The 277,147-nt window shown below is 39.5% G+C and overlaps 5 protein-coding genes across 12 annotated transcripts; 3 read left to right on the forward strand and 2 right to left on the reverse strand.

Moving 5' to 3' along the window:
* Positions 1-11,889: 11,889 nt before the first annotated feature.
* Positions 11,890-34,323, reverse strand: SH3GLB1 (SH3 domain containing GRB2 like, endophilin B1). Of its 3 annotated transcripts, none has more exons than XM_056498160.1 (9): positions 34,113-34,323; positions 31,233-31,374; positions 28,578-28,706; positions 26,759-26,892; positions 26,361-26,453; positions 18,886-18,975; positions 18,335-18,435; positions 13,277-13,508; positions 11,890-12,357 (listed from the first exon to the last, which is right to left on the reverse strand). In XM_056498160.1, the coding sequence occupies exons 1-9, from the start codon at positions 34,182-34,184 to the stop codon at positions 12,250-12,252; spliced, it is 1,101 nt and encodes a 366-aa protein (XP_056354135.1). In that variant the 5' UTR covers positions 34,185-34,323; the 3' UTR covers positions 11,890-12,249. The 3 variants fall into 3 exon arrangements, with proteins under 3 accessions (XP_056354135.1, XP_056354137.1, XP_056354136.1); XM_056498162.1 differs by lacking the exon at positions 34,113-34,323 and adding an exon at positions 33,644-33,870; XM_056498161.1 differs by lacking the exon at positions 31,233-31,374 and having other exon boundaries at positions 34,113-34,202.
* A 6,083-nt stretch (positions 34,324-40,406) lies between these two features.
* Positions 40,407-67,833, forward strand: ODF2L (outer dense fiber of sperm tails 2 like). Of its 6 annotated transcripts, XR_008841127.1 has the most exons (19): positions 40,481-40,575; positions 41,884-42,003; positions 42,363-42,425; positions 42,662-42,733; positions 44,028-44,144; positions 46,956-47,141; positions 48,472-48,581; positions 50,061-50,196; positions 50,743-50,853; positions 52,059-52,163; positions 52,651-52,797; positions 53,327-53,383; positions 54,742-54,827; positions 54,912-55,074; positions 55,997-56,122; positions 56,786-57,197; positions 63,059-63,233; positions 65,099-65,306; positions 67,556-67,833. XR_008841127.1 is itself a non-coding variant. In XM_056498155.1 (16 exons), exons 2-16 carry the CDS (start codon positions 41,896-41,898, stop codon positions 56,912-56,914), a joined length of 1,716 nt encoding a protein of 571 aa, XP_056354130.1. In that variant the 5' UTR covers positions 40,481-40,575; positions 41,884-41,895; the 3' UTR covers positions 56,915-58,511. The 6 variants fall into 6 exon arrangements, 5 of the variants coding, with proteins under 5 accessions (XP_056354134.1, XP_056354133.1, XP_056354130.1 ...); XM_056498155.1 differs by lacking the exons at positions 63,059-63,233; positions 65,099-65,306; positions 67,556-67,833 and having other exon boundaries at positions 56,786-58,511; XM_056498157.1 differs by lacking the exons at positions 63,059-63,233; positions 65,099-65,306; positions 67,556-67,833 and having other exon boundaries at positions 40,568-40,602; positions 56,786-58,507.
* Positions 67,834-82,729: 14,896 nt separating this feature from the next.
* Positions 82,730-197,899, forward strand: COL24A1 (collagen type XXIV alpha 1 chain). Its single transcript, XM_056498154.1, has 60 exons — positions 82,730-82,866; positions 87,945-88,006; positions 94,161-95,443; positions 100,839-100,892; positions 104,055-104,108; positions 105,818-105,871; positions 105,956-106,009; positions 109,322-109,366; positions 110,473-110,526; positions 111,731-111,775; positions 113,919-113,972; positions 114,658-114,702; positions 117,673-117,726; positions 120,137-120,181; positions 124,032-124,085; positions 124,181-124,225; positions 124,632-124,685; positions 125,299-125,352; positions 126,971-127,024; positions 133,391-133,444; positions 137,745-137,798; positions 138,516-138,560; positions 143,902-143,955; positions 144,945-144,989; positions 152,432-152,485; positions 154,172-154,225; positions 155,642-155,695; positions 156,431-156,484; positions 161,858-161,911; positions 162,180-162,224; positions 162,340-162,384; positions 163,458-163,511; positions 166,383-166,436; positions 167,436-167,489; positions 167,706-167,759; positions 168,990-169,043; positions 169,632-169,739; positions 171,254-171,307; positions 171,786-171,893; positions 172,791-172,844; positions 173,612-173,665; positions 174,970-175,026; positions 175,968-176,021; positions 177,044-177,097; positions 177,204-177,257; positions 179,206-179,259; positions 181,043-181,150; positions 182,696-182,803; positions 184,309-184,416; positions 184,504-184,557; positions 184,853-184,915; positions 185,998-186,051; positions 187,595-187,630; positions 192,422-192,457; positions 192,553-192,579; positions 192,746-192,811; positions 193,560-193,728; positions 194,426-194,535; positions 195,643-195,858; positions 196,336-197,899. Exons 1-60 carry the CDS (start codon positions 82,811-82,813, stop codon positions 196,480-196,482), a joined length of 5,055 nt encoding a protein of 1,684 aa, XP_056354129.1. The 5' UTR covers positions 82,730-82,810; the 3' UTR covers positions 196,483-197,899.
* Positions 197,900-198,404: 505 nt separating this feature from the next.
* Positions 198,405-230,422, forward strand: ZNHIT6 (zinc finger HIT-type containing 6). Its single transcript, XM_056497835.1, has 10 exons — positions 198,405-198,961; positions 200,168-200,233; positions 200,325-200,431; positions 200,516-200,601; positions 201,395-201,498; positions 209,281-209,349; positions 210,139-210,219; positions 210,729-210,809; positions 225,872-225,996; positions 229,549-230,422. Exons 1-10 carry the CDS (start codon positions 198,405-198,407, stop codon positions 229,632-229,634), a joined length of 1,362 nt encoding a protein of 453 aa, XP_056353810.1. The 3' UTR covers positions 229,635-230,422.
* Positions 230,423-239,323: 8,901 nt separating this feature from the next.
* On the reverse strand, positions 239,324-241,879 carry CCN1 (cellular communication network factor 1). Its single transcript, XM_056497478.1, has 5 exons — positions 241,713-241,879; positions 241,399-241,615; positions 240,713-241,060; positions 240,362-240,564; positions 239,324-240,256 (listed from the first exon to the last, which is right to left on the reverse strand). Exons 1-5 carry the CDS (start codon positions 241,770-241,772, stop codon positions 239,957-239,959), a joined length of 1,128 nt encoding a protein of 375 aa, XP_056353453.1. The 5' UTR covers positions 241,773-241,879; the 3' UTR covers positions 239,324-239,956.
* Between the last annotated feature and the right edge of the window lie 35,268 nt (positions 241,880-277,147).

Below are 277,147 nucleotides of genomic sequence, written 5' to 3' on the forward strand. Positions count from 1 at the left end.
CATCCACTGGTATTTAATATACTGACTATATTCAATACTTGCCATTCCTGTGTTTGCCAACAAGGGATTTCAGTTTCTTCAGTACCACAGAATGACTTACCACATTGTTTTAGCAGAATATTATAACCTTGTTCTCTCCAGCTTTAGGTACTCTTTACCATTCATCAGTGATATTGTTTGCTTCATTTGATATCTGTCAAATGATTCTCTTTGCTTTCCTCATTTCTTTCCTCCTTAACATGACAGCCAGGCTTTCTGACCTTCAGCCTCCCTTTTATTTCCATGTCTTCCTACTGCTAACCAGTACTTCAGATTTTGTCTTCCTACACCAGATCCTTCACAGCTGCTCTTGTCTTTTAGAGAAGCAAGGAACTCACTCTTATACCAGGAGATGACTTTCCCAGGGTGGAGAAGGATGACAGGCCAAAAAATTTCTTCTCCAGCATAACCGAGTTTTGTAACAGTGTCTCAGTGCTGTTTCTGCAATTTTGACCGTTTCCAGTACTAGTTCCCAAGTACTTCTATTAAGGACACTGGAAATGAGCTTTTCTCCCGGTTTCTTCCCAGGTTTCTGATTTGCTGATTACTATTCCACATACTAATCTGGCCTTGGATTCATATTCCCATAGCTCAAAAGCATGCACAAGGTACATTCCTGTAATTCCCGATATATGGGGACATGTTCAGAGTTCTCCCTGATTCTATTACTGGACTGCTGAGCCCTGATCCTACTCAATCTGCAGCTTTTAGCAAAAGCTAATTACCTACACTTCCTGACCTGTTGGCTGTGCTCCATGCTGTTCTAAAATGTGGAATTCATACTGTCCTGCCTTTATTCTTTCCCATTCTGTCCTTTAGATGATACTCAGGTTCTTGGCTCTACAGACGTGTTAGGAACATTTAACATTCTGGCATAAATGAGATGGGCTTTGTGCTAAAAGAGGCAATTAGAGTGGGGAATAATTTCTTTTGGAAATTCTTAAGTTTCTATTTATTGGTGAGAGGTTTTTTTCTCCAGTCTGCAGCTGTGAAAATTCATAGAGCTCAAAAGGTTATTTTCGTTTGTGGCAATTAACCACACAGAATACAAGGTTGAAAGCTCCAGTTTAAAAAGGAAGTGATTCATTTTTACTTATAGCCATGATAAGCACCCAGTACTTCATGAAAGGCATTCACTCAGACTTATGTAAGAATTATTTAATCTTATATAATGCTCTTGTTGTGCCAAATCTCGAGAGTTAATGAAAGGACAAACAAAAGCAGCAAGCATGCATGACTGAGTTGGAACATGAACTGTCCATCTACTACTCCTATCTTTTAAGAAGGAAAGAAACCAAGCTTTTTGCAGGAGAGAATATCTGTGCTTTTAAGAAAAAAGTGTATTGTACACTCCATTTTACATATATATATCATATGTAGAGGAACTTGAAGCATAGTGTACAAGCCACTTGAAGGGTTTCCTTGGTACTTGTTTAGTCATAAATTCCTGTAATGTGAACCTGAATATCATGATTGTATTTCAGACCTAAGGGAAACCTTCCAGCAGACATTCAAAGTCATGGGAAGAAAGCAAGTATTCCACTCTGTATTTGTTGTATTGCTTCAGCATACAGATAGAACAAAAACAGATAGTCAGTGAAAAGTCCATTTTGTCTGCTCTCTAGCTGTGTTATCAAGCTGTCATGCTTTAACCCCAGCTGGCAGCTAAAGTACCACATGGCCTTCTGCTGATTCCCTTTCCACAGTGGGATGGGGAGGAGAATCAGGAAGGATACTCTCAGGATGTTCTCTTGACAATGATCTTTGGAGGATGGATTTAACTAGGTTACTTAGGCATCTTTCTGTCTCCCCCTTAAAAATTAACATGAGGCTTGCAGGACAGACTAAAGCATTCCTCATCCTAAATATGGGCACAGTAAAATTTCCACTTTTTCTGCTGCAGAATATATGTAATTTCAAGGCAGGATGTCTGTCAAACCTATCTCTTGGCTAGTAAAATTTCCTTGACTAGGAAATTCCACGGGCAAACACAGATGTTTGGTGCAGGAGGATAAGCAGAGAGCAGTATCATTAGATAATATTTTTGCTCTGCCTTTTCCCCCTACATTCAATGACCTGGTTTCTCAGTGTTACTCTAGATTTTAGGCCATCTGGCCCAGTTTTTAGAAAGCACTGATCTTTGTTAAGGAAAGGTCTTGATGACAGACACATTTTCAAGAAACTGCTTTATGTGGTTCATGGTGAAACACCTCAGAGCTCTGTACTCACTGCAGGCAGGCTCCAACCTGTGGAGTTTCCAGTAACATTGTGATTTCTAACAATGCCAGGTTGGTTTTTTCCCCTCTTGGGTCTGGCAGCAGAGCTGGAATAAGATGACAAACCACAGCTTCCCTCCGCTCTCAGCAGTAAGGAAACACCCACATCCAGGCTCCAACAACCATGCTCAGCCAGGCGTGCCCCGCTGAAGCAGCTGTGTCTCCAGAGTGGAGTCTGGCTAATGCTTGGTTAGATATCTGTATCAGTCACACAGTATCACGTTTTATGACCTGTCACTTCCGCCTCCCTGGGAGCCTGGCCAGCCTTTCCTCACGAAGGACTCTTGGCCCTGGGGAGGCACCACACGCAGCAAGGGCCACACCTTCCACCTTCGACTTTCCCAAAAGGCTGCTGAAGGGACTGTGACATTAAAGGTCCACCTGATTTTCCTGGTTGCATGGAGTAGCCAGAGGTGTGTCACTGGCCATGGGACAGTCTCCCCATGACCCCCCAGCTCAGCCTGGACCTCTGACCCCAGAGCAGCAGTTCCTCTGGAGCTGGTACTGGTTCACCATTCCTGTCACACCAGAGGTAACAGCCCACCAGAACACCAAATGCAGAGAAACTAAAGCAAAACAGAGCTTTGACTTGCTAATCCTGGGGGCAAACATTCAGGTTTCCTGAAGAAAAGCATGACAGCTGTCACCAGCCCTCAAAGCAGATTTGCCAGGCCAAGAAATAAGCCTGACAGATCATTTCTGCATCACTGGAACAAAAGGCAGATCCTGCCACCATGCAGTGCACTTACTGCTGTCAAACAAGCTAGGGACACGTGCCAGCCACCTGGGGAGGTGTGTGCAGGTGTGAAGGGAGAGCACAGCTGTTCTCCATGCTCCACTGTCCAGGGACATCCTGGCTGTGCCATCCTGCCTCAGCACTGAGCACTGCAAACAGGGACTGGTCTCCACTGCAGCAGAGGGTGGGAACCTGTGTCAGGATTGCACTGAATTGTTCCTAAGGACATCTCAAGAGACACAGTCATGTCAGAAGTCGGTGTAAGACTGGGCTTTCCTTAACTTTGTATCTTTTAAATAAAATAAGGTGAGTTTCCTTATCCTATGTTCACTTCCATTTCAAAATAAAAGAATCTGGACCACCTACTAAGAAGACAGTGCCACAAACCAATGCACATTAAACAAGGACAAGTGTGAGGTTCCCATCAAAAGCACACAAAACACTAATGCAGGCAATCAAACTCCCTTCCCTGAACACAGCCATTTGACAAAGAATCTTGCCTGATCCCTTCAGATACACATTTAAGGAAGGACACGATTGTTCAGGATCTTACTGAGGTTTAAAAAGCATACATATATATATATATATATATATATATATATAGCATATTTGTTACTGATATTTGCTGCAGAATTGATTGGATGACAAACTGCTACAGTAATTGCCATTGAGACAGACTCAGCACTTGGTAGCAGGGCCAGAGTGGCTAAAATAACACTGTTCTCCACTAATTTTTCCCCAGATGGTTACCTCTGCAAGGCAGCTAGCATTTAATTCCACTTTACAAATATACATAATCTAGAGGTACAGCCAGCCCACTCACAAAGGCACATTTAAAAGGTCTGCATTCTTTTAAACAGGAGCAAATAAAGGTTAGCTTCAAAATGTACAGGATTTTGCATAAGCTGAGAGCAATTCAGTGGAGTACAGACACTAATGCCACTGCTCCAGTCCTCTGCAGCCAGAGAAGCAACAGTGCTAGAAAAGGGGCTGCTGGGCCAGAAAGGATCCTGGCAGTGTGTGATCTAGGGAAGTCTCATACACAGTGATCAAAGTCACTGTGAGAATTAAATGAAGCTGCCTACACATCTGCTCAAAAGTCATTTGGCACCAAACCTTAAATAGGTCTCCAGCCAACTGTACAATACTTTAGAGACAGTAAGCTTCCAATCAATCACACCTATCCAAGAAGTCACACACAACCAGCCTCATCTCTAAACAGTTTCCTTGTTTGTGCCAAATTTAGCCGAACACTATTTATCCTTAGCCAGGTCTTTAAATTATAGAATTTAAAAAAAGGAGAAAAAAAAAAAGTGTGGTCTACACTTTTCTATAGGATTAACATAATCATTGGAAAGCTTTAGGTCCTTCCCTTGTTACCAGTGATTTCTCCAAACTTCTCAGCATATTAGTGAAAACATGCTACCTAATGGCCCCAGCTGGGATTGCAACTTGAACCACAGGATTTCTGCTGCACAGCTGGAGGTTGGATTTTGGTTTTCTAATCAGTAATTTCCCACCATACACAGCCCTACAACCTCTTACCTTCTTGCTCATGTATACTGGCAGGGTTTGAGCCTGTCTGGGAAGCTGGAGGAAAGAAGAATCTGCTCATCTAACAAAACATCTCCTGTGGCACATGTGGGCAGGGAAACTTCAGGCTGTGGTGGTGAGCAGTGCAGCAGCTCTGGGGGAACAGGACTGGCCTGAGGTCAGCCAAGTGTGACTTGCAATAGCTTTAGGGTAGCCTCAGTTACCTTATGATAACTTCACCTGACACACTACAGTCACTGTATCCTGCTTTGGGGTGAAATACTCTTTCCTCCCTAACTATCTTAATATTAAAATCTAAAGATCTAAAAAAGTGACAAGGGAAAGAACATCCCTATAATGTTGAAACCAGCAGTGATTCTATTAGCACAGGGCAAAAATGTGTTTGATCTGATACATGTTAGACTCTGTCTACTTCTGTATTCCCTTGATTGGCTGCCAGACCTTCTCACAACTGTGCTAAAGAAAACAAGAGAGCAAAATGAAAGTTTGGGATAATTAAAAAGTAGTATTAGGATCTCTTTTCATTCCAACAAGTGAGAAAAAAATTAAAGTGTTTTTTTCTTCTTGCTATGAATACAAAAATGTGAGCAGAACCCTTGAGAGGTCCTGTCCAAGCCAGCCTCTGCAGGAGGATATGATTAAGGCACAAGCCATCAGGAAACAGCAGCTTCAGTCACCAGATCACTAAAATGATGTGGATGAATCATCCCCCATTTCTGCTGCACATTCTCCCAGGTAAACAAAATGACACTCACCTTTGTAAGGGAAGTTTACAATCAGCAGCATGGAGGCATTAAAGAGAAAATAATGAACTGTTTCTCTGCCCAGGGAACAGCATTAGAAATCAAGAAATTCTCCTAGATGCTCAATATTCTCAATGGAGAAATATCAATGCTTTTCCCACTAGAAGGCCTATAAAGGTTGATGTGAGGAAACATGAAATTAAGCCTCAGTCAGTGACACGTGCCCTTCCCTTTTCCAAAGATACATAAAACAAAACTCCCCAAAATCTCCAAAAAGAGCATTTGAATATTTGCAAGACTTCTAACATACAAAACCTCCCTGTTTTTGTGAGACTCTCAATGTATACAAATATCACTGTTCAGCATCTAAAATTAAAAGCAATTTCATTCAGAAGTAAAACTGGAAGATTTCTTGTTTCAAATGTTTCTCTGTATGAGGAAACAATTTCCTCCCTCATTACTCAGTACTTTTGCTTCTGTCTATAACTGTGTAAAGACATTTTGAAGCTTTAATTAATTTTGCAATTCCAAGTAGCTTTCCTTAATTGCTCATATCAAACATCTATTTCATGTTTTTAAAAAATTTATAAAACAATTCTGTGCTGTCAGGAAGACAAAGTTCAAATTATTAATTGCATGTATGTATTAATTGCATGCTAGTCTATTTCCTGTCATTTACTTCTGGCAGGAAACTATTTTAAAAGGCGTAACATTCATACAGTAGTTCAGTGTTTGCCTTCATGGTACATTCTCTTGCTGCTCCCCCAGCTAAGCTACAGAATTCATCAAGTTACCCAGCTTGGAGGGGTTTCCCACCCCCAGATGCCACCCTGAATGCTCCCTGTCACGGCTCAATGCTAAGGGCAGCAGCACAGGAGACAACTGAGGCTGTCTGTCAGCTTGACTGATGTTCTTTGCATCTTCCCCAAACACAAATCTGCATGGCCAAACTAACAAGCTTGCAGTGTACTGCCATGTACTTCATTAATAGCTGTGTGATTAATTGATTACAGCCCATTATATTAGAACAAACACAGCTAGGAATTCTGCTCAAAGAAAATGAATCAGGATTGGGCTGCAGGCCAAGTTTAACAAGGATTTTCAGCAGTTTATAAATTCTTAAGGTGAATGAAATGAAGAAAAAAACTAAAACAGTTTCAAGGAGGTCTGAGACACAGGGATTCAACACCAGCCTCACAGCACTCAGTACTATGAGCCTAAATAAATACATACCTTTGACAGTCCATGGAAAATAAGGCTGCCCAATTCTGCAGTCCTTGTTTAGACAGAACTTGCAGCCACAGTGCCAGAGGCAGTGACTAATTTCCCATCACCTCTTACAGGGTACAAACTCTCACAGGAGTTCTTGTTACACAAGATTCCAGAACTTCATGGGGCTTGAAAGGCCTACTCCCTTTCCCAGAAGTATTTATTTCAGACCAGAGGACTACCCGACCCTCTGAAAGACTAGCTTTGAATTGGAATAGGGGAAGCCACCAACATAACTACTGATAAGACATTTAAACATGAAATGCTTTTGCTCTAGGTCTCATGTGAAGTTGTATGGTTAGGTGGAGAAACTCCACAAATTCTGAAAGAGGGATTAAAACATAACACATTGCACTGAAGATTTTCACACAGATTCACTACCTTCCATTGACAATTTCAGTCTACATTTCTGGGGAACTGAAAATCTATGCTCAAGTATTATGTACTGAATACAAATGGGAATATTTATGCCTGTTCATTCTAGGTGGAAGCATAAAAATTACTTACAGGACTCCTGCCAGAAATTTGAGTCAGAGAAGTAATATGATGTTTTTTGAATAAAAAACATTTCTTCATAAGCCTTTAATCTTTGTGGATTGTCACAAGTACCCTTCTGTCTGCAACACTGAACTGGGGAATTCTCAGGCCTTCTAAAATGCAAGCAGTAAGAAGTAGCCTATTGCTGCTCCCCTACAACTTCACAGGACTGCAGTACCTGGCTAAAGCCCAGACCAAAGATGCATTTCACAAGGTCAGCTTTAAGCCCTCCCAGCTTTCAAGGTAGGATGAGGCACAGTTCAGCTACTGAAGTCAATACTGATGGTATTATGTGGACACCAGTACCAACATTTTTTTACAGTGAGTAGTACCTTTGATTCTGAAATCCCAGACAAGGTGTGTACATAGTACTGACATAGCCAGCACAGGTCCCGACAAGTTTTAAATTTGTTCTTCTGTTTTCTGAGTTGCAATATACCCTTGGTATGTTGTAACAATCACAAAGCCAATGTCAGCTTCTTGTAAAATTTGAAGCATCCACATCTTTACTGTACAAAATACATGCATGAGTAAAGAGAGACTATCAGTGGACTACCAGGCCTGTTCAGCCCTCACCAAAGCTGACAGGAGCCCTTTAATCTACAACAAAGGAGAAATGAATTTTTACTCTATGTTTGACCTACAGACCTGTATACATATAGGACACTATATCCTGGACCAGTGGAGTACTTTGTACACGCTGCAAGAAGAAAGGTATCAGTCCCATATCTCTGACTGCTATATGTGCCTTCTATAAAAAACTCCAACAGATTCTATTCAGGCTTTATTCCAATACTGGACTCTTCAGGAATTAGCAATTCCTGCCTTCTGGAGCTTCTTATTTATTCCTAAATACTTGGGTTCATTTTGGGGGGGAGTATTCTGAAAGCCTTGATGGCCAATTTCATAGCAAGAGTCAGCCCTGTGAACAAGCTAAAAAAGGAAGACAAAATATAAATTCAAGGCATCTCTATATTCAGTACCACCAGATACAAATAAAATCAGGAGAATTATTTTAAGACAAATGAGATGGTGTGGCCAGACTAATTCCTAGAACCTGAGATGTTGGCGACCACTGATCTAAAAGCATGTCCCTAATTTAGTTTTAATATATTGTATCTTAAATGTATCTTTCAGTGATTATTGGCATTATGCTATAAAGGTTCTACACAAAGGAGAGTTCTTGTCATATTAAACCTCAAATTTCAGCATGGTGTCTTAATACTGGAACATATAATGATTCCTGAAGAAAACTAAACCCTCACAAAATAACCCATATCCGCAGTGGGTTCTGCTGGGGTACCTTCATAGTGCTTTGTATTTAATAGCACTGGTACTTTTGGGAGTCAGCAAAAATTCTCAAATGCCTGTGCCTGAAAGGGAACATCATTATGACTTTGTGCTGTTGTCAAGTCAAAAAGCAAGACAGAGAGATGGCAGAAACTTGTCACAGAAACCAAGCAATAAAGATCATCATTTTCTGACAAAAGTAGCTACATATGTTGTACTTCCTATGTTTATTTTGTGGCATGACTGATTGACACCATAGTAAAAATCAATGTCATTCAATATTAAAATGATAATTGATCTTTAAAGTGGCTCAATGTATGCACTGGTGCAAGTATTAAGGATGAGCAAAAACCATTTGTCAAACTCCCAGACTGAACTTTGATGAAGCTGCTTGGTAGAAAGCAAGTTAATTTGAGCAGAGCACCTACAGTTATTAAACTTCATATTTTTCAATCTTCATATGCTTGCTTTAGTCTGCTGCTACAGCATCTGCATTGTAACAAGAAAGACATTCTCCTTAAAGTGTTCTTTGAAAATATGGGATATCCTGACAACTAGAATATATGGTCTTAACTCTATCCTTTCCTACAACTTCCATAACGTTCAGAAAATTGGTACCTGCACTGGTGACACTGTGGCAGCACAGTAAGTCCTGTACTGTGTATGAGATCCAGAGATGCCAGCTCCAATCCCAGCAGAAACAGAACTGTACTAACACACTGCTGTTTGTGAGCTAATTATGCTTGCATTTCAGAAGACTAATTAGTTTGGGCAGAGCTCTATGCTAAGTTCAGTATTTCTGCACAATTACACACTCCACAGATATTTTTGTCCATCCTCCACCTTCCTACACCCATGTGTCTCAATTAGACACTACATACTGATGGGTTTACCTGTGGTCAAAATTTCCATATGGCAGAGAATTTTGCTCCAAGATATACTACTACTTTAGAAAGAAACAGAAGTAACAAAAATTATAAAAATCTCACTGTTTGCAAGAGGTCCATATCAGAATTTCTGTTCAGAATCGGTAAGAGTTAATTTTCAAGCTTAGCCTGCCTAAGAAAGCACTAAAAAACAGCAGCTATGGCAGAAAATATATAAAACTAGCTTGTAGTTTTCTAAAAGTATTAATTTACTGGCATTAAAGATATATATTATCCCATCTGCCACAAAAACTGATAAGCTGTGAAGAAGATTCACTCAGGTTTGTTACAGAATATAAATGTGAAACTGTTCAAAATCTTAGCATTAGTTAGAATGAAGTAAAATGCCAGTGCATACAGGAAAAAAAATGCATACATTGAACAGTCATGGAAGCATTTATCCCTTGCCTGCACACATCCTGAGGTATCCATTCTGAATGCACTTATCTTGCAAACCAATTATTAAATGTAAGGTATGTATATTCTATATATTTTTCTGTGTTTGAAATCTGATTTCATAAATGTCTATAACTTTCACATAGGATTTTTGTGGCCTGGTTTACTTTTTCTCCTTTCTTTCAACCAGTAAAGCTTGTTCTAAGAAAACAAGGAATTTAACCGAAGAAATGAGACCCAAAGCCAAAATCAGTTACCTTCATATTTGTTGCAAAAATCATTGATCAGTAAACAAAACCAAAAACTTTCAGTCAACTGAATGTTGCCAACAAAGTGAGACACAGAGAGACTGAGTTCTGGGACTACCTGCAGTAAAGTTCTATCCAGTGTAACGCAAGTGCAAACAAGCACTGCTCTACCAGCTCCCCTTCTCAGGGCTACAACAGGGAATCTCAAAATAGGTGAGTTTGAGAAAACAGTAACAAGTTGCTTTATTTAAATTACTTTTGGGCTGAAATTAAACAAAAATAGAGAGAGCTGAGAATATGGATTTTCAGCTTTTTTAGATAGTCAACTTCAATTTCTCTCACACACAGCTTAAGCTGTTGACATATAACAAAAAGTAATTTTGACTGCTGCCAAATGTTGCCTTCACATAGATGTACTACTCAGATTTCACTAAATCACCATCATAATTTAAAATGCTGCTCTGTAACATTTTATTTCACTTAAATACAAAGTAAACAGTCCAGTATAGCAAAGAGCCATTTTTAAAAATTATCTTGAATATTCCACAAATTAAGTCAAATGAACAACACTGATTTTAATTTAAACATACTTGATAGCAGTTCATATTAGAGAGGACTGCAGAAGATCATCATGTGGTTAAATGGTTCACTCTTTTAGCTTCTAAACTGTAGGGTTTTACCTTCCTATTAATTTTATTCAATGCATCATGAATGATTCAGGGGCATTCCTACTTCATCAGTAGCTATTATTATTGTTCTCTCTAATATTGGCATTTAATAGACAGAATCAATTTGGGATTTTCTTGGTAGTTACCCCAAGAAGGAATCAATGTGATATATTTGTTTTAATGCAACTTCTGCACTCAAAAAATGAAAGAATATTTTTGGAAGTGAAATTAAAAATAAAAAACACCACTTTTTAATTAAACAGCCATGACACCTAAATTAATATAGTTATCCATCCCACTGAAGTAATTTCTATTGCTGAATGTTTCATCATGATGTGCTTGTAATGACAATGTTAAAAATGTGTTAAGGAAATGTCACTGCAAACAAAGTTGCTGCTCAGAAGCAGTTAGCTAAGCATGGGTAGCAGTGTTCCCTCAGAACTAAAGTGCACTTCTGGTAACACTGCATCATCTGCAAGGAGAAGAATTTCCTTCTTGATGGACGGAGTTTCCTTCTACAAGTCCAACCCAACTAACTAAATATACTGAAACTAAAAGAAAGGAAGATTCCCCTCAACTACACTTTTTAAATCTTCTTACAGCCTTAAAAATCTGCTACTTACAAAACGCTAAAGGGTGTAGGAACGAAAAAATGTTTCAAATTTAAAAATGGCTTTATCTTTCCTACATTGAAAGGAGATTCTCTTGCAAAGCAAAATGCCTACCACTAACTGAATCCAATTAGAACATGACAATAAACAGCTGCATAAGAAGTGGGGATGCAGAACTTCATTACAACCTATAATCTGAACAACTGTGCCTTCATCTATACAACTACTTAAATGTAGGGAGACAGTGCATATTTGGTTAGCAAAATGCAGTGCTCAGTTTAACATAAAGGGTGATTTGCAGTTGAAAGAATTTTTATAATTATTAATCAAACTCAATTAGACTCTTTTCTGGAAAGCAATTAAAGAAAAAAAATATAAGGCAAGGTTAAAAACAAGTCAGAATGTGTGTCCCTACTTTGTGTCAATCCACCTAGGTGCAGCTTAAAATCTCAGCATACTTGCCTTAAGTTTCCAGAGGTGACTAAATGCACAAGACATTCAGTACATCTGAGCTCCACTGACATTGGGAACAGAATCACATGGTTTATGCTTCACATTTGGTTTTAGTTATTCAAATAACATGCATTACACCTGCATCAGTTCACAATAAGTTTATTTCATGTGAAGAAAAGCTTTGCCATTAATGAAAAATTTCAGTAGAAAACAGTACCTCCTGCTTTCAATCTAGATTACTCAAAAGTAGAAGCTTGTATTAGTGAAAACTTCAGTAGAAACAAATCTGTAGGAAACATTCTTGGCACATGAAGTAAAAGCTTTTTAAGTTTGAATAGAGTATTGACCATATGCAACCATGCTGGCAGAAAAGCCAGTTTTTAATGGCTGGTATTTGTCCCTCAAGACAATAACATGGAAGACACATAAACCTGCTTACATAACGTTAATTGTATATAAATATGTTGTTGCCATAATTGACAGTCTCTATTCAGGCCAACCTTTTAGTTCAGCAGTTCTAAATAAGTAATAGGCACTTTGCCTTTCTGATTTCCCCTTTCACCCATCAGCCAGTCTGAATCCATGCCAGGGATACTGTACACTGTTATCACCTACAAAAAAGAGAAACACATTATTATAAACTTAAACAGAGCATTTAATATGAGCATCCATGGGACATAGTCTAATGCTCATAAAAATGATTTATTTCACTGGTCCATGGAAAGGAACAGACGTGTCATATTTTAAAGTACTTTCTTTCTGCTGAAATTCTGTTCGTTACTGTTTATTTACTATTATGCTTTATCTTTAAATCTAGTGTATCCACCCTCAGCCTTAACAGGCAAACTAAAAGAAATTTCTGTGGAGTGCATGATAGAAAGACAGATGGTGTTGTGCTACATCTTCACAGAAAATCTGAGCCCACTGATTCTAAGTCACTCTAGATAAGAAAAAAGTCAAAAATATTGAAGTAATGAACATTTAAAAACCAAAAAATCCTGATTTTTTTTTTATTTTTTTATTTTCTTCTTCAGTATTAAGCTACATTCACTTTACCAGGTGGAACTCTGTTCCAGCACTGTGCTTCATCATCTACCTCCATCTGCTTTGTATAGACTCTCTGACTTATGACTGCATCTGAACTGGAACAGGAATAAACACAGCACAACCTTCACCATCAAAGCAAGAAGTAGTTGTATTTTCATATTCTTCCCAAATTGCAATATTCTACGTTTTTCAAGTCTAATCACACTGATAATAGTGCTAAAGGTGTGGTGAAAAGTAGACAGCAGAACTGCATCTTGACTGTCTAGCAAATGTTCTTGCAAGCTGAGATGGTGTCACAGATGTTGACTCTCACTACAGAATACTAGGATATACAGGCACAGGACAATGCTCCAAGGGTATTATTGCAATTTAATTTTAAAAAAATCAACTACACAGACTTTTCGATGTAGCATATTTGAACTGGCTACTCACAAGCATTCCCATTTTACTTTCAAGTGATTAAGGTGCATAGAAAAATCTTACCTCATCTGCAAGTAGAGATAATTCACTGCTGTTTGCAGCATCATAATCATAGAGAACTCTTGCTTTTCTGCTGCCACTTGATGACTTCAGTTCACTGAGGCCTGAAGTAACCATTGAATTGCTTACTGAAGGCAATGAAGCAGAGGCTGAGGCCAAGACTGAGGGAGAAGAAACACTCTGCACAGGAATTGTGGAAGACTGATTGTTGTTAGAGAGGAAAGTAGATGGAAAGCTGTGAGAGAAAAATTTTAAAAAAAGATTTCTGAGTGAATCTATTTTACACAGGGCATTATACATGCTCCCATGCCTAAATTAGCATTCTTATTTTTATCAGCAATAAACACCAGTAGACAGCAGTATGAGAACAGCACTGAGAGTTGTATAGCATAAATAAAGACACTTGTTCCTGATAAGCAGCATAAATCAAATCAACGTAATTTAAAAGAAATACTGCCACCTTAAAAAACCCTGGATATTTGTCTCTTAAAGGCAAAATGAAAAAAGCACTGTTGGTCAAACTTAATTCAGACTCTACTTTGATAAACAATTCTTTTGACAGTTCTGCCAGGAAAAGTAGCCTCCACCTCCTCCTGCTCATTCCTCAATTATGCGGTTACACAAAAGATTGTGCTGACGAACCAGATCAGGGAAATATAATACAACTTAAAACCACAGCCTCCCTCTGAAAGCAAGCAAAATCACACAACTATTTCTGCAATCTAAATCAGTTCATTGATTCAGCTAACTTCATGCTGTAAAGCAAAAAATATTTTTTGCACTAAAAATGAACTTATGTCAACTTAAGCTCCTCATTTCTAGGTCAGGCTGCAACTTGCTCAGTGCCAGCTGTAGTGCTTTCCAGACCCTCCCATGAAGTCAATTAAACTCATTAACCTGACTGAAAAAGAGGGGAAAAAAAGTGTATAATCTCCAACTTAGTTAATGAGCTCAGTCACAAAAAACTGTTATGAGTGACAGAGCAGATACAAGGGAAAGCACAAAATAACATGACTGAAAAATGGAAGGAGCAAAAATGAGAGCAAAGCAGCAAGAGATTTTGGAGGAGTAGGAAGAATGGACCAGCAATGATGAGCTCTGATAATGTCTCATGTCACTCTGCCCTACATTCTGGGATGCAGTTCCATGGCAGACTAAACTCACTCCTTTATCAGCTGATGTAACAATTTTTTGACCCTTTGCTGCCTTATTTGGTTCTAGCACCCATCTCGATTCTACCTTAAGAGTAGATCAATAAAGTTTTAAAAAGTGGCAAAGCTGAGAAGTAAAAAAGGGCCAGCAACTAGGAGTTAGACTGAGTCATGACCTGGAAATTTTTGCCTGCTCTTTCGACATAGGGAAGATCTATCTATACCACACATGTGGACCCACAAGAAAATAGCCTCATCTCATCTCTTCCCACCTCTGCTGCCTAGTCAGATTCTTTCTGAAGGTGCAGTTCAGTGGCAACTCTGCAACTCTAGATCAGTATATTCCCATAATCATATCTACAGCATTACTGGTGCTCATATGATCAAAGGAGATGTTTTAGGGAGCTGATGCAGGTAAAAACTAAACTCATCAATGCAGCAACTAACTTTCAGTTCACGTGACAATAATGGAAACAATGCAGCCCATGTCCGTAACAACAGCAGCAGTCCTGCACACAAGGTTCCAGGTTCACACTATACTTAGCCTGGTAAATGCACAGTGCCACCAAACAGGCTGGACCCATTCCTGTACCCCTTTTTTGCACAAATGTCCATTTGCTATCATTTGAGTCAGATCTAGCAATCTGCTGCTTTTGATTCAACAGTCTGAACTAACCAAAAATCAGGAAGGTTGCTAACTTTCCATGAGAATAGCTTTTAAAACATGTTCACCTTGCAGTGACAATTGTATCTGACTGAAAGGAAAGAGCAGCAGTGTAACATGAAGGACACCACTAGCCCCCTGACAGACCAAATTGCATGGTAAAACTGGGAAGACTTTCAGGAAACTGTTCTGAATTTAGGTAGCAGCTTACTACTACTGTGCAAAGGAGGAAGTCCCACTTCCCCCTCTGGTTCGCCTTGATCCCATTTGACCATAAAAAGCTGGTTCAACTCACCAAGAAGACACTGCAACTCCACCAATTTTTTTTTCTTCATTTGCTAGATTAGTTTTTCAAACTAGTACATCATGTTCCCTGAACAAATCAAACAAGAACAACAAAAGGAGCCAAAACCAGACCCCAAATTTCTGTAGGTATAACTCAGCTGTGCCTCATGATGTATTTATTACTTGATTAGCTGGCATTCAACCAGAGTGATTTAATTTTAAATGACAATCAGCTGTTTCTCAATATTGCTAAATGACTGTTTAATATACTGCTAAACCTGTTCTCAGTTAACACAGTAATTACCTGTAAGTCATTCAGCTCAGTTCAAAGGGTCACTGGTTTGTATAGACAGTGGAACAGAAAGCCAAAACTTTATAACCCCTCTGTCAATCAGTGGGGCATTAAGTCTCATTCCTTTTGCAAAGCCATATGTAAGGCACTTTACTGGAAGGTTTCAGCTCTACAGAGGTTGTCTGGTTCAGGGCTTTTTATTTTGAATGCTTGAGTAACAAGAATTTCACAGCTTGTAGAGTAAAATACTAGGAATAAATAACCTGGAAAAAAAATTATGCCACAGCTTACATTTGTCTGTCAGGGAAGCTGAGAAACTTCAGAACAAAAGCAGTTATCAGGAAGAAAAAAAGCAGCTAGAGCACCAGAATATTTGAAATAGATTTGTTTAGTTCATTCTAAGTAACTGAAAATAAGAAAAAAGGGAGATTTGTTTTAAAGGATCAATCCAGCCTCACAGGAGGGGAGGGTAGTAGAGAGATAAGCAGCTGGTGCTGCCTTGAAGAGAAACATCCATAAAAACATGTCTATTTATCTAAAGAGAATTGAGTACAAGTTTTCCCCCCACCTTCCTTACAGCTGTCTCTGAAGTGTACATCAGGGAGATCAATGCTCAACTTTGGAACCAGGAATAGGTTTATACCCCAGATTCTGACCCAGCTAAAACATAATATGCATCTCCTCTGAGAACCAGGTTTCTGTTTCAAGTAACAAACTGATCTCACTTGGAGTCTGAATGCCTCTGGTGCATCAACAGCCTCAGAAGGAAATTCAGCCCTTCACAGTTCTTGGCTTTTGTATGAGAATACTGCACAATACCGTTCTTAGATGTGTGAAAAGCTGTGTAACTCAGCACTATGTGTTAACCAACACAGCACTGGCAGACACAAACAAAATCTAGCTGAGCTGCCCAAGTTGTTTATTTGGTCTGTTCATAACCTCAGGAGCACAGAACACAAACTCTACTCACCTGCTTATTTAATTCATTGCTACACACCACATCTCTATAAATGGAGACACTGCCAAAGCAAGGAGCACAACCTGAGACCCTGTCCCAGTGCTCTCTGTTATACTTCAGTGGGATTTCCTTCTACAAGGAAGGAAATACACACCCAAAATTCAATACCCTAACTATTTTAATCCACACAGGCAGAGAAACTTCATTTCACTGTTACAGGTATTTAGAATTTTGCAAAGCTTCTGTGCTTTGGTCTTCTACCAGTCATAGTAATTTTATTAACAGATCACAGCCACATAAAGATACATCCATCTCTTTTCCTAAAGGCACTATTTTCTTCAAATACACTTTTTTAATACCTGGTGGCAGTTTACACAAATTTTAAACAAAAACTGCAGTTCTTGGACAAGCTAAAAATACTAAAACAGAATTTAAGGAGGAACACATTCTTCCTTTGAATAAGGGTATTATGTTTAAGGCTTTCAGTATGATAAATATGCTAGGATAAGAGTACACATTTAAAAATATCCCCTCAAAATAGTTATGTAAATATATTTCATTTAATTCCTAGGTATTATTTTCTTTAATACCGTAAATGTTTGTTTTCAAGTTTCAATTCCACAACTTGTATTTATGTGCTACCACATTTTATAGTTGAGTATCTTCTATTAGATTGGGATGTAACTTCAAAGATGGAGCTTTTTTTTTAGACTGAAGTTTTAAATACTTTAAACTACAGTTTGGTAGTTTAAAGTCTTTCTCAAGATTAATAAAAGGTCTTTAAACTATACATTTAAACAAACTGAGGAAATCAAATACCACAGGAAGTTGCAAGTCAGGAAAAGGATGAGACTCAAGAACACTTTTGTTTTTATTTCCTTGACAGAAAAAACATAAACAGAGATACCTCAGAGACAGTTACCTAGAACAGACATTACAGTAAAATTCTAAGTAAAGACAATTCTTCAGTGTGCATACACTCATGTAAATAACATGACCTGTGTAACTCTAAGAAAGGGTGATTTGTGAAGAATTAGAATAAAGAAACTTTATGAAGTATAAGAATGTAGTTCTCTCTACATTCCCACCAATCAGCCAAAAAGAATTAAGAGCACAAATTAATGTCAGTTTCTTCTCTTGCTTTAAAAATGCTAAAACCATGAAACAGTAAAACAAGACAAACTTGCTCATTCCACTGTGTGTGCTCTGGATAACAGACAGAATGAAATAATTTCTCCCTATACAGTATCTATGCTGGCAACTCAGCTAAGAGTGGAGAACAAGGTTTCATCAGAAAATCAGATAATGACCTGTAGCAAATTAAGAAACAACAGGAATTTATTGAAGTATAAAAACTTCTCCCACATTGCACAGTGGTTTATTAGCATGAAGCATAAGACAAGTGAATGATTACTAATAAATGTCTAGAAATTCCTTTTTGTCATATTAAATGAGGTTACCAAGAGCTCACCTTCCTCAATTACACAATACATAAAATCTCAGTAGATCAACTCTCAAAAAGCATTAGTGCTGTGTGTAGGCTTAGGGAAGTAGTTGCACTGGGTAACTGCATATAAATTACCTGAGAACAGATACATTTCCTTTCAGTCCAGCATGTCTGGGTGTTCACCACTATTATATCAATATAAACTTTCCTACTATTCACAAGCATTTATTATACTTTTTCCTGAAGTTTATAGAGTATTACTACCTTCCAAGTTGTTTCTGGAGATCCAACATGTATTGGTAACACTGTGCATAATAGGTCATCTGAGCTTCAACAAAGTCATTCAGACAGCGGAGATGATGTGCCTGTAACACAGCAAAGAATTCCAGTGTTTAGTCTAAAAGGGCACCATGCTGCATTAGAAAGAGCAGGCACCTCCTCAGGTGCCAATGCCAATACTGGCACCTAGGGATAAACACCAGAGAGGCATAGTGCCTGGATTTACTGGGTAAACAGGATAAAATTCATTTACTTGAGTAAACATTTTTGTGATTTCAAAACTCAATTGATCTGATGAATGGCAAGCAGAGTATAAAGAATAAAAATGAAAGTTCTTGCATTCTGAAGGTTAATGGGAAAGTAAAGTTAAATTCAGTGGATATTAAATTAGAATTAAAAAATAACCTTTGTGGTTTGATGCTTTAATGCACTGAAGTAAAACCTCACAGACCACAGTTCCCAAGTAGTTTAGTGGGGCTATTTTTAGAAGGTGCTCTGATACTGACTTTCCCCCTCGACCCCTTTTGGGTACTTACATGTGTGCTGCTGATTCCTTCCAGGAGCAGCCTGGTAATCTCTGCTTGACGGTCAAATTCACTCTGAGTGATTCGCACCTCCTGCTCAGACTAGAAGTAAGAATGCACGTCAGGTACTGGCACAGTGCTCTGTGCCCACTGCAGCAGTCCCACTTGGTGCAGAACTGCTTATACACATGCAGGAATCACAAGCTAGGTGTTTGAAATTGGCTTTTTCTTTGCAGATCTTTACCAGGCAAAAAGTAATTACATTCTGGGCTCAGAAATGTTGAGGCACTGTGTACACAGCAAGCAGCTTTATTATCAGACACCTACTACATATCCAAAAGAAAGGCAATTTTTTGCCAGTAGTACCACCCCACCTCTCCCAATAACAAACCAAGTGTACACTGGCACAACCACATCTGCACCAGGGGTTTGGTCAGCATACCAGTGGCAGCCAAGAATAATGTAATTTTTTTCTATACATCAACTTAACAGGTCTCCGATGAAATAATTCAGGGTATTTTTGCCAGGTAATTGCACAGCAATCAGCTATAAATAAATATTTGATGTGAAGTTTTACCAGAATGTCTCATAATTTAATGTCTTATACTGACTACCAAACTACTACAACTTCTGGAGCTTGTAATCAAGGAGTCTTTGAAAATAAATAAGTCTGAAATATACAAAACGTTCTAACACTTGGTGCTACAATTAGAGTAAATTTCTATTAAAATTATGTAATACAAGTTTCATATTTCAAGAATTCAAATTCCCTGTTACATATAGCTCTCAACAATTTTTAAATAAGTTATCAGTGTCACTAGTTTTTAATTACTTCAATCTAGCACAGACAAAATTAGTTCAGAGTACTTTTTTTTTTTGGCGGGGGGGGGGGGGAGGAAGGAAAAAAGGAACACTAAACACACATATACAGAATATGTGCTCTAAGATCGATTGTTCCAAGACAGAATGCCCTCAGCCTAGAATCTGGATTAACTTGCCTCAATGCTTATATTCATTTAGTGCCTTGTTTCTAAAAACAAACCCAAGGGCAAAAATCTTCATTAAGTTCAAGATGCAGCAATTACTATTCTCAACAAAGAAGGAAAGATATTTTCAGGAAAATTAATGAGGTGATACCAGTAAAGCACTGGTTTCAAAAGCACTTAATGTGTTTTCAAACATTCTGTTCTTGCATTCAGCTAATGTTAATCGGTATGAAAAGCCACATGGAGCCTCAGAAAACAGCACAAAAGAATGATTTTCTAAGAAATATTTTTCCATCTGAAGTCACTGCAGCTGCAAGGGCTTACACAGTAATTAAACAGTGAAGAAGTACCTAGAGAGAACTGTGTGCTTCTTACTCAAAACTGAGATAGCAGTGTTTGTATCAAGTTTCAAACTAATTAGGTCTTCAAAGTTTGTTGAAGAAAGAATCTTTGCTTGGAATTTTCTGATTAAATTTGAATTAGTATCAGTGAAATCCATCTGTCAGTCTTTGGGAGAAATGTAAGAACAAACAGATGAAAAAAGCTAATCTGATAGCCAAGAGGGGAAGAAATGTAACATCTTAATTTTCTTTTAAAAAAAAAACATCAAAGCAACAAGTAAATAATTTATCTGGAGAGAAATACTTTTGTCTCTCACTTCTCTGAAGTCAGTGGTTGTAATGTGTTTCTGTCTCCCTGTCAGGTAAGTAATTACAGGAGAACAGGAACTTACAAGAAGGGGACATATACATTAGAATAATTATATTTGTTTCAACAACATTCTAGCAAATCAACTACTTTCTGTGAAAAAAAGTAGGTAATGTGGTAACACATATTAACTTAGCCAGTACAGAGTGACTTAAAATATATTTACAAAAGCCCAATGTACTGGTTTTATAGAGATGTACATGAACTGAATTATGTGATGATGTCTTTAATCAGTTTTGCCCATCCCTATTTTCAGGACTGCTAGGTAAATAGTAGCAGGACAGGGTATCTACTCTATACCTCGTGGTAAAGGTGAAAACCAGGTGATTTTTAATCTGGGAAGTTTATGGCCTGGTCACCTTTATTTCTAAACAGAGTGAAGAGCTCAAAAATACAAGACTAAACTTCCCAGCTGCAGCTGAATTGTGTTTTTAGGACCATTAAAAGGCCTCACTAGGTATGACTCATGAAGACCCCTCAAAATGGCACCTGCTCTGCAACTAAAGAATATGACCCCAGGTTTTGAACCTGAGTATTCATATGCAAATAATCTCCCCAGATTTCACACAGGAGTACAGGACCTCTTAGAAGTACTGTGCAATCCTGCAGTGAAGGGACAATGCCCATAAAAGCATATGAAATAAAATCACCTTCTTAATGTTGTTCTACTAGACATGCTTCTAGTAAAACACTGGTAGTGGACATATAGCTGTGCCTGGTGTTTAATATTCCTTCTGAAATGCAGAGTTAGAAGAAGCTAAACTGAAGAAAGTTTGGCATTGTCACCATGTACATCTTTTATACTAACTAAAAATATGCAACCCTTTAATTGAGCCACAGATGACTGGATGGTCTGAAATCTTTGCTGGGAAGCTTATATTTAAATTGAAGACATTTCTGAATCTCCTCCTCCAACTCTCAAGCACAGAAGGACAGATTGCCTTTAGAAATGTGGATGGATTACTGCTCTATTGGCTGTACATAATGTTATAGTTTCTTCTCAATAGTCTCTGCTACTTATATACTAAATAAAAAAGGAGATGTTGAATTAAATAATTTATTACAAGAGCTAAAGTCTTTTGTCTTTTTTTATGCTATGGCTAAGCACTTTGTAGTATTTCTTCTTTCCAAGACATAATCTGTTAAATTTCACTATCCTTAACATTGCTTGTCCTTGTCTCTGAAAAGCAAATAGCTTCAAGATTAGTTTTCATTACAGCAATATTCTTTCCCTGCCATTTTTCCCCAATATAGGACCAGCAGACAGGTTTCCTGCTTTCAAATGTCACTTTACTTAATTAATTAAATAGTTCTCAAGCTTTGGGATCAAAATTGAACTCACCCTCCTTTTACAGTTAGCCCTCCTTTTACTTTAAATGCCTCCTTCCCTCTGAACTCACACTCATCCTCACCTGTGCAGGTGTATCCTCACACAGTTATGGTGTACACCATAACTCAAAACAAGTCGGAAGAGCAATTCCCATAACTCCCAAGATTTCACTTGAAGCTGCATATCCCAGCTTCTCCCCACAGGTCCCACAGCTGCCTAGCTAGTTCCCATTAAAAACCATAGTCCAAAGCCTCTGCTCTCCTTCTATTGACCTAATTTTAATTACCCCTCCTCTAAAGAAATCCAGTAAGAAATCCCTCCTTCCCTGTTAGCACATCTCCTCAGTGCCTGCTGCCAATACTGGTTTGCCAGGGCCAGTGAGGCTAAGAACAGCCCTTATCAAGGCATCACAGCAGCTACTGCCTAACATTCCATTAGCTCCTCTGAGTTTGTCACTGGGCAAGGGATGGCGTGACAGACAAGGCTGCAACATCCATCCCAAGGCTAATGCTAAGTTTACAAACTAGCTTCCAGGGCAGGTGCAGTTTTCACGTGTGCCTACCCCCTCACTTAAGCTGCTGAAGATCTAGTGACACTGGGGAGAAAGGTGAGATATTCCATGTTCTGGGTAAAACTTGAAGACCAGTGTTTTCAGAAGAGTTTAGATTACTAGACCCAAATATTTCTGAAAATTTTCAAGTAAGCTTGTTTGTAACAAGATACCATACCAGTAAATTTTCAGAGAAGTCCTGCAGCTGTCGATTGTATCTTGTCCCATGAGAATCATATGGTAGTGGAACTAAGTGACAGCCAGAAACAGCTTACCATAAAACAAGCCTGGGGTATTGTTTCACCACTGAAACCTGAAAGGCCCTGGAGGGGCCCAGTGTATTCTGATGTAATGCATCAGGCTGCCAGCATCAGACTGAAATCAACAACATGTAATATCCTTTACTGCAGACCAGCACAAGTTAGGATTTCAGAATTCTGCAATTTTAAAATTGTTTACTTACTTTTGTCACTTCCTCAGCCCATATCTAGTCAGCATTAAGAGTGGGGGAGGCAAAAATAAAAACATACAAACTTAAGACATTGGTGGTACTCTATTACAGTATGCAATCACACTTCGGCTTTTAAGTACTTTCCTGTCCTCAGAACTTCACAAGGATTTGAGGAGTGCTACAAGTCAGTTGCCCAGAGCCTTTCATATACAATGAATCTACTATGAATATGGATAGCATTACATTTATGAAACAAGTTAGATACTGAAGAGAATGTGATGACTTGTAGAACTTATAAATTGCAAGAATCTAGTTAAAACAAGCAATTAGAACACAAGACAGAACTACTCTAAAAAAATGACATGAATCAGACAAACTAAATTACCTTAGGAGGAACTTAAGTTACCTTAATGTGCTATAATAATGGAAAACTATGGAAAGCTATTCTCATTTTTACACTGAAACAGATAAATGCTTTCTCTTGCTAGTTTCATTCCCAGTTTTCTATTTCACAAGCACTTTGACTGAAACCTAAATTTAATTAAAACTGTTACAGAGGTATCTCAAATTGTGTATTAGAGTAGCAGCAAGCAGCACAGCAAAATTATAGAACTGCAAGGGATTTAGTCTAAAAGTTAATTACTTCAGCTTGCTCTTTCAATTCCCTCTTGCAATGTGGTTCTTCTTTAGCCTTCATCTCCTGCCATTTTAAGATGATGACACAATCAGGGATAGGAAGAAATGTGTATAAAGGTTGTAGGAGCAAACTGTAACAAACAATCTGATCACAGCCGAGAAATCTGAATGCTAAATTGAGATGAGACCAAATATGCTGTGCAGATCCAAACCCCAACCAGAACAGGCTGGACAGAAGAGTCTATGCTGTACATAACTAATTAATCCCTTTCTCTTCCACTTTCATAACTGTGGTGCTAAAACCAGCTGCACTAGGGAGTCGTAGCAACAAGTTTAGGATATATTCTAACTCTAAGTTAAGTTATTAACTTCTGTGAAATTGTTCTGTTGCAGTTCTTTGTAACACATTGCTTGAAGGGAATAATTTCTACATACTCCGGGCTACTTCACATAATTCACGTGTACTTATATTAAGAAGATAGGAAAAGTTAATTATTCCTTCCCTCCAATAGCTGAAAATAATTTCAGAAGTGAAAAATTAACTCCTTTGTACCCTAAGTTTACATTCATATAATCACATAAATTAGACTATAATACTGTATATTTCAAATTATCAGAAATAACCTGATAAAAATAACATTCAATGCTGTTCTGACATAAGCGTATTTAGTGCATTACACCAATCCATTTTAGAATGGAAAACATCTGAAACAAGACCAAAATTAGCTGGATAGCAAGAGGAAACATTTGACAGGAAAATGAATGAACACAGGAGACCAACAAACCTTTAGCCATTTTACATGCAGCAAGTTGAGCATGTAAGAGACATTTACCATAATGTTATTCTCTTCAGGCTGAGAGGTGTTTAGTTGCTTAAGTGTATAGATAAAAAACAAAAGCAAGTTACAACAATGTGAATATAGCATGTAAATAGATTATCAGCACAAAGCACTGCAAGTTTAAGCTAAGACTGAAGTGAATATAGATAAATAAAACAGTTTCAATTTTGATTTTAAACACTGAACTAAGCTGTTTCAGTTGTACAGTAAGCACAGGACAAACAATTCTCAAATTATTTTCCCAGTTATAAAAATATGTAATCACATATAGATAAAATTTATTACTTTAACTTGTCACAGAAAATAGTAAAGCATAAAAATATGCATCGTACCTCAATACACTTCACTAACCTATCAGTCCAGCACTTCTTCCTTTACAAATAAGGGAGCCAGCAGAATGAAACCCATTTGCATCACACCTACATCCAGGTTAGTTTTCACTTCTATATTCCAGAGAATAAAGAAGAGCTGCAATTTCATTACTTCTGCTGGCATTCTACAATCTGATACTTCTTAAACATGAACATTGCTGTGAAAATGTAATTAAAGTATAGGTAAAATAGCAAAGCTGTTTAGAGTTTCATGCTCTTCCAGCACTAAATTATGTGCATAAAACTGCACACTTGCTGTATGAGTACCTAGGATCAAGTAGTAGTAGCAATTGGCACCAAGCTCTGCATGATTGCATTGGTGATGGAATTAAAACTTCAGTATAATATATATACATATATAATTTTAATAATAGGCTCAAGGGGAACAATTCCTAATGGTCTTTGCACTGCTTTAGAAAGTAAGATACATACCTGCTACCACACCACAAATGAAACTAATAATAAAAACACTTTTTTTTTTTTAACTTAACTCTGAACAAAGTCAAGCAAAGGAATAGTTTACTATCCAATGCCCCTTTATCCATTGCTTCTAAATTGCACTATTTGGTCTCCATTGTTAGTCTTACAAATTAAGAAAGCTTGACAAATACAGAAGTTTTTGCATAGAATTTACATAAGAGAAAATGCATGCATAAACTTAAAAATACAGATGGCTTAAATACAGAGGGACAGTGTGCATGACATGGACTGACACACAAGGGCAGATCTGTCAGGTAGAGATTATGTTGGTTTTTAGATGGACCACGATCCCAAAGATGCAAAACACTTCAAAGCTCTAGATGGTGCCTCTCAAATCTTTCAGGAAAAACACCCATTTGGAAAAGCCAGCAAAACCTGACTGTCCTTCTGCCTCTCCATCATGTACACTGTCCCTGCGTATTTAAATTGTCTGGATTTCTTAATATGCATGACCCTTACTGCATTAACCCTTATAGGAGAAATCACTGTCCATCATTAGCTGCTGAACCTTTAGGAATGCAATCAAAATATAGCTATGAAAATATTGTAAATATACCCTGGAGAAACTACACACAGTCAACAGTCCATTCCTTCACTACAGACATTTTAAGAGTTTAAAAAGCAGTAACTTTTTTTCAATTTAATCTCCTTGAATAAACATTTTTGAGAGAATGGTTAAGTCATGTGAGTTGAAAAGTCTCACCTGTGGTGTGAAATAGTAAGCAATACATAAAGAGAAGCCACAAATATTTTTGACATAGGGAAGTTAAGTATAGATAGGTTCATCAGTTGAAAGCAATTATACACACACTTCCACATTTGCAGAGATTGAAGTATTTGTATTTACACCCATATTGGCAGGCTGTATCAGTAAATTTTCGACAGTATAGGCTCATCTACTACAAAACAAGAGAATAAGGCCAACTTGATGGAGTATTAAAAGTAGAAGACTAACACCTTGATCAGTAACTCACTTCTGTTTCCTTGTGTCCCACTAAGGCATTTCTTACAAAAGTACCTAGAAAAATAACCAGGATAAGAAGCTAGGACTGGAAACATAACCAAGCAGTCAAGTTGATAAATATGTATCAATAAGTCTGAAAGTTAAGGACCAACTGAAAAAACTCTCCACTTACTGCAGCTCGAGCTTCTGCAACTTTTGCCTTCTTCAGTCTAGTTTTTGCAGCATCCAAATCCAGTCTTTTATTTTGTAACAGTTTACGTTCTTTCTGAAAGTGAGTTAGGTTAGTTTGTGAGAATGGGTACACACTCACAAGTAGAAGACTGTCTACTTGGAAATGCTTTTAATGAAGTATCATGTAAAAAAAAGTTCTTCAGTTGAAGAGAGAGGCAGAATTAGATCTTAATTATTCTCACAGTTTATACTCAATATGCATACGTCTCTTAGAAGAATAGTTATCAAACAAGTGTTTTCATCATTACTTTGGTTTTATCTTGGCAAAAAACTACTATATTTTGAAGACTGACAGTCACAATTGATGTGAAATTCTGAAAAATGTACAATTCAACTTACAGTAATCGTTTTGTAGTCTCCTTCAATAAAGTTTCTTAGGGGAGTGAGAAAGTTTATAGCAGAAGTTTGAATTAGTTCTCTGTCTGCTGCCCCAATTCGCTTTTGTGTTTCTCCACATTTAATGAGTGCATTTCCTGCAAGGGAAAAATATGTTAATCATATTTTTCAGGCAGGAGGTTAACAAAACAGGTTGCTACAGTCAGGAAAGTTTAGGCCAGCAGTATGAAAAAAAACCAAATGCCATGAAAATGGCCTTCAAAAGAAAGGAAAGAAATGTGCAACAAACTCAGACCCACACCCTGCCCAACAAAAACCATTCCAAACCCAAAACCACCAAAAAACTCCAACATAAAAACAAACAAATGCCCCACAACAAAATAAACAACCACACAAACAACAAGCCAAACCATTTTTATTATGAAAAATCGCAGGTCAAGGCAAGATCTCAATGAGATCACATTGTAGAAATGGCACTAATTATGGCAACTCCACAATGAACACCTATTTCAGAGCTGGATATCATACCTACTTATTTTAATCCAACAACTTCCTCTCCTATATAACATTCTTAAGACAGGAATAGCTGGTAGGAAGGAAAAAGCTTATTAAGATATTGGAAAAGAATGTGCTTTTCCTCGCCCCATCTACTCAAACTTCTAAATACGCATTTGTACATTAACTAAGCAATACTTTGAAATTTAGTTGCAAGTATTGAAACTGAAGTTCGTATATAAAAAGCAATTTCAACAGCCTGACACTGCTTAGTTAGAAAGGACACTTAAGTGTTCAGAGAACTAAGACTTTATGACACCACATGAAATCCTAACTGTATCTATATGCAAACATTTTATCTTATTTGCCTGAACTCAAAAAATTCTGCAACTCAAGGGACTGTGTGCTTCTAAGTGTAACTCTGTTGGATGTTAAAAAGCAAGACCTGTGGCTGATGAACAGAAGGAAGGCCACAGATACTTTTTTGATTTTTGATTTTATGTAAGAGGAAAAAAGCTTGTCATTATAGATTTTGGCATAAGAATTTTATTAAACATTTACTTTCATTTAATAAGGTTTTCCTTTTTTGAAAAGGAACATCATTATTTACAGATATAAGGAACTGATTCTTCACAGAACAAATTTTCCCTCCCACAGTAATTTTGAAGAAAAACTTGAAGAGAGTGAACTATCAGACTTGGCATACCACAATATATACAGACACCTGCATTTTTCAGTTATTTAAATTTATTTAACAGGTGAATTTGTATCGGCAACTTTAAGAGTTGTAGAGAACAATAGACAGAGACTTTTAAATTAACAGCAGCTCAAAAACTCTATAGGTAATACCCCCAACCATCCTGTTACAGGTATATAAATTTCCTAGAGGAGGAATAACATCTAGACTGTGTTCCACAATGCTATCCTTATCAAAATATTATATATTAAGAAAAGCAGGAATACTGTACTGTACTGTTAGATCTTACTACAGAAGTCAATTTCAGGTACATTTTCACTCCAAACAACTAATAAAATCAATAAAGATTATCAAATGTGCAGATGTGTTCCTTTAACAGGGAAACTGAACTCCAAAAGTAGTTGCTCTGATAAGATCATTATCCATCCATGAAGATGGATACCATCCCAACCACAAGTTCATTTCCAGATTTGGATAGAAACCTCATAATTGATCTCCTAATGCTCAGTTACACAGCAAGTCAACTCAAACTGATACAGATGTCATTAAACTGTTTATCTAGAGGAAGACAAGAAACATAATTTTATATTGTTAAAAAAGTCTGTATCTATGGGTTTCTTTACTTCTTACCATAGGCTGTTCCTGGGCCAAACTCATTCCCAGCATCAATCATGTACTGGCCTAGTAACTCTGGATTATTCATGCGACTTGGTGCTTTGCGGTCCAGCTTCTCATAGACAAATTCTTCTATTCTGGCATCTAAAAATATTTATTTGACACAATTACTGTCATTCAAAGCACAAGTTAGGAAGAGAAACAAAGAACAAAAAGGAACACAAAAAAAGAATTTCAAAATCCAGCCATTAAACTCAACATTAAGTGACCAATGTTAAGCTGGAGATGCTGTTCTTGAAAAGTGACCATGTTCCATGTTTTCTGTACCATGTTCAAGTGTTCCCTAGAGCCATCTGGGAAAGTGAAAATTTATACTTTTCTTCTCCATTAGCATAGTTATACAGCTTTTCAGAATTTTGGTCAGAAGTCATCGCAGTAAGAGCAATAACAGAACACTTCTCCTTAAAAAAAAGTCCAGAAAAAAGATGAAAATTGTTCACTACAATTAGCAGTAGGAAGTTTGACAACTACTCTAATTTCCCTATTAAGATATTCTGAAAGTTCAACAGCCCCAGAAATTATATCTTCTTTCCCATACCCCATGCTCCCTTGAAACACTCTGAAAGAAATCATTAGAAGTAATTAGAAAGTGTTTCATTTCGTGTTTCCCTATTTTCTTAGTCTGAGCAATAAAATTATCAGAAAAACCTGTTGAGACTATGTGAGCATTACTACCCATCTATCATAATACTAAGCCACAGGGAGCTTTTAGGTGGAAAGGCCTCACACACCTAAACAGGGACTCTGTACTTGAAAAAGCAAACTCCTGAGATACAATACCTGTTTTCTCTGACCAACTGCTTTCATTTCCCACCTAGCTGGCTTTATTATAGTCAGTATGAACTAATTTCACCCTACAATAGTACAGACAATTACAAAGAAGTTCCAGTGAACAAACCTGCTACTTTAATTCCTCCTGTTAATTAGACAACTTTCAACACAGTGGATTAAGAACTACTCTCTCATGAAGGTCACAAAAATTAATCTAAGACAGACAATTAGGGGTACTAGTGCATTCCTCAGGAACAAGAATGAATCAAAAATAATTAAAAGTTATTTGTTGGTTTTTTTACTCAGGCCATAGTATATATTTTTTACTAAATCACAAAAGAACTGAAAAGCAATTTAAAATTACTGGACTATTACATGGGTGTGATCTGTAGGTACAATTATGAATGGGACTGGAAGTGATTTTTCCTCCCCCAGACAGGGTCACTCCATTAACAACTACCAAAAGCAGCTCTCTGCAGCATGTGACCCTTTTCCCAAGTAGGCCAGCTAACAGCTAAAGTTACATTCACAAAGATCACTGCTCAATGCTGAGTATTTTTAGCCATCAGAAAATGGACTGGTGAGCAGAACTGAGACACTACCATGTATCATCCTTCTACTAAAACAACTTTATACATTTCTACTAGCCTCCAGCCAGTGCTTCACTATTTGAAGCTTACAAGTTTTAGAAAAAGTCCAAGAGATATTACAAATACTGAATTAAATGAAAAAGACAACTATTTCCTCTGGCATTGACAAAAGCATAAATTTGAGAGAGAATATTCTGCAAGTTCTTCTACATATTTTCCACATGATTAGTTGGTTTATTTTTTAAATACTGTTTTTATGGAACTAAAAGATGCAACACACTTCCAAAGTAATATTTCAAACATCTCTATAATAAAGAATTTATCTGTTAGCAGTGTATGATTTACCTTTAGTAATAAATCATAGCTCAGTATGTCATCACAAGGAGAGTATCTGTTTTCAGTGCAGAGGTAGTAGCAGTTTTATAAAATTATCATTTGAGCAAACCTAAAAGGTTTAGATTTTTTCAGTGAAGTATACCCACTGACTAGACACCAGGTCTTGACTTAAAATCTAGATCTATACACTAAGCAAATTCCTATAGCTCCAAACTCTAGTACAACTGTAGGATGAGTCTGAAACTGATCTCTTCAACATTACTACTCATAGCAGCAATTTCAGAAACAAGTAAAATTAACATACCATAAAACTTCATTTCTTCTGCCCATGTTTTTTTTTCTTTTACTATTACAGTAAGAGACTCAACAGTGATGAAATCACATTTGACTTTTTTGTATTACTTAAGTAGGGTGCTAATTCTTTAGTAATGGAATTGTTAAAGACAGGTATTTTAGTTAATCTTGCCTGCTTCAAACTGATTTGTATTGTGCAGAGAGTTTAAATAATGAAATAGTAATGAAGTTTCTTGAGCCCCTGTATCTACCCCATGAAAAAATTTAGAGTTCTTACAGCTATCCAAGGTATCTGGAATTAGAATGGGAAATTCAATTAAACAGTAAACAATTCAAAAAACCAATCAATTTGAGACAGAGCAGAGTATGGACCCAGTATGAGAGTTTAAAAAGCTCTGTATAAAGTTTTCACCATTTGAAAGGTTCAGGAAGTACCAGCAATTGGCAGTGTCTGCAGTTCTTACCAGCTCTTCAAAATGTGCTTTCCATAACTGCAGCCTTCAAACTTTAAAACTGCTGTATTTAGTCATTACTTATGCAATAGCTATTGGAGCAAATATTTACTCTGGCATATCTATTAATTCAAAAGCTGAAAACAAAAACCTGAAGGGCTCCTTACTTGGATTTGGCTGCAATAATACTTCTGTTTGCTTCATTATTTTTTCTGTCCACAATTTAGTGCATTCTGCTTTGCTGAGAAGGTTCTCCAGATGAGCATCCAGTTCAGTCTTCTCTGCCTGACCAAGCTTTTCTTCTGTGAACTGCAAGTTAGTCAGGTTAAAAATATTCAGTTCATAGAAATAATTTTCCAGGACAAATTTAAATCAGTCACTTATATTAGTTTGAAGATGATGTTTTTAAAGATGTAACTATTCCCCAGTCATCACTAAAAATCTAAGGACAAATTTGAAAGCTTTTAAGTTCACCAACACATCCATACTATCAGGTAAAAAAAGGGGCAGGAGGATGTTAATCAGACAAAGTTGCAAAAGATAATTTATAACATTATGAAGAAATTCTCTGCTAAACTTGGTACTGAGAATTCTCACGTGAAGCATTTTGTCCAATTTTGCACAGTGTGCTTTAAAACATTAACCAAAATGAAAGTCCAGAGGTAATAAAGAAAATTAAAAGATTACTTCAATCTTGTGTATTTTGTAATCGTTTGTCAATTATCCTCATGTAAAACCTGAAGACAAAACAGATTGCCATTGCAGCTACCTTGAATATACTGAAAAAAATGTCCTGTCCAGAGGAAACAGGACAAAAATAGGGAGTTTAAACTTCAGTAAGAAGATTTAAATTATAATTGGACATTAAAGCTTCTAACGACAAGGATTAAAAGCTATAACAAACTTTCGTGGAAAGTTGTAAAATATATATCTTTGGGGGGTAGGCAGTTTTTTGCTTTTCACAGTAGGACAAGTCAGTGTTCAATAAACGCTTTAGATATCCTGTTACACTCAAAGAAACAGTAAGATGACCTCTGCTGTTCTCACCCAAGCTGTGATTACAGTGACCATGAAGTACAATTTAACTTCATTTAGCTAAATAAATCCATCGGACGATTCATTTCATTCGATACAAAATCATGCCAAGTCTTACTAACCTACAAGCAGTTTGTTTTTCAATCCCAGACAGGGAGAAGCTCCACATTTCTCATCAGGGAGCCGAGCAAAGCCGGAAGCGAGGGCTTTGCCTGCCTCTCCTCTGAGCAGTAGTTCCTCCCTACAATGATGACCTCATCCCTTGACAGCACGCTGCTCAAAGTCAGCATTCTCAGGAGAATCTGCCTTATGATGTAAGTCGCTAACAAATTTACCAATTAGGAACTTAATGGGACTGGAAGCATTCTGACTGACCAATTTCATCCTTAACAAGTTCTTTGGTGGCCAGTAAGAAACAAAATACAATAGAAGTAAATTGCATTGTCCAAGTTTGTTTTAATTTCCGTCACATGTAAATTAACCACTTTGATAGCATGCACATCTTGATAAATGCTTCTGGCATTTGCAGTTCTACATAAAAGCAAACTGCAGTCATGAGAAAGTTCAGCTGCCATATAGGGAAGAAGATAATTTATTCATGGATGTACTACTGCTGTTCAAAAGGCTTTTAAAACTATGCCCGGTGTTCTCAAAAACCTCACAGACTCTTTGCAATACAGTAAAAACAGGTCTGGAATTAATTTTTTACTAATTACAGACTAGAGTATTTGTATATAAAATTATTAATATTTCCGATAAATATTTCCATAAATCCTCTCAAGTGTGAAGATTGCTTAGTGAAGACCACGATGTCAGATTTCACATACACATTTAAATGAAATCACTAGGTCCCATCACAAGATTTTACAATGAAGGGTGAAACTGCATCACCTGTTTTTTTCTCTTGTCCAAAAAGAAAACAAAGTGGAGACTGGAAATGAAGAATCGGTCTGGGATGGGGAAGAAGCCAGGAGTAGTGGGGGACGCATGGAAATACCTCCATCACAAAGGGAAGCCACAATGACTGCTTTAAGTTCATTTAACTTGGAACAATATTTTTTGACGAGTTTGCATTTTCAGAGCTCTGCTGTGCTGCTGATCATTGGTTGTGCTTGAATATTGAGATTTAAGGCAATACATCTGACTGGGTCAGACCAGATAACAATGCTTACCACATTCCAAACCTGACTATGACTCAGTGAGAACTCGTAAGAAACCAAAGTGGATTACTATATACTGCTTGGATGCCCATCTCCATACAGGAAATCTGTTCAAGTCTGATTATATAAAGAAAGGAGACAAGCGCTACGGAACAAAAGACAGCTATAGTGCCCTTATTGCGAAGAAAGGGGAAAACCGAATAGGAAACAATGGGCTATCAAACAAACTTAAAAACGATACTAAAGGTAAAACAAACCAAACAGCCTGAGCACACGCATATCGCACTTTCATGCGTCACATCAGAGCTCGACTTTTACCGATCAGGCAGCGATATGAATACGTTTCTATCAGAATTCAGATGCTCTTTTCAGGCGAGACACACCTTTGTCCCCTGCACGCACAAAGTCCGTGTCTCCCGGCAGCTGATGCCTGCGCACCTCGTGTCCCCAGTGCCGGCGCCTTCTCCCCTCACCGTCCGTCCGACCTTGGGCTGTCTCAGCCCCGCCAGCCCCCCGCGCCTGCTGTGCAGCCTGCCTGGCGAGCCGCCGGGCCTGCCCTGCCCAGCCCGCGGCCGAGGGGCCGGCCGGAGGAGACCTGCCGCTGCAGCCCATCGCCGCCCGGCCCGGCCAATGCCCCTGCCTCGCCCCCAGCACAGCCGGGCCCGGCGCTCCTCCGAGCGGGGAGCCCGCGGCGGGCCCGGCCCCTCCCGGCCCCCGGGGCGGAGCCGAGCGCCCCGGCCAGCGGCTAGCGCCCCGCGCCGGGCCCGGCGGCGGCCCAGCGGAGCCACCCGCGGCCTCCGCCCCGGCAGAGCCCCGTCCCGACGAGGCCCCGCAGGGGCGGGCGGTCCTTACCTGCACGGCGCGGCTCAGGAAGGTGCCCGCGTCAGCCGCCAGCTTCTTCACATTGAAATCCATGATGTTCATCTTGGGCGGGGGCGCTGACTCAGCCCGGGCACCCGCGGCGGCGACGGCCGCTCCGGCCCGTCCCTGTGGGAGCCGCCGGGGGCGGTGCCGGGCCCGGCCCGGCCGCAGCGGATTGGCGGGGCCGCGGCGTCAGCCCAGGGCCCGGATCGGCCGGGTGAGCGGCGCCGGCGGCCGCCCCGCCCAGCCCCGCTCTGCCCGGCCCCGCTCCGCCCCAGCCGGCTTCCCCCCGGCCCCGCTCCGCCCCGCCTGCCTTCGCCCCGGCCCTGCTCCGCCCCGGCCCCGCTCGTGCTGGCGTGAGGGGACGGCGGGCGCGGTGGGCTGGCAGGGTTGGCTGTGGTGCCGCGGCAGAATTTTCGTACCGGGTAGCCGCGGGCGTTATTGGCAGCCCCAAGGCCGCTGGTGCGGCTGCTTCGGGGCCGGGTCAGCCCCTGGGCGAAGGGACTGGGAGCCGGCCTTTGCCCGAAGACTCGCTAGCAGACACCCCTCGGGCGGAGGCGATCCCCCGGGCACGCCTGTTCCCGCCTCAAGCGTGGAGATCCCCCCGGCCCCGCCTGTCCCTTCCGGCCCGGCTCTGGGAGGACAAGTCTCGTCCCCGCTCCTTTTTCTTGTGTCCTGAGTTTTGTAAGTCAAACGTTGTCTTCACGAAAAAGAGTTTTCGGATAAACCATCAAAATGTAAACTGGGGATGAATTTTTAAGAAGTCGTTGCGAAAAAAGCCTTTATTAAAAGATGTTTGGATAAGCATCTACTGCGATGCAACTAGGAATTAGCACAAAAACATCCCAAAGAGAATTTTTGAAAACCTTGGGTGTAGTAGCAAAACTCAATAGCAGCAATCAAGCAAATTAAGATAAAATAGTCTCTACTTTTAGTAATTTCCATTATTTTAACATCATGATTTTTGAATGTTCAAGAAGAAAGGACCTTTGACACGTCCAGAAATTAGAAATATTTACGTTGTGGCATCATTGGCTACAACTTAACACACCCAATTTGCAAATTATTCTGGTTGTTCAGTTAAGTAATTTATTTCATAATCCAAATAGTAAGCAATGTGTGGCTGAATTTGATAAAGTCAGAGGAAATCCTATGGCATTATGACAAGAGGTGTATTCCAGAGAAGGGAAATAACTAACAATCAAAGCAATCTTGCTTACATGCTGGTCAGATTCCAGGAATTAAAACCAAAACAAAACCCAGGCTGTGCAAAGTTCCTATTGTACATTTTATAAGAACAGGGCCTGAAAGTTATTGTGTGTGTGTGTTTCCTTTTCTTGAATCAATTCACCTTTTTCAGCTTGTATTGTCTTGCTTATACATGGGTAAAAGTGTTTACATATAAAAGCTATATGGCATGTTTGTTTCCACTTCCTAAAATTAGTGTTATTGGTATATAGAAGTCCCATGGCTCTCTCTTTCAAGGCCCAGTACTATATTGCCTCATGAAAACAAATTACAGTCATGTAAGTGCTGATTATAATTAGCTGTCATATCAATTTAGCATATGTGAAAAGACATCAATATCAAAACTTTTAAATTTGGATCTACAGATGCAATTATTTCACTTCATAACTTCCATTGGCGCCAAGTTCCAGCAGTGCATGTTGATGGATTTCCACAAAAAGATATGCCCAGCAACTGAAAGTGGTGCCTGAGCTTGCAGCAGAAGCAGCACCTCAGCTGTGATGTACCCCAGTAATGCCCGGACTGTGTGTATTTTCAGGCTGCTGGTTCTTCCCTGAAGCTTGCAGCCTGCTGCCACCCCTGACATGTGAGCCTTGCCTGCCAGAGAGGAAACTGCTGCTTTCTGTTACACTATCTGACTTCCTTGGTATTGCTTTTCCATCAGAAAATGGCTGGGTCTAAGAGGAACAAGACTCCCAGCCTTTAAGACCCCGTTGGAAAACCTACTTTTAGTTGCTGCTTTTCTGAGGAGCCCCAGAGTGGTAGTACTTCTTAGGAGAATGCCTTAAGTAGCCAGTTTTTCCACCACTAGCAGATGGGCTGCTTGGCATGTGTGGGGCACAGGATCTGGTGTTTCAGTTCTCACTTTTAACATCCTTCCCCTTTTTATGAGTGTTAAGCACTCAGAATATTAGTGAGAGGGAGAAAGTAACACTTAATCTAGTGATTACTACATTTATTCAAGAGGAAGACCTTTTATACTGCATTGTATATTTAATATACAACTAGTTCAGGTGATTTTTTTTCCATTTTGTCTTTAATGTGTAAATAAATTCATTTAATGGATCACAACCTGGAACTCCATGCTTTCTAAATTCTACAGTATTCTATTACTCTTAAAACACTACTGAATTTCTCCCTTTCTTGACATTCTCTTTCTTTGTGTGCTTTAGGCCTACTACATACTGTTCAGGGCAAACTCTGGAAATTTTTTGGCAGCCTATAAACGCCTTCATAAGTCAGTTTATATCCTGTGAAAACACTGAAACAAACAAATTCTGGTAGCATATCTAATCCCAATAATGTAGTGCCAATGTTGGTATTCATATCAATTTAATTCTGTAATACATCGAGGGTCACCTCTTGTGTCACTGTGTGTATATACACCACTTCTCTTCCCACTCATGATTATGTAACTGAAGCATATATTTGCATATATTTTTAATCAATAGTTAACATATTTATGTAATTATTTAATGCAGTTTAACAATGGGAAATTAAGAGTTCTGGCACCAGTCACAGCCCTGCAGAACTCCAGTTAATACTTTGAAGAACAATAGCAATCCTGGAACCAGATTTTCCAGATAAAGGTGTGTAAATTTGATTTACCATTTATTGATGTGTTGAAAAGACATAAAAATAAAAGGAGCAGAATCTCTATTTAATAATTGAAACTTGTTTTACTAAAATAGGTAAGGGCATTTGTTTGTGTGTGAATCTATAGATTCTTTGCCAACATTAACAACTGTAATCTTAGCTTAATAATAACCAGGCAAAGATTATAAAATCAGTAGTGCCAGCTGCCTGGCCTGTGTACAATCAGGCTTTCATGAAAAATGTGGGGACTGGATTTGACAGAACCAGAAAGCAGCTGTTCTCAACAGCACACTTCCGCCCAGAAACTACAGTGATGTGAAGGAGAATTAATGCTCCTTTTCACATTAGTGCACCCTCTCAGTGCTCTTTGTGGCAGCTGTTGCTGTGCTTCCCCTAAACACTCAGACTGGAGTTGTACTAGGACTGCATGCAGCAAGTGCCAAACATTCAGTAGGCAAAAGTCTTGATATTTCAGGGAACTGGGCTAGGTATATCATATGTTGTTTTCATGGTCTTTGTCCTTTTCTGGAGCAGGAAGGATAATAATTTAGTCCCACATCCCAGCTGTCTGTCTTAGAAGGAGTTGGCTATATTTTGCTTGGAGGAAGTGGCCCCTGTGGAAATAGAAATACACTTCTTGGGCTTCTTGCTTTTACTGTGCAATGATAGTTTAATAATTGGAGGTATATTTGCAGCTTTACTATTTCCCTAGTAGTGACTGTGATAAAGTAGTTTCATCACATGGTACTCCACAGTTTCTCCACATATGGCATAGGAATAATTAAACTTACCTTCTTCATGGAACATCATAAAGTCTTTATAGGAAGCTGGAAACTGGAATTATTTTAAGAGCATTAGGAAGTCCATATTGAGAACACAACTTTTATGGTTTGACATCAACTATCACATCTTTTCTTGCTAGCTTGAGCTGGCATGTGGCTATTGTGTTGGCAACAGGGACTGCAGCCTGCATAGCTTTTGAACATGCATACATATGTACACATGTGAACATAATAATGGAAATCAAAGGCCTTGCCCTGTCATTTTACACCTGCTTGTCAGAAAGCACGACAGAGCAAATTTTGTCTGTCTTTTGCAGAGGTGTTTGAGGAACTGTTCAATCCCACATTTCTTGAACTGACTTCAGAGCTTTTGCTATGGATAGCTTAGTGAACGTGAGCTCCTGATTATAACAAATCTTTCTCCTGCTACTATGAAAGAGTCAACCTTAATTTATAAATACAACCTCCAACTATTCATATTTTACTGTACTTTAAAATACTCATTTATATTAATGTCATAGCATCTCAAAAAGAGATGCTATGACAGATTTTTGGAACATTTGGAAAAACTGGAAATGTAGTTGGAGCCCACTAGATGTCAGTGCCTCAATACAAGACTACTGCAGCTCTGCTTGCTAAACAGGTGGGACTGGGTGTCCCAGAGTAATTGGTGAGTTGTCTGGGATCGCAGGGATGTAATATCATATTTTTACAGAACTCTGGGAAATAATTACAGGAACAATGCTGCAACAACCTATTTATTCCGACTGTGTGCTGTAGGTCCTATCAAAGAATTTGTATGCAGCAGAACTCCTTTATGGAATAACAAGACTTATCAGGAGCAAACAAAAGGAGGTATTTCTGATTGCAAGGGCATTCACTGTCCTAAAAGCAATTAGAGGGAACTGGTACTAGCAAATAAAGCTTCATCTCTTTTCTCCAAAGGAGTCTTTCTCTAAAATGTGACAGCTATTCTGGCTTTGATATGAACTGCAATTACAACATTGATTATTGCTTGTGAAAATGAACTTTGATGAACACAGTACTTTGTCTCTGCTGTGCGTCCACTTCTGTATAAGGCAGCCAATGTCTAAGGATTGCTGGAGAAATTAAATCTGGTCAATACTGCACCAAGCAGTGCATACAAGGATGGAGCAGTATTAACAAGGTCACAGCAAATCTGCAGCTTATAGAATAGCAGGCTGTTGCTAAAATTAACCAATGAACAAAGAAATACACTGGAGTCATGAATTTCTGACATGGAAGTGAAAGGCTCAATTATACCTTTAGAGCAGATGAAATCATGGACTGTGACAAACACAGCAGTGCTCCTGTGGTATCTGAAGAAGCTTCTCTCAAGCACATCTCTTTTAATAAGGCCTGTAATTATGTCATTGTGGAACTGTGTGTTCTATTTCCTTTAATTATTTTCCACTCTGTGGATTGTGCCACTGTCATTAAAATGTGGTTTTGAGAACTGAAACTTGTAATCCATTCTTTGTTTAGGAGGTACAGAGTGCAAGCTAATTATCATGCTAATTAACCCTCACTGCTGGATAGTGCTTGCACTATTTTATAAACTATGACCAGATTTTTTTAAAATTCCAAAAATTTATTGCTTTCTTTTTAAAATAGGCCAATCTTATAGCAAGTTCTGAGCAGCTATAATTAAGAATTTTGTCTGAGGTGGCTATTGGATACTAAAGCCACAGCTCATAACTGTGGTGCGGAAGCAAAGGTCTGACAGAAATGCTGATTTCTCAGTTCAAGGCTGTGGGTCCTATAGAAAATAAAACCTTAGGCCTTTTGCACATGCAAAGACAAAATCTCCTTTGGAATTCAGGTACAATCGGGCACTCACTCCAGAATGGATAATGAAGTGATTTCATGACTACTTGAATTTAAAACGTTGAGATTTAGCATTTCATTTTTATTACCAGGCACACATGGCTAGATACTATTCTCCAGAGTTTATTAAGTGGGTTACTGCTCTCTGAAATTCCATTGCCAGTAACAGAAGAAAATACACACTGGCATACGCAAAGGATGTCAAAGGATATGTTTGATTTTTATTTTGATTATTTCTGTCAAGCTTTTTTTAATGTAAGCTACTGACACTGCTAATACTCAGAATACTAAAAAGTAACATTTCTATCAGTATGATTTTTTTTTAAAAAATGTGCAAGATAATTATGTGTGAGCATATGTCTATATACATATCTACATATGCACCTGTACAAGTGATCATATTTGTATCACATGATCACTCAGTTTTGCACAATTTATGATCTGAAAGTGATCTTTCCATGCATCTGTGGCAGTGTCTTAGATATTCTGTGAATTGCCACCTCATCTGGATGTGATTATTTAAAAATATGTGGCTTTTCTACAGTGTTTGACAATGTATTGCCAAAACAGCCTCACATATGGTCAGGTTACATGAATACTTAGTGTCTAACCTCAGAAAAAAAAAAAAATTAAAATTAATGGAAATACCCAGAAAGAAATCATCCGAGGGATCTAGAGCTCCCCAGAGGTCTCCAGGTTTCTTGTCCATCTGGGTCTGGCAGTAACCTGCTGGGTGCTCACGGGCGTGTCATGGGCGAGTAAGGGGCACAGCCGCAACCGGGGAGGGCACCACGCGAGCGGGGCCGGCACGGCAGCGACGGCGGCAGCCGCAACGGCAACGGCAACGGCAGCGGCAGCGGCAGCGGCAGCGGCAACGGCAACGGCAACGGCAACGGCAGCGACGGCGGCAGCGGCAACGGCAGCGGCAACGGCGCGTTGCTCCGGCGACGGCTCCCGGCGGCGAGGAGTGGCGGGCGCAGGTGGGGAGCGGCGGGAGCGGTGCTGAGGTGACAGTGCCCCGCTGGAGCGGTGCTGAGGGGCAGTACCGTACTGGAGCGGTGCTCAGGGGACAGTGCCCCACTGGAGCGGTGCTGAGGGGACAGTGCCTCACTGGAGCGGCGCTGAGGGGACAGTGCCCCACTGGAGCGGTGCTGAGGGGACAGTGCCGTACTGGAGAGCTGCTGAGGGGACAGTGCCGTACTGGAGCAGTGCTGAGGGGACAGTGCCCCACTGGAGCGGTGCTGAGGGGACAGTGCCCCACGGGAGCGGTTCTGAGGGGACAGTGCCGTACTGGAGAGCTGCTGAGGGGACAGTGCCTCACTGGAGCGGTGCTGAGGGGACAGTACCGTACTGGAGCGGTGCTGAGGGGACAGTGCCCCACTGGAGCGGTGCTGAGGGGACAGTACCGTACTGGAGCGGTGCTGAGGGGACAGTGCCTCACTGGAGCGGTGCTGAGGGACAGTGCCCCACTGGAGCGGTGCTGAGGGGACAGTGCCCCACTGGAGCGGTGCTGAGGGGACAGTGCCTCACTGGAGCGGTGCTGAGGGGACAGTACCGTACTGGAGAGCTGCTGAGGGGACAGTGCCCCACTGGAGCAGTGCTGAGGGACAGTGCCCCACTGGAGCGGTGCTGAGGGGACAGTACCGTACTGGAGCGGTTCTGAGGGGACAGTGCCCCACGGGAGCGGTGCTGAGGGGACAGTGCCTCACTGGAGCGGCGCTGAGGGGACAGTGCCCCACTGGAGCGGTGCTGAGGGGACAGTACCGTACTGGAGCGGTTCTGAGGGGACAGTGCCCCACGGGAGCGGTGCTGAGGGGACAGTACCGTACTGGAGCGGCGCTGAGGGGCAGGAGCCCTCGCCAGGGGCGGGAACCGCCGGCAGCGGGCGCAGGGGCCGTGAGAGGTGAGAGCCCGAGTGTGGGCCCGGGGCGAGGGCTGGCGCTGAGTGACCTGTGCCCCTGAGCCTTCCCCTCCGTGCTGGGGAGCGTGGAAATGGGAAATAGCAGTTGCGAGCTTTACTTTGTGCTTCGAGCGTATTCAGTTTTCTGCTGTGAAAGCCTTTGCTTTCTGAGCATCATATTTGTGAATTCAGTGCTAAGCGATTGCAAGTTGTGAATTCTTGTGGAAATTTCAGCACATTAGCTGTGTTACATCTCTGCTGTGGCTGGGGTTTATTTGATCCAGTCCTAGTCCCACTGTAGTGGGAACACCCTGGCACACCAGTAATATTTCATTTATTGATTTGTGGAACACCAAGATGTGTTAACATATACTGTCTTGTTATACAGCATTAAACCAAAATGTCATCATCATCACAATCATCCTTATCTTTACCTGTACATGACTGTACTGTTCCTTCATTGGACTCTGATCTTCAGGAAAAATTTATTCTTCTTCACACCGTTGAGGCAAGTTCATTCTCTTCCTGTTAGGCCTGATTTTTAAAATTGTATTTGTTTTGTTAACAAGGTTAAAAATATGCTTCCTGAATGATCTGAAGTAGGTGATATTTCAAAAAATGGCAAAGTGACAGTGCTGGACATAGCAACAGCACAATGAAACTATGGCAAAATTCTTATTTGATTTTTTCTGCGTATATTGATTTGCTATGATAAATGAAACATGATGTTTAATCTTCCAAGGTGTTGTTTTCACTTAGAAGTAATTCAACTCAAGAACTTGGTTTTGGAGTATATCCAGGAAAAATCTACAGAGAGTAGAAATCAGTTATAATCAGAAGAAATTTTTAATGTTTCCTATGTTGCAGTTAAACACTAAAAAGATTGACACTTGGATGCAGGAGCTAAGTGAAGCTGAAATTCAGAATACTGTAAGTAAATTAAAATTTTATTCTCTTTGTTCTATGCTGAATATCTGAAATCGGCTACTACCTTACAGAGTCATACAATTTCCAGTAAGAGTGGTGAAGTGGGAGTATTTGTGATTTACCATCACAAGGTGGAATCTTAGTTTTACATCTGAAATGTTCATCATTGTGCATTACTGATGCTTTGTTGTACACAGACATTAGAAGAATTTCTTTGTTGGTTTTTTTTCCCCATGAAGAATCTCAGGAAAAAAATACTTGAAAAGGAGAAACAGATTAAAGAACTTTCATCCATGCTTCAGTGTGAAAAAGTGAGTGACCAGTTCCATTAGAATGAGTATTTTCTTCCAACATACTAGGTTCCTAATCAGAAAAATAGAAATTTTGATTAAAACAATTATTTCAAAGACCTGTGAAAAAAAGTGAAATCCTGAAAGATTTTTCCTACAGAATTATCTTCAAACCATCAAAAGTGTAATCAAACCAACTAGGGATACAGTTATCCCTAACACTAACGTCCTAAGATGGCTTTTAACGTTTCATTTACCGATTTCCAATATTCTGGGGAAAAAGTACTTATAAGGAATAATGAACATATCACTTGGCTGGATAAACTTAACCAGCTGATCATAATAAAGGAGCTGTGAGGGCTCTTGTTATGTCTTTGTCCTTATCTTGAAGTGAAGGAGCACATTTTCATGGAAACATCTTTTTGCTTGAGAATAGAAAAGCTGAACAGAAAAGCCTATAAAAATTCTGAAGAAATGCCAGCAGACCTCAATGTTGATGGGATCTATGTGGCATACCATGCCCTGACAAGAGACATGTTGAACATGTTGAACAATCTAAGGCACCTAGTGCCTGAAAGGATAAAAAAAATTCTATGCTATCCCCTTGTTCCTTCTTACATTAATTTCAATAAATGGCATTTTCATCACTACTTGACTGAATCTGCCTTTATTCCTGGTATCTATAATGAACACTTCCACTGGTACATTCTTTTAGTCTCTTTCAGTCTCTACTGATAATATGATTCTTTTCTACCTTATTACTTCTTATTTTGAATGAGCCAAAGGAATCAAGTTGAAAGAAATTTCATAGAATCATCTGACCTGAGTTCTGGTGACATAAGTTTCCTATTCCTTTAGGATTTACTTACCCCCCAAAATTACAGTTTGAATTAAATGTATCAATAGTTCTAATAGGAGATGGTGGTCTTTGGAATTTAATGAAGGTCAGTTCAGGTCTAATTAGTCAGAGCACAGCTGATCAGTGTGGCTTAGTGTTAGTCATCCTACTAGCTGGATGCCTTTGCTTAGCCTGGACATCTGAGTTCATGCTTCCAGGCCTTATTCCTGCTACTTAAACTCAGAATAAATATGATACAATAATTACATGTAAATTATTTCAAGTTGGTGATTTCTGTTTAACATTTATAGAGTTAGTAGAAAGTTACTGCTTGTGATTATACTTGTAGAAATATTTTATTTTTTCTAGGTTTTGAGGACATTCAAATTTTAGTTAGAAACTACAGCATACTAGAAAAAATACAGAGAGTGTAGTACAGCATAGTCCAACAAATTTGTGTTTGTTCATTTTTCTTAGATCAACGTACAGAAAGGAGACCACCTGTCAAGATCAGTACAGGAAGTACAAGCTCACTTGCAGTGTCAGATTAAAAGAAAAGAAGCAGAAAATGACAAATTAAAAGTGAAAATACAGGTCAAAATATTTTTACTTATGTTTCAGTTTATTGGGGGAAAAACAGAAAAGTAAAGCCTTGCTGTGACCTATTTTGAAATCAAATTATTGGTAAAGGAAAAATCCAAACAAGTTAAAATTGTAAGTATTTATGTTTTGCAAGATCTGCTTGGCTACACTATTTTAATTGCAAGGATGTTTGGGTTTTTCTTATTTTCTCACCTTATGCACACTTCTAGTGTAGCACAGTAGAACTTCAAAGTTCTGGTGAAGCAAAGTGAAACGGGCGTAGAAGTGTTTGCACTCACTTAACTGCACTGCCTACAAGACCGTCTCCATATGGTCAAGAGATAGGCAAGTGTCTTGGTGACCTTCTGTTCTAAGGGAGCAGTGACAACCACACCCTGTTTCTTCTTATTGTCTGTGAAGAACCGATAAGTCTCTTAACACTGACTGGAAGTGAAACACTTAAGACTAGTGCCTAATCTCACTTTGCTTAAGGAAGGTTAAATTATTTCCATTTTCTGTTCTAAAAAGCACAAGTTAAATTTGGGTATTTGAGTCAGTTACTGGCTTTTAAAAAGGCAAGCAAGAGGTCATGTGTGAAAGGCTGGGGCTGTATATGGCCTCGGAACACAGTACCTGAAGCATGTCAAGAACCATAGGCATGAATGAGAAAATGTTGGCTGAAAACAATGCATTTCTAATTTGCAAACTTTTTTACTAGCATATGTCCCCTGATAATTGAATCGTTTGATTGTTACCCAACCTATATCAAGGCAATTTCAAATCACATCTATGTCTTCGTAAATGTCTCATGTTTTCTTCTAAATAAAAGTTGCTTGCTTGTTCTACCTAATACCATTATAGAATTCCAACAAAATTTTCATTAGATAAAATAACTTGATATACAGCTGTATTATCATTCAAGCTGTATTTAAAAGCTTAGTTCACATTCAGAAATTGCTGAAGTCATTTGCTAGCTTAAATACTGGAGATGATTTTGTTAATAACTAGGCAAAAGCTTGCACAAGCTTAGCATTACTCCTATGAAATTAGTTCTCAATTTGAATTTATCTCAGCCACTGACTAATGCCCAAAGCAGTTATTTTTAGTGTGATTCTGACCTCCCGTGGTTAGAATCGGGGATAGCAGCTGTCTACTTAGACTGTTAAAGACATCCATACATAGACTGAAATTTTCTGTTTGCTGTGTTTGTTGGAGGTATTTATCCACCACCTCAAGTCACATCTTTGTTTATTAGGTAAGCATTTATATAGGAAAACCACTTTTTACATATTTGGGTGTTTTTTGTAATTTCCTTTTTTTTTTTTTTTTAAGAAGTATACTTCTCCTTTTTTGTGAATCCCAGTACCTGAGACCATCTTTCACTTGGAAAACCACATACATTTTGTTTTGATTGTGTAAAAGTTTTGGGGCCATTAGCAGGACCTGTACTAAGAGATATCCCCTCATGCATAACATGCATACTTTGTAGCAACTGGCAATGAGTATCTTGAATAAGTCTGACACATTCACATATTCAGTAGGTAACTAGTAGTACATAATGTAGTGTCAGACCTAGTCTAAAAGGAAGGAAACAAATGCATTAATCATTCCTACAAATAGAATATTTATCACTGTACTAAGGAAGTTGACACTGCTGTCTTACCTACATTGCTGGAGTTTGATGGAAGAATATTAAGAGATATGAACAGGATTTACACTTGTCTTTATGAAACTAGTTGTCTGTTGGTCGCTTGGTAATTTTTGATAAGTGGATCTGAGATTTTCCTTGAATCAAAGTCTAGTATTGCTCTTAACGGATATCATCATGTAGTGTTTTAGTGTCTGCTGTTATTTTCCATTCATATTTGTGTGGTATATAGATGAAAAATACAAGTCATTAAGTTAGCTTCCTGCATGGAATGGAATCAGTCTTCGTCAGAGTGATGTAAACACCTAGTTAGTCAGAAATAATAACAGCAATGGAAAAAATATAATGGCAATTGTAGAGCCCAGTTCACATCTTGGTTGCTTTGTACACGTTTCATAGTATTATTAAATGCATTAAAATGCATTTCGGCTTCATTTTTTATAAGAAATACTTTCTTCACTAAACAAATCTGTGCCATTAATAAAGTGGGGCCATTTTATGCACAGAAAAAATCAGACATCTTGCAAGGAAATAGTATATAGTCATCTAATCACAGACCATATCATAATACATATGTTAAAGAAAAGACCCCAGCCATTCCTAGATTCCAGAATAGATTCCTAACTTTAAAAAAATGCAAGCAAAAAAACCCACAAGATACTAGTTTTAAGAATAAAATTTCATATACAGTAATACAGCTTATCTCCAGACCTAGTAGTGTGTGTGTCACTAGATTCAGAGCACATACTCTAATACTTCAGTGAACATCACTGGTAGCATCATTAAGGTGATATTCTTTACAGAAATAGACTGATGAAACCATTTCATTTTCCTCCTCATAAATGGCTTTAACAGCCATACCATGCTTTCTGTGTGGAAATTCTGCTTTCATTTGCAAGAGCACACAGACATGGTTAGATTACTGTCTTTTCTCCTATTCCTACCTGCTCCTGCACCTTCACAACCACTTATTTTCATCTTTGTAATTACTTTTTCTCTGTATTTTTCTTGTCTACTGTAGCACTTAGCTAACTCCTTTTTTCAACCACAAGATTTGAGATACCAAGATTATATGGAAACAGATTGTAAATGTAACAGCTCTTCCTGATTATTTTATAGCTCAAAATTATCTGTAAGGTCTAGAATTTGAAGGGTTAATTTTAATTGTGCTGCAGACTCTTGAAAATAAACTAGCAGAGTGGAAACATCTAATTGGTGAATACAAGCGCCAGAAGTTAGCCGTAAAGGAAGCAAGCGAACAAAAGAAAATTGCCCTGGAAAAGGCAGTAAGGTCCCAGAAGCAAAGAGCTCAACACTTAGAAGAAGCTGTGAAAGATGTAACCTCTAAAATAAGAGAACATGTAAGTGACTATGATGTCAGCAATGTTGTGTTGTATTGTTTGAAATTGAACAACTGAAAGATTTTCACATGTGGAAAAAAAAGTCGAAAAGTTTGTTTATGTTGTGCTTGTATGCCTTTTGTTTTGTTGCTTATTTGTTAAGGAAAAGGTTGCTGTAGGTGTCATGAAAGCTGTTACTATTAACTGCATTCGTTTTGTTATACTTTAGTGAATGTCTTAAGTCATTGCGCAACATTAAGGTTGCACATTTTAAGCTGTAGAAAATAAGAGAAGAGTTATCAGTTTTTGGTTAAACCTCTCCTAGTCATCCTGTTAGTCCTCTATGGATAAGCATTGACTATCTCGGAAATAGAGTGTACTAACTGAGAATCCATGACTGAAGTTTGAACTGTTAACTTACTTTATTTATTAATATGCAATGTCTCGTGTGGTTATTTAGCTTTCTCTTTCTAAGCTGTTTTCTCTGAACCTTTTCAAAATCCAAGCATAAAGCTTCTTCCTTAATCCAAGTTGTTCCTTGGAATCTTGCTTTGCCTAACAATAGTTTGTAATTGGTCAAGAAAGGTCAGGTGCATCAGAACTGTGCTTATTGCCCTGTTTGGATTTCCTAAGAAGAATATGTTTTCACACTATTAGATGTGCTGTAATCATTTTGGATATGTCAGTATTAAAGACATATTTTTCCTCTTAATGTACCAGGAGATGATTAATAATGATATTGTCAGATCTTTGTGAGAAGGCAGTAGCGGATCTTTAACTAAAATTAGCAGTTCAGAGGGACAGCAACTACCTCCTGAACTTCTGATGTTTTGTAGTCACATTTGTTTTCTTCCTTGTTGAAAACCTGGTATACTTTCAAGATAGCATGTATTGGTTAATGATCTATATTAATTTAAGGGATTTTACCTAATATTTAATTTCTTACCAAGCTAGTATTTTAATTCTTAAAGTATTTTGGCACAGTTTAATTTTTTTATTAATTTATGTAATTTATATGTAGTTGAGATGTATTGAAGATAATTTTTTTGATAAGAAAAGATTGTCATCTTAAATTTTGAAATGTTGTATTCTACAATTGATATATAGTACCAGTGTTTATGTCTCTGCCTTGAAAATAAGTCTGCACTTAGACATAGATTTTTTAAAAATGTGGGTGATTTTGTTGATTTTATTTTGAGATGAGAGAAAATTTTTATTGATTTGTACAAGAGAGATCCAATAAAACCATTTTATATTAAATAGCTCTTGTGCTTAGAAAAATTTGTAGAATTAACGACATTCTTCAGTGGCATTCTTTTGTTACATAATTTATAATTTCTGCAACCTCTAGGATGTCAAACTGTGTGAGATACTGTCAGCCTCTGATGTCTGGAAAAGCCAGCACGATAGAATAGTTGAAGAAAAGACAATGTTAGAAGCTCAGGTAGAAGATCTTGAGAAGTAAGTTGGACCGCTGATCTTTTTTGGTTTTTTATTTCTGTAGTCACAGAGTGTTGATATTTAGTAGTGCAATACTCAGTGTTGACAATGAAATTGAGTTTATTAATATTTTAAAATCCTGAGCAGAGTTTGGAAGTTGGAAATAAGAACAAATTTAAGATTTTTAGCCTCCTCTCTGTTGCATTTCACTTCTTTTAAAGTTTTATTCCCCTTTGCCAGTAAGAAACATTCTTTTTCCTGCATACCTCTGATCAGCCTGAACTTGCTGACAGCTTCTATGTGGCACCCACATAAGCACTTATTTAATAACTGATTCAACAACTTGCGTGTTAACCCTTGTATTTACAGAATAGAAAAAGGTTCTTTGTCTTCTAGGTCCTACTTCAGACTAGTGATGGCCAAATTATTTCAGTTCCACTAATGTACCACCTCAGTAGAGGATAGAGAAGGGTCCCTCTCACATACCTTTTGAACAATTCACTCATGTAAGGAAAAGCAAAACAAAATTATCCAACCTTGTTCAAACTACAAAGCCAAATCTTAATGTACATGAAGGATATACTATTTTTGGGGCAGACAATGACAAATTTCCTTTTACCATTTCTGTTGCTAGAAATATGGACTATAAATTAAATCAGCAAAAGAAACTTTTAGTTGCCTTTACTCTAGGTCGAAGACAACATTTATTTTACAAAGAACTTGATTTATACTCAAGTATTCAACAGCTCACATTAAACTGGCTTGAATATTTTGGTTTTGTTCCAGAAAATCTGGCATTTCTGAAAATACTTGCAGCAGATTTTAAAATTTAACCAGCATGCAGGTAGACCACATCAGTCTAGAAATCCATTTAGCCTAGTGTTGGTCCAGTGTGTATAAGAAGGCATCTAAGAAAGAACAAATACTCATTCTGCTTCCAGCTGGTTTTTGCTGTTTTCATTTCAGCTGAAAATACAAGTCTTTGCTTGAAATGTGCCATTCTAACAGGACTTGTTCTACTAAGAAATGTGTGGCTGCCTAAACAGCAAAACAAATTTTGTGAACTTTATTAACTAAAAAAAAAGAAAAAAAAGTGGTGTGGCATAGCATAATTTTCTGCTTTTAGTAATGGGAAGTAACATTCCTAAAGTTGCTAAGGAATGTTCTTAGTAGAACATTATGTGATATGCTCTATAAATTCAATATAATTACATTTTGTGTGCATATGCATAGTTCTCTTGGAAGTATAATTTGGTGTTCTATAATTGAGCTAAGACCCCTTCCTTGGAGTAGAAGCTCTCCTCTTACAGAGAGTTTACTTCAGAATATAAGTAGATAGTCCTTTCTTTGGATGTATAAATGCATTCCCCCTTTTATATAAATATACACATACATAGATATATACGATGAAGGAGAATGTGTTAAGGTTCAATTTAGTTTTCATAGAGAGAGCTTTGGAAGCATTGTGTATTATAGAGAACTTCTTGCCTGTCTAACAAGGCAGACCAAAGGCCTGATAGAAGACCTGGAAAGAAGGGTGGAATGGAGAAGAAATTCACAAGAGGAAATTCTTGGAAAGCTAAATTCTGTTAACTCTGAAAATGAAAAGATTCACCTTGAAAACAAAAAATTAGAGGTGAGATTATAAATTATTATTGAACAGCTCTACATTTCTCATATATTAATGAAATAACCATGTTAATTCTCTTTGGACCTTCTGTCCAGAGACCCCAGACCTGAAGAATAAAGTTTGCCATCCATTTATAATAGTAAGAACAAATGAGATATTGAAAATTTTCCAGGGCAAATTTATGGCGAAGGTAGGAACAGGATTGTCTGATGATATATCTGCTGTTTATTTTACTGTCAATAACAGCGCAATTGCTTAAGTAGAAATTGTTCTTCTATGTTTGTTAAACTTTCAAATTAAAGAAATGAGCTTACTTCAATTATTAATTTCAATTTTAAAAGAGTTTACCAGTTTTTTATTGTATTTCTCATCTGATACAAGTGTTCTCATTGGCTGAAAAATTAGTTATAGACTATCATTTTTGTTTGACAGGAAAAATACTTACATCGCTCTTCCTGGTGCCAGCAAGTCACTTGCTTGTAATGTCTTATTGTAGAATGTGTTATTTTGGTAACACTTTTAAAATTTTTATATTTTCTATTTTTGGTCAAGGCTTCCCTTGCTACATTGGAGAAAAGGACACTGTCTGTTGAATATGAGTTGCTACATCTGCAAGAAAAAGCAAAGCTGCAGGAAAACCTTGTGGAACAGCGTAAAAATGAGGTGATTTACTATCTTTGAAATCTTCAAGTATGTTTTTTTTAAATCTGTAAGCTGTTTTGAGGAAATTATAAAGGTTTTGTTTGTAAGAAATCTGTTTTGTTGTTATGGGGATTGTAATACTTTCGTAATATTAAGTATGAAAGAAGAAAGTGCTCCATATCAAAGAATAGTCTTCACACTGTTACGAGTACGCATAATCTGTACTGAATTGTGTGAAGCCCACTTGAAGCTCATTGAAGCCAACAACAAAGCAAGCTTGCTTTGACAAGATTTGCTTCCTGAAAAGTGGGTTAGTGACTCAGTAAACTAGATATTTTAAAAGTTTGAGTCTGATGTCTTCAGTGGATATACTGATGATATTTTACCTCTGCTTGGCCATATTTTATCTTCATGTTCCGAAGAGCATATCAGTATTCAAGTAAGTTCAAGAAATTCAAGTTCATTCAAGAAATATATATTAGGGTTAGGGTTAGGTTTAGGTTATAAGTATAGGGTTATACAAGTTCTTTTATTTCAGTAGGTAAATCCACATAGAAATACCAGTGAAACAAATAACCAAACTTAGAATGGACTTTTTATCAATTCATATTTTATATTTGGCTTTATTCACACAGAAATTTTAGAACATTGATTCAAATGTGTCTATTTCTGCTATATTATAAACACAATTTCACTGATACTCTTCACTTGCTTCTTTTTTAAATCATTGGCAAGAGAAAAGAAAGACATGATACAAAATTTAGAGTAGAGCCAGAGAGTCTTGTCTTTGGAATGCATCATCACAACTAGAGTTGCTGTCAGATTTAAGATGGTAGATGTAGCTCCAGGTAACAGCCAGCCTCAAGCAGTGAGTGGACAAATTCCCTAGCTCAGGGCTGTAGTGACTCCAGATGGGAGGTGGTGTCAGTGATAGCTGTTATGTGGGGAGAGAGGTGTGAGAAGAGTTGTGCTTCTACAGCACAACTGTAGCTCATTCTCCATCGTCGATAACATACTGCTGATATGACAGTGCTCTTTACCTGGTAACCCTTTCGTACTTGCTGTGACAAGTAGGATAATGAAAATAACTTCAAATAATGACAAACTTTGAGATACTGTTTAGAAGTCAAATATTTTCCTTTATGCTTCATACTAATTATTCTATCTTTTCTACATTTAAATGAAGGACCTTGCAAATGTATGTGAAAAATGTATGTTTGTCCTAGGTACGAAAAACACAAATTACAGTAGAAGAATTGAAATCCAGATATGAAGCAGTCTTAAATGAAAACAAAAACATAAGAGAATACAAACACTTAGAAGCATATAAGGTAAGGTTTGCAGTAATGAAGAATGTTTCCAAAAAATTCTGTAGGATACAGATCTTTTCTACATTTTTGTGATCTTATTAGAAGTCAGAAGGTACTGTCTCTTGGTTTTAGATTTCTGAGAGTTTTACTGACTGCTGTCTAAAGCTGGTGTTTTTTGCTGTTTTTTATCTTTTTGACAGAACAGTTGTGAAAGTTGTGTATGGAAGCAAACCTACTATAAGTGTTTTTTTAAAACTAGCAGTTAAAATTGAGACTCCATACAGAGATGAGTTATACATTTTTTAGCAGATGGAGCTGAACAGTGGAACACAGCGCATTCTTAAGCATCAGAACAGAACTTGTATCTCTGTCAGCATTTTATAAAATAGGTGCTATGTAACTTGTATAGAATTTTAGCTTTATTACCTACATGAAAATCCATTAAGTATGACAACAATTAATTTAGGATTTTCCACTTACGTTTTTCTCCTGTGATGGTACTATGCAGGTGAGGGACAAAATGGAGGCTGAGTTAAAGGAGTTAGAACATGTTTGTGACTTGCTGAAAGCAGCTGAGGAAAACCAGCAAAATCTTCTGTTCTGGGAAAGGATCTCTGCACAGAAATGCAAAACCCCTGGGGAGCTGGAGCTTCAGGTGATTAGAACATGATGATTTCTAAAGATAAATGAGAAAATTATGTGGAAAAAAGTCTCTGGGGCATTTTTTACTATTGGCGTTTGTGACAGTGGCAAGGTTTCCTTTGTTATTTTCCTCATAAATCAAAAACTTCTGTGGAAACAGCACAATGCAAATAAAGCTGTTGCCAACTGTAATTATGTGAATTCATTATGTGGCCAGACTTGTTACTTTTAGAATGAGTATATTCTTGATCTTTTTGAATACTGATGTCCTGAGATGTGTTGCAGAATTCTTGCCTGGATATAAATGAAAGTCCAGATATTGTTTATATCTAGTAGCATAATTCAATTCTACATTAGTTTTGCTTTTAATGGCTAATTTATAAGCCATAAAATATTTAATCAGATAAATTATATTCTTGGTGATGTATAACATATTAATTATTGCAATGTTTTAGTTGATTAAGTATTTTAAAAATATTCTTTAGTAGGATAATTGCAATGTTTAATTGTATTTAACATTAATGCTTGTATTTTCTCTAAAGCCTGGAAATGGATTTTCCTTGAATCTTTTTTTCTCTGACGTCAATTATAATGGCAGGGTAGGTTTGGGATTTTTTGTTATTGTTTTTTGTCTGGTTTTTAATGTGCTTTTAAGTTAGAAGAACACAAATATCAAAGGTTTTTAAGTTAGAAGGGTGGGAAAGGGGCTTAATCATCCTGCTGTGTCAGTAGGAAAACTACTGAGTGAATGTCTGTGGTCCTGTAGACTTTATAGAAAACGTAATATAAATTGCTCTTGATTTCTGATTCTTCCAGAAATGTTCATAAACTCTTAAATCTTCAAGTACTTAAGCAATAATTAATTAATTTTGAGGTACAAAATTTATACATATAAAATTATGTATGTAATTTTAATCTAACTACATGTTTTCCTGAAAAAGTGCAGAAGACCCTCTTAAGTACAGCAAAATATTTGGGAATATAATCACTAGTCTGGTGGAACAGCAGTTGAATTTCATCATTAAGTCTTGGTGATAGATGTCATTTACTCTTGACCTTAGGACCAGAATTTAGGAAAATTCATTTTGAAAAAATTGTTCTCACTGCAGAAAACCTCTCCTGGGTTCAGCTGGACTAATTTCTGCTATTACCAATCTGCTACAAGAACAGCCTGTAATTCTGATAAACACGACCAGGCAGATTAGCTCAAGCTGCTGGATGGGAGTAGTTGTAGTCCAATGTCGTTCACTGAGGTGGTCCAATGAATGGTGGTGGTCACCCCTTTGAATGATGGCACCCACAGGCTGTTGATGTCTGTTTATTGCTAACGTGCTGTTGATGGGTGGTAGAAGGAGCAGTAATCTCATTGCTACCGAGATTTGAAGGAAAACATGAAAGTTTAGCACTCTGGATGCTGAGCAAGAGAAAACTGTCTTCTTGCTTCCCTCATTTTCTGCTGTTGATATATCTCTTCTCATGAACTTGATTGTCTTTTGTGATATTCTCTCCTTTCTGAATTTCTTTGCCAGTGCTACACTGTTCTCCTATGAAAACTCTATGTATATGCAGTGTTATTTTTGTGCTTCCTGTGACTGTATTGTGAAGGAGCCTTTTTTTGCTGGTCAGGTAGACCTGACCAGCTCCTAATACACAAGGCTGCTTGCGCATCGCATGGAGTTTTTTAAGACTTTTTTTACATAGCAGATTTTCAGCCTTAAAGTGTTTATTTGGTCACCAACTTTGGCTGTATTTTACTGATTTATGATAATTATACAAGGTAAAATAATACAAGATAACATTTATTTGATTATAGTATAGCATTTGTCTGAATAAGCATTGTATTTATCTGAAATTACAGTTAAATTTTTTGATGGCTTTTAATAGACAGGCTTACTTTACTCCAATAAGATCCTGTACAAAGCCTCTTCAACTAGAGAATATATTGTCATTTTCACAGGATAATTATAGTGTAATTTCCACTGGCAATCTTTGCTTAGAAGAAGAGATCTGTAACATTCAAAAGAAATATGAAGATCTTCAAAGGTAACTAGAAAAATCTGATCGAAATTAATTCCTATGCTTTTCTGCAATAGTGAATTATAATGCACCAATCTGTTTTGTGTAAAGGCAATTAGGAGAGATGGAACATCAGAATGAAGAACTTGCTTATCAGCTCAGAAAAGAAGATGAGAGTCTTCAGAGCAGTAAATTGCAGCTTGAAGAGAAAATGGCAGAATATAATGCATTAACCTCACAACTTGAAGCTGCTTTGGAAGAAGGGAGAAAAATGGTATTGGTGATTTAATACATCTCTCAATCTTGCTTGCTACTTTCTATTTAATAATAACATTAAAAATGAGCTTGAGAAAAAATTATGGGACGAGACTATTTTGCTTGTAGGGAGAAATATGAAAAAGTTACTGTGAATTTCTGCATGTTTTAAATATGGATGGAACAATTCAATTTCTTTGTCAAGTTTGGATCCTATGGAAATAAATAACAAGTTTCAATTGACCAACATTTTATTATCTTTTTTTTTTAATTGACAAATCAAAATTCTTTAACCACCTTATATTAAATCCCACACACAGAGCAAAAATTTTCTGTACAAAAACTTAATCTTACCTTTTATTTTCTTTGTTATAAAAGCCCACAAGAACGTTGGTGTTTAAGTCCTTCTCTTTTTAGAGGAGGAGTTTGCATTCTTTCTGTATTAAGCTGAATTTTGTCATTTGTAGAAATTATGCAAACAGTAAATCAAATTCAAGAGGAAATGTAGAAATTTAGATTGTAGTGAATTATATTAGTTTAATCAGAAAAAATGCATGAAGTTATAAGTTCAGATTAATAATGTAGAAATAACCATATGATTTTTGACAACACTGCCTAAGGATATTTCTTTGGTTTTGAAAAAGCTAAAATTTTGACTTGACTTGAAAATAAGCTGAAAAGGGTTCCCCTTGTTACATTTTTTTCCAAATTGAAACAGCCTTCAAATTTAGCCAGACTATTTTACAGATTCGTTTAAGTCCTGGGCATGGGAAATAAATATTAGATGAAAGAATAGGAAATAGAGCTATTAATATTAAGAGATAAGAAAATGAACTGATTTGGGTTTAAGAGTAAATATATATGTATTATATAGATAATTTATAAATATATATGTGTATATATATAACATATATATCCTTTCTCTCTCATTACTTTCATAGCTAACTGAAGAACAGAAAAAAATGTCATTCAAAGAGCAAGCCTTTCAGACAAAACTGTTACTTCTTGAAGCTGAAGTGAGAAAGAGGCAAGAAGAAAAAAAACAACTCCTCTGCTTATTTCACCAGGTGAGTAAATAGTGCTGTTAGTGATTTAACAAATCACTTACCTTGTCACCATTTACAAAAACAAGTTCCATTTACTGAAAATGCACTATTAATACAGTCAATACACACTTTTCAGAACAGTAAATTAATTTAGCTTGATAATACACTTTGTACATTGACATTTCCCATCAACCTAACAGATGTCCAGGCTAACTAAATCACTTTAAGAGTATTGAGTTTACAAATCTTAATCAGTACAGTTTTCACAACAAGTCAAAAATTTTAAAAAAAGTGCGAAGTTGAAATTTCCCTCAGAAAAATTGTGTTCAGGAAGCATATCTACATTTGATTTTATGCATAAGAATCCCATAATGATGTAGTGATACCTTCTTTTTTTTTCCTGAGTTAATGACAGTAATCTGAATTTACTATTTTTATAAATTATTGTAGGCCTTTTTTTGATTTTAAGTCTATCCACATATGTTCAGTTTGGTCCTTACTGAACATAAATTAAATCTTCAATCTTTTGAGGCCTTTTTTAGCACCTTTGCTTTTGTGGAGCCTCTGAAAACTTTTACAAGCAAATAAAGCTATAAAAAAATAGGTAATTTGTGTCTTAGATTATTATTTTGATTGATTTATATTTTGTTTCTAATTTTCTATGCATTTCTCTTTTTTCATTAGAATGAGAAGCATCATGAACTACGTTTGAAAGAACTGGAGAACAACCTACAGAAATCAGAGAACAAGACCCAAAGCATCCAGAATTATGTGCAGTTTTTGAAAGATGCATATATAACAATGTTTGACTGAATTATTTAATCTATTTTATGGCAAAGAAACTTGTCAAGATTGCCTCCCAGTCTTGTTGGAGGCAAAGCCGTTGAGGCCTTGCACTATTTTGACAGATTAAATTCCATAATGTTAATTCTTCCCTAGGAAAACATCTGTTGTGGGCAGGAGAAGCAAGTCAGTCATTACTATATATCCTACTGGCTGGTCACACGTGGGGAATGGAGCTGATATTCCTTGTATGACCCATTGTGTTATCCATGGCACAGCAGTGCAAAGGCCGAGTGCATGACAGCAGCAGCAGGTGTGTATATCAGGCTATGCACACAAAATTGGTCTCTGAATATCCTGGGCTGTAAAATCTTGCCTGAGTCCTTTTAGCCCATGATAAATGCAGGTGATCACAGATTCTTTCAATTCAGTGATATCTAACCTGTTAAGAGGGGCAAAAATTGAGATCATTAGGTTCTTTCCCTTTTTTCCCCCTGAAGTGTAGCACCAATTTAGCCCACACTGCTGTACTACATGAGAGAGTTGCCACCATAAGGCTGTCCCATCCAGCCATTTTTCTCTATATCCCATTATGCTCAGGAATATGCTACAGTAATATTTTATAAATATAAGTAGGAATTTTTTTTAGATACAGGCATAGTTTAAGCTGTGAATGTGCTGGCGACACATCTCTAGTGAGATATTTAAGTATTTGTCTGAGTTTAGGAGCTGCTGTTCAGTAAGATTGACTTGTGCCTCAGGTAAAACACATATAAATATTCAGCTGATACAGGGCTAATATAAGAAACAATTCTGAATTTAGTTTCAGTTCTAAATTCTAATTAGTTTTATAGATATATGCTACGATATGTCTTTTAAAAATAGTACATTCAGTTAAATATATGTGATTTACAATGCATACTTTAGTAATACATATTTTTTGACCAAAAACATATGTTTGTTTTTGCATAGACAATAGCCATTCTATTTCATTGTTGATTATTAGTAATAAGTTGAATACAGACTTTTTTTTTTTTTGCAAATGCTTATCCATCTTAACAAATATTGATGTGTGTTAATGATCTGCTTCTGTGCACTTTTTAAAAATAAAGTTGTCATTTATTCTATGACGTTAATAGCAAATATTTATTTTAAATTTGGGGGGTTTGCATTACACACACAGAAATATTTGGATCCATTTAGTTCTGATTGTGCTAATTATAAAATACCAAAACCTTTTTGAAAGTCATCATGTATGAAGGAAAATGTTCAGAAATAAATTGTTCAGTCCAGTGCATGAGTGGTTTTCCAAAGCTCATACTGCAAAACTTTGCATTGGGACATGATGCAAGGATGTACAGTAGCTTGATTTCAGGCTATATTTTTACTATCCAGGAAATTAGATTTTGTTTTTTACCTTTTTAGTTTGCTTTTGTTTCTTTTTATGGTTCTCCATTACCTTAGAAATAGGGCTGATTGTCACAAAGATAATTTGTTTTTACTCAGTTCCTTTTTGATTTGCTGTTACCTTATTATATATTTTCCATTTAAAAAATTCATTTGTGACTAGTTACTGTGGAATATTTCTTTCTAGTAAAGAAAATAATAAAACTTTGTCTAATTATGGAAGGATCTAGCATTTACTTGAGATTGGTGCTTGTATTTTAGTAACGGTGTAATGTATAGCTAAATTAGTTCTTGCCTTGTTCATTTTGCAGTACAGAAATGTGTGCTGTGCCACAAAATTCTTGGATACAGCTGTACTGATCTGACTGCATTTTGGGGTTCTACTATTTTCTTTAAAGCAGTTTATTTTTACTGTCTGCGTCACATAGAAAAGTGACACAGTTTTATAGTAAGAAGTAGACTAATTATGCTTGGTTTTGGGGGTCACTAAGTAGTAAAGTTTCCAAAAGTTGAAGGTGGCATGTTTTATATGCCATCCATATCTATCAGCACCCTTCACTCAGGATTTCTGGTATAGTGCTGTTGGATTTCAGCCTTTCATAAGGCTGTTACAACTACTAAGAGTCCAAAGGCAAATCATCCTAGTGGTAAGTATATCATCCTCCCTCAGACAAATCTAGTGCCCTTAAAAAGCTGGGTTTATTTGGAACATTAATATAGTTTCCAGGAAGTAACTGGCTTTTTTCTTTGAGTGTTTGACAGACCAGATCAAATACCTGATTAACATACTGAAATGCTTTCTTGGCATATTAATCTACTTAATTTGAGAGCAATAGGGAAAAGGTCCTTTCACTTGTAGAGACTGCTGCAATCCTGCCTCCCTATTGCAGCAGAATAAACGTAGCATTTTGTTGGCTGTAAAACTGTACCTTCCAATTTATCGACAACATAAATATTTAATGTGCCATTCTGCCTTTTGGTACTGCCACTAAAAATTGAAACCAGGTCTTACTGGTTAAGTTTAGCATGCTTTTCATCCAGTTCAATCTTTCAAACAGATCTTTGATAACATCTAATTTCTAGAGCAGCTGTTATACATCCAACAACAAACATCTCCCAATCTCCCATCAGCGTTTCAGGCATGCAGAGCCCTTGTTCATTATCATCGTGACCACATTCCTATTCTTAGCAAAGCTTCTCCTTTGCCGAGCAGCAGCCTACTCTGCTGTGGCAACAGTCCACTTACTAATTTACAACTCCACCCACTAAATGCCACTGTGAATTATAAACTACTGAAGTAAACCATGTATTTTTAACAGCCTCAATTTTACCATCATGGCTGTTTATAAAAGTCAAAGATGTTTTTGAAGTGCAAAAATGCTAAGTTGGCATTTCAGGTTGTTCTCAGGATGTTTGCTGTTCCTCCATAGTAACATTTCCCCTTCTTCTCTCTCCTTGAGAAAATCAGTATATTAAAAAACACAAACTGGTTTGTATCAACATTTCACTCTCTTTCTAGAGGAAAAAAATCTGGAGAAATCTGAAGAAAGAGCCAAATTTAGGATCTTTCAAGTATTTGTGGAAATCCTTTGCGAGAGTGGAAAAAATATCCAGTTTCTTTCCATTTCAAATAAATTTCCTTCTTCTATTAAGTCTGGTTTTATTAAGATTGTGGTTCAGGAGAAACTTCACATGGATATTTATGAACAGACAAGAAGGGAGTTCAAGTTCTCTTCTAAATTTTTTCCAGGCAGAAAAAAAATCAGTTTTAAATAATTTTCTAAAACCTGTTTTGGAAGTCAGATTGGAGTTACATTAGAGTCACCTTTGCACACATGAGAGTCTAATACCTGAATAGTCTATTCCAAGTGAAGTTGTAATATAGCCCCAAAACTTGTTGCTCAATTTAATTTTGTCTTTGCTCTATATGTTGCTATTTCCATCAGCTGTGGAAGTTTCAGAAATTCTGGATGATGCACTTCATAAGCATTATATGACTCTACAGTGAAGAGTGTTTCAAACAACCATTTCATTTTTCTCAAAAATGGCAAATTTCAATGACAGTTGTAATTTGGCCAATCAAGTATCAGAAAAAAGGCAATCATGCCAAAAATTCCTCAGGGTGAACTCATTAATTATTCTCTGGTGATAATTTTCCTATTTGCCTCAACCCAAGTAGCCCAGATTTTACATGTAGACTACAGCAGCAACTGCCCCTGCACAGTGTATTCTTTACCAATCTCCTTAATATTCAGGATCATCCCAAACTTTCAGGGTTTTCCTATTCTTTTATGTCCAACATTGCAAGGTTTGATTCCAGATTTTGATGATTTGACATCTACTTTGATCTAGTTTTTTTAATACTTCCAACCAGAGATCAAAATGAAGACATGCATTTGCAAAGTCGTGTGAAAGAACATGTGGATTACAGAAGTCTTTCTGAGGTGAATGTTCTACCAGTATGCTTTGAATGGACGGCTGGATGTGGATAGTTTTAGATGCACTGTCTGACTGTGCTGTCAATTTGCTTCAAGAGTAAGATTATTTCTTTTATGATAGGTGAGGCTTCTGGTGGGGCATGTGAGATGTGATCAGACTTCCTGCATTATCTTACCATTTTATGTATTTGATTAGCCATGTAGAAGCTTAAATTCTTGAATCTAAAAATCTGGAATTAATTATCCTTGCTTAACATTTATCACACTGGAACAGATTAATCATCCTTTGAACTAGATTGTTTCCATACCAGTACATTACTCAAGATTAACTTGGCCTTATCAAAATTTTATTAAATTAAAAATCATAGGCCAATAATAGAGGTTTCTGGGTCACTACCCGTCCCAGGAGTTTCCTTCAAAGCAATCAACAGCTATCAGTAAACTGCTGTGTTTATTCTGTCTCTGCCATGGCTTTTGATGGTGTTGCTCATGGAAGGTGCTCTCAGCCACTGTGACTGGAAAATGTTTCCAGTGCTTAGAGATGGAAGTACACATGGTGGTGATTCCCAGCCCCACATTTGTATAACGAGTGTGCTGGATCAGAAATGTGCAGACATGTAATGAATCCCAGGCATGGACAAAACCTTCTTTAAAAAAGGGGGTGGTGAGCAAAGTGAGAGTGTGGATGTTTGTGGTTGTAGCTATTGTGCCCTCATGTCAAAATACACTCCTTTTGTCTGGCATGCCCACTATTCCTGGCTAAATGAAATCATACTCTCATACAGAAATATCTTAGAATGTTTGGTTTTATTCCTCAACCTACCCTCCCATCCTTCTTTAAAAACAATGTTTTTGCACTATTTCATGAGAAAGGAGACTCAATGGGTACTTCAGTATCTTTACTTGGAAGTTCTACACCATTTCTTCCACACATCCTCTGACATTATTGTTAGTTAAGCAGAAATAAAGACAAAAGTAAGTTTTAATTCACACAATGTGTTATATTAAATGATGTAACTCCTACTCCTATGCTCAGTTTCTATCTAAAACATTTTTTGACACTATAATGGTTACTTTTAAAGTCAGTGGACAGGCATTTATTAAAACTCTATAGGGGTCTTGCCACTGACATCAACATGGCCAGGACTTTGCCGGACACTTTTCTACTCTCGGTATGCAAAATAAAAAAACTGTTTCTGGAGCCGAGACTTCATTTTATTCTGAACTGTAGACAATTGTGGATCTATTCAACCCAAACATATACAGAGGTGTCACTTTTTTACTTAGTGACACTGTTCAGGAATCCTCAGCTTACCTCAAAATGTCTGTATTAAGTGCTCACAGAGCCCATGGGACAAAAAATATCCGTGCATTAAGCCACTTAAATCTGTCCAGCATGACAAATTTTACCCTGCATAATTCAATGTCTGAATTTGGCAATTTTGGTGACATATTGCACGACAAATCGTGTTTCTTAAATATGTCCTTAATAATGAGAAATTCATAGGGTAAGGCACCTGGTAACCATCTGACAGTGTCAAGGCACTTGATATTAATTTTAGAGCTCTTACTGTTCCACTGTGTAAAATTTAGTATTCTTTTCATATTTAATTTGCATATGTACTGGCAAATATAAAATTTATATTTGGACTGCACACCTGTCTGTGGGTGACAATTGACTGTGACTGTATTTTTAAAATTACAACCAGACTGAGTGTTCATATGAAAGCCACTCAGAAGAACATATTGCTGACAGCTGTTTTATTCTCTAGGTACTAAAACATTCAAAGAGGCTATAATTGGACTCCTTTAAACAAATAATCAGGGTGGTTGTAGTTCTTAACATAATCTTAAACTCTGTGAAACCAAATGATGAATTGGGGTAGACTCATTGGAGCATCTGCTCAAGAAAAGGGATGTTGAATAGCCTTTCAATTATATTGAACTCATTAGCTGAAACCCTTCTTATTGAGTATATTGATCTTATAAAGGAGAGGAGGTAATGATGTGAGTTGGTAAAAGTAGACAAAAATTTTACTCTTGTTGAACAGTAAAACTTTATATAAGGCACACAGAAAATCCCAAACTCATAGCCAATACCCTGGAAGAAATTGCTTCCCTGTTATTCTACTTTATTGTTCTTAAATACTCACGTACATCAACTTTGCTCATTTGCTTCTATTAGCTTTGAGACTATCTATATTTCATGCATAAGACAAAGAACCCTTGTAAAGCTGTTCTTGCACTGAACTGATCCTAATTTTAGAAAAATTACAGCTTTCAGTGTCAGCAGCTAAAGCACATACATCTCCTGTATCTTTCCTACCAGGGCACCGAGTTGAATAAAAGGTACAAGAATGTTGCAAAAAGACCAGAAAACTGTGTCCAGAAAAAGTGCTGGAGAGACATGAACACTCATTTCCCTGATGAACTCTGTTTGACCCTTGAGAAACTGTCCTGCCCCACCAAAGACATGCCCTGTGCCCCAGGCAAAGCCAGCCATGGTAAGCAAATAACCCAAGCCCTTCTTCCTGCCTTGAGGATCAAAAAGAGCCAGGAGCATTTGAGCATCCCTTTGCTCTTCCTTGGCACAGGATATTCTGTTCTTGCATCATCAGTGGTGGCTGGGAAGTTTTTCTCAAGGAAGCACAGTTTGCTCGAATCTGCAAAGCTTCTTTGCTATCCTCACAATTTCAAATAGACTTTCAGGACTGGAGGGCTTGGAAACCAGAGTAAACCAGACAAAGTGGAAATATCTATGCTCTCTTTCTCAGTCACAAAGAGTTCATCACAGTCAGTAAGACCAAGAATCAGCCCTCAAAAATAAACAATAAGTCCCTGGATGAACTTAGAACCTTGGTTTCTTCCTTCCCATTCCAAAGAAATCCCAAATTTTGAAGAATTTTTGCATTTTCTAATCATAGGCATATGTTAGATGTTCAGTGGACATGCAATGCACATACACAAGATTCAGTTTATACCTTGGAAAATGTTGGTATAACTTTTCTTAAGAAATTGTCATTCATTACAAGCTTGGGGAAGGTTTCTATGGCCTCTTCAGCTGTGTGCTTGCATCAGTAGGTCTCTTCAAAATGCACTTCTAGTCATCTAAAGCAGAAATACAACAGACTAGGAATGAAACTAAGTGCCTATTGCTGCTTGTTTGTTAGTCTCATGCCTAAATGCCTTGTTAGTCATGATATGTTCATTAAAGATACCCTCCATTCTAGACAGCCCTACAGCCTGCCTTGTCCACAGACATTTCTGTTATAGAAATACTTGCACAACCAGAATTATTTTAAGGGTGTTGATAGTCTGTATTCTCAGAAGGGATAATGAAAGCAACCAACTTTACCATAGAAGTACAACAGCAAAATACCTTCAATGGGAAGTTGTTTGATTCAATTTCAGGAAATCCTTTATTATCCTTTGACTTGCATACTTTTCATTTTTTTTCTGCACAATAAGGTTTCACATCATCATGATATGGTGGCTTAGGCAGGAATATTCTTGGAGGTATTGTTTTAGTACTAGCACTGGGAATAGGGAAGGGAATGAAAAAGCACACTATTATTTCTGTCTTTTATCTGACTTAACTCCCAGAGAGGATTGTTTTTGTTCAAATTTCTAAACCCCAGTTGCTCTCCTAGGGGTACCACAATTAAACTCTCTAGGTTGCTATATCACAGCATCCAATCAAATTATTATTCTATATTATTAATAACTTGTGATAATAGTGGTTGTAAAAATGTCCATGACAAGTATCACCTGTGAAAAGTTTGGAAGCTGTAACAAGGTCTCCAGATGAATGGGAAAAACCCTGGTTATTCTCCATTCTGCATTACACTATATATCAATGCCTTTTCTGCAGTAAGTAAAAGCTAATTCAGACTATATGTGATTTGTGTCATATTCATTTTTACCAGATGTTAATTTTAAAAAATTGTATGCTTAACATCAATGAGTGGTTCCTATAGATTTCCTTTAACCATCATATGGAGTTATATATATATATATATATATATATATATATTTTTTTTTTTTTTTTTCAGAGCTCATGCACATTTTTCCCCTATATAAAATAAAGAAGGTTGATATGAAAAAAAATCCTCCCAAAGAGTCCAGAGAATAAAACTTTATCAAATAATTGGTGGAGAAGTATGGTCTCCATTTAGGATTAGTATTCAAAGCAGCACTCACATATGCGTTACGTTTTTAAGAGCTTTTGCAAATTTCCTACTACAAAACTGGCAGGCATTTTCAGCAGCACCCAGTTTTTAAAGATGTATATGAGCAATGAAGGATATAAATTTACATCAAGTGAAATATAGTGCTGACTAATTCCTTGTTATTTACTCATTTCTCTCAGCTCTCAGAGTTTGAGCAGTGTGGCAGCAGGACCCAGGCCATGGACAGTTTCTGCACTTGAAGCAAGGGAACCCAAGGGACCCCATCCCATCAGGGTCTGTGCAGGTGCTTTGCTTTGGTCCTGAGTCCCCAACTCCTCTCTGCAGGCAGATTTTGCAGCCTGTTTGACTGGAAATACAGTAAATAACAGGTTTTGTTGCTACCCCCTGGTAAGTAGAGATACATCCTTGGCAATCAGCTGGGCACAGCTGCATAGTAAATGAAACTTGCATCTTTTTAAATGTTCCCAACATCTTGTTTATTTTGTTTCTGGCTTTGCATAGTAAAATGCTGAATTTTATTTTCCGCTAGTAGTAATGGTGCTCCAAGGAAAGTCTAAACATTTTTGTCGCTGTGTATGATTACCATACTTGCTATTTTGATTCACTCTTGCACTCTTGTGGAATTACCATAGCCACTAACTATATCTGATTGAATAACTGATATTTTATCCAATAAGGACAATGTGTGTGTCATGTTTGCTTTGAACTTCTATCAGTTTATGAAACACAATGAAGCATTTGTGATTTCATTCTGGGGAAAATCTCCAGATGAAAAGAAACTCTTTTGTGTTTCTTTCATTTTACTATTCACAGTTTTAATTCTACAGGCTGTGATCCACCAAATGAAGATGCTTAATTAACAGTTAGCTGCTTTGATTTCAGTGAAATCATTAAACAACTTACTTCAAAGATGCCAGATGCATTATGTTTATAGCCAAATTAGCACCCTTGATCTATTTTTAGTGAAGTTGCTCAAAAAAATACACGTACACTTTCAAGAGGGTGTTAAGAATAGGCTAGAATTAAAAGGAATAACAGTTATCAAGTTTGCTGCTGAACTGTGCTTTGAGCCAAACTGCTGACTCCATTTCACCAGAGAGTAAAGGTGCTCTTTCTTATCTACTGATTATGGTCAGTGATATCTGAAATAAAGCAAAGCCCTTCCAAACAGTCTCCCATTTCTTTCTGGTGGAGAAGGGTGTGGATGGAGCAGGTTCTGCACAAAGGCAGGATGCATAAATAGCAATGGCAGGTTCAGAAGAAGTGTAAGCAGAAATATGTAGTGGAACATTGCAAGTCTGGCCCCTGCAAGGCCCACTTCGTTACTTGCTGAATAACAAAGAATCATCAGGTACAATAGCAAAACAATAGAAGCTGTGTATAAACTTTTGCCATTAAGTGGCATCAATCCAATAATCAACCCATGGGGGTAGTCTGAAAACCACATCAGAAAAACAGCAAAATATTTCCACGTTTGTTTGTTCTGAATTGTATGTCTGATTTACTCACTCTGACTTTTCAAATCTAATTGCTGTCCTGTTATTCCCCCCAGTGAACCAAAAGTTCAGCTTCTGTACTCACAATGATTTTGAAAATATCCTACAGGATTATTATTTAAAATTCTGCTGGTGTAAAAACCCTCAGTTCCCCATTATTTTTCCTGCATGGATGCCTCTTGATAATGCATTAACTAATAGAAAGGACCAGTACAAATATACCTCTGTCAGTAAAGGAAAAGCTTTTCTTCAGACACAAGAAGGATTTTTAAGTACTTGCTGTGCTGTGGGAGTGAAATCTCACTCAGAAATGGAAGAAAAGCAGTTCCTTGGTCAATCTGACATTATTTCATTTCAGATCTTTTTTTCCCTGTGCCTTTGTGGCTTACTCTCTGATTTTCCACTGTATGCCAAACCATTAACACTCAGTCCTTCAAGAAGGCTCAGTAGAATGTAAAAGCCCATCCATAGTGACTGACAGCTTCAGCCTTTCACTTCAGAGCAATCATGACCAGTTATGCTCACTCATGCACCACTGCTGCTTCAATTTCAGGAGGATTCATAACATAAAGCATTCTGCTTTTTACTGAGTGTCCCAGGCTATCTGCTGGGAACAGTCTCCAAAGGAGGTTTTCTCCCAGTATGAATACAGACTGTCATGGAAAAACCAATCATGTTCCATATTCTTTGCATGCTCCATTCTATCAGATCAGGTTTCTGAAGTTCAGGCTCATCAGGTACAACTTTTCTCTACTGCCAGAGACCAGATAAAAAACTCAAGGGACATGTTACTTGGTTACAGATTGCCCTGGAAGGATGATGTTACTGTAATGAAGTGAGAAGATGTGTAAGTTCCTTGTGCTTCACATCTAATAAAAATGTTTTGTGGGGAAAACTCTAAGGAAGAGAACATATGGCACAAATCGTACCTTAAGTGCTAAACAAATCTTAAACTGTAAACATCCTCTTGAGTTAGAGCTATTTAGCAAATTTCTGCTGTCCTTAGGATAAGCCGATGGCTCCAGTAAATGTTATTTTACTAAGAGTTTGTTTTGTTTAGAAGTTCTATGTAAGAAAAGTGACTCGGCTGCTGTGAGGGGTTCCTTGGCAGTGACACTTCTTGCACGTCCTCACGTGCAGGAGGAGCAGCCGCAGTCCTGAAAGGCTTCAAGCAAATGGGTTGTGTGACAGCTGCAGATACCTCAGCTCCAGCTCTGCTGGCAATAGCAGGAGATCATCTTCAAGATGGAGCTGTATCTGTGAGTCAAATATAACTTTCTGTGGATGTGGATTATGTCCTCTGTACAGAAGAACCTTTCTCAAACCTTTAAAGCTTTTGCCAATTAACTGCAAATCTTATTCCTAACATATGTGGAGCTCCCAGATGGACTCAGTCAAATAAAGGCACTTTAAGAGTGTTTCTGGAGTACTTTTGTTTGATTAAGTGTATCCTGTGGTAAGCAAAACCATTACCTCCACTGGGCATTCTATCTAAATATATTCAATTTTCAGCAAAATTATAATTAAAATTTACTATGCTTAGGGAACATTTTTTTGTGGAATCTTTGCCGACCGTTTGGTATTAGTAACATCTCTCTAATTAAAACTACCTCCTGTTGATGTTCTTACTGGTTTCAAAGATTTAATTTTAAGTCTTAAGCACTTTTTTTTTTTAAAGCTATTACCTATTGTGAAAAAAATCGAGTGCTTGGCAATATATCTGTATATAATGTTCTGGAAATAAAAGACACATGCTCCCTTGACAAAAAAAAATCTTTACAGCGGAAGGAATTCCTTAAGAATTTTGTACTCTGTAAAGGGAGAGAAAAATCTATGAAGTAAAGAAAAAGAAGAGCTTAAAAAATTATTAATTAATAATTACTGAGAGCAGAATGGTATATGAAATTACCATGTGAGTCTTGTCATCAACTGTGATGTGTTTTTCACTTGGGTTAAAAGATTCATATGACTTTCATCTCCAAAAAGTATTTGACTTTTTAAATTTACTGGTACGTTAATTCTAGTAGTCTGAATCCCAAAGGGCATGGCCTGCAGTGAAATACACCTTTGGGTATCATATTTAGGAAGGATGCTCTCAGGTCCTCAGTGGTGAAATGTGAAAAGGGTGGTCAGCCCTTGACCACGTCCAGACACTGAGCTGCTCCCCCAGGGCCCTGTGAATGGAACCACCAGCTGGTACCAGCCCCTTCAAAAGCATCCTCAGAAGCAGCTGCAGATGTAAAGCCAGGCTCTGACGCAGCTTTTCGCTGTCTGACAGGAGTTCATCCCCTCTCACACACATCTGGTGTGGATTTATGTGCTCTAGAATGTGGAGAAATAAAAACTGAACATATGGACTTAACCCATTTCACCTAAAGAGGTGAAAAGTGGGTGTTTAGATATTATCAAGTCTGTAGCTGGAAGTCATATATGCCTGGTGTAAAGCTCAGAGGCATCTGGCTGGAAAGAAATCCCTCAGGGCAGCCAGCAGACACAGCAGATGCCAGACCCCAGGGTGGGAGGCACAAGGAGGAGAGTTTGCACAGTTATGGTTCACAACATGTCTGGTGAAGTTGGTAACATCCCAGCATGGAATAATCTCTTGTTCTTTCAGCTTAGAAGTGCAAAAAGATCCAGGAAAAAAAGCTTGGGAGCAGCTTCCTATGTACAGCATGTGTTCCAGGCTTTTCTGGGCACTACACAGTGGCCTGTCAGCTCAGAAATATTCTCAGAAAATTACATTTTGAGTAATAATATCACCTCTAGTGAGACAAACCTGGGTTATCAACCAATTGTCCTATTTTAGCCCCAGATCTGGTTTAGCTAAGCAAACCCAGGACTGGAGAACATGGTGCAAAACCCTGTTTTTCTGTCATTCAGCACAGTAAAGTACACTACCTTTTAGAGAAGCATTTTGATTTTTGCAGGTACAGGAAACCAACAGTGTCATATATAATTCTGGAAGATACAGTGATGGTTCCCACTACTGAGTTTACTTCTGAACCTACTTTGGAAGGTGCCATTTGCAATGACCCATGTTCACCATTGGTACAGGGTCTCTCTGAGGTGGACAGACAGTGAGCTGCATCTGCTTACACCAGAGTGTAAGCAACCTCTCTAAATAGCTGGTTTACTATCACTGGTTGACTCTACTTTAAAAGATGCTTACAGGCAAATGGTTTTACCACATAAATCACTCTAGCATAAAGCTGGACATGCTTTACCCAGAGGTGGAACTCGTGGCTCCTTCTCTTGCTTACTCATATTAACAGGAATGTGTATGCAAATTTCCTGTCCCCCAGCATCCACAATAAATTGCTCTCAGGCACTTGAACTCCTTCCAGCTTGATTTAGAAGTTCAAAAGGAATGTAAATATATCTATTCTCCCCCCTCCAAAAAAGCCAGCTGGGGAAAGGGAAGCTGACTGCTTGGGTAAAAGTTTTAGCTCCATATCAGCAATTTTTGAAGGTGATGTGGTTTTGATGACACCTGTGCTCCCTCCCCCTTTTGTATGTGGCTTGCTGTTCAATAAGCCAGAAAAACATAAATAACATAGATATGAAAAATATAAAACACAGACTGATTGTTAAATACAGAATGGCCTTCCATATGAGGATCCAGCTGAGATGTATTTTCTCCAATTACAAGGAACATCCCCAAACAATCACCTGGTGTTCCTATATACCCTCCAAGCCCAAGCAGCCTCCCTTTTTGTTGGGGGAGGCTAATGAGATGTTTTCTTGTGGAGCTGCTGCTCTTTGGATGGGTGACTGCTGGTTCTGGGGAGCTATTTTGGGTGTGTCTAAGGAAGGATGTGTAAGTAAGGCTGTTACAATGTGTTGTGGCTGGAGTGTCCTCCTTAGTATGGACAATATATTGGAACAAAGTTGATTTGTTGTAGAATGAGGCTAGGGTTGTTTCTGTCTTTTTGGGGAGAAATGGATGTGCTTCATCCTGCAGTTTTTAGTGGAGGTTGAATGCAGTTGCTACTGCACAATGAATGGGGACTTTGAACCTTATTTGTTTCCTCTCTTTCTTTTCTATGATATTTATTTATAAATATGATAATATTATTCTATGATACTTATAAATGGATAGCTCAAAGCGTATTTCCATCCAACATTGCAAACTACATATTTAAGAGCTGCATAGTGCAGGCTTTTATGTAAAAGAGAAAGCTTTCTCAACTCTGATGCTCTCACTGGCCTTGTCAGCCTACACCTGCATAAAGGAGGAAAATTATAAATATCCACAATTTCTCCTTTCTCACTGAGTTGGCCTTACCTGGTCTCTAAGTATCAAAAGGGCTGCACACTTGGTTTCCTTGTAGCTTCATATAGGAACTGCTATGCAGCGGAGTTCCACTAAAATGCAGTGGTGTAGGAGGGTGTTTGGAGCCTGGCAGATGTGTGGGAGCTGAGCAGGGCTGTACTGGGGTCACTGCCCCACTACTGCCCCCACATCTGCACACTGAGGAGCTGGACACGGCTCTGTAACAATGCTGGGGGAGCTGCTACCTTACAAATTCCTCTTCTGCCATGAAACACCAGTTGATAATTACCAGCTGGTAATTTGATAGCAATTTGTGTTGCAGTGAAAGTTTTTAGGCCAGTGACCTCCTTTTCCCCCTCAAACTCCAGAATGAACTCAGGGAAGCCTTGCACACTTAAGCCTAGAACCTATCTGGGATGTCCTCAGTGCAAGTTCTGGGAGGCTGTGAACATTTCAGCCATACTGTAGCTCCTGATCACACTATCTAAATTCAGAAGGTGTTTCTTCCTGTCACCCAACCCTTGCCAAGGGCATTTGGGTGAAGACATGTTCCAGGCAAAATATATAGCAATGCTCAGAGGGAGAGAATATATCACTTGTGAAATGGGGGCATTGCAGGTGCAAGGCTGCTTCATGATCTAGGGGCAGATATGTCCCCTCCTTCCTGCTATAAATGGTTTCCTCCTTGATTAGTGGTCTGTCTTACCACTTCTGCTTCAATGGCCTAATTTAGAGCAGGGCTACAAATTTGTATCCCTACAGCCAGCTCAATGTCCTTAATTATATGTGTCTTTTTACGTCTAAGGAAAATTTCAGGTTTGAAAATGGATAGAGAGAGAAAAGGTTTCTATCTTTGTAGCACCATGCATTCTTTCCTGTGTAGTATTTCCTGTAAAGACATCTGGGGCTGATTCTAGTTTAGGGTAAAGCTGCTTTACATGAATGCAAAAGGGAATTTGAAGCCTCAGTGATGGTGTTTTCTACTAAAGCAATGCTGGGGGACTGGCAGAAATGGAAACCCTTCAGAGTACCAATGTCTGAGTGTAATGGCCCTTCTCTGAGATATAGTCACTGCAGCCATGTCCGTCCTCCCCAGATGGGAAGCTTCTCATGGAAGTCATGTTTATAATAGTGAAGGACTCATACAGTTTATGTTGGTTTTAAGAAGCATAAAAGGGGAGAGCCTCCTCAAAAACATAAATCAGTAGACATAAATAACTTTGTCAATTACAATGTTTGCTAGTACAAGCTTCCTATTGTATCTGGCCTCTTGAACAGTTTCTTACCATCAAAGGTCACCAGCCACACACTGTTAATTTCCAGACACTGTTAATTTCCAGAATATTTGTAATACTTGCTCATTCTGATAAGCTTCCTACAAAAAAGAGTTCAACCTTGTCTAGAATTAAGAGGAAACATGACAAAGCTGACACAGCTTTCCCCTTGTTTTTAATGCATCAACCACAGTCTTTTCCATTTCCTCTTGTAAAACAAGGCTGGAAAAGTCATCAAGGAGATACATTCACTCATTTCAAAAAGGTTGTTGAATCACAATGGAAAATGAGATGGGAAATGAATTAATGCTGGTTTTTTACTATCCAGCATCTTGGGAGATGGTTTCTTTGCTTTGTCACCAGTTCAGTTCTGTCCCAGTCCCAAGCCAGACATCAGTATTTAATATGCCTTGTAGATCTCAACTGTTTTTGTTGGATCGTTTAATACCTGTCTCATATGGACATACTATCCTAGAAAATTATGAAAAGTACCTGCTGTTAAATGAAAATGCCAGATGTAAAGAATTTTTGCTCATTTACAAATATTTTGTGAAGAACAGTAATACTTCCTTCAATTATTCTTGTTACTGTCAGTAGTTGGCTGAAGCGTTACTGAATAAGTTTGTCACATGTCTTGTTATTAGAGGAGCCGAAAAAAGCCAAAACCAAATGAGAACAACTTTCAGGGAATTTAGCAGGTCTGATTCTATTCTTCTCATTAGTGCAAATCCAGGACAGCATCATGAAAATTGGCCCAGTTAGTGGAAAACAAATTTAAGTGAGGACAGCATTGATTGATTGTACATGAGAACTATAAGCAGCTGACCTCAGTAGTGACTGCATTTTCAATTGCATTTGCCTTTGACTCTACTGTCCAAAGGGAACATTGTTCACTGAACCAGTCCTGCACACCTGTCTGCAGAGCCTGAAGTGCCTCTGCCATCAGGAAGGATGCTGTTGTAGATGCTGTGTGTCATCTCCATTGCAGTGATACTACTGCTACTTAAAACATGCCAAGGACATTAGATGCAGCTCAGCCAAAACTCCCTGTCTGGAATAAACATTGATCTGATGGAGCCCTGCATTAATTTTTAAAACATAACAGCAGGGGGCAAGGAGGGACAGGGTTTTTTCACTAAGAACTAGCTGCTTACACAATAGAAGTGAGATATACTTTCATTGCTTACTGTTCTTCTTTTTCGAAATAATTCTCCCCAGAACCTATGATTGCAATGGCAAAATTCTGAAGAATTCTAAGGCCTTTAAACTCTTATTTCAGAATCATTCAATTTTCAGTAAATAGTCTGGAAAATGCATCCTGCATTGCACATTGTGCATAAGATTGCAGAAATGTATTTTCAGGGTCATGAACTAAATTAACATCTGGCTTGATTGATATTTCAGATGTATTACATTCATTTAGACCTGATATAGCTCATTGCTTACTTTTTTTCCCTCAGATTATGCAGTGGCATTTATCCTATGTGCTTACAGCATGCAACCTATCCCTAACATCTGAGTAAATGTTGGATTTTCAATCATCTGGCATACTTGTAAGTTCTCCACATTTTTTATTACTTTGCTTACAGCTAATTATTCTGGATACAGCACAATCTATTTATATGCTTTGTAAACATTCCCTCTTCCAAATGCCTTGTGGTATCAGCAACTTTATGGAAAACTGTCAAATGAGGGAAGCAGCTGAACTGGAGAGGCATAGGAAAGATTGGAAAATAAATCCCCTAACATCAACAAGGAAGCAACTGTCAGTCCTAGTAATTATTTCTCTGATAACTATTCTGTTACATTTATTTACAGATCTGGAGTAATATGTTACCTGCTGCTATGCAAAATGATGAATAGTTATTTCTTCTTGTCAGAATGCTAAGTGAAATAATGCTTCCAGAGATGGTGACCCCCACCATCTCTTTGGGCAATTTATGCCAATACCTAGCCACTAACCACTCTCATTGAAAAATTTTATTCTGATATCCAATCTGAACTTCTCCCAGTGCAACTTCAGGCCATTTCCCCTTATCCTTCCACTTGGGACATGGTAGAAGACCATGACCACTTCATGACATCTTTCTTCCAGGCAGTTGTAGAGGGCAATGAGGTTCCCCCTGAGCTTCCTTTTCTCCAGCTTACCCCAGCCTCCTCAGCTGCTCCTCATGACACCTTTGCCTCAGGCCCTTCCCCAGCCCCATTGCTCTTCTCTGAAAGCCTCCAACCCCTCAATGTCTGTCTTGAAGTGAGGGGCCCCAAACTGGGCACTTTGGTGCCACTTGGATTCTTTTTGATGATGGTCTGACACAGGGATCAGGGTTTTAGTGCTCCTGCTGGCAGCAGCATTTCCTCAGAAGTATCATGAAGATAATAAAATAGTGATCTTAATGCTTCTCTTCATTTATTTGGATTAACACATCATTTCCAGTTCTGTGTGTAGGACAAGAGTGTGTTTGCCTGGCAGTAGCTAGTGCATGGCATTTCTTCCAGCAATTCACATGAAGCCCAAAACCAAGTCTTACTCCTGGACTTGTTAAACCAAAGGTATTCAAAATTTTTTCCATCCTCCAAAGAGAAGAAGATGTCTCCTTTAAGAGGACATAAAGAGCTGGTGCTGGCTGTCAGAGACACTTGTGAAATGCTCTCCTTCCACGTCACAACATAAAACCCCTGGGTGCATTTGACAATTACTGGCACTTTGCAACAGTAAACTGGACCTGGTATACATTATATTTGTGAAAATGAAAGTCATGCTCATATAAAGAAGTGCCACTGAAATATCCAGGGTTTAAGAGAGGCTTTTATTGATTTATTGTTATTTTTGTTAAAAAGATTTAACGCCTTTTGATTATCATTCTTTGTTCAGGACCTTGCTTTAAAAAACACAGTTTTTTAAAGTTCCAAAAGAACCGACCCAAATTTAACATCAAATGGCAAAAATCCTAAAACCCCAAACAAAAACAAACAAGTAAAAGCACTTGTGAAAATATTATTGATTAGAAAATTACTTCCTTAAGCCAGGGGTCACTACAAGAATGGTGTAAATATTGCAAAAACATTTAGTGGTATTTTCCCAACTTAATATGTCTTTAAACTGTAGAAATAATTTCTGAGATGTGAAAATATTTATTTTGTTGAGAATTTTTATTAAAATATTTTTTCCAACAGGTAAATAAAAATGCTTTTACATTTGCATACATAGCATTCAATTATTGCAAGTGTGTTATTAAGAGAGAATATTTATCTTTGGAAAAGTGCAGTCAGCTTACATATGTTGGCTGACCATTTTAAAGCTGAACATCTGATAACCATAAATGCTATTTTTCTTATGCAAATTCTATTGCCATAAGTACTCAAGATAAAGCAATCCCCAAACAATAAAATAGAAAAATAATAATGTGTAGATTTTGTTTTTCCCTCTTACTGGTTTTAGAGATGTTTACATTTTGTTATGCATGAATGGCTGTCTAGGCTGGATAGTTCAAAAAACTTTAGGCAGCCTCAGTAGTTTCTGAAGAGAGGTAGAGAGTGTGCTGTGGCTGAAAACGGAGGCTGAGGTAAGGTTTCAAAGAAAACTGAAGTCTGGTGTGCAGCAGGTGGTTGTGCCAGCCTGGTGTCTCTTGCCTTGCCACTACAACCCAAACAGGTCAGGAGACTCAGAGAGCAGCAGCTCAGCTGCACCCAGAGAGATGCTGCAGGTGTCCCCCTGCCCTTCTGGAGGTCCTAGGGTGGAACACACATCTGGAGCACCTGGAGCACCAGAGAAGGTTGGAGGCCTGTGAGAAGCAATCCAGGACCCTGTAAGGACTCCAGTGTGCAAACAATGCCGGTTCTTTGACAAGTTCTGAACTTCTCAGCTTTGAAGAAGTTAAGTCATTAAACAGTTGCATGTGTGTTTGGGTCAACATGGTGCAGTTACTCATCTGTTGTTCAACTTTTGATTATGTCTAAGCCAACACTGGATAACTAAACAACCATGAGGTTTTTATGGCTCTCTGTAATAAGAATATTCCAGGCACATCTGGCTTAATTAACTTCTTTGATCCCAGCAGAAAAAATAAGTTTATTCTCTCAGATGTATTCATATTTTTTCTAATTTTTCATTTTTAAGTGAGTGTTTATAGGAGGATTTTATTCAGTTTCTTATATGACATGAGTGGGGAGGAGCAGAGGGAAATTATCTGAAATAGTTCTGTGCCTGGTGAAAGACATAATCCTTTACTTTCCTGCAACAGTAGTTCTTCCTCACTTATCAATTTTAAAACACTGAGGAACACATTCATCTCTAAAAATAAAGTGATGAAACAGCCTATTAAAAGTACTATGCTATATTGGTGGTACAGCTGTTAAGGATTTATGAAAATTAATTATATAACTATTGTATAAATATCAGCATTGAAGTTAGTGCCAATGTATTTTGGTCTTGGACTCCAAATCTTCATCTCTCTGGTATTTTGAGAAAAAGCAATTAACCTAAAATCTTTCTCTCTAGAATTTTTTTTCCTGCCATTATTCATGCCTGGTCTAAAATTCTTGATTTGAAAGTTAAATGTTCCTCATACAAAAATACCATATTGTTAGTGACATTTTGTATTTTGGGCTTTTTTTAATCCAGAGATTCCAAGAAACCAGACAACAATAAGTCACATTTTTTTCCCTTTATTGGGAGTTAAAGAAGAAGTCTGATGATGACTTACTCATGTGAGAAACAACAGAAGTGGGAAGTACTACAATTTCTGTTTTCATTGATAATGTTAACACCTGCCTGGAAATAGCCTGGAAACTCCTGTTTTGTTCAATGTAATCAACAATTGTTGTCGGCTTTAAATTACTCCATTGTTCCACATGATTTAGGTAGTCTGTGTGTTAAAAGACTCAGGATAGTTAAAAACCACTAGAAAGAATTGGTGGGAAGCTGGAGGAAACACTCCAGAGCAATCAATTATTGTAAATGATTGAGCCAACTAGCTAAAAGTGGTTAAATTATTTATGTCTTAATTAATTTTTTTACTTCCAGAAGATGGAGTTCAAACTGTTCATGGTATGATGATATTCCTCGGTTCCAAAGTCTGAGCAGGAGAAATGGACTGTCTCAAACAATTATATTTTGTATAATTTTGAAGGTCATAAACAGGAGTCTCATGGAATTTTCTGCTTTTACAATTGGTGAGAAAATTCTGATAAGATTTCTAATGTGGGAACAAGCCTTCTTATTCCAAGGCAGAAATTTAACGTGGGGTTAAGCCACCAAGCATCTGTATCTCACCTCTCATCAGGTGAGAAGGCAGATGTCCAAGGCTTCTGCAAACACCCCTTGCAGTTGCCAGAAGCAAATTTAGCAGAAGCAAGCTAATACTGTATTTTAATTATTGCAGGAGGAATACACATTGTTGGCTGCAGGGCAGCAGTGAGAACCCATGCAGCCACAGGTCTGGAAGCAGAGATGATCAGGAAAGACTTTTCTAGGACTGATGAACTGCAGAATGAAATATCTCCCACAGCTGCTGACAGAAGGAAGGGAATGTCTTCAAAAAGCATTGGCCTAATGCAGGGTTCTCTGTGGCTTGGGAATGAAATAATTCTCAGATGACTACGCTGGTTCTTCCAGATGTGTGAGCAATTTTTAGTGCTGATGAGACTTTGCTGAGAGCAGATGAGTGTGGCTGGTTTCTCTTCAAGTGGGCTCTGTTTTTATTTTGCAGAAAATGGTTTTCAGGAAATACCTGTAGATTTTAGCCTGCAGAAAGATGTCTTATATCATGTCTCAAAGGGTTTTTTGACCCATCCTTCCAGTGTGAAACGGTGCTACAGAGCACTACCAAAGAGGTTAAGTGTCCTTGGGTGCCATAAGCTTGTGGGTTTTTTACCTCAGCCAACTACTGATTTTATTCTTTTGCAAAAGTAGTCTTTTACTTCCTTTTAGTGATGGATACAGCAAGAAAGCCATGATGCTTTGGGGAAGGCTCTTGCTATGGGCAGGAGTCTTTGGGGAGACTGAGGAAGCCCTGGTGCAGGAGACCTTGCCAAGGTTTTCAAATGCCCATGGCAGGAGGTTACAGCCACCATACTGGCGGGGAAATGTTCCTTTAACACACCCACTGAGGACTGTCTTGCTCTGTGTGTCTCTCAGCACAACTCAGTAGTGATGGAAGGACTCAGACTCAGCCATGTTTATGGACTTTGCCTACGAGGGGTTTTTTAAGTTCAATGAGTATCCCAGAAAATACCTTCACGCCTCTAGGAGTGGGTGTCTTCACTTCCTGCCTGGATGGCAAAACACTCCATCCATGATGGGATAAAGATTAACCAAAAAAAATGACCGTCACTGGGTTTTCTCTAACTCCTCCTGGTTTTAGTTTCACCAGTTGTTCTTAGGCTCCAGACACCCTTTAACATGGAAATTTACTGTGCTTCTCTCTTGGCAGTTTGGTCTATTTGGTAATTAGAGTCTTCTCATTTGGTGAGCTGTTCCCATGGTCCCCTAGTCACAATAATTCTTGCTGTTGTACTTTGTGTTCCCTTATTACTTTTCTAATAATTGCTTCTGAGGCTCCTCTCTGATGTTTCTTGTGTGTTTGGCTAGGCTTCTCTGCATTCTTGGTATGGCATACTATGTGCCATCACTGGAACAAGACGTCACAGCTTTTCAGAGGCTGTGTGTGGTTATTCCTCTAGCAGGCTTTGCTTCAGTTGCCTGTTTGAGCTCTCTCCATGTGAGTTTTTATTATGCTTCGTGGTGCTATAGCAGTGACTTTCCAAAATGGATAATACCTGGCCTTGTAAACAATTGCAAGTATCTTGGCTTCAGTGAGACACCTTTCAGCTGGAGCTGCTGGAGTCTTGTGGTCTGGAGTCTCTACACTGTCTTGTGGTTCTCTAAGACTCTCTCCTATTTCTTGCTCCCGGCTGAATATATTCCCTTGTTTGCTTTAACTAAGTATCTTAAGGAATCTCACTAGTCTATATAGTTATTTGTGGTTTGGCATTTTTTGTCAGTCCTGACTCTACTATGCCATTTTTCTTGTTCTGTGAGCCAGGACCTCTGTATCCACAGAATCTCTCCTTTCCTCTCTCAGCTCCTTCCCATCACAGGTTTTTGTGTCTCCAAGGCAGGAAAATCCTCTCCATTCCAAATGCTTCAGAATGTAAATTGATGTTAATTTTCTCTTTAGTTTCCTGGTTGGAAATTAGAAGGTATAAGATTAATCCAAGTAGTCATCAACTGTGCTCTTTGAAGGCATTTCCAGATTTTTGGCATATTCAAAACTCTCAGAAGGTTAACAGGCATAACTAGAGAGAGAGAGGACAAATGCTGGTCATAACAATTATTTTCATTTTCTACAAATAGGCAAGTATAATGGTTTCAGACCTGGAGCCCTCCTTTCTTCAACTTTGGCCAATTGTTGTCAAAGACATGCTGTAATCCTTTCCATTTCTTGTATTTCTTAATCACATTTGATAACTTAGTAACTTTCTTTAACCAGAGCAATGTGTTAAACTTTTTTTTGGCTGCCACAGAGAATTCTAAAAAATTTTGCTGAACTAGGTTCCAGCAGTTCTGGTACGTAGCCTAATGCCATATATTGTGGTGTGCAGAGAAAATCAGCTCTCCAAAAGGAACTAACAGCAGCATGGACCTTTCGCCAAAAATTCCTAATTTTGGGACAGTACCAGGAAACTTGTGTGGGTCCCATTTTGCTCCTACTCAATTCAAAGGTAAAGCTCCTCCCAGTTCCAGAAGGATAAAGTTCAGTCTCTGATACACAGCCCTCACATTCCCATTTCACACATTTTCCTTCAAATCCTTTGTTTTCCCTTTATTTTTAGGCTCTGGCAAAACCCTTGCACTCTGCTGTATATTTTCTGGAAGGCAAATCACAGATAGGAACCATTTTCCTCTTCTCTTACCCTGTTTAAGAGTAGCTCCTGCTTTGTGCACCAAAGCACGGCTGGAACTCAGCAGCTCTAATCTGGAGTGACAGATGAGCAAGTCAGATCATGAAAGGAGGAAAAAGCTGCCTGAAAAGGAGCAAACAAACAGAAGGAAATCTTGTAATCGTATCAGAAAGGTGAGGAGTGATATCTCGGAAGAATTAATTTAGTATTTCAGTAATCCCTGAGTTTACTTGGAAAGATGATATATTAGGGATATGCTGCGGACAAGCAGGAGATAGCAGATGTGGAAAGATGGGATCTTGGGACATTTGCCATAGGAAATGAAATTTCCAGCATCACCATGTTGCAATAAGTGCTAATAGGTTTGGAGCTTGACCATGTCTTAGGTGTGTGTAAGTATACAGACTGCTACATACAGCTCTGGAAATAAACACATGTAATGTGATAGCTTTAAACATACTCAGTTTTCTTATTAGACTGGAAGAACATTTGGAAGAAGCAAGTATAATGATAGAACTAACACTGATTTTTGCTATGAAGCTTGGAAGAGAAGCAGCTCTGCAGGGTTCTACTATGGGAGGAAAGCAACTGAGTTTGCTTCTCAACAAACAGGAGTGCAAGAGCTTCCAGGTAGAGGGGCACAGGGAAGGGGAGAAGGAGCATGCCTGGCACATTCCTGACCCTTTTTTAGGATACATGATTCAGAGATGTGTGAGCTGTGTGAAGTGAGGCCCTTCCCCTGGCCTGTGTCTCCCCACGGCCAAAGAACCTGTCCAAAGAGCCCAAAGGCTGTGTTCAACCCCAGCAGGGGCTGTCATAGTGACACAAGAAATCAAGAGCCCTACTTTGTGAAATTAATTGGGTAGTTTTGAATATAGAAAACTGAACAACCAATGCTAGTTTTTAAACTTTATACTCTCCTAAGTAACTGCATAACCAGGGTCAGCAAGCTTTATTTACACCCTATGTGTGCAGGTGGCAACAATCTCAAGTTGTGCCTTCTGCAGTGCAAATGCTGCTAGAAGGGGAGGTCTCTGCACAAAATGTTCCCATTCCATCTCAGGATGAATTTATCCAGGGTGTGTCTTCTCAGGGAAGAATTCTCTCCGTAATATCCCTAATGCTGATGCTAAAAAGGTAAGGAAACAACTATTTGCCTATTTCATGCAAGACTTGTTATTTTAGAGATTGATAGGTTTCAGGGAAGGGCACCAAACCAAATCAGTCATGTTTGTGTGGTAGTTCATTGTAATGCTGATTAACAAAACCTAATAAAACATAATACTTCCATTGTTGGAAGCCATTAAAGTGTGATTTAAAACATAAAAGCTGACAAATACTTTATTGCAAAAGTGTCCAATATCTGCCTGGGCAGGCACCATGTTCTCTTCAGTGAAAACTCACAGTTTCACATTTTGCTGTCAGTATGGCCAACGTAAGGTGCATAGACAAGAAAGTAAAATGCTGTCAGCTTATACCTTTGGCTTTCAAAAAGTGAAGTGAATAGGAAATTCCATCACATGAGAATATACAAGTTCTGAGTTATTTAAGATATCAAAAATTAATTTTAATTTGAAATCAAACACTCTGCTGCATTGCCTGAAAGTAACTTTTCCCCCTCTAACTTTGGGTTCTTATCCCCAGTAAAATTCAGCATCTTTGGTTTGCTCTTGGTTCCCTCAAAATTTCCCCCCCTCATCTTTTTGCTAGTTGCCAGCTACCTAGATCACCCAGAGAAGTCCTCTTCAGCAAAGGGGGACACCCTCAGTGACAACAATACACAATTTTTGCCTTTTACAGCCTTTCTTTGTTTTAGCACTTCCATTATTTTCTGCTGTTTGGGAATATCTTTGGTTTTATATCACGACATCTTTCTTCAACTTATCTACAACTAGAAGGTATTTGCTGCGTGTCGTGACGGTATTTGCATGATGTGAAATCTTTATTCTTGTAGCGCCCAGGAGGAGAAAAAATACCATAACTCTAACTCACATCAAATTTCTTCTGAAGTCCATGGAAGTTTTGCCGAAGCAAGGCTGCAGGACTCGACCACGTGTTCGCTGTACAGTGAGTATTGCAACGTCTGGTATTGTTTAACTCCACCGCGTTTGTTTTTAGTGACGGTTTGCATAAAAACATCTTTTGGGATAAAGTTACAAACAGGCTTTGTTGTGGGGACAAGGTAAGAACACTGGAATTTAAAGCTAAGAAGACCTTTGTCTCTCTAGGAAGACAGTGAAGGGTGTCATATTTCTTTGGCATTGTAATGCTACTAAATTACATCTGCTTCTCGAACATTTTTCAGAGGGAGGATTTCTAGACCCAGCTCCAGCTATACTAGAGATACAAAACGTCCGGCGCTCTCAGCTTTTTGTGTTTAGGTCATTTCATCCACCCTCCCCGTCCGTCCCCAGATTTTAATTTAAGTTGCAGCTTCCTGCCGAGCCTCCGCAGCTGGAGCCCGGCGGCAGCCCAAGGCTCTTCTCGCTCTGCGGGCATCACCTGTCGGGGCGCAGCCGCCGCACCTGGGCGGGCGGGGCCGGGCTCGGCTCGGGCGGTGCGGTGCAGGCTCGGCCGCTCCGGTGCGGTGGGAGCGGGGGCAGCGCGCACCGTGCGGGGCCCGGCCCGCCCCGGGGGCCGCGTGCGCTGATGTAATCGCGGGCAGGCAGCGCTGAAACCCAACACCGCGGCGGGCGGGAGCTGCGCCGGTGCCGGGCGGGCGGCGCAGCTCGCTCCGCGCTCCGCGGGCAGCCCAGCCCGGGGCGCCCCCGCCGCCCGGCCCCCGGGCCCCCCCGCGCCGCCCCCGCGGGCCGTGCGCGCCCGGGCCGCCCTCGGGCTTGCGCGGAGCGCGGCGCACACCGCGGGGTTCATGGACAGCGGCTGAGCCTGCGGCGGCGCGGCGCCCGGCTTTCCCTCGGACTCCGCTGCCCGGGCAAATGCAGACAAATGCATTTGGGAGCCGAGAGGACAAGGCGAGGACGCATCTCTGCCGCGGCACAAACGTAAGCGGGAGCCGGCGGGACGGGGCGCAGGCACTGCCACCCCTCCGCGGGGCCGCCGGGGATGGGGATGGCCATGGGCATGGGGCTCGGCACCCAGCGCGGGCAGTGTCCCCAGTGTCCCCAGCCCTGCCTTCGAGGGCCAGCCGGAACCCCCCGGTGCCCCCGGCGGGGTGCTGGCTCCTGGACGGAGACCGCCTGTATCGCTGGCTGCTCCTGTTCTCTCCTCTCAGCCCGGTGTCGTTCTGGATGTGCCCTGTCCCTCGTCCCGCCCGAGCGCGCAGCCTGGGACAGCCTGACCCGGGAGCGGTGCCCCCCGATCCCGGGGATCCCGGCGTTCCGCAGCGCCCGCGGGAACCTGGCGGCTCCAAACCCAAAACCTGTAGAATCTACGCTGAAGAGCTAAGGCTACTCTGATACCAGAGGCAGCCAGATGAGCTGCTCTGTGTTCACATGTTGTTGCAATTGGCTGAGATATTTCTAATGCATCCTCACCTGTGATGCAAAGGTAGAGCTCTGCTCTTTTTTACACTTTACCTAAAAGCAGCCTCGGTAAAATGACTGTGAATTTATGATGGTTTGTAACGATATTAGAGAGGTTGCTTGCATGTATCTCTCTTTGTAAAAGGCAGATTTTGTTCTGGCTGTCTTAAGTTCACTGAGCATTGTGAGCAGGACAGAAGAATTTGTTAAGTGTTGTAGTGAGGATTATGCTGCTAAAGTGTGCCTGGTCTATAATCTGGGTGTACTTGAATGCTTGTGAGCAGTTAAGGGGCTGCCTGAAGGTGGCCTTCCCAGGAGATCTGTTTTTAATTGCTGTGTCTTTGGGACTTGTCTTTAGGAGTTGTCTGAATGCAATTTAAAAGCATGCTTGTATTTGAAATCTGTAAAGGGGTATTGCTGATGGAGAAACATACATTGCTTTACAGGAAAGAGGTACAGTAGCAAAGATGCAGTTTACTCAGGCTCAAAATCTGAGATAGTTTCAGAATATGTATCTATATTCTTCTGTAATGTTTACCTAATTTACTTCTGTAGAGAGCAAGCAACCTGGTCACTTGCATGTATTAAGAAACCAGAATTCCTCACAAAAGGATCAGGTTTCCTTAGTGTATGTCAAACCAGTAAATCCCTTGCAACTTTAACCACCTTTTTGTTGAAATACCATTAGGTCAGGCCTGTGTAGAGGTGTCTCTGCAGGTTAAATAAATAAAACAGCTTTGTGACCTCATTTATTGACCTAATATTTAAAATATGAACAGCCTCATATCACCCTTGTTTCTTGCAAGCACCACTTTGTAGTATGTTTGAAGAATGATCTATAAAATATACAGAGACAAACCTTGTCATAGAAGAGTATTTCACATGAGTAGGAATTCAAGCTGTATATTTTTGCCTTCATACAGAAAAAAAGGGTATATGCTATCTGGGGAAAAGAACTAGGGTAAGCAATCAGAGATTTACTCATAAAACTTCTAAAATTACCTATTTTCAAAGTTTTGTTTGGTTTTGGTTTTGTTTTTTTGTTTTTTTTTTTTTTTTTTTTTTGTTTGTTTGTTTTTTTTTTTTTTGTTTGTTTTTTTTTGGTTGGTTGGTTGGTTTTTTTGTCTTCTTTTAGAAATACTAACAGAGTTGACTGTTCTTTTGGATGTGGTAGTTTCTCATTTTAAGCCAGATGGTCTCCAAAGAACAGGCCACCAGGCAGGGAGTTTCCTTTCTCTGAACCCCAAGCCTGTTTGTAGAACTCTTCTTAGTCTATTACTCCTCTACCTCTCACCTCATCTTATATTTCTCCTGTTTCCCATTCATTCAAATTGTGAAATTTGGCAAAGGATTCAGGAGCTTCCCCCCTTGCTGGCTAATTGAATGGTGCCGCCTGTGACCAAAGGGCACATGAGTGTCACACCAAAGAGGTTTTGCAGGCTGTTGTGTCTCCTCAAACTGTTGCTAGTAAGCCTTCTAAAATTAGGGAAGCAGCACTGGACCTGCTGGCTAATTTCATTATAGCAGCATAGAAAGTTATAGTTCTTTTTATATCTTGAAATATAAGGTTTTTAACATCTTGAGGTCTTTGAGATTTCCAGGGCATCTCTCTCTGTCCACAAGGTGCTGTGATTCAACAGTGGCCCTCAGCATATGCTTGCATGTAAAATAGAGCAGATAAAAAGGTAGAAGAAAGTTTGAGATATCTCTTGGCTCTGCCCTAAAGCCTAGATATTGGAACAGCATCAAATATGATGTTAAATGGGGAAAAAGTAGCCAGCATTTGGGTCAGCTGAAGTCTTCCATGCCACATGATTCTGCATTTTTCTGTAGAGTGTCCCTACCTCTCCAAGAGCTGTGGACTCAGCTGAGACAAGGAGCCAAGCTCCATGCAGCCATGGCAGATGTCAAGATGATCAAGCCACACACAGATTATGCTGCAGGGAGCCTGATGTCTTAGAGACTGTGCTGGTGTGAGAGTGGAGGCTGAGAACTGACTGTTCTGCAAATGTACGGAATAGTGATCTCAACCAAGAGGGAGGGTTTGCAGGGATTAGGTTCCACATGGTTTCATTCACAAAAAATTTTGTGAGAAAAGATAGAAGGAAGTCTCACTTTTCTCAAGCATTAGAGGACCCCCAGCACTACGGTTGACTCGGGTCCCTGTTTTTTCTCTTAGCTGATAATTCATCTGTTCTTGACATTAGCTGGAGAGCACTGTGTAAGCCAGACGTTTGTCTTCTCACTAAATGTTTCTGTATATCCAATTACATCTGTCTAATTTACAGCCCTCAGAACATTTTGGAATTTGTTGCTTTCCTACAATGTTTGCTGGAAAGTGACAGAGGCAGGTACTTGACATACACAGCTTTGTACCTGGCTGGTGTAGTAGAAGAGGCTGCTGTAATTATTAGAGGAGTCATCTTTGGATTTTGGGCTCTGGGGTTCTTTGAGCTTCCTTATTTTGTAGCTAGCAAAAATGTTTTATGTGATTTCTAATGACAAATACATTTTGCAGCTTTGAAAATAATAAGGGTCAAATAAAGGGTTGTCCTGAGTTTTAACTGATCTAGGTAAATGGATGGACTTTCTTTCTGGCACAGCTGTCTCCTGCCACTGAGCTTGTCATTTGATCAAAAGATGATGCACTGTGTGATGCAGAAACTTTGAACTTGAATGCTGGTCTTTGGAGCTCAGAAAACACTGAAGTGAGGGTCCTGTAGTGGATGAGCTGTTTGGACAACAGTGTTAGGTCTTTTTTAGGAGTGGCAAAATTGCTCTAGTAGAAATTTCATGGCTGTAGCAGGAAAAAAGCTTGAAGGGAGGAATAGCTAGGGACTGTAGTGGTGGTTAATTAACGAACATGCCCCTACAAGCATGTTGGGATGTGTAAGGTGTAGTTTCCTCCCTTCCCTCCCTCTGTGATCAGAGCTGAAGCACTGATGCATGTTTTTGAATCTCCTATATGTTCTGTGCATTTTCTTCTCAAAGACATGATGTATCTACCACTTTACAGTGGCAATGATGGCTATTGTGCCTTACTGTTCCTTAAATTATTCATTTGTTCTGTTTGCCAAAATTTAAGCTCTCACAATATACAAATCCTCTTGAAAAAACCATGTTCTTGCTCTGTGGTTTTCAGGCACTTGTATGTTTCTGAAATCTTTGAATTCCAAACCCTTTAAAGAATTAGTAAGACTTTTCACTAAATACTGCTGTATGTGTGTATGCATATATAGTTCTATAGTTTTTCTTTCTGTTTAAACCATATGTTCCTATATTAAGTGGTAGTGTTTTCTTCCTACCTTTTTTTTTTTTTTTTTTTTTTTTTTTTTTTTTTTTTTTTTTTTTTTTTTTTAAATGTAAAAATCTGACTGATTAGCTGGCAAAATTAGGTGACATGAAGTTGTATGTGTTCAGTTGCAACTATGTTACTTTCAAATACACTTGATTCCAGATACTCAAGTGCTCTCTGACCTGGTCTAGGAAAGATTTTTAGTGACTCTAGCATTCCATATTATGAAAAATCGCTGAGGTTACATACATTAATGAGCAAGAGGCTTGAGATGGGGCTTGAGTGTGAGTTGAGTAGTTAGTATCAAAACTATATTTCTGATATTTTTGAAATATTTCTTCTTAGAACGGAGTAGATAGAGGTTACTATAACTGTTACATGCATCTGTGCCTGGTTGTCCAACATTAACAGAAAATATATTTCTCATTTATTAAAAGATTCAGTCACTGATAAGAGTGATTAGATGTTAATCTAGCTAATACAATAATCAAGGAACAGCAGACAATCTGTTCTTAATCACAGTAAAAGTGTAGTCTGTACAACATTCAGCACTTCTAAAGTCAGTTTTGAGCACATAATCTAGATCACTCTTATATATGTTTGTTGGAACATCTGAAACATCAGTGTGCTATCAACATTATTTTCATACTAAATCCAAAACACAACACTCCACCAGCTACTGAGAAGAAAATTATCTCCCTGGCTGAAATCAGAGCAGTGAGCCTGTGATAGCTATCAGTATCACACTTTTCTACTGAGCATGGAGTTTTAAGTTAAAATGTGATGGGATTTTTTTTTTACTTTGTGAAGAGCATGACTTGCTTGTAGCATGATAAAATGTTATAATACAAGAACAAAAGTTTGACATTTTCACTGATGGGAAGATGATGTGATCTAGTGAGAAGACTGAGAGGAGGTCAAAAGTATCTAAAGTATCTAATGATCTCTACAGGAATTAACTTGCCATTTATCTTATGGTTTCTTTACATTAACACTTTTTTTCTTTCCAGCATTCATATTTGAAAGCTGCTGCAAGAAAATATAAAGCAGAGGCAATAATTTTATTAATAAAATGTAAAATATTAATAAAGTGTAAAATATATGAGGGCATATACAACCTCAGTGTTTGTGTGAAACTCCTCAGTATCAGTGGGAAGTTGTGCAGTGTGATGGCTTTGATTCAGGGACTTGCTGAAGTCAGTGGTATCCTGCCATTTGGATCTTGAATCAGGTTTCTAATTCTTTGGAGTTCTGAAACTGTAGATGTTTTCTCACATGTTTTTTCCCTTTCTGTCCCTTTCAGGAAAGTTCTCCTTTTTATTGCAACATGTATAGCTGTGGGTGTTGCACAAGTACCCAAACAAGGTGAGAATGCTTTGTTTATAACAGGACATTTGTGTAATGTGTTAGTAGATAGAAAGAGTAAATGGCTGTTGTTATTTGTGACCTTAGCTTTAGTTCATTAATTCAAACGACTTAAAGAAAATACCAATTACAGTATAATGAGAGCTAAAGTTTAAAGCACCATTTTGGAAAAGATGACCTTTTGAAATTGTTCAGATTTTCTGTCTATGAAATTGCTTACATATTTAAGCAAGCTCTTCACAAAAAAGAAGCCTTGTACAGTGAAAAGGCTTTGATTGTGTCTTCACTGCAAGTGGGTGTCCTTGGGGGTGGGAAGCTATGGCTGAGTTACCTTTGCACTTAAGGCAGGCAAACAACTGTGCATGATAAAGGCTGGCACCACTAAAGCAAAATGTGAAATTTGGTATTCATTTGGCTTTGCATTCAGATGCACAAGTTGTGAGGGAATAGGGTTGTCTTGCTTTTAGTTTCTTTTTTTATCTGCCAGCTGTTATAACAGCACCAGATGTGCAGCTTGCTCTGGAGACTGCTGTGGGAATGATAGCATCCCAAAGTGGTGAAGGCTAATGTGCTATTTAGTCACCTCTTACTTGCCACAAGAGTGGCAACATCAGTTCTCCACCATGGTCCTTTGCTGTACAGGTGAAGCACGAGGCAGGTCATCCTTGGCTGCTGAGTGTGTAGCTGCAAATACTCATCTGAATACAAACAGATGGCTTGCGTGGTTAAGGCTCATTCTTGATAATGTTTTGCTAGAGCCCTTTGGGATATCTCAGCAGCCTCCCACCATTATTCTCACCAATGCATTTTTCCTGCTTGTCATTCCCAGAGACTGGCAAAGCTTGGTTTTTCCTTCAGTTGTGGATTTTTTGTTTTGCTTCCCCCCTGTTGCCTTTGTAGATTTGCCCTCCAGTGTTGCCCATGGCTTGCCTGGTAAGATTGGTTGTTGATTTTTCACATCCCGCTCAATGGGGGCCATATGCTTTTGTGATGATGGGATTTTCCTGGATTTTTATAATAGCTGAGCCAAGTTCTCACTGGAGGAGGGGCAGCACTGTTAGATGTGTGTGGCCTGCCCTGCTGCAGGCCTGCAGGGATGGAAAGGGAAGAGGCAGTTTTAGGGAGGCAGTTTGCAGTTTCCCAGTGCAGCGGGAGCAGGTGACAGATGCCAGAGACAGCTGTGTGGTTACAATTTGAGTGGCTTCATCCCTCCAGCCCACCCTCCTCCTCTGCAAAGAAATAAACCTTTTCTCTCACTCCTCATGTCCCTCAGCCTGAGAATTGCTTTTCTACTGAACCTGCAGGTGAGGGCTGTGAAAGCTGCAGGACTGGGGATCCAGCAGCACAGGGGAGTGGGTGGAGGCTGTGTCTTACCTACCTCTTGGCTGAGAATGCCCCTCTGCACAGAGCTTTGCAGAAATGGGCTAAAGCCTCAACATACTTATATTGAATTATTTTTGATTTTGTTACCAGCAGATGAAGGAGCTTCTTTTTTTACTATTATTTTGCTGTTATTATTGTTATTCAATAGCATTTCTAGATAGCCATAAGAGAAGCCTTATTGAATAGAAACTCCTCTCCATCCTTGATGCACAAGTGCCATACATGACTTTATTCTCTTTAAATGCTTGATTGGGACCAAAATGGTGCATTGAATCTTGGTGCAACTTTCTTCCCATTAGTGAATTTGGTTCCTCTTGCACTTTATTTGCACAGTGTGTAAATGACGTTGGAAAAAGCAGTTCAGAGAAGAAAACCTCCTGAGAAAAAAGAAAAAGAGCATTTCAAATATATCCTTCAGTTTCAGTGGATAAGCTGCAGAGAGGCATTATTGTGTTTGTGGTGCTCATGTCCAGGAACATGATTGTGTGCCCATTAGGAACATGTTAACACTTGGGTTTTTAAACCTTCTTGGCAGTTGTATTTTGAAAAAAAAAAAAAGAATATTCTGCCAAACACAAAGGTCCTGGCTAATTAATGTGTCTTCTCTCCTGAGCTGAGGAGACAGCCTCTGCATGCTTTACCTGAGAAGATACACATTGTTCAGTCTGGTATGCTGCTGTAAATCATGTTCATGAAGTATAAGTAAAAACAGTCTCATTCTTTAGGGACAGTGTTTTGAGTGGGACTCAAGGACATGCAGAATTAATGTGTCTTGCTGACTTTCCTATGCCAGTCATCTGATCTGGCATCCAGGAGAGCATTTCTTGCAGCCAGATGCATCATCACCTAGAAAATGGGCAATCTGATGAGTAATTACTCTTGGTTCTGGTGGAGCTGATGGATGAATGGCCCTTGTATTTTCCCTTACCCATACAGAAAAAGGGAAGGGGAGAAATGTGTCAAGTAAGATTGCTGAAACAGAGGCAGCATCTCAGAGATCCTGCCTTCAGAGCAGTTGTGAGTATGGAGCAACGTGGGAAATGGGCAAGAGGGACTGGATGGAATATGCGTGTGAAACAATCCAACAGTCAAATCCCTTCATCCCTCCCCAATTCCTTTGTGGGGTTATTTTTTGCCACACGAGGGTCAGAAGGCTTTTTGTCAAAGCTGGTGTTAGGTTTTGCCTTCCCTCATGATGCAGTAAGGTTGTGAATTTTTAAAGATCTCCTAGAAGGTGGAAGGAAAGCACTTGGCACCAAAAATCCAAAACAACCTTTCCTTCAATAAGCTGAGCAGTTACAATTTGGGGGACTAGTGGGTTTAACAAGCAGTAAGTGAAGACAGATGTTTTGCAGACATGGGTAAACAAAGAAAACTGACAACTGATAGGTAAAGCAAATAGTGGTTGTCATGCTGGGAGGAAGAATGAGAGAGTTGCCTGCTCCCAAAATCCTGTGTGCTGCCAAGAGCTTCTGAAAGCCTTAAAATAAAATAAAAATGCATGTTGGACCATAAGTGAAATGGCTGGCCAAAAAAATTTGGAACAGCCTTTTGGCTTGACAGTGGGTTAACAGGCTGCAAGTCAACAAGGAATAATTCCTTTATTTTTACTTTTTTGATGTCATTTTTCACACAGTATTTATTTTGTGTTTAGCTTTCTCAAGACCTGTCATTGTTTGCAGAAATCTATTGCAGGATAGAAAAAAAATAGTCTTATTCCTCATCATGCTCACTGATGATTTTTTTAAAATAACTTTCAAGTTTTTCAAATCAGAAGTGCCAAAAATTTGGCAATTTTGCTTGCAGTTTGCCATTTAGTAGTGACAGGATTGAATGTAATTTTTAAGCTATTTTAAACCAGTTTAAGCTTTTTATACTTTGGATAGATCACATGCATTACTATTTTAAATAAAAATATATAACTAAAATTTTTTTAAAATACAACTACTTGCCCAATATTTCAGGTTAGGATGTGATATTTAGGCAGAGCCTTAGGTTGGACTTAGCAGCTGTTCTGTTGTGCAGTCAGCTGGCCCAGGCAGTGCACAGAGCTGGAGCAGTGTGTTCTGCCTTGGGGCTGTTTGCATGTGTGAGACTGCATTGCCCAGAGCTCAGGACTGGGTTTCTTCCCAGCTCCCTTCTCAAGGGCAGTGCAAGCACAGCCTCCTCCTCCAGAGCCACGGGCAGGACAGGGTCCTGGGAAAGCGTGGTGCTTCATTAGCAGATGCACTCTGCTTTGGAGCTCTACCATAACCTAACCTCTGCTATCAGCCTGACAGATAAAAATACAGCCATAGTGAATTAATTGCTCTGAGGCAAAACATCTTGAGAAATTGGCATACACAGGACTCTGCAGAAATGCTCCCTCTCCATACCTCTGTCTGCACGGGCTACTCGCCAGGATAATCTTGGCCCGTCCGTGAATCTCCAGCATGGCTAGAAACACTACAAGGTGTGTAATTAATTTTCAACATGTACAGTGCATTCAGGTTGATGCTTTTGGTTCCAACTTCTAAATCACTCTCAAGGAAATCTCAGGCACTTCTCATAATTTACCACTGAAACTAAGCCAACATCTGTCTATTCTTAAAGTTTGCTATGAATGCATTCAGTAAACAGAGAAGGGGAAACTGGGAAAGGAGACCTTTTTTCCACTTAAAGAGTAAACATCCATTTGTTTCAGTGGCTCTTTTAATATAGCAGCAAATCCTTAACTTTTCTTCTTTATTCTAAATTTTTGTTGTGCCATATAACAGTTTTATTTACATAGTATAAGGGTGTCCATAGCAAAAGTAGCCCCAGCCAAATGCTGCAGAAAGTGCCTGTGTCTGTCCAGCCAGGCTTACTTGATCAGGGCAACTACTAGATATTTCAGGTAGTTTTTAATATAGGTGTTTCACTGAAGTTGTTCCAATGAGAGGTGGAGACAGATGATCTTGTATGCTGCTGTGCAATGCTGTTTATGAGAACTAGTCTTCAGTTTCCCTTGTGAAAAAAACCCTAAAAATTTACATTGGAGGGCCTTGAACTCATTTGTTCCTAACTCCTGCTGAGGTCAGGGTCGATGTTGAAATTACTTCAGGTTGTTGGGTCTTGCCCAGTTGGTCTTTGAAAATCTCCAAGAATGGAGGTTACCCAGTGTCTCTGCCTCCCAGTCCAGCATTTAACACTTCTGCAGTGAGAATTCTTTTTCTTTGCACAGAGCTGAAATTTCTTGTGCTGCAGCTTGTGCCTGTTACTCCTCAGCTTTTCTCTGTTTCCCCTGGGCCTCAGTTCAGATAATGGACAATTTTATTTAGATTCCCCCAAACTTTCCTGTCTCTAGGCCAAGCAAATATTGTTCCTTCAGCCTTTTCCCATATTGTACATTTTAGTTACTAACCTCATTCCATATTTCTGTGATTGCATTTTGATTCAAAATCTGCAGTATTCTGCACCTTTCACAAACACTCAGGCAGTTTTATCAATCAATCAATCAATCAATCAATGCCATAAATGATATTTATTTTGAGGTCCTGCAGAAAAGCTCCTGGGTATGTGTGGTTTAGCTCCTACTCAAGCCTTTATAGCATTTCAGCTGCTTCATAAGGGATGTAACAGTGTTTTTATATTTGGCCTGAAGAAAGATCTCTATGCTCTCCAACTCATCCAAATCTGATTCAGGCAATAAGAAATTAGTTGGGGTACCTTCAACTGTTGATTTACCTAAAGATGGCTTTGATTTCTTATCCCAGGACAGATATGATTTCAGTTTATTAGGGTGATAGATAATTGTGTTTGTACCCATTGGGTGAAGATATTTAGCCAGGTAAAAGATGGAGACACTGTACAGCCAGTCTAAGGAAAGGCTTAAAGAACATAGCTCATATTGAATGAGGAACTAGAGAATCCAACAGTGAATAAACCACTGGCCATTCTTCCCTGTGGGAAGATTTATCCAGATTTCTGTATGTCAAAGCCAAATCTATAGGACATCAATCAGTAGGACAGCTGGTTGCTCTGTCTCCTTAGTTCTGCTGCTGTGGAGTGCACTCTTAATTCAATGTCTTGTCACTGTAGCTGCAACCTTGTGCACCTCAGGGGGAGAGATGAGCCAGAAGACAGGGGCACTACACCTTGGCTCCTGACAATTTTCCTCTTTCCTTGCTCCTCACCACTTCCACTGCTCCAGAGTTCACCTTATCCATGGCTCTAACAAGTAAACTGTGTGGAAGGGAAGCAGGTAGTACTGTGCTATAAATAGCTTGTCCCTTCTTATAAACAAAGCAACTCTTGCCTCAGATGCTGTGATTTGAAATTCTCAGATATAGAGGAACAGCATGGATTTATTGAAGAAGGGTTTTTGCAGAAGAAAAGGTTAACTTAAAAAAAAGTAACGCTCTGCTCAAAGAGTAGACAGGATTAGCTGAATAAGTAAGGAACTAACTAAAGTGTATTATTCACTGATCACTGGAAAGTTTGAAGAGAGCAAATGAGGATTTTTCACTTTAATGAGTGAATAAACCTACAATGGGCATTTTGTGGGCCTTTCTGAGTATTTAGTTTGGTTGTTTTTTTTAAGATGGAAATTTTGCTCTGGCTTTAATTATTTGTTTGATGCATGTGAAAGATCAGTGCCTTCTGCTAGGGATTTGGTGACCTTACTGTGAGAAGTGTATATGCTCTGAGAGGTACAGATTTCTTAAAATGTTGTGTGTACATTTGTTTATATGGATCTGGATGTATGAGTTTGTAAATTAAATCAACAGTGTGCCTTTGTTTCTTTTTTCAGCAATAGATGTTCTTCATCAACTAGGCCTTGTGAAAGATGTCCAAGAGCCATCAGAGACAGCAGTGCCCTCAACATCCTCTCTGTTACCTCGGGGTGTTCGTCTCACTGCATCAGGAGTGGTGCTAAGTAATGATGCACACATTGAGTCCCCCCTCACTCAAGTCATACCATCAAATCTAGGGCATCCCTTCACCTTGTTGGTTGGGCTGTACTCCTACAGAGCCAGCAATGCTTTTCTTTTCAGTGTTAGGGACAAAGGCAGACTGCAGTTTGGTGTCCAGCTGCTCCCCAGAAAGGTAGCAGTGTACACTGGAGGGAAGCAGCCTGTGCACTTTGATTTTTGTGTTCATAATGAACAATGGCATTCATTTGCCATTGGCATTGGGGACAAGACTGTCTCAATGTTTGCTGAGTGTGGAAACAAGCACTACAGCACTGAAGTGCTTTCTGGAGTGGAGACACTTGGTTCAGAGGGTGTATTTACCCTGGGAAGGATGAACTCTCACTCTGCCAGCTTTGAAGGAGTTATCTGTCAGCTGGATGTCGTTCCCTCTGCAGAAGCCTCTGCCAACTACTGTAGACATGTGAGGCAGCAGTGTCGCCAGGCTGAGACCGACCGATCTCTGCCACGCGGGCTGGGTGCTTCTCCAGAGGTGGACACTGAGGAGCAAAACCAGGAAGATATATCAGCTTATAGATGGAAAGAAGTATCCAACATGCCTGTTACCAACGTTGCTCAGATTCACTTTCTACCAGACCACTTTGAGCTGAGAAACGCCTCTGCATGGGAGTTTGCAGAGACCAAACCTCTGTTGCTGGAAGCTTGGCCTCAAACAGAACTCAAGGAGAATATGGATCTGGCTATTCAGCAGCAGGAGACGAGCAGAAAAAGAAACATCACTAAAGCCCCTGCAGGATCATATCCAAATAGTTCAGCTAATGCCACAGAAGATGCAGGCAGACATAGTGAGCCTTCTCTGATCTCTCCTGTAAAACAGAGTAAAACTAAAAGCAAGGGAATGGAAAAAGCAAAACAGCATTTAGATGAACCAAACAAAAAGCAGCAAATCTTCAACACAACCCTGTACAGTTTGCCTGCTGAGCTCCCTCTGGATAATGAACTCCATCCGGGGCAGGAAGGTGCATTTGATGCTGCTGAGACTTATCATACAGAAAACAGTTATGAAAATGGTATTGATAATTATGCTTATGACTATGAAGATCTTGGCAAAATGTTTGAAAGGGGAAGTGTCAGAGGTCCAAAGGGGGAAACTGGACCTCCTGTAAGTTATCTTTATTACTCTTTTTACTATATTGCAGCAGCATACATTTAACAGAGGCTTTGAAAGAAACCTCTCCAAGCATGCCAAAGCTGTGACTGCAGTTTCTCCCAGCTGAATTGTACAAATGTTTGTGTGCCTTAAATATGTCTCTTTCTCACATGTGATTTAGTGTAAGTGTCATATACTTTTATTTACTGGAAGAATATAAAGACATCCAAGATACTCACATTCTGGTGAAGTGGTAGGCAACCCAGACTTCTTTAAAATTTGGAATGCAGCTGGATGTTTACAGAGACTGCTCACTTAATAAAATTTGCAAGCTAATTTAATGCAGTTCACAAATATAGGTGCTGGTTCATAAAAGGAACAACCAGGCTGCTTGGAAGACTGACATAGTTTTCTTAGTTGAGCAATGCTGTCAAAATTTATAGCTGTAGAAATAGACCAACTGCAGAAACTGGTCTGCAGTCATTCATAACCCAAGGTTATGTGGTCAAGTAAACCTGCATGGAAAATGGTTTTTAGACCAGTTTTACAAGATTTTGAGGTATTTTTTCAGTTCACAGGGTAGGTGATTTTTGATACAATTGCAAATGCACAGTAGTATTTTTAATATAAACTTATTTATCCTTTCTTATTGTGTTCACAAGGCTCATAAACTTTTTAATACATAAAAATATGCCCACAGGCTACAGACCAGAAAGAACATCAGTTCCTCTTGGCTTGGGAAATATGATAGATCGTGCTTCATGCTTGTGTGAGATTTTGGTTAAAAATTTTAAACCATAGCATGAAGTAAATAATTTCACTTGCTTTGTTGTTTGTTTTTGGTTTTGTACGTGTTCACCTGTGTGGTCATTACTGGAAGGCAATTTGATATGTGTTAAGCAGCTCCTAATATCTATTTGAATATGCCCGTAACTTTATTGTGTCTATTCTTTCAGCACTGAAATATTTTTTTCTTGAACTGGTTAACAACTAAGAGCCTATTCAAAAGTTCATCTTGTGAAAGTGGCAAAGATGACAGCTAACTTGAAGGGTTCAGAGGTGTCTGTGGTACAATCTTCAATGTCTGTCTTATAGACTGGGGATGGATGGAGAAGCTTGTCTTGCTCAGTAATGCAGAATTCCCCAGTGTAGTCTGTAGGGAGTATGGTGCATTTGTGCTGGGACATTTTGCTGGGTCAGGATTTAGATAACATGCCCAAGGTCTTAAAGATCTGTGGCAGAGCTGGGAAGTTAATGTAGACCTCTGTGGGCCTGAGGTTGGCTGAAGGGGCCAGCAGCACCTGCTGGAACAGAGGCAAAGCTAAAGCGCTGCTCTGCCAGAGAGGCTGCACCAAAGGGAGAGGAGGTCTCTGCATCAAACTAAGAACTGTGCTCTGTGGGGATTGTGTGGCTCAGTATCTGCTACTGAAGAGATGATCTTGGTTTGCTTTCTCAGTCTAGTCCTCCCATGAAGAGAAGTATTAATGCAGCTTTTATATGTGTGGCTCTAACACTTTACTACATAAGCACTCACGGAGTCTTTGCAGTGTGGAGACTAAAAAAAGCAACACTGAAGAACTTGAAAACTTCCCTTCCAGCAAAAAGTCCTGATGAGGCATGAAACCCCCTCTTTTTCCTTCTTTTACTATGTTGTGGTTGGTTTGAATCTTCTTTCAAGATTTGAACATAGAAGTTAATGTTCGTTCTATTGGAATTGACAGGCAAGAACTAGCTTTTGTGGTTCTTAAACTACTCAGCTTCTTTTAGCTTTTAATCATCTACCAGAACTGATTTTTGCCTTGTATAATTAGGCCTCTTATATTCCATGATCCCACAGCTGTGGAATTCACCCACCGCTGCAAAGCAGGGCTCCAGAATTCAGGCTTTCATTTATGGATAGGGTATAAAAAGGGAACAACTATTTCTTCAAAACTATTAGGACCCAGATTAAAATTCTAGCAGTTGCAAGGACCAAAACCACCCTAGAAAAATATGAAGTGAGTTTCAACTGAAATAGTAAGATTTCCTGAACTCTTCTTTGAAGGAAATGCTGCTCTGTTCATCTGATCAGCCACTCCTTTTTGGGATGCAGAGGGTGTTGGCAATCTGTAAAGAATACAAAAATAAATGTGGTATGTATTTTTAACTATTTAACTTTCAAGCTGATATTTTTCATTGCACAGTCCTCTAGTAGTTTGCAATAACATGGTGCATAGTCCCACACTGGTAAAAGGAGAGGCTGATGTGAGCTGGAGAGCTGATTTAAGTTACTTGCTGGTAGGTAATTGCATCTTCAGGCCTATCTGTACAGGTTGTAGCCTTCTAAAAGAAATGAACTAGGAATTAGTTCCCTCTGGAAAAGCTTTGTGGATTTTCAAGATACTCTGCCAGAAGGAGGAATGGTAGAAGACAAACAGTGGTGTTCCTTCTAGTTGGTAAAGAGAAGCAGTCTGGGATTGTTATCAGGAGGAATGGGAAATGGCAAGCCCAGCAATAAGCAGAATTGAGTCCTATTGCAGTCAAGAGGTGTGAGAGTAAGAACACTGAGAGAGCAGTTCAGGGATCCCAAATGTAGTGCTAAGTGGACAGCAGTAGCTTCCCTTTCACCTTTACCTTATTTCACTTATTTTTCTCTTAGCTAGACTTTCACAGTTCCACTCCTTGCGTTTTGCTTATTTCTCAGTTGAACAAAATTGCTTGTCAAGGCTCCCCCAGATCACAGGGGATATATTGGTCACTTAATCCCTTTCATGCATTTCCCTGCCCAGGCTGAGAAATCTCACTATCTGATGATTCACATAAAAGTCTAAATTCTTGCAGGTTTATTTTTAGTAGCAAATCGTAATGTTAAAAATTCACACATTTAATTTAATTCCCCTAGAACTGCTGTAGTTTCCCTGTCTTCTGCACAACAATATTGAAAAACTTTAATCCATAACCCAAAGCCATATATATATATATTCCTCTGATGTTGATGACATGGCTTTGACTGTTGTAGGAATTCTTGACAAAGGGAGACTTCCACAAATAAAAAGAAATGAGGGTAATCATACGGAGGTGACTGCCTGCTCTAGGACATTTGGAAAGAGAAATGTGCAGATTTTCTTGTTTCCAGTGAAATGTGAATGAAACAACAATTAAAGCAATAGGTGGACATTAAAATTTGGTAGGATCCTTGTTGCTCAATAGTTTAAGCAGATAAGCATTTAAGAAGGTAAACAAAGCACTCCAGGAGCACAAAGAATAATTCTGAGTGACAGGATCAGAATTCCACATGGTCTAAAACTGATGGGATTAAACTTAGTGCAGTAATACAGAAATTAAAAGTACAAATAGATTATGGGGGAGTGGCTGCTTGACAATCATGAGGATGATAGATTGCAGTAGAGAATAAAGACGTCTTTCTGCTGTGATGTTTGATTTTAAGCTAGCATCTCTAATATTTATACAAAGTAACTTCTTTTTTTGTTTGTTTTGTTTGATAGTGGTGGTTAAAGTGTCAAATGCTAAAAATCACATTAACATTTCTGATTGCTTCAGGTTTGTTTAATTACTGTTTCCAGTATTGGAAGAAAAGCTATTCAAACAAGTGACTTATTCCTTGGTTTAAGAGAGATCGGCTCACTCTCAGATGTTGATTTCTGTGGTTTACATGGATGCCTGAGAGGCTTAAGTAGCTTCCTAGCCAGTATAAAAATAGTCATACTGATTTGAAGTTGTAGTTGCTTTCCCAGATTGTAGAAATACATAGGACAGAATAAAGTGCAATTGCTAGCTGGAAAAGCATGTCCAGGAAGATTTAAGTGTGCTGTACTGGAATCTGCTCCCAGCAGAGATGTTGCCTGAGTTGAAGGGAGGAGTCTGTGATGGAGGATAAAGAGTAACATCCTCTGGCTAAGGAGAGTCCTTTAGTATTTAATCAAACACCTGGATGGCTGTGGCCAGCTGCTTATTATTGTGATCCAGAGACTTCATCTACATCAGTTGACTTTGTTTTATAATGCCCTGGGAAAGAGTTATTAATCGCTGTCTGCCTAGTGTGTATTTTGCTGCTTCTTTTAGGGGTTTCTGAGGGCTTGATTGTGATTAGATTTTTACCTTTTTTTGTGATTTTCTTTTTGTATGTAAAGAGATAGTTACTTTTGAATTAGAGTAATCAAAGAAAGCGTGGGTTGCATTTGGGTGTTTATTTGTTTTCTGTTGCAAGGAAAGCAGATAGTGTTTAAAAAAAATTAGGAGCCACATAGGGAAAAATGCTTTCACTGCCCTCATTGAATGAATCAGCAACAAAGATCAGAGATCTTAATACTCAGTAGATTTCTATTAGGAAAATGGTGGGGTTTAGCTTTTTATGTATTTTTTAGGAAATATCTGAAACAGGGATAGAGAAGAACACTTATCACAGAAGAATGCACACTGGTTGCAACCATTTCACTTAAAAAAAAAAAAAAAGTTTTCTTTTGTAGTCCCAGGATAGTTATCTAATCAAAAGGCATCTCTTAACTTACATTTTGAGAGGAGATATTGAAAACATACTGCTTCAGCAGGGCAGGGTGGGAGTTCTCTGTGCCCTTTCAAGTGCATTTTTGAACCTGGGCAAGAATGCCAGGTCAAGAGTTTTCCATGTGTCTCTCTGTTCCATTTCTTGTGCTATTAAACATGGGGTCTTTCTACTGCAGAAGAATGAGGATGTTAGTGAGCATTTATGCAGCCATAGTGAATAGAGAATGTTCTATGCTAAATGTGTGACATGTTATGGTTTGATCTAAAGACCAGGGCTGTTACACTGTCTAATATGGTGGCTAATAACCTAATTCATTTGCAAAAGATACGTTTGATCATATACTAGCATCATAAAAAGTCTGCATTATCTTTAAAGAGAATGATATTCATTATATAGAAGTGCAAATGTGCTACTAGTTATTCTTAGTAGAAGCTTTTAATAGGAAACTGAACAGTAATTTGTCCACATTTTTTCTCTATTTCACATTTGTCATTTCTGTGAAGTGGTATGATTTCTTCACAGTTACTTCAACCTTTCTAAAGTGTTTGGCATGCCAGCAAGCTTATGGAAAAGGTTTAATTATTCTCTATCCTTTGTTTAGAAATACATTGCACTTGCTTTCTTCATTGGGGTTTTTCTTCCTTTAGAAGCAATACACTTGAGTAGAAGTTACTATGCTGATTGTTAGCTCCAATTTCTCTGACACAAGATACTTTCTAAACAGAAATCTGATTTGTACTCAGATTAAAAACACACTCTGTTGTAGTTTCAGAATTGGTTTTCAAATTGAGGAGGTCAGCGTGAGCGCAGGGCTGTTAGTTAGCAAAACTGGTCTCATCTAGAGCTGTGATACCACCCTTGTGTCAGGTTTTAGCCTCAACTGCTTTGGTTTTCTGTCACCAGGGTCCTCCAGGTCCTCCAGGTTTACCTGGTCCTTCAGGGAAGAGAGGTCCTCGGGTGAGTAAAACAACTGTGTTCGTCTGCTCTCTAGGCAGGTCACCAATGATCAGACCAGAGTTTGCAAGGTTTTGTTATTCTCAGCTTTGTTCATATGCTTAGTGATTATAGAAGTGTATGCTTCTTAACATTTGGCAGATAGATTAATGCAAGACAAACTGTTTCTCCTGCTGTGAGCTTCCAGTGTAGTTAATTCCATCTATGGGTGCACACATTGTTATATTTGTACCTGGCTTTTGCTGCTCCCAATATGAACTCGCAGTTTTTCCACGCTGCTCCCATCTGCTGCAATCTAAGGTCACACTCATTTGTTTTTGGAGTGAGGGGGAGTGAGCAATGCAGGCCACAGCCTCTGAGGAGCAGGTGCAGGATATAAAATTAACCACTGCAAGACAGAGTGGGGGGGAAAAGGTAATCCCAAAAATCTCTTTTAGTCTGTTGAGCTCCAGCAGCTTGATCTCAGGTTGATATCAGGGTGCTTTGCTAAAGACCTGAGTGCCAGAAGGAGATGGTTTATTTGATGTGAGTGGGTGCAGCCCAGCAGGAGCAGGGACAGAGCCTTGCCCTGTGCTGGGCTTTGCCACAGTGGCTGTGCCACAACAGATTTGTGACATGGCAAAGGAGGGGAGCCTGGCTTAGTGCAATGCACAAATCCACTGTTGAGCAGCCCTGGGGTCATGGTTGATCAGGGAGGTTTGAGGGGAAGGCAGGTGGAGGTTGTGTTGTGTGGGTGATCTCAGGCCGTGGGAGCTGGGGTGTGAGTGCCTGTGGCTGGAGTGCCCTCATCAAGGCAGATGGAATGTGGGGGATCAGGGACTAGTTTATACTGGGGCTCAGCAGATGGGGGGAGGAGTTTGGATTCAGCCTTTGAGGAACTTTTATGCTGCTCAATAGCCTGTTGAAAGCCAGCACAGCACAGCATGTTCTAAACTGGCCCTGATGGGAAGGAGGTGCACTGGTCAAAGAGGCCAAAAACCAAACTGATGCTCTAGAGCATTTTTGAGGCAAGGGAGTAGAAGAGACACATTTTAAAGTATAAAATGAAAAGCATTCCTTCAAAGTCATCTCTCCATGACTTCTCAGATCCTTCCATGCAAGAGCTGACAGTTCTTACAACTCAGCTTTTTTTGTGTTGCACACTGCCTATAGTAAGGGTATATCTGTCATGAGAGGCAGGATCTCACATATCCAAGTAGATCCTCACAATTGGGAAGTTTTCTTTCTTTTAGAGGAGGTGTTCATATGTTTAAAACCATGCGTGTTGGTGAGACTGCCCTTGCCCAGCTGCAATTTATTTGGGATTTTTTTTCTGAAGGTCTTTTTGCAGGTATAGAGTACTTAAAAGCACAGTACTCTGTGTGAGTTCTCTGGATTAATTATTATGTAGGATATGCTTTCCCATATGAAGAGACAGCTTACAGCAAAGTGCCTGGAAAAGTATGAAAATGGCTGAGATGAATATTTGCCAGTAGTTCTGAGTTCAAAATATCTTTATATGGGCCAAGCAAGTCTATAAAACTATTTGATAAACCCCTCCCGCCCTGTTTTGAAATGTCAGTGTTCTTTATTTTGTATAATACTGATGAATTCAGGCAGGTGCAGCTAGTGATGATGTATGTTATGACAGGAGTTTGTGAGCCAAAAAGCCTGTGAGAACTTTGTTGACTCAAAGTTAATTTCCTCATCTAGCAGCCTGCCCTGTGATTTCTGTTTTCCTTCACATGAGCTGCCATTTGTGATCCTGAAATGTGGCTCAAGGTGCCAGAGGGAACCAGCAGAGTGCAGAGCTGCATTGCCTGGGCCTTCAGCACAATGTGTGTCCAAAGCTGATCCTGACAGAGATCCTCATGTCTGGGGACTTGGGGCACGTGTCATTCATGGGTAGAGATTTCCACTGAAAGCTGATTTTGATCCCTGCAATTCTGTGGTAAAGCAGCCACATCTGACAGTGTTCTGTAAGTGTCTTGGCTTGTTCCAAGTTTCTTGATAGTGAAGTTTCAGCAGTTTCAGAATTAGTGATGACATAAAACTCCTCTGATTGCTCATTCCATGAGAATACTTTTGCACTTCTCTATTCTGTGCCCCATGACAGTCACACTGCAGGCAGCAAAGTAGGAGCCACTGTGGCACTGCGGCTCTCTTGGCACTTTCTGTTTGTTTCCTTTCTCCTAAATCCCCGAGAGTGCCTCCAAAGTTGTCAGTGTGCAAATTAATCTCTCAAACAGCACAGGAGATTAGCATTTCTGTGGAGTTATGTCAACATTGTCATTAGTGATAGGCAGCACTTAAGAGATGCAGCTTTCAGTGTCACTGCAAGGTGTAATTGGTAAATGCAATCTCGTGTGGCAGAAAGACGAACACTGAATGTACAGGAAAGCTCAAAAATATTCTTTTTTTATTTGATATTTGGATTTTGAAAGAATTTTGGCCTTAGTGAATTCAACAGAAGCTTTGTTGCCAGTTGATCAGGGACAGATTTTCACCAGTTTGGTCCTTCAGTACATGGAAGATGAACAGCTGCTGACAGCCATTGCAACAAATACTTTCTCTAATGTGCCATTTTTCAAGGAGTGAAGATTGCTGAATGTCTTGCAGGAACTAATACTGGAAGACATAGCCTGTTCCAGGAACAGAATAAGCTATCAAGACTGAGTTGAATTATTTTAGCAGCAAGTCCATTTTCTACACTAGGAGAATCAGGAGAATCTGTGATTTATTTTTTTTTTTTTTTTTTAATTTTTAAAGAAGGTAGGATACCTTGTTTTGAGACAGCTTTTAAGTCATCAATAACTCATCCACTTCCTTCCCTTTGCAGTGTATAGCTGGGTACCTCAAGATGTGGTTTTACTGATTCTATTCCATGCCTTGAAGTGTGGTAGCTGGAGAGCAACATTGCAGTGACTATGCCAAACACCTTCAAGAATTTTCTGGGAAGACAATAGAAACAGATTTGTAAAAGAAAAGAGGGTACTCACCTTCACTTTTAATTTTTAGGAAGATGTGTATGCTTTATTTCTTGTGAATCCTTTGAAAATCCAAACCAGTGATTCTAAAAGCAGGAAAGGTGCATAAAATTATTCTCAAACCATTCACATTTGTTCAGTGGTGTACTGAATAATCCAATTTGTTGTTTTCCTTCATTTGTTTGGGTTTTTTTAATAGGGTGTTCCAGGACCCCATGGTAACCCAGGTTTGCCAGGATTGCCAGGTCCCAAGGTGAGTTTACTTATCCATGGTGCCATGTAAATACATGAACTTTGTCATGAATTTTTGGAAACCCCAGAACTGTTTCCTATAATAGAAGTAATTTGCCTTCTTTCATTTACAGGTGGAGACTGCTACTGTAAATAGATTTTGATTAAATGTAATCAATCAAATTGAACTTCATATCAAAACAAAATAACAGATAATTCAGTGGAAAGAAAATCATCTATGTGTGCAGAATGATGACTTGGAAATGGTTATCTTTGCAAGTAATCTGTACTTCCCAAAATAGTTCCTATCAATCAGCTCAGCCTCTGATAAACTGAGGTTTAAATGCTTAATTGCTGAATACTTTTGCTTTGCTTAAAAAAAAAGGAAAAATGTAGACTTTCAGTCCCTATAAATTGTTATTTTATTGTCCATGTCCAACCTTTGATATTGAAATATCCTAATAACTAAGACATTATTATTTATTAGCATGCAAGAATAATTTTCTGAAGATTTATGGAAGTGATATTTAAAGGAAAAGAAAAAATAGAGGACTGGAAGCTCAAATACCACCTTCAGTCTTGTGTAACACAGGCTCTTTAAATAGGTTTGACAGATTTGTGCAGTTGCAGAATGCCTTCAACTCATATTTAGTTTGAACAATTTGATAGATCTGTTAGGAAAAAGGCAGAACCATGATTTGTTTAGTATGATTCCTAATTGCAGGAATCTGACATGTCATGACAGGTGCTAAAGTATGCTTGAGGACATAAAAGGAAGTTTAATAAAGCTTTCAGTGCCAAGTGCTGTAAAACCAAGTGACTCTGGGTTTTGTGTGTGTTTTTGTTTTTATCTAGTTTTATAGGGACTGTTTAAGATTCATAATTAATATTTACTATATTTATGCTGACTGTAATACATTGCTAGGAAAATAATTAATTGTAAGCAATGGCTCCTAGATTTTGTTTTATAGTTTATTTTCTCCCTCCACTGGATGATAATTTTAATCAGTTCTGTAGCTCTGTCCATGAGTTTAAGAATAGAAGGAATTGTACATATGTGTATGTACCTATATATGATCTTTAAATATAAATAAATATATATTACTAGGTGCTTAGTGATCTCTTTAATTTCTGTTAGATTATAAATTATCCTTTCAGTACAATTATATTCTGAAGTGGTTTTCTCGAAATAAAAGTAAACCAGATGCTCCTGAAGTTTTGGCTATGAAGATCCAGTTGACCACACTGGAACAAACACACTCTTGTTTGGTATCAAAACATGGCAGATGAGTTGCAAGAATTTTCTAGCAGTAAATGAAGGCAGAACTTTATTCTGTTTTTAAGATGTATAAATTTTTCTCTTCTGTGCTGAAGGATCCTTTATGCAGTTGCTTCTGAAACATGGCACAACATCAATGTCCTTCAGCAAAGTGTCCAGCCCTGAGTGAGGGCCACCAGTTCCAACCAATATCCAATCCCTCAGCATTCAGTTCCTGATAAACTTTTGGGGTTGTTTTCAATTTGGACAATGTTAATCTCATTTCAGTGTGAACCTGCACTATTGTTTTTTCCTAGTTCTTTACTGAAAAAGTTGTGAGAAAAATCTCTATAATAGGAAATACATTTACATTTTTTCTCCTCTTGCTGCAACAGTTGAGAATACTTATTTTAACATATATTATTAGAAATTCTCTCCCAATTGTATTATTTAGCTTAATTTCTCTGCAACAGGGCCCTAAAGGAGACCCAGGATTCTCTCCAGGACGGGCACAACATGGAGAAAAGGTATTGTTTTCTTAATTACAGAAAAATGTTTTGGGCTGTGTTCCAGTGAAATCCATATTGATTCTGGATGTTTTTGTTGTATAGGGTGATCCAGGCCCCATGGGCTTCCCAGGCCCCCCTGGCATCAAAGGCCAGAAGGTAAGGTTCTGTTCCCATTGCCATGGAACTCCCCCTGGCTCAAATCAGTGCCCACCAGGTGATGTCTGATGGTCAAGAGCTGGTGATAGGAGAACTTTAGGCTTGCTGTTGGATTGTGTCTACTGTGCTAGACCTCACCTTACAGCTAAATTGAGCAAGATCAATTATGTGGAGAATCATGCTCACTGGATCACTGGAAATGTTCACTCTCTGTCTCCATCTTGTCCACATCAGACACTAACTTGCACCAAGTTTGAGACAAAATCCAGGTCAAGCAGAATTTAAGAACACTGGTTTTTGAACAGCACTACACCCATAAGCAGTTAAAATATTTCATACTTATTTTTCAGTGGCAAGCTCACAAATTATTGTGTTTTAAATAATTGATCCTTAAATATTGCTCTTGGGTATTTGTGAATAGATAAACATGCTGTTAGCTCATTGTGATCTCAGAAATTATTTTCAAAGGAGTGTGAGCAACGTAGCTGTACAGTAAACCAGTTACAAGAAAGGAACTGCAGATTTTTCTGCTTTGTACTCCAGCACTGCTGAGAAATTATTGTATACTTATATGTATTAAGTTAAAATATTAAAAAACGAATTATACAAATACGTAAAATAACATCTTGTTAGTTACTATGAATTTATATATATATATATTTTAATAATTTCAAAAGCAGCATACCTATGGTAGAACCAGCATTATGCTATTAAGTGTCAGCTTTATGCTACTGAGTATCTCCTAGTACTGCTTCTACAGGATCCAATTTTCCTCGAGCAGAAGGAAACTCCAGTCCTGTGAGAGAAAAGTGGAATTTCCATTCCTTGGGATATTTGGGCTGAGTTGCTAGGTGAAATCTTAGTTGTGGAATAAAGATCAGCTAACTAGAGAGAATGGAACTATAAAGGAAAAATAAAACAAAGCCATTCTCTGATGAAGCATTTTCCCAGACTGGAGGCAGAATGGTGGCATTGTGGAGCTAAGGAGCACTGTGAGGACTCTGACAGCACAGGGAGCCCATTTATTTGCCACACTTACCTTCTCTCTGTGGCTGATGGTTGTAGCATTAGTCATAACACTTTGCCTACTGATTTTTACAGGTTTCAGGGATCTGGCACTCTAGTGTAGTTGCCAATGTTGTGCTAGATGCTGATTACAAATACCTAGAAGTTCTGGAAAAGCACAGTGGGTAGCAGTCAAATGGAGGCTTAGCCTAAATAATCCCTGCTGTCAAATAGAGACTGCTGTACACAGACTTCACTCAGTCTGGGTCCCACTGTGCTGCACATGGTAGAACTCAGACACTTAAACTTGCTACATTTTAGTTGGCAGTAAATATTTTTTGTCTGTCACGCAGACTGAATTATTCTTACAACTTGCTGTGTTTTTGAAATGTGCTTGAAGTTTGCAATTGGGAGCTTCGAACCATTCTGTTCCACATTGAGCTCTTAAGTCAGAGAATTAATCTTTATTAGAATTGTGAAGGTAATTAATTTTTCCAACTGGTGCATGTGAACTTGTATTCTTATTCTTAATTTTCATCTTAGCTCAGAGTAATGTGCATCTTAATTATATGGGTATGCTCAAGAATACAAACTCAAGCTAATAAAAAACCAAGAATTTTAAGAGGATTAGCTAAATCACAGGGAAAGAAACCTGTGTGTGAAAACTGTCTCTTTGGAATGGTACTCATTTTTGCATGGTTTAGTTCCATTCTCAAGCAGCACTGAGAGAGTTAGAATGAATTAAGGCAATGTTAACTCTGAATAAAAATATGGACATACTATTCTAAAATATCAGTTCAGAGCAGTTTTCGTCTGACAGAAGTAAAATGCTGTTGTATGGTAATACACACAGCAAAAATCAGTCCTTCACCTAATTTTTTTGTGCCTTTGAGTCTGTTAATATAGGTGTTAATCAGCTGAAATGACCCATTCTGAAAAAATTGTGATAAACTTCTCTTTGAGCACTTCTGTATAAAGTTTTCCTTTTTTTCTAGAACAAAATTAAGGAACTACTGAAGGGTCTCTTCTAGCTACTTCAGTTGATTATTTAAATATAGAAATAAAATTCTGTAATGGATAGAATTTGTGAGATAAAGGATTGGCTGGGACTGTAAAAATTGTAGTTTCCTGAGGCATACTTCAGAAGCTCAAGAGGATTTACTGGATTATGCCAAAATTTTCACCAAGGAAAATAATTTTATCTTTTAATTTTGTATATGATAATTAATTAATTTTGTATGTGATAAACTAATTTAATGCAGCAATGTTGTGGTCACACAAAAGCTTATCCAAAACTTTGGAATACCTGACCTGTTGAAATCAGTTGCAGAATTTTTTTTATTACAGTGAGTCTCAAGTCTCTACTGACTGATGAGTATCATCATGCTGCAAGGCACACAGATGTTTCACATCAGCCAAGACACTCCTGCTGCTCAGTCAATGTCTTTGAGTCCAAGTTTATGATAGATTTCTATCCAGAATAAGGAGTGCTTTGCTCTTTTGTCTTTTAAGCTGTAGCTTTTGGACTTGTGTATTCCCAGTATCTCTTGCAAGGGGTGTGGAGACCAGACACTTGGCTTCTGCATCAGTCGTGCAAGGCAAGCATCCCTTTTAGGCCAGCTTGTCTGGATATGTTCAGTCCAGAGTAAAGATGTTCAAGAAGGTGGTTCCTCTTTCAAGTCTACTGATGGAGAAGGCAGACTCCAGCTCTATTTTAATTCTTATTTTTCTTTAAGAGCTAAAATATGCTTGAAATGGTTGATGCACAGGGAGCGAAGTTCAGACATTTAATCTCTTCCTGTGGTTCCAGCACCACAGAGATTTCTGGGATGAGGCTGCTCTTGCTACCAATATAAATTCCACAACATAAGAGCCAAAATTTATTATATATAAATTTTTTTTTAAAAAATGTTTTGTGTCCTGGAAGGTCTGTCTTTCCTGAGTGTGTCCTAGAACACCCTTCCTGTGAACTGCCTTGTTCAGAAAGGGTATTGTGACAAGGATTTGGAAGGGAAATGCACAGTACAGAATCTGTGACGGCATCCCATGTATTCATTTGTTTAAAAGAGGGCAAGTCTGAAACTGCCTTTATGTATACAGATATATTGAAACTGTCTAAGCTGCCAAGTTTTCTTACTCCTTTTCTCTTGCTCAGTTTTCACATGAGCTGCTAAATGTAAACCATAATAATTCTGCTGGCAGACAAGTCTGGATTTTTTTTTCATTAAAAGAGAAAAAGAGTAGAAAAAGAAGGTCTATTTTGGTTTTTTAATTGTATTTATCACTGATCTCTTTCTCTACCCCCAGGGTCTTAAAGGTTACCCAGGACTGCAAGGGCCACGGGGTGAGCAGGTAAGGGATGCAGAAACAGTGCCCTGTACTCTGCAGATGAGCAATTAGGATAAGAGAATGCATAATCCATTATAAGTGTTCAATATAAGCAAGCTGTGTAAACTGCTTGAGGAAATACTGGACAGGTTTTAAGCAAGAATTCAGATTGTTTAGAGTGGCAAAAAGTAGTTTAAATGAAATGGAAAAGACCAGCTTGTTTTTCAACTACCACACCAGCTGGAAGGAAGTTGATGTAAAATTCTTATGAGAGGCACATTTCAAACCTCCACTGATTTAATGCATTTTACATCTCCTAGCATGTAGGAAATGTCAGTTCAGGAAGAAATCTGAATGTAATTTCAAAAACATCCAATTGCTGATGTCTCTTGTTAGCAGAGTAGATGGAAGGAGTCTCCTGTTGGATCACACTGAAAAGGAAATGCTGATGATGACTGATGGTAAACACCTGAAAGATGAAAACTCAAGGACATTGTTCATGACTTTGCTGGGTTTTATGCTCAAACCTTTAACTGGATGAGTGATGATTTTTATTACAGTCTCACAGGTAGTTTTTGTGATGACTGTAATCTGTCAGTGAGATAGAGATAACTAGTGGGGAACAAATTGATCCTTAACATCAGAAGAAGAAGGTGAAGAGGATTGTATACAATCATGATTTGTCCAGCACTGTATGGAACTGATTCTGGAAGAAACAAAAATTGGCTTTGTAAGGATTCTTTAATGGAAAGTTTAATGTGTTTGTTTCAAATACATCTAAGATCAGTGCAGTTACCTCATTTTAGGGACCTGCCTCCTATAGCCCTCTTGAATTATTTTTGAATTATGAATTATGCCTCTTGAATTATAGGAGTAAGGCATGCACTGTTGTATTTCACAAAATCTTAGATGTTTTGTAAAGGATATGTGACTGAAATTGGCCATTACTTGTGTCTGATGAGTCGATTTTTGGGTGTTCTATGTAGCTTGCTTAAAGAGTAATTTTTCCACGTGCTTAAGCTGTGTCAAACAAATGGGCGTTAAAAGAGAAATGATAAAACAAACTCCAAACCATGGCATTAAACATGTTTGTTGTTTATTTTCCTTTTCTTTCTTCCTTTTCCACTTAGGGAATTCCAGGAATGGCTGGCAGTATTGGGGCAGTTGGTTACCCTGGCAGGCAGGTGCAGTAACTATACAAATGTTATTTTGTGCATTTTATTTTTTGTTTTTTTTTTCTCCTTTATTCTTTTCAGAAGTACCATATCTAACTCCTTTGAAACTACTAATTGTAAAAATGTATTTGTTTACATCCTGTCATTTTTCTTTGAAACAAACCTCTTTCTCTGGTAGTGGCCTGGAGGGAATGTTGAGTCTCATGACTTTTAAACTTTGATGTGTTAGATGTGTCCCTTTCTGGAATATATAAATGGCATTACCAAAGTCCTGAATGTCTGAATACTTTACTTCATAAACCTCATACTGAATATGTCATAAACCTCATGTGGTTCTGTGTGGTTCATCTTCTTTGTATTTCAAGTCCAGAACCAGTAGGAAGCTGCCTGTTCTTGCTGATTTTTCACCAGTGTGTTTGTTTCACTGCTGAAACTATTTCTTCAGTCCTTTAGGGAAGAGGAACATTTAAAGTTTTGTGTTTTTTCCATTGGTATATTTTAGGAGAACCAATAAAGCCAGAAAGCAACTTTCTTTAAAACATATTATATAAATATTAAATATTACATATAAATATTGATTAACATGTAAAGTAACAGATTCCCCAGTGCAGTAATAGAAATAAGATACAAAGTAGAAATACTCAGCGTTTTCCTCATGTAAAGGTATATGAGCCAAACTGGCAACAATTGACTGTGGTTTCGTGCCTGCTCAAAGGGTGAATTTGACCAATATTTCAAGGTTTTGTTGTATTAAGTCTGTAATGGCTATGTATTTTAAAGTTCCATTACAATATTTTATGGAGTAGTGGATGATAACATTTTTTGTGTTGAATCGGGTAAAAGGTTTAGAGCATTTGGACCACATATACAATTCTGACATTAGCTTGAACATAATTGAAATGTGTCCAAATGCAAAAGCTTGTAAAAAATCCTGTGAAATTATGTCACTGTAGTGCCTGGAAAAAACCTTTCTCCCAGAAGATATAATTTTAATGTAATGGAAATTTCAGTCATGAGCTGTGTTTCTGTCCCACATTAGTGGGAGACCTTTCTGAACATGGTCCCAGGGGACTACTTGATGACACCTTCTTCAATCTTAAAAATTTCAAGGATGTGTTGCCAGTTTACAGTTAACAAGTACTGTTGCAGTTCTTTTACATAGAGCATATCTGGTTGTCTAAAATTAATTATAACTCCTGTCTGTTTGTAACAGGGCCTAGCTGGACCAGAAGGGAACCCAGGTCCTAAAGGAGTAAGAGTAAGTAAGCACCTTAAACATTTTGCTATGCATGTCTAGTTTACCCATAGAGTAAGTAAGAAAGGGGGTGAGGAATTTAATTCAGCTGTGCCAGGTGTATGCCTACAGAACCACTCTGCCTTTATAGAACTTACAAATGAGAAAACACAGTTTCTGTCAAAATATGTGCAAGGGTTTATTTTTTTCACGTGGAGTGCAGCATGGAGCAGTTTTCCATTGCTGCCCTTCCTCTCAGTTGCATGCAGGGGATGGAAGAAGGCATTGCTGGAGATGTGAGTGCTCAGAGGATGGCTCAGACCTGAAGCATTATTTCCATAATGTTGTCAGGAAGGGAGACATGTCTGAAATTTGCAATCTGTAACAGCTGCAGAAGTAGATAAAGGGAAACAGTCTTGTCACATAAAAAACACAAAAGGGATCTTGAGATTTTAGAATTATTCAGTCATAGTTATGTGTATCCCAGGCACTGAAGGTTCATAATGCTCTGCTCTTCCAAAAACATTTGTTTTTGGAAGCAAAATAGATTGATTTTAATTCCTGGCTGGTTTGGGGGCTTGTGTGTGTGTGTGTTTTATGGTGCTCTTTCTCTGTTTCTTGGTGGTTTGCATTTTTTTGAGGGTTGTGAGTTCGTTGGTTTTTGTTTTGGCTTGATTTTTTTGGGTGGGTGCTATGCAATTTTGTTTTCATTAAATAGACACATGAGCATACCTACACATGCTTGTGCATGGATAAGTGTTTTATCAGACTGACTCCCACCATCAAGGAGTAGGCACAGGTTTCCAGAAACTTGTATGTTGCTTCTTGCATCTGGGATTTGAGGGAAGCTTTTGCTGGGTGTTTTCAGGTCCTCAGCTCATGTACAGGTTGCTCAGCAGTGTATTTTGTTCTCAAATATCTATTAATATAGTCTTGTTGTGTTGGAAAAGTTGCTATTGTCTTGTTTTTTTTAGTGAAGTTACTAGAAGCCTTTACCTGCAGCAGCTTCTTAAACACATCTGGGGATTTTGGAATTTTATTTTTTTTTTTTTAATGTCGGTTTTGATTACAGTGATGGGAAAAATTAGTTTGGCAGGATCAAGTGCTAACAGATATTGCACCCTCAGGGATTGTTTCCTTTATGTTTCTTCAGTTTATTTTTGTTCAGATTCTCATCTGCATTTTGTCTTGTTCTCCCTTCAATAAACAAGACATAAGTGATCCCAGTCCCTTTCCTGAAAGTTACTGCTTCTCTGTTTACACAAAGCTAAAAATGGCCAATGTGTGAGTAATTTTAGGGAAAAACACCTTAAGGCTAAATCTTGTGTATGAATTCTAAAAGCAACTTCCAGTAAAAATGATGGCACAGCCCTCTTGACACATATTCCTGTACCATGGAGGTGTATAGCAACATGACATGAAGTATCTTTAGAGCTTTAGGTTTCAAATATTCCTGTGCTCTGCTTCTCAGCTGTTTTAAGTACCAGGAGAAAGTGATTGTGCTGTTGTTTTCCTTACTCTCATTAGGTCTGAATGACAAGGTAGGCACAATCCTCCATAATTAAAAAAAAAAATCAACCCCCAAGAAATTAAATCATTGCAACTGGAGCTATATGAAAGCAAAGAATTCTATTCTAGTAGCTAATGTATTATTTTTATTCCTATCTCAGTTTGATTCTGTAGTGCAGAACCCATTTCTCTGTACAACTGAGGAATGGTGGGAGAGAAATAAATTGTGACTGAGCTATAAGAAAAACATTCTTCTTCTACTAAGATAAACTTTTTTTTGGTAAGAGTTCTTACATATAGCAGTGATCACACAGTATTGTTAAAGATGAGAACTTCTTTTCTGATGGAGTTCATGAATAAGGTTAACTTCAGAAAAAAGTTGCTGATTTAATCTATTCTAATAAATAATACATGTGGTGCAACCTTGTCTTACTAGGACACTTTCTTAGTGCTTCTTTATTAACTGATTCTGTACCCTTATAACAGGAAATGGTTTTTGCTGTTGGTTGGAGAGTAAATCCCAGTCACATTTAAATTTCTAGAGCTTCACTGATAGTTTCAAATGAGCCTGAATTTAATCCCTGTGTCATGAACCCATAGCTGGCCAATACTGAGAGACAAGCAGCCTTGCATTCAAGCACTGTTCTTACATTTTTAGGGTTTCATTGGACCTCCAGGTGTGGCAGGACAACCAGGACCTGAAGGAGAAAGGGTAGGCCTAATGGAACATTAATGACATGTTGGTGTTTGTGTGGCAATGCAGTGCATGTTAAAATGGGGGAAAATGTACAAGGTTTAATAATTAATTTATATATTTTTTGGTTAAAAGCAAAAATTATTTGAATAAGATAAGATGAATAGGTCATACCCAATTAGTCTAATCAATTAAATCCCTTGGTTCTAAAGTAGAATGGGGAGCAGCTGTAAGGTATTATTTTACTTTAATCTACAGCTGCAAGGATTAGAGTAATTTATTTTCTTCAGCAAGTGTGAATGAATATTTTTCATTTAAGCAATTTCTTTTTGACAATGATTAGTATTTGTCTCTTGCTGGGTGGTCTTTGCTGTAGAACCAGCCATGAAAGTGTTAATCTCCATCACTGTGCTTGAACTTTTTCTTATTTCACTTGAGCAAAAAGGCTGCCAAGGCATGTGCTGTGATGGAAACATGACAAGGCCCTTTTTCACTGTTGTTTTGATATTGTCACAGTAAACACAAGAAAAGTTTGTCTTTCTGCTCTGGGACATTGGCTGTATGATACTTCGCTCAAATCCTTTTTTATTTTTTTTTTTAATGGTGCTTCTCACACTGTGTTTTTTCCAATCATTTTTTAATTACTTGAATTTAAGTATTGAAGAAAAGAAAATCTACTTATGATGGGTTATTTCTTTCTCAGGGTGTCCCAGGCCTCCGTGGAAAAAGAGGTCCTAAAGGGAGACAGGTAAAGATTCTAATACTTGTTACAATTCCTGCTGCCAATGTAAATCCACCTGGCATTAACTCAGTAGCTTTAATCAGCTGAAAAATGTTAGTTTTGTTTTTGTCCATAATGACTTTCTATTGCTTTCAATTAGTACTTTTCAGAACTCCAGATTCTGTGCAGGTTGTAAGTATTGGCTGTTTTGAAGTGTGGAGGATTTATCACCATGAGCCTTGTGGCAGACGACTGATATCAGCTATGAGGGTTAGAAGGTGACAGAAACACAGAAATATATTCCATAAAACTGGTGTTAGCACAAGGTGCAGATATGATGCAAGCTTCATAAGTCTGGTGTTGGTTTGGATGAGAATCAGCTTCTTCCAGTGTCTGATATTTCTGGACTATAGTAAATTAAAGCTGTGCTCTACTTGACATATATTTCTACAGCTGAGAATAAACACAAGTCTGCCAAGTATACATTATCAAGGTTTACATATTTCCTGTGGTGTGTCTTCAATGCCAAATGTTTTGTTTTCTGCTGCAACCATATTATCTTAGCTCTTTGAAGCTATCCAGGAGTTTCCAGTTTTAACTTTCTTGTGGTTTGAGATGAGAAAACACCATAGGGTTCTCCAGCTGTGCAGACAGTTGTGCTCAGCAGTTCAGATGATTTTCATCTACCACGTTGAACAAATTTGTCCAGCAGTAGTATGATTATCATCATTTGGCCCTTGATGTACTCTGTGAAAGGTGTAGAGGATTCTGTTTAGTTGTGTTTTGTTTCCTGTGTGATCTAACACCAGCCCAAAAAAGTCACTAGCCTACAGGAATTGCTTTGATGTAAAGAAAGGCAAGGCAAAATTACATTAAGTCTGCAGCCTGCTCTTTCTGAAGCAGCCATGAGACCATATCTAGTTTGCATGTAATTTGGATAAAAGGCTACCTTTTGCATCTGATTTTGGGCAAGAAGGGCTCTGTGCCATCCATCCCTTGCAGAAGTTGGCAATGTCTTGTGCTGGTGAGTCACACTCAGGACTTAAAAAGGAGGAGAAGCTGGGTGGGAATCCAAGGCTCCTGTTCAGTGTGAAATAGGAAGTGGAGGTGACAACAGAGTACATTGAAACAGTTTTGCCTTTTTCTGTCAGTCTCTGGCAGGTTTCACTGAGGCCTCTGCCTGGGAATGCAGTGGTTTGTGTAGTATTTGTCCCAGTCCATAGCAGTGTGTTGGTGCTGTGTGTGCTGGGTAAGCAACTGTATTCCACTTACAGCAAGAGCAGAGCTTCTGTCAGTGCCAGACTCTGTTCTGTAAGGACTCTTCTGTGGATCCTCTCTGCACAGATTTATACAAATAAGTGAGCACCAAAAGCATCTCTGCAGAATGTCTGTGGTTACCTTCATTCAGTACTGATTTCTTTGTAATTTCCTCAATCCCAACATTCATTACAATTCCTTTCTATAATCTATAAAGTACTTATTTAACTAAAGACTGCTAATGTGGAGACCAGCCAGGAGAGCAATAGCATGGGAACCTGGCTTGAAGTACTTTGCTGGATCACAGGCTTAGAGAAAACGTGTTATTTTAACCCCCAAAACAATGATAACTGTAATGACAAACTTTTTTGGCATAGTGCCCTGGAGTTAACAATGCTTTGGGGCAGGGCACGGTCACTGAAAGAAATTTGGCATGGGAATTTTATAGGGTTCAGGTTCTTTGTGGCTTCATGGTCAGTGCATCTCTGTTATCTCAGTACTCTAATAATACTGTGACATTTTTTAATTCCAAGTAAAGTCTCTTTGGTTTGAGTGCATAGCTTGGATTTTTCCAGGTAGAATCCCTTTCCAGCTTAGTATTTTGCAAATTTTCTGGTAAACTCTTATATAGACCTTACACTGTGGTTTAAAAATTATTTTGACTTCTTAGTAGGTCTGCACTACCTCCCTTCTCCTAATTTCATACAGTGAATACATAGCAATCATGAAAATATTTCATGGTACTGCTTCAAACTAATAGCATGAGTTTCTAGTTAGCTACATGTGGCTCTTTCAGTAAAATAGTGATATCTGCCTATAATACTAAAATTATAAAAAAAACCATTAATTTGATAAAAATTAATGATAATCTGATAAAAAATAATTTGAAAACCCCTCACACCACTCTTCCATTCCCCCCGCCCCCCAACCCTCCTTAAAAACCCAAACAAAAAATCAAATCACTTTTCCCCAGCAAGTTACACGCTGGTGTTGCAGTGGGCAACATCTGAAAGAAGTAAAGCAATTTTCAAAACCCTAACAAGAAGGAAGATTAGAGCCAGTAAAGAGGGAGAATTCCATTCCATTTTTTTCTGAAGCAAGAAATGGAAATTGTTTTAAGCTTCGATGCTTGACTTGGCAAATGAGATTTCTTTCCTGTTCTGATAATCTAATCTCTGAAGTCAAAGCTCTCAAAAATAAATGAGACTTTACTATGTCTTGAGTTATTGTTTCAGTGTTTAGATGCAGACTAAGGCAAGTGTTCACATTGGTTAGAAAGTTGAAAATTTTTATTTCTAATGAATATGAGATCTCATACTGAGATGCCAACCATTAATATTTGGGGATGAGTTAAGGAAAGAAGGACAGATGTTTTAGTGAATGTTGAAGCTATAATAGGAAAAAATTCGAGTTAAAAATAAATAGGAAAACAGGCTTCAAGAAAACAAACAATTCAAGTAATACTTGTTTAATATTGCTCTTAAAGTAATTCAGTTGTCTTCTTTTTCCATATGTTTCCATTGTGTATAGTTGTATCATTTGGGGTTTATGAATTTAGGAGACAAATCACTTTTCTGTTCATTTGAACTGTGTAGCTGAAACTTTCTGCTTTTCCTATTCCTCCATCACGCTCCCTGAATCTATGTATGTCTTAATTCCCTAAACCTATAGGGATTTGGTGTTCAGACCACCTTTCATGTCTTGTATAATGAAGAAAAGGTATTTTCTATTCTGCTTTAGGGTTTTCCAGGTGATTTTGGAAATAGAGGCCCCCCTGGTCCAGATGGAAGTCCTGTAAGTATTGAAATGTGTGTTGATTAACATGATAAAATTTGTGAAACTCAGTATCAACTCCCCTCCAAAATTAAAGAAGACTTTTGCTTCAAAAGAAATGTCTTGAAGTTCACAAGAAAATTTTGGACTGATAACTTTCCTATGGAAGTTGCTATTAAACTACTATAATAAGTATGAAAAAGAGGAAGAAAATATTCAGAAAGCTGCTGGGAGAACACATTTCCCACTGCTGCATGTGCTGACTGCCTTGAGAATCAGATCTCTCAGTGCCCTCATTGCATTACTGATGAATGTTCTGTCTTCAAAAACTGCATTAGATATGACTTTGTGTTGTTTATTCAAACCATTATTCTAAGATCACCTTAACAAAATAGGATTCTGCCTGCATGTAAAACCCCAGCTTTGTGTGCTTGTGCATTTGATAGCTGATTTCATCCTTTGAGCTGTATGAACATGGTTGTGCCAGGCTGTCATTTGGAGCATGGCAGTCAGTGTGATAGCAGCTTTGTCCTTGGCACTGAGCCCTTGCAGAGCCGAGCCCAGCCTGTGCCACAGACACAGCACTTCACACACTGCCCTCCAAGGAGCTCTGCTGTCTTGCTCTGTCTGTAGGGAAACTCTGGCTGCAGACTCCAAACTCAGGTTTGCTTTGGTGTCAGAAACCAGTGAAAGGCTTTGGGCAAGAGATGAGAACAGCAATAAGTGCTGGGTAAAAGAGCAGTTGATTTAAATCATCTTGTATTGTTGGATGCTCCTATGGAAAACACTATCCATTTATTCTGTGTCTAAAGATTTTTCTGATATGGATCACAGTCATCAACTAGACAGAGTTTCTCTATTTTTTGAAGGTCTGCCTTGACCCATCTTAGAAACTTGTTTTAAAAAGCTTACATGAATTTTGCTGGTGGGTTAGCAATGTTTGGTGTCAACATTTTGGAACACAGGAAAAAAATTGTTATGCATTTCTGGTCCCTAAGGCCAAGCTTCTCTTGTTGGAATGTCAGGTGATATCTGTATGGTTTTCATCTTTAAAACCCTCTGAGGGGCTGAGTGTCACCAACTGCTTTGCAAATTGTATTAAAAGGTGAGTTCTGCCTTCCCCTCCTCGTACTCGCAAGTCTCCCTCCATTCCTGATAAAGCAGACATTGTCTTTCCACCAGATCTGCTGAACAGTGCTTTAATAGAAACAAGCTCAGAAAGGCTGGATCTGAAATTACAGCCTTGCACGTTACAAAGGAGCCTGTTCTACTGCAAGCCTTGCACACAAGTTCCATCTAATCTGCCAAGACAGCTGCTGGTGCTCCTGCCTCCTCTGACAGGCAGCAGCCCCGTCCCTCCTCCCCAGAGCTCACCCTGCAGGGCTTGTCCAGGCAAGGGGCCAGGGCTGCAGCTGCAGGGCTGCAGAGCTAAGGGCACATTCACAGAGCCTCTCTGAGCTGCCACTGCAGACCTGGGGGTTGGGGCAGCAGGAACTCCAGGGAAGACTTTTCTTCCCATGTGCTGACTTGACACTAATGACATTTGTCTCCATGCCTGATTTCTTCTGCTTAGCTGACTGATGCCATCCTTCATTTCCACAACACCCTCTCAGCTCTCTGAGGATGTCAGTCTGCCTTGCAGGATGTTGCTGGGCACTCAGCTTCCCTGTGGATGTTTTAGAGCAGGTTGGAGGTGTGTGAGCAGAAGGTGTCCCTGTGCCACGGGCAGCAGCCGTGCCCAGCTGGACACTCTCAGAATGGGCTGAGATTTGCTTGCATAGAAATTCCCCTTTCCTGTGGGTGCCAGCAGGTGCAGTGGAGCCTGTGTGTGTTACCCACTGAGCCCCAGGTGCTGGCACAGCCTGCATGGGACAGCCATGGTGACCTGGAGGGCTACAGTACCTGTTTCACATGGGGCAAAGAGACTTAGCAGCTGGTTTGGCAGTTTTAGCCTCTTCTGAGCTCAACTGTGGCAGAGGAAGTAGTGAAGTACTACTGAATTCTTAACTTCTATATGGAATACAAATACCATAGTTTGCATTAAGAAATAATTGTATGTAGCCTTTAATTTGCAGAGGTCTTTCTACAAACTGAGATGGTGTTCTTATTTATTTTTCAAAGGAATCCTAATAAATTTGCTTCTTATCCTTTAAAAAAAATTGTTTTTTTTCCACTTTAAGTATCATGGAAAAAAAACCCCTCATATTCCTACATTAACAGCAGAAATGTTACCATGATGCAAATATCTGCTGATCTAATTCCACCATCCAGGGATTTACTAAGCATATTTCTCTATACAGTGATAAGCTGTCACTTTTTGGAAACTGTAAAAATCAAAACCGACTTGCTTTGTAGTTCACTTCTTTCTTATCAGTGGGATTTCTTTTTAAATGGTAAAATTCAGGTAATCTAAGATTAACTTTCTTTAAAGGGAATTGTTGGTGGTGTTGGTCCTCCTGGATTTCCAGGACTAAGAGTGAGTATACTTTTATTACTTTGATATGGCTGCATTAGAGCATTTGTCTTGTGCGTTTGTGAAATAATAAAAACAATTATGAAAGTTCAAGGATTTAAACAGCTTTTGCTTTAGATAGCCTTGATTTTAAATAATATCACTCTACACAATTGCTATTATGTTGGCAGCATGGAGCATTTCTATATTTGGGGTGGATTTGTATGCTTGTTTCTGATCCAGTGTGTTGGGGTTTTTTATTTGAAAATACTAAGTTTGCTGGTTTATAGCACTAAAGCCAGTGTGAAAGGTGCAATGGTCTCAAACATTGTAATGATAACAGTCCTCATTGGTTCCTGAATATGGCTACCAAATTCAAAGCAGAATTAATTTCTATGAAAAATTACTTTATCATGTTTGCAATATCGTATTAATTATTAAACATAAATAGGTTAAGGCTGTGATGCTCTTGTGAAGTTGCACAGAGTAGTTGTAGCCATCAGTTGTGCCAGAGAAGCTCTGTGAGTCCTACAGAAGGTGGGAAAGACTTTCATTCTGAGTAGTGTCACTTTCTTGTTTTTTTAAATTCATGTCTTGACTCATAGAGGATCTCTGATTCTTGATCTTGTCTCAGTCATGTCTGGCTGCACAGCCACGTTCTTAACAAGGGAGAAATAACAAGTGTTTACTCTTGAAAGCCATAATTGTCTCCAGTGTTTGCTTTGTGGGTTTTTTTTGATATCTGCAGATCTGAAACATCCTTGATAAGTTTGTACTTTACACTGATGGTCATCCTACTTTTCCTTTGAAGCACAACAGTTGAGTTCAGTTGTTACTCTTTCTAATTATATGTTCATAACAAAAAAAATGACCTGTAAATCATCCCTTGCTGCCTGATTAGGATTGTTATGGCATTGCTATAGTGAAAACAAAAGCTTGATCAAGAAACCTCTGTAGCTTCCAGCCTTCCTCATGCAAACATGATTTTCTGTGTTCTTGTCAGTGGATGCAGTCAGGCCAATTGAACCACTCATGAGCCTGGAGCTTGCACTCTTGAGAATTTGCTTAGAGTTGTAGTTTGCTTTTCTCTTACATGACTCTTCCTGGAATTTAATCTCAAAGACTTTGATAATTGTACAAATGCACCTGAAGTTTTTAAAAATGTCTGTTGTCACATTTTAAAATTGTATGGTGTCACTTCCATAAAGATACTGTTACTGATTATTTTGACTGAAACTCAGCAGTTTAGCCCTACCTAGGGCTAATGAGCATAAATGATTGTAGGATCAAAGCTGCATTTGCCTTCTTGCTGAGTTGCAGTCACTTACAGAGAGATTTTCAATAGCTTTTGGAAATGGAGAAATAATTTTCAATAAACAGTCCAGAGCTTTTGCCACTTGTACATAGATGGAATATAAACATAATGAGAGCTATTTCTTGGGAAAACAAAAAGTTGGTGGCATGTTTAGATTTTGAACAGTATGAAATTAACAATTGTTTAGAGTGTGAACTCCATTTGAGTGGCTTTCTCTTGTTTATTTGTGGGACTCTCCCATGGTTCCAGCAACATCACTTTGGTCAGTCTGGTTTCTTCTTTCCCAGTCAGAGCATTGGAAGAGCTGTGCTTTGTTCCAGAGTTTCTTCAATCTGTAGCAGGATTTCACCAAGGCCCTGGGGAGCTCCAGGTGACCCCAGCATCCCCAGCTGGTGCAGCCCTGCTCCTCCCAAACCTGCCCTGCAAATGGCTCTGTGCTCCCTGACTCTGCTTTCTCTTGTCCAGGCAGATGCTGATGGTCATCCAAAACTGAGTGAAGAGCTGCAGTCCTCAATGTTTGCTTTAAAACACTTAGTCAGCCATAACACATTTGCTACTAGTAGATGCAACATTCAACATGAGATTAAATATCTTTTTCTGGCGGAAACCAAGAGCATTAATTCAAGTAGCTTGTCCGGCCCAGCTGTGTGCAGTGACAAGAGTTAGTTATATTTTTGTCAAGTAATTCCTTCCATCCATGATTTTTTTTTCAATATACAGGGCTGTTGCCAAATTCAGAATTTTGGCTGGCTGAACAGTCAGTCTTTCAAGACTTAGCAAGACCATGAGTTTTATGAAACTCTTCATCTTATTAAAATTTATTGCTAAATACCCAAATTAGTTTTTCTTTTTAAATTTATTTTTTTTTTCCTTTTAAAAAACCCACTTATTTCCAGGGAAACATTTGTTTTCCTTTTCTGGTATTTTATCTTTTTGCCTGGGAAAAGCAATTTGGTTTTAGTTTCACTTGTCAAATAGACATGTTGGAAAAGGTACTTTCTGTAGCTGCAGGTTTTATTGATCAGCAAGTTTTATCCAAAGTGATAAGTGTATGTTAACATATAGCAAGGATGTTGTAGGTGGAGAATGATTTAAAAACCTGACAGACTAACTAATTCAACACTTTTTCAGGTTTTTTTTGTGCAGCTCCAGTTTTTTACTGTTAATTAAAAGTCACTCAATGTATCTAGAGGCTGTGACAGGTGTTTTATGAACCTGAATGTTGTAAAGCTGTTTTGGAATTTCTTCCTGTTGCTGTTGTAAGCTAAATTTCCCAGCTCAGTATCCCTCTGTGATTTTTCCAGTCAATGCTACTGTTACTATAAATGTGCATTTAAACATTCAGTGTCATTAATACATAAATACCTTGCTGAACCAGAATATGTAATGCAACTCAGAGGCAGCAGCATAAACCATTTACTTGATCAGCTATCATGACAGAATATATCACTGAAGAGTCATGGAAAGCTAAAGCAATGTGGAGTGGCAATTTCCTTGGGAGCTCTACCAAGCACCATTAAGACACAAAGTGATGGGTCCTGCTTTTTCTTCACTGAGCCTTAAGTCTGATGGTGGCTGCAGAAGAATGTGCTTGCTGAAAATCTCCATAATGAGAATAATGAATGTGTGCTCCATGGAAATGCACAGATGTCCATGTCATCTTCTCCATATCACTCTCAGCAAGTGGCAAAAGATTTTTTTATTCATATGTGTTGTTAAATTCTTGCATAGCCATAGAGAGATAACATTGCCTTTTTGGGTTTTTTTCCTCCAAGGTTAAATAGGCAGAAAGTCAATAGACTTCTCTCTTTGTAATATAGTTTTAACTATTCTAAGTAAGGTCTTATGTTTAGCTCATGCTTTCTCATTGATGTTATTGCTGTTGCTGTGCTGATCTTTAAAGATTCTTAATTTTTGTGATTCACTTTTTTTTTTTTCGTGTCATAAAACTGCCTAAATTAATCCCAGAAATAAGAGTTGGAGTAAGGGCTCTGAAGGTGCATTAGAACAGAAGAGGTTAGCATGCCCATCAGAACGTAGGTTTGATTCTGCACACTTGGTATTTAGTCACATCTCTTTTTTCTTTTTTTTTAATTTATTTTAATTCATAGAAGTCACTGATAGATAATAAATTAAGTAAAAGGACCATTAAAAAGGCTGCTTTTTATGGCCCTACTCATCATAGAATAAGTTCTTGAAGCCAAATTTGATGCCTACAGGGAAGTGCTGTTATGTAACCCCAAGGACAGCAGCAATGCCCACTCAATGTGCAATACAAAAGAAAGCTTCCTTAATTTGCATTGCCTAATGTACTCTGATCTTCTCTTGAATTGTTAATCTACTGGAGAAGAGGCAAATTTTGTTTCTCATGTTGCTGCTGATGATGTTGGGAACTGCAAATGTGGAGGACTTAATGATACCAACACCTTTTGGTTTTCCTTTAGAAATTAACCTAAAAAATATTTTGGTTTCTCTCTGTGGTGCAGAAAAATGCCACATTCTGTTAGAGTTTTTAACTCCATTTCACCAAATGCAGTCACTTTTCTTGCTGTTTGCTAGGGAGACATGGGGCCAGCAGGACCAAGTGGACCATCAGGAATTCCAGGGCCCATGGTATGGTATTTATTTAATCACCCCACAGCCAGGTGCCTATGCTGCTTTCCAAATTACAGTCAAGCACTGGATTTCTGTTTTCCATATTTTTACAGGGTTTCCCAGGGAGTATGGGACAGCCTGGAATGAAAGGTGATAAGGTGATTTAAATATTTTCATTATCTTGGAGATATATAGTTCTTTCAGGCTCTTTTCATTAAAACTTAAGCTAATGTACTTGACAAAGCCTTCCCTTTTCCCTTTTGATTTGTCTTCTGACTTTAATTTTGTAAAATTGTCAGACTCATGATCTGCGTCTGACAAAAGTTTAGACAAACTTTTTTCTGAACAGAACACTAACTACTGAACATAATAATATCCAGATCTGTGTCTATAGCTTTTCCTGGAAGAGGTTTTCCTGCATTTCAGTGCAACACCTTGCATTGTCAAAGATCTGTGTTAGGTTAATTCAATATTCACTATTAAAATTTTCTCATTCTCTGTTTCTGAAAAATATCCCATTTTAAGCCACATCCATATGTCTGTATAAATTTATATGTTGTTTAGGGTGAAAATGGCCTTGCAGGAGAGCCAGGAGATCAAGGGTACCCAGGAGACAAGGTAAGTTATAATTGCATTATTTTACAAAATTATCCAATTTCAGCAACTTCACCAGGCTTATGAGCCTCTTAAAATGCAGCTGGTCAGGTGCATAAAAGTAGAATGCAGTAGTAAAACTTTCTGGATATCACTGAATTAACATATCTTTAAGAAATTCTGTGCTACTTAAAACTCAGTTATAGAAAATATGAACAAAGGGCACAGGAAGAATTCTGGCAGCTGTGTGTATAGAGGTGCATCAAACAAGGATTACAGGGTGATCTCAGTCTTTCCAAGGAACAGGTGTAAAAGTTTTCCCCCTGACCCTTGGGGTTCATCTGCAGCTCACCTGGACCTGCTGTGGTTCACAGCAGCACATGGTCTGGCATGCTGCTCCACACCAGCAAACTGAGATAAATAGGGATCTTCTTTCCTGCTTGGCTAGTACATCAGAAGTCACTGAAATAGCACATCCTGTGAGATCTCTTTGATGAAAGTTGAATGTTAGGAGATAGGCTTCAAAAGAATTCTGCAGGTTGAAAACTGTTTCAGGTGTCAAAATATAGCAATTTATTGCTTTCCACATAACACAACAGTTAATTTTCTTGTGTATTTAGTAGCTTTCTTTTTTCAGGGTGCTCTTGGTTTACCAGGACCCCCAGGGACCAGAGGAAAACCAGGACCCCCAGTAAGTTTACACACCAAATTTTGCTCTCAGTATATCTCAGTATGTTGTTGATACTTGATAATTTATACTACTGTTGATATTTGACACTTCTGTGTGATTGTTCTGTTCACAGTGCATGTAATCCTCTTGAAGTGACCTAATTCAAAATACACAAAGAATAAGGTCTAAGCTGCTTTTATTTCTAGTGACTGATGCTAATGAGCAAGTCAGATCCTAAAATGTGAGACTTTATTACAACAATCAGTATATGGGACAAATTTTAATAGAAGTGCTTGTGATATTAGATATTCTGTGACAATCACTGTGTGGCATGCAGGTAATATTTGTAACAAATCCACTGAGAGCTTTGGGAACTTCCAGATGACCATATGGACTGGCTGGATTTGGAGGGAGTGTGTGAGATCTCATTATTAACAGCCAGTCATTTCTCACAGGGATGGGAGTAGTCAGGAATTCCTGTATTTACTGACTTTTAGCAGATTTAAAGGCATTTGTGCACTGCTGCCCCTTCTGCTGGGTTTTTAAATGCTGAGGAAGAAAATCCATACTGCACAGGGTTACCTGGCATTTCCTAACCTGCTTTTAGTGCTAATATCTCTCTCTTTTCAATATATAATTAAAAGCTGCCAATACTCACTCCAGTGTCAATTTTCTTATGTGCAATCAAGCCAATAACTGGTAAACCTACTTAGACCTCATGAATGTCATGGGCCCTAAAATGCAATAACAAACACTTTACTTGCCCCATAGAATTTATAATGTAAACACTAAACCTGCAATAAATTTAAGCAAATTTTCTTAAGCTTAGATGGGAAAAAGTTGTAATTTTTATTTTTAAATGTACAAGAATTTTCTTTTTAAATAAGCATGTGAATCAGCCTATTCCCAAAAGAGTTGTGGATTTTAAGCACAAACTAAACGTGACCAACCTTGTGATTTTGTTAAATTAAGCTATGAGACCTCAGTCCTGCAAGTGTTATTTAACTTTGTAGAATAGATTTCCAATGAAGTCACTCATGTTAAAAATTAGAGCAAGTTTCCCAGGTCAGACCTTAATTTTGCTCACCACTTTATGGTGGCAGAAAGCTTGTGAAAATGTGCAAGAACAGATATAACTTAGAGAAATATTTTGGCCCATTTATGGATGGGTTGAAATTTGTATATAATGGAGTTACCATGTGGATAGCACCTAATTTTATTGTTATTAACCACAAAAATGACATTTCTTTGGCTGTGATTGGATACTTAAAATACATAAGTCAGTGTATAAACTAATATCTGTCACAGTTACTTTCTGGACATTTAAATAACATGTAGTTTTTATTGTTAAAACAGCTATATATTTAAAGAGGTTTTTAAATTATTCCTCCCAAATCTCCCAATTTTCTGTCCTAAACTAATTTGAATTTTTTTTTGTGTGTGAGTTCAAAGAGTTGTGAAGAACTGGTCTTAATAGCGGCCAAAGTGAGGCAGGTATAAAATTTGCTATTTAGTGAAAAAGTCATCTCAACGTTTCTGTTGGCCTTTTTGTTACTAAATGTTTTTAAAATCTTCATAACCATCTATTGTTAAAAATAAATTATCATCAGAAATCTTAACTATTTGGATTTTTTTCAAGGGGAAAATTGGAGAACCTGGACCCCATGGACCATTAGGTCCTCAGGGACCTGAGGTAAGAAATTGCTTGATAGCAGTAAATTCAATGTCAGTTCTAAATTATGAAAATAAGAGGTAAATAAATGGGTTTGTTTCATAAGAGACTGTTTTCTTAGTTGAATTAGGAAAATCTTTTTATTCTGTCATATTTGTTGAATTAATTCTCCTTCATAAACTACAAAAGATTCCAGCTCATAATTTTTTTTCTGCAAAATATTTATGTACAGGATCTTTGAATACCAAGTAGTTCTTCATTTGCTTATGTGATTAGGATTTGCTGTCTTTTGAATCCTGGTGTTGTGGGATACACCTGGAATGAGACTCAAGTGATTTCTCAGGAACACTTCCATTTGTAAATACTGAAACATGTTTATAAATGTGATTTTCCATTTTCCAGGCCTGGTTGCATATTTATCACTTACAAGAAACACAAAGAATAAACAGCAGTTACCTGGGAAGCATTGCCAAGCAGTTGAATCTAGAAGTGAATCTTAGAAACTCCTTAGTGCTATGGAAGTCTACATAGAAGCTGTCAGTCTCCAAATTGTCCCATTTTGGTGCTTCTTTTGCATTTATACCACAGGCTTTAAGGAAAAATGCTGTGGTCTGTACCAGAAAGACATGTTTATACAGACACATGTATTTTCTGGAGAGATGAAAGCAGAAATTTTCAATTGTTCTTTCTAATCAGCCTCCTGCAATGGATGTATTTTGGGTTTTGTTTGGTTTGTGGTGGGGTTTCTTTGTTTGTTTGGGGGTTTTCATTTAAAAAAAATACGAATGCAAGACATATACTAGCAGTGATCTTTTTTCTGCCTTTACATGAGCATATCTCCTCAAAGCAAGGCTCTGTTTCTCTCTTTCTTATAAGGCAAAAATCCTTGCTGAGAGAAAACTCATTGGAACATAGCACTGTAGCTCTTTTAATTAAAACTTGAGTGACCAGGTACTTTTTTTGGAGTAATTGTCTGCAAAAGGGCAGGTTTAAAACTACAAAGCAATGTTTCTCTTAACTTCAGTCATGCAAGATAGGTCCAAATAAAGGAAAAAAGCTTTTTCCACCTTTTAACTTCATAAAAATATGGTCACCATATGGCAAAATAGAAACAGAAGGGATGCAGGATAGCAGCATACTGGGATTTTGGACAAATTGAAGATACTAGAAGTTCTATAATAAAAGGAATTTAAAATAAGCAGCTTAAAACTGAAGAGTGTATGTTGCCCTCTTGTTACATTGTCTTATAAAAATAAGCTAGTTGTTGTTGCCAGAAGTTATTTAGACACAACTGAATATATGAAGTATGAGCAAATAATGTAGATTTTTCCATAAGAAAAGCCTGCTGTCATATGTCTGATCATGGCTCTTCTTCCAAACCCAGACAGCTATCAGGTCTGACAGGTTTTCTTGTTCCTGTTTCATTATCTGAATGGTCAGACTTCCTGTGACCCCATGTAGAAAGCATACATTATATCATATACTAAATGTTTCCTTGATGTTTCTGGAAATAGAGGAATGTAGTGAATTTGTGTCCTACAAGGAGAGTACTTTGAATTTGGTATAGATGTGACAATCCATACCACATGCCTTCTATGAGAGATTTTATTTATAAAACCCCAAAACCAAACCTATATTGGGATTTGTTGGACTTGGCTGTGAGCAGGAGGAACAAGGCTGTGTCTGCCCAGTGGCAGAACCTCTCAAACTCTACTTCCAGTTATTTCTCTCTTCTTTCATTCAACACTTAAGACAGTGGGATTTATAAATGTGCCCTGTTCCCACTTGTTTTGAGTACATGTGAAATAAACTGGGGATCCTTTGATTTTTCCAGTAACACATTTGAGTGTTTCACTTCCAGTGTAAAGAACAAGTAGTTCTATCCCTGATTTTCTTCCTGTGTAAAGTGCTGTAACTCTGGCACTAGAGCAGCTGAAGTCTGTAATATCCCTGGACACAGCAGTGGGAGCAGGCAGGCAGACTGATCATCCTCATGGGGTTTTGTGGTTTTAAATGCAGATCACCAGGGAATTGCCTCCCAAATCTTCCCTCTGCAGCTGTGCAGCCAAGGTGCACCAGGTCAGAGTTGAGAGGAGCCATGCCCTGGAGCCAGGGTGCATTTGAGCCCTGCAGAGCTGCTGGCAGGAGTGGCAGAGGCAGGGACAGAGCTCTGGCTCTCTGGGTGCCCAGGCAAGGCTTGGCTGCCAAGTGATTTTTTCCAGTGCAGGAGTCCAGCAGAGTCAAGCCAGATTCTCTCCTGGGTATGTTTCTGCAGAGCCTGAATGCCTGCTGCACACTGGGCATACTCAGTGATATGGATGTGCTCACTGGATACACTCAGTGAGCACTTTCTGGGCTGTATTCTTCATCACTTGACACATTGTGCTGCTTTGTCATGCATCTGAAAATGAATCCCCAAAGTATAAAATTTCTGTAGAGCTTTGTTTTATTGGTATGACATCTGGAAAGTGCTGATCTGAGTGTTTTAACCCACAGTGTCTCTGTTTACTGTGTACAATGAAGTATGCATTCTCAATGTGAATTAAATTAGACAAGCCTTTAACAGGCTTCCACATGCATTCAGAATATTTTACAGTTAAATTTTGCTCTAGGAATTGCATTTAATTATGCTCCCAAAATGGATGTGATAGTTCCCTTCAGATGTGTCTTCAGAGTGTTATAAATAGGTTTCCTCAGAAGCAGAGAGAATTAGTCATTATCTTCAATGGAACATTTTTCATCTGTGCAGTATTTTGATCTGAAGTCATTAGCTTATTCCTGCAGGAAGGTGCTTGTATGGGACTCAGCTGGTGTGTTTCATGCTCAAGGCAGTAGCTTTACAAAAGAAAAAGAAATATTCAAATAACAGTAAAGAGTCAAAAAGGCACATCTTTTGTAAGTGAATCAGTTGCTGCTTTGAGGTGTTCATTTAACAAAAACTTTATTTTTAGTGCATGTTTCACATGCATTATCACATGATTTTTTTTAGTTTTTGAAACAATGCTAGGTGTGCAGTGATGACATAGCCTTCTGTTTCACTATTGCATCAAATAATGTGCATGCAAATGATTTGTAGGAAATATAGAAATAAAGATAAATTAAAGGTTGAATTAATTGCATATTCTGGCATATATCTGAGGAAATGCTCTTGTTGTAGAATTGCTTATACTCTCTGCTTGCCTTTGCACAATTTGATCAGAATTTTCATCTGATCCTTTCCCAAAGTTCTGTGTCTGCCTTCCAGAAGAATAATAAGCACTGGAGGATTGTAGTTTTTTGCCAACACCTTTCTTTTGTTATTTGATTATAATAATTAGTAATTAATCTCTAATAAGGTGTCTTGTTGAAGTTCAGTAGCTATATCCAGTCAGTCTTGCTTCTGAAAATTTATTCTAAGTTCTCATTGAGATGAATTGCAGCCTGTACCTGGAACTGAAGGAACTACTGGGGACATGTTCCCTGCATGGTGACTTCCCCCAGTGCTTGTCCTGATCCCCTGAGGGCATCCAAGGGCATGAGGATGGGTGGCCAGTGATGCTGGCAAATGTTGTGTGAAAACAGTTTAATTCTGCAAATGTGAGAGAATTCCCCATGGAAATGGAGTGTTATATCTCAATATTTCTGATATTCTGCTTCCATATTAGCAGCCACACAGAAAAACCAAAAAAGCAAAATCTTTGGCAGAGTGCTTATATCTGGGATGCTGAGACATGCTCTAATATAGTGACAATGGGACGTCTCTGCTTTTTTTTTTTTTAAGAAAAAGCATCGTATAGATGAGAGCAATAAATATGTTAATTTTATATTTAAGTGTTCACTACAGAAAACAATATTTCCACAGCAAGATTACAGCTCATTTCTGTTAAGATAGTTGGCACTTCAGGTTTTGCTGATGCCACATTTCTTTTGATTAAATGAAGTGGATTCTAAAGTGCTTTGCTGGCAAAAGACCACATCTGTAGCAAGATTTTGAAAATAATTTGTATCCTACCAGCTGCTGGGCTTCTGGCTGATGGAAATTAAGACTTTGCATTTCCCTAGAAGAAGTCTTAATATCAAGGGCTGCTTTGTTTTGAATAGTCTCTACTGAAAACTACATTGCAGCTGGAAACTCTACATTAATCTCCTGGCCTTTCACTTATGGAAGAATAATGAATTTTTAATCTGGAGTAACTTCCCAGGGAGCTGGCTGCTGAATCACTCCTAGAGATATATTCCACTTCACTGCAAGCAATCTGAATGGCAAGCACCATTGCTGAGGTGTTCCTTCCTTCAAGAGTTCATTCTTTTTCTGGAATTATTTAAAGTGGCTGTTTGTATCCTGGATTATTGCATTTATGTCACGGATTCTTAAAGTGAGAAAGTCTTAGAAGAGTGTTCTAAAACTTCCATAGCATCTGCCTTTTCTCCATGGTTGTGCTCAAGAAGAAAAGTCTTAATCCATCTTCACAGGAAAGATAAAAATGTTGAGGATTTAAAATTTTTAAATGCATTGTTTAATGTTGATATTCTCAGGCCATTAATGCTCTTGTATCCTAAGCCTTTGCTGACATGAAGAGATTTCAAAATTCCATGTTTATTGTGTCTGCAACACTTGTCCACACCTACAGCTCATGGTCCTTACTGAATTCCCTCTAGAAAAATTTAAATAAATAAATAAAGTAGATCTCTTCCTTCATAAAAGCATTAGAATCTTTCTAAATTAACCTTCTTCTAGACAGATTGCTTCCTGGAATGTTCATTGCCAAGAGGAAATATATGTGTCAGCATTTAGCACTTGTTCACACATTAGAAACATAAAGATTTACAGATATATTAAACAACTCACCCCTTGGTAACTACTTAAGGTCTATAAATAAGGTCTATAAATAATAAAATTCGGAGGAATTGACCTTACTCTTCAATGTATTTCAGTAGATAGTGGTGACCAGGATGTAAAAAAAACACACCTCCTCTTTTGAACTGCATAGAAATCAGGGTGGTGCCAGTGAATGTTTTAGGTGTGAGTCTCAGGGCCCTGACCACATGTGAATAATATTCCCTGTGCCACCTAGAGGCATGCTGGAACTGTTGCACAGCTCTGCTTGCAATTGCTGCTTTATGGCCAAAAAAAGGGGAAACCACTGAGATGTATTGTGAAATGTTGAGTGTTAGAGCTGTTCCCATCTTTGGAAAATTCAGATAATTTTTACTCTTTAGTGGTTTTCTTTTGGACTCCTTAAGATCCAAGCGCTAACCTGATTTTTAAAAAATTGTTCTGTGTATGTGCTTTTTGTTTCCATTTTTGGAAAAAGTATGCATTCATTTTAATCTGTAATGATTTTCTCTTAATGCAGAAGGAAACTTTTTTTCCTAGTGTTAGACCATGGCTTTTCTTAGATGTACTAATAAATATTTTACTCAGAGGAAGTGGCAGTTTTGCTATTTTCAAATGGTCAAACTTGAATGAAATGTGAAAGTTTATTAAAAAAGCAAAATCAAATGCTATCTTGGCAGGGGACTGAATGAGCAGTGTGCTGATTAAAAGGTCAATTACCAATGCTTTATTTTATCCTACAAATGTAAAGATCATGTATCCTCTCTGGATATTTATGAAATTCAACTCATTACTCTATTGCATGAAGGTTAGCTGCACCTTTTTTTTTTCTTAAAATATACTAATTTCTTCCAAAGCATTCCAGCTGTAGCTGAATTCTTGTGACACAGAGGTCTCCTCATGGTGTCCCAACTCAGTGCCTCCTGGCCAGGTGGTTCCCAGTGATTATTTTAGTTGATTCCTTTTTTGTGCATATTTATTTTTTCTTTACTAACAGCTTGACCTGTGCTAGAATCTTTCACAAAAGCCTGTTCTGAACAATGCTGCATGCTGGTGACCTACAGGTAGTGCCAGCCAGACCCTGATTATCTCCTGCTGGTTTGGAGCCAAAAGGTTCTTTACCTATTCCTTAATCTTGCAGTGATCTCATCCTTAACCTGTAGCCATGGATTAAAGGGCTTCAGCTGCCCTCTAAACTTGATTTAAAAGGTAGTTGAATTCATAAGTGCAGGACCTGGTGCTGGCTGCTTTGTGGTGATTTTTTTGTGCCTCCTAAGCAGTTCAGTGGTTTAATTTCAAACATTGCTTAGTGAATAAAAAGTTTCATCCTAAGAGAAATTAAATCCATGCTGACATCTGCTAAATTGAGTTTAACAAAACTGCCTAAAAGCTGTCATTTATCCAAGTCCTTTCGAGGGAACATAATGGATTTTGACATTTTTTTGCAATGGTAGAACAAATTTATTTCTTGTCTCTGTGACTCAGCTTTATTAAATGAATGAACAGAATCAAAACAAGTGCATTGAAAACAATCCTACTCTGCAAATTATTTGTCTGTATGATTTCTTTAGGGTTTTCCAGGAGACATTGGTGTACCTGGGTTAAATGGCCCTGAAGGTCCTAAGGTAAGATTATATTAAAACCTACTAAAAATAACAGTAAATAGCATTAATCTCTGAGGAAAAGGCTCTGGGAGATGTACACTGGCATTATGAGAAGATATTCTTACTGTCAGAATGCAGGTACTTTGCCTCAGGTATTTATATGAGGAATTTATTTGAATGTTAATGCTCCACACAGTTCTGAGAATAATTACAGTGTTAGGTGGTAGTGTGTAATGGCAAAATAAGTTTGAGAAAATGCAATGTAGCTACCTGCATTTTAGTAGAAGGTATGCCAAGTGTATGCAGATCTTTGTGTTACTCATGTTCCACCTGTAATAAAGATTGTTTTTAACAATTTTTAAAAGAAATAGTAGTTGAAGATACGTAAAACGTCCAAAATTCACGTGCCAGATTAAATTTTAGATAAAATAATAGATATAACAATAAAAGATAAATTTTATCTACAAAACTGTACCAGAATGATTAACTTTTGCTCTTTAGTAGACTAAGATTTTAGACCCAACTTAGGCAATAATTCACATGGATAGAGTTTTCAATGAAGCTTTGAATAAAAGCAGATATAAGCAATTTTTGTTGAATTGGAAATGGTAGAGACCAATACAAAAAGTGCAGGTGGCTCAGAAATTAACCCAGAGGAAAATGATTGAATAATATCTAAAGGTCAAGTACTTGTTGAAAGGCAAGTACCAGTGGAGTTCCTCACACATCACCCTTGGGACTATTCTTACATTCTATTTTCTGTGGTAAATAGGCACAAGTGTGGCAGAATGAAATCTGTGTATAAAACAAAGTTGAGCATCTTTAGATTATTTAAAAAATGCACTTTTTGATAGTTCTTTCCATTTCAGTTGTTTCAGATTGATTCATGCAAGGACTAAAACAATAAATCCTATTATAAACTTAGACCAAAGACATTGCCAGATCTCTCTGAAATAAAAGCACAATAATGCAGTTAGAAACTAAGTGAAATTGTAGAACACATGAGGCAAGATGTCTCATTAAAAACATGAGAAGGCTTTATCTCTGTAGTACATTTCTGGGCATTTTTATTCCAGAAGGACTCAATCAAGAGAGACTACAGACAGAAGTAATACTTGAATGGCTTTATTTTCAGAGACTGTTTAGTAGACCAAAGTGAAGGCCTTTTTTGACCCTTAAGTGAACCAGAGGGCAGAAACTAGTGAGGCAAAAGACTTGTGCAAGACAAATAATGTCATTTGTCCTGGAACAAATCATACAGGTTATCTATGAATAAACAGACATGGAAATTACATTTTCTATCAACAGAGTTTCTATCAACAGACTATTCTAGAAAACACAGGATGGGGAGCAGTAAATAGTTTAAAGATACGGTCTTATTTTTGCCAGGAAGATTGTATCAATACCTCCATGTCAAAGGGGATCATTCTGAAGAACATTTCAAATAATCCAGTTGCTGAAGCCATAGCCAATATTTTCTGTGTCTCTTATCGTTCAACTGTGTCAAGAGCCTTTTACCAAAATAGACATGAATCGACTAGGAAGGCTGAGAGCTAGTTATCTGATGGGGCAAATTGAGGAGAACTTAAAATGTGTTTCTAGAGGGTGTCCACCTTCAATTCTGATTTATTGCTGACTTGTTTGTATGCATGTTTGCATAACATGAGCAGCCTTGTACAAATGAGTGTGTCCAACCATTGCAGTGGCAGTTGCTCTTGTGTTTCTGAGTTAGCAGGGTGTTCACCAAAAATACCTCCTGTGATGATGAAAGACTCTGTCTAGGGAAAATAGCAGAAGAGAAATGCAGCAATTCTTGAACTGCAGTTCAGATGTAATTGTTCCTGGTTATACATGAATGGCATAACAGATCTGATCCCTGCTGCTCAGTTTCTTCAGTGAGATCCTATTGTTGCACATTATATTCAAGGAGTTTTTGTTAGTATTCTGTTGATATTTAACATACACATTACTGATTTGTTGCCTTTTCACAGATTCCAAAGAAAAAAAACTTACTAAGAGGTGGACTACAAAGTTTGAGACTCCATGTTCCTTTTTTACAGAAATTACACAACTGAACCAGATTTGGTGCTCTCCAGCACATTTGGTATTGGAGACAAAAGGCTTAGGCAGCCTGCCCTAGTCAGGGAGAACTGATGGCTTACACTTGAAAAGAGGGATTACCAAACTGGAAAAACTCTTATATTGCTCCCAGTACTGAGGGAGAAGGTCTGCATAATTTTGGAAATGTTTGGCTTTTGGGATTCCCAGCTGCCTTGAGTTGACTGCAGTTCTAAAATTTTCCTCCAGCTTTTATTTTTAGAAAACTGTTCTCAGTATGCTGCTATTTTCCTCATGTTTTTGTTTATGCTTCCTCAGAAGCAATAACAATTTTAAAAGCCAGGAAAGCAGGGTAAATTTTATTTTTTAGCAGTTGGTGTGGGAGAAATCCAACTTCTTGGAAGTTTAAGCTCTATTGAGAGTGATCAGCTGTCTCTAAATGCCAGTAGAAGTTCTGGATTGCAAATTTTCCCCCAAATTAGTGAAATAATCAGCAAATCTGATCTCTCCAAGTCAATTTTCAAAGGGTTTATTATGTAATTTGGTCTACAGAACATTACTCAGCTTGGAAACAATATTTTAGAAGTTCTCTGATCTTGATCCACCACTTATTAAAAAAAATAACAAAACACACATTTTTTAAAAAGGAATAAGAATGTTTTTTAAGAAGTTTTGAAATAACTTTGTTTGTTCCCTGTGTTATCCTTTGCAAGTATTTATGCTCTCTAACCAAGAAAAGTGAGAGGAAAAGATGGTCAGGATATGCTGACTACCACTGTAGTTTTTCCAGCAGTGTGTGCTGTACCATGGAAGAAGCCAAGAGGTTCCTTCCCCTGTTAACTTATGTTTGTTTGTAAAACACTTTTTAATAAAGTGATTATTAGGAGTTTCACCTCTTCTGGAAGGGATGGTCAAGTAGAAAGTTATATATGTGAAATACAGGATACTCCATTTGCTGACTCCTGTTTTTTTCCCAGACACTTTGGCACATGTGGAATGACTTCCTTCATTTTCTGTTTTTGCCTGAAACCCCAAGGAGAAGATGGAAATGTCATTTAGTATTAATATTCAGTTTACACATTGGAACTGTTTTCTGGATTCAGGGAAGTGCAGTGGGAGGGTGTGCACAGCAGCAGTGCTGCTGCCATTTCCACTGTGCAGTTACATTGCCCTGAAATCCTCATCCCCAATGAGCTTTGCTGTCAGAGTAAAACAACAGTTGTGCCAATGAAAGAATGTTATTGCTAACCATAGAAGAATATTGTTTATGCAGTGCTGCTGAAGGCCCTCCTGTCCCTCCTGTGCTGGGATGTCAGCCAGCAGCACACAGTCCTTCCCAGATGGGCTCCTTGATGGAACCCAATACCTTGAGTACCTGTTCCATTTTCTCTTCCATTTTACTTTGCCTGCTGAGTAAATTGTTACTGGACCAATGTCTAGACTTCAGCTTCATTATTATGCAGTCAATAAGGCTTAAACCTTCCTGACATTGCTTTCTTCAGAAGATAATCATATCTCTCCTAAAGGGCAGTTTCTTTGTTCTTGTTGCTTTATCTGATATTGTTAAGCTAAGTTTCCTAGAACATTAATATGTTTGCACTTTTTTTTTTTTTTTTTTTTTTTGTACTATGCCAGGTCAAGTGCTTTTCCCAATTATCCCATTGTAATTGGGATGCCTGAGGTTTTTGATACACTGCTAGCTACAAAGTCTTTTTAACAAAGTTTTGAAAATGTTGTGAGCAGTCATGAAAACTCCGAGCTGGCAGAGCTAATGGTGCTTTATCTCTGGGTAGCTGATTGTAATCCTAATAGAAAAGTAAGGGATGAAAAATCACTACTAGCTTTGGACAAGCTAGTGATCTAAATTCACTTTGTGGTTTCTTTCCATTGCAATGTTGTCAACACATGTTATTCTAAAGACTACCCTAATATAAGATCTGCACATTGATGATGCTCTAATCTTAATGTGGTAGTGTATTTTACCTCTTCAGAAAGAGACAAATTGTTCTATCATGTTCAAATATTTTCTGATTTCCTTCTCACAACATGAAAAGAATAATGGTTCAGCTAAATCTATGTGCAAGTTTTTATGTATGCTTATTCTGCATCTTGGCCTGGCTTTCTATAGGAAATACTACGAACAGAGAGATCAGGTCTGCTACCCCAGGTTTGGGTTTTAGTCCAGGTTTGCAAGAGGTGAGAAACTAGAGCAGCATGCATGTGAGTTGATGTAAATTCTCCCTGTGTTTGTTTGGGTGTTTAGGGAGCTCTGGGTGACCGAGGACTTCCAGGGCCACAAGGTCCCAAAGGAGTTGAGGTAAGATGAAAAAATTATCCAATTAAGAGATTGTTTCAAAGTTGTTAGGGGTTAAGAGGGTTAGGTAACAATGGCTAAGTGTTATGGTGTTGTCATGCAAAATCTGAAGTTTCTTTTGCATTTTGGCAAGTGTTTTAAAGAATTTTTAGCATCCATTATGTGGCTTATTTTAATTTCAGTGGAATCTCAGATAATTTATGTCCAGAGCTGGATGTGGTTATTTTAATTAAACTGGGGAGATGGGAGGGAAGGGGGTTAGCAGAATGGAAATAAAAGCATATACCAATTTAATTACAGTGTCCTAGATACTCTTAAGCAAACTCTTAGACCCCTATTAACTGAAAGGGGAGAAAGGCAGTTCTTCATCTTAGAGATTCATCAAGTATTTTTAATTCATAATCATAAAAATAAAAGCTTATATCTTGCATGCTAAAAATAATTAACATAATTATTAAGTAAATTATTGATTAAATGACTGTGATTCTGAAGACAGACCTTAGAATTCTAAGTAGTAAATGATGGGCTTCTATGACAGATATTGAATTAGTAAAAGCTAACACTGGTAAAATGGTCTGTTCCCAGCTGTTTCTATCAGACTTGGACTAAGACAAACACAGGAAGCTTAAGATGAAATAATAAATACAAACAGTTATCTGCAGAATTTCTTTTTTAAAGCTAGACTTGTCATCAAGATGATTGAATTCTGATTTCCTTTAGGGAGAAGTAGGACCAGCTGGACCAATTGGAGGAGTTGGCCCAAGAGTAAGTATAAGTAATTTTGTGAGGGCAGGCTGTTTTTCAGTAGGAATACTGCTTTGAAATGTGAGTTTACTGTGAGAACTGACTGTGCTAAAATGGCATCTCCTGAATGGATGTGTGTTTTATGGAAATGGTTTTTATGGAAATGATTTTCCATGCAAAGGGTTTGAAAGGAAATCACTGCAATAGTGCACAAAATGTAGTGCTCCCCTGAGACAGATGAAACTGCCATGCACTTCCTAGGGACTAAACCAGCTGATACATCAAAACATTTCATTGGGGAAGAACCTACTCAGCTCCCAGGGAGAAGTATAAAGGATGTAAGCTTTAAGAGGCATGTCACAGTGTTGTTTATGCAGACATGTTTTAAAACTATCTTCCAATTTTTTTGTTAGTTATAAAAATATACTATTGTCTGAGAGTATTTCAGTGAACTTGAAGCTTATTTTTAGAAACTTTATGTGCTAAAATGAGTTCTAGGGATTATAGGAATGTCTCTATGTTCACTGAATGCAATTTGATCTTCTGCCTTTACATGATTTGATTATGTGTGGTAATCACTGACTTGGCTTTCATTCTGGATGACTTCCCATTTCTTGCACAAGCTTGAGAGTCTTTCCCACTGTTTTCTGCTTTCAGAGTGGATATATCCCTATGTCACTTTTCCAGTTCAGTAGCTAGTCAAAGATGGGAATTTGCTTTCTGTTAAAAATTATATTAAAATATACATAGATTAGGTGTTAAGACAAACAAACCCATACCAAAGCAAAAAAAAAATAAAAATAATACAGGCCAAAAACCAAACACAAACCCTCCCACAAAAGTCTCTTTGTTTATCAGCTGAGGAAAATATGCAAAAAATTGAACAGAATTTCAAAACACTCTGTAACTTAGTTCAATATTGAGTTTAATCTGTCTGAACTTCTGCTGAGCCTCATGGAAATTTTTATTTTGGCTGCATCATCCTTTGGGTCTCCTCCTTGGGCAGGGTTTCATGGCTGGACAGCAGCTCCCAAGCTGAGCTGTGGCAATTGGAAAAGAAGATGCTGCAGAGGGTGACTCATGGGCAATGAGACACCTTCACATCCTCCATGTCACTGGGCATGCACAGGCCACCAGCAGCTGGTCAAAGTGACCCAAGAGGAAACATTTCTGTGTAACCTAACAAACTGAAATATTTTTTATCTATTTTGGGTCAATTTGACCTAAATTATTTCGGTTTTTATTTGTCTCAGTGGGGAATGTGCACACCATTGGCATGCCTTACAGCTCTCTGGTTTCTCACAGTGAGTTGTTGAGAGCAGAGTTTGTGCATCTGAATGAGCCCCAGGGTTGCTATCTCCAGACGTTTTTAGTGGCTTGCTGGCTTGGCCCTTCCTGAAATGAGAGATAGGGGAAAGGGGAATTTTGCTTGATGGGCAGCTCAGCCTGCTTTTCTTTCTTGTCCAGGGTCCCACAGGCTTCTGCCTGAGTTCTGTGGCTCCTCTTGGCTCCAGCTGTTTCCCAGCTCCTGCACAGCTGCTTTGTGCTGCTGTTCTGCTCTCTGCTCCCATCATCTCTGCTCCCCTCATCTCTGCTCCCCTCATCTCTGCTCCCCTCATCTCTGCTCCTCCTTGGTGCTTTGTGTGTAACACACACGGTGTGATTGTGTCAGTGAGAGCCACAGCCCTGACATTACATCTCACATGGTAGCAGGACTGAGTCAATGAGCTGCTGAACACATCTGTCTGTTTAAATTATGCTTCCTTGACTGCAGTTTGGTGTTCATTTGATTTACCAAGCCTTTGCTTCCATTTTCCACGGAAGGAGTTTTAAAGAATGAATGTTGCATTTGAAAGCAAACACTCACAACTGTGTTGTCACTCACTAATTAAATATCCATGGGGCAGAGGAGGTCCCTGAGAGGGACCTGGAGGAGTGGTCAGACCATGCTTGGCCCAGGGCACCATCAGCTCTCAGCTCTGTCTTTAGCTGGCAGATGTGGTTAACTTGTGTTCTGCAGCCTCCAGGAGTGGGATTTCTTCACTCTCCCCATCAGTCTGCTTCAGTTGTTTGCCTGGTTTACAGACCTTCTTTCTAATGTGTAGAAGTTCTATCTGAAAGTCTTGCTTGTTTTTATCTCACTACGACTTTGCTTCCTGCCCCACAGACTTTATTTGTGGATGTGGCTAAATAGGTTATTCCTCTTTTCAGCCACTGTCACCTTCATTTTCTGAGGCTTGTCAATACCTACAGTATATTTTTAGGTGATTTATTGTAAACCTTTCATTATTCTCATGAAAAAATAATGAGGCAACTTTCTAGTGCTTCTGGAATCCTCATCTCTTCTACAATTTCAGGTCAAAATATCCAATCCCTAGTTCAGGTTTAGGCATGTGCCAAGCTGGCAGCCATAAAATTTCACCTCATTTTCTCCCTCCTCCCTCCCCTGCCCTTGTTACTAACATTTGCTTTAAAAAACATGACAGAGATCAAAAACCCCTGGGACCCATCTGACCAATGCTACCATTAAAATAAATCATCTTCTACTGGAACAGAAGTGAGTATGGACCTGCACAGGGGTTCTCAGTCCCAGCTCAAAAAAGAATTTCCATGTGTCTAAAGCAACTGGAGACAAAAGTGAGGATGTTCCCCTGCTTGCTTAGGGTGTATCTCAGTTCCAAGGACCTCAGTCTGCTTCAGCTCTGGAAGAGGTGTTTGAGCTGAATCTGATCACATCATTTGATGTTTCATTCATTCCTTTCCAAACCTTTGGCCCACCCATTCTGTTCCAAAGTCAAATAGTTACATTCTCTTAAATTAATCCTTCTACATAAAAAAAAGCTGATTTTTTTTTTTTTGGTTCTTGCTTATTTGTCCTGTGAAAATACAGGAGTTGCCATATTAAAGATGTGACTGTGTTTATTCAGTTTCCTCCCACTTAACCCTCTCTTTCAAAGGCTATCCAAACATTAACACTGGAACTGTCAGTGTAGCTCAGCTCAGTCAATGCAAACATTGGTGCATTGGTGCTTTTTTTCCTTTTTTTTTTTTTCCATATCTTCATTGCTGGAGAAGAAAATGCCTTTAAAAGAGTAGAGATTGTTTTAAACCAGAAAGTAAAAAGGGTACAGGTTGATTCCTTTCTCAGCTACATATGTTAAACAGAATCTGGAATATATATAGTCATAAGATGAGCAGTTTCTTCTGATTATAGTGGAAAATGTTCTCAAATCTGCCCCAGACCCCCAGTGCAGCATTTTCTGGAAGTGCCTTCCTGTGGGCTGAAGCATGAGGGAAGCTTATGGAGGGACTGAAATAGTGATAGTGAGATATTTATATTAATATATACGCACACCTGTACCTCCCAGTTGTGAGGTGAAAGGATGCACGGTTGGTTCCTGCAAGAGAAGGGTGGAACGTTCAGTTAATATTTTAGGAAACAGACATTTCCTTTGGGATTACCCTGCCCTGGAAGAGTCATTTTCTCAGGGGTTTGCAAGCAGAAAAGCAGCCATCCCTAGTTTAACCTTCTGTCAGTGGCTTGTCCTCCATGTGTAAATGTACTGTGTTTCTGTTTAAAGGCAAATCCATGTGTTTCAGATTGCTTTACCAGTTAAATCCACTTGTTCCTTTTCCTGATCACCTTCCATCTGTTCAATGTCCTTTGCAGCTAGTACATTGCTGGGAGTGACAGCCAAGAGACCTTTACAAGCTGTAACTCCAGTTCAGTTCTGTAAGACTTAAAGTTACCAAGGGAGTTAATAGGGGCCACTGCTTTTCTTTTGGTGAATTTCACTTAAAACATTTTTATGTTACAGTCTTGCTGTACAGAGAGACCTTAAGTTTATGTACAACAAAGTAGTTAAGCAGCATGTTGTGACCATCACTTGCCCTGTGTTAAACCTTGTGGAAGGACATGACTTGCTTTATCTGGTTCTCTCAGAGCTTCTCTTCATGGTCTTTTCTCCCTGCATTCCTGGCTGTACCATATTTTAGCCCATTGGCAAAAAACAAAAATAATGTTCCTAAAGTGATTTTATTTGTTGGAACTTGGGCAAAATGAAATTGCTCAGGTAGGCAAGAGAATGAGGGTGCTAGAAGGGGATTAATATGAGAATCCATGGAACCTGCCAAGACAGTGCAATTTTAAGCCATATAGAGAATTTCTCAGATACCCAGAAACTAACACACATACCCTGAAAGACAGGGACAGAGCAGCTGCAGCAAAAAAGCCAAATTAAAAAATCTCTTTTTAAGAAACATTTTGTTATCTGTTGCTTTAGTTTCTCTTTTCTCAAGACAGCTTTTGTGAAATGGAAAACTCTTATTATGGACTCTGGCAATTCCAGTTATTCAGTTTGCTGGAACAGCCACTGATAATTTAATTTTAGCACAAATCTGCATGGTTTTTACACTGACTCATTAAAATGTTGAATTAATTTTCTGTCTCCAGTTGTCAGCCTCCAGCAATCTCATCAGCAAGTTGCTCAAGAGCCAGGCCCAGTCCCCTGGACCTTCATTTGCTTTATAGGGGCTTTTCCTCAGAGCAGATGGGGAAAGTGTGTCTAGGCAGAGCTGGGCTGTCCAGATGACAAATGGTCAGGCCATGTTTTATGTTGTAGAGGAAATAAAAGGGAGACATATTTAAGTTATAAACATCTAACTGCAAATTAAGGGAGAAAGCTTTGTGGTTTGTGTGCCTTTGTGAGTCTGTGTGAGTGACAGCAGAGGGAGGGATGCTGTAAAGTGCTTCAAGGGTCCTGTCACTTTGTGGCCCCTGCTCTGATTGATGCTGCTGGATTTCTCCTGGCTAACAGTGTTATTACCACAGTGTCATAGCAACAGCATCTGTCAGCAGCAGGATGCTAGTGGAGAGAAATGAGGCTCAAAATCATCAATTTTCTGAATAAAGAGCAGGGGTGTTTGAGCTCATTTTGTCTGGGTGAGGAAGGACAGTTATGACACTGGTCCCTGAAGTCTAAAGATGAAGTTTTATTAGTGTTGAGTCCCTATTCTGCTGGAATTAACAAGAGAGAAGGTTCCCTTTCCTTTGTTTTGTCTCCCTAATATGTTTTTTCAAAGTGAAATTGAAATGTGTTTCAATCTTGGATTGTCACAGTTTTACCTCAGTGTTAACTGCTGAAAGACCTAGTACAAATTTTGCTTACTGTTCCAGTATTTGATGACATATTCAACAGTGTGTTTTCAGATATAGATTTCTAAATGCACTTGCTGAAAATTTTTGTATTAAATATTGCCAAGATGTACATTTTTAGTGCATGTATTTTGGTAAATTGATAAACTGAGATGAAATTATATTTTTTGAAATAAAATATTTCGTTTATTCTAATCCTTATTTTAGGGAAAGCCAGGACAGAAAGGTTATGTAGGTGATCCTGGACCAGAAGGTTTAAAGGTAAGTGATGGTTTTATATATGAAATAGAATATATTTGAAGTAGAGTTATGCACAGCTACTTACAGTGACATAGCAGTGAAAGGATATGAGAACACGTGCTTCCAAAGAATATAAATGTCTATCATATTGATGATTCTGCTTTCTTGCAAGACCCCAGTTTGAAAGAGCAGAAGATTGTGCAGCTCCAGGAGACAGGGATGTGTGAGCAAAGACTGCACCTGCTAAAATGAAATCAAACACCCTGGAGGGTGCCTGGAGCAGGGACTCATGGCAGGATTTTGGAAATGTGAAAGGGGGTGAGATGAAGTGCTGCAGCTCAAAGAAGGAGCTTGTGGCAGCAGAATTTCCCAGTGCTGATCTGCAATCTGCATAAACAGTGCACAAATAACTGTTCATCAGTTATTCGATAAATGAGATTATCAATGGTGCTTGTACACCCAGCTTCCACCTGTGAAATACACAGCACCATGTTCCAGTTATGTAACAGTGTTGTTTTGGAGAACAGAACTAATTAATACTTAATGATAGTTTTAACATTTTAGGGGAAGGGGAGAAGTTTGTTAAAATGGCATTCAAATGTAAATTTTCCTAATATTTCATAACAAAATTACAATTAAGTGCACAGGCAACATTTACCTTTGAAGTAGGAGTGAAATAGTGAAGGTAATTTGCTGAAAGAAAGATTTAAATAAAAATAGAATAATTATTTTATAGTATTTGCTGACCTAATGTGTTTTGTGAATACATAATTGATAGTTTTTATTTTTGCAGACAAATCCTGGCTACATTAGGACATCATTTTACCAAATCAAAATTAGCCACTAACAAAATTTGTTTTGGTTACTTAATTTTAGCTTTTAAGGTTTTAATTGGCAGATGTAATTTAGAAAATAAAGAGGCTCCTAGGAAAACAGAGGACTTTAATATGCACATATGAAAGGAATTACTTTTCTAGTGAACTACATCATCTGTTTTCTACATTTAACAGGGAGAACAAGGAGACCAAGGAAACCTTGGAAAAACTGGTGAAGCAGTAAGCTTGAATTCTCTTTCTGGTTTAATTTTGAATTCTGTTTTATTTGAGAGAGAATTAATAATTTGTTGCAGACATTGTCTGATGAAGTTTGTCCTGTATTTGAAGCTGTAACATGTCAGCTTTACCTTTATAGTCTCTAAGGTTTGTACTATTTAAAGAAATTTCCCATTTCAAGTATTTTCCAAAATTAATTCTGCTTTTCTCCCAGTATGTTGTGTGAATATTGCAGGTGGTTGTAGAGGTTTCCAAGGCACATCTGTGGAAGTGAACAGGGGATCCTTTTCATTTGAATCATTTGAGAGGCTACATTTAGCCTGAGATGAATTTTGCAGGCTTGTTCTGTCTATGCCCCATAAAATCCCAGAGCTCAAGGTGATGTTGTGGTGACACATAGTCCATCCACTTCTGCCTGGACAGGATCTCTTATCTTCACATAATTTCTGACAAATATTTGTCTAACCAAGTTATTAAAAAGCTCCAAGACCACGGCTTCTCTATTTTTGAAAAAGTTCTTCCAGTTGTGTAACCTGATTCCTTTCTGCTGGAAGCAGCATTTTACATGTGGTGGTTGTTATTCTGTGCCTCTTTCATTCTTTCTTTCCAGGCTTAACTCAATTAGCTTGTCATGTTTTTGGGATAATTTAAGTCACATTCTAACTCCCCTGTAATCTGTTTCCAATTCATCCAAACATCTATGATCCAGCCTACTGCCCAAACTGCTAATACTGAGAGAGAGGAAGCATTGTCTCTTACAAGTCTGTATCTTGCATAGATGTGCTCACTTTTACAGAAGAGTGTTGTTACTCAGTTTGAGATCCACAGTCTCCTATCCTTTGTATTTTTTAAAGGTCTTATCTCTCTCAGTTCTTCCACTGTAGGTTCTTTTTGGGTTGATAGTGAAACATACCACTTTGGAATTCTCTCTACTTAATTTCATCCCCTGTCCTTTTGTATTTTTAACTTTTGTCTGTGATTTATGAGCAAATGTGAATGTGTTGGCCCCTGCTTGAGTTACCTGGGTGTAATGTAGAACATACTTAAATTGATTTTATTTCTAGAGTTAACAGTATGCTGAGGAGAGGTACCACACGCTGTTTTGGACTTAGTGCTGTACTACTCACATAAACTCTGCTCACCTTAGCTGGTATTCAGAGTTAGCTCCCCATTGTCTGCATTGAGCAGGGGTACCTGGGGGTGGTTGGTTCCTGCAGAAGTTGTACAAACTGCTTGTTGGTCAAGTCCAGCTCCCCTGAGCACTCTGGAGATGGTGCTCTGGGGAAGGGGACTGAGAAGCTGGACTCTGTCAGGTGAAAGTATCTGCTGGCACAGCAACCATAGTGCCATGACATGCCACAAGGCCCCCTTGAAAGTCATCCAGCATATCCCAAAGTGTAGCTTTTATTCCATGTGATTCTGTTTTTTCAGCCTGTTCACTATGTTAGAGAAAGCTGATAGCATTTACAATTGTTCTGCACCATAACCTCACCAGCTTCCCTTTTTGGCTTGTCTGTGGTTCTCTGTTTATTCATTTTCTCTATGGATAAACTTCTTCAAATTACAGGATATAACAGTCCATAGTTAAAGCATACTATACTGTTTTTTAACAATGGGGAATCCATCACAGAATTCCAGTTTTCCCAATGATAACAAGTGCATTTCCTGAATAAGCTGTTCAAAGGAGCAGTTTTGCAATAATAAATCCAGAATAATAATAATATACTGAATTCATAGCAAATTATGCCATGACCACATGTGCCTGTATGCTATTGATACCAAAGTGTTGTACCCATATTTTTCTTCTGTTTCTTTCAATTTGCTTGCTTCCCCTTGTATCATTCATCTCCTGTCATTCACTAAAATATCTGCCACTGCTGTTTGAGGTGCCAAAACAGTTATTCCTTTTCTGCAGCAGCTCTTCCAGGTCCTGCTTAATACCTGGGATTACTTAGAAATTATTTAGGAAAGTACAGATGGCAACTCTGCACAAGCAGGGAAATTTCAACAGCAGGAGATGGGACTATAACACTTGTTTTTTCAGCCTAGTAAGGTGGAATATGTGCTGAAATAGAGCCCTGTCAATAGGCTAGAAGCCACAGTATCCAACATTTCTTAGGTCACATGAAGCTGCTGATTCTTCAGAGAACATTTCTGCCAAAATATTTCTTGATGCTTGTCCACTGTGAAAACAGAGTAGACTAAATTTATAAAATGTTCACCGTGCTTGCAAGTTTGAGTGACACACATTTAAGAGTAGATCAGGAATGTGCTTAAAGTCAGACTTCAGACACTATTCCTTCACCAAGTCCTACAACAAAAACTGGTTTTCTGCTACAGCATGTGTTGTGTTTGTGTAAAGGGAAGGGAGGCAGAAGCAGGTGGGGCTGCTTGGTTCAGCAGAGCCCTGAGCTGTGGGAGAATCCAGCAGCTGCTCCTGGCTCAGGATATTTGGTTAACTGCAGGACCATCAGGTCCAGTGGAAAAAGGATTGGTTAAGATAGTGAGAAGTAGGTGAACAGCAGAGCAAATGTACAAACTGCTGATGAGACAAAACATTTTGGAAGCTTTGCCAATAGAAACAGCCCCTTCAGCTACTGAGAAAATTCCCCTTACATTTTGGGGAAGGAAAATCTGGTTTTTCTGACATGTGGAACTGGATTTTTTTTATGCTTGGGTAAGATGCTGTTCAGTGATGGAGAGGAAATATTTGAAACTAACTTCAAGCATCTCATACAAATGATCTGTTTGTTAAAACGTCAGGAATTATTTAAGAAAATGATTTATTGAATTATTCTGAACTCATCTGAACTTGAAACAGTTGTTTTCCAGGATTGTTTTAGTGTTTGATAATTCTGTGTTTACCCAGGCTGCAACACTCTGAATGACTAAGTGCAAGTTAATTCCTATTTTTATTGCCACCTCTGTTAAAGAAATTTAGCCTGTACAATTCTGAATTAGAAACCCTGACATTTATACACACATTGAGACAGAGTACAGGGTAGAACTGTCAGCTGTAGTATGTGCAACTGGTGTCAAAAACCCGAGTTCATGAACACAAATCCTGGAAAAATAATCTTCAGAAATTACATGTCAGCAAATTTCTCAGGTTGTACATAGTGTTTGAAGCAACAGAAGGAAACCAAGCTGAAATAAAAAGTGTTTTGCCATGAAAAAAATAACCTTACAGTGCAGCAAAGGAAAACCAGTGGTGTTCAGGCTGTTGGTGGCAGCTCCAGAGCACATTGCAAATGGTCTGCAGGAGTCTGTGAACGGCAATAAAATACTGCAGTCAGGCCATATGCCTTGTAGCTGAGTTGCTTTTGGGAAGAATTACCATAGAGCAACTGCCACATCTTTCAGAGAGGTAAAAATTAGCTGGATTAGGCACCATGGAATGCAGAATTCGGGGAGAATGGAAACTGCAATTCCTTTTGCTTGATGAAAAGATTAAGTGAACTTTAACTGCTGTGTTCAGGATGCTCAACAGAAGGAGTTGTTTGAATTATCCTGAAAACTCTGGGCTTTAGGGATATACAAAAGAGAATTTTAAACCACAGGCCAAAAGATAAGTCAGTTGAGGAAAGCCTTTTTTTTAAAGTCTAGTGAATGCATGGGAAATTGCCAAGGGCTTCCAAAGAAGGAACTGCTTCAGCTGCTTTTAAAAAGCAGTTGGATAGAGATTATTGTAAGTTCTATGGAGGACTTAACAGTGAAAGGTAATAAAGATACTTCTATGTCTTATGTTGTTCTTTTTTTACCTTATTTGACCTGACATACTGTAGTTGCTACTGGGAGGAGTGGGGATGGAGGTTGCAGTATCTAGAGATTAGCTTTATCAAGCTCATGCTCATTTTTCTTGAAGGATTTTTTTTTTTTGCTATTGGTTCTCTTTTATCATTAGGTTTCAGCTAGAGGAATAGTACCTGCACATGGTGTCTGCAGTTCAGCTTCCAAGGTCTTGTCAGTGAGCACATCCTGCCCCACTTTGTCAGGCAGCTTCCCTTAAATGCAAACATTCCTCTACAAGAGCTATCAAACTCAATTATTCTACTTTACACTTTACACTGGTGTTACTGAAGCAAAATTTAACCCATTTATTTCTTCCTTAAAACTGTCGTAGATTAAGTGATTGGTGCCAGTACCACTTGCCTTTCAAATATTCAAGTGGTAGAATTGAGTCCTTTAAAGAACTGAGTGAATATCAGCTGCAAGGTACAAATACAGTGCATCTCTGCTCATATGCACTTCCTCCATTGGCTGCAGCAAATCAGATTTTCACTCAGATTATCACCTCTCGTTGTTTACCAAGTAACTTTCTCAACAGACATAAAATTAATAGAAAAATGTTATTGTGAGAAGATAGCATCTTAAATTTATTATGTCATCTCATTAAATGAATGTTGAATAAAAAATACTTGAGAATGCTGAACTGTAAATTAAATAGCACTGGATTGGAAAATTTTCAGTTATCACAGAACACATTAAAGAAGAAGAGGAACACAATCTGGCAGGTAACTACTACCATGGGAATGTTTAGAACCAGCTGTATATTCATTTCTCACTACCAGGTTTTTCAATGGATTACTCCATACTTGAGTTTGCATTAAGTGTACAATGTGTTTTCAATTATTCAACTACAGTCCAGTTTCTAACACAGAGCATATGCCCTGGCAAGATGTTTTTGTCTTTCTCAGGCATGTGTTAGTTGTGAGATCTGGTCTCTGATTCATTTTCCACAAAATGCTCCTGTCAAGAAGGTTTCTAGAATGCTGCTATTATGCTGTTCTTGTCACTGGAGACTTTTATACAAGTCCTTGTAAATGAAAGCTGATGACTATTCTTTTAATAAGTTGCTGATTTCTTTTTTTTAATCACTTCAGGATTTTTGCTTCACTTTTTTGTTTTCTAATACATTTAATTTTGTATTTGGAATCCACCACTGCTCCCCAGAGGATTGAAGGGGATGCTGGAAGACACTGATTCAACAGATCTGCTTTGGACTGTATTCATTTTCTTACATAAGATGGAGAGAGAGTTGAAACCTCAATCCAGTCCTAGTAGCTAGTCTTTAACAAGTCAGTCCAAATCTGAGATTTTAAGAGCCACATGAGCTTACAGAAAATCTGTAGGGAATGATGTAGGGAAAACATCACTTTATGGCTAATATGTTGACCGAACAAGATGTTTTTTTCTCTGTACTTTCTTTTTGCTGGATTCTACTAATTGTTTGAAAATTCAAAATTATATTCCTAATAAGTTTTTTGGCTCTCTTGCCTGTGTGCATACCAGCTCTAGAATTTTCTCAGTCTCAGATACTTGACCTCTGTTTTGAATAGAGGGGTGGAAGAGCATCTGGTTAACCTCTCATGAATTTCTTTCCCTTCATATCTTCTGAAGTCCTGTTGCTTCTGGCACTTCAGCTGGGTTCACTTCTAGTCATCTTGACTATTGTTTGGCTTTCCATAGACATCCAATTCCAGGTATGTCAAAGTTCTTTTTCATCTTTTGTGCCAACCTCCTTAGTGTTTTTGCTGTAAATTCTCTTAACTATTTCTGAGGAATAGCCAATCTATAGGAAACTTTGTATTTAACAGCCAGCTTCTGTCCTTGCTCTGGAGGCTTGCCCTGAAGTGCTGGGGAATACAACAGCACATTCAGAGTCACTGCTTCCTAGTCATTGCTGCTCTTTCAGCCCAGAGCAGCCAAGCTGGGAATACAGTACTTCTGAATTGAAAAGAGAACCTGATCAGAGGCTGTATATGAAATGGTTCACTCCTGGGGCAAGGCACAGCTCCCCATCTTTCTGATCAGCATCTTCAGTCCTGGGGTGGGACATCAGGAGTGTCCCTGTGGAAAGAGAACAGGTCTGAGTTTCACCTTGGCTCTAATTATGTCTTCTGTTCTATCTGGAGTCAGGGAATCTAAGTGATTAGTCTTCAGCATTTTGAAACTGTACCTCCACTGTGCCACTTGATAAGCAAGAGTACAGGGTAATCCTTTGTCTCACAGATTTCTGCCTGGTACTGAGGCTGCTCTTGGCTCTGGCTGGGAGCTCTTGCTCTCAGAGTTCAGCACAAAAGTCCCTCCTTGCTGCCAGTGACGTCTGGGCCATTGCCCCAGTGCCAATATCACCAGGACCCATCTTTGGCTGCTGCCAAGGCAGGAGACATCTCAGCTCTGACATATAATACACAGGTTCCCACACATAATATGCCAGTCCAGTGGCCATAGAGATGCCTGCTTATCTCTGAAGTTTCTCCCATAAAGTAAATTGTGCCAGTATTGTCAGCCTCACAGGTAGCTGTGTCACTGGCTCCTTGCCATGTGTTTAAACTGTGGGATTTCCAGCATAGCTAGCAGTCCAAGAGAACAAGTAATCATAAAATCTCTACTTACTACTCCAAGAGAACAAGTAATCATAAAATCTCTACTTACTTTGCACCTGTTCTGTTAAAGTACTTGAGGCTGAACTGAATTCAAGCTATACAGATAAAGGCTGCATTTTTATTTTTTAAATGTGATGCCTTTTTTTTTAAAAATCACACTTCAAGTGTCAGAGTAGTGCTACTAATGCTAGTTCTTTCCTACACACACGCATTGCCAGTGTGTGGATTGACACAACATTCTCTTTTTTTCCTCTTAAAGTGTTACAGACATTATACAGTTGTGTATTATATCACTACTGGGAGCTTCCACATTTCTGCCATATTCCAAGAGCAGTCATGGAATTGTACTCTGGGCCCTTAGTGCTTTTTCTTCAAGCGCAATGTGTCATGTTTTTCTCAATTAGAACCTTGTCCTATAATTTCTTTTTCTTTTAGGTTTCATAATAAAGTAGGAATTGTAGGCACTGGGAATAAGTTTTTTAAAAGTGCTTCCTCTCATGTTTCCTATCCCATATGTTCTATCCAGTGGTAGTTTGTGAGAGAGCCTCAGGAGAGAATTATTTCATTTATGAATGCCTGAAAGGCTCTGATCCTCTGACTTCAAAGGCATTTGGGGCTACTACTTTTGAAGGGAAAATTCTGACAACACCTGATCCAATATAATTTTTGTTTTGACTGCATTTTCCTTTGTTCCACTGAATTTATTCCCTTTGAAATTTGTGGTCAGACTGAAGCACTAGCAGAGCAATTATCACCTTTATTTGTATGTTTGTAAAGCTTTCAGCAGTGCAAGGCTGAGCTCAGTGGCAGATCTAAGTTGGTGGGGCAGTATTGTGATGACAGGGCTGCAATTTCTCTTCTGGCAGCAGCTTTTTGCAGTTGGTGTGCTGAGATGCTGGGTCCTTCTGCCTGGACTGGGGCCAGGTTAGCTCCTGCTACAGGTGCACTTAGACATGGGGCTCTTTCTCTGTGGTGAAATGCGCTCTGCTCTCCTGGAGAGCTGCTGACCATGAACTAGTAGATCATGCAAGTACAATCTGCTTTCTTTTTCTGCAGGGATCAGCTGGCTTACCTGGAGAAGCTGGGCCATCTGGAAGCCTTGGTGAAAAGGTACAGTGATGTATCTGATACTCAGCAGCTTTGAAAACCATTGGGGTGAAAAAGTACTGGTGAGACATCATTTACTGACCACTGTCAGAGCTAATGTTCCTGTAGCTATTTCAGAGTAGGGGGATGTAATAACTGGAAATCCAAATGTTCTTATTTGAGGTATGTATCTGATGTCCTTGATTTTACTTAACAATTCATTTAGAGTTGACAGATTTGATACCTTATTTATATCACTCTACTGCTATTGTTTCAGAGAAACTGGTATAAATTCTATTTGTTTTTCACTGCTGGTTTTTCACTACTACATAATGAAGAAAAAGTAGAAAGGAAAAACTTGTCTGTATACATTAACTGAATAAAAAAGACAAGACTGAGTTTTGTCTGGTGTGCAGTAACAATTGTGTTTGTGGAAGCAAAGTTTGGCAGACTCAATGTGACTAGAACAGTATAAATAGCTTAAGTGTATTTGACATGGTTTTATTTAGGTGAAGTATTTTAAAACTGAAAAACAGGAAACTGTTACTGGACTGCATGTCAGCTTCAATTATGATAAAAACATAATGGTTTGTCAGAATGGTGCAGCACCATTTTTATTTCTTTCCTGGAGGGCTGAATTATTTCATCTAGACACCTGGTGTACTCTATTTAGATATTTCATTGAGAAAGTCTTAATCCACTATTAGGAATTCCATTAAAATCTGATTTTAATTTATATCATCTGTGAAAGGAAGTACATCAGTGGAAAGCCCTGCTTTAGATTTAGCCAAATCTCATATGGTTTTAGTCATAATATCATCTTAGAATTTCATGTCAAAGGATTCTTGTTCTTCATAATTACACTTGTCCCAACAAAGATTACCTTGTGATACTGCTGCTAGTTTAGCTAGGAGGGGAAAGGAAGTAAAAGACTAATTAAATTTATAGTGGTCACTGCTATACTGTTTCTGTAGGATTTATTGTCTTCCTCTCTTATGGATTCAGTAGTGCAGGGTAAACATGCTGTGGGGATTTACATGACAAGTGTGTTTCCAGCATAATTACAGTATGCAATATAAAATATAATTGTTATTGCCATTTCATGTGCACTATTTGTAATAAAAGTGTAATCTTCTGAGGATAATCTACATCTAAGTCTGATATTTGGGCTGGCTGTGACATGAGTGAGAGGTGAAAAGTCATGGAAGACCAGAAAGAGAATTTTCCTGCTTCCTCTACTCAAGTTGTTTCAGCAGCTGTTGAAGGGCTGACTTTCCTTGTAGATCTGTGCTTTCCTAACACATACTGAAGAAAAGAGGAAGAGAGAAACAACGTTTTCTTTTTTTCTTTGTTTGCTGTCCTGAATTTTATGAATTAAGGAACATACTATAAATATGATGCACCCAACTGAGAGAAAACAGATCTTCTAGCAGCAGTTCTCAGACTGATGTACTCAGACCTCTTGTTCAGTCTTCTAGGAAAAGAGAAGACAGAGAAACTCAGTTTTATCTTTTTTTTTCAAAAGATGGATAAGCTTGTAGGAGGAAGGAATGCAGAAATAAAAAAAATAAAAAAAAAGGCTAGAAAGGGTCTCTGCCCTGTTTCTGAAGGGCAGTCTCTCAACCAGTAGTCTAATGCCAGGTATGCCCAGTGGACATGGAAAAAGTGGAAGAATATTCAATGTTCTTTGTTTTCTTCTTGTTGTTGAAGGGAGAGCGAGGCAGTCCAGGACCTGTAGGTCCTCCTGGAGAAAAAGGTGTCATGGTAAGTTACAAGTAATGCAGAATCCATGATTATCTTACTTATAAAGGCACTATCGTCTCCAAAATAGTAATAACTTCTTATCCTTCTGGCTGTGCAGACCTTATGGGTATTTATGATGCATAATTCCTACAAAGTTTCATTTTATAGCTTTATCCCCTCTGTAGCAGTGACATAGCAAAGTGATTTGCTGAATGAAACAGCAGAGCAACTGCATTTTTGAGAAATGGCTCTAAGCAGCCTTAACAAATTAAAAGGAGGGAAAGTAAAATAACTATTTCCTGCATAAACTGGGGTAACCCAGATGGATTAGTAACTAGCATCACTTCTAGCTCCACTGCCCAGCACTTCCCAAACAGCTCCTGGGTGCCACTCCTGTGGCAGGACTGGCTTCTGCCAACTCCACGTGTCCTAAAGCAGGACACACGTGAAGAGGCCATGGAAGTGTTGGGGTGCAGAAGTGACAACCTCACACATGAGCCCATGGCCATGTCCTTGTTGAAGCTCTCTAGAAAACCTGCTCAAGGCTTGGTTGTGTGTTTGCTTGTGAGCACTGTGAAAGCTCCAGAGTGTACAGAGAGCTCTTCAGGGTTGAACTGCAAGGAGATGACAGGGGTTAATGTGTAAAGTAGTTGGTGCTGCATCCTCCTCTATCCTCCTGCATCCTGCTGCCTCTGGCACTGGTGTGGTTGGCAGGGCTGAAATCTCCATGGCATTACACAGAAACTGCAGATCTGGGCCCAGGTGTGGTGCAGTGGGTAGTGTTCCTGCCATGGATCAAGAGATCAAGTATCTGAGACCAACTAAATGATCCATGCAGAGCCAATGATTTTTTAATCTTTCAGTCCTTCATTAAATCCCTCTAATCTAGATTTACCTTCAACCAGCTGCTTTTGATCCAGGAAAAAAAATCTTATTTGGGAGATTAATAAACAAGGATTTATTAATATAGTATCCAGTCTTATCAACTACTCTTCTTGGACTGTTGTTAATGCTTATTGCCATAGGTAAATTCACTGAAGTCATAGCAGAGAACCTTTCCCAGTAGTAAATCATTGCTGTTCTCAGACAAGAGTTGTTCTTGGCATTTGGTCTTGGCCAGGTCTGCCCCCACCAGGATGTGTCCCCTTTCTGCCCCCACTGTCACTGCCTTCTCAAGAGGAGTTTGAAATTCACATAGAGCTCAGCATCTTTTGTTTCAGTACATCTCTACCAGCTACTGCCTGTGTGTGGGAAAGATCCTAGGCTGCTTTAATAGTTACTAGGATATATCAAATTAAGCATTTGGTTTTTAAACGAAAATTAAATATTTTATTCTTACCTCCAGTTCTTCAGGTAAGTAACTGGATTTATTGCTGTTGCTATAACAACAATTTAGATAAAGCTGTTCTGTCCTTTCTATGTTTATTTTAATTCTAGGGCTATCCAGGACCTCCAGGAGGCCCTGGACCTGTGGGGCCACAAGGATTACCTGTAGGTATAGGGGGTGTTTGGTTTGACATAAAATGAATTTTCAAATTGTCTTTTTGCTTTGCTGAAGCTAAGAATGCTTTCTAGTTTGTACTGCAGTCTATAAAACTGTCATGAAAATGTACCCATCCAGACAGAATCTGTTCACTTGCTCTTTGCCAGGATGATCTATGAGAAACAGGAAAAGTAATTATATGATTTACTTATCCATTTAAAAATCTCTCCATTGAGACAATTAGGGAAATAGAATTTTGCAAGGATGGTTAATAGTTGCTTAATATTTTTAAAATTCATTGGTACCTAACATAGTTTAAATATATTAATTATGTGTTCATTGTTAATAAAAAATAAATTCTAATCTGCTGTGTATAATTGCTATAATTTGTCTGCCATGGCTCGTCAAAACAGATAAAAACTGAACCTTTTATCAGAAAATATTCATACATTTTAAAGTAATGCTGCTGAAATACAAAAACCTTTTAAAAATTTTGGGATAATAGACAGAAGTAATCTATCCAACATTCACATCAGTGTTTTGTAAAAATAATGTTACGTAGGGTCTGTTAATTAGATTTTTCTACAGAAATTGTACCAACATGATTAATTGAATTTGAACCATGAGATAAAGTGATTGATTTGCATTTCCTGCATTGGTTGTTGCTCAAGTTGCATAAGCCTTGTAATTTTCAGGAACCTGTGTTTAGAAGACAATGAGTAATAAGTTTGTTTGGCATGTAGGGACCTTCAGGGGCACGAGGACCATCAGGGCCACAGGGACCTAAGGGAAGAAGAGTGAGTACAATTGCTCCTTCATGTTTCCTAGGGCAGAGAGTAGTGTGTTGCACATATGAATCTGAAATATAACCCATTTACAGCTGCTCCCTTTGTCCTCTGGGCTCAACTCATTTGTGTTGAAATCAGATAGATTACATTTGTATTCCCATGTAGGAATCAATATGAATCTTCATTTCTCCTCACAGTGAAATGGGCTTTGCCACTGGTTTCAGCTGAGAGCAAAACTAGAAGCAAGATGACCACTTGACAGTTTTCTGTACATATAAACATGTAAAAGTTGTCATTTATAACTACCACTGGACTATTTCAATGTTTTAAGGACTATTTTCTTTACCTGCATTTAGTTCTTTGGAAGTGGAGTCAAAATCTTGGTTTTGAGGGAGGAAGAAGTGTAGTCAGAAGATGCTGTGTGCTGGAATCTTGAGCCTCCACTTGTTAGACTGTCATTTCCATTTCACTTTTATCAGGGAAATGGAAACCATGTTTTCACTGTGCATAAAGCACTCATCCAAAGCCCACATTAGTCAAGTGTCTCTCACCCTACCCACCAGTTTGACAGCATATCCAGAACTCCTAAGAGACTTGTACAGCTCATACCAGTGGCTGGAGCAGTGTGCCTTCACAGCTCCATTTATTCCTGATAAATATGTCAACAGCACATCATGGAGTATAGTGCTTATAATTAAAGAGCACTCAAAAATAAATCCCAAATTTTAGACTTTGAAAAATTCCATTTTGGAATTATGGTTTATGCCTTTGCCTCTCCCCAGCATGACTGGCAATGTCTCACAACAGACCCAGGTCCTCAGGCTCTGAAAACAAACTCCCACTCAAACCACTGAGAATTTTGTCTGCTCTCAAGATCAACATCTCAGACCAAAAGTGGAATCTCACATAAGGAAAATATGTGAGGTGCCCTGGAACCTGGGGTTTGTCACCAGTGAATTCAGAAAGAGAAGTGTCAGAGCCCTGAGCTCTGTGCAAGGCATCAGAAAATGCATTCCACAGTCAGATACAGAAGTTAAATGGAAGCATATGGAAATTTCCCTTCCTTGTGTTGGGAAACAAGAATGTATCCTCTATTCACAGCTGGAATCTGTGGGAAGTCTTAGAAGCACTGACCCTCTACTTGTGCACTGTCACAGACTAGAATTCCTTCACTTCATAAATTCTGGACCTTTCAGCAATGGTTTTGCATCCCAGACTACCCAGCAGCTTTCTTCTGTCTGAGAGTGTGCAGCTGTTCAGTGTCCAGCACACCCAGGAGTCCTGGCCAGCTAAGGAGGATGTCTGCAAGTCAATGGAGAGTCTCAGTCTTGGGGATTTCAGGGAACATGCCACTGAACACAGCACAGAGCTTCCTCAGCTCCTGCTTGAGACTTGATGCATGTGCAAGGTTTATTAACTTTATTTTTTAGTGAAAAACACAGAGGGAGAGTACCATTTTGTAGAAATTTCAGTGGCAGAATGACACTGGGGGTGTCATATCAATATGTAGGAGAAAAACTTTCTTTCCAGAGCCAGAGGGAAGAAATGCATTAGTCTGGAAGCCTGGCAGTGTAAGCAGCCATGAAGTCATTATTACATGATCATTGGTTGCCTTTGTTTGCTAATGTGTGAAGTAAATTACAGTGTCAGAGATTGCTTTCAGTTCATACCATAATCTTGGACTAATACAGCTGGAGCTCCTAGTTTGAGAGGAAGAGATTATGTATCATTAGATTCATTTCAGAAGTGAGAACTAAGCAAAATTCCCAACAGAAGCTTAAATTCTTAGCATTTAGTATTCTTCAGATTGGTATTTGGTGCTTTAAAACTCAAAAGAAGTATTTTTTCTGCTCTTACTTTCCTGGAATGTAGATCATGAAATTTTGACTTGGAAATGCAGATAAATGGCAGAGTGGACTGCTGTAAATTTGGGGTCAGGCAGCAGTTTATGTCTCTAGCAGCCAGTAGGGTTGTCCTTGGTTTAATGGTGTCTGCACTGGCATGAAGAACCTCAGCTGCCTGAGGACATCTGTGCTTTGTTTTAATGAGTGATATCTTTCGTATTTCTCACAGCAGGGAATATGGAACTTGTGGAACAAGCATCCAGTGTGCTTGGTGGTACATCAACAGCTAAATGTGTTTGTCTCTCTTAATTGCTCAAAAGAAGTGAGACTAAATTTATGTAGTTCTCTGATATTCTTCCATGTCAGACACCAAAAAAGAGAAGTAGCTATATATTGTGCTTGTGTTATTTTCCCTCTTCGGGTATTTGGGAGACAGGGAGAAAGAATACAAATAGTTAATTTGTGCTTTTTACCTTCTTAGATGAACTTTTTTTCAGATCATCATCCTAGAGTTTGCAATGTAAAATGTTCCATTTTAGAAACAGAGCTGAACCTGTGCCAAAGAAAAAAGTAGTAGCAATTGTTTGGCAGCCTCACTTCTCAGCTCTGTTGCAATCTAATTTAAATAACAGCAGGCAAATCAAGCACATCTCTCATTCTGTATTAGCTATAGTAAGAAATTGTACAGTCCAATTCATCTGTGCCAATAAGGAGTCACAACATACTATTTATAGGAATGTTATTGTGTGCTTTTGTCAGGATATTAAATTGCCTTTCCCTTGGATTCCTGCCCTTTGTTCTGTGGCTGGCTGAAGGAAGGCATGGCCCAGAGGATCGTGTTGCTTTCTGTTACTTTGTTTTCAATTCAAAGTTATATAGTAGAAGGTTGGTGTTTTAAATGGTAGAGTTTTTGCTTAACTATTGGTGATCAGATCAGCTGTCATGGGCTGCCAAGGTGAACTCTGTTGAAATGGAGATCTGTGTGAATGCCAGAAAGGCTTTGGTGTGTTGTGTGCATGACACAGATTAAGAATCTTGTGCTGTCTTCTGACAGGTCTGTTTATCAAACTGCAAGCTATGATCCTCTTTATGATTCAAGTTATGTCAGAAGTGTTGAAAGAATTTACCTGGTAATTTCTAGTGATAGAAGATAAAACCTAGAAAGACATTTCCTTATTACACAAAACTGTAAAATGCAAACATGTCTATTTCCTTCCTTGAGTATTTAATCTTGAGATTTTATCCTCTGATCAGCCCTGTGCAGAATGCACAAAGAGAAATGACAGGTTACATATCTAAAAAGTCTGAGAAAATCTAAAACTATCCTGCAATTCCTTAACTTTCCACCCTCAATTTCCCCCTTCCTTGTGTTGCTGTAGGTGGTTTCTCCATGGGTCTTCTTTGAGCTCCTGTCCCTTCTACCCACACAGCTGAATGGCCAGTCCTCACTGCATCTCAGCTTCTTCTTGTCCCTTCCCCTCCTGTTCTTTGAGACTATTCAGATCAGGGGACAATAAACCTGCTAAATCTGCCTTGAATTTCCATCACTACCGATTTTATGTGTGTTACAGATGGCAGTTACAGAAAAAAGTTAAGAGCAGTAACCTAAAATTCATTTAATCAAGATGTATAGCTTCCTTTTGAATTATGCTTTGTAGTAATGCAACAATGGAATTACCCAATTACATAATCTTACCATGAGTCCCAATATAAATGTTTTTATAAAAGCCTTCTTCACCCTTGAAAACATCACTAGTGTTTGTTTCTAATCTCTGAGCACATCGAAGTCACTGATTTTTTTCCATAGACTTCAGTATTGTTTGGTTTGGGACCTTTCATATTGAGTGCCATGTGGCAGCTCAGTGTCATCTTCTGTAGCCTCTTTTTCTCTCTAGCAAAAACAAAAATTGCCTGAAATTGCTCAGTGCTGGCTTACACCAAAACAAAAAGGTGGCCAGGCTAGCCCAAGGATTGCCTCACAAAAGCTGTCCCCCAAAATACAGACTGTTTCATACAGCTCTCCCTGCCTGCCATTTTTCCTTTTCCCATGGCTTTGGTGTTCCTTTGTGCTGGCCAGGAGTGGCAGTGCTGAAATGGTGACAGATGGGTTCTCATGGGATATTCCTGGCTTTGCCAAGGGTTGTAGTTATGTATCAGCTCACAGGAAAGGACTGCTCCTGAGAGGTTTTCATTTCAGGAGAAAAGCATAAATGATTCTGGATGCACACTGTTCCTGAGTTACCAGTCAGCCATTTTCACTCTTGCTCCAGAGAAAAGTGGATGGCTGCTCACCACATGTTCCAAGAGAGGTTTTGATATGAATCAGTAAGTCCAAGTCAGAGAGAGCAAATTCTGGTATGTTTTTTCTCAAAATATTCAAGAGAGATATGGAAGTCACAGATATTTTTTCGAGAAGATTAAGCTAAATTAACTCAGATGTGCTTCCAACAGTCATTTTACAAGCCCCATTATTATCATTTAGAAAGTCTTACAACTGAAAATCAGTCATGATTTGATGTCCTTCACTATAAACATGACCCCAGATGTAAGGTTCTCTACGTCTCAGAAATTCACCATAGAAATGGAGATTGTTTTCCTCTAGGCACTGCCATATAAACTCCCTCTGATGCCAGCCCAGCCCAAATGCCACCAGGAAAGCTGTTGTGTCTCGTCCTCCCAATACATCCTGCTGTAAAGAGCCAGTCTTGATACTTATTTAGCTCTTCCTTTGAAGTGGTCATTAGTTTTAAGTTGTTATTAACTGGTTTTAATTTGATGTTCTGTATCTAAACAGTCATGGTTTTTAAAATTATGGAAATAACCTCCTAAATCAGCATGGGTAAAATATTATTTTCCATTTTGCTCATGACCTATTTAAGGATTTTTCATTTGCTTCCAAGCTAATGGCTTTAGATTTCCACTCTTAAATAATAGAACTCTGAATGTTTTGGCAATAGGTATTTTCTATATTATGCTACAATAATATAACAGGTGATCTTTATTCATCTATTGCTATAGAAATGAATTTACTAAAACATTTTAGTCTAACAACAGAGCACAGTAATTCACAATTATAAATTGCTGCTAATCTTGCTTCAAACTGGTTTACTAGTGGAAGAACTCTATCTGATTTTTTTAGAGTCTTACTTGTAAGATTAATTTTTTCATATACATTTTATAATGTTCATAAAAGCAAGCACTTTATATATACAGTGGTCATCTAAATCCCTCTAAGTACATGTCTGTTGCATGAGGATAAAAAAGAGCAGAAAATATCAGCCTGTCATCTGGGTCCAACAGAGACACTGAATGTTTTGTTTATGTACTTTTCAAAAAATCTTTCTTCTTAAATTCATAATTCAACAAATTGGAAACTTATTTTATTCTTTGAAGTTTTGTTTCACTCTTGAAACACAATGAAAATCAGTTTTCATGCTAACAAAAGGTTTCCCCTCCCCTAAAGCTTCTGTAACATCTCCTTCATGACAACCAAAAATAATGCATAATCAGTATTCCAAATCACTTGTTCAATATTCAGGGGCCAAGAGGTCTGGATGGTCCTCCAGGAGAACTGGGAACAGAAGGTATTAAGGTGAGTGTTTGCATTGCTCAGTATTATCTAAAACACTTAGGTAGACCATAGCAGATTAAAGAAAAGCCAAAAAACCCAGCCCTTCATGGCAGAAACCACAGAGCTCCATTTAATCCAAGATTTGCAAATTTCTGCCTTTTCCAGGTACTCGGAGCACATCTCAGCCTGAATCTGCACATTCTGTAGTTACCCAGCATTTAAAATCACAGTGGCTATATGCAGCTTGTCAAGCTAATGTATGTAGAATTTACACATTGTTCTTTTTCAGGGAGAAAGAGGTGATCCAGGAAAGAAAGGAGTTCCTGGGCTCATTGTAAGTATTGGAGCCAGTGTTTTTAGTAAGCTGTAACACAGCAGCTCTGATTTCTGAGCTGTGTTTGGAAATTACCTGAAGCCAGCATTGTCTTTTGATATTTCTCTTTAACCAGGGTAAAGCTGGAAACCCAGGAGAAAGAGGAGATCAGGGTGTACTTGTGAGTATGAAATTCACTAGTACTTCTACCAAAAAAAAAAAAAAAAATCCAGAAAATCTCATACTTTGTTTGACACTTGGGTGTGAGGAAGTTTATTTGTTTCAGAACAGCTGGAAAACTCTGACAGTTTGCATATATCATACAAAGGGATGAAAGTCTTAGTGACAAAGAACAATAATTCTTTGATAGATTTTGAAGTAGGTGTTAGTTATCAAGGTAGGGATAAATGTAGAATGTGTTAAATTAATATCATGTATAGGAGAAAATTCCTTCTTTTGGTGCTTTTCTGAATGTCAATCTAATGTGTTCTATTTGAGGCATTTTTCACAAAGCAGGTTATCAGTCAGTCCAGATTGTACTGGATTTTCAACAAAGAGGAAAGCAGAAAAACAAAACCAAAGCGGTAATGGTGGTGATTTTGTTCTGCAGTTGAAACTCAAAATGTTGTTGTCACCATACTTCTCTTGCCTTTTCTGCTCAGATTTAGGAGCTTGTTGCCTCTGACCTGTGACACAAGGGGTTTTCATTTCCTCTTCATTCACTAGAACTCTTAGATGTACTTATATACACAAAAATGAATGAAACAAAACCTCATTAGGCTGAAACTATGTGTAATAGCACATTTATTGCAAAGTACAAGATACTGATCAATTACTCCTACAGCCACAGTTTCTAGAAGGCAGTGTGAGATAGAAGTGCTGTGAGAAAGGATGAGCAGAGAGAAAAGTGTGCTCTGAACCTTACTGATTGTCTAAAATACAGCTTGTAGGGCAGTTTGGACACACAAGCAGCACACAGTTCTAAGGAGAATTACATGGAAGTGGTGAATGGTGATTCAGCTAAGATTCACTTGTATGTAAACCAGACTAAGGGAGGACTTACTCAGGACTGCCTCACCTGCTGCAGAAGCCATGATATGTCAATGCATGTCAACCAGGAAAAAAGGCTGCACGTATTTCTTGGGTGTTTCTGTGTTGGTTACTGTGTGAGCAAAAACAAGAGAGGAAGAGGTGTCCTCAGAATATGAAGGAGCTTCCTTCAAATGATTTTTACATTTCATTTTAATCTTCCAGGGTTTGCTTGGGCCTCCAGGAACCACAGGAGACAGGGGGCCAATGGGAGAGCCAGTAAGTTGATCCTTATGCCTGCCTCAAGGATTTTCCATGTATTATACAAGCTCCCTGACAACTCAAGCTCCATTTTACTAAGATTCAGTTTTGCCAGCTGTGGTTAGGTAGGAATTGTGGGGTGCTTGTTCCAAAACTGCAGAGCTGGAGTCTGCCTCCCTTGCTTAGTGTAACCTGTTAATCTTGTTGGGAAGCTCTGCAGTAAGGGGTCCCCAACATAAGAGAGCATAACAGAACATGAACCACAGTATTATCTGGCTTTACACCACATTTAGATATCTTTTCTATGCATTATGTAAATGTATGTGCCAATACTTTAGTGGTGTTTTTTAAGCAAATATTAGGATGGTTGTTTGGGAACACAGGGACCACATCTATTTGGCAAGTTAAATTTTCAAGAAGAGACTGCTGTAATAAACCTCAGACATTCCTCTGCTGGATAGATTCTTGTTGCTATGTCAAAGCCACACTCACTTTCATGTGGCTAATATTGTTACAGGAGATCACACAGAATCTGCAGCAAATATATGCAGGATATTTCAAGATATAGCTGTGACAGGAATAGTATTGCAGCACCATCTCTGGGGGTAAATCAGATTATATAAATAAAGTGAAAGAATGCATGCAGCCTTAGTGGGATTTGGGAGAAGGCTCCAATTTTCTGATGCAGAAATCTAATAGAGTTGTCAAAAACTGTGTGTTTACATTGCTTCTGGAAAGTAATTTTGCACAGTAAATTGCACATAGTTAATTTAAATCTGGAAAGTGAAGTGTTGATAAAAATTGTATTATTTTTAGTATTATTAGTATTTAGTAGTTTTTGTAATATTATTTCTACTAATTCATTGACTGACATGCTTACAGAAAGTAATTGCACATTTTGAGTGCTAGAAAATCACCAACAAATTTTCTTTAGGATAGAATTGCATACTTAACTTAAGCTGCCAACCTGTAGGAATGGCAAAATATTTCACGGAAAATGTGGTTTTCCAGTAGTTATCACTGGATTCCTGTTACTTAATCTTTCATTTATTATATCTTATCTTCATGTTGCAACATCTGAGAGCCTTACAATGAAAGGTTATATGTCAAATTCCTTTTTCTGGCCAAGTCTGAATTTTCATATCAATAACATGCCTGCCTTACCTAATCTGAGTGGTCATTGCTGGAGCAGCCTACATTTCTATTGTGCTCATCATCATAGAAACTACATATTCACTGTCAGATGAAAAACTTATCCTGGGAACAGGATATCTTCTCTATCAAGTGCTGAAAGAGTAAAATGGCCTCAGAAAATGGTCTGAGGAGCTAGAAAGAAGTGATAAAATGACAGAAGATGTTGCACAATAAAATGCATGTCTCTTTCTTTAGCTGCCTGTCCAAGCAGCTTGATTTCATCCTCTGTCAGCTGGTCACTATGTGAGAGCCAGCTGCTGAGGTTTTCTGGCCCTGTCACTAATGCTACACAGAGCAGAAAGCCTAATTTTTGGTGGAGGAGCAAAGAAATATAAGCAATTAGAACTATTTGTATTAATGGGATAGATCTACATTACACTCAAACTTTATCTGCTGGTCAGACATTTCAGTAAAATCCTTTGCAAGTTACCTGGTGTTAATGGTTGAAAGGATTCCTCACACTGCTATAAATTTTTGGCTTCTGAAAGTCTCAGGAGAAAGATACATCACCAATCCAGCAGCCTTATCTCCATGGTAATATGAAGAAATACTTGACTTGTGAAGCAAACTGAAGCTTTGTGACACTTGCCTAGTGGAATTCCATGGAGCTGCTGCAAATGAAAATCAATGCTTAGCTTAGGATGAAGTGAATTCTCAAATGGAAGTAACTGCAGTTTTAGTGGTTCATATTTAAATGAAGATAAGAGGTCACATATATGCATCTGCCAGAATTCTGTCAGTAATATGCAATTTACATTGCTGTTACAAGGGAAGAGACTATTCATGTTGTCATTGCCAGGTCAACAGGAGGAGCAAAACCATATGCATAGTCTGTGAGAGGAAGTGAAACAAAATAGAGTAAATATTTGTTTAAAAACTTGTCATAAATAGAAGCAGCATCTTTTTTCTACAGGAGAATTGTTGATCAAGGAAATGTTTTTAATTTAGAATGATTTTAGACACAGATGAGTCCCAAAGGGGTGAATAGATATGAACTTCCTTGGAGCTCAAAGATTGGTGAAATGCAGGGGTTGATTTGTCTCAGTACATTCACAGTGGCTACAGAATCAGCTGTGAGCTGTTGCAGGCAGCTTTGCTCCCCAGCACACAACTCCTGCTCTGTGAGCCCCTTCTCACATGTGCACAGGATTTGAACCTGCCACTTTGGGAAATGATCCCTGGGTGTTACTGGGGTAAATGTGCTACTCACATACAAGGCTTATAACAAAAGGCTTATGGTATAGTTATCAATGTTACTGAGAAGGCTCCAGCCTCTAGTCTATTATGCCTCAGTGACTGTTCTGTACAAATGCTGCAAAATCCATGGCAGTAGTTGTTTTCAGTTAATTCCAACCAGACTGTAGGCTTTTCCACAAAGCAAACCAGACAGTCTAACAAACCTTAATTAAACAGAGTCTCAACTGGTCAAGAGAAGAGCTTAGTTCAGATAACAATTTATTTTTGATCTAAAAGAAAAGACATCTGTGCTATTATCTGAGAACTGTTATTTCAGTGTGTCAAGGTTGGTGCTGTATGCCATCATGGGACTTGGATACACTGTTGGATTCAGGAGGAAAGACAATGAAATACATTTCTTTATTCCAGTTGGAAGAGTTGTGTAGAGACAAACTGAACACTCTACAGTGTAATTTAATGTTAATTGAATGATGCATCCAAAATTTTGTTTAATGCCAGGGTCCAAGAGGACAACCAGGGGATGCTGGCCCTATTGGAGAAACAGGTTTTGAGGTGAGATTTTAATCACTCATATAGCAATTACAAATACTCAAACAGCTAACTAAGCCTGGACAATAAGTTTATAAAAATTTTTCTTGTTGCCTGCAGCTGACTTAAATATAATGAACTACTGAGAGACTCTTACTTGAAACTGTTACCAAAAAGTCTGAAATAATTAGCTTGTTCTGTTTTAAGTGCTGTCTCGAGCATGCAGTCATGACATTTGTCATAGAAGGTGAATGCTTAATGAAGCAAACAATTTTGTGGTTTTTTTGGTTTTTTTTTTTTTTTTTTTTTTGGAAGCACTATTCTCCTTGCAGTTAGGCAGTAAAACACCATTACTCATATGTTCTTTCAAACTGTAGATAAAGGAAAGCAGCTGTAGAAAGCCTTCTTGCTAACTTCTGCTTTCTTTTTTTGCTTTGTTTTTAATATTTCGTTGAGAGAAATGTGACAGAATGTATTAGCCAGTTTGTAATGAAGTACCTGAGGGATGAGCTCACTTAAAACAGTAGGGATTTGACTTATTCAAAGAAACTCTCTTCCTCAGTTGCCCAAAATCCAGACTTCTGACAAACTATTAAGAACAGGCTTGTATGTAAACTTCACAAAAAGCAGTCTGATACCATCAGCTCATTAAGGGCTGAGTTCTCCAAAGGCTGTATCTACTTGGCTCAAAGCCTAAACAGAGATGAAGTTGTCAGTCAGATTCACAGAGGATAGCTGCTTGCTCAGCAGTAATTAATGGTGAAAGGTACAGGCTTAGTGGTACTGCTGAGTCTTCAACATGTTCCTGACCCACAGAGCATTTCCTGAACTCCTTCTATACCCCCTCTCTTCTCTGTTTGGCTCTAGGAACAACAAAGAACTATGTTATCTTGATTGGATTTTTCAGACCTTCATCTTTCCCACTGTCTCATGCCATTTTTCTGCTTCAGTTTGGGGTGTATTATTTAATTGTTGCAAAATTATTACCAGTGGTCATGTAACAGTAGCTCTCATACCATGCAGGGACCTCCTGGCCCTGAAGGAGAACCTGGTCTGCAGGGGGAACCAGGCACAAAGGTAAATGTTGAAATGATCCTCTCTTAAGATGTTTATATTTTCAAATTTTCGTAAGAAATCAGAGACATTTGGTTCATTAGACAAGCAGACAATGATACAGGAAACAGACTGGTAAGAAATACTGTTATTGTCATGGTGACTCCACCAGCTGTAAACCCTGTCATGGTTATGAGTACTGTCCTTTAAAATCCAATGATTTTCCTTGTGATATCCCAGGGAGACATTGGACCTGCTGGGAAGGCTGGAGAACCAGGTGACCAAGGTTTAAGGGTAAGCTATGGATGCAAATCCTCTTCCACAGCAGAAAACTATGTATGAGTGGAGTGAGTACAGGCTGAGAAATCTTGATTTATCAGAAGAATTCAATAAGAAGCTATTTTCTGATAGCTTATTTTTTTAAAGGAAAAAACCCCAGTGTAATATTGTAGCAAGTTAAAAAGAGTATTGACTGGGGAAGGGCAGCTTGAGAGCTGCTCTGCAGAGAGGGGCTTGGAGCTGCTGGTCAGCAGCATCTGGACATGAGCCAGCTGTGCCCAGGTGGCCAAGAGGGCCAGTGGCCCCTGTCTGTGTCAGGAATGGTGTGGCCAGCAGGAGCAGGGCAGTGAGTTTATTTACCCTGTCCTTGGCACTGGTGGAGCTGCACCTTGAGCTTTGTGTCCAGTGTGGGTCTCGTTTCCAAAGAGACCTCAAGGTGCTGGAGCACGTCCAGAGAGGGGCAATGGAGCTGCTGAAGCACAAATTTTATGAGAAGCAGTTGAGAGAGCAGGAGGTGTTTAATCTGAAGGAAAGGAGGCTCATTGCTTTCTACAGGTAAAAGGAGGCTGTAGTGAGGGGGGATCAGTCTCTTCTGCCAGCTGACAAATGATGGAATGAATGGCCATAAATCGTACCTGGAGAGGTTCAGATTGGATATTAGAAGTAAAATTTTCACTAAAAGGCATTGGAATAAGTTGCCATGGGAGGTGGTGGTGTCCCTGTCCCTTGAAGTGTTTGAGAGGCATCTGGGTGTGGCACTTGGGAATATGAGTGTGGTGGTGCTGGGCTCACTGTTGGGCTAGATGGTCATGAAGCTTTCTTTCAGCCTTGATGATTCTGTGTGACTCTGTGATTATAATGTTGAAATGTTTCTGATGGTAAAAGGCCCTACAGTAAGTCTGTAAACATTAATTATGTGTAATTATCCGCATAAACATGGAAGTTTCAGGACAGATTAGGTATATTTTTGAGGTTAGTGTAATTACATTTTATGCACTCTGAAAACAAACAAAATCTCAGTGCCACTGTCTCCAGGGTTATATGGACATAGCATTGCCTCATTTTTCTAATGATGATTATCTTTTATATTTTCTTGCATTGGCTATTCATGGGCTGTGACACTGAATATAAATAAAGGGTAACAGCAACATAAAAATTGTCCAAAAGATAATAAACATGTATAAAACTAGTATGAGTCAAGAGCTTTAGGCAATAACTTTGTTTTCAACTGTTTCTCTCTATAAGGGTGAACCAGGGCCTCCAGGAGAAGATGGTGTTCAAGGAAAAGATGGCCCAAAGGTACATTAAGTTTTTGTAGCAATGTGGAATACTCTTATTAGCCTAAGGACCCAAATCTCCTTTTTTATCCTAGGTCAGCACCTGATCAGCTGAGCCCAATTGAGTGCATTTAGTCTTGACACAGACATCCTGTAAAATACAGGTTTTTCTGTACCTTCTGGGTACATATCTACCTTGCAAGGGCTGCAAAGCTGGAAGAAAAGCAAGCTTTACTGAGTACAGCTTTTGTCTGAGGTGAATGAAGTGCTGGAGAAAGCAAGCCCATGGCTGCTCTGCTCCCTGAATTGGGTCAGTGCTGTGCCAGGGACTGTGGCAGGTGCCAGGACAGGGGAGATGTCATAGAGAACAACCCCAGGTACTTGGTGATGATGGATGAGGCAAAATGTGGCTGTGGGAGTGCATGAATGAGATAGAAAGGGCTTCACACAACTTAGAGCCTGATCTGAATTTGACTGGGAAGATTCACATCAGTTTTAGTGTGCTTTTTGTCAAACTCAGAGATCCAGAATTCCCTTTTCTTATGAACAAGTAATTCTGTAGCAGCAGGTTGACTGAGGGGTTTTGGGGGTTTCTTTTACTGTGTTTTAGGGAGATCCTGGAGACCAGGGACTTGTTGGAGAAGGTGGTGAAAAAGGAGAGATGGGATTACCAGGAATTGCTGGGCCCCCTGGTGAACCTGGCATAATGGGAATTCCTGTAAGTGTTTTATGGTTGAAATGGACTTCTTGCTCATTTGCTTTTAGTAAACAAAGTTAATTTTTCCTTCTTCCTTTGTTTTTTATTTTTCTGGTTTTCTATGTAATTAGAGATGACCATATTTAAATAAGCTTCCAGTGTGGTTCAGCCTTGGTATGGAGAGGAGACAAATGCTTTTCCTACCCTAAATATGTGACCTCTTGGCAAATAGTGATTGCTCACCACCTGTCATCCAGACACACGTCCCACACAACCTGGAGCCTGTCACTGCAGATCTCTTCTCTCCAAACAACATGGCAGCAAGAATACACAGATCAAATAGTAGACAAGTATTAGAATTCACATGCAACATTGTTAGATAAATTTGCCTCTTTGTTCTGGCATCACTCCTAGCAACTAAAATTCGTCCACAAAACTGTAAGCAACTTCTTCCTGAGAACTAATTTTGGAGCACAGTTTCCAAAGCAAGTATTGTAGCTTTAAATCAACCCAGTTTCCCTTACCAAAAATCATCATGTTCTCATTTGCAGTCCTCTGGCTGCCTTCTGTGCAGCTCTTATGTGTGGTGGAGTCTGACAAAACATTCTTTGGAACACCAGCTGTTCACGGCTGTGAGCACTGTCCTCTCTGTCCTCTAACATCAGTGCTACTCTGCTGCCTTCAGCCCTGGGTTCTTCACAGTGGACTACTTTCCTAGGGAAAGAAATATGTGTTCTTTTGGTTGTTGGCACCCTTAGTGCTCTGCAGAACAAGTTTTGTTTATGTGATTCTCTATTTTGAATTGGTAGTTTTGTGGAACATTGAAAGTTTCGTACATTGAAATTATTGTAAGACAGCTCAACCCTGGCATATCTATGCTTTATATAATTATACTTGTGTACAATAAACAACATCAGCACTGCTTCTGTGCCTCAGTGAGACAGGCAGGTCTGGCAATTCGATTTTTGGGAGGATGTGGTTAGGGAGGGATTTTTCACGTTTTTGTTCTACATGTTCCAAAGGCAGCTGTTGAGCTGCCTCCTTCTCCACTAGTCCTCCCTGGCATCTGGCAGTGTACACATCACAGTTTTGGTCTGATCTCCTTCTAGGGAAGCAGACAGATCATAATATTCTAGTCTAAACAGGGAAATCATTTTCCTATAGCCCATTGTCCGAGTTCTTAATTGGAGGTGAGAGTAGTATTACATTTTCCTTAAACAGTAGCTTACAAAGCAGCAAATAAGCTTCACAAATCTGTAAAGTAATATTTTCTGTGTGGACAAGCTTTATTGGGGGTTTTTCTCCCCTATTTGCAGTGAATTTTCCACTACTTTGATAAATAATCCCTGATACTTGCCCACTTGTTTATGCCATAACTGGAGACAGCCTTACTAACTAGCTTACAGAAACAGTCGATGACATTTTTCTTCCCACCTCTCTGCTTTACAAAAATTTATGCAGTTTGGAGCACAGGCTAAACATGTTTCCAAGCCTTTCTCAATAATTTCTTTTTCCTCTCCCTAATAAATCTATAGGGCCCTGAAGGAGCACCAGGAAATCCAGGTCAGAGGGGCCGTTTAGGAAAGAAGGTAATATTTTTCATCTTCCCCAGTTCCCTTCCTTTTATGTGAAACTCAAATTTACATTACAAAATTCCATTGAACCAAAACCATCCCTGTTTTGTGTCATGCTTCAAGCCAGTCTTTTTCTTGTTAGCCATAGCAATTACAGTTGTCATCATTCTGCAATCAATAGCATTCAAGGTCTTGGGAAATATAAATTTGTATCAGGATGTGCTTTTGCAACTCAAACAGTTTTTGCTTTAAGCTTTGACTAAAAGAAAACAAAAACATAATGGGAAGGCTTTAGAAGAGACAGTCTCTTTTTTTAGAAACTTTTTTTATACTGCAGAGTTCTGGACTCAGATATTCTAATAACTACAGTAACTAACATACAGTAAATGTTATACCTAATAAATAATGCTGTTACACATTTTGATTAAGCATAAACTGCATTTTGAAACTTACTGTCAATCTCCTATTATTTTTAATACAATAACACCAACAGGGGGAAAAGGGACAGCTTGGCCCTCCAGGAGAAAGTGGACCTGCTGGTGATTCTGGCCAGCCTGGAAAAACTGGTCCCAAAGGTGCAAGAGGAACTCGAGGTGCCATGGTTAGTACAAAACATGCTTACTGAAGAGCTCACAGGTCTTTCAGCATCAGAATGAGACCTGTTCACCTTCCAAGACAGAAACCTGGGACATGGATCTGGAAGGAGCCATCTCAAGTTTTTGGTCATCTGACAGTTAGGGGAGTGGGATGGCAGAGCACACCATGGAATACTCATATCCCACACTGCACACATAACCTCACTGCTATGGATGTTTTTAAGCTCCAAGAAAAAAAATCAGTGAGTTTGCTATCACATACAATGAACCTTGGCCATGGCTGAAACAAAGCATTTCAACTGAAGACTACTTCTCTTATTGAATAGGCATCTGATCCAAAGTTAACTGCATTGAGTCTCTTCCATTAACTTTTAGCTCCTTTCATAGTGAGCTCCCCAAGCTCGCTGCATTCTGTGGGACAGATGCACAGAAGCACCCAGGCTCCACACTAGAGGGGCAATGTGCCTGTCTCAGTCCAATCCTGTGGCTGAAGGCAGCACTGTGCTCCTGAGCACCTGAAGTACAGAAGCAAAGTTTGCATCTAATGGCCAACATTTTCAAAAGGAGTCATCTTTCTGATGTGATGACCACCCCCTGCTTCTCTTGGCATACTAGCACTTACAAGAGAGTCCTTCCACACCTCTCAAAGCTCAGATCTTTTTGATTTAATTATGCACAAAGATTATTAGGTTAGGACTGAAAACACTGACCATTTTTTTCCACAGAAGAATGAAAAGCCCAGTATTCTTTAATAAATGAAGTAAGACCTACAAGAAAGTTGTCCATGGTGTCAAATGTCAATATTTCAAGATTTTTCTAAGTGCTTACTCTATAAAGTAGACATTGTTGTAGGACTTTGCAAAGAAGCTCCTTTCTCTCTCACTGATTACTGCATTTAACAGGGGCACCTAGGAGGAATGGGACCCGAAGGAGAGCCAGGAATTCCAGGCTATGGGGTATGTTTTTTACTGAATTCAGATACACATACATCCCAAAGCAAATCTGTGGTACTCTAATTTCAAATATCTTAGGAATCTGTATCTAGAGTACACAAATATTTTCAGGAAAGCCAGATACTCACTGGTGTTTATATGATGTGTTTGCCTACTCAGAAATGTTAGCCTTAAGCAAGGATGCCTGGTTTTTGTGAGTTTGCTCACAGGGGGGGTTTACCACAAACTTTAAACTGTTGTTTATCCCATATATCTCACCCCTTCTGAGTAAAGTTCCTTTGAAACTACTACAGCTATTCATTCGAAAGAGAGCTCAGCAAACACCACCACCTCTGCTCACTGTCTGGCCATGTAGTTTCCATTTCAGCAACAGAAACTGATTGAATGAGGTTAATTGAAGGACATAAAGCTATTGTGGCTTTCACTGAAAAATAGCTGTGAAAATCATCATAGATTTATTGAGTCATCCTCTTACTGTTCAGTTTCTTTTCCAAGCACAAAGACCCATCACTGACCCTACCCCTCAAGCAAGAGCCAGCCCAGCTCTATCACCTGCATTAAGCCCCATCAGAACATGTCATTTCCCAATGTGCAGAGAGCTTCTCCTGCACTCATTCCTTTTTCTGCCATTGATTTTGTTATCATAACATGATTTAGAATACTTTGCAAGCAGGAAAAGAAATGTAGCAAGTAGCTGAAAGAAATTTTGGAATTAATTACTTCTTTAATTATTTGTTTTAAAATAATTTGTGTTTGGTTTGCTTCTTTAGGGTCACCAGGGTTCTCCAGGGCCTTCAGGGCCCCCAGGCCCCAAAGGAGAAAAGGTATGAACATGGGTTTTACTGATCTGTTCTGTGAAATTATAAAGGGAAGAAATGTTTCTGCACACTCACTCTTTTCCACAGCATGCAGCAAAAGCCACCATTTGCAGTGTTTGTTAGTATTGTCAAAAACTATGAAAATAGATGCAAAGTGAGGAAATGGGTCATTTGGAGATGGAGTCCCAAATCAGACTGTTAAAATGTTTGAGGTTTTAAAACACAAGGTACCCATTGTACAGAAGAGCCTATTGTATCAGACAGCACCACTGCCCTTAGTGAGCACTGCTGACAAAAATAATCAGTGCAGAACCAGCCAAATATTTACTTAACTCTGAGCCTGTGAGTACACCCACAGACTTGCCTGGAAGTCCAGCTAGGATGGACAAATGTCTGTGGTTAATATAAAATGTTAGGGACAGGATGTGGCCTCAGTGCTGCTATTTTAGTGTCAAATTTGCTGTTGTTCTCTCAAGTCTCAAATCCTGAAAACAGATTTGTATGCTCACTGAAACCCCTGTGACCCCACGAGGGCAGGTACATGAATTCATCTCACAGAGATTTGATTGGAGCTGCCCTTGACACAGAGCTACAACCAAGAGCGAGTTTTGCAATAAATACTGTGAATAGAGTTCAGTGGTTGATGTTATAAATAGATTTTGATATGATTTAAGAAACAGTAACTGAGAACTAATTTCTTGAGAGCTAGGTGTCTTGGTTGCTTGGTCACTGCTGAAGAACCACTTTGATGCACTGTATTAGTCCTTAATCATATTTAAAATGTGATTCTCTTTGCATTACTCTTGCTAGGTATCATCTGGAATAGATAATCTTTTGTGTTAACTTGGATGGCAGTTGTTTCATATTTAAATTTTAATAGACTTCAGACTTAATGTTGGAGTCTTCTGTACTTTATTTTTCTTTATATTAAGTGTATTTCTCAAAATAGTGGAAGAAATTTTCTTCTTTTGCCCTTGTGAAATCCTGTTTATCCTTTTTTTCATTAAATAAAGACACGATAACATGGATATTGTTCAATTAATCTTTTTTTTTTTTTTCCTTATAGCTGCCTTTGAGAATAAAGCAAATATTTAGCTTTGTTTAGTCCTTAGTGTCTTTGGGACATTTAGATGCATGTTGAAATGGAGTTGCCATATCCATTATATTAAACCATAAACATCATATTATCATATTCACTTTAAGCATGTATACAATGTCTCCTCTGCTTTTTATTAGCATTTGAACTTACATGCATAGTAGATGAGGTTGAACTTCCAAGTTAACATTTTTTATGCTTATCTTTGGTTTAGGGTTACCCAGGTGAAGACAATACAGTCCCTGGACTACCTGGGCCCATAGGTGAACCAGTAGGTCTTTCTTTCTCAAAAAAATTATACTAGTGCATCTCAAGACAAGAGCCAATGCATTTATTTCTGAAGTTTTATATCAGTGTCTCAGGAATCACTACAAAAATATAGAATGATGGTCCTTTAATGAGTAATCTCTCTCTGAAAATACTGTTGTGTGCTCTTTCCTGCTTGAACCTCTGTGCCCCCTATTTAATTACACTAATGCCATTAGTCTGTGTTTAGTCAGCACATTTTAGAAAATAATTTTACCCTGTCTGTTTACCCTGAGTTGTACTTAATTGCTTTACTAATCAAAAATATGTTTTGACTTATTTCATTATTACTGCAAATTAATTCAGCTGAATTAGAGAACTGCATTTTGTAACCATTTTTGTCCTGAATTCATGTGTGGAGTGTATCTCTACAGTATTTATGAACCTGTCAAAATTATTAGGACAAACTTCAAAATTAAAACAGATTTTGAGTACAGCAAGTAATTTCAGAAAAGAATCCAAATTTTAATGGAATGTCTTAAAGAAGCCATAAGAGAGTTTTACTTGAAACCAGGGTCACTTAATTTATACATTTAGATTTTAAATTCATATATATATATATATATATATATATATATATATATTTATATATAAATACAAATCTGGTGAAGTTCCACTAAGGTCGGTCCTCCCTCTTGTTTCATTAAGCCCTATGTAATATTTTTTATCTTCTAGTCTGCGGTTACAAAAAATTTTAGAATGTGGCTACTGTCTGACTGCAGTGCATTCTGTTTAGGAAAACATCATGTTTATTCCCTTGGCCAAGCTAACCTTTATGTTTGTATTCCTCAGCTCCTTCTCAGTGATTAGTCTGTTTTGAGAGAAATCCCAGCTTTCTGCTCATATTTCACTGCAGCATTGCATTCAGTTCAGCTGCCACATTTTGCTCTTTGGTTTGCTCTCTAGGGTCGAAGTGGTGAACGTGGAGACAGAGGAGAACCTGGTGATGAGGGCTACAAGGTAATACCTTTGGGGTTTTAGTGTTTTTATTTGAGCCTGGCATGCTGTGCAGGCATGTGGAGTAATGCAGCACAAGTGTCATCTTCCCTCCCAGGTGCAGAGATGCAGGTGCTGGTCCCTCCCTGCACGGATGCACTCTTGGCACACACTGGAGCATCTTTGCTGTGGGGACCTGGGGGCTGCAATTCCTCAGCTGGGGAAGGCTCCAGGGACCTCAGTGTGTACAAATACCTGATGGGAGGAAATTAAGATGAAGTAGACAGACTTGTTTAAATAGTGTCCAGTGACAGGACAGGAGGCAAAGGCCAAAAACTGAAACATGGGAAATTCCTTTTGAAATGGCTTTTTTTACTGTGAGGATGACTGAGCACCAGAACAGGCTACCCAGAGAGGTTGTGGAGATCTCTATCTGTAGAAATACTGAAAACTTGATTTGACATGATCCTGATCAACAATCATTTCTAGCTGGCCTTGCTTGAGAAAGAGGGTTCCATAAATGATCTCAAAAATGTCACTTTCAACCTAAACAGTTCTGTGTTTCTGTAATATTGTATTAGTTAACATTTTTCTCTGAAATTTAAGCACTACTTATTGTAAATCTAATCCTAAAAATTATTCATGAACTACAGTCTTTCAGCACATAAAAATTGAATGGTAGCTCATGCTTATCACTGATGCAGTTTGCTGAAATATAAGAGAGACAGACCTTGACACAGAATGTCCAAGTTAGACAGTAATACAGACAGACATAATAAATGAATGAACCAAATCTATGCTTACAGAAGTGCAAAAATGCTTTAAACAATATGGAATTCCCACTTGGAGCTTGGAGTAGAGAATATAAAGAATAAAAGCTCTGTGGAATTTGATCTTGGAGAGCTGACCATACTTTATCTAGGTCATGTCAGTGAATGTGGGTCCACCCAGCACCTCCCAGGAGGTTTACAAGGAAGGCTGTAGCTCACTGAGCATGGCAGCCTGAGTTACCTGCATTGCAATATGTTATATTTTCTCCTTCCCAGGGTCATGTAGGTCTTCCAGGGCTTAGAGGACCTATTGGACAGCAAGGGCCTCCAGTAAGTGTTTCAAACAAGTGAAATTTCTCTATTGAATGTTGAAAATGTGTTTTCATTTGCATTCAAATGATTCTTTTCATTTATTTAATGTATGTTCTTTTCAAAGGGAGAGCCAGGTGAATTGGGAGAGCAAGGACCAAAAGGAGAAAGAGGTTCAGAAGTAAGTAGAAAAAAGCAAACCAAAACTGCACTTAATTGGAATTTGTAGGGTTTTGTTGTTCACTGACTATTCTTGGAAAAGTGTTTGGGTTTCCTTTTCATACCTGAAGGGACAAAAATATATAAAATGGAAAATTGTATAATGATCTTGGTTAGTAAATATGTGTTATTTGATAGGTAAGTAGTTTTACTTTGGAGCGATATCAAGAATTATGAGAGGCTCTTTTGGAAACATTTGAGTGATACTTAATTATCCCTTAAAGTGGAGTTTCTTGTGGCAAAGTAGCTCTGAGGCCAACTGGGATTTTTCTTCTCTGGTCTGTAAATGAAGCCTCCTGGTACTGCACTGAGTTTTCAGAGACCTGAGAATAAGGAATTGCTGCAGAATACTAGAGCAGTAATGACAGAGCAAGTCATGACAAAGATCAAAGACCAAATCCTTCTCTTTAGAAATATTAGTTCATCCCTGTAATGCATTGAAAATTGCCAGAAGTGTTTATGTTCTCCCATGGACTGAATATCATTGGCTTTTGAGATTTCAAAAGATTCAGGCTAAAAGATTTCTTAAAATACCAATTACCATTGTAATTTAAATTAGATATTTTGTCTGAGAAGTTCCATAAAGCAGCTCTTTTAGACTTTCAAAATTTTGTAAGTAGCTACAAGAATCTGTAGTAGACTTGAACTGGGGAGCAACAGAAAGGAAACATGATGGAGCTTGTACTCCAGCTGTGAACTTTGGCTTTTGACAAACTACTCACATCCAGGACAAAATCAGCAATTATTCTCAAAGAAATGTTATCTTTGTCTTGCAAATGTCCCTCAGATTAACACTGCCATTTACAAATGCAGAACCAATATCTGGCATGGAGCTATCCATTAAGAGCTTCAAGATTTCCACAGAAGTGTTAGTAGTGAAAACTTTAATATAGTCTTAACTCCAGTGGCATTACAGGTGCTGCTATAGCAAGCCTTGCAAAGCTAATCCCATAAACTGCAATGCTGAATCATCTGGGTTCACTTTACATGCATCCAGAAATCTTAACTAAAGCAATGTTAGATTATTTGAATATGCACATTCCAATTCTGACTGGTGGACTTTTTTGGGCCATTCTTAACAAAAAAAGCATTAAATTGAGCACTAGAACAACTTTTTGCTGGTTTTGTCATATCTGCATAATTATAAAACATTTACGCTTATAATAAACCACACTTTTTCAATACATAGCACATTGTGGCATATTGCAGCATGGTAGTTATAGCATAACTTTTGCTTTAAGAATTATGTTTGAAATAATTAATCTGGAAAATCTCGGAATTTTTTTTTCTACATGTTCTATGCTAACAAGTGTTATTCTTATCCCTGTTGTTCAGTGGTTGCATCTTTCAGAGTTAGGATAAAATTGATGCTATGAATCTTTATAATCTGTTCAGACCATCCTTTAACAAAGGTCTCTGAGAAGCTTTTGACCCATCCTGCGCTTTTCTTCCTTGGTGCATGACCTCCTGTGTCATAAACCACTTACAAGAATGTTATCTGCTCAGTTTCTCTCTGTTTTCTAAGACTACCAATTTCTACATCAGTCAAGATGAAAAAAAAAGTCTGATTCTAAGTAAATTTTATCTTTTGAAGAGTACAAGAAAACTATAAAAGTGTGCTTCCTCACACAGGGGTGGCTGATACAGGGGAAATTGCCAGATTCATGATGAAAAACATTTTATGCTTATTGTTGGAAAAGTTTTAAAAATTGGTTCACAAAAGGGAAAAGCATACACAATTCTGCCAAAAATATATTTGCTTTTACTTGAAAAACTTTCTTCTGTCTCCTGAAATGTGAATAATCTGGTCCCAAGCCAGGCAATGAGTACTAGAGGGGAACAATCCTCAGCTCTTCTTAGGGGATTGAATTTAAGACATTTGTCAGTTCACAAATATTTGTAACTTCTAGGGGCCCACAGGGAAGAAAGGAGCTACAGGTCAAGCAGGAAAAGCTGGAATTCCTGTAAGTAACAAAATTCTAGAACGTATTTTGGATTATACAACAAAGAAAATACTAACCAATAAAACCAAAATTGAATCATGTCAAGGTTACCAGAAGGCCTGTGTTCACTCTAAAGAATTTTCTTATTATTCAGAAAGTGTATTTTTGAATATTACTAATTTTTGAAATGGTGTTAAATTGTACTGAATTACATTCAGTTACTCAGCATATGGAAGTGAAGTGCACCTAACAAGAAGGTCCTTAGCACTTGTGAAGTTGTTTAGTTTTTTGGAGTCCTTTTGGAAGTTATCACATTATATTGTACAGAGCTACACTTGTGTTCACTTCTGACCCCATCAGTTCTTTGATCTGCTGCAGCCCACGGAAGCTTGGATCCATATGTCCATGATGGATACATGTGGTAAATGCCTTGAGGTCTGTTTATTTCTCTTGCTTGCCCTGAGCTGAAATTTTTAATGTTTTTTTCTTGAGTTACTGTAGAGGAGCTGACTTGCATGCCCTTCTCCCTGAGGGAGAAGACAGAGCAGGAAGCAGTAGGTGTTCTGTAAACATAATGAAGAACAAAATGCATCAAGGTTATTTTGGTCCCCTAATAAATAATTCCACTCAAGCACATGTTGTAAATAACTTTTACTACCTCACATCAAAACACTGTCAGTAACTGGAGAAATGCAGCTGTTGCACAGAGCTTGTACCTGCTGAGCAGAGTGCAAGAGGAGCCTTTTGAAGACAAGCAACTGTGTGTCCTCTGTAAACACTTGGCATTTTCTTTTGGACTGCAGGGATCATTCAGCAGACAAAGGGAAAGAAGGAAAGCAAGACATACAGAGAAATGAGAAGGCAGTAAAACTAGAACTTGAGGAAGTTTCAAAGCACATCCCAAATGAAGATACTTAAGAAACCAGAAGTTAGAAATAGGATTATATTCTTAGATTATACAGTATATATTATATATTATATATTATATATTATATATTATATATTATATATTATATATTATATATTATATATTATATATTATATATTATATATTATATATTATATATTATATATTATATACTTACATATACTTATGTATATATAATTTATATATTATATACTTATCTTCTGTATGGCTGGTGTTACAATACTTTTTCAGACAAAATAGTTATAGTTAGAACATTTTATATTTCTGAGAAATGGCATTTATAGAGAGATTAGTGCAGAACTCCAAGCTTTTTTAGACAGTGTATGTCAGTCTAAAGGAAAATAATTGTAAGGAAAGAAATCAGTGTTCCTCTGTTGGATGTGCAATGCCTTTTTTGTGCAAGTGTAGCAACAGTTACCACAAACTTGCCATATTATAAATTTGTATTTTTGATATGTTCAAATTTGAAGAGCATAAATTTGTGAAAGTCAAGTACTGAGCATTTAGTAAAATAAAGGCTGAAAAGGTGTATGGTTGGGTTTTTTCCAGGAATTAATAGATGACTTTATCTGGTTTCCTCACTTCAGTTAAAGAATTGAGAGTCTCAGGCATCTTCCAGGCCGGGCACACAAAGGGGTCAGTCCCATGATTTCAGCTGAAGCTGCTCAGATCCCATGGCAGGGCAAGCCTAAGGTTAAACCTGTAGAATTCTAAACCAAACATCCTAACTCAGAGCTCCCTCTGTGACCATTCATTCATATCCCTGGGTCTGCTGTTCTGTGGGATTTAGGAAATATTGTGACTGAAATCTCATTGTGGGAGAGTGAAGATGAAGAGAGTCAGCAGGGCTATATTTGATTTGAATTTTTTTCCAAGGGAAAACCAGGACCACCAGGGCAGAAAGGAGCAGTTGGGTACCTTGGACCAGAAGGCATTCCTGGGAACCCTGGCAAGACTGGGCTGTCAGGGGAGCCTGGCCCCAAGGTAAGTTGCTTTCCACATTTCCTCTAAGTCATTTTGAATTGCAGATTTTCCAGGGTTAAGGTATTTAAAAAGAAGAGACTATTCTCAGTTCCCTGAGTATCCTGAGTATGGAAAATTATACCAATTATACCTCCTAGGGTCTGAGATAATCCTGAGTTTTCCTTATTGGCTTAGTATTTGTAACCTATGTCTGTCTACCTAAATAATTATGAAGCTTTGCCCAAAGCCAGTGAAATAGAGTATTAGGTATGTGAGGTATCTAAGAGCATTCCTGTAAATGGTTTTTTGTCTGACTGTTCTTTGCTGTGGGCCAAAGGTGGTGACCTGCTGCCTCTTAGATTAGTCCCTTCAGAGAGGGGGAGAATTATGAGAATGATTCCTATTCCTTGAGTAGTTCTCATCATTGAAAGTCTGATCACTTTGAGTTCCAGTATGAATTTCTCAGTAGTTCTACTCAGATGGACCAGTAATTGTTACAAAAGGTTGCCAAGCTAGATTTGGCATTAGGAATTAGCCAAGATGCTGGATGAGGCACTGTTGTTTCAGATATAGATTTCCAATCTGGTTGAACAAAGAAAATTAAACAAGTTACCCGTAGGGGGCAGGTGCACCCTACTCAAGCCTCCCCAGTCTCAGGTCATGAACTTCTTCCAGGCTCTTAAAATTCTTTGGAGCTGGATTTAGGACAATCACCCCAAGCAATTTTTACATTTTTGCTTTTACACTGAAGATGTCATACAATTATAGTAAAGACAACTCCATTACCCCATTACAATTTGTAATAAAGGGAGGCTTATAATGGATTTTTGCCACAATGAATAAAAAGACCAGAACTTCTGCTATGTAAGTTTATCAGTCCATCAATCTATAAGGCAGAGAACAATATTCAAAAGCCCAGAAAATCACATTTAATACAAAAATTGAGTTTTATACAACATTCAATGAGTGTTTAACTGAATGTCATAGGAAATAAGGAAGATTTATATACTCATATATTTCTATTAATTACATAACAGAAATATTCATTTGTATGGTAACAAATTTCCATTTTGTATTTTTTAATATGTCAAAAGTAGCTTAACTCCATGTTTTTTCTTTTAAAATATTTGCTTTTGTTTATAGGCTGATGTTCTCATACATTTTCATAACAAATGTTCTGATCTTTCTTCATCTGGCAATGTTATTGTGTGTGAGTCTTTACAGATTGTACACAGCCATACTAGTACTACCACTATGCCTGATCCTTATAAATAAGCATGTTGAATTTCGAATATTTTTTTGGGAAGGTAGTCTCATTCTGCTCCACGTGGAGTTACTTCTAGAAAAATTAATATTGTGTTACTTTTGGAATATTAGCAGAAATCCACATGATGCTGCTGATCATTGTCTTTCTATATATTTTTATGTACTGCCATTGTGTGTCCATGTATACAGAAGGCATTAAGTGGTTTTGACTGATTTCATGTCATTTACCTATTTCAGCACACAATGAAAAAACATGCTTGGCTGTTCTACTTGTAAACCATTCTTTTCAATTTTTTTCAGGGCAATAGAGGAAACTCAGGCTTACCAGGTCTAGCAGGTTATCCTGGAGCTCGAGGTCCCAAGGGATTGCCAGGCATGCCAGGGCCCATGGGAGCACCTGGACTAAAGGTAGGTACATACCTGGCATCTGGTTGTTTAAGCACAGTTTTGCTGATATTGCTTGCTCTTCATGCTGCATTTAGTGGCTGTGGAGCCACCACACTGCTGTTAATGTGAGTAACAAACATCAAGTCTTATTTGAAGGGTAAGAGTACAAGTTGTGTTTACCACATTTCTATAAACTCTAACTGGAAAATAGAGATCTCATCCATCTGAATGCTATTCCCAGCTCCAGAAGCCACCAAACACTTCATACTTATTTACTCCATCTTCGGGGTCAGATGTTTCCTGATTTTTATTTCTAAACTTCTGTAGCTACTAGAACAGTTGGGATGATTTAAATATCTAAGCAATCTAGTAGCAGAGCATTGCCATAACTTCAAGCCTAAGTCCCAGGTTTGGGGGCTAATAAGTGTATCTGGAATGTCCATTTATCACAGGACTTTAATTGTTTTTCTTCAGCCCTTTCAGAAAGAAAGAAATCTGTGTGTGCTCCATTTTCCAGACAGTTCCAGGTACCTGATATCAGCATATTCTCATATTAATTAGACTAATTTCAGTTTTAAAACAAGCAAACGATGGAAACATTACAGATAATTTTCTTCATTTAAAAATTAATTTTTTATCTAAACTCATTTTCTTTGTGAGATTTTATTGGTAAGGCATTCTTTAAAACCTTAGGTTACATGGAAACTGGAAATACTGTCGTTGTTATCATTTCATGAATATATTTTAGTATAAACTGTATTCATTATTTGCAGTGTTTTATTACCAGTGTCTCCAGTCTGAATTTTACCTCTTTGCCTAGACAATGAGCTGTAGGAAGTAATTCTTGCTCAGAAGTGCCTCAAATCTGAGAAAGGCAAGGAATAGATGAGTTGAGGGGAAACTGTTGCCACCTGTAATACAGAATAAGCATTAATAATGCACATACTGACTCAAGCCAGATAACACAAAGGCAAAACCTGGGGAAGAGCATAAGCACAAAGCATGAAACCTGTATTTTCACAGCCTTTATTGCACCTCAGTAGCCTCCTGAGCTAGACATGTCTTCTGTGTATTTGACAGTCCTCAGAGGATGTCTCTTGCAGGAACTTGTCTAGTTTCCATTTGAATCAATGTAGGTTTTTAGTCTAACAGCAGGGAGTTCAACAAGTATACAAGTTTCTTGCTCAGAGGATTATTTTTAAAATCTACTTTTAGCCTGTTGTTCTGTATTTCATTTTGTAAATTTTGCTTACACTGAGAGATACTATACTAGAATTGATCCAACATGTATGGTTTTTATATTTCCAATTCAAGGAGCAGTCAAGTCACATTTGCATTTTAGTATATGTTTAATTATTTTCCTGAGGGAAATAAAATAAATGGAATAAGTCTATTTCTTAAGGAGGTAACATGTTCCACACTTCTGACAGGATACCTGTCAGCAGTAACTACATGCATGCAAACTATTATTTATAGCTGTAAGTTCCATAATTGCAATAAAGGATATATTTTCTTCTTATTGACAGGGTGAGAAAGGGCTTCTAGGTCATCCAGGAAAACGAGGCAAAAGAGGCCTTCCAGGATCACAAGGTGACCAAGGAGCAGCAGGAGACACTGGACTGAAAGGACAGATTGTATGTAATCACAGTGGTTGATGCAAAACAAGTAGTCCAAGAGTTAGCAGCATGAACTAATGGTAAGGATGCCTGCTCCTATTACAGGGAGAAGATGGAGATCAAGGTTTAATGGGGTTTCAAGGATTCCCAGGTCCAAAAGTACGTGCTTGTTCTTTTCTCTTAGATCATAAGCTGTTTACAGAGCGAGAACATTATGAAAGCATAGAATTAATCAGCTTTAACACTAATTTGTTCAAAATATCTCTGAACTGTTGGAACATGGTAGGCAGAACTGTGTACTCCCTGTCTAAGGACAAACATTCTGGGTCAGTACACTTGGTATTTTCACTGTTACTGCTCTTAGAAATTATCTTACTTTCACTGATTACAAGAGTTTGAAACAAGTGAATAGCTAATGTCCATATTTGATTAAATTGTTCCTTTGCATTTTCAGGGTCCTGCAGGGGACATTGGCTTAGTTGGGATTCTGGGCCCCAAAGGTCCAACAGGCCAAGCTGTAAGTGTTCCACTACATGAAGGAGATTGTTAGGATGGTTTGCAAGTGGCACAGGTTTTTAACTTAGAGAATCTTCTTTTTTCTTAACAAGGTCAGAAGCCTCTATCCCAACCTTTCTGTATGAGTCTAGATGCAACTCTGCTCTGGTTACATCATGCAAACAGGCACACAAACAGAGCTGGGCCCTTAATCTTGAAAGAAAAAAGCAAGCTGACTAAGTATGGATCTCCTCCTGCAATCTTATTGCATTGTATTTCTTGGTCTGTTGGAGTTGAACATTCTTACTGGCAGCACTGCTGATTGTGCTACAGCAGAAGAAAATAGGGATCAAACTTCACCTGCAGCAAGACACAGTGGTGCTCAGGCATTATTGATTAATAGGTAGTCTTTCTATAATGAACTTTTTTTTTACTGAAATGTTCTTAAACTTCATTACCTCATTCTTCATGACATCCTGCTTTGCTACTCACCAAAACATGTGGAAATATCGTCTGCATTTTTTGCATCCAGTGTGGCATCAAATGTGAAAGGTTGAAGCATGGGAGGCCTTACTACAACATATTCTCACTGCTGCCTTTGCCAACACAGAACTGAATTTGTTCAGTTAACAGAGCAGCAGCTTTAGAGGACTGTTCTAAGAGCTACTCTATTTTTCTAAACATTCCTATTTGAGATAAACACTGGACACAAGCAGTTTGCTCTGAGTGAAATGGAACTGAAAAGTGGCATTTTAGCAGCACTTACTGGCAGCCTTAGAAGGGTACTTGTGGGCGGTAATCTAGCTCAAGTTGTAGCTCAATAAATATGTGGTCTTTTGTAATCAGAGTTCTTAAATTTCCACTGTTTTTAGTGCATCAGTTTTCACATTAAAGAATGTGTGGTGACTTTCCAAGTGCAACTATTACAAATTAATAAAATACTTGTCTTAAGTGTTTTAATGTGCACTTAATATTTAGAGAGTATCACCATGATCTTTTGGATATTTGACAGGTCTGTGTGCTGAGCAACTTTAACCAGGACATGTCATGAGGATTTTCTTCATTTTGGAAACGTGAACTAATAAATTCTTTGCTTATTTACAGGGATATATTGGCCCTGTTGGTCAAGAAGGCATTGCAGGCCCAACTGGCAGGCCTGTAAGTTTCCCTTCACTTTTGCATAATTTGTTTATTTCGCTACCCTTTTGTTTAATCCTCTTGTTTCTCAACTAGCAACCTTCTTATTTTTTCTGTTTGCAAATAGCAACGAACAAGACCTACCATGCTGGTAAGTTAATGCATGTGACTCCAGCATCTGTAGTACAAAAAAGAACAAAATGACAAAAAGCAGTGACAAAAAATAATTGCAATGGCCATCTGCCTAAGTACAGCATGCAGAGGGCACGTGACAGGGGCAGTGGGCGAGGCAAGGTGTAAAACAGCACACAGTAATTAACACCTGCATAATCTTTCTCAGCCTTTGGTCTGAGATATACCTAGAGAGTATCCACACTCAGTTTCAATACAGTTTATTTTTTATTTCTTGTGGGCTGAACTGCCCAGAGTGCCCCTCTACACACTCTGGGAATGGCCATGAGCCCTTGTAAGGCTGTTCCAGGGGCTGATGAGGTCCCTGTTAAACTCAAGCATCATTGTGATCTCTGACAACTTTCATTACACCCCAGGTTCCCTTCACTGAGGGAGCTCTGCTCTCATCTCTATTTCCATCTCTTGTCACTCATAGTGCCAGTGCTAGATTTGTTTTGCAAGAGAACCCTGTGGCTCATGTCTCCAACCATGTAAGGCAGGTTTAGAAACTTCTTTGTACCATGCACGTTCCTCTGCCTAATCAAGTAGATTTGGAGTAAATAAAAATGTCTGAAAATCCAAATAATCATAAACATAGTAAATATATAATAAAAGTCATAAATGCAAATATTTGCAAGTGAAATAGAAAGAAGGGGAATGTCTCTTCTGTAATTCTTTCCATTTGTTGGAAAAATCAGTATTTTGTCTTGCTCCATTCTTTTCAATTGCACTGAGGAGAAAAAGTTTACAGTTGTGTGCACTTCTATGAAGCCTTTTAATAGATTCATATTGAACGTAAAAGTTTGCCATTATCATCAAGGAAGCATTTGAGTTGAAGATTACTTCTATGTGTTATGAAATGCAGCTATCAAGGTGCAAAATTTTTCCAGAGAAGAATTTTAAGATGGTTGCCAGTCTTGGGAACAAAATTTAGGTGCAAAACCAGGTAAAAATAGAGACACAAAAATAGTATTTAATCTGATTATGAGAGTAGAACTAATAACATTATAAAAATATGTATAAGGTGAATGGATTTCTTCAGTGGTGGAGAGTATTGAGTTGTGTTCTCTAAAGATGGTGAAGCACTGATGTGTTGAATGTGGATGAAATTGTGGAGAACACAACTGATCAATGGATGGCAGTTAAAATTACTGAGAGAAAACATTTGCAAGCTAAAGAACCTAGCTTTTCACATACAGGAATTACAAGATGTTTTCAACTCATTTCATTTTCTAGTAGTATAGGAAAGTTAAATCCCCAGAGCTGCAAATACTTCCACAGATGAGACTGAACTTTTCATGTGAGCAGTAGAATTCTCATGGATATTAATCTGCTTATTTCAGTCCTAGGCAGCTAGAAAGCATATTGGATTAACAGCTGCTCTTTCTTACAGGGACCAAGAGGTGAAAAGGGCACGAGGGGTGAGATGGTAAGATGAAACAGCTTTTGTGCTTTCATTCTTTTGGCTGTGCAAAATCTATTCCTGTGTTACTCTGAATGTCCTCATGCATGCTTTGAATGCCAGGCAGTCGTGCTCCTGGAGAACACTGCCCAAGAAAGCTGGTAGCCTGTGTCTGACCTTGTTCAAGTTGCCTTATGCAGATATTCCCAGTGGGTATGAGCTGCTGGGCTGGATGGCTCTGGTCATACAGCAGTCACATCCTCCACATCTGTCCATGCTCAGAACTAAAAGGAAAATCTTGTGTCACATTTGTTGTCAAAGATGTAGTGCCTCACAGCATGCACATGTTCATAGATCTGTGTCTTCTTGTCTGGAAAGGGAGGAGCTCAGGAGAAGCCTAGACCTGCAGGTGGTGTCCATGGAATGCATCCCAACTGTAGGAACCATGGGCAGCACTGATGGGTTATGAATTTGCTGCCTTTCACTTTTCAGCAAGAGTCATTGTACATTTGTGAATGTTGGATTTAATATTAAATTTGTGTTAGAGCTAATGAAGTCTCCAACTAACTATGGCTATGTGAAAAGTCATTAAGTTGTCATATTTACAGCAAATACAAACACAAAGTTGATATCTATGATATTACCTTTATGACAGATGTATAATTAGTTCTTTTTCCAGAAACTAGCAGATGTGATCTTGTTCCTGTTTCTCTTACCCTGCCTTTCACCCCATCTCACTTAAAATTATTTAGTTTCACTTTGTGTATTTTGCTTTTAGCAGCCACCTCCAAAAAACTCAAACTGCCTTATAAAAGTTTTGAAAAATAAATCTGAAATATTCAAAACATTTTAAAGAGCTAAAGCTTGGAATGAAGCTTCTTGTCTGTTTCTTAGAAAACTCTTGTCTTTGATTCTAATGCTCTTGAGGCAATTGCTATCTCAGAATAAGAGGGAAACTAGTTTCTCAATTTGCTGTAATCCATCTTAGCTGTCTTTTTCTACTGCTTGTTCATAAGACAGCATAGAGCTAAAAATGCTGACACTAAAAAAAATCCGAAAATAATCCTTTAAAAAACATTATGAACAAGAAACATCTGTTTCCATTATTGGTGCTGGTGTTTAAGAATTTATTTCCTAAATTAGTTCTTGAATTCATCAAGATGAATTAATCTAGTAAGTCTGTCTTCAGAAGAAGAATGTTTAATTTTAAATCATATACAGTGGCATTACTTTCCCCAAGAAAGGGATTTATTTCCAACTACTTTCACATACAAAGGACACTAAATTTTTTTCATCCAACTGTGTATTCTGAGCTTTAATTTATACCTTTAAAATTTATATTGGCATTCTTCCTAGAATCACATAGACTTTAACCTTTTTGTAGTGTATTTAGTTATATTTTTAGTCAGTCAAGGTCACAGAGTTCATTACCAGAAAGAAAAGTTCTTTTATCCCCAGAAAAACATGGAATGTAAAATCATGTCTTCTTATTGAGACCAGTGGTGAAGCACACATTCTTAGTTTAAAATACTCTCTTCAAGAATTTAAAAATTCTTAGAAAATATGAATGTCCTTGGGATTTCTCATGCTTTCAAAGTTAAGCATATGTACTATTGTATGAAAAATCAGGGCCTCTCAGCATTAGTAAAAGATTGGAATTTTAGCCTTTCAACTTCTGTTCAATAAAATGGAGTGATTAAAGAATTAAAGAACACATGAAACTAACTGGTTTAGTCTCTGCTTTTGTTTTTATGAACTGGAATTACACTTTTCTCACTTAAATTCTAATACGACCAAAGGTTAAATTAAGTAGATTTGTAAAAGTAATCCGGTACATTCCAGTAAAACATTTAGCAATTATCTTACTTCATGAAAAGTGTAATTTAGCCTTATTTTTCTGCTCTGCAGCAGAAGAAAGAACATTAGTAAAATCCCTACTCTGTTCAGTACCATTATATTTTAAAGATTTGCAAAGATAATTGCTATAGCTCTCTGAAGTTTTAATGCATTTAAGGAATGTGATATTCCACAAAGCACTTCATAAACAGTATTCAGTATTCACCTCTTTTTTATCTCATGGGTTTTACTGGCAAGGAGACAGTGAAGCAAGAGAAATTACATTCCTCTTTGGCAAAATACCTTAAACTCATTGGAACAGTGCAGGTTTTTATTTTTAAAACATTCAGTTCTATCTCAGAAACCACTATAAATTTGAACTGCTCTTGTCCCAAGACTTCTTGAGTCTTAAATTGGTGACACATGCCAAGAGCATAGAACATTAACTGAAGCATTCAGTCATCTAAAAAATGTCCTGGAATGTCTAAATCTCAGCATTCAGAACAAGGACATCTATTCATCCGAGCACAGTGGTTACTTAGGGACAAACTGTTGAAGACTTTATACCTTTCTTCAATTTGGTATTTGCATAATGAAGTCTTGAACCAAGATAACAAATATATCCTTACAATGTCAATTTTATTTCTCATTAGTCTTTTCCACACTTTCTCTTCCATTTTATACTAAACATACTTGGCCAAGCATGATCAGACAGGTCAGTAATACATTCACATGGAGCAGTCTAACAGCACCTGAGCACCTGACCTGATTAATTAAATGTGGAGTCAGCCTTCCCAGCTGGCATACAACAGTATAACTCTGTGAAACCCAATTGATTTGCAACAGCTGAGGAGCCATGCCAAAATAGTGAATGTAATTTGTGTAAACTCTGATCAGTTATGTAATAATTAATAACAGCAATATTTTATGCATATTTAAAAGTAATAGGATTTTTTAAAGATTCAAGCTGGGCAATAATCAAACTGAGAAAAGTACTAGGTACTTAACACAGAACCCACAGGGATATCAATACTATTAGTCTATATATGCTAAAATTACTTGTTCTTTTATTTCCATTTTCCAACATTAATGATTAACATCTTTTATGAAGATGTTAATCATTAAATATCTACCTAAAAGATGGCTTCCAGTCCCTTCTATAGGAATAAGTGGATAAAAAATAGAGTCAGGATGTATCAATTGAAAAACACAATATTTACAATCCATGGATCTTATCTTATAAAGGCCTTCTTGGTTAAGTATCAGAAAATCATCTATCAAAACATCCAGAAATTGCTTCAGTTTTGAATTTCCTCTCTTCTCCAAAGAACACATACAAGACATGGATCTTGCCTCAAAGCCATCAACATAGCCTTGCATAGAGCTGGTGCTTGGAACTATAAAATGGCCCCCCTTTTCCCATCCTTCATAATCCAGCACCTGATCCCCTGGCGTGGCCAGGGCAGGTGATGTGCAGACCCACTTCAGTTGTGCAGCTGTCACTGTAACCCCTGGCAGAGGCATGCCCTGGAACTACCACATGCTCTGCCTTAGGACATAAGAACTGATAAATTTGCAGCCTCAGTGACTTAGGTACATTGCTCCTATCTGGTTTGAGATTTATTTTTTTTAAATATACATGAATTAATAATAGATTTAATCTGGTCTTTCTTTAATCATTTCCAGCTGCCCTTGCTTTTGGCAGTTTGAGCACAGCCTGAGTCCAGCAGCTGTAACATGAAGTGACACTCACACAGATCTTGCTTGCTATGAAATCTCACAGCAGAAACACTTGTTCTTACTATATCAAGTGATTTACAGCTTAATTCCTATTGGGCTAGATCAGTTTCACAACATTTGTCAGCGTGACCACGTCACATCAGATTATTTCTCTTTTGGCAGAGATTTTGTACTGGCGTGACCATACTGACGTATGAGGCCTTTTGCTGGAACAGCTTATTGTGCTCTAGTAATTGGTACAAGCAGCACTGACAAAAGAATGTTCTGCTTAAATTGACTTAGCTGTGTTGAAAGGGTTTTGGTAATTGAAGGTGCAGATCTAGCCCATGCCTTTCATTCCTTCTCTTTTCCTCTTCTTAAAGCACTGCCACCTATTCTCCTTGTCACCATTTGTGCCATTGTTTGTTGCACTAGCTCCTAGAAGCTTTGAGTTTATAGAGCTTGAAGATAAGAATCTAACAGAGACACAGGTGTCACTGCATATTAATAAATGTTCACAACCATTCCAGTTTAATGTGAATAGTTGATTACAGAAATAATAATTCAGATGGGTTTATTGTGTTGGAAAGGTCCATGTTCAATCCTAAGGCAGCCTTAATCAGATTTGCGTGCATTGTAGGCACTGTAAGCTAGGGAAAAGCAATTCCTTCTCCTTCTCTCCTCTGCAATCATCCTGCACACTAAAATGATGCCACTTACAATAAGAAAATAAGGGCATAACTTCTTGAATAAAAAGGTCAGCAATAGCACTGTAAAACAATGAACATAACATGTTCTGGCTGAAAATTGTGTTGGTGATAAATTAAACTGTAAAAGTCTGGCACATACTCATGGATTAAAGTGAATCAGTTAGTTTTTTGCAGTTACTGATAACATTATTTGCAATGTTTTTGTGATTATTTACCTCTTCTAGTACTTATTTTGTCAGCATACATATAACACAGGCACAATGTATGGCACATTATATATTAATACTTTCTATGGCTTTTAATGTTCCCTTAGTATCAGAAGTAATGGGAGAAACAAGGAACTAGACAACACAGCAATTGCAACATGAATATTCATAAGTAAATGAAGCAGGGTGCTTTAACAATAGTAACTAATAATCCACAACTTACCACAGCTGGGATCACACCTTCTTCTTATACACATTGGGACATTTTTTTGATTTAATAAATATATAAATGTAAAACCAGAGATTTCAATGTATAACAGTTGGCGTTCTATCTCTGTTTCCTCTAGGGGCCTCAGGGAAGGCAGGGCCAGCCTGGGCCACCTGTAAGTGCATAAAAAAACGGTGCCTGTGTTTTTCCATTTTGATTGCACTATTTAAAGATGTGAAGCACCTAATATCTGTTTTTCCCATTTTCCAGGGACCACCTGGACCACCTGGACCAAGGGTAAATTCTGTTACAACCCTAACCTACAATATAGTACTTTATTGAAAGTGAAAATAATAGGATCCTCTTCAAATGTACTGCTAGTTCCACTGCTTAAAGAATTTGCCACTTGCACTTTTGTATATTTTTGTTAATCTTTTTATATTCTGAAATACCTGTTTTTTAGAAACAAGTGGATCTCAATGCTGCTGTTCAAGCTTTGTTTGAGTCAAATGCTGCCTTGCAGATGGAGGTATATATTTAAATGGATTTGCATTATCATGCAGGAAATGCAATTCTAATTTTATTTTTTGAGGACATAACAGGGTTTCTTTTCAAAGACTTAGTTTAAACTTATAATGGATAGTGAATAATTATAGAATGTAATAAAATATGCTAGGATTTATAGGATATAGTCAAAATGAAATTAAGAGAATCATCAAGACTTCTACCTTTTGTCATGATTGCTAGTAATGGAAGTTTACTGACTATCACACATGCTGGACTGTATTTGTTCAGACACAGATAACAATAGTGGCATATAGGGTTTGATTAAAAAAAATCGACATACATGTATCTGGCTGCATTGGTTGCAAGAAAATCCCATAAATGGGTGAAGTCAAATAAATTTGCATATGTTTTTTAGGTTAAGCCTAAGAGTAGTTTTCACTATTTAAAATTGGTAACCCCTAGATCTACTTCAAAAGTGCACCAATTTTTCCTTTTTTTCCTTGTATCCATAGTTTTATGTCAATATATCATAATGACAAATTTGCATGACCTAAACCTGCCTTAATATCACTGATCTGACAGTTTTAATAAAGCGTCCTAATCTGTTTTTTGGGATTTGTTACCCTTATGTTGTTTTACATGGCTGATTGCATTCACATAAACACTTTGATTCTGGCTATTCAATGGCCATTTGACATTTGACTCTTACTGCATACACTGTTGTTGTGACACTTCTTTGTGCTAACACGTTTGCTAATGGCCCTTGGCAGAAATACCAGAATACTGAAGTCACTTTACTCGATCACAGTACAGAGATATTCAAAACACTCCACTACCTTAGCAATTTACTGCACAGCATCAAGAACCCTCTTGGCACTCGGGATAACCCAGCACGCATCTGCAGGGATTTGCTTAATTGTGAACGTAAAGTGTCAGATGGTGAGTACCCACTTTCACACAAGTACCTTCAAAAATTGTTGTTTCCAAATGTTGCTTTTCACATTAAAATTCTGATCGGATAGATTTAATATTTTCATTCTCTTTTTATTGTATTCTCTTGCAATGTGCCTGTCACAAATGTATTTATGTCATATTTAAGATAAAAGACTAAATTTTAAAGGCGGAAGTATGTAGCTATCTAATACTATATAAGTATTAGACAGATTATATTTGTCAGTAAGCAGATGTATCCAGAAAATTTGAAACTGAATGCAGTTTTTGGATTTGAAGTTTTCCAAGTATTTATAGCTAATCTTGCAATGAATTCTGTGTGACTCAGATTCTATATTCCTAATGAGAAAATTGCATCCCATACGTTATCACTGTCAGATACACTGACAGTCATTGTATCTCAGAACTTCCCTGAAACAATATTTCAAATAAAAAACCCCTCCTATTTAAAGCTGCAATGTCAGTGTAAGTGTAATCAGAATTGGTTTATTATGGTAATTTTTCTCAGTATCTATTATTAGTATAATTTTAATAGTGAAAACATTTTCACGTTCCTTTTCTTCCATTTGTGAAGGTATGGTGATAATATGTGTAATATTTGCCAAAAAGTATTAATATTTTAGCAAATTCCTTCATAGCAATTAAATTTTTGTTTTATTTTCTGTCTGGAATTATGTACTAATAGGAAAATACTGGATTGACCCAAATATTGGATGTCCTTCTGATGCCATTGAAGTTTTCTGCAATTTCACTGCAGGTGGTCAGACATGTTTAACACCACTGTCTGTGACAAAGGTTTGCATTGCTTCTAGAGACAATGTTTCTGTGCTTGAACTCTAAACAAATGCATGCTTATTTCCTTAATTCATTAAAAAGTGCTAGATTTCAGGGGGGGCATTATTGTGCATCTTTGTGGAAGGACATGTTATATATTCTGGTACAGGAGTTACAAGTTTTCTGGAGACTATATATGTTAGTAATTCTCACTGTGTTCATTTACTCACCTATGCTGATAGAATTATTTTGTTTTGCTTTATACTTTCTCATCCAAGGCATAAAAATAAGTCTGAAACACTGCTAAGCTACATTAGTATCTCACCACTACTCACCAAGCATAGAGACGCAGAGGTTGTTACAATAGAAAGGATGAAAATTATTACTGCTTTCTAACACTTAGGCACTTTTAAATGCCATTAGGAAGGGATTAGTTTTCTGTACATTATTAGTTCATGTGCCTCTTTACATGTAGTTCTTGAACTCTTAGAATAGAAATTTTATATTTGTGAAGTTCTGTATATACCCTGTAGTCATTGAAGAGCTTCAGAAATACTGTTAAGTTCAAATATGCATTCCTACATTTGGAAGATCCTTGAATATGAAATGGTCTTGGAGAAATTCTTCTTTAATAATGAGTTATTATATGTCCTGTCTAAAATCAAATATACTTATGATCCTTTTCATTTGTAATAGACTATGAGTATTGCCAGAACCTGTGGTCTGAGAAGACTAAACAGCAGAGTGATGTGGTTTCAGTTAAAAACACTGCTGCTGATTATATCTTTGTTTGAAACACAAAAGTATTTGTTTCAGTTTCCTTATTTAAAAATACTGTTTTCTGACCAGCTGTGCTTCAGCAATGTTGTAAGCATCAGCAAATGTTTATATTTAAGCTTTGAAAATGTCCTATGAAAGCTTCTGTTTATAGTAATGATAGTAATGGAACCTAACATCCCTGCTGAGGAATGCAAATCATGCTCTTTGGCATTGACCCCAATGTATATAAACATGTATACATGCTCCTGTGCCTGAACACACTTCCATGTCCGTAGCACTTTGTGTTGCTGTGGCCATTCAGCACAGTCCAGCTGTAATTCTAACGACACTCTTCTCTTGAAATTCTAGCTGGAGTTCGGTGTTGGAAAAGTGCAGATGAACTTCCTTCACTTGCTGAGCTCAGAAGCAACCCACAGCATCACAATCCATTGTCTAAACACCCCGATGTGGGGATTAAGTAAAGCAGGTGGCCGGAAGACATCAGTTACCTTCAAAGGATGGAACGGTCAAATATTTAAAGCAAATACGCTACGTGAACCTAAAGTGCTTCTGGATGAATGCATGGTAAATACCTTTTAGCTCCACATTATTAAAGCCATGACAGAGGTACTGTTTAGACATTGCTAACTTTCTGCAAATAACTAACTATCATTTAGATTCACATCCCTTAAACTTGCTTCTTTACACAGCTCTGCTTATTCCAGCCTTTAGATACTGAGTTCACCATCTCTTTAAGGGTAGAAGAAATTGCAGTGATATGGGATATCTATACTTGCTGTTTGCATTGTGTCTCATGTATTTTGACACCGCAAAAGACACTGCAGAAATAGGGAAGTCCTCCAGGAAAATTTAGAAACAGTTACCCTTAAATGAAAATTCAGGCTTCAGAAATGGCATTTATTAAATTACACAGTTTCTTTAGGAACTGCTGAGAAATTTTTCTGTGCCCTACTTCTCTTTCACTCTGTAAGCACAATTTTCATTTGTGTTTTGAAGCTCATCTTTTATATGAGTCTAAAGTGCTTCTCCTGTGTGTTTCAGATTGAAGATGGCAGCTGGCGTAAGACACAGTTCTTTTTTCACACTCAGGACACGAATCAGCTTCCAGTTGTTCAAGTTAATGCACTTCCTCACCTCAAACCAGGACAGCAGCACTTCATAGAAAGTGGCTCTGTATGCTTCCTTTAAGACTTCTGTCCTAGGTTTCTTGTTTCATCAACATAGAGCTGCTGCATAGATTGAATACAAAAATAATGATCCACTGCAGGCAAAATTACTAGGAAACTGAAGATTCATTTCAAGTGGTGTTGGTTAAAGAACCTCAGGAAGAAAAAGACTTCCTCCTAAGGAGAAATGGCATTGAAAAATAAAAGAAAGAAAAGACTAAAGCAATTTTCATAAAGTATTTAAAAATAAATTTCTTGGTGCTTTCTTGCATAATTTTCTGGAATGGAATATCTGAACATGGAGTTTTTCAGGACGTCAAATGTTTGTAGCAATCTTTTTAACAGCACTGCACAAAAGCCATCCTGAGGAAAGCTGGAGACATATGATACTAAGGAGCAACACCTGCTAATGCTCCTAAATGTGCAATAGCTTTTATATGAAAAGTGAATCATGTCACAGTACAGTGCAACAAGTCTTCTTTTCTTAACGTTTTATTCCAGTCCTTCGTGGACACACATCTGAACAGATGGCACACTACCTCTTTTGTGTTTCCTGTCCATGTTGCCTTGGTGCTCTTCACAACACAGGGTGCTTGTGGCCTTAGCAGAGATTATTTGAGTCCCTTTTTATCTTTCAGACTGTATGTGCTGGTTACATCAGGATATGTTTCTGTTGTAAAGGTACTTATTTTAGACCATTGGTCACATACTTCACATAATGAAAACATTATTTATGTGGATTTCTTGTTTAAAATATTTTTGTGTACTATTTTGGAAATGGTGTATAAGACAGCATATTGTACATGGTGCATATAGTCAGAACAGTCTGCGTTGCAGCCATTGTAAAAATCATTGTAAGAAGAGCTACCTAAAGTAGTTTTGACATTTAAATTCTGTATTTCAGTTAACATTGCTAATGCCAAAGCCATCTTAAGATGATATATTCTGTATATATTTTGTAACTTCTGAAAAAAATCTACTACAGTGTGTCTTCTGAATGGCTACTCTTAAATTATAATCAGCATTTCATCCTCTTAGAAATTCCTTTTTTTTACAAAATTTATTAGATAATTTTGGGATTTTAAAATTAAGCCTAAAACGTTCATTGAAGGTTTGTTTTGTTTTTTTTAGTAAAAACAACAGTTTTACCATTAGGTAAAGCACTCTTTATATTGATATGCCTCTATCTATCATCAATTCAAAGTGTGCTCAGGAGTACACGGCAAGGTGATACTGGACTGTATTTGGGGAAGCCCGGGAGTGTTCAAACAACATGTCTGTCTTCATCTGCAGGAAAACACACCACCAAAATATAATAAAATAAGCTTCCAAGCTATCTCTTTGTCTTTTACTATTCTGTTTCATATTGTATAGGTGATTTTTAGAAATTGGAAAAATCCTCTAGAAGGGTACTTTTCTTAGGTGGCAGTGCTTCTCTTCCCAAGGGGAAATACATATGCTCTGTGCCATGGAATAGTGCCAGAGGGACAGCGTTTGCTTTTACAAAGTAATGTACGTGCACATCTCATCTTACATTTTGTATCAAAGCATCGTTTTTGACCACTTTGAGAAAAATCTGATAAAATGAAAAACAAAGCAAGATTACAGAAAGATGAAAAAATATCTCACTTTTTGCATTTTCAAGATCAATACACTGACATTATGATTTGACATTTGCTGTTAGTTTGGCTTTGGAGGTGATGTTTTGGCAAATACTTGGGAGTATTTTGTAAGATTATAATTTTTTAGAAAACGTCTGCTTCGTGTATATTTTTATTCATCTCATTGCCCTATTTTTGGGAGTTCTTCATCTCAGAAATTCCTATTTTAAAAGCAAGGAGTTTATAAGGCTGCTCGGATTTGAGTATTTCCGTAGTTGAGGCAAAAATGCACATCCCACGCAGACAGCGGGGACGACAGCGGGACACGGACAGGTAAGGAGCGATGTCCGGTGTCACCTGGTGGGAGTGCTGTGCCGTGGGGCGGGAGGGTCCGAGTGCTCTGTGCTCTGGAAAGCCTCCCTGGCTGGGACAGATCCCCTCAGCCTCCGGATCCCCTCAGGTCCCAGATCCCGCCAGCTCTCGGATCCCCTCATCTCCCGGATCCCCTCAGGTCCCAGATCCCGCCAGCTCTCGGATCCCCTCATCTCCCGGATCCCCTCAGGTCCCAGATCCCGCCAGCTCTCGGATCCCCTCAGCTCCCGGATCCCCTCAGGTCTCAAAACCCCTCATCTCCCGGATCCCCTCAGCTCCCGGATCCCCTCAGGTCCCAGATCCCGCCAGCTCTCGGATCCCCTCATCTCCCGGGTCCCCTCAGCTCCCGGCACGCCGGCTCCGGGGAGCCTCGTGCGGCTGCGCCGGGGCTCGCGGCCGGCAGGAGGCGCCGGCGCGCAGCAGAGGCCGCTCATGCGCCGTGAGGCCCCGCGGCGCGGCCATGGCGGAGCGGGACGGGCGCGGAGGCGCCGGGAGGGCGGCGGGCGGCGGGAAGATGTCCCTGCACAGGTACGGCACGGCGGCGGCAGCGGCCGCACTGGCTCGGGAGCGCCTTCCCCGGGGCTCGGCGGTGGCCCTGTGCCCTGCAGGGCCTGCTCCCGCGCGGGTGAGGCCCGGCCGAGCGAGGGGCCGCGCGGGGGGCGCCGGGCAGAGCCTCGCTGGGGCGGTGATGGCAGCGGGCACTGCGGAGATCCTGCAGGGCAGCGAACGGGAATCCCTGTTCAGAGCAACTCCCGCTTCTGGTTTGAAGTGTTTGAAACCCTTTTTTCCGGTTCTTGGGATGGCTTTGTGCTGCTCATTCACACAGCTCGTCCGGCGATGCTGTTGCTGGGCTTGTCCTTCAGGCCCTCACTACCAGCAAGCAGCGCGCACGTGGTGGGGAGAGGAAGAGAAACGGGTTGGGGCTGACATTTATCTCCTGTTGGTTGTACTGTTGTGCTATTCTCGAAAACTACTGATGTGAGAGAAATGTTATTTCTCTTTTCTGTTTGTCAGATTTAAAATAAGAGTGATGAGTTTTTCAGTTGGCATATCAAGATCTTTTTCCTGAGACTGGGAGAAACAGCTGTTTTAATAGCCTAGGGAAAAATACATGGTCATATTTGTAAAGGAATTTAGTTTTCACTGGTATTTATTAGTTATATTGATAAGATTCACACATTGTGCCTGAAAGGTTCCCTGACTTTGGAGTTTCCACTGCTGACAGCCAGAAGTTGTTTGGCTGACTATGTTGTCATGCTCTTTTAGTTTCAGTGAAAAATGGGATGCATTGTTCGGGGTTTAGTGTGCCTTAATCCTTGAAATTTATTTTCCGTGTGCCTTTAACTGGGAGTGTTCTGAGCCAGCATGGTATAGTACACATTACAGGTGATGGAAAAGGAGAAAAGCACTGATATAGCCAGGCCACAAAGCATAAACTGATTAAGGCTTGCTACGTTTATGTTATGTTTAGCAGTTAGCATGTGGTTTATTTTCTTTCGAGCATCTACAGTGTTTTAATGTGTGTGTGTTTAAAGGTACTCTCCATAGCTTGTGTTGTTTTGTCTGCCACCATTCCTGATCCAGGGTGTTTGTGTTTTCTTTTTCTTCTTTCAAGGTGCACTTACAATAGCTTTTCTTGAAAATGCTGATGAATGGCCTAGTGCCTGGTTTTTGAGCAGGCCAGTCAGGTGCAGAAATGCTGCTTTACTGAGAAATGTTTTTTGCTTCTTTCAGGTGTGAAACCTGTAGCAAAGAAGAAGCTAAGTACAGATGTCCACGATGCATGAAATATTCGTGCAGGTATCTGTTATCTGAACTAAATAGCTGTGTTTATTTTCCCCACTCCTGTGCTGAACATGTTAATTTTATTTTTTTTTTTTTGTCATTTCAGCCTGTTGTGTGTAAAGAAACATAAGCTTGCCCTGAGCTGTAATGGAGTCAGGGATAAAACAGCATTTGTCTCTGTAAATGAATTTACTGACTTGAACCTTCTGAGTGGTAAGAACATACCTTGTGTGTTCTAAAACTCCCTGGTTTTACTAGGCTGGCCCTACATTGTTCTTTGTTCTATTTAACCTTCAGATTATCGTTTCCTGGAAGATGTAGGAAGGACAGCTGATGCTGCTGCTCGACATTGTATTGTGCATAGTCCAGCAACAAAGAGACTTGTAAGTTTTTGATTCTCCTTTTGCTCTGTTGGAATTAGGGTTGGCTACCTTTGAATTCCCACTGAGGCAGTCCCAGTCCAGATTCCATGACTCTCTTATGAAGGTATGAATGACCGTGAATTCTAGAGCCAGAAATCAAAAGAAGTCTCTAGATTTTTGCAGCAATAGTATTGATGGTTATATTCAGTTGCTTGAAAGAAAAGATCACTAACAATTCTTAAAATTTATGCATGACCACTGTTGCTGTTGGATGATAGATGTGCATTAAGAAGGTCTGAATGTTCCCTTACACTTCCACAACTTTAAAATTTTTAAGTACGCGCTTCCCAGGTAAACAGTGGATTTATTAATCACTTAAAAATTGTTATTTGGTTCCCTATATACCAAATGAAGACAGCTGGAGTTCTTCAAAGATTAAATCTAAACAAGAGTGACAAAAAAACCAGCCTCCTAAGGGGGAAGGAGTTTTTGCTGAAGCTCTTTCAGCAACCAGACATATTCCTCAAACTAAAAATGGTCACACTGTGACTTTCATGGTATGTTAAAGAACTTTTACTATGAGGAGGACATTGGCGTGTTCTTTATTAATAGTAAAAAAACTTTAAAAATGTTTCAGAGAGTTTCTTAGGCTTACTTTTTTCATTCATTATGGTTTTGTAAAGCTTAAAAGTATTTCACTAAATACGGCCTTTTCTATAGTATTCTCATAATTCCTGTCAGCTTTTTATTGTTCCGTTTTCAGAGGGGTTATGTATTCAGATTTTCTTTAAAAAATGTTTTTATTTTTTCCTAGTTATACTGCTTGAGGAACAAAGCTCGAGGGTGTAATATTGAGCTAAAAACACTGCCTGTTGGATTTACAAAAAGAAGAGAAAATTCTACCACCTTCAATTTCGTGTGAGTCTTCAGCTGGTTACAGTCAGCAATATTTTATTTTCCTAACATGAGAATTTGAGTTCATACCAATATGCTTGCTTTAAAATCTGTTAAAAGAACCATTTTTTTGCAAAAGCTGTTTAATATTTCATGCTTTACGTTTTCATTTTCTTTAGGTTCTTTGAGCTCAGTTTAACAGCTTACATAATTCATGCTTTATTTTGAAAAATGCTAACACTGAGTAACAGTAGGAAGAATCAGTGCTGTTCTGGTCTTTTAATTAACACTTAGGTTTTTTGCTGGAAAAGGAAAATGCTTCTTTGGAGGTTTTATGATAGAGGGTTGATGTAGAAAGCTTGCACAAATCCCTATCTCTGAAAAGGCTGACTTCAGATCTGAAGAGGTGCTTCAGTACCTGAGTTGCATTCTGTGCTGGGAGTTGCTGTGCTGGAAAATGGGAATGTTTGATACAGCATGGCTTAGAGAGACAAGAGCAGACAGATACAATTTCAGGAAGAAGGCTAAGGAAAATTTAAAGATTTCTTCCTTTATCTGCTCTGTGCTTTTTCTGTGATATCCGGAGATTGAAATTTAAAGTATTTTCACAGTAAAGATGAAAGAAATTACTAGGTATTTAATTGTGACAGGAATCAGGTCTATGGTTCAGCTCAGTGATATACTGGGGTCAAATATAAATGCCTTCTGAGCTTCTCACAGCAATGACATTGGCATCACATCCCCCTGATGGCTCCTTTCCTTGTTTTGTTCAAGGTCTCAGTTTTGGCAATTTGTGTTTTCAGGAAGTGTTTTCCCTCTGCTCTGGGAGCTGTACACTCCATGGTGTCAGTCTCTGGCTGGCCACCAGAGGTCTGCCTCTGACAGAGTAATAACCCACCTGGAGACTGCTCAATACACCCACCTGCGTCGTTTAGCTGCTTTAGGGAAAAGCAGGGGGCTTTGGTTTTGCACATAGAGTAGATTTTAGTAGAATGTTAGGCATCAAATAGATATAGAAATGTAGCCTTTTAAAGATACATATTATATCAGTTCTGTTAAGAGAAAACCCAGACTGAACCAATGGAAAGAAAGGAAATCTCACGTATTTTTTCCTCCCTCTGCCCTCCAGTTTTATAGGTCTCCTTTCAGAACAGACCAGGTCTGTTCCAGACCTTTGCAAGGTTGCCTCCCTCTGCACTGACTTCCCTGTCTTTGGCTGCATGCTCTACCTTATACAGACCCCTTTTACTAGTCTCATGCTGCAAAAAGTATCTCAGGCTTAGAGCTGAGTTTCACTTGAATGGGGAATTTCCTCAGTGTTACAGATAAAATGACATACCCTATACTCGTTAAGTGTGTTTAAGGAGCAGCCCTCGAGAGCAAGTGCAGGAAGCCCAGGAGTGCTGGGGTCAGTAGCTAAAAGGACAGAAGAGGAACAGACACAGGGAGGTTTGACAGCTTTGGGAAGATCTTGGGCATGGTACAGTGCTGTACTGACAAGATATTTGCCTTCATGAACCATTTTCTTTTTCCTCTAGAAAGCCTTTTTTGAGCAGATTATGCTTTCATGTGTTTTGTGTACTTTTTGTTTTAACAGAACCAGATTTTAAAACTAAGAGAATGGGGCAAGGAAGGTGACTTCTTGGCAAATAGCCATGGAAATATTTCATGAGCTTTCTGGTAGAATGCCTTAGTGGTTGGTCATTCATAAAGTCCTGGGGAACTTTTACTGTTGCTGTGAAATTGTAGCTTGTCTGGGACATTTACTTCCTACCAGAAAGGACTTGGTTATATTCTCTGTCCAGAAGAGCATAGGAAATCACTGTCCTTTTCTTGCAAATGCTGTACAGGAGTATGGAATATGCTCAGTGATTATTGTACAAAGGATATATTTCCTCTCTATTGCTGCTACTGTTATTCACACATCAATGGGCTGTTTGAATTCAGTGATGCAGATTAAGCATTAATATCTGGGTTTTGGGGTTTTTTTGTTGTTTTCTGAATGTTTGGTTTGATTTTTTAATTGGCATGTTCTGCCTACTCTCTTTAAATGAGTTCTAAGGACTCAGGTTTGGTCAAACCAGTGATTTTCAGGCATTTAGCACCTCTGTCATGGGACTTCACGACACCTATAACATTTTGTTGGATATCACATTGACATGAGGTAAAGCTGTGTGAATAGTCACATATCCATTATATGAGCTTAGCACCTGGCAGTGCTCAGGGTCCACTGTGTCCCTCTCCCGTAGATGAGAGCCCCTTCTCGTGTTGTTTGTAAGTTGAGATTTGCAGACAGATTGCTCCAGAGGGTGGAGGCTGGAAGCTGCTCAACATCTGTGCGTGGAAAACTGAGAACAGGCTTCTCCCATGTCCTCTTGACACTCTCCCTTGTGAGCCAAGCTGTTGGGCAGTACAAGGCAGGAATGAGAGTAGTCCAAAACTAGGAAGTACAAGATGTATTCTTGTGTCATCCCCTGTCTGTGCCAGTGCTGGAGGACAGATCAATGTTGTTTGGATGTGTTAATCAGACTTCATTTCCTGGATTCCATGGGTTTGTTTGCTAAATCGGATGTTGTGAAAGCATATGTGCCAATGCTGGGCAACACATGGATTGGACTAATGTGTAATATTGAATATCTAGGTTATGGAGGGTCATTAGAAAGTAGTGTCTGAGTCCAGGGTGTGAACTCATGATGCATCTGACTTCTTGTTCATAAATTATTTTTAAAGTGCTCCTTCACCCTACATTTTCTGTGGTGCCCTTATTTTCAGCACAGCTGAGTTCCACACTGGATCCATTCTGCCGTGGAGTTGATGGGATGAATTGCTGGAATAGGAGGCCTCTGGGAGAGGGGTGAAGGATGAGGCCAGGCTGAAACCAAGGGCAGGAGCACCAGCTGGGAAGCTCCAGCCAGCAGGTCAATGGGAAGAGGGGAATGAGCTTGCAAGTCCGGAGCTCCAGTTTCCTGGCAGGAGATGCTGTGGTGAGACACTGAAATGGGGCAGTGCAGTTCCCTGAGCTCTGCAGCTTGTGCTGCCCTGCTCCAGCCCTCCCTGCTGCTTGCACTGTCCTAGACATCTCCAGCCAGCTTCCTCCACACTCCATTCACAGCCTGTCTCCCAGGCAAAATCCTTTTTACCTCTCCTCCCCACCAAGAGGGGCCAGAGGACTACAAACCTCACTTGTAGCAGGCTGCTTGCAGCCTGGGAGCATTTGGTCAGAGGGATGTATGTGGGAGAAAGAGGAAGTTTTTACATTACCTCTGTTCTTTGATGTAGTTATGAGAGAAGAATACAGTGTGGAGATTTGGCATTAACATAATTTAGGAGATCATCAGTGTTACACCTGGAGGTCCTAAAATGTCAACTCTAATCTTCAGCTAGATGGAGATAATTAAAATTATTGTTTGAAGTGTTGATTTTGAGAATATAGCAAGGTGTTTTCTGAGCTGGGTTTTGACTTAATATTACACTGCTGCAGCTGTTAAACTTGAATTTAGTTGTTACTTAATACATAGGTTTGCTTGCTTTCTTGAACCCATGAGGAAGAAAGTTAAGTTGCTAAGGGAAGTCGAGGAAGGCAATATTATCCAAAATTATACAAGCTGAATTCCCAGTACTTCAGTTAAACTTCAGTGTATTCTGAGAGAGTACTGGGTATTGTCAGATGAAAGGGTAACTGATCTGTCATTAAACTTCATGTCCTTTTAATCACTTCTATGAATTCAAAAATGAAAGAGACAGGAAACTACAGTATTTGCATGTTGATGTAAGATATCCTGTATACTAATATTTTAAGAATACTAGTTGCTAAATTGAAACAAAATAATCAATGAATCACTATCTCTGACAGGCTGGCAGTGAAGTACTTCTGTAGAGCCAGAACTGCAGTTGATGTCTTAAGATGTGATGAATTTGGAATTTTTGTCAATAAATAGTTTAGTTTACGTACATTTATACATACACATTTACAAACATGTTTAAAATAGCTCTGTTGCATTCTAGACAAAACTGAGAGGAAATGCTCAGAGGAAGCTGAGATAAGAAAGTTAAGCTTTATGAGATAATTTCATATATTTTTTAACAAATGCGTGTAAACATTACACACTTCTAGAAATCTGCCAAGGCACTTAACAGGTATGTCCAAGTCCAGAGAACTTTGTAGGTCAGTCCTTTAATTCCCAGCAGCTGTACTGTCTACAATCACAGTATTTTGAGCATCTTCTTAGGTACTGCTGTAACTGTAAAGGTAGTGAAAATTTTTGCAGCTGTTCTGAGAGCCAGCTGGAGGAGACAGCCACTTTGTATATTCTGCTGCTGTCTTTGTAACATTAGAAGAAAAATGTTCCATTGTTGGAAAAATGTTCTATTGCTGTGAAAAATTTTTAACTCATTTACATGCAGTTCTGGGAGAGCTACAGTTGATGACAAAATAAGTTTTTGGAAGTTTTTGGAAAAATGAAAGGTAGGTAGTTACTTTTTGTAAAATTGTAGCTCTGAAACAGCCTTTGCAGTTCTGAATTTATTTTGCATCTACGTCTCATGCAGGGAGACAGGTGCTTGGTTCCCCTTTTCCTTCTCATCCAATTTCCATGCTTCTGAAGTAGCCAGAATAGGAGATGAAACTGAGCAGTGCAGGGATGGGCTATGATGCTGCTTTTACTGCTGGCATCACTGATGTGCTTATGCTTCACCCAGATCTCTGCTGTTTGGTAGTTTTATAGTCAGTGCCTTGGTATCCAAAAAGCCAGGGCACTGTTGGAGGGGCATTCCATGGCAGCAGAGTGGCATGGAATGATTATGGAGTGAGCTGTTACTGAAATGCAGATGATTTATTCAGTTAGGCATTTTCATTTAGAAAATGAACATACTACATGTCTGTTGTATTTGAAGGAAATATGGAGTCAGTGAGATCTGGAGCCAGGATATCTAACTTTGGTCAGAACTTGTTGTGAAGCAGCTCTGATAGCATCTACAGTTGACATTAAGTTCTCTGGGCACACATCAGTAATGGTGAGGGATGCTTCACTTCAGTAACAGGCACCCAGCCACTTGTTTTTCAAGACCTCATTGTACAGTGAAGAGTATGAGGTTATTCCTGTTCCAAGCTTCTTTTTTCCCTTGCCTACTTCTATACTGTTCTTTAACTGTCTTGCCTCTTTCTGCTTGCCATTTACTTCCAGGCAAGAGTTCTTTGAAGAGAGATGAAGTCATTAATTGCCAGCTATGGTACTAGTTTGGTGAGAAAAAAAACATTTCTGTGTTTTCAAAGTGGAACTTTTTGATGAGAAGTGAACTTTTTAACTTCAGCTTGCCTGATTCACAGCACTTTCTGTAGACTAGATTGTGCCTGGAAGGGGGAGGGAGGGCGGAAGTCTGAGAAGAATCCTCTTAAGCTGATTTTACAGCTGCAGTGATGAACTGAGTCTGCCTCAGTGAGCCCACAGGGAATTAGTCTTGCATGTGAAATGAGGATGTGCTGTGTGACAACTGTTTGTATAGACACATGAAGAGTGTTCCTAGCAACAGGTAGCAGATTGCTACAAGTTCTTTTTGGAGCACTTCTTTTTCAAGTGCCTGTGTTACATATAGTCCTTTGGGCCATCTGTTCCTATGAGCTGTGTTATGGTTTGTCTCTCTCATGCTTTGGCTCTCTTGATTTAAAAACCAAAGTGTCACATAAAGGATTGGTCACTTAGAATAGATGAACATGGGCTTTTTGAAAAAAATGTGGAAGATGATGAGTTAAATGAAAACATGCTAGCAAGCCTCATGTTAGTTAATGACATAGAATAAAACCCTCATCTGAACAGTCCTTATAAATATTTTAATAATCAGAAGCAATTCCTTCAGCTAATGGTGGTGACTCTATTTCTGTGTCTAAAGCTTACTAACTTTTACTAGTCTCCCTGGAAAAGTGCTTTGAAATAACACCATTCCATGTTAAATAGCAGATATTAACGTGTCTAAGAGGAATCACAAGCTTGTTAATCGCAAGGGAGCTGAACTGGTTACATAACACTATTGATATTTCAGTTTGCTCTGTGTGTAGCATTGGTGCTTCCTTCAGCTGTCAAGATAAGAATTGCAAAACCTTGTTTTACTTACGTTGCAAAAGCTCCCAAAATTCCACTCAATGGTTTTTGAGTTATTTCAAAACATTTTCAGTTTGGTAATATAAGACTGTCATACCAATATGCAAAATAGCATAAAATTCACAGGCCCAAATACTATGCCAGCTCCTGGTTATATATATGCTATATGATTAATAATGTTTTCTGTGTTACCCTACAGCTCTGGTCATACAATCTTCTTACCTCTTCCAGATCTATGTTCTCTAGTTCCACCTTCTCATTCAAGGCATTCCCATTCTCCACTTTAACAAACATGAGCAGAGAGAAGAAAGGAATCACAAGGCATGCTGCACAACTCTACTGAGGCACATGTTGCTTTGGGGACCCTGGGCTTCATTAATTTATTTTATTCTAATTATTATTTTATTGGAGCTGGGAGTTCCTGCTTGCTCTTTTTTTGGTAAATATTAATACATCTGATTTTACTTTTACTCCAGAAAGTATAGTTCAGCTGTAAAACTCACTTTTCTCCTAGGAACAACTAGGTAAGGGAATTACTTATTTGATAAGCTCACTGTATAAAAAGTGCTTGCATTTAAAATTGATATCACAGTTAATTGATCTTAGCAGCTAAGTTTACTGTTTTGCTCGTGGATGCACGTACACTCCTCTCTGCAGCCAGCTAGAACCTGCTGGATAATGTTTCATTTGCCTGATAAACAAATTAAACAACGTGTTGGAGCAACACTGTGTTTACTTTTTATTGTAGACCAGAATCTCTGCATAACTGAGGGTGATTATCCTGGATGCAATGATTCATTGGTCTTAAATTAAGGTTTAAAAAAAGATGCCATTAGATGTCCCTGTGCTTCACAGGTGTTTGAGCTCTAAATCTTTGCTGTTTGTCGCAAGCATGAATTTCTGAACCAAAGAAAAAGGTCAGGAACCTACCTTTTAGATTGTGCTTTCTTTTAGGAAATTATTTTAGAAAAGTTTCTGCAGATATTCTGCAAATGAGCAAAAAGGCAAGTAGAGATTGCCTTATCTAGCAAAATATTCTCTAGAAATACTGCCTAAGATGATACTGCTCTCAAGCTATGCTTCAGTAGCTTCTGTTCTCAGGTATGCTAGCTGAAAAGGGAAGGTGGGTCTTAAAAATAACTAACATACAGAAGAAAGGAATGTGACATCACTGTGTCTGTACCAGTTTTACGATCTTTCTGTAAAATGTTTGTTCTTTCTAACTTCTCTTATCCGTGTTATGCCAGAAGGCAACTTCCTTCCCTGGCCATGACACATTTTCTGTTGAGGCCATCATTGCTGGAAAAAGTTGAGTCCCCTGTGTTCTGTAGGACCTGGCCTCAGCTGGGACTGGCTATTATTGTTGCAGAGGTCTGGTAATCTGTCCTGGGTGATATGCCTAAAAACAGTTTCCTTTTCTGAAATAAAGGGCAGCTGGAATATACTCACTTTTAAAATGTGAAATACTATTGATCAGTTAATTGGTTATTATATTTGTAAGGAACTGATTTTCATCCTGTGAGGACTTGAAATTTAGCAGGATGTGGGAGCATTACATCTTTCAAAGGACATATCAGCTTCTCTGCATGCCCCTTTTACTCTTTAAAGCCATGTATTTTCTTCTGCACCAATGCTGTAGATTACCAAGCTTTATGATAGAAAAAAAGGTAGTTGTTACTGACTAAGGATATGCATTTCTTTTTGTTTTCAGGGAGAACAAGTTCTACTGGCATTTGAAGCTCATATTTCCTCACTGTCATGCTGAATACACTTTAAAAGGGTACAGAGCTTTAAAAAATATTTTTATATAGTTTAAATTAATCTGCTGAAATTGAACTGCAAAATATTTTGATCAGTTCTTACTGAGTTCTATTATACAAGTTAAATTCAAGTATTAATTTTAGTGTTCAATAAAAGGGCATTTCAATCTAAAAAATATTGAAAGTTGTGTCGTCCTTTTCTCTCTGAAAGCTAGCAGACTTTCCAAATCAGGCATAATGCTTGTTAGTCCTTTTCTCTGTGAAAGTAGAGAGTTTATATATTCATAATAATAGTACCCCTACACCTAACATACTCTCCTCTCATGGAGCAGATGTTCAGCACAATTTGCCACCTGTCCTCACCTGCACTCTGGAGCTGACCTTCATACAGGGTGAAATGGTTGCATTGTTTGCTTTGCAGAAAAGTCCACAAACACATTTTAAAAACCAAAAAAATAAGCTTCTATTGACAAATGTTTCTCCTTTTTTCCTAGCCTGAAGGGAGATGAGGAGTATGTCCTTGTCTGCTTCTAGGCCTGCAGGAACAGCATGTTTATTTTGCAGGGTTAGAAACTAGAGATATATATCTGTTTACTCCTCATACATGCCTGTGAAATCCCAGTGTTGAAATTGAGATAAAGCTGCCCATATCTGTGCAGTACTGATACACATTTATGATCCTCCCATAAACTACTCAGCTGTGCCATTGTAGCATGCTAATATACTGCTTCCTCCAGGTGACTCACAATAGATATTTGTCTACATGATGAGTGATGTCTCACATGCTTGATTTTTATCTTTGCTGAAAGGGTGCCTGATGATAAAACACTTGCTGATATCCTCAAGCCATATATTGATCCAGTGGAGTCAGATCCTGTCGTTTGTCAAAGGTGTGTAGTGAATAACTTTCCTGCCTGGTTGTCCTAATGCACTAATAAAAGGGAATGGTTCTGAATACATGGCCTAAACTAGCTGCACTATCAGCTTGCAGAGCTGAGTTCCCAGTCAGCAGTACACCTTTAATTTCTGTGGTGAAAAACATCCTAACATTCACCAAGCACCTAACCCTGGGCTACAGCCACCAAACTTAAGCCAGCAAAAAATTAAGAAACTGACTCAACAGCATAAAGACCAAATAAAGCAACTGAAATTCTGAAAAATATAACTGTAATTAACCTCAGTGGAGGTGACAATAACCCTTTAGAATAATTAGAAAAACATGCTAATAATTACAACCCTAATTTATAGAAAACATCTGATATGTGACAAATTATTTTTTTAATGGAAAAGATACATTATTTTGGCTGTTGACATGCATAAGATATCCATCTTCTATGGATGACAGGAAGAAAAGTCATTGTGCATAATTTCTGCATCTTTGCTGCTTTTTTTTTTTCAGATTAAAAATCTATACAGCATCTCCTCAATCAGATGTACGAATTTTAATGAAAATAGAAAACAGGAGCCGAAACTCTATCAGGTAAGGTGGTTCTTCAGTTTATGTACTTAGTAATTAAAAATAACAAGAGGATTCAACACATTTCTTAGTCCTTAATATTACAGTTGGAGATGACATAATCTTATGGATTAAACTTCACTGAGTAATTACAAATGGTTATTAAAATGATTTGGCAAAAATGCCAATTCTTTGTCTTTTAATATGTCAGCATTAACATTTTAGTGCAATTATTGAGTGAGTTTGCCCATACCTAAGCTGCTTCAGCAGCAGTCCATGCCAATGTAACAGATCACAAGTTTGTGTTAAAATGATAAATAACTGTATTGGCCCACAGAAATGCATACATCCATTTCTTTCTGGAAGTTCCTCTGTGGATATGTTAACCTCCCAGAGTGAATTGAAGTGATAGCCAAGGAGAGTTACCTTTTTAAATCAGTGCAGCAAAAAATATGTGTTTATCACAATCCAGTCACTGCATTTGAAATTACTCGTTTTTCTCGAAGTTACTTGCTCATTACTCTTCATGTTGCCATATTTCTGGGTGTGGGCTTTTATGTCTTCAGAATTCAGACTTGTGCAGAATTGCTTTCTTTGTTTTCAGAACACACAATAATCTTGAACTTCAAAATTAAACTTTGAAGAAATCTTTTTTGCTAGTATAAATACCATTCTGAACACTCCACCCTGCTGTCATTGTTACTGAAAAGGATATATATCAGCTTAGTATCATAACTTATTGTGGTTCACCAGTGATTCTTAGTTAGGCATCTGAAAGTACTTTCTTGTCTTTGAATGTAACAAATGTAAATAATATGCTTCCCTTAAATATGATACGTTATTTCTAAGGGGGGGAATAAGGGTATATTGTAAGAATTTTAGCTGTAACTTAGCTTCCAATTTATGCTGGGGTTTTTTCCTAGTAATATTTAAAAATGGGTAATGTACTTTCAATTCAAATTCAAGTGCAAACTCTTAATGATTTTTATTGATTTTTTCTCTTTGCAATCATTATTTGAAATATGGTTGTAACATTTGCCATCAGAATTCTGGGCTAGAAACCTGTTGTTTTTAAGTGAATTTGAAAATACAGAGCTCTGGTTCTTACATACTGGGAGAAAACATGAAAGGCTTTGGACTGCCAAGTACCCTGTGTCTGAGTGCTGTAAGTGTGGGAATAGTAAGTTCTCATTTGTGGACACTGAAATTGTAAGGGACCAGCTGTTTCAGCTGAATATTCAGAAGTCCATGGAGCCTGATGGGTCTCATCCCAGAGTACTGAAGGAGGTATTGGATGTTATGGCAAGACGCCTCTTGATCACGTATTAAAGGTCTCGGGGTCTGAGGAGTTCCCTGCTGACTGGATGTCATGTTTTAACCCAGCAGGTAGCTAAACACAGCTCAGGCACTCAAACACCCTACATCCCCAGGGAGATGGGGAAGAGATTCAGAAAGTAAAAATTAAATTTTTTGTGTTGAGATAAGGGTAGTTTAATAGGACAAAAAAGGAAAGGATGAGAATGATAAAAGAATTAGAATATAGAAAACAAGTGATGGCCAGTAAAGTTACTTGCCATCCACTGACCAGTTTCCAACCAGTTCCCAAGCAGCAGCCCCCAGCTGCTTTGCCTTTAATTTAATTTGCCTTTAATATTGAGCATGTGTGATATGATATGATATGATATGATATATGATATGATATGATATATGATATGATATGATATATGATATGATATGATATGATATGATATGATATGATATGATATGATATGATATGATATGATATGATATGATATGGAATAACCCTTTGGCCAGTTGGGATCAGCTGTCCTTGCTGTGTTTTCTCCCAACTTCTTGTTCCTTCAAGCCCACTTGCTGGTGGGGTGGTGTGAGAAGCTGGAAAGACTTTGTTAGTATGAGCAGTGGTCCTTCATATGTCCTTTTTAAAGAAAGAAGGAGAAGTTGGCTTTTTAACAGCTGTGTAGAATGTTTGGGAAAGAAGCCAGTTTAATTAGGAGTTGACTATCTCTTGTGCTCGTTAGAGTTTTTTTTGTTACTTAACCATTTGCCTCTTCTGAAGTATCTATAGCGTTTCCTTATGGCACAGCTTTGAGCAGGAATTCTTTTTCATTAAATTAAATTAACCTAAATATTTTCAAGTCTGAGACTCATCTGTGTTCCAGAGTCAGCCTATGTTGGTTGATAATGAGGTTGGAGTAATTGCTATTTATTCCACTTAGTGAATGTAAAATTTAAAGTACAGGAGAACCAGTAGAAAGTTAAAATGGAATTGTATCTTGACTTGAGAACTGCAGTTCCTCACTTGGAAATTATATGAATCTCTTCATATAAGTTGGTGGAGTAGGCCCAGCTGGGGCAGTGCAGACAGGTCAAGGAAATAACATACTGAAAAAAAATTCCTCCTCTGAAGGGAAAGAACAAAGTTTGTTTGAAATGATGGGACTGCTATGTCAGCATAAAGTCAGTTCTGTCAACATAAGCTGTGTCTGTGCCAGCAGGCACTCTCCACATAGTTGTTGTGACAAAGGCTCTGTCAGGGAATTTAGGTTTTTACTGTAGTTGCACTACAGTTAAGTAAGAGAGAATTTGTTTTGATTTCTTCTCCTTTTGGTTCCTTGCCCTTAAGTTAATTGGAGAGTATTGGCTTGTACTGTATGAATCAATACCTGGAATTGCAGTGGAAGTACTTGTGATTGAAACTTGACCAGCTTGCTGCTTAGTGGTCTTTCCTCTGGATCAAAAACTGAGTGGGGACAGAGCTCTCTCACCTTTCTTTATCTGTGTTTCTATAACAGTGGGAAGTGTTAACTGCTGGTTTGGTTAACCTTGAGAGCCATTGTCAGCTCAGTGTAATTTCTCATCCTATGCCTCCTCATTCTGGGTGATTTTAGGCTGTATATTCCTGTATGGCAAAATGCTTTTCCATTACTTTGTGGGCAGACTGAAGGAATAAGATTGGTGTAGGCTATTCATACATAAAAATCTACATGAATGTTTTGTTATCTACAACTTCTTAGCGGACCAGAAAAAGTTCTCCACGAGCACTAGATTATAGAAAAGTTGTAAACATATGTTGTTGTGTCAGATGTTGGTTTTAGGCTTAGCAGAATCTTTTAGGAAAAAATCCTTGTCATCGTTTCAATTTTGTATTATTGAGAAAGTACAGTGGTATTTCAGAGTATCTAAGCAGGATTATAAAATGTTAGTCATCTAATTTGAAGATAAGTATATTACAGAAGGATTTTAGTATTTCCTGCAATTGTTTATGAAACAGGAGTTTGTGGTTTAGTTTTGGCTGTTTTCTGTGTTTCACAGCAAATCATCATTTTAGTTTGAAGGTCTTTTGTAGAATGCTTTAAATTTTTGGGTTTATTTTTTTTTTTCTTTCTCCAGAATTATAAATTAGCCATTAAGTACTGATCTGTGCTTTCTCACAGGAATTCTGTAGAACTTCAGAAAGCCACTGGTGTGCAGATATCATGGATAGCTGCCAAATATGGTCCTTTCTTTCTTCTTAATATGTGTCTTTTACCATCAGTGGTGACAGTTCTAAGAGAACTTTATGATAAGTTCTTACTTCTCTCTTCTCTAAAACCAGATTGTAAGAATTATATCCAGTATGAATTGGTAGTACACCCCAGTTAATTGGGATAACCTAAAGCATAATGTCTCCTCATGTCTTCTCAGCTTTACCTGTCCTCTCATGCTCTGAAACTCTTGTTACACTTAGTTCATCTTCTCTGCTACACTTACTTTATGAAAAATCTTGCAAAGGAGGGTTTCAAAAAACAAACATTACATAACTCTTCTTCATTTAAAACCTTCTGGTTTTAGAGGAAGTTTGGAAAAAATCTGTGTTTGAATGGGTCAGAATAGTTTTCCATTTGGTACTGCTTGCTTCGATCACCTGTTATGCAATACTTAGTGCTGGTGTCTATTCTCTCCTCTGTAACTATTCCAAGAAAGGTTTAACTTCTGCCTCTTGGATGATTTTTGTAGTCTACATTCTTTCATAAAGTAGTATTTTCTTTCTTCAGGATAAATTAATGTCCTGACTATCTTCAGACCTTTATTTGAGATGCCTTTAAAGTGACTTCATATGGTGAGAGTATTGCTTTTTTCAGTAAGGAAAGGAAAGGTGCAACAGCCAACTTACCCACTGTGGTTTGAGAAATACACCTTTTCTTTTTCCTGAGAACTGCCTTATCAGGCTTTATGTAACACACTAAACTGAAACAGCAACCAGCCCTTCCCAAACTCAAACAAATCCTTGGTCTTTTTTATTAGTAAGTTAGTAGTCAGAATTAGGTTGTTTTGTAACTGCAGATACTTAATGAGAAATTATTTTACTCAGCCTTATCATATAAGATGATCCTATTTACATAAGAGAAATAAGAGAAAAACTTAATTTGCAGTAGATACTTTCATGGAAAATTAAATAAACCTAAATAAGGTTAAACCACATAAATTAAATAGTCTTTTACTGAGTTCAGTAACATCTTGCATGAGTCTAGTTTAGATAGTTGACACTTTAATTGCACACATTGGATTTAATAGAATTTAAAAATAATGCTTTCTTAAACATCTATGTTAGGTCTTTTATATAGGAATGTTCTTTTTTTTTTTTATTCAGAGTAGTGTGTGAGTGTTGTTTCAGAATAAGTTGTTGCAGAAAACTTTTTGAGGATTTGAAGGTTGGAGTAGGCACTGCAGAATATTTAGGTGCCTGGAAAACAGAGTCTAATTGGCTTAAAGAGTTTTGCAAAGGCCACTGCTTTCAGTGGAGCAAATCCATGATGGAGATGGAGTACAAAACTGTACCAGACTGTATCCTGTCACTTTCCTGTTGTAAAACTGCCACATCATACAGGGATGGATACAGAATCAGTTGTAAAATTGTTTTCTGTATCAATAGTACTGGTGCAGCTCATGCTTCAATTACTCAGAAAGCAAAAAATACCGAAAGGATTTTTGTGCCAGTTCCAACATCAAGGGGCTTCTTAACTGTCTGTGGTGGCACTGGCTGGGGCACATGAGAATAATGGCATGTTTGTCACTTAATTCTTGTGGACCACAGGGAAGAAAATCTGCTAAACAAGTATCAGAGGTTCTCCTCTACTAAATGCCATTATTTTATGGTGGTGAACACTTCTTTTGCTTTAACTGATTGAATTCAGTTGCTTTCCAGAAGGCTGGATGATGTTAGTAATTTTGGATCACTTCCCTGTCTCAAGATCAGCTGGCAGAAATGAGAGTTATTTCCTTGGATGACTTAGCTCTGTGCTCAAAGAGAATTTTCTTTTGTAGTCTATTGTTTTTAAATAACTATGGGTTAGATCACATCAGTAAGTTGCAGTAGTCACAGTAATAGATTCAGGAAGGTGAAGCTTTTTGTCTTAGTATGTGCAAATAAGCCAACAGACTTTTGGAAAATTATCTTAGAATTCAAAAAGTAGTAGAAATGTAATGGAACCACATTTTTTAATGTAACATTTAGAGTATTTATTTCCTTATATTTAAAAATGTCAATGAGATACTTGTTTTGTCAGTTGCTTTAAGATTATTTTAAAACCCCTGTTATTGAAACACATTGAAGGTAGCCTCAGGTATTGATCTGTTAATGTTTTCCTTCATTTTTCATGCTCTCTTCCTTGTGCACTTGCTTCTGCATTATCATTTGTGAATAACTTCATCTAAAACTAAGAAAACTTATAGTCTTTGCTTTCTGCTTTTCACACATAACTCAGTTTCTTTAAAAAGTTGCTGCTGTTAATGTGGTGCATCATATTTATCATCATATTATGACCTTCTTTCAAAAATTCTACTTCATCTTGCAAAACAAGTGTGCTAGAATTAGCACTTTTCAGGCATTATTTCCTCCTTTGCATTTTCTGCAAATGTTGAAAAGTAGTGTGCTTTATTGATGATTCTCTAGTCTTAGGAAGCAATTTCTTTTCACATTTGTGTAGTAGACAATATGCATGAGACAGGAATTAAGGATACAAATCCTTTCCTGAACTACTGGCCTTGGCATGAGTTGGAACAGACCCCAAGCTGGCTTTAACTTATGCCAGAAGATTGACAGTAGAATTCATTACTCCTCTGTAGCTTGCAGCAGCTGGCACAAAAGCAGCTCTGCCAGCTTTACAAAAGCAGGGAGCCAGCTTACAATAGTCATTCTTCACTGCACAACTGTAGTCAGGCACTGGTGACTTCGTGCTGTTCAAGGGGAAATAGAATTTGGTCTGTAGTCTGTGTCTTAAACACAGCACTCCTGTGCATTAATACTTACTGCTGTTTTTCCCCAGAGTGTTGGATTTTGGTTTGTAGGTTTTTTAAATTAAAGCTTCTTGATTTTCATACTGAATACTTCCTTACATTTTCCTGCAGATCATTTTAGGCTTCCTAGTTTGTTACTGCAGCCATTTCAGTGTCATTTTTCACATGCTCCTTTATCTGAACATCAGTCTCTCTGCTGACAAAAGCGATGCAGAGGAGCTGATGCCAGGTTACACAGCTTTTACTGTAAAAGACAGTCACTTTCCTTCCTAGCTACTTACATTCTTCATTGAAGTCCTCTGTTACACAACAGAGATGGAAAGTAAAAAACTAGTCATTGCTGAGTATAATAAGTGTGTATGGTCAGAATCTGTAGCATGCATAGCTAAATGTTTCTGATGTCTGACTACAATTACTTGACCTTTCAAAAGATTTTTGGGATGATTTCAAAAAAACCCAGAGTTTGTCCATCTTACTGTCTTGTGCAATCATTTTTTCTTGAAAGGGATTCCTTTATGAACCAGTAGACGCCTGGTTTTTTTAAATTAACAATCCAGTGTTTTGTAATCCATGCTGAATTCTTTTGGATGAACTGTTTTATAATTAATGGTATTGCATTAGGGTTTCTAGAGTGTCCCAGCTAGAGAGTTGCTGACTGAGACATTTATTGCACAAAGATTTATTTGAAATCATAGCCTTCACTCCAAAATTCTGCTGTCTATAGTGCAGCAAGTTAAATCCAGACAACTTGCAGAGGAGGAATATGTAAGTAAAGAGGTGGAAGAGAGCAATAGAAGTGTTATAATTGGCTTCAGCCAGTAATTTGACCTATCCAGTCATGTATTGGTGTTCTATAAGCACCACAGGCAGATCTGAAGACCTCAGATACATCATGCTTGCAGAGTAGATAGACAGACCCCAAATTCTAGACCAGAAAAACTGTACACAGTATCCTCTTTTCTCATGGTGTCTGGGTTTAAAGCATGGGAACAGCCTATGCATCACATGCAAGTTTTCTGTCCTGTCTTAGAATGTGCAGCTAGAAAAGACTGTTGCAAGAACAAATCTTGCAGTTTGCTCCAGCCTGTCATTTCTACTGGAGAACAGTGGGAACTCCTCTATAGGTGTGTAGCTATATGTGTGTAACATATGTATAGTATGGAAAAAGTCTTCATGGAAGTTTGTCTGCTGTGTAGCACGCATGTATAAGACAGACTTGAAGGCAAGAAAACAAGCTATGAAATTCAAGAAAATAGTGTAGTTGGAGAAATCCTGCTGTATAGTCTGTAGCCCTTTGGCTGAGGGAAGGAGCTGGTGAAAGTGAGCTGTAGAGCCAAAGTGGCACAGTTCAAACAGTTCAAACTATTTGTCCTATTCCAGTGTAGAATAAGAGTTGTGAGATCTATTGAGGGGCTTGAATCAACTCTGTGGGTTACTGTTAAAATATTTTTCTGAAGGAGAAGGTGGATTTGCTGCTGATTTCTTGGAAGAAAAAAAAAACAAACAGTGAGATGCTGACTTAAAGTTAGCATAGTTCCTTGATTTCAGGGATCAGGAGCATGGGAAGGCTGAAAAGGCTTCTAGAACCAAAGATACAAACTCTGTCCTGGACAGTTGAAGTGATAGGCTGAGCTTGGAAAACTGCAGCAGTGTGAAAACATGGCAGCATAGCCATCAGTGTTTTTAAAGAGGCAGAGGAGAGGACGACTTCTTCATGTTCTTGTCAGGAAGGAGAAAACCTGTAATTTCCTCCTGATCTTGCCAAAGGGGAATCCCTCTTTTTTTTCTCTCTTTTGAGGGAAGTGAGCTAGAGGCTGATTGTTTCGACGTTGCCAAGTAGGGAATTGACCTTCCTGCTTGTTTCCCAAGAGAATAATTTGTTTTCTTTACTTCATAGCTTTTCCTTTTCATTGTAAGGCATTGGTAACCTGTTACACTAATGGAATTTTATGGTACTGTCATTCCCATGAAAATAAGTATAAAATTTGTGAAAGTTTTCCACCATTCAATACAGAGTGTTAAAGGTATTTAGGCTCTCTCCATATGAGCTTAATTTGGAAGTTAATACTTGCCTTTTGTGGATTCAAAATTAGAGAAGGATCAATTCTTCCTGAAGTGATGGTTCATGAGATTAACCTAAGCATAATAACAAAAGTATTGCAAATTTACAGTGACTGATTTCTCATCAGTTTTATATTTGTTTATTTTAGCAGTATACTGTTTGCTTACGTTAATTTATCAAATGAGATTTGATGTATTAGTTTTCTGAACTTGATGTAGTAAGTGTTTTTTATTGCATCCTTTGATACTCCTTGGTACAACTTGTACCTCTAAAATAATTTATGGTTAGGTTTCATGGGGCTGTGTATCAGTATGCTGTCATTAAAGTAGATTTATGACATTAGCTTTTTCCCTGTGACCATGCCAGTATTGTATCAGTGGTGCAAGTTTCATATTTTGACTTCTCTGCATTTTTGGGGAACCATGCACAGCTTTTAGTGGTTCTAAATATGCCACTGATACCTTTTCAGTTTTTGAAAGTTACGGCATTCATCTGCAGTAGCCAGCTCACTGTCTTATTAATCAGAACTTTTCCCTTGTGAAATTCCATATTCACATTAAGTCTTCTGGCTAGCGTTAGCTCAGGCTGTTTTGTTTCTTTATCCAAGTCATATAGTGGTCTTACATGATTGTGGTTTACATTTTTTTCATATGTCAGCTCTATAATATTTAAAGACTTGTAAACATTGAGCTTGTGAGCAGTTTGTGAAGCTGCCTGGCTTGATAAAGTAAGTAAATTCCAATGTGTGTAAAGAACTATTGCCGTGATGCACTTGAATTATAACGTCTTTACTTGCAGCTGGATTTTTGTTCTTTTTTTTTCATTATGTCTTATGAGATGGGGAAAGTATTTGCATTCTTGAAATTCAGTATCACTTTATTTCTGTATTCTTTGCACCAAATTCTGCCAAATGCAAGAGACTGACATTTGCTGGTTTCACATTTTCCTTTTGTTTTGTTGTACTTTGTTTTATAACTAAAAGATGCAGAATGTTCTGTACTTCAGTTAATCTTTAGATCATTATTGTGATCCTGAATCCTTTTACCACATCACTCTTAAAGCTCAGTCCACTAAATTGTTGAAGCAGTTGCCTTATCTACTTTATGGGTTTTGCCATCAATTGATATATTTTTCCATTACTGCCATGAAACAACTTCTACTGTGCTTTATTCCTTTGTGCAATTCCTCATTCTCAAGAGGCTTAAACAAGGACTGCCTTTGTGCTTCTATGGTGACATACTTGTACTATTACTTTGCTTCTGTCTCCTTTCCGTTAACTGTTTTGTATATTTTCTAGGATAGAAGTGAACAAACAATGAGGTTTTTTGGGCATCTACTATTGTGTCAAATAATTTAGGTGACAGTTGTTGTTCCTGCTATCATCACCTGGATATTACTTTTTTTTCTTCCAGGATGTTTAAACTTCCTGAAATATGTTTGTTGTAAGAGGGGGGTTGTGAGTTCAGTTTTTCTTTCCCCCATTTTACACTTGACTTTTTAATAGGTATTAGACTTCTCTAGTCTAGGCAGAGCCTCTTGCAGTCGTGAAAGAGAAGAGACCTTGGATTGTTACAGCTTGTCAATATGGTTATTGTTTGAGGATGAGCTATGGCTGAAATATGACAAGGAAAAGGAGCAGCTTCATAGTTTTCTCATTAATTGGCTGTGCCTTTATGTACTCAGTGAATGTAGGTGTAGTTAGGAGATGGTGATGATGTCCAATATGCTTTCCTGCTATGCTGGCAACTTTTCTTCCTTTTCTTTTGTAGTTGGTTCCTAGAAGGGCTTGTGGTCCAAATGGTTGATAAGATAAGGTTTCTTGTCCTAATTTTCCTTTTTTTTTTTTTTGTTTCCTCAGAAAAACCACATTTTTGATGTAAGTGTTACTTAAGATAGGGATTTGACTTGAAAAGGGTTTGGCCAGGCATGTAGTCTGTACTGGTATTGATTAAGTTATGCAGGTATCAGTAGTATGGAGGAGAGGTTAATTAACATCTATTGAGGCAAATTGTGGAGGTCTTAGACCAGGAGAAGAAATGTAACCAAGATTGGAAGGAGGAGCTTGCAGGTTTTACATACTTCTGTAAACTGTAGCATATTTTTTTCATATTAAAATATCTACTTGAACTAGGTTTCCATTCTCTTTCCTTGAAAGAGACTTCAGGCAGAGTATTCATATTACTTTGCTGTTGATAAGAGTTAGTTAAAAAGGAAGTGTTATGGCAAGTTGAGGAGTTTTGTTTGTTTGTTTGTTTGTTTCTAAGATCTCTGCTGTTTTGCTCATTGAGTTTTCTGATTTTGTCATGTACCTGGACTAATAAAATTCTCTGGTTTATGTTTTTTAGAATGTCAGAATTCTAGTGACAAAGTTAAATATAAATACATTTCAGTTATTTCAATACATTGTATTTGCTTTCTGCCATACAATTTTCCTTTCATACCTAATTCAAGAGAGCATTTCTCTACTTCCATGTTCACCAAATCATAACCACACGAAGAGGTTATTCACCACTTAGGAATGAAAGTCCATCTGTTAGTTATTATCTTTGCTGTGCTGCAGCGCTTCAGAATGAGTGCTTGGGAGAGATTTTAAAAACAGTACCCAGTCTTTGCCCCCTTCTAGGCATATGCAGATACCTAGGAAATGCAATCCTCTTCTGTCTGGTGAAAAAAAATCCTTTTTTCTTCCCATATGTTAGCATAAGCTTGGTTGTGGATTTTTAGGACTAGGCCCAAAATAGATAGCGTGATTTATTGGATCTGAGTTATGCCAAGCAAATACCTCGATGTTTCCACTCAGTTCTAGGAAGAAAAGTCATCTTTGTGTAAAATATGTGCAAGCAGCTTAGTTGATCACTCTCACAGGGAAATTGTGAATGTCATTATACAAATCCACTTTTTGATAATATTTACAATTATTTAGATGGCTAAAGCTTGTTTGTTCTCTTTTCAGTGTCTAGAAGACCAAACTAAAGAACTAACATGGCTACAATTTATCTTTAATTCCAGATTGCAGATTTTTTATTATTATTATTAAATAATAAAAAGTTCCTGTAGATGACATTCAGGAAAACCTGATCAGCAGGGAATTTCCTGCTGTCTGAATTCATGGAGACAAGTTACGCCACTGCGATGATAGCCACGGGCTCCATTTGAGGGGAGCTTGTTGTGGTGCAGTGATCTAATGTGGCATTCCTGCCTGTGGGAGACAGATTAGCAGTCTGAACTTTTGAATTCCTGGAAGGTGGTGGAATAACTATAGATAGTGAAGCTAGCCTTAGCAGAAACTCACAGAAGCTATCAGAAGTGCAGAGCCACATTAATTTCAGTATTTTGTGAAAGGTAGCAACTGTTCATAGAGCAAATATAATAGTTTATATGGGAGCTGATGTGGAATTGCTGAATCTTGCTAAATTTTCTCAATTGTCACAATTTTTGTAGGCTTTTAAACTGCCTGCTAGCAGGCAAATTCTACTTAATTTTGGTTCTTCAAAAAGCAGTTATTGTTTTTTTCATTCCAGCTAAAATCAAAAGCGGTTGTCTGCTAAGATCATCTCTTTGTGGTCCTTATAAATGGAGTCATTTCTTATTAAGAAAAAATCCAGGCCTTGCTTTGCGACATGGGCATAAAGCTTTGCTTGGGGCAAGAAAATAATCAGGAAAGTGTATTATTAGATGGTGGGTGTTGTTCAGGGTGGCTGAGGGAACATAGGGAAGGGAAAGAGAAAATACGTGGAAAGTAAATACCAGGAAGAAAAGAAGATTGAGAGGGAGCAGGCAAAGAGAAGGCCTGCTGAATACAGGGATCAGGAAGCCATAGTGAAGCCATAGTGCAGACAATTTGCATGGATGGGACAGTGGGAGAAAGGAAAAAGCAGAGGGAGGGTTAAAAGAAAGATGTGAAAATGGGTGTTAAGGCAATGGTTCTGTTGGCATGGTCAGTTAGTCTGGAGCCAGGCTTATCTCAAATCCATCCTGGCATGAATGCCTGAAGGAGCTCATTTAGGATGACAGCCTCAGCTAAGTTCATTCCTGCAGGTGGTCCTGGAGCATGGAGGAGTCCAAGTGAAAGGATAGACTTGCACTGGTTGTTCTTCATTTCACTGGGTTGTCAGTTGAAGTGCACAGTGGAGGCTGGGTTTGAAGAAGGTTACAGCTCCTTATGGGTTCTTCTCATGCTGACTATGCAATCCCAATGATACAAAACTAGTGGGTGAGAGTGGTGATAAAAGGATATCTGGTAATACCTGATTGTGCGATTCTCCCTGTTCTGTCTCCTGCTTGCACTGAGATCAATTTGCTGCACATACATGGAAGAGCCTATTATGCAGTGTTACTCTGCACCCTCAGCTCATTCTGGTGAATAATCACTGCAGGAAATTACAAGGCTTGTAAAAAAAATTCCATTTCATTCCATTATTTTCCAAACAGAACTAGCCTTTTCATAAGTAAAAATTAGAAGTGTGTGTGTGTGTGTGTATGTGTGTGTGTTTGTAGGCTTCTGGTTAAGCCCTACATGGCAGTCTTCTTTTGCCAAGGTCTCTCTTGTTCACCTTCTGACCCTCCGATGTATGACTTTGTTCTAGTTGTGCGATGAAATTGGAAAGATTTTTATCATGGCCTGGTCTTTCTGAGATAACCCAAAAAATCAGTCTTGCTCAGGAGCTGTTCTTCAGTAGACTTGGGATTTGATATGCCAAATAATAATTTTCTTTTGAGATCTCTTAAGCATGCAGTCAAGGAAGAGCCTAACAGGTGAATTAGCAGAAAGCCTCAACTTGCACTTGCGAAATGTGGTAGACTGGGGTCTTTTTTGGATAATATACAAAGTAAGAGACAAGTTTAACTAAGAGAAGCATTAAGCTCCTTTGTTATATTTTTCCTGAAATTTATGGCCCACATTGTGGACTAAAAATTTCACTGTCACTGTCAACCAATAAAATTTACTTTAACAAAAAAAGATAAAGCTCTGACTCAGTGATCTAACACTTCAGTAATTTACTATCATAAAATAGTTTTAAGTACAAATGTTTTATCTTATGCCAAGCTGGACACTAAAGATGTTTTGTCTAAAATATGAGATAATGGAAAGTGTATTGTGGCATGTGAATTACTTTAGCCTCTTGGTGGTAAATGTTTGCTTAACCAGAAAGGAATGTGTTGAGGTCCTTGCCAAAGGAAAGGTATTGCCATAGTTTGCATTTAAAGTACTGTAAATAAAGCAGTAGATATGTTTCTGTTCATGTGTGTTAATCCACAACTTATGAGTGCATTCATTCAATAAGACATGTAATATACTATCCCTTTTAAAAGGTTTCAGTAAGAAGGGATCATAATTACTTTGGCTTGAGAGAAACATGAAACCAAATATTTTCATGATGATTTGAAGTTGAATATGAGAGAATTTTTGCTCAAACTAAGTTTCCCTTAAATCCCAGGAACTCAATTCCTGGTTTTCTTCCAATATTCTTCTTGTGTGCTGCCTCCCAGTGTACTGCTTTTAATCACACATTATTTTACATCATAAAGTATATAATTTCCTTCACCTCTCCCATGTTGATTTTGGCAAAAGAAGACACGACTGTATAATATGTTAATGGTAGAGGAGGTAGAGCAGCTATGGGAAATACCCCACATACTGCCTACGGTATATTTTGGTTTTGAACTTCATTTGCCCTTAGCTGATACAATAGCTTAGTGATTAATTTAATAAGGCTGCTTACAGACACAATTGCATAACTCAGATTGCAGCGTAATAATATCAGAGCATCCTTTGGATGCCTCAGTTATGGCAAGGGAAAGCAACAAGGTCCCACTTTCAGAGGCCTTTGAAATACCCCACAAAATCCCACATCCAGGTTTGGTGTTAAAGAGCTGGGAGAGAACATTACAGTTTGAGAGAGTAATTGTGGAGAGGATGCTCAGTTTACTTTTCATTACTGTGGTATCATTTGTTATGTACCTGGTTTCACTCTGGGCTGAAGAGGAGCCCTTTCCTGGGAAGGGGCTGCACATCCCAGTCCTGTGGATCCTCTGGAGCACACATATGTGGGGATTCCTGCAGGCAGCTTCTCCTGATGCTGCTGAGAGCAGAGATTTCCTGTGACATGGAGGTTGTTGTAATCTCATTTACAAATTATTGCTGCAATGCTCCTGTATCAGTGCAAGGATATCTCTCCTACAAAAACAGCTCTGAGTGCTCCAGTATACCTGTTCTTTAGTAGTTGTTCAGATAAGCTTTTTATTTCATCCTCTTAGGGCTTCACTGGTAATTCATAAGCAAATGTGATAAATAAGGTACACTACTAACCAAGTAAATTAAACCTATAGTGTTAAAGCCCATAAGTAAAATATTAAATGTTATTTTTAATTTAGAATCAGATTTTGATAAATGTATCAATTTTGATAGCCCTATGTCCTTATCTGATTTGCTCAAGATACTCACTAAGACATAATAAAAATTTTCAACCCTTAGAGAAATTTGACTTTAATTCTTTTGTTTTTTATGCTTAGATATTAAGAAGGTTTAAAAGAATTATGGAGTTGGAGAATAAGACTGGATATGTAATTTGAATTATAAGGTAGTTCTTCTGGACATGGTATCACCTGATAATCACGTGAAATGCCAGAAAGCCTTTTACTTTTTTTTTTCCCCTCCACAGTAAATGTACATTATGCCCTTGCTAGTATTAAAATCCAAAGTAAACTTCCTGTTATTTTTCAGGTACAATGAACTGGATTCCAGTAGAAGCCTTCTAGACAATCTGAAAGGCAAAGTAATAATTGAGTATCCAACATTATTTGTGGTCTTGAAAACACTGAAGAATGACATGGTGGTTCTTGGCCAAGGTGAGCATATATTTATTTCTTGTTATATTATACTTGGATATTTTAGTTATATGAACAGTAGTCAAGGATATTGCCAGGAATGAGCCATGTGTCTTGTATTTCCTTCTGAAGCTAAAAGATTGCTATAGAAAAAGCTGTTAAGAATGCTCTTGTCTTAAAATTGCTGGCTGATGTCATACATCTATGAGCTGTATTGGATGTGTTTTTTCTAACTCTGTTTACTGGTGCTTTCCTGGAATTTTTATATATTTTTAGCCTCTAAGTTGAAACAACTATACTATTCAGATTTGTGCTATTTTTTTTTTTTTTTAATGTAGCAATGTTTGACAGAGTTGATTATTTCTGAAGAGTCAGACTGTCTGGGGAAGATGAGTTTTAAGTGAACCTGATAATCATGCAAAGGAATCATTCTCCACTTTTTTCTAGCATAGCTTCTAACATTGAACAAATAATTCTGAGTTGTGAGATAGTTATTAGAATAATGGCAAAGTCACTTCTTGGGTGGGTTAAAAGCGCAGCGTTATCTTTTAAAAATGACTTTGTTGAGGGAAAACTTTAATCTTGGAATTAATTTGAAGAGAATCCAGATCTAGCAGGAATACATGGAGCTGGGTGCTTTTGAGTTTATCCCGTATTTCTTTGTCTAGGAGCTTGCTTTTCAGTACTCAGCTGTACCCCTATGATTTAGAAGTCAGGAGGGAATTACAATTGATTGTCTCATGTACTTAAATAGGGAGATTGTCCTTTTAAGGGAAAAGACTCAAGTGTTGGTTGAACAGTGATATTTTGAGGTCATGCTGCTGCAGCACCTACCTGACTCTGTAAAAGGCAGAAGAGGAGAGGAGAGAGCCTGTAATAGCAGGGAAGTGCCAACAGCTGTATCCCAGGGCACTGCAAATGTGTGTCTTGAGGACAGTAACCTTCCTCTGCTACAGGAATCATCATAAGCAGCCATCCCTGCAGGGATTCTGAGAACACTAACAGCCTTTTCAGGTTTTAGGAACCATTGATTTGTGTTGTTGTTTCAACTGTTTCTATAGATTACATAAAAATGAATTTAATAGCTCCCTGTTAAGGTGTCTTGGGTATGACATAGCAAAAGTTACAGCTAATGGAAAAAATACTGTGATTTTCACAACTTCTATCGTAGCTTAGTCATCTTCTTTGTTAAGATAATAATAATCAACTTCAGCCATGAGTTAGGTTGGGAACCTGTTCAGCATGCCTGTGACAGTAATTTTGGATTATTTGAGGAAAAACATGTTCACAACATAAATATAAAAGTTGCTATTACTCTGCCTGAAGACAAAGTACCATTTTAGTGTGTCACAGTCATTGTGCTTTTCTTTTGTATGTAATCCTTACAGAATATAGGAGGAAAAAAACAGTTTCTAGTTTGCTTTAGCAGTTGCATTCACAGATAATTGCTAAGAGTCCAAATCTTATGTAAACCTCTAGACTATATGGGGAGAAGTCTGTTGTAATCAGAGAAGTATTTTAGCCCCTTCCCATCTCCCAAAAAGTGACCTTTCTGCTGCAGCATCCTCTGTTTGTTGCAGTCCAGTTTCTTTGCCATGTATGGCTCTCTGTATTGGTGGCCCACTCCTCCCAAGCCATCCTGCTGATCCTATTGCCACCAGTGCTGCCTTTCCTCTCTGACTCCTGGCACACCCAGAGGGACGCTTGTCTTCCCTTTGCATTCCAGGCAGACAGCTGCCACACTGATGAGTGGACATGTGGCAGGGTGTCTGCTGAGCATGGGGGCTCAGGCAGCCATAGCCCTGCTGACCCTGTTTGCAAGAGACCCAGGCTAGAACAAGAAGCAAAGTCTTGCAGGAATTGCTGAAATACTGTTTCCTTCCTAAGCAATCTCAGATCTGCCCCCTTCCCCAGGAAGAACAGAGTCAAGTTTTCATAGCCACAGCAGGCACATGCTGGGGGAACGTCACCATTCTCCCTGAGATTCAAGGACTGGGGGATAGCTAGACACCTTCAAAGAGAAACTGCTAGGATTTAATGAGTATAAAGCCTACTTTTCCTATTCTTCTTTTCAGAAATGGCTGAAGTATTTTGGCTGAAACTTTCAACTACATAAGGAAAATAAAGATTTAGGAAGGAAACTGCCACTGAAAGACTTTAACTCAGGGTTTAAATTTTACATTTTAAGTAAATTGCAGACAGTTGTATGGTGAGAAGAATTGGGCAATATTAATTTATAGGCAATGCTATCAGCACCATACAAATATGCTCTTTTTTAGTGAAGACAATCTGTAATTCCTGTTAAATATTACTGAGACAGACAGAAGTAAAATCTGTCTGTTGGGCGTTGCTGTGAGCCAGAAGATTGCCACATTCTTTTATGTGATGTTTTGATGCTTGACTTGCCTAACAGCAGAAACTACAGGTGCTCTGATTTCAGCATACAAGGTCAGTCATGGCTGAAGATAGCAGGGGATTATAGAAGCTTTCACAGGCCTTACTTTGTGCATTACTCAGTACATATCTGGCATATAAATGTTAATTGATTATACACTAGATTTAATGTAGACAAAATGTGACCTCTGATGTTTCTGGGTGAAATGCTTCTATTTTTTTGAACAAATTCCTTGGAAACTGTACAGGTGCACACTGTGTCCTATGTATTATCCATGTTTGCCAGCTGAAGAACTTATCTTGACCAGACAGTAGCTATACTTCATCAGCTCCCTTTTGGTAACATTCTTTTAATGAAACCTTTGATACAAAATGCTCAGAAACATCTTTAAATTCATAGATCAAATACTGAAAATAACAATGAGTGCAGAGTGAATCATGGGCCTGCTTTGCTGTAGTTTATTTTTGTGCTGCTTGAGTGTCACCAACCAAGTGGCATTTGATGACATCAGCACAAGGTGACCAGGGTCAGCTTGTTAAAGAAGGATCAGTGGGGTGTGAGCTGAAGACCAGTTTTGGAGATGAGTTTCACTATATGATCTCAGCAGAGCACAATAGCCATGGCTTAAAGCACAAGTTGTTGTGCACCTTGAACTTCACCAGCCCTTAGCTTATGGACTTACATAGCTTATCACTGTCTTTGGGATGCTAGAACATGTGGAAGAAGCACAAAGCTACTTCAGTTTAATTTTCTATTTCCAATTTCTCTGTAGTTCTGCATCTTAACTGAAATGCTGAGAAAAGTGTAAATTATTTATTATTCAGTACAGGTGTGATATATGTCTGTGACATCCCAGAAAACAACATTTAAAACAAGGCAAAAGAATAATTTTAAATTCTCAGTAGATCTACAGTGGGGGATATATACTCTGCTTTCCTACTTGACAGAAAGACCAAGATTTAACAGGTAAAAGGAATTCTCAACATTGATTTGCTTTCTCCTTCAACAATGAGGTCGCTTTATTCTATGTCATGAAACTGGTTATGTCTTATGAAATAGCTGTCCTAAAGAAAAGAGTGATTAAAAGGAAAAGAAGATACCAAACTCCTTCTGTTTGATGAGCAAACAACATTGCTGAAACTAATTGCTTGTTTGTTTTTTGTGTTCTGTATCCTCAGATGGCAGTGAAGCTGCAGAGAACTCAGACAGTGAAAGTTCATCCCTTTCCTCTGTGGAAGAAGGGGAGATTCGGGACAGTTCATGACAATTCTTTGAGAGAAGGGGGTGGAATGAGCTTTTATTTTTTTATTATTTAATTAAATTTTTTTAATACAACTAAGTTCCTAGAGGTTTGGCTTAACTTCATTTGCTGAAGGTAGCACTCTCAAAGTGCTTGACTATTTTTGGATTTTGTAATGCATATTTTGGGATGTAAATAAAAGGATGGGGCATTGTGGTTCCAGGAAAAAAAAATATTCTAATTTAATTGCAGTCTTTAATTGCACCATTGTTTTTCCTTTTCCCTAACCAGCTCAGTGCCAAATTTTTGGGTTTAAATATCTGATTACATATTTGTATTTATATGTGGATTTGAGTCTTAATGCTTAAATTCACTGGAAAAAAAGTGCAGTTATTTCATTATATCAATATCCTTTTACAGTATTTCTGTGTAATACTGAGCTGCTGAAAATGGTCTTATGTTACTTTTGATCTTCTCTGGTGACATTTTGGATGCTTGTCGCATTTTTTTTTTTCCCTGTTCCTTAATTGGTTGCATCTTGTTTCATGTGTTAATGGACAGGTCAGACTGTTTCAGGGTGGCATGTTGCAGTGTGTTTAGTCTTCTCTCCAGATCTTCTAAATTAGCATGGGTTTTTAAATCCATAGAAATGGATGCATTAACTGGCACTAATGCAAATAACACTGGTCTTCTAAAGAATGCTTGTGTTACACATCTCATATTCCTAGTACCTACTGAAGTTAGGTATTGTAAATACTTACTGGCATATCAGCTAAATTTGCCTACTTAAATAAATCATAAAGGAAAAATAATTGCTGTACTGTATTGTCTGCTGACAGTTGTTGAATTCTGAAAAGATTCCTAGATCACAGACAGCTTACCCTGTATCCAAGTCCCCTGTGCCTGTAGGGTTAGAGGATGAGAACAGCAATGCCACAAGTGGTGCAAGCCAGGTGAGCCCCTCTCCCCACTGCACCAGGGCACTCTCAGGAATCAGCATCAGCCTTTGCCATCATTTTGCAAGGGTCTGGCCAAGCCAGCATTTGTCAAGTCTTCAGGACGTAATCACCCTGAACAGCTCTCTGAGGTTGCTGCTGCCTTAGTTCCCAGGCTCTGTTTCCTGCTTGAGACAAGAATCTTTTTGTCTTGGTGGCCTGGGTGTGTGCTAAATGGCCATGAGGGTGGTATTTCAGTCATAGGTGTCCTTCTACCAGTGCTGTTGTAGGTAAAACACAACAGAATGCAGTGAAGGAATTCATGGAGGTAACGGAGCAGTACAGGAGAGAGTTTATGCTTCTGGACTCAATCTGGGATTCAGGGCACCAGGCTGCTGGGTCCTCACCAGTCATGCTGTGTGGAGAGGAGTTTTGAGATGTTCAAAGTTTGAAAAGGGGTTTTTTTCCCTTGTAAAGAAAATGGGAGTTGCCATGACAGCTCACTGCTGAAGTTTGGCCAGAGCGTCAGACCTTTGTAGTCACTTACTACTTTTCCTCCCAGTGGTATCATGTGTCCTTTCTCTTGTGTGTTTTGCAACCTCTGGTGAAGCAGGAAAGTTTTTCTTCTTCCCTGGCAGTAGCCACCTGTGCTCTATTTTCTTTCTTAGTCATTGTTGGTCCTCTGCCCACCTCTTGTTTCAACATTTGTTTTTTTAACCCTTATTAAAGGACCTGGATTCTTAGCTATAGGTGCTGCTTTCATATTTTTTCAGTTCAGTGAAAGTGAATAAGCTTTTCCTAATCAGTGATTTCTGCACACTGACTTGGTAGCCACAAATTACTTTAGACCAGTCTTGAACTCCTTCATAGTATTACCAATAAAAGAGTCAAATAGCAAAACTGCCACAGTACATTTGCCAGAAAATGTTTCATCTGAAGTAAAAGCATGTAATTTCTTTTGAATTCAGAGCATAGTGAAAAGGAGAGTGCTGCAAATAGTGTTGATCTGCATGTGTGTGATTAGTCTTTGGCTGGGGAGCCAAAGATTTGTGCTTTGCATTACTTTCCTGTGCTCTTGGGGGTTTTCATTAATTGTACAAGAAGGTTTGCCTGTGGGGTTTTTTTTCTTATATAAATCTACTTTAAGCTTCCTTGTGAGTCAAACACAACATAATTTATTTTTAAATGGAGATGCTGTTAAATCTGTCCTTCAGATTTACCTTAAAGAAGGCTTTAAAAAATGATTAAGGAGAATACTGTGGTGGTTACTAGAACTGAAATTTCCCAGACAAAGCTGGGAATAATTTTCCAAAGTTCAGTCAAACTGAGAGTAAAAGGTAGTATTTGCCATTCATTCCTAGGTTACTACTTACCTATTTTTACAGTTACACTTGTTTGAACAGAGGATATTGATCAAATATAAACCAAAATGCAATTCAGATGTTTTATTCAGGTTTCTTCAATTTTTCTTTATAATAAGAAATCAAAATTCTTCATATTAGTGGTCATTCTTCATAATAAGGAGGTTACTGATTTAATCAAAGTTTATGTGCTGTTGTGGTAGGCAGATGTTTTTTAACACTTTCGTAGACTGTTGAAATTCTTAATTTCTTTCTGAGTGACTTAATCTGAAACAGGCACCTTGTAATAAACTGAGGAGAGGAAAAAGCATCTGTATTTTTTAAATTTCTGGTAAAGAACTAGAAATTTCAAATGTGGAGCTGAGGCTGCCTAGAAGAGTTTAGTTCTGTCCATTTTGAAAACATACTATTGTAGTCCTATTACACACAGATCCCTACAGGACTCTGCCTTGATTCAGAACAGATCATGTCTGTGAATGAGAACTGTGTGATGTTGTTTTAATCTTTGTCATTCACCACCAGCTTGCATTGAGTGCTTGATTTTATGCCTACTATGCTTACTCATTTATTTTCCTCTGTAAACTATTTGTCACAAAAGGAACAAGCTATTTCTGTGTAGTGTTGTTATAGTATTTCTTTTAATGTTTAGACTTTTCAGCATGCTTGAGCTGGAGGACTATCAGCTTACAAAGAGTAAAGGCTCTTGTCTTGAATGAACAAACTACTTAAAAAATTAAAAGCTTAATGATGTCATCCCTTTCACAAACCTTAAAGGACAAAAATAGAGCATAGCTAAGCACACAGCAATAGCTGGGAGGTAGGACTGAGTCAGCCATGGGAGAGAACTTGGTTCTTTTCCTTTTTTGTATAACTTCCTGGGGCTATGAGGCATAATTGAGTTGTCATGGGTAAACAGTGTTGTACCCCCTGTCAGTGTAACAGCTCAGTTTTGAATGAACACATTCGAATTCTAAGTTTTGCCGCATTTATCTTGGCATTAGGAATTGTTGATCCGTAGAGGAAGAGAGGGTCATGCCACAGAATGTGTGGCTGGCACTGGTCCTTCAAGGCATGCTGGACCAGTTTTTGTTACTCAGTCAGCAGTGCAGTTTTACTCTGCATTAGAGGAGAACTCAGTGCAGAATGTGGACTCTAGTGTGAAGCAGTACATGGACTTTTAAGTCCATGGGAGTGCTGATAGCAAGTCCCAGCTGCATGTTGTGTATCAGCATAGCTGGGATTTAGTCCTTGCCCTGCCAGATATGGCTGTTCTCTGTTGACATCTGTAGGAGCTGAGAATGTATAACACTGTGCAAGAGCAGGCTTTCCAAGTGTAAATATACAGCTCTGATGATGTAACTTCAGGCCCTGTTTAGTCACAAACATTTCATTCTGCTTGAAGTCCCACACTCTTTTCCTAAAAACATTTATTCTTCTGCCCTCCAAAGGAAAAAATATCTTGAATTGATGTTTATGTTGTTGCTATGGCATTCAGTTAAACTGTATGCAGATGCAGATTCTGTTAATAAGAGAAAAAGAAATTAACTGTGTACTTCAGTGAACAAAGATTACAGTTTGTTTGTATTAAAATGTTGCTATGGTAGTGCATATGGTTTTATTTGCTGGGAATCTGTGGTGAAATGGAAAGAAGTCACATGTATGGAAGACAAGAAATGGCAGCAAAAATAACTCAAAAGAAATACTGAAACTGAAAGGAAAGTTAGAGATGGCATGTAAAAAGAGGGATAGTTGTTCAGCTGTCTGTGATTTTGTAATGTGCTCTCACTGTGCCCCAGCAGGTCTCAGGGACCCATAGTACAGTGACTTTGCTCTAGTGATGCTTTTGTTCTGAGAGCTTCTTTCCCTCAATGGTCCTGTGCATTGTAGCTTTTTTGTTGTTGCTTTGGAAGCAAAGTTCCCCTGGCTTGGCCTGACTTCACCACCACTAACTTTTCTGCAGAAAAGCATTTTCAGGATATCTTACTGTAGTTGGCTTTTTGGCAGGAAAAATCAATAGGGTGATAAAATACGGAAAGCCACTAGAGCTTTGCCTACCTTTGGGATAAGGGAAGTCTTTGTGAACTCATGATAGAAATGGTGGATTTAATTCCTTTTTATTTGACTGTCACAGTAGTCCTTGTATTTATCTAATCCATTTGCATGAGACTTTCTGCATCAGCTGCATCAGTACAGCTGTTCATGTGGTTGCATGACAAATCAGAATGAGGTCAAAATAATCTGCCAGAGAAGGAAGACTAGAAATGGGAAGGGAGAGGGAGTCTTTTTAGAGAATAAATTACTACACTGGGATCTGGCTGGTTCCTGCATCATTTCAGCTGGTGGAAAGCAAAAGTGTTTTTAAAATTGCATTGCTACTTTCTTCCCATCATCCCTGTTCTGCCTCAAGGAGAAGGAAGAAACAACTGTGAAAGCTGCTTTTTCCTTTCCATTCCTTCTTTCCAGGTTCTCTACTGGGTCTGTATTGTAGCTCCAGAACTTCTCTTTTGCCAGGAGTGTCAACAGGGAGTAGAGCTGTGCTAAAGTGGGGTAAATATTAAGTCAGTTGATGAGGTGTAGCTACTTACATAAAAGAATGGGTGAGTGGCACTAAAAGCTTGCCAAGAATTCCCTATCACTTTCACACGGACAGCTGTGTTCTGGGGACATCAGGGACAGCACTGCCAGCCAGGCAAGGGAGGGGACTGTCCTGCTCTGCTCTGCACTGGGGCAGCCTCACCTCGAGTGCTGGGGGCAGTTCTGGGTGCCACAGTGTAAGAAAGACATTAAACTATTAGAGAGTGTCCAGAGGAGGGCAACAGAGGTGGTGAAGGACTTGAGGGGAAGCTGTGTGAGGAGGGACTGAGGGCACTGGGTCTGTTCAGCCTGGAGGAGACTGAGGGGAGCCCTCACTGCAGTTACAACTTCCTTGTGAGGGGAGGAGGAGCAGCAGCACCGATCTGTGCTTGGTGGTGACAGTGACAGGAGCCATGGGAATAGCCTGAAGCTGAGTCAGGGCAGTTCAGGTTGGGTATCAGAAGTGTCTTTACCCAGAGGGTGTTTGAGCACTGAACAGCTCCCCAGGGCAGTGCTCAGCACCAGTCTGACAGAGCTCAAGGTGTGTTTAGACAATGCTTTTGGGCATGTGGTGTGATTCGGGATTTCCTGCACAAGGCTCAGAGTTGGACTTTATGATCCTGTTTGTGTCTCTTCCAGCTTGGCATTTTTGTGATTCTATGATCTAAATTCTCACTGGTATCTCTTTGTTGACCTTTTTTCCCAGCCTCTACTTTCAGCTGTGCTTGGGCATCCGTATTGATTTTAGCAGCATTGTTCCACTACAGCACAAATATCTGTCTCTGTAGAGAAAAATGCGTTTTTCTGTTTCAAGTTCCTAACTAGACTGCTGGTTTTACAGCCATGACATCTTTATGTCTGATTTTGTCGAGTTAATAGAGTAAGTGGTTTGAGATGCTGAAGGAAATTAGTAGTTTCAGAGAAACTGGTGTCTTTGACTTGGCTTTATACTGGGCTTCTTTTGATCTGATGTTCAGTGGTCTCAAAACACTGCTAGGCTACTGCTGATTGTTTCACTTAAATGGAGTCCCTTCATTCTGATTGAAACTGCCATTTGTCAGGTGGTGAAGTAGTTAATGTGTATGTCCCAGCTGGATTCCCATCTGGGCAAATGTGTTTACTCCACCTTTGAATTTCTTCTGACTAGAAAATGAAAACTTAGAGAAAATTGTGTAATGTTTTCCTCCTGGATGGTTGCTACATTCCATCCTGTAAGTAGTTGTACTTCAGGATAGATGAAGTTGCTTATGTGAATGGTGCCTTGGGGTCTTCCAGGATCTTCTCCAATATAAATTGTGTATAGAGAAGTCATAGCTGTGTAGTTTTATGGGGGGAGCCATAGCACAGTGGATGCCATCTATTCAGTTTCTTGGTGTTTGGTTTTTACAGCATGATAGACAGATGCTTATTGTATCATTCTGTTGGTTGGAGTCTTTTTTTTTTTCAGGATTTGTATTTTTTAGACTCCAAGTCTCAGTGCGGTTCCATGCAGTTTAGTTGTCTGCGCATTGGAGTGCATTTGTAGGTACTTCCAAAGCTAGTTTTATGTTACTGCTTTCACTGTGACACTTCCCTGTTTCTGTGTGCTGTTTTATCTGTAGGTATGTAATAATGCAGGAAAAACTGTGAAGGTGAGAAGGAGGACATGTCTACATGAAAGAAACTGGCTTGAGGCAGAGCAGCTGGTGAAACTATACAGCCTTCCCTTGCAGAGTGCTGAGCACTTGGAGCCCTGCATCGAAATAGTTTCACTGATTAAACAAGTAAGCTAAATTGTGTGCATGCATTTCTGCAGGATCATCTCAGAAAGGCAAGCATCTGGCAAGAGCAAGCCTCTGGTGTGACACATTTAACTGCTTCTGTGTGGGTAGGTAGGTTTGCCTTCCAACCATGAATGACTGCAAACTTTTTTGTTTCAGTCCTCAAGACGTGTGAGGGATTCATGCAGGTTCAGTGGGCTGGAAATCCTGCAGCAATGGCACTGATCACAGGGTCACTGCCTGTTCCTGCACAGCCCAGTGAGTGCATGAGTGCAGGGAGATGGGCTGTTCCCAGTGTCAGCTGGAGGGTCAGGCAGCCCAGGGACTCGTCTGCCATGGGCTCTGCAGTAGTTGCTCTGTGGATGAAGAGATTCTCACAGCCCCACGACGGTTCAGTAAGAGCTCGTTTGTCCCACTGTCAGTACCATGTCAGCTTTTCCTCTACCTGCTGCTGCTTCAGGGGAGCGAGTGGCAGCATCCCACAAGGACTTCGTGTAGTCATGCAAGTCTGGCTGTGTGTTCCTGCTTTTGTTTCCTGTCATGGAATACTTGCGGAAGCTGAAACTTCACTATGTTGCCTTCAACAGTAGGGAAGATTTAATGTGTAACCTTGGTGTTACAGCACTTACCGCTGTCAAGCCCTTGTAAACAAGCGCGTGGAACACAAGGCTGCGCGTTCCTTGGATCCTAAAGGTGCAGTGTGATAAACGCTCCTTGTGGCGGCAGCAGCGGATTCGGCCGAGTGCCCTGTCCCGGTGTGGCAGTGCTGGCGGCTGGGAAGGGAGCACCAAGGAGCGGGCAGGCGGGAGAGGGGACAGGCAGGGACAGTGCTGGCACCTGCGCTGAAGGCTGAGGCAGTGCCGCTCTCCCAGTGTCTGCTCTCCCCCGGCTCTGCCCAGCTCCAGGGAGCTCCACACGGTGCTGGTGGCTTTACTTTCAGGGTTTGAATTCACTCCAAGTGCACAGCTTTTTGTCAGGTCCATTATTTATCGTGTTCCTAACTCCTCATCTCCTAGTATTCCTCTGGAAGCAGGATATTGGTATTTTAGTTTTTGACAAGAAATACAATTATAGTTGTTTTCATTACTTTACCTGTAAGTCCTGCTACTTCACTTAATGGAACCTAAGCTACTACTTAGGGTTTTTTTTAAATTCTGCTGGAACAACAGAGGATGTAAAGGTTTCAAAGCAAGAGCAAAGATGACACACAAGAAATGACAGTAATTCCTTTTTATGGTGTTGTAAAAGTAGTTTTGCCATGTAATTGTGAAATGCAAAATAGAAGAGAGGACTATATGGATGATGGCCAGTTGGTGTGACAGCCCCACTTCGGAAGATTTGCAGGTTTTTTTAGTGGGATTCATTTTACTCTTTTTGTATCAAGGTAACTTCACGTAGTATATTTTACTCTTGTGTTATCTGACCTGCAGCCCCTGTTCTCCCAACAGTACAGGGAGCAGGATACAGAAGCACAAGTTACATGGCAAAACCAAAGTGCAGGCTGTAAACCCCGGGGCCTGGCTAGAGCCACATTTCAGGCAGGAGTCAGCAGGGCTGTTTGTCCATGACGTGTGTGTTGCAGCTGGGGTCTCTGAGCACAGTGCAGTTACACGTACGTGTGATCTTTGGGGAGCTGTTACTTACGTCGGTGGGAAGATGGATGTCATTCAAGTGTGGGTGACAGTGGCGATGGTGAGGAATGCGCCCGCAGCTGCTGGGTGTCTGCAGCAGTGTATCCTCTTCCTCTCCCAACAATAACCCAATGTGTAAACCTGGTGCTTTCTCAGAGAGCAGCTGATGTAGTGAAGTGTTCAGTGCTAGATCTACAAAAAGTGCTTCCTTGTGTTTTACTCTTCTGCTGTCAACAAATACTGTACAGACAAGTTTAGGTACAGCTGAGACTGGTGGCCAGGTGGTGAATTCCAAAACAGCTCAACTTTTGAACGCCTTCAGGGAGAAAACTTGACTGAGCAGAAAAGAGGGAAGGCTGTAATTTCTCAAAGCATTAGCTGCCGGAGATAAGCTTCTGAGATATTTGGCTATGTATTTTATTGAAGTGTTTATCTAATTAATAAAAAATTGACCCTTAACTAATTCTGCTTATAGCTGATAATTAATCTCCCCTTCACAATTCTAAAACCTCAAAATCAGTCTGTTTTTTATGAGCAGTATCTTTCTTACTAAAGATTGTGGGAGAATATTTTGACAGAGAAATACCCACACAAGAAAATAATACCCTATTGCAGGTTTCTTGTCACTCTTAGCTGTAACACAGCTTTAGGCTAACCAGAAGTGTACAGTGTTGGATCCTTTCTCAGATCCTGCTCTAGTTCATTCCTTTAAATGTCATTTTTTACTGCATGCCAGAGAGCTCCCTTGCTTAGCCAAATGCCATCTGTGTCCCACAGCGTAAAGTGTAATTGCATACTTAAAAAGTGGGAAGGGGAAGTGAGGAAAAGAGTAGCTCCCTTGCTTTCTACTCTATGGGATAAGTACTTGAAATTCCTCACATTCTTCTCTTGTTAACAGTATGTTTACTTTTCATCACTGTGTTATTAGGATTAACAAAAGTCATTGCTTCAAGCTCATTTAATTTGAATTTAGTGAAAGCAAACTACCTCCTGCAGCCTGTAGGAAGCATTCCTCTGCCATAGAAATGTATTAATTTGCAAAAAAGCAGCCACCAAAAAACGTGAGACCTGATGACCATTTTCATCCCAATGTTCAACATCACCATGCATGCACTGCATTCTAATGAAGTACCTTATGTTGCAAATTCCAGGACAGTTTGAATAATCTAATAGTCTAATTAACATTTCAGTCTATCAAAGATTGGCATTCAGTGCCAAGCTCTTTCTGTGTATACTTTCTAGAGCATGGGGTTGCAGACTGCAGCCACTCCTCCAAAACATCATTTGTCCAAAGAATTAGACTTGGCTTTTTAATCAATTTCTGCATCTGCAGTAGAACCTGCTTTAACTTTCATAGAATCCAAACTTTTCAGAATTCAAAATTTTCACAGAAACCTCTTGCATGTGCTGTATTTAAACCTGTTGCCTATCAGAATGCTCTACTAAAAGTAGTTACGTAAATATTTCTTTATTAAATGATTAATTCCATAAATAAATTCTTTTAATTCATTGAATATAAAATTAAAATCATTTACAACTTATTCCAGTATTACAGGGGCTGGAAGGGGTAAAAAAACTCAGAGGAAACAAACAAAAAGCTACAGTTTGATAAATAAAATACTCAGCTTTAAAACAACTGATTTCTGTTTGCCATTAAACTACAGTTGGTACATAATAGCTGCCACTGTGAACACCCCACAAGTGCCCACCTCAGGAAGGAATGTAACTTCCAACTTAGTTGGGAAAGGGTGGGAGAAGATTGAAGGGGAGGGGGAGAAGCATAGTGTTAAATTGAACAGGATAGAAGTTTTCATAACCAGAACAAAACATTAATCTGATCACTTACAAACAGAAAACAGTATATAATTAGATAAGGTGCTCCAAAAAGAAGCAGTAAAGTTGCTCCAGTATTATGAAGCTTTAAGTATGCTTAAATCTCTGTTGCATTAGTGTCCAGTTGCACAGTGCACTCCTGTAACATCTCGATGTTGCCCTCAAATGGGCAAGGCACCACTTCCATCAAAGGTCCTTTCTCCACGGCTGGATACTTCAAAATTCTGTTTTGCATCCCACCCCCAACACAACTTAGTCCCTAAATTTATGGATGTCGTTGACTAGTCTGTAGTAGGGATAGGCTTCGTTTGCGTGCGGACAGTTGTAGTTGCAGCGGCAGGACTGGATCATCATGACACTCTTGGTGAAGGTTTCCCCATCGTCACAGCGGAACCTGACCTTGACAGTCCTGGTCTGCTGGGGTGTGCAGCACCTGCCATCCACGCAGGAGCCGCAGTACTTGGGGCGGTACTTCTTCACACTGGAGCATCCAGCGTAAGTAAACTTCACTGGGGAGGGGGACTTCCTTGTCTTGGTACATTTCTTTCCCTTCTGCAAAGGAAAGGCAGTAACATTAGCAGAAGATTCTTTTCCAGCCTGTACCCCCTACCTGAAGCCGCTTAAGAGAAGAGGAACACCAGAAGAGTCTGTATTTACCTTTAGGGAGGCATAGCTGGGCTGGCCACATGGCCTCACTTCACATATCCTGGTCTCTTTGATGAGCTTGCAGTCAGGATTGTCGTTTGTCACCCTTGTGGAGATGCCAGTTCCACACGTCTTTGAGCACTGGGACCAAGAGGTTGTTTGCACAATGCATTTGGGATTCTCAAAAGTTCGGCTTTGTGGCTCGGATCCAAAAACTGGAAAAGAAAAGGAGGGGTTAGTCTAAACATATACTCTCACTAGGTTTCCTTCTTTCTTTCCCTTGGGGTCTAAGGGGTCATACAGCCACAGCCACCCTCTGGCCTCCTCCCCTTAACTGTCACCCAGATAAACCCACACACTCACCGGGTAGCATTTTCAGGCCTCCCTTAACAATGGCAATTAGCTCATTGTTCCTGGTTAGTTCGCCTTCGGAATCATCCGGACCAAACTCTTTGCTCAAGAAGCCTTCCAGCTCCTCCAGCGCATCCTTGCTTTCGTCACAGACCCACTCCTCGCAGCACTGCCCGGGGACTTTGACCAGCCTGGGGCTGGAGCAGCCCAGGTTGGGAAGAGAGAGCTCCTGCGGGCAGAGCGGGATGCAGCCCACAGCTCCATCTATGCACGTACACTGGTGTTTGCAGTTCGGCTGGAAGCTCTCGCCGTTCTGGTAGATTTTGGAGTTATATTCACACGGTCTTCCCTCGGACTGTGCTGCAGAGATCAACGGGAAGGGAAAGAAGGGAGTGAGCGGCGGGAATCGTTGGTTTAAGCCCAGGTATTTGCTGGTCTGTTAAACTCGGTGTACAGCGGAGCTCCCTACAACCCCCCGGGGACGCGGGGCCAGAACAATAACTTAGTCAGGAATCACTTTTCCTTATGTGCGTTTAGCGGAGCCCAGACATAGTGAATCGCATTCCAGACTGCTGAAGTCATGTGCCTTTCTGCCAAGCTACCGACAACAAAGCATAACCATACATGGGCTCGAAATTACCGAACCCCGGCACCGCGGGGCGCGGGGTCCGTCCCGGGAGAGCGGGGTCGCCGCTTACCTCTGCAGATGCCCTTCAGAGCCGCGGGGCTGGCCCCGAAGTTGCATTCCAGCCCCTTGGTGTGGTCGCAGGGCTGCGATCGGCTGCAGTCCTCGTTCAGCTGCTTGGCGCAGACCTTGCAGCAGCCGCAGCCGTCCGGCACCAGCCCCACGCCCGGGGCGCACTGCGGCGCGGCCGCCGGGCACTGGCACACGGTGGGGCAGGGCGAGCCCAGAGCCTGCGGAGCGGAGCGGAGCGTCTGGTGAGCGCCGGGAGCCGAGCGGAGCCGCCCGACCCGCCTCCCCTCCCTCCAGCTCCCGGAGCGCGGCACTTACCAGGCGAGCCAGGCAGAGGAGAGCGGCCGCCAGCGCGGGCCGGGTGCCCGCGGAGCCCATGTCCAGCGCCGTTGCAGCGGGAGCAGTGTGAGCGCAAAGCGGGAGCGCGGCCGGCGCGGTCTGAGGCAGCGGCGGGCGCCACCGCCTTATATAGGGCGCGGGGCCGCCGCGTGCGCCGCGGCGCTGACGTCGCGCGTTCCGGGCCGCGGCCGCGTCCAGCGCTCGCGGCATCCCAGGAATGCGGCTGGCGCGCGCCCGGCGCCCCGCCCCGCCCCGTCTCCCGGCACCGCCGGCGCTGCCGCGGGGGGTCCGGGCCCGGCCGGGACGGAGCCGGGCTGGCACCGTGAGGGGCTGTTCTCACCGGGCTGTGCCGCAGGGTCCGGGCCCGGCCGGGACGGAGCCGGGCTGGCACCGTGAGGGGCTGTTCTCACCGGGCTGTGCCGCAGGGTCCGGGCCCGGCCGGGACGGAGCCGGGCTGGCACCGTGAGGGGCTGTTCTCACCGGGCTGTGCCGCAGGGTCCGGGCCCGGCCGGGACGGAGCCGGGCTGGCACCGTGAGGGGCTGTTCTCACCGGGCTGTGCCGCGGGTGTCCGGGCCCGGCCGGGACGGAGCCGGGCTGGCACCGTGAGGGGCCGTTCTCACCGGGCTGTGCCACCTGCGCGGGCAGCGGCGGGAGAGCTCCGGGCCCCCTGAGCGCCCGCGCTGTGCCACGGCCCGCAGGGTCACCCGGCCGTGCCGGGCTCGCTCCGTGCTGAGCGAGCATCCGAGCGATTCCCTACCCGGCGTGCCCGGCTTCCAGGCCAGGAGCGGGATGACCGGGCAGCGAACAGCCCCCCGAGCCTGTGCAGCCCCGGGCTCAGTGTCCCTCACCCGAGGTGGGCGCCCTTGAATTGTATTGCCTTGTTGAAGTTTAATATTTGGGGATAGGGAGGATAGTTTTAGCTTCTGTTGTGGCGTCTTTTCTTTTCCTGGCTGTAAGTACTTCCAGATGGGATTTAGACCCCAGACGTAACAATATTTCCATATTTGGTATAGCAGTAGCCCGCATTTTTCACATTTTTCTGCTCTGTTATCCAACCACAAAGCATTCTTGACAGCTTCAGATGTTGTTAAATATAGCCTTAACTTCTGTTCCCAGGGCAGGAAATTCTTTGGAATTCCTGTTTTTCACGCAATCTGTCTATCATGATTTAGGAGAACTGTGCTGGAGGAGCCAACTGGCGTTCTGCTGCAGTTCGCTCCTTTATTGAAGCAGCCCAGCAGTTGGGTCTGCTGCCCAAAGGCGTTACAATGAGTCTCCATTCCAGGGATTTTTCTTTGCAAATGAGATTACTGTTCCCAACACAACTTTGGGGTTTTTCTTGTCGCCTTCAAGGCTGGAAGGTGGAGAGGCGGATTCAAAGAAGAGCTTGCAAAACCCCCTCCAAAGGCCACGAAAAGTGGAAGGGGAGGGGGCGAGGGGGACAGCGGGGAGGGAGGGATGCGGAGAGGAGGGATGTGATTAACCTGGTTGCGGCATTCCCATCCAGCGGGTGTCCCTGCGTGTGCCGCCCGGGACGGGCAGGGCCAGGGCAGGGCAGGGCAGGGGAGGCAGCCGCAGCCCCGCTCGGAGGAGCCGAGCCCGGTGCTCTCGTCGCCTGCCCGGTGCCACGGCCGAAAGGTGACGGCAAGGACGGTGCGCAGGGCTCCGGTAAGTGCCGCTCCCGGGGCCGCGGCCCGTGCGCTGTTCCCTGTGCGTTCCCACACCAGCGGGAATGATGAGGCACCTTGTGGGACCTTGCCGGGCCGCGGGGCGCGGGAGCCCGTCCGGGACCGGGGGAGCGCTGGCGGCGCTCGGCGGCAGCGCTGGGCGGCCTCGCCTCTCCACGGCGCACCTGCCGCTGCCGGCCCGGCCACGGGGGCCGGGGGACAGCCGGGCCATGACCCGGCGCTGTCCTCGGCTCTATCTCCAGCTCTGTCCCCCGGTTCTGTCCCCGGCCCCACAGCCGCCCCGCGAGCAGGACGGGGTGGGCCGGACCGGGGCAGCCTCTCCCGCAGAGCGGTGCCGTGACCCGGGACGGGCCGGTGCCGTGGGTGTCCCGCAGGGGACAGCGGTGACTCCGCTGCGGGGCTCGGCTCCTCCTGCTCCTCCTCCTCCTCGGGGATGTCCCCGCGGCCCTGGCAGAAGGGTTCATGTCCTCAGCGCTGCACACCCTCCTCCCTGCCGTGGCCAGCCCCCTTCCCGGGCCAGAGAATTCCCTCCCGTTGGAGGGTTTTTCTCCTCCTCAATTTCTTTCTTCATGGTTTTCTTTTCATTCGAGTAAATTGGCTTGACGTTTTACTTTGTGGTGGTTTGGGGGAAAGGTGTTAATGAAAATTTTCAAAAAATTTCAAAAATTTTGAAAAAGAAGAAGCTAAAACACCATTGTATGTGTAAATTGGCCAGTTTTGCTTTTCAGGGATTTATGCAAACACTTGTTTGTTTAATTACATCTGATTTAAGGACATGCATCGAGCATTTTGCTTTGATCTATGACTTTCACAACATTCAGCAAATGACAAGGAAAAATCAATGAATAGCACTTTTTCTCACTTGATTTCGTGTCTCACCATACATTCACACAACTTTGATGGGAAACTAACTGTACCTACATTTGCTCAAGAAAAGGTCATTTCGAAAGCTTTGAAGCACCTTTTAACAAACCTGTCCTGAATTTCAAGTAGTTGACAACACTTGAGATAGGTTGAGTTTCTTTGGAGTTCAGCTTAGACTGTGACCCTTTCCCTGCACACACTTCACTGTCTCAAACCATGACCCAGCATTTATACTCCAGGCTGTGCCTGCATATCCTGGATGTGCATCAGGAAACAGGAAGAAGTTTGGAGTATCTTCCTTTTTTAGATTTTGTTTAGTGTAATGTATTGTTCCAGAACTTTGTTGTCCTACATGAACTGGGAAATAGCCCCTGCTTCATGATATGGTGAGTATTTTACTGGTTTCTCACTTTTTGTGCTGTAGGGAGTCACTTGGACCTTGGTTAATGCAAAGCAGGAATTTGACACTGCTTGCATAGCAGCTATTACAGATTTACTGAGTGTATCCTGTCATTTTCACAGGCCTGTGTTCTCCAGGGAAAGGACTTTCCAGAGAAACAAATCAGAGAAAAAATAACTGGCTCGATTTCCCTCCACCCAGCAACAATTTTTCATAGCTGTACATAGGAGCTGTTCATGGAGCAGCATGAAGGGTTGTGTGGGACAGAGGCTCCCACTAGCAGTAAGTATCCAGCACCAAACTGGAGCACACCAGAGGTTTACAACCATGTCGACTCTGGAGAAAAATCTTAGTAAATCCAGCCCTTTTTCTGTACTGTGTTTAATTTCCTCTTTCTCATTCTCTTTTTCTTTTGCTGATCCATTTCTTTGGGTTTCTTCTTTCTTGCTCTTTCTTCTCTGTTTTGCTGTTCCAGTCTTCTCCATGTCCTTCCCTCTTCTGCTATGTCCTGGATTTGGCTGGGATAAGGTTAATTTTCTTCCTAGTTGCTGGTACATTGCTGTGTTTTGGATTTAAGATAAGAAGAATGTTGATAGCACACTGTTTCAGTTGTTGCTGAGCAGTGCTTGCACTAAGCTGAGGACTTTTCAGCTTCTCCCCCACCCCACCAACGAGGCTGGGATGCACAAGAAGCTGGAAGAAGGCACAGCAGGGACAGCTGATCCCAACTGGTCAAAGGGAAATTCTGCATCATATGACACTGGTCAGGGGGTGGTGGGAAATTGCGTTGGGTATTGCTTGTTTTGTGTGAATATTATTATTAGTAGTAGTACTACTACTACTATATTATTATTATTATTATTACTACTACTGCTATTATTATTGTTGTTATTGTTATTATTGTTAGTATTACTGTTACTATTCCATCCTTTTCTGTTCTGTCCAACTGTCTCTCTAAAGCCGTGGCCGCGCTGTTTTTCCCAGTCCCCACCCCCCGCACGGAGCGGCTCCGCGGTGCTCGGCGCCTGCCGGGTTAAACCACGGCCGTGTTTACCCACCTTGGGCTGGGCCTCTCCCGCAGCCCCTGCCAGCCCGCGGGTTCCTGCTGCACTAAATCAGTCCTCCCAGAGTCAAAGGCTCCTCTCAGTCACTCACAGGAGGTGCAAATCCAGTGGGGCAAATTAAGCATAGCAATGCACAGGCAGAGCAGCCAGGTAGCCAGGAGGCTTTGGCAGCTGAAATTCAAGTGGGTTCAGAAGTTTTTCCTTGCTTTGATTTGTTCACAGTTTATGCTGAATTCTTTCGAGTATGGCATTTCCTATTTGTTTTCTTCCTCTTCCCTACTGCCCTCCCTTCAGCTACGCTCATGCCTGTCAGTTTTTTACAGTCTGTGCCTTGCTTGTGGTTTCTAACATGTGGGGGGTTTGCTTTGCAGTATTTGTGCAGTGGGAGACACTGCTTTGTCAGTGTGCTGCATTTTCCTCTGGCTGCTGTCAAGGTATTGTGGAGGTTCCCATTGTGTGGAAGTGCAAGAGGAACTTGTGAGCCTCCTCATCCAGCGGGAAAACAGAGAAGGAAAATCTGATGTCTTATTCAGTTGTGCATATTTCTGCCTTGAGGTGTGAATTGCATGGCTGTACTTGCACCTTACATAGATACAAGGATACCTGCACCCTACATGGACACAAGGGACACAGCAATGGCAGAGGCAGGAAGCATCCCTGCTGATGGTCAGGGCTGGCATGCTCCTGTTGAAGCTCTCGTGTGCCGTGTCTGTATTGCATGGCTTCCTCACACCCAGCTGGATGCAGAAACGTGCAGCAGTTACTGCCAGCTCCTGCTTAGCTCCTCAGAGACTCAAAATGCCTTTGTCATGGTCATTCAAGGATCTGGCATTAACTTTATTTCAGTCCCAGTGACTACCCTCAGTGAATGGGTGAATTACTCACACATGTTCACCTACTCTCATGCAGGTGTACTTTAGACTACATCCAGAAGGTGCAGTTTGCATCAAGCACCTCCCTATAGCTGAAGTTTGCAATGCTAAGATTATTGTGGGCTGTGTCTCTCTAGTTATGTCTATTGTTTTCATGCTATGCAGTCAGGAAGCTTGCAGAAGGTAGCAATAGAGCCTGTAATCTCTTTATAAATTCCAGAAAAGAATTCACAGCTGTGTTTCATGACTTTCATGAAGGAGGCTGAGGTGTCAGGGATATAGACAGGTTCTTTCCAAGCATCTGCTGAGATAAAGGTCTCAGACAGAGATGTCACCACAGAGAATTAATCATCCCAAGTGACCTCAGTAGAGACATCTTCATGTTACACTTTGGTTTTCAGAGTGCAGGATTTCCCAGTGGAGCAATGGATGTGCACTGACATCTTTTAAGACAAAATAACCATGCTCAGAAGAAAGTTGCTCATGATAGCAAGGAGTTACTGGAGCCAGCTGAACCTGAGATTGTAGTCAATTGTGCTGTGCCTGAGAAATCCTTGACTAAAGCACACCAGGCTGTGATCCATAATGGTTGTCAGCTGCTGTCTGCTTTAGTCTACAGCTTAACTGCACCTTGAAGACAGCCAGCTCCTGCCTGTATCTGCATTGTGGGACTGTCTGCCCAGAACATGCTCTCTTTGGTAGGTTCAGGCTTGTTTGTTTCTTTTTTTACATTTGAAATATATTACAAGCTCTTCTTTTCCTGAAGGGGCTTTCTTTCATTATAATTAAACTGTTTCCTTAAGGTTAGTCTGTGTTAAGGGTACAGGAACCCATTGCCTTGCTGTTGATGCTTTCTTTCTCTCCCTGCTGTTTATGACCTGACAAGATAGTTTGCTGTCACTAATCTATGGACATTCAAAGGAGCTGCTTAACCTTTGATTTCATTAACAGATTTTTATAGCTATTTTCTTGAAAAAATAAGAGAGTATTAATTAATTCTTTTTCTGTGTAAACAGATGGGAGGAGAGGCCTGCTCTGGCAGGAAGCTGAACATGCTCTGCCGCACAGTGCTTTCTGTCACTTACTGCGCTTTCCAGGCTAGCTGCTGGAAATGTCACAGGATTAATTTCAGAATCCCCTGAGGTGCCTGTTGGCTTTGTCCAAAATCATTACTCATTCTCTGCTATGTTCTCATTTTCTGTTACTAAAACACAGTGGGACCTTAGCTGTGTTAGCTGCATTACTGTTCATTTCTATTCTGCTCCTACCCTTTGCTCCCAGTATGTTATGTGAGCACCTTGCAGTGGCAGCTAGCTGTGTTCTTCTTTTGAGCATGCTTATTTAATGAGCTAAGTGATGTAAGGAAACCAGCCACAACCTCCTCCAGGGATACTCCAGTGCTGGAAATCAGTTGCTCCTGCCTCTTGCTTCCAGTCTTTGATAGTGCAGTGGAAAAATCGATAGCAGACAAATGATTAGACACGATGTCATCCTTGCAGATAGGGAGGACTTGCAGGCAGACAGGAGATCATGTATGTGCCTTAAGAATGCTTGAGAAGATGGAGTTATGATCCAAGAATGTGCAAATAATTACTCATGCCAGTGTTACTTGATGGGGAAGAAGTGCTAAACCATTTCTGGACTTTACTAGCATCCAAACACCAATGATTTGTCTTGTTATGGGGAGCTGGTTGGGGTGATTTTTCTAGGTGAACAAAGAAGAAACTACATTAATGGAATCTTTCTTTACCTTCTCTCTGCTGGGGGCTAAAATAAAACTGGAGGGAGCCAGCTGGTGAGAGCTGGTGTGCTGCTCTGGGGAAGGGTCCACAAAAGGGCTCCATCCAGCAGGTGTGTGCAGAGCCTCGGGGAGGAGTACACCTCTTTGAACTAGCCAGTCTACTGCTCACTGTTTTCTCTGCAACCAATGTTGTCAGGAAGTAAAAGGTTAGCAGAGGCTATCAGCAGACTACTTTGGTGCAGAGACTTTTTCATGACTGGATTAACATCACTTTTCCTGTTGTTATACGTAAGTTATGGCTCCAATGTCAGTGTTGAGATGAAAGCAGAAGCTCTTCTGCATGGAGCAAGCATTAGAAGCTAGCTAACTGTAAAAGAAAATTAGTGTTGGTCACCAGCTATTTACTTTCAGATAAATTTGCTTTTGTATTTTAATTCTTTTAACAATTTGCATCCATCTCTCTTTTTGCACACAGTCAACCACGAGTTTCCCACTGTCCTCTCTCACTGCCCAACCTGGAGTCTGCCTCTGTACCCACCCCCCATGATCTCAGATTTACAGATAAATTAGGATCAGAGCAGAAAAGTGCTGGATAGGATGGGTCTTTCAGAGAAGCAGTGTGTGATAACATGATAATGTTTGTAACTGGTTGTGAGAAGAGAGCCTCTGGTTTCAGGGATGTATCCAAGCAGCCTTTAACAAAATAAAAATCATTGATTGAAATTGTGCCTCACTTGTGCTGCTAAAAACACTTGTAGATTATACACACTGAAACCAGTAAATATTGAATGTACAGGTTTACTTTTCCTGGTTTATAGAGAGCCCAGTGGGGCTGGCAGAGCAGCTGGGCAGATGTGTTTATAGCGCGCTCCCGGGGCAGGTACAATGCTGCAGTGTTGGGTCTGCGAGCTCTGCAGAGACATGCTAAAAAAAATAAAAGTGTTCCATTTACACTGGGGGGAAAAAAATCCTGAGAATGTTTCTATTAATATTAGCTGGTGTAAAATCCCAAATTCTACATTTCAGGCCTTACATACTTCAAAAATAGAGGACTGGGTGGTAGGGATGTGTGGTCAGAAGCATTTCCTCGCTGATGTAGCCAGGGAAAGGGACAGTCACAGGCAGTTCTTCTGGCAGGAGAAGAAGATTGCTGCTGAAATACCCCTGATGAAGGTGGGGTGTGCAATGGAGAGTTCAGGAGTGAGCATAGCAGGGCAGCAAACCCTGTGTATGGGAAGTGTGCAGGCCAGAATGCAGTGCTTGTAGTTTTCCATGGACCATGGCTGAGATCCTGGATCTATGTCAGGAGGAACATTTCTAAAAGGTGAGAGGAACCAGGTGCTGTGGGGAAAGCAAAATGTGAAGAGCCCTCCCCACCCAGTAGGTTGGACACCCCTCCCATACACGAGATGCTGACAAGAACAGTCACGAACCCACTTCCACGTTCAAGATTTTTTTTATGTGTTAGTTTTGACATTGGTGGAGCTCTTTTCTGAGAACTAGCTTCTCTTCAATTATACTGACATTAAGGCTGATATATCTGGTCAGAATTAATGGCATCGATTAATTAGCATGTGTTGATTAACTGAAACAAGTGACATTTGGGTTTTGGAAAGTTCCCAAGGAATGGGTGGCTGCATCTGCCTCTCTCTGATTTCCTCAGAAGTTATCCTTGATTGAAAAGTGAGTTTATTTCAATAATCTGATTAAATTGTTGGCAGCTCTTGAAGAAAAAAGCCCTAACCTTTTCAAAAGAGATCCTGGGCTGATTAACTTCTCAGAAAAGTTTTCTGTTGGAAAAAAAAAAAAAAGTAGAGTTAGGGAGCAGACACCTGTCTTAGGGCTAGCTGAGAACTTTATGATTAAATATATGCAAGTATGTATAAAAAAAGTGGTAGTTATCTCAATAGTGTGTGAAAGCCACAAGTCCTGGTGAGATAGTTTCACTTTCTCCCCAGCTTCACCTGCCAAGGATGCTTTTCCTGACTGCAGATGACCTGCCATGCTGGTGGCACAAGGGGGTGGGGCTGGCCCATGGGTACCTGCTCAGTGCAGGACAGCACCATCCTGGTGAGAGCAGCTCAGCACCTCTCCTTCCTGGGCCTCCCAGCACGGGGCTGAGGGGCTGCCTTTACCTTGGAGCACTGGCTGCAGCTGCCTTGCCTGCCAGCTCCTTTTGGGACAGCGATGCACAGAGCACCCCACTGCCCAGGGAGCATCAGGAAAGGAAGGTGCCAGGAGAAGGGGGGTCCCAGGCTGAGGACTGGCACTGCCACAGCAGCACCCAGGGCCATTGCACATCCAGGAGAAGGGGTATATAGCAGCACCTTCTTTTCTTTGCACACTGAACCACAGCCCATTTCTCATTTATGGCCCTCTCACACCTCTTTGCTGTGAGCAGTGGCTCAGGCAAACCTGGCTGTCCTGGACCCAAACTGAGACTCCTTGATTCCAGCAGTCCTGCTGGCTGCTCCCTGGAGCCACATTCCCTGCATTTGTGACCCCCCACACATCCCTTGATGCTGGAGTGGCACACAGGGCTGCAGTAAAGCCATGGCTCCTGCCCGGGTCCCCCAGGGGTAGCAAAGAGCACATTAACCCTCTGTGAGACCTGGCAAGGACTGGTGGCTCTCAGTGGCTTTATGGACACTCTTGCCCAAGCATCACACGTGTAGGAGGCTGCACAGTTGATGCACAGTCAGCTCCTGAAGGGCAGCTGGCACACTGACAGAAGCCTTAGAAAATGAACTAATTGTCAGCCCCAGTCTGGATGTCACCATCAGTTTAGTGCGAATGGACTTTTTCCTCAGCCTGCCTCCTGTCTGAATGGGGAGCACAGAAACATCCCAATATTTATGGGATTTTAACTAGATTAGTTACAAACCTATAAAGCAAAGAAAGAGACAGTTCATCCAGTATTGAGGGGGGGAGTGTTAAAAATGCCACCTCAGATAAAATATTATGGGAGTTGAGTAACTGTAAATAAGAACTTCGTCTATGAAATAGCTTCTTATGTGAGCTTGGGATGAGAGCCAAGAGAATGTCTGGGGCTCAGGGAAATTTATTAGTCCAGATCAACAGGATTTCTGGGACTCAGGAGATGGGATGGCAAAGAATTTGCCTGTTAGAGTCTGCACTTACTCCATTCATGCCTGAAGCAGGACTTTCACTTATAAAATTTTCAAGATGGTTCATTTGCATGTTTTACATTTTGTTGGTTCTCATTAGCAGCTGCAGTTCTGACCTGGAACTTGGGAGAGCTGGGTTCAAGCTCTGGGTTTTCAGAGCTTGGTCCTGGACAAGTCATTCATCTCCCTGTGCTTTAATGTGTCTCTGTAGACAGGGGATAAATGTTATTGCCTGACTTCTGAGGATCAGGAGGGTGTGCCAAGGACAAGGTACCTGAAGCAGAAATGAGAACATGATAGGTGCTTGTGAATGATAGGAGCATATGCAGAGCAGTTACAATGCACAGGTTGACCCCTCTAAAGAGGAGGAATGGTGTTTTTCTGGGGAGCAATGGGTCTTCCCTTTGATTCCAATCATTTAGTCATTCACTAGTCAGGCACCTTTATTTTTTACCCTCTGCCAGAGCAAGCTGGCTGTCTTGATAAGGTCAATAGCATCCTGATAATATCAGGATCATCCTGCTATGGATTTATTTTTTAAAAGGGCACATGTACTTCAATAGCACACAATTTGGGAACTCACCATTTTTCATATCTCTGTTTCCCATTTACATCCTTCTGCTATTCTTTGCCTGTGTCCAGTTTTCTGTCTGAGTTCTTCTAGATGTGTCTCCCTTTTCTCTTCTCTTTGGTATTTCTGCTTCCACCTCCACACTCACTTCCATATTTTGTCTGTGTTTTATTTTTCTTATGTTCTTCTTGGATCCAATCCTTAGCCTCTCCTATATATTTCCCTTTTACTCTATCTAGAGCCAAGAGCTTTTCAGTAAACAGCATCCCTCTCCCTTCTGACTCATTGCCCACTGACAATGGAAAAATTTCATCATGAAAGTGATGTAAAAATCTCCCAGTTTAGAGTGCAGGGTAGGTTAGGATGACCTTGCTCCGCCTGTCACGTGAAGAGCCAGAGTCTCATTCCTCAGCCAGTGCTTATTTGCCAGTGCATCTCTCATTCAGTGGTCCCACAGCAGAGTGAGCACCTCTGAGTGTTGTGGGGGTGCTGCACCATGCCCTGGATCCTATTGGTAATGTAGTCAGCCAAAGTGTGGGAAAATCTCAGACTCCAACTCTGCTTTGTATTTCCATGCCATGTGAAACTCATTGAATATTTGCTGTCCCTTCACATGGCTGCTGCTCTTGGATTGCACCGACATATGTGAAATCTATTCAGACCCCTTTTTGAAATATGCTGCTTACATTATAAATATAAAAGCAGGCAGTGCTTCTGAAGAGAAATAAATGTAATTGTGGTGGTGGTTGTTGTTATAAATAGTGCAAAGGATTTAGTCTTTTTGGGCAGGATCCACAAGTATTCTGTGTATTATAACATTAAAGCTCTTGTATTTAGCCAAAATACAAAATCTTCCAGTTGTGATTGGTTCAGTTTGCTCATTACTGTTTGGCTCCAGTGAAGGGTGAGGATGCTCTGCTCTTCACAGGAGCAGGGCTTAGCCTCCAAACCTGTGGTGTCCTAGATCACATCTGACCTGTACATGCACACAGTACCTTAATCATGCATTTGCATGTGCAACCAGTCTATTTGCATAAAGAGCCATGGTATTTCCCAGCAGGAATTTTTGAGGTTTGTTCCCAAAATTAGTGCTGCATTTTTCCTCTGCTAGAGCGAATTGCAAATATTTATTTATTGACAGAGCTGGAGCTGATCGTTTTCCCTGTCCAGGTCTGAGATGTCTGTTCTGTCAGATGAAAACAAGTAGTATTCTGATTTATTTTTAAAGTGCATTTGTTCATAACTGCATTTGAAACAATTAGTGCCTGCACTCTGCCAGTCCCAGCAGAGTGCTATATATATATTTGTGTGTGTATGTATATCAAAAGGGGCTGAATGCCCAGAAATTCTCTTGGCAGCCCTGCTGTCTGGTTAGAAAAGGAAGTGAGCCACAAAATTTGAACATTCAGTTCTGAGACTTGAAAGCTTTCTGGATTTTATTACTGACTCAACAGGGTTTTCATTATGTATGTGGCCAAGAGGAGAGGTTTACGCAAGAGGAACATATTGTAGTTGAATATGTTTGTAATTTTACACATTGTTAAATAATTGAGATAACTAGATATCTCCTAAATGGACAAAATAAATTAGGTGTTAGTGGCAGTGTCACTGTGGCACAGGCAGTGAATATGAAAGAGTGGCCAGCCCCATCTGAAAGTTGATTTCCAGTGCAGAGGGGACCTGAGAGATATTTAGCTGTTGATGTGAAGGACAGCCATCCTTCCCCCAGCTTGTCTTGAAGCCTCTTGCTGACTCTCAGTCTAGCCTCTTCTACTCCAGATGATAGCATCTTCAGCTTGCTTTATTTTAACTTTTCCTTTTAGTAACCCAGTGCTGTTCAAACAGCAGTTTGAGGCTATGTTTGTTCTGCTCTCTTTTTCATGTTAATTTTAGGAAGGAAAATATTGTGGGAAGCAGATTATCATGCAAAGAAAGGAGGTGTGGGATGCATGGAGTAAGCTGCAAATACAGACCAAGGCCATGTCCTGCTGTCCTGGTTGTCTCCTGCAGCAGGGGATGTGCTGTTGGATCACACCCTGTGGCCTGTCAGCTCTGCCAAAATCCAGCTTGACAGCAAAGTGAATTCCTGTCCATAGACAACATGGTCCCAGCTAATTTTGCACTTGTTCATGTGATGGGTATTTATTCTTCATTGTCTTAAAAAGGTATTTATTTTTAAACCTCTGTGGTCTCTGGTGCCATACAGTCTTAGTGCATGTGTTCTACTGTCAGTGGGAAAAGCTGTCTATATGTGCCTCTGCATTTTACACGTGGAAAGCCAAGCCATAGGGAAAGTAGAAGGTCAGTGGATAATTCAGGCTGGAATTCCAAACCCGTCTGAGCCTCTCTCATTCCTGTTTATGCCTTGTGTCTCTCTGGTGTGCACTGTGATCAGCCTGGCTCTGCCTTATGGATAACACTCCAGAGGTGCCAGGGCTGCTCTGGGCAGGGGGCTTTGCTTCTCCATGGCAGCAAGCACCTTTCCCTCAGCCCAGCCACATGTGCTGCTGGCTCCTGCCCAGTGTGTATGCAGGGAGCTGTGCCTGCATCCCTGCTCACCCCTCCTGCAGCCCTGGAGAGGAATCACTGCTCCCCCCAGCAGGCACTGTGATGCCATGCTGTGCTGCACCATGCACTTTGGCAGCAAACCCCATGGCCACTAGAACATGCCTGGTCTCATTTTCTGTCTGTTTTAAAAACTATGTAGCTTTGGGCATATGACACCTGCAGCATTGTCAATAGAGCTGGGTAACTTTTCATTTCTTCATCTGATGTGTTCTGTTTGTTTTGTCATGTATCTTCACGGTGACACATTAGTCTGTGTGCCCTTGCAGTGTTTAGTGTAGCAACAGTCTGTGGCACTGAACCATGTGCAGGTCAGGAAAGCTCAGTGTTTCCTTGCTGGCACTACATAATCAGTTTTACTGAGGGTAAGCACCATATGAAAAACAGATCCACTTTTAATGTGGGAAAAGCAGCCTGTGCCTGCCCAGCTGTACCAAACAGATGAGTTTACCAGCCTTTTTCCACTCACCCTGTGCTGCTGGGCTGGGTGACCTGTGGCAGGACGGTGCAGAGGTTGGGATGCACAACCACAGCGGGAGGTGGAACAGCAGGGACTGCACTGCTGAGCTTTCTGGGGATGGATGCAGGGGGAGCTTGGGAAGTGACAGTGCTGATGTCCAGGGAGGCAACTGGGAGCCATCATCACAACTCACTCCCTCTCCCTCACTGCCCTGAGTGCTCAGGGGTGTGTGGTACATGCCCAGCATCTCCTGGCCCTGAGAAAGTTTTTATTTGTGGCTTCTAAACTCAAGGATGTGGGCTGGTCCTGCTTTATATTTATTGTTTATGTAAGGTTGTTATGCTGGCTTTCTTACTATAGGCATTTTTGTTAGTCACTTCTGCCGGCTACTTCACCCTCTATTTTTGAGTTCACTGGATCTATTTCAGCCAGCCATGCAATGAAAGTATTTGTTTCCGAGAGATTAAGCCAGAGCCAGAGCCCAGGACGGGGAGGAACTGGGGGAAAAGGATGTCCCCAATGCCCTGGGAGAGCTGATGGCCTGAGCCCAGCTCCAGTTAGAGGCTGGAGGAGGAATCCAAGGTGGGAATGAAGAGGGAGATGCTGTGAACACCCTGACTGCAGAGTGTCTCCTTGGTGCTCATAGGTCTTCAGACACTGGAAAGTCCAGCCACAAGACACAAATCCATAGGAAATGAAGTCTCATTAGTTCTACTGCCCACAACTTGCTCATAGCTCCACCAGTTCTTCCAAGTGTTTGGTTTGGTAGAAGGGCTATTGGAAAATAGGCACATGTCTTCTCTGAGTCAGCTTACCTTTCCACCTCCCCAGGGTCAGGGTGTTTCACAGGCCAGGGTGCTGCTGGAGAAGGTGATGTCCAGCTGCCCATCATCCTGCAGGCATCCAGCCTGCATCTGGCATGCTGGCACACTGCAAGCCATCCGCTTCTTCATGTTTTTGCCAGAGATTTTACTAACCAGAAAAATGTGGCATTATAAGAAGGCTGTACCAGCTTGTTATTCATATCCTTTCCCTGGCAAGAAAGAGCCAGAAAGCATGTTTTAAATGTAGCCCATGGTCAGATGGTGTGGCGAGTGCTGGAAGCTTGGGATGGTCTGGCAGAAAAATTATTTCCCCTTTTAAAACCACTGAGCAGTCCTTGTTCCTGCATACTCCATCTGGTTAGCTTGGCCACACCACCCAGGCATGGAGACGTGGCTGGACCCACCCCAATGCCTTCCAGCACCCCCGGGTGAGCCTTTGCTGCTGCAGCTTGAGGGAAGGCTCTGCCCTGCTTTTGGCTGCCGGAGAAGAGAGCCTGGGGCAGGAGTTCAAAGGTGTCCTTTCCTCTTCCCTCCTGGCAGATTTGCAGCTCATTTGTGATGCAGAGAAATTGTGGGGGATGTTAATGTCACCGTGGGAGAGTGAGCATCCACTGGGAACAGAGCCAGCAGAGCTGGGCAGGGAAGAGGGTCGGGGTGCTGGGGTGGTGGTGCTGCCTCTTGGGGTTGGGCTCCTGTTGGGACATTTCCTGCCACTCAGTCCTGCTGTCCTCAGGGAAGCGATGGGAGGTAGCAGCACAGGACTGGGAGATGATGTGCGGCCAAAAAAAAAAGAAAAAAAGTCTCCCTTTCAGGAGTGTTGCTTGGGAAAAATTACCTGAATGCTCTGTTCTGTCCATGCTAACAGCAGCTCAGATTTTGTGGAGCTGAAAGTACTGCCAAGCTTTTTCCTCCTGCTTGTGTAAAACTGCACTTCCACCTCGTGTCTCCCCCCTCCAGAAACACAACAACTCTGTGACACAGAGTTTTCCAAATGTGAAACATTGCTCTGACACTGCTTTCAAATGTTCCCTACAAGAAACCTAGTGCTACTCATTTTGCCCACGGTCCCACAGGGCTGCCGGCAGCGCGGGTGCACAGCAAGGCTACAAAGCCACCACAAACAGCATCCCCAAAAGGTGGCTGATGGCTGGGGAGGTGCCAGCAGTGCCCTCTCTGCCCTGCCCGAGCTGTCCTCGCCTGCTGGGCACCTCCCTGCTGCTCTGGGTGCTGTGCCCAGCTGGGGCAGGCAGCCAGCAGCTCAGGGCCGGCTGCAGCCAGAAATGGCACATCTGGACAGGGGTGTGAGCTGCTCCTGGGGATGAACCGTGCCCAGCCTGGGCTGAGCCAGCTCACCCCTGTGAGCAGGAGGGGTCCCTGATGGGGTCTGAGAGGCAGGAGTGGCTCTGCAGAGCTAAGGAATTCCGGTGAAATGCTAATGCCATCCTCTGATGCTCCAGCCCTGTGACCTTTCCATCTTCCTCTGTAAACAGGAGGGGAAGGCAGTGTTTCACTATCAAATCTAGTCCATTAAAAACAAAATGATGGAGAGATTTACCTCCTCTGAGCCCACCTGTCAGTGTTTGCAGTTTTACTACGATATTTTCCAGCATCTTCCCAGTGTTTTTCTCTCCTCTGTTGCTGTACACAGTGGCAGAGGAAACTTGCCTGTGCAGAGGAAAAAATGAACCAGGTTTTCTTAGATGTTCTAATAACAGCCTAAAAAAGCTTCACTCATTGATCCCATGCCATTTTAGTCATCAGAGGCCTTATTTACAACTATAGCTTGCTTAAAAAAGCCCAAAGAAAGAGCACTGTACACCCTCTGTAAGTAAATACAGATCATGTGGCTGCTTGGGAAAAAAAATCCAAAGAAACTTTAAAATAAGTTCAAAACAATATTGTTTGTCCTTTTTTAAAAGAAACCTCCAAACATGAATATTATTTTCATGAGAAGATGGTACCATTTAAAAATGCTAAATGAGCATTACAGTACAAGTACCCTTTGAAGCTCTCCTGGTCTTGTTTCAGGATGGTAAATATTTGAACCCTTTGATGCACTAGTCCTTTACAGCAAAGCTCTTACTCTGGAGGGGCTGCAGCCACCTGAAACCCCACAGGATAGTCTAATAGTTCACTGGCAGGGACTTCAGTGAAATCTGTTTGTTGAAAATGAGGATGAGTGGAGGTTGGATGAGAAGGATGCACATAAGGCAGTGGTGCCAGCAGGGCATTGTGGAGCTGTCTGTCTTTGCCAGGTCCTTGTAGGTGTCTCCAGTGTTCTTATAAACTGCAGGCAGAATTTCTTATGTGGTTTGCCTGCTTGAAGGCAAAAATTAAAACAGTTTAACTGGAGAGAACTGAGTGGGTGGATTCTGACAGTCACAACAGTGCAGCAGGGAAGGTTAAGCAGCCTCAGAGGATTTGGAGCAGTATTAAGACTGCTCTAAATTTTTCAAGCTATTAACAAATTGCATCAGTTGTCATCCTGGAGTGCACTGGGGTCCAGCCAAAATCTTCTTGTGTCCACTGAGCTGCTGGCAGGTTCTCTGCTTAGTGATGGCACAGGATCACATGCAGCAGAGCATCACCCCAGAGTGGGCCAAAGACACATCATCTGTTTTGGCCTGCCCCAAAACTCCCTGGTGAAGAGAATGACACAGGTGAATTTTGGAACAGTCTTATTTCAGTTAGAGGAAACAAAAACGGTGAGAAGGCAAGGAGGTGAGGTGATTACACTCTGTGTGTCATCAGATGTCACACTGAGAAGAGCCAGCATGACATTGTGGGTTCATCTGGAATAGAGAACAGCAGAGTTATATGCAAATCTTTTATTTAATTAGGAAAATTAACATCTTATCTGTGTGGGAAATAGTAAACTTAGTTGCCACAGAAGTGTGGAAAACACTTCCTGCTTTTTAAAAATTTTTGTTTGCCATTGTACACATTGTGTTAGTTAAAGTGAAGTATTTTAGTCAAAGCAAATGTGACGCAGAAGATTCAGGGTGCCATTTGATAAACAATGGGCTGCAAGATGTCAAGGGGAAAAAAAAGAGACAAGTCTTGCACATGCTGAGTCCATTCCTTTCTGTGCAAGAAAAAAAATAACAATTTCTTTCCCATACAGCTGAAGTCTTTCCCAGTCTGCACTGCTCTAGGTTTGACACTGGCCAGCAGCAGCAGGACATGCACCTCTAGGGATCCCCTTTGCAAGGAAAGGTAAATCCAGTGGGACACTGCCAGGATCTCCACGACCCTGTGGCTGATTCAGGGGTTAGAAGCAATATTGGCTGCATCTTGACAGGGTTAATTAGTTTTCTCTGCCAAAAAGCATTAGGCAGCATCTGAAACACACTGAATGTTTTTTTTGTTGGGGCCAGGTCTACTCACAGTGCCTGCTTTGGTCAAAGGATGTTTCTGTGCCTCAGATGCCTAAACTGATTTGTTTTACAGCATTACCAAATACTGACTCAAGATGGTGACACAAACAGTGCAAAGTTTGGATCTCATCTTTCTTATGTTGGCTGACAAGTTACTCTTAAAATAGCAACTATCTAATGGGGAAAATCCCACGGATCTAGGCAAGGGGATTGTAAAAATAGCCACCATTACTGGTAAAGATCCCAAAGTACTTTTTGAGCCATGCTGCAGCTAAAGACTGTGAACATGTACCTGTTATCAAAAGAAAAGGAGTGAAAGGCTGGCAAGAATTCCCTTTTAGTCTGCCTGGCATCAGTGAGTACCTGCAGGTCAGCAGAGAATGTATTTATAGTTTTAACCACATGAAGCGAGAAAGCCTTATGCTTGCCCTGTATTTTTCCATCAAAGAGGTGAAGTAATTCAGAGTTTGTGAATAGATCACTGTTCTTGGACCTTCCTTTTTGACCCTGGATCCCTTTATATAACAGTCTTCTGTTCCTCCTGTGGATATGTTTTTTTTCCCAGGAAAGTTATTTTTGGAATGATGGTTTATAATTGATATTGAAGTATGCAGTAAGGGTTTTATATATACTCCCTGTGCTCACACTTGTTTTATATAATCACCACCAAAATTCAACCCACTTGCTTTCCATTTTCTTCCCATGTTTACATCTGCTTTTCCTTTCTTCCCATTATTAAGTTTTCTCAAACACCTTGTTGGACATCAAGGATTCAGTTCAAAGTCCAGGGTTGCATTATGTCTATTCTGTTTGTGCACAAGGATTGCTGCCTCAGTAAATTAATTGTCACATGATGCCATCTACCTGGGCTTTTTGTTCAGGGAAAAGATAAAGAGCAGTTTTAATGCGTTTATATGCACTCAAAAAGACAAGAGAATGAATTAGTGCATGTTCAGGGTCCATTCTGCTTATCCCATAAACACCAGAAGAGAGGGTAGAGTGGGGAAAGAAAATTCTTTCTACTCAGTTTGTGGAAACCTAAATCTGTCCTTCTTACCAAAAAAGACCAGAAATCCCAGTCTTAAAATCCTCATGTACAGAAATAGCTGAAATTTTTCTGACTTCAGAGGACAAAGCCACACCAGTTTTACGTAAGAGCACTCCATTCATCTGCATTTTGAGATACTGTCAAAATGCAGGAATGAAAATATATTCCAGCAGAGGATGGAGACTGGAAGCTTTTCCTGGGAGGGTTGTTGAACAGAGGCATGTTTTCTTTGCTTCATTTCTCCACTTCTCTGGAAAAACCTAATAAACATGGCTAATATTTCTGAGGGAACAGATACAAGGTCTTCTTGCTAAGGTTTTTTTTTATGTAAACTGTACTGAGACTGGGGTGCTTGCCAGTATTATTATGCTCCTAAAGTCTTGCTTATCCATACAACCTTGGCCTTGCCTTGTAGAAGTATTGATTATATAGCCTTCCCAAATTCAATATGGGTTTCAGAAGCCTTAAAAATCTTTAAAATCTTGACTTCTGCTTAAATGCCTTAAGATCTGGAAATCAAATGTATGGAAGGCTCCACCTTGTTTGTAGTCAGAAGAATGCCTCTTTTGCACAAAATCAGTTCCAGGTGGATTCATTAACACACATTTGAAAAAGTCCTGGAAGTTTATGATGTTGGTGACTTGTTTTGGGGGGTAAATAATTCTGGGCCTCATACTTGTTTTCTTTAAGGAATATTTTTATTCTTGTTTTTTTCCCAGTTCAAGGGCTTTTTTAGTGAATGAGATAATCTGTTATTTTCAAAACTATAACTAGGTACTTTTTAGACTGTTTATTCCCAGATCTGAACAAATACTCTCCAACAGGTGGTAAAGTAATTTTGTCTCTAACGTGTATATAGATCATTACAGACTGCATCCCAGAGCAGGTGTTCATGGATGGGGATGACCATTTTCCATCTGTTTGTTTTATTCCCTGTCTTATTTGTCACTATTAAATGATTACTGCAGTGACAGAACTTCCCAAGTATGCATTACTGAATTTCTATTTCAGCCTGGAAGCAAGATGATAGCCCTGTGGCATGCATGCTGCCAAGGGAAGAAAAATATGAACAAAGTGGGGCTTTCAGTTCCCATATCTTTGCAAGATCTTTTCTTTAAGCCTTGCAGAGTTATTTTAGTGATGAGCCTCTGCCAAGGCAGGCTCAGCTGCAAAGCCATCGGGGCAGAGCTGGGCAGAAAGCAGGGCAGGAGGAGGGTGGCCAGGAGAGCTCAGCAGTGATGATGTGCCCAGGGAGCAGGCAGGGCACAGATGGACACACGAGCTGTGCCCAGCTGTGGGAGCTGCCTCCCGTGCAGCCCAGGCTCCCTCTGGCCAGTGTGCCAAGCTGCAAGGAGCTGCCAGCTCTGTGCCTGTGCTGGGGGAAGGGACAGACTGGGAACCTTGTCCTAGCCCTGGTGAAGGCAGTGGGCACAAGCTCAGGGAACCAGTTAAATTCAGCCTAACTTATTGAGCAAAATTATATAACCCAGCATTACTTCTCTCTTGGTTACCAGTACTGTCAGTTAACAGCATAAACTTCAGTTATAAAATGTATTTTTATTCCACTGCTCTGTTCCATTTGTCTAAAAATATTCCACACTCTTAAATAGATGCCATCGTAAACTGAAGCTTCTATAAAAACATGGCATTATTAGGGACCAATCTTGATCCCTTGTCCCTAAAAGCATCTGTTATTCTTAGAGTGTAGGTAAATTGCCAAACATGCACCAGATTTAAGCAGTGAGCATTCAGTTAGCAGGTGAAACCTCACTGAAATGGCAGAGGTATGGGTTACAAAAAGTCTGGGCAGGCCAGCACCTGGCTGGCAAAGTGCTCCAGGAGTGGTGGGTCAGCTCAGCGTCAGGGCTGTGAGATCCAAGAGCACAGGGAGTGGCACCAGCTGCTCTTATTTTCAGGGTCCTGAGTCAGTGTGGCCTCAGACTATAAGGGCTGGTTGGTTTGGCATTGACAGCTGCAGGCTCCTGGTGCAAGAGCTGGCTGCTCCCCGTGGAGAGGAGCTGCTCCCTGTGGGCAGGGCTGTCCAGCCAGGGCTATAGCTTGTTTGCAGTCCAGAGTAAAGCAGCTAAGAGAAGCATGGCCTTTCTTGCATCCCAGTACACTTCTGGTGCTTGGATTGCAGGTGCTGGTTTTGCAAAAGGGTGGAACTATTGGCTTCTGACACACATCTAGGAGTCCCTGTTGCATTTCTCCTTCCAGATGCATATTTTTCATAAATCTTAGATTTTTAGAAGTTTGATTTCTGTTCAGCAACCTTCTTTGTGACCCTCTTCCCTGCTCCATTGAGCTTGAGAACCAATTGGCTTTTCCCACAGTGGATGCATGGGGCAGCAGGAGAGCTCTGGAATTGGGGGCCAGCAGCAGGAGCAGCCACCTCCTCCTGGCAGCCAGCAGCCACCTCTGCCAGGACAGCAGGGAAAGGAAGGAGCTGTGTGCCCTGGCACAGCACACGTTAGAAATGAATGGCACTGAGGGAAAATTCCCTGGAAAAGGTGTTTGCACAAAACACCTAGAAGCCTTTCACGCATTTTTTGAGGTGGGGACAGGAAGGCATTGGGGAAAAAACTGTGGGTTGGAAATGTATTTCCAACTATTTTTAAAGTAAACAAATTCCTTTTGAAGTGATGGGTTTGTTGCATAAATTGTGCATTTGACAGAGTAAGTGGTGGGATGTTATGGTAATTACTAATGTCCCTTGAATATTTGGTTAACCACTATATATAATCCCAAATGCAGCAGCCTTTCCAGGGAGAATTTAGATCTACCCTTTGGGCAGGATTAACTGTTACTCTCTTGTTTCAGCAACTTTTCAATTATTTGATTCTGGTACAAGAAGTTTTCCATTTTGAGAGGAAAAAGGTGTCCTTTTGACATCTGGCTTTTAAAAATAAGGTCCATCCTGTACCTGTGTGTGGTGAGCTCTGAGGTTACTGCCTGGGTACTAGGCAGGAGGGGTGGGAAAACTGTCCCACCTAAAGACCCCTGGCTCTTTTGCAGAAATGGATTTGGCTTCTCCCTGGATCCAGACACAGAAAATGCATCACTACAATGCTGAGTTCTGTGTTTCAGGTCAGATTCTTGCTGAGATAGTAACACTTGAGAAGATACCCATCCCTAACCTGCTTCTCCTAATGGCAACCAGACCATACCCACCTTGTCCCCATAGCTTTTCTTTTGCCTGTTATTTTATTCTCATCCTTCTTGTCAGTTTTTCCTAGGAGAGTCTCCCTTGAGCCAGCACCAGTAGGTGTGGGCTCAAGGCAGAAAGGTGATCTGCTCTTTCTAAGCTCAGTTTTCTCTGTGGGAAATGACACATCCTCAGGCTAGCACCCTTGCTTTGTGAATTTAAAATACTGCTTTAAGATACAAGTGTATACAGTTAGGTGATTGCCTAAATTAGAATTTTGCTTTTGTGTATTTAAATACAGAGAGACCTATGCTTTCAGGGGAGTTTCTAGTCTGGATCACTTGCCCAGGCTGGGGTTCTAAATGGTACTGGTATCTCTGTGCTTAGCTTTAGAGCATGCTTTTATAAATTTTATTTGTATCCAGCTGCTGCTATTCATTTTCAGCCCATTTGCTGCCTGGTTGGGATACACATCCTGCTCTGCATTACTGAGGCAATAAATGTCTCTCAATATGCAGGTCCCAGCCACCCCATGGTGTGTCCTGTGTGGACTCCAAGCACTCTTCCTGCATGGGCTCACTCATCCATCCACAGCCACTTCTTCCCTTGTTTCCCATCTTCATGACAGCTTGGCTCATAAATTCACTCAGGCATCACTGGCACATCTCCTCACTGCTGCTCTAATACCAGAGGAGAAAACATGTCTGTGATGCCTTGGTTTTCAGGACATTAACTACAAATAAAATAGCACATTGCAGCACAATAGCACTTGCCAAGAGAAATCGTTATAAGCAAGTTAAAATGAGGTCTTACTCATTGGAGTACAATTTGAAGCTTAAGAAAATGTCATCCTAAGGATTCTGTATAAAATAAACTCAGGTCTAGTTTCAAAAAAATTACTTCAAATACAAATTAAATACATATTTCACTAAGGATAGACTTTTTCATAATCTGCAGAGGTTACAGGCTCAAACCTTAACAAGTTCAAATGTAGAAACTATGACAATAACTCTTTTTGGGTGTAGAGCAAGGGAAAAATATGGTGTGAGGGATTTCAGCATTTAGATATCTGCAATAGAAATTCAATAGCCCAAATATTCAAAAATGTGGATAATTTCTTGTTTCATTTTCCATCTTTGCATGCTCACTTGAAGGCTCCCAGCACTGGCTTTTTAAATTGGTCTAAGAGGCAGTCAGCTGAAATGATACAGAATTCTAATCACACACAAATAAACTGGGCATAGGAATAGCATCACTCTAATCAACACAAGTAAACATTTATCAAACACAATAAACAAATGTTTCCAAATCAATTCATTTTTATATTATTTGGAAATAGAAACAGCCTTCCCTTTGGTAAATTGGCAGTGCCCAGAAATTTGCTAGGTGTTTTCAGAGAAATTCTCTTATTGGAGGTGGCACAAGTTTGCTGGCCAGAGAGCCTGCTACTGCAAATTTAAGTGTGAGCAAGAGCTGACAAAAGAGGGGATGAGGAATCTGGGAGGGGGACCACGGTGGCACTAACTGATGTGGGTAGAAGTGTTTGGGTCTTTCTCAGCCTTCCCCTGTGTGCAGGAGCCTGTCCTGTCCCCCAGCTTGCTCCTTTGGCACCCCACCAGGCAAGCACCCAGGAAAAGAGTTAAGTCATATTGCAATGTGACATAAAGCTGAAGCAAATAAGCAGGCATTACTGTGTTTGCATTGTGAGCAAGCTGGTGAGAGGGAGTTTGAGGTGGGATTTAAAAGACAAGATGTGATAAACTGAGCAGAATTAGCAAAACATTTACTTATGGAGAGATGGCACAGAAGAAAGAGAAGAGACATCAGTCTGGGTGGGCTTGGAAGGAGCACCAGGGGTATGTGTATATTAGAGATGCTTTTAGAGTCTGGTGAAGCCAGGACTGCATTCCCAAAGGAGAACAAGAAGTAGATCTGAAGATGGTAAAGGCACTTACACTGAGGTCACAGGGAGCTAGGGCAGCTCCCACTGACCTCAGGCTAAATCTGAGAAGCCCAGACCTGATGAAGGTTGGAGGAATCACGAGAAGCTGTAGCTTTGAGGGATCCTGGAGTTGGGCAATTTGAAAAGAAACATCACAAACCAGTGAGGTGTCCCAGAGCAAGGGTGGCAGAAGGGGTGCCATGCTCCAGTCACAACCAGGTCAGCCCAGACTTCTTGGTAGAGCTGTAGAGAAATATTGGAGCTTAGACACATTTTGGGAGGACAGCAGGGGTAAGGAGAAGAGGAAGTCACCTGAATCAGGGAGCTTGAAGGGGGAAGGGAGGTGAGACTACTGGCAGGAAAGGAAGAAGGGGCTTAGGAGGCAGGTGAGCCAGAGTGCAGTACAAGACACAGCTGCTTCCCACTGCTGCTTGCATGAACTTGGAGGACTGTGGTGTCTGTCATCCCACAGCCTTTCATCAACCCCAATCAACGTCATACATAAATATGTTATGGCTCTTGTATAAAAGTAACTCTGTGCTACCTTTTCTACATATTTCTAACTAATTTTCATTAAAATAGCAGATTTCTAGCAAGTACTGGCATTCAGGCACATATGTAAGGGAGTTGGTTCCACTAAACAGATGTACACAAAACCCAGCTGTGAAGGTGCTACGACATTTAGAGCAGACATCTGTGCTATTGAACAGGAGATAATCCCATGCACACCCAGCTACCATGTCACAGCCCTTTTCCAAACTATGCTGGATGATCAAATGTTATGATTACTCAACAGAAAATAATGCAAGAATTTCTAAGCAGGTCTTGATTCTGTATTGAGTGAAGGAAGTTCATTTGCATTTAAATACCCTTAAGCCCCTGAAAGAGTTTGAGTTTTTCATTATGTTTGGAAATAACTTGTGCTTCTTTTCTAGGCCTTAAATGTTATTCTCTGATTTGCAACCAGCTTTTGTCATTTCTTTGCGAGTCTTCTCATCCATGAGGTGCTCCTTTGCATGCCACTTCTTTCCTCAGCTGAGCACCTGTAGACAGAAGTCTACATATCCTCAAATTTACCTGTGTCAGGCATTTCTGTAAACTTCTTCTTATGGCATGTGAAAAGTATTGTAGGTTTTCCTAGACCTTTCCAAGACCACCTTCACTCAAAAACTTTTTCTTGTTTTGGTACTGCTTGTCGTAGACTGCAGAACAACAGTTTTTGGGTGGGGTGTTTATCCTGGTGGGTCCTTTGCCATACCTCACTTGAAACTGCTGTTTGTATTTGCCAGGATGATTTTGTGTTAAAAGGTTTTTATTATGGAAAGCACAGCTGACCTTTAAAGTCCAAAGGCCATATTTATGAATGACTCAGCCTGTTCTCAGCGTGGCTGAAGCTTACAGTACGCAAACAAAAGCCAAAGCATACTTCTCCCATGTAACTTTTTGAGAAAGCAGTGTTTGCCTCTGGCATTCACCAAGGGAGCTTTCCCTTTGTGTGCAAGAGGAAAATTGGGCAGGCTACAATAAAAGGCATTGTTGGTCCCAGCATGCAAAGAATGATGATCCAAGAACTGAAATAATAGAAAAGTGTCGGGAGGGAATTTATTTCACAAACATGTCAAGATAGCTTCAGGCTTACTCGAGTTTTGATTCAAGCTTCTCATTCTTCCTAAATTCTTTCCAGGCCAAAATGGATTAAATAGTTGCTAATCTTCAATCATTCAGCATTTCCCTGGGATCAGGGTTTGAGGATAGCATTGGTGTGCCGACATTTCAGCCTCCGGTTCCTTAATGACAGTAAACCCCAGGGAATCTCAGAGTATGTACTCCAGCACTGTGATTAGGATTTCTCTCCTCAAATTCCATTGTGAAGGTCTCTGCAGGAAGGGCCTTCTTGCTTTGTGTCCTGGAGAGTATCTGTCACAATAGTCAGCAAGTATGATCAATATTGCACCCAAAATGTTCATAAGGGGTTATAAGCTATCGTTTTTCAAGGAACTGGTTTCCAGACCCAAATATTGCCTGACAACAGTGCTTACAAATCATTGCAAATAGGAGAAGAAAACTGGTGTTGCTGTGACGTATCTCAACAGATACTGCAAGCCCTAGACCTTAAAAAAAGAAAAAAAAAAATTGAAATTGTGTCTTTTTACATGCTAATCCTATTAGGATGTTGTCCAGTTGAACTGGCAACAAAACAAGAATAGTAATAATAAAACATTCCTGTATAGACATTTTAAATTCTTTTTCCTAAATGTCTTTTTTTTTTTTTTAAATAAAGTCTCCTAAAAAGTTCAGAACATGTATTTTCCCCCCTCTTCTTCCTCATCAATGCTGGAAAATCCCGGAGCTAATGTCAGCTAAGAATTTGCAGTAGCAGCTAAATGTAAAAATTATGTAAGTTATGTCCTGTGGCTTTATCAAATATCATTACAAACCATGTTCACAGCCCTACAAATTACACAGCACCTCACCAGTGTGAGAGGTGACACATTGCCTATTGAGATAGTGATCCCACACCTAGAACTGACTGGGAGATTTTATGGGATAGCAAGGCAGCCCTTGGGTGCCTAACAGATGAAGGACAGCTGCTCTTTTTCTTCTTCAAGAAAGATCCCCCTCAGACTTTATTTGCAACAGTTTATGTGCGTGTGAATTATTTGTGTTAAAAAAAAAAATATGGCATTTATTAGTGAACTATAACTCATTGAGATGAAGTGAAATTTTTACTACCTTTTGCATCAACAGTAGTGCAGGCTGTTCAATATTTTTCCTTTCTCTGATAGTGGAGACCATTTTCATTAGCTCTAAGGTGCCCCTGTGCTTCTCTGGCAATATAAACCCGTTATTTATCATCATGATAAAATAAAAGGCCTAAGATTCAGTGGTTCTTTCCATTATCATATTTTGCACAGCTTCACTAATAGCACTAGATTCAAGCTTGATTTATGGAAAACTTATGGAAAAAAGCATATTTTGATCAAGGACAATTAGGAGGAATTCTAGGAAACTGTTTGCACTGCTCTAACATAGCTCTCCTTTAGTTACTTTTATTTATACAGCTCCAAAAACATGCCAGGAAAATTAAAGTAATTATGAAATTCTAAGAGAAATTTTTGCTATGTTGTTCCTTATTAGGGATTCCTCAGAACCCAGACCTGCCTCAGTTCACAAAAGATGGATGAACACTGTAATTAGAAAACACATAAAAGATTTGGCTCCATTTCCAAGAGAATCAGACAAGTCCATTAAACTGCAATCAGTCTCAGTGCCTTTGCAGGGCTCTGTGCTGTATGCAGCCCGGGCTGTGCCTGTCTGGGGTCGGATGAGTGTCCAGAGGCAGCACTGCTGGGTGCCCTGCAGGCACAGCCCATGCAGTTTGTCACCACTGCGCCTCGGGCACAGCCCTAATGTGGGCAGCAGTGCAGATCCTGTGCGGTCAGGCTGATGGCTGGAAAGGATACAGGCAGCTCAATGCGAGCAGGAGAGACAAATGGCCAACGAAGGAGTAGTCAGAGGGCAGTGATGAATGGGAACTGCCCTGAGCAAGGGAGGGTGGGCTGAAAAATTCAATGGGAGGTGAAAACCACTGAAAATGGGGTGGATGAGAGAAAACACTGCCCGGAAGGACCTTGTGAAAATCTCTGTGTGGCACAGAGGCTGGTGACCACCACAGAGCATCTGTAAAGCTTCAGAAGGATTCCTCACTGGTGGGGCTGGGTGCAAACTAGGATTTATTTGGGAGTTTTGTGCTAAAATGTGCATCAGTTCTAGCAACAGCAGGTCTGACTGTAAGGAGCTTAATGAATGTGGCACAAGGGATGTTTCAGGTAGAAGGCAAAATGTGGGATTTCTTGTATGCATAATTAGAGACTTGGCAGCTGAGTAAGCTTTAATTGCCAGCCGAATATCCTGATCTTGCCAAAGAATGAAGAGTGTGAAGAGAGCTATTGATTTCCATCTGGACAAACAATTTACTTTTTAGTGCTCATCAGCCTGATGTGCATCTTCATTCCCGGTCACTGCTGTGATCAAGCTAAAGCTGCTTTCATTGGCAGATTTCAGGTGGGATTTCGGCTGAATATGTGGTTAGAATTGCAAGGTGTTAATGATAAAAACTGACTCACCACACTGGCAGTACTCAACATGCTGCTTATTTTGAATATCTCCACCTATCTAGGTCCTTATATAAAGCATCTCTTTGCTGTAATGTCCAGTTGCATCCCAGAAATAAAACGGGCACAGAAAGTACCTTCTTCTCTCCCTGCTCAACAGGACAAACTTAATGTTGGTTTTATATGATACATATTTGTTTATATATGTGGTGTTACTGAGCAGAGGATTAGATCAAGGAAGTGGGTTTTGCATTTCACTATGAAGACACAGATGTCCATAGTCAACACGATTACTTTTGTGGGAGGCTTCCTAATTTCACGGGCTAAATGCCACATTTTTTTCCTGTCCTCAACAGTTTCCTTGTTCCAGGGGCTACAGTGTTTCAATGTAGCTGGTGCAGGTCATGGTCTTGAAAGAAAGACACAAAGAGAAAACTGTTATGTAGAATTATATAATAATGCCACTAGGAAAAAAAATAATGGAGTAATTTGGAAGGAAAGGTTGAGGAGAGAGAGAGGAGAGAGAATTATTTTTGCAAAGCGATCAAAAACCCACACTTGCTGCAGTTTACAATATGCAAATGGCATCATCGGGCACCAACATTTTTTTACAGCTACTCAATCTAACCTTGTGCAGGTAATGGAGATTGGTGTGCCCATGCACACCAATGTGTGCACAGCTCTTCCTGATTTACCAGGATAGAGCACCTCTTCTATGAAGACAGGCTGAGAGAACTGAGGTTGTTCAGCCAGCAGAAGAGAAAGCCCCAGTGACACCTCGCTGTGGCCCTCCAGTACTTAAAGGGGCTTAGAAAAAGGAGACAGGGCAACTTTTTACACAGGCAAGATAGGCGGTAAGAAGGAATAGTTTTAAGCTAAAACCAGAGAGATTTAGATTAGATATTTAGAATAAATTCTTTACTGAGGGATGGTGAGTCCCTGGAACAGGTTGTAAAGAGAAGTTGTAGATGCCCCATCCTTGGCAGTGTTTAAAGTTGGATGGGGCTTCAAGCAGGTATCCCTATCCATGGCAGGGGAGTTGGAGCTAGAGGATTTTTAAGGTCCCTTCCAGCCAAGGACCTTCTAGGTCCCTTTCTATGAATCTATGAAATGTATAACATGGATTAATATGGTTATTGACTAGCCATGTCTTAATATTTTTTATTCTTTCTTTAAGAAAGATTTAGCTTTATGCATAGAGAAAAACAATCAAATTCAAATAGGCCCTGTTGGAAAAAGTGATTTTTTTTTTCCTGTTGACTTTAGTAACTAATCCCATTAAAGTAGCCTGTAGTGGAAAGAAAGCCTTATGTGTGAACAAGAGAATAGAGATTAAAATTGTGAGTTTTAGATTCATAATTGCCACATTTAAAATAGGAAAATGATGTATTTTCAGTTGGTTGATCTTTAATTATGTCTCGCATATTAGAATATTTTAGAATCACAATGTTCCTTTTGTGTGTGTGTACATATCTCCCTTTCTAATCAGAAGGTGACAATATATACAGCAGAAGTCACCTGGTACCTCTCACAGCTGTTAAAATACAAAAGTTATTGATATATTCCCTTTGCCAATCAGGGTTGGGTTATAGTCTCATTTTACACAAAGCAGTTCTACTGTTGGCTACAAAATGCTTCCCACATGACACTGTCTTATCATGTTCACTGTTTCTGGAGAGATTTTGAGAAATGAGTCATGAGTATGTCCTACTTAGGATACTTCAGATGTTGCTTTTTGCAGGGTGGCTCCCCAAGCCTTTGACTTTCAGATCTTGAAAGAAGACTACTCAGAAGTGGAATCACATGAAACCATTAATTATCTTTAAAAATGTATCTTTCTCCTGTGAAAAATAAATGAAGGGATGCTTTCCCCTGTGCTGTTAAAAAGCTGTTTTATATTATTTGTAATTGAAAAGAATAAGTAACTATATAGTTCCATCCCTGCTGCTATGCATCTGTTAAAGTGAGCAGATAATTACACTTTAGATCTATCTATCCATAATCTAAAGCTGAAATCATAATCATTAAATAATTATATTTTATATAGATGCACAATAAAATTTCTTCCATCTCCACTTACTGTACTTATTACCATATGGCATTTCTTCCTTGATCCTGAAAGGAATAAGAATATGAGCATTTTGAGGCAGTAGTCTATATGTATTTATAGCAGTAAGGAATAGAACTGCCAAAATGCATGAAATTTTCTGATATAGCTTTCAGAGAAATCAGTGAGAGGTCCCTGCTTTCAGTGCTGATTTTGTCTTTGCAGTTAGATTGTAAAAGGCATAAGTGGTTCCTCTGCATTTGATTTCACAAATACATTTCAAACAGAACTGAATTTATGTGGTCAGCAAAGTTACTGGCAGACATATTCATTATATGAACTGTCTTCTCCTAGCCTGTATTAAGACAACAATCACTCCTTTCCAATAATGTGGTTAGCAGTGTTTGTATGTCTACTAAAATTAAAGCAGTTGGATTTCCACAAAATATTAAGTTGCCATCAAATGTAGAAGAACAGAGAAATCTAAATATCAGCATATCAGACAGAAGTGTGAGTATTGGTGCAGAACACCAGCACATAGCAACCAGTAATTTACAGGTCATCATAAGTCCTCAGGATTCCAGGGAGAAAAAAGACTCATAGCCACCAGTTTCAAGAGAGCACAAAAAAAGGTGATTGAGAGATTTTGCTGGTGTAACTAGACATAGGTCCCTAGAGCTATATACAGACATCTTTCCATGGAACTAAGAGGAGGGAGCTGATTTTGGCTAGAATTCTTCCTAACCAAGTGAAAGGATAGGAGGGTTTGTATCATGTATAGAAGGTTACTGTTGGTTTTAACAGCAGTGAATCAGTTTAATCTACCTTTTTCTCTTTGTGGTTTGAATGTACTTGAGGTAGAAATCATTTTGAGTTGTGCTGATTGGTAGGAGAATTCAGATGGATCCTGTGAAAACAGCACTGGGCTTCATGAAGGTCAACAAGGAGAACCAAAAATATTTGCAAATGTGTAGATCTGCACAAAACAGGAACTAACCAGGAGCTCTGAAGAAAAGGATCTGAGAGTTACTGTGGCTCCAGGTTCAAAGACTGCAAATAGTGTATTAGGCTGCACCAGGATGATCATGGCCATTTAATTGAGAGAAATTGTTATCCTCATCTGATTGATACTGGTGAGGCCATATCTGGAATACTGTCTCTGGTCTGGAGTTGCCCCATGAAAAGAGAGATGGAGAAACAGGAGATTGCCCTGCAGAAGACTACCATGATAATTGGGAATCTGAAATGTGGCATGAAAAGAGATTTGAAGAGCTAGGCTTCTTAGGTTGGGAAATCAGAAGGCTAAAAAAGGAACTAGATGCAACTTATGGTACTTGAAAAACAGTTAAAAACACAATGGAGACAAATTCTTCCCAATTGACATCTAGGGTAAATCAGGCAGAAGTTATGCCTTCAGAGGTTCAAATTAGACATCAAGACAAAAGCTTTTGCACTGAAAAGGATACATGATTCTAATACTAAATATACAGAGATAAGCTCTGGTCTTCTTACTGACATTTGGAAAACAGACTGTAAAGCCCATCGATGCTTCAGCTCAGCATCCCCTCAGAATTAAACATTAGGTGTATCAAGGGTACAGGTTTATCTGCTGAAGGCACTGCCCTGCAGGTTTATCTGCTGCAGGTTTATCTGCTGCAGGCAGTGTCCTCTGTGCTGCCTCTGACCTCTGTCATGTGTAGGGCATTACTTGCCAGTGACATTGTTGGGAGTAGTTTTGCCCCTTTTGGAACTGCACTCAACTTCACCATTTCTCCATTCTGTTTCAGCTGGTGAGTTTGAAGTATCCAGAAACCTCTTGGTTAAGTGATAAGGAACAGCAGTTCAAATGAAACACGCTGATCACTGGTCACCCATTGCCTCTTCAAGCAGTCCAACTGGTGTCACTCACTGTATAATATCTGCCTCCTATGGAAGCACCCACCCATTGTGGCCCCATGGTGGGGCAAACAGCTGTTAAAAGTTCCCCTTTGAAGAGACAAGATCACTTCAAGCCGGTTATGTGACGAATTATAGCAAGAGTTATTGCCACCTGGATACACTAACACTGTAGCTGATCCATGTATCCTTCTTTGTTTATGACTTCTTAACTCTGACGCTTAGGACAGCATAATAATAAACTTGGTAGAAAATCCTATCGGAAATCTTTCTTAGCTTGATTTGTGATGTATTAATCTGCTTGTTTGTCTCTAGCACTAATCTCAGTGCTGAAGAAGATTGCAAAATAACTCCTTGCCCTTTGCAGGAACACAAAGAAAAACACAAAGTTGTTGGCTCGTGTGCATACATATATATATATAAATGTGTATATCTATATATATGCACACATATATTCTGTTTCCTGTAGCTAAAGAAGCCAATTCCAATTTAACATGTTTAATGTAAATGTAAAGCTTCATAGTTGCATTTGCAAATTATTGACCAAGTCAACACAAAAAATGTAAAAAGCTTTTATAAATCAAGGAAAAGATGCCTAACTGATAAGAAAGACTGTGAATTAATTATCAGGCATCTGGCTCCTAGAAGGAATGAGAAATGCAAACCATGAAAAGCAAAAACTGCTACAGCCAAATGTCACTGCCTCTTACTGCTGAGCTTGCGAGGGCTTTTCAGGCAATGCAAGGCAAGGACAGCCTGCCACACCTGCGGGGTGCTGCCAGCTGGTCAGCTGGCTCTGCAACAGGGAAATGGAGTCTTAGGACAAACATTAAAGGGTAACTCAAGTTACATTGCAAAGGGCTGGGATCCCTTCAAAAATATTAACTTGCGTCCATCAGCATTTTTAAGTATTTGCTTTTTTAGGCAACGGAGACATAGTTTTCATGGTAGATGCGAAGGGAAGGCAAGAACATAGAATATGCATTTTTCCTCTTGTATCAGTGCAGCCCAGTGTAGCAGCCATGATTTAGCAAAGGCTTTATCCCACCCCTCCCTCAGGGGGCCCCACAGTGGGCACCTACAGCACTTACAGCAGCTGGTTTTGGATTCATGAGACCCACTGAACAGTAGCTGCATAAGTATGAATGGCATGAACCATTTCCCCTTGTACTGCTAGAGCTGATGCTTTCTTGCCAAGCTTATAAAATAGCATACTTTATTAAAAATGCTGTTGATAGTAGAAATAGTTTTATTGTTGTGTTGAAGACACAGTAAGAACCATTTGCAAGGCACTTATCCTATCTCTGTCACTTCATTCTCTTAGCTGGAGTAGCATTTCAGGCATATTTCTGGGAAGTCTGTCCATCAGGGACACAAATGGTGCATTTCTACCATTTTCTCTAAGAGATACATTTACTTGTGTAATTCAGCACAAATTTCCACAGACTACTAACCTCATTTTTTCATCATGGTCATGCCTGTGGTACCTAACCCATGTGGGTTTTTTTTTTGTTTGTTTGTTTTTTGTTTTTTTGTTTTTGTTTTTGTTTTTGTTTTGTTTTGTTTTGTTTTGTTTTGTTTTGTTTTGTTTTGTTTTTTTGGTTTTTTTTTTTAAATTCAAGGAGTGACTTTTCTCCTGCATAGATAGAAAGGTAAAGTGCTCATAAGGAATGGTGAAGGTGAGGAGATAGGAGCACAGGAGGTAAAGAGTCAGAATCATGCAGCTCTTGCCCCAGTGATTTGTTTGCTCAGCCAAGTAAATCCAGAAGTTGATTCTGGTTGTACATAATAACTGCAATCTATGGTAACAAAACACGTGGGAAGACTACAAATGTGAGGAATGCCCTGTGCCTCTGCATGCTGTCCAGGCTGCTTGGTGCTGTGTGTCACTGCAACAATGCTGCCAAAGCTGACTTGCAAAGAATCACCCTCTGACAGCTTTGTCTCCCAACAACTGTGTAGCTGTCAGTTTATGGGAATTCCTCCTTCTCTGCAGGATGCAAAATGCCAGCTGAGGAAACACCCAGATCATTATCCCATAGCAGACAAAACAAATATTGTGTTTCCCCTGAACCAGCTATATATAGAGTTTATCTGACCCTGGTAAGACTCTGAGATAGCAGAGTTCAACTCAGGCTAGGGAAAATGCAGCTCCCCAAAAGGATTTTTCTACAGGCTGGCAGATGCACTGTTGATTTATGCCACCCAGAAAAAGTTCTGAATGGCATAAATAGTCTCTTCTTCTGGTCTGTTTTTCCAGAAGTGGTCTGTTATGTAAAGAATAGATGGTAAACAAATCTGTTCAGCATTTGGAAAACGTAAAAGCACTTGGGAGCTTGTCCATGCAGTAGGGTGAAGGGACTTGTTGCCTACCCCATGTCCTCAGCTTCTCTAAATGAGGAGCCTGACACTTAATTATTTAGTAGAAATATTGACTCACTGAGTCACCATGTTTTTTTACAGTAGAAGAGCAGAAAGAGAAAACTTCTGACAGCTGCCTGGGTGAAAACCCCTTTGAGTCACTGTTTGTGTACCAAGGCATGATTAAAGTAACATTTTTCTTTTCTATGCCTGTACAACCTGGTCATGCAGCTCTTATAAGAGAATGATCCATTGATCATAATGGGAGCTTTTCCAGCAGATCAGTGTTAATAATGGTGTTTGGCTGTGCAGTAGTTGCAGTTTTCTATCGAGCTAAAGAACTCATTTGTATTCCTTTTGAGAGGTGAAATTCAGTGTCTCCCCTCTTTCTGCTGCAGATTCCCTTTGTTATAGCAGGATGTGCTGGTGACTGAATGGTTTAGTTGCTGTCTTGTCCTGGCTTTTCACTCTCTGGAGTTTCAAGTGGCATTTCATTAATAGCGTGAGAAATGTCCATTAAGGTTTTTGGGGACAGTGGTGATGTTCCAGCATTTCCAAACAATGGGAAATGTTTTCCAACGTTGCAGCTGCCTATCATGCCTGAGCAATTGCCTGTGTGGTATGCATTTGTATTCAGCAGTGATCCAAATTCTCCTTTGTCATGGTCACACAAACTGTTCAACAGCAGTGGCCATTCCTGACCTTCAGTGACCCAGGTAAACGTTATGTATTTGCTACTGGGCACGTTAGACTCATCATTACACAGATGTTTTCACTAAAACAATAGTATCCAGTGTAAAAATAATAATAGAATCACAGGACTGGAAGGGACTTCTCCTTATCCATCCTTCTTCCCCATCTTTGGCTTTCTGCTCCTGGCAGATGTTTCCTCTTCTTAAAAACACCTGGTATGGAGGCTGCACATTTCTACCAAGCAATCTTTTTCTCAGCACCTTATTGTTAAAAAGGTTTTTGTACTTTTTCTTGATACAATTTAAGTGTGTTTCTTGCCTTCTGTCTTGTGAAAATTATTCCCTTCATCTTTGTGGTAATTTTTTACATAGCTGCAGACTGTTCTCAAGTTGTAGCTGTGAAAAAAAAAAAAAAATCTTATTGATATGCTACTTTTTTTTTTTTTTTGGTCAAATGAATAAAATTTCACTCTGGGTATCAATACTTTTCTGTCATAACTTTTAAGCCATGTCTCTTGTTTCAAGATCTCGGAAGTTTCTCGGAAAGCAAATGCACTGTTCACAAATGCACCCTCAAGTAAATTTTGCAAAGCAATTCTCTTCCTCCTGTCAC

The sequence above is a fragment of the Oenanthe melanoleuca genome, chromosome 8 (assembly GCF_029582105.1).
Source record: "Oenanthe melanoleuca isolate GR-GAL-2019-014 chromosome 8, OMel1.0, whole genome shotgun sequence".
Lineage (NCBI taxonomy): Eukaryota > Metazoa > Chordata > Aves > Passeriformes > Muscicapidae > Oenanthe > Oenanthe melanoleuca.

Bases quoted from the DNA above. Each gene is read 5' to 3' on its own strand.
- COL24A1 (XM_056498154.1), top strand. From the start codon at position 82,811: ATGCATTTGGGAGCCGAGAGGACAAGGCGAGGACGCATCTCTGCCGCG. The intron at 143,956-144,944 runs GTAAGTGATGGT...TACATTTAACAG, and splicing joins CTGGACCAGAAGGTTTAAAG to GGAGAACAAGGAGACCAAGG. The intron at 179,260-181,042 runs GTAAGTAACAAA...TTTTTTTCCAAG, and splicing joins CAGGAAAAGCTGGAATTCCT to GGAAAACCAGGACCACCAGG.
- SH3GLB1 (XM_056498160.1), bottom strand. From the start codon at position 34,184: ATGAACATCATGGATTTCAATGTGAAGAAGCTGGCGGCTGACGCGGGC. The intron at 28,707-31,232 runs GTAAGGAGCCCT...AAATATTTTTAG, and splicing joins ATTATTGCAGCCAAATCCAA to ATGCCAGAATAGAAGAATTT. The intron at 18,436-18,885 runs GTAAGTACCCAA...GCTGTGTTACAG, and splicing joins AAGGAATCAGCAGCACACAT to GCACATCATCTCCGCTGTCT.
- ZNHIT6 (XM_056497835.1), top strand. From the start codon at position 198,405: ATGTCCGGTGTCACCTGGTGGGAGTGCTGTGCCGTGGGGCGGGAGGGT. The intron at 200,234-200,324 runs GTATCTGTTATC...TTGTCATTTCAG, and splicing joins TGCATGAAATATTCGTGCAG to CCTGTTGTGTGTAAAGAAAC. The intron at 201,499-209,280 runs GTGAGTCTTCAG...TTTTGTTTTCAG, and splicing joins TCTACCACCTTCAATTTCGT to GGAGAACAAGTTCTACTGGC.
- CCN1 (XM_056497478.1), bottom strand. From the start codon at position 241,772: ATGGGCTCCGCGGGCACCCGGCCCGCGCTGGCGGCCGCTCTCCTCTGC. The intron at 241,616-241,712 runs GTAAGTGCCGCG...TCCGCTCCGCAG, and splicing joins TCCTCTGCCTGGCTCGCCTG to GCTCTGGGCTCGCCCTGCCC. The intron at 240,257-240,361 runs GTAAATACAGAC...TTTCCTTTGCAG, and splicing joins CCAGCTATGCCTCCCTAAAG to AAGGGAAAGAAATGTACCAA.
- ODF2L (XM_056498155.1), top strand. From the start codon at position 41,896: ATGTCATCATCATCACAATCATCCTTATCTTTACCTGTACATGACTGT. The intron at 44,145-46,955 runs GTCAAAATATTT...ATTGTGCTGCAG, and splicing joins AATTAAAAGTGAAAATACAG to ACTCTTGAAAATAAACTAGC. The intron at 56,123-56,785 runs GTGAGTAAATAG...TTTTTTCATTAG, and splicing joins TCCTCTGCTTATTTCACCAG to AATGAGAAGCATCATGAACT.